Raw genomic sequence first — 231,856 nt, forward strand, 5'->3', positions numbered from 1 at the left:
ATTTATAAAATGATCGAAAAATAATTAAATATTTATGCCTGAACATCCACAAAATAAAATAAAAGGCACATTTTGGCCATGTTTTTTTCTTGGATAAATCAAAACAGGCGCAAGGTGTTAAGCGGGAATTTAAACCTTATCGCCATCTACGTAAGGGTTGATATTTCTAGCGACTCAATTTAAAATATTACCTGACGTAGAACATCGCCTTAAAAATAATATATAGTATATTTGCAGCACGTTCCAGAGCGGAATGTACTCTCAGTATCGCCCTGGTGTAAGATCACCATTCAGAATTGAAACATTGCTTGAAATGGCTTTGGCCGTGTTTGGTGACAAGATCTGAACAGTCAGGTACTTCCCTAACTTCCTCTTACATCTCTTTCTCCTTCCCACCGATCTCAAACAACTTGAGGTGACCTATCTATGGCAGAGGTGTTGGTTATTCAATGAACGGTTGCCAAACCAGCCTCCCAAATTAAACCTGCAAAATATTGTGTTTGATTTAGCGGGAAAGCACATCCAGATGCTGTGCGAGGAGAGGTTGTGACTTGAGACTGCAACTGTAGTTCAGAGGTGGGCAGACTTTCAAGTGACAAGAGATAAGTTGTCAAAGAAACAGGATAACAAATGTATCCGTGAAAATTCGCTTAGCGGTCATTGCACTGTATTTATTAACAGGAAAGCCTCAAATTAATTATTTTTATTGTGAAGAGCGTTTTTTAACTGGAAAAAAATATAATTGATTAATTTTGTACGAGACGAGCAGTAGTGTCTGCACAGATAAAAAACATAAACACAGAAACTCAGTAAACGCCAAAGATGTTTTTATCATCCAAAAGAGGTGCCTACGAAAAATTACAAACTCTGATCACCGGGATTCATGCAGACCAATTTTTAAAAATCTCAAACTTCTGACAGTGAAGGACATATATATAATGGAGTTATGCCTGTTAGTACCATCATCTCCAGAAAAGTTCCCACAAAACACGCTACAAGGTTCACAGAAAACTTATTAATCCCAAAAGCAAACAAAACTTTATTTCAAAAAGGACCACACTACATGGCCATTAAAGTATATAACAACCTTCCACGTAGCATCAAACAAATAACCGACATACTCAAATTTAAATCATCACTTAAAACATTTCTTTTAAACAAATGTCACTACAACTTAAATAAATACCTTACATAAATTAAATACCTCTGTTTTTATTTTTTATTTACATACATTTGTTAACATGTAATTGTTGGGTTATGTAATATAATGTGTATTTGTTGGGTTAGCTGGAAGAAATAGGATGTAATATATATACCCTTTGTACTCTGTGTTTTTGTGAAATAAATATTTTTTTGAATTTTGGTACTGTATTCGCGATAGGATATTGGCATAATTCTGGACACGTTGGTTACAAATTTTTTCACTAGACTAATTTGTTTTTGTCTAACATTAAGGAGAAAAAAACAATCTCTAAATATAAGTAACTATCCTGGGAAACTACATAGGAAGACAACACACGATTTTAATAAACATATAAATATCGTTTTCTGGTAAGACCTGGACTAGGTAAAAAATTCATGTAGATAATTTTTATTTATTTAATTAAGTATGTTTTTTATGCCAGTGAGCCAGTGAGACTATGGCGTCCCCTATTGGTGTATGTTGTGAAGCTGAAGGAGAGGAAAGAGGTGAGGGAGAGCAAGGTGGGGAAGTATCTGGATATTCAGATCTGGTCACAAAAAAACGCATTTCAAGCAACGTTTCTATTCTACACTATCTTTACTATATACCTACGACTATAACTAAAAACTGCGCGTCTGAAATGGCCGAAACTTTGGTGAGTAACTGTCAAAAGATGCACAACTACATTCACTAGCTTTTATTGACGAGTACCGCCATCTTTGCGTCGAGGTCGGAAACTTTTCAGACCACCCTCGTATTATTTTAAATGACTCAATGATACGTGCAACGATGAATGCGTTTTTGACCATCTGGCGTGCTTTGTCCGCCGGAGTGGGGGTATAGGGTGAGCATAGTAATAAGGTGACCGTACTTTTAATATAAATTAGGTGATTGTACTATAATATAAATAGGGTGATTGTACTTCATAACAAAAGCTTTAGTGTACTTTAAAATTGGCTGAAAATTAACTAGCTAAACCAAATATATGTATAAGAGTTTCAATGAATTGCCAACCAGTAAAATGAATAGAACTTAAAATACGAATGCAATAGAAATTATGTCACTGCGCAGTAGTTTTAGTTTTGGAAAAATCATAAAGTACAAATGTATAAATATATATATACATATCTTCAAAAATAACATATATTTTTAAGGGAACTTAAAAACTTATAGTATTAAAGAGAAATGTGTTATAAATAGGTAGAAATTGGTAAATAGAGAAGCTGGGCTTAAGGTGATGCACTACGTAGTAATGCAAAATATGTGTTTTTGGTTTGGAAATTTGGTCGCCTAGTAATGGTTCAGATGCTTTAAATAAATACCGCGAGTATAATAGGTACATCTTGGTTTTTGAAATAATCGAGTTTTTTTTTCATAATTCTTTCCATAAGCTCAGAAAAAAAAAATTATAAGGACTATGAAAACTGCTTTAATGTTCAAAACTTCTTATGGTTTTATTGTATAATGTGGAAAATTAAGTTATTTCTAATATGATCGGAAAACATTTAAATATTTATGCCTGAACATCCACAAAATAAAATAAAAGGCACTTTTTAGCAATGTTTTTTTCTTGCCTAAATCAAAACAGGTGCATGGTGTTAAGCGGTAATTTAAGCCTTATCGCCATCTACATAAGGAGTGTTATTGATGGCGGCTCGATTCAAAATATTACACGACGTAGTGCATCGCCTTAAGTAAAACTTATAGTGTTAAAGAAAAATATGTTATAAATCGGTAGAAATTGGGAAATTGAGAAATTGGGTTGAGGTAAAACTTATAGTGTTAAAGATATACATGTTATAAATCGGTAGAAATTGGGACATTGAGAAATTGGGTTGAGGTAAAACTTATAGTGTTAAAAATATATATGTTATAAATCGGTAGAAAATGGGAAATTGATAAAATGGGCTGAGGTAAAACTTATAGTGTTATAGATATATATGTTATAAATCGGTAGAAATTGGGAAATTGATAAAATGGGCTGAGGTAAAACTTATAGTGTTATAGATATATATGTTATAAATCGGTAGAAATTGGGAAATTGATAAAATGGGCTGAGGTAAAACTTATAGTGTTATAGATATATATGTTATAAATCGGTAGAAATTGGGAAATAGAGAAATTGGGCTGAGGTAAAACTTATAGTGTTAAAGATATATAGGTATGTTATAAATCGGTAGAAATCGGGAAATCGGTAGTAAAACGGCTTTAATTTTTTTTGTAACTGTTCAGATTTTTTTTTCTAGACGATGGATTATTAACTTACTGAGGTATGCGGCTAGAAACATCTGAGATTTTAGTAATAAGTTTATCAGAATTAACGGAGTTATATTTTAACGGAGTTATATTTTATTTATTTGCAAAAACAGTACAAAAACCAATACATTGCAAAAGCGGTAAACAAATTATTGAAGAAAATTTTATACATAAGTATACAGTTAAAACATAAGCAAAAGCGGTCAACAAAATATGGAAAAAAATTTATACATAAGTATACAGTTAAAACAAATACAATATTTCGCGCTTAAAGTCGTTGTAGGACATATGGAAAATATCCAAGTTAGCTGGAAGGGAGTTAATTAACCTAGTGAGTCTTCCCAGGGGCATCACCATTGGTAAGTTAGTTCTGGACCTGGGAAGAATTAAAAGCCTGTGTTGGCGGCCTCTCGTGAAATTATCCGGGACATAAAGTCCTATTTTTGACAGAATGTCTGGAATTGATACTAAACCATTCAGAAGCTTGTAAGCCATCATCAATAATGCGACGTCCCGTCTGGAACTAAGGCTGCAGATATTCAGCATTCCCGAGATAAATGCTGTTGGAAACAGCCATGGGTAAAAACCAAACTCTCTCATATAGAGGTATCGTAAAAATTTCTTTTGAATTTTCTCGACCATTAGTACATAGACAGTGTCCTCTGGCCCCCATACCTGAGATCCACTCTCGAGAATGCTACGCACTAAGCTAAAGTAAAGCAGCCTAATGACTGCAAGGTTTGTCAGTTCATTAATTATAATAAACCCCGCGAAAAGATCAATTTTCTAGCCTACTAGGGTAAATTCGACGTAGGCCGACACGCCGAGCCGCGCGTCGAAGATTCGCACTTTATTTTAGATTTTTTTCTAATCTACAGTGTACGTACATATAGCTATTAACTGACATAATATGGATAACCAGCATGTCCTGTAGCCAGCAGTAATTGTTGATTGAGGTACTAGTACATATTAAATCATTTGACGGGTTGGAAATAAACCGACATAGCTAAGTGGATACAGAGCACTTGACCGGACATCAGAAGGCACGGGTTCAATTCCCGTTGGAGGCATTTATTTTTTACTCGGGAGATATTTTCAATTTGTATTATTTAATCAATTTGACTAATTGTTGCTTATAATTATTTGTTACCCTTTATGCTATGCTTAAAACCTTGTCATTTAAACATTAGTTTATCATTTAAGGCGATGCACTACGTCGTGTAATATTTTAAATTGAGCCGCTATCAATAACAACCATTACGTAGATGGCGATAAGGTTTAAATTCCCGCTTAACACCATCCGCCTGTTTTGATTTATGCAAGAAAAAAACATGGCCAAAAAGTGCCCTTTATTTTATTTTGTGGATGTTCAGGCATAAATATTTAATTTTTTTTCGATCATTTTATAAATAACTTAATTTGCCACATTATACAATAAAATCATAACCGAAAATGGGTTCGTAAGTAGGAGATTTTGAACTTTAAAGCCGTTTTCATAGGCCTTTACATTATTTTTTTCTGGGCTTATAAAAATACTTATCTAAAAAAAAATTCTCGATTATTTCAAAGGCCAAGATGTATTCTTCTCGCGTTATTTAATTAAAGCATCTGAAACATTTCTAGGCGATCAAATTTTCAAACCAAAAACACATGATTTTGCATTACCACGTATTTCATCGCCTTAAAAATAATAAGTGTATATTCTTGGTATACCTTTTCTCTGGACTGACAGTCAGGTGTCATGACTAGCAGCCACGGAGCCATGAACTGCAGGATATAAGCTGACCTCTAGCGGTTATCAGAACAAGTGGAGGATGTTTCCTTTGACTAAACATGTTCATATTTCTTTCGATATTCTCACAAAACTTACTCTTTGACAAAATCATTGTTTTGGAAGGCACTGCTTCTCAAAGTTTAAAATATAAAAATTTTAATAACCATATCGGACGTCTAATAAACTAACAAAAAAATGTCCAAAGAAGCGAAGGTAGCAGTCCACAATGGAGTGCTGGTACCTACCCTGATTTATGGCAGTGACGCAAGGAACTGGCAGAGGGATGAAAGTAAACTGAAAAGTATAGAAATGAGATCCCTGAGGCGTATGTGTGGTAAAAACACTGGTCTGAGGCAGTCGACTCTTAGATCAGCAACATCATCAGCTGTAGGCAGACTGAAGGAACCTAAGCGCAAGCCAAATACTATATTTGGTGATCGCGTTTTCGGAGTATCTGGGCCGAAGGCTTGGAATAATCTTCCTCCGGAACTAAGATCCATAACAAGTCCAACAGAATTCAGGTCTAAACTAAAAACTTACCTTTTTAAGCTGTCATACCCTTAAATTAAATATACCATTCCTGAGAGAAAGTCCAATTTTCCAGTCATGTTCTAAATCCTTTATCTAAATTTCGCTAATAAACAATTACTACCTAATGTTAATTAAGTGTTAATCTCAAGTGTCCCACCAGGTAAGTATGGTATTGTATATTATCTCCATATATAGTTAGTAATAACATGATCATTGTAGAAAAGTATTACATTTTTGTACAGCGCCCTTGAGGTGATTTTGCACAAGAACGGAGCTATACAAATCATCCAAATATTATTATTATTATATGTATGAGAAATGTGGAGAAAAATTGCAAGGCTGGTGTAGTTTGTTTGGGTGGTACACGGAGAAAAATTAGTATTGCTAATTTATTAAGAATATCTTAAAATTATTGGTAGTCCGGTTAAAAAAAGGTTTGCAGATAAACTTTTATACATCCGAACACGTGTTCGTGCACCTGCTTTGATAATATATAATGACGGAAAGCGAAAATATTAGGATATATATATATGAACACGTGTTCCGGCAATTTTTTTATTTTATTATTCAGCCGAGTAACGGGGAAACTCGACCGATTAATTCGTCTAATTAACGCAATTCAGATACACACACACACCTATACATGTATACACACACACACACACCCTTGTTTGTCCAATCCCGATTTCGAGGACTTCAACTGGCTACCCGAATTCGAGGTCCTGTTATATTACATAAAGTAGACATGTATTCTACACTTATACGTATACTCAAGTCAATCGTGATCGTTGCTGTCTATTCGGTTTCATCATACACCCGGTAAGCACCTAGAAAACGGTCCTCAAAAAACCGGAATACACAGCCGGTAACTGAGGACTTCCCATATCCGAGGCCTGTCCACGTATTCAGGATTACACATACGTAAAATACACGGATCTCGGAAGGTCCTCGATTTAGTGGTCTATAGTTTTTGGAGGTCTTGGGTCCTCGAAATAGTGTGGAACGAATTTCTTACACGTATCTTGGAAGCGTCGCGGCTCGTCCTAACGTTCGCTCGTTCGGTGAACAGGCTACAAAAGTATACGCCTCATCGTATTGCTAAATATTTTATTTAAAATATAAATTTGCACAAAATTAAAAAAAAGGTTCAAAATAAAATTGAATTGCCTATCTAAATATATGAATTTGGTAAGAGATCATTACGGCTGACACCCGACAGGCAATGCACCCCTCCACCCGCGCGCCCGGTGGCGTATTTCCTTTTCCGTGTTCAATAGGAGGCAGTACTGCCTCGAAACCCGCACGGGTTTGTAACGCCATTCTCCTTCCAAACCCGTGTTCAATACGAGGCACGCGTCCTCCTACTGAATACGGGTTTGTAACGCCATTTCTTTTTCCAAATCCGTGTTCAATACGAGGCATGCGTTGTCCAATCGTTTATAATTACCATGCGCATTAATTGAGTACTACGGATCCATGTTTGTTTCGAGACATTTTTTGTATGTGTAAATTGTTATGTATTAAGGATGGGCAATAAAACGCATAATCTAGGAACCTTTTTTATTAGGTATTTATTAACGCCCTAGTGGGCTTTTGTAATTGTAAGAAAACAAGACAAATGAATGCAATAAATTTTGTGTAAATTATTAAAATATTAATACGATGATTTGATATATAATACTGCTGTTAGCCTGAAATATTCAAGCCCAGTGGCAAAGAATTACTAATATCTTAGAAAGGAATTCAAATGCTCAACATACAAAAATTCTCACCAAGTTTGGATGTGATTTGTCAAAGCTTAATTTGAGTATAGGTACTATCATTTATGCCGGCGTGGTCTAGTGGTATACGCTTTTGACTACAGATCCGAAGGTCGCGGGTTCGAACCCGGCGTGCGCAAATAAATTTTATTTGATTAATTTGTGTTATTTCACAATTAATTAATTTAAATAATATATAGTATATTTGCGGCACGTTCCAGAGTGGAAGATACTACCAGTATCGCCCTGGTGTAAGACCACCATTCAGAATTGAAACGTTGCTTGAAATGGCTTTAGCCGTGTTTGGTGACCAGATCTGAATAGCCAGGTACTTACCCACCTTCCTCTTCCCCATCTCCCTCCCCTCCCCAATACCCTCAGCCTCACAACATACTCCAATTGGGGATACCATAGTCTCACTGGCTCCAGACGGGAGCAGTTGGGACTCTTGTGCGGTATTACTATAAAAATAAAAAGATATAAATATACATATTGTGGAAAAAAAAAGCCGGCAAAGATCTCGAAAAATTAATGTACATTGACCTATATCGATCGCTCGCCGCAAAGAAAGGGTCTATCATGCGGCTACAGGAAGGATTCAATCAGGACGACCAGCCAAGTCTTAATTGATCAAGAGAAAACGTATTCACAAAATTGCATTAAATATTGATGATAATGAACCTCCTGCCAAAAAATATTGATTTAAAAAAAATATATTATTATGTTTTTATTTGTAGGTACCTAGTTATGTAGATTACCTCACATAACGTATACATCTTTGAATGTAGTTTTATTTCTATCCTTGGTTTTTAATAGGTACAACTCGTCATATATTTTTTTTTAATCTCTATTATAATGTTAGGTTAGGTTTCGACTACCATAATACGGGCGTGTGTCTAGTGTGGTAGTCGAAAAGCATGTAAAAACTGTACACATTAATATTTCATGAATAAAGAAAAAAAAAAAAAAAAAAAAAATGTCATATACCTGACGAGTGAATAAAATTATTATTTATTCTGTTTTATTGGTTTATAACGCAGAAATTGTGAGCACACACTTACTTTTTTATGTTATAATTTATTCAAAATTATGATTTTCCAAAATTATGATTTTTAATCCAAAATTATTATTACAACTGATAGCCTTGATTTAACAATACCTGATAAAACATTTCAAACAAATATAATTTTAAAGTTCATAATAATCTCAATACTCAATTATAAACATGCGAATGTATGAATAGATATACTTGATGTTAATAATTTTGATCTATTCTACTTAAAAACAAGTCACCTTTTTTACACATTTTTAATCTCATGTCTCATGTCTCTCAGAAATCGTTGTATCTCCCTTACTTTCATGGTTCATGGTTAGGATATGATCTTAACGGTGTTAAAAAGAGAAAAAATCACTCTTTATAAAAAAATCTAAAAATTTACCGCAAAATAATTAAGAAGTCCAACATAAACGAATCCTAAGTTTCCAAACGCTATTTGAAAAAATAATTATGTACTTTGAGCATTTTATATTGATTATTTTTTATATGGCACGACAAAAACTGAGATGACAATATCGTTTATAATACATTAGTATAATACACAAATAAATAAATAATATTAATTTAATACACAATATGAATGCGCTTTTTTTCATTATCAGTAATTTTAGTTACAAAAATCGTAAGATGAGTCATTTTTAAAACTTCCTTATGCTGGCATGCAAAATACTTATATTTTTAAAATTAAATATTTATTTTGAATTATAAAATTTGAAAGGACATTTCATAACCTTTCCAAAACGGTTATTAGTTTTCGGATATATTTAGAAATATTCTATTATTGGGATTTTATTACAAAACGGCAATATTTTAAACCTCTCACAAAATACTGTCGAGGCCCAAGGAATTACATAAAATGTTCTATATTATTATAACATTCTTTACCATATGAGTACTTTATATTTTTTCTTTTTTTATGTAACCCACATTAAATAATTGTATCCTGTATCTAAATACTAGATTTTCCATACATACATACTTTGTTTTATATTATGTCTTATATTAATCAATCAAAATAACAAAAGTACATAGTTCTTTTTTATTTTCTTTCAACATTATCTCAGTGTACTTCTAATAACAACTGTATCATTTCAGCGATAATATTTCTAAGTACTCACATTCTTATTTTGTCCTTAATACTTAAAATAATTTTTCCCTTCTGTGTACCACTGCATACTTATAATTAGGGTTGCCATCTCTAAAATTTGGCAACCAGGACAAGAGGCGTGAAAACCCCGGATTTTAGAGCCCATAACCCGGACATGTCAACAGGTTTTTTTAAACACAGTCAGTGTAATAAAAACAGTTTAAAATGTCATAAATCAACTTTTTATTTATTTTCAGACCTTAAAATTAAATTGTGTCATCTTTTATCATCATTTTAAATGTACCCAACAAAACAGAATCTTATTACAGTTTGTTACACATTGTTTTCATAATCAGTTAGAATTTTTTCATTCTTAGGCTAGCTTTAGACTTGTAAGCTTTTTCGTAAATTTACGACTTCTAGCCAATGGGCATATTGCATTTTGAAAATCCAATATGCCCATTGGCTAGAAGTCGTAAATTTACGAAAAAACTTACAAGTCTAAAGCTAGCCTTAAAATAAAACATAAATTATTAATATACTCTGTCATGAAAACTAAACCTTATTAAAGTATTAAACTTAACGAAATTCAATTAAATTTTTACAAAAATTTTAAAAATACTGGGACCATTTTAGTATTCAGTCTTACAATTTTTGAGGTAACTCTTTAAACTGAATAATAATTATTATCTTTAAATTTGTATCAGCAGCCATTTACACAACAAAATACCTCTTAATATAATATGAACTAAATTCAGTCTTCTTAAATCTTAAGCAACAAAACTGACAATTTTTTCAAGTTTAGACTTACTGGAATGTAAGTTACATTATTAATTTTTTAAAACATAAAATATCCACAGTCCGTGTGTGGCGGGCGGCCCAAGACTTTAAAATTTTAAACCCGGACTACAAATGAAACCCCGCCCGGACGCTCCCCGGACGCCTTCTAAACTAGGACAAATCCGGGGAAACCCGGACGGATGGCAACCCTACTTATAATACAATGTATCACATTAATGTTAAAGCCTATTATGGCGTTTATATTAATAAATAAATAGTTTCTTTTATTTATCATTTCAGGCTAAGAGCAGTATTATATATTGAATCATCGTATTGATATTTTACTGATTTGCACTAAATTTAATTATATCCATTTGTCTTGTTTTCTTATCTCGTATATCCTTTTTGAGGCTCTTGTGTCATGTATCCGAGTTTCATTGGGAGATTTTCTGTGTTTAAAATGATGTATAAGAATATTCTTGGCATATATTTGTTTTAAATCCTTATTATATTGGTTCAATAATTTTAATTATAAACGACTTTGCTGTCTTAATTTTTTTGTCAAACTACCTAAAAAACCATAATTATTTTTTTTAAGGATTTTGTATGTTTTATTTGATGATAATGTTACTCTGCGTTTGGTAATTTTTTCCGACTCTTCAAGATCCGCATTAATAAAACCCTTCCTACAGCTCCTCCTTAACCCGCTTGATAACATCACCCATCCAGGTGGCGATATTCTTCCCTTGTCCTTAATTCAGACAGAGGCGTTTTTGTGAGGTGTAGGTAATAGGGTCATAGAGCGGATTAACGAAGAATGGAGTGAAAGAAGAATATATGACGCGGATTAATCAAATACTTGATCTGGTGTCCTAATTTTTGTTGTTTGTTTTTGGGGTGTTATGCCGTGTTGCGCTAACTCCTTCTTTAGCCGACGTTTCGGACAGCGTTGCAGTGTCCATCATCAGGGCAGATCCGGTAGATCCGAAGATCTACCCACATCTTCGGATCTACCGGATCTGCCCTGATGATGGACACTGCAACGCTGTCCGAAACGTCGGCTAAAGAAGGAGTTAGCGCAACACGGCATAACACCCCAAAAACAAACAACAAAAATGCTTTTGGCCGTGAGAATCTAAAAACTTACCAGGTGTCCTAATTACTTATTAAATATTACAATACCGTACATCGAATTAAACAGTATTACAGAACATAGTTCACAATACGAACTAAACGCAATATTGAATTTTGTTTCAACAGTCAAAAACTGAATTCCTTGTCGGCACAATCTTAATAGTGCAATACTTATTATATACACATGCACGTAGGAATTTCGAACGACGGGTCCTCGGTTTAGGGCGTAGGTGATATTTCTTGACACTCGAGCTTGCAGCGCCTCCTGGTGTTCACATTCCGGCAATCGGCACCTTTTAACACGAAACCGAGGACTTTCAGAGAGTCCTCGGTTTAGGGTCTGTGTGTGATTTCCAGCATTAGCGGCGCCGCCCTGGTGGTCACACATCCGTACTAATGAAACACTAGCCAAATTAAACACGATATTTTTCGCCACGAAAATGAGGACTCTCTCCGATCGGCCCAAAATTTCGACAGTTGACCAATCAGAACGCATAGATTATAGGTACATATTCAGTTTTTCGCATTTTGAATCCGAGGACGTCCTCGGATTCGTGTGAGTCCTCGGATTCTGGGTCTAAAGGCCTGTGAAGGTCCTCGAATAAAGGTGCATACAAACTCACACACATATATATATATATACACACACACACACACACACACACATACACACACACACAAACACTCACCCTTGTTTGTCCAATCCCGATTTCGAGGACTTCAACTGGCTACCCGAATTCGAGGTCCTGTTATAGTATATAAAGTAGACATGTATTCTACACTTATTCGTATACTCAAGTTAATCGTGATCGTTGCTGTCTATTCGATTTCATCATACACCCGGTAAGCACCTAGAAAACGGACCTCAAAAAACCGGAATACACACCCGGTAACTGAGGACTTCCCATATCCGAGGCCTGTCCACGTATTCAGGATTACACATACGTAAAATACACGGATCTCGGAAGGTCCTCGATTTAGTGGTCTATAGTTTTTGGAGGTCTTGGGTCCTCGAAATAGTGTGGAACGAATTTCTTACATGTATCTTGGAAGCGTCGCGGCTCGTCCTAACGTTCGCTCGTTCGGTGAACAGGCAACAAAAGTATACGCCTCATCGTATTGCTAAATATTTTATTGAAAAGAGGTCGTCTGTGGGAATTTTAGAAAGAACCGTATACCTATTTGCTAAAAGAAATTCGCTTATGTTCTTGAGATCAGACACATCATTACGACAATTTGCTTTGGAATGTGGTGCTAAAGATCCCAAAGCTCTGACATCCACAAAATTACGGAAGCAAGTGGCAACTACATCTCAGCTATTGAACCTCAAAAATAACAAAATGGACCAACTGGCAACATACATGGGCCATGACATTCGGGTTCATAGAGAGTTTTACCGTCTTCCTGAAAGTACCATATAATTGAGCAAGGTGAGTAAACTCTTGCTGGCCATGGATGGCGGAAAGTTGGCCGAAAATAAAGGCAGAAATCTAGATACTATTGACCTTCAAGAAAAATCCGTGTCCGCGACAATATTACCGTCTTCGGTATCCATTCCTCCGATTCCTAATGGTACAAACGTGGAAAATGAAGATTGGGATTCAGATGACTACGGAGTAGGTACGGATGAGATTCCAACAATAAATGTACATGTCACAAGGAAAAAGAAAATAACAGCAAGGAAAATGTGGACTTCTGCTGAGAAAGATGCCGTATCAAGGCAAATGGCTGTCTTCTGGATAAGAAAAAAAGTTCCAAACAAAAAAGAGTGCGAAGAATGTTTGACCAATGAACCAGATTTAAGACAGAGAACATGGAAAAACATTAAATTTTATGTGCACAACATCATTCAAAAGAACGCCAAGAAATAAAATATAAAGAATCATGCCTGGAAGGAAAGAATTATAATTTTTTTAAATTTTTATTTTAACTTTATGAGTAAAACCTCAAATTGTAACATTTAATTAAATGAAGACAATGTAAGCGAAACTCAATCGAAAATCTGGAAACAGAAAAATCAGAAAAAGATATTGGCACCTCTAGGACTCGAGCCCAGGACAAACAACGACGAATTTGATATCAACACCTTGGCGCAGTGGTTAGCGCGTTCGCCCGGAAGAGCGAGAGGTCCTGGGTTCGAGTCCTAGAGGTGAGTTTCGCTTACATTGTCTTCATTTAATAAATTTTTTAATTTTTAATTTTTTTTTACTAGTGACTATTTAATTACAGGTTTGATGAGAATTACAAAATATGATAGTGTATATAAATATAAATGTTTCATCTGTTTGTTCTTAGTCCTCCTCACTAGTTGGTCCTGTGCTGAGGCGGACTGGTAGGTTTATGTTTTTAATACATTCTATTATATCTGTATTAATTTCTACTCATGTTTTGATTTTTTCCTTAAACTTATTTATCTTTTTCAAACTTGGATGAATGATGTTGTAGAGTTTGGTTGCCAGATATATGTGGTTTCTTTACCCAAAACTTGTCTTGAATTTTGGAACATCTCGTATATCGATATAGCCCAATTTCACTTCTCTCGAATATATCAAAAATATATGAAAAATTTGTAAAAAACAAATTTGGACATTCTTAGAAGAAAATAAAATAATTAATTATAACCAATTCGGATTAAAAAAAAATACAAGTACTCACGACGCAAAAATAACCGACTATTTATATACGGCCCTAGATTCCGATAAAAAATGTCTTGGCATATTTATAGACCTCAAAAAAGCTTTCGACAGCATATCACATAAAAATTAATAAGTAAATTAAAATCAGTAGGGATTAGTGGAAATGTCTTAGCATGGATAGCAAGTTATTTACATAAAAGACCTCAACAAGTAAAATTACTCAATCAAGTCAGCGATTCAAAATATAGCGACTTTTCAATACCCCAAGGCACGGTTTTGGGACCATTGTTATTTATTTTATATGTCAATGATATATTCAATATTTCCAAATATGGAGACATTGTCTCTTACGCTGACGATACAGTCCTACTACTAAAAGCAAACACCAAGAAGAATTAAATTAAATTAAATTTAATTTAATTAAATTTTATTTATTAATTTAATTAAATTAAATTAAATCAGAATTAAATAACATGGCAAATACAGATATCAATGAACTAAAATTATGGTTTGATGAAAACCTGTTGACTTTAAATTCTAAAAAAACTTATTATTTACCATTTTTCATTAAAAAACAAGAAACACCTAAAGAAATAAACATAATTATTCACTCTGTGAAAAATACAGAAAACCACAAATGCAATATGTTATGCACAAACATAGAAAGCAAGACCGATATTAAGTACCTAGGCATAACAATAGACCAGCGTTTAAAATGGTCCCCACATATAAATATTCTGAACAACAGAATAAGGAAACTAACATATATATTTAGATGTTTAAGAGATATTTTAAACGAAAAATTACTTAGAACCACATACTTTGCTTTCTGTCAATCAATTATACAATACGGCATTATAGGCTGGGGCGGTACATATAAAAATCAAACTCAAACAATTTACATATCACAAAAACTAATAATAAAAACCATATTAAAAAAACCCTATTCATATTCGTCCGAACTTTTATTCAAACAATTTAAGGTCAGAAAATTAAGTGCATTATACTTCTACCATGCAACATTACAAATTTATAAAAACTATATTCAAAATAAAATTGCACCCTTTAAAAATAACAGAAATCTTAGACAAACGTCAATACTTCATACTCCTAAATGTAAAAAAACAATAGGACAGTTCAACCATGAATATCTCCGAGTTAAATTTTTTAACTCATTACCAGAAAAAATGAGAAACATGAATGCAAATATAAACGAATTCAAAAGCCACCTTAAAAAGTATTCCGAACAGTTGAACTGAATCGTACCAAATATAAACCAATATAACAACACCCCCATACACACAAGCCCTGCTTATTTATGGGGGTACATCAAATACTAATATAATGTAATTAATAACTGTACTATATTGTGTAATTATATTATGTAATTGTTATATTATGTAATTCGTGTATCTTTTTTTACTAATAAAAAAAAATAAAAAAAAATTGAGGCTCTTGTGTCATGTATCCGAGTTTCATTGGGAGATTTTCTGTGTTTAAAATGATGTAAAAGAATATTCTTGGCATATATTTGTTTTAAATCATTTTTATATTGGTTCAATAATTTTAATTATAAACGACTTTGTTGTCTTAATTTTTTTGACAGACCACCTAAAAAACCATAAATTTTTTTTTAACGATTTTGTATGTTTTATTTGATGATAATGTTACTATGCGTTTGGTAATTTTTTCCGACTCTTCAAGATCCGCATTAATAAAACCCTTCCTACAGCTCCTCCTTAACCCGCTTGATAACATCACCCATCCAGGTGGCGATATTCTTCCCTTGTCCTTAATTCAGACAGAGGCGTTTTTGTGAGGTGTAGGTAATAGGGTCATAGAGCGGATTAACGAAGAATGGAGTGAAAGAAGAATATATGACGCGGATTAATCAAATACTTGATCAGGTGTCCTAATTACTTATTAAATATTACAATGCCGTACATCGAATTAAACAGTATTACAGAACATAGTTCACAATACGAACTAAACGCAATATTGAATTTTGTTTCAACAGTCAAAAACTGAATTCCTTGTCGGCACAATCTTAATAGTGCAATACTTATTATATACACTTGCACGTAGGAATTTCGAACGACGGGTCCTCGGTTTAGGGCGTAGGTGAGATTTCTTGACACTCGAGCTTGCAGCGCCTCCTGGTGTTCACATTCCGGCAATCGGCACCTTTTAACACGAAACCGAGGACTTTGAGAGAGTCCTCGGTTTAGGGTCAGTGTGTGATTTCCAGCATTAGCGGCGCCGCCCTGGTGGTCACACATCCGTACTAATGAAACACTAGCCAAATTAAACACAATATTTTTCGCCACGAAAATGAGGACTCTCTCCGATCGGCCCAAAATTTCGACAGTTGACCAATCAGAACGCATAGATTATAGGTACATATTCAGTTTTTCGCATTTTGAATCCGAGGACGTCCTCGGATTCGTGTGAGTCCTCGGATTCTGGGTCTAAAGGCCTGTGAAGGTCCTCGAATAAAGGTGCATACAAACTCACACATACATTACACACGTTACACACACACCTATAAACTACACAAGTCACCTGGTAATTAAGGAATAAACATACCACTTAGCAGACATTACAACTATACATAATGTTTTTTAAAGCGTAAAATAACAATAAAAACTGATAAACTGAATATATTACAATATTGCAGCATCTAATTCGACAATTTACCGAGCGCTTCATACTCTAAATAATATTTGTCTTAACTCTAACATAGACATTTTTTCGGATTCACTGCCCAAATTCAAACGTGGCATCATGTCAATAATTTAAATTATTCAATGCGCATACATTCAGACACACCCGTACATAAACACGCACACACATACACAAAAAATAACACGGATGTACACGGAGAAAACTGAATGATATAAAATAATAATATAAGACACATAGCAGTTTCATTGGTCCTCGTACATTTAACCTTCTACCACTACAAACTCAAATGATAAATAAAAAGATAAAATATATTAAAGAGGTAAAATTATGGCTGAATGAGGCAGATATTGAAACGCTTTTACTATAAATTTATTGATCCTTTCTATAACTCACTTGCTGAAACTTTATAAACTATTGTACATAATGTTTTCTCTTTACTTTTTATAATAACTATAAACAAAAAAAAAACTTTTTCTACTAATGTATATTATACTTTAGGTACTTGAAATATAGTAATCGTTTTATATTACCAACACTCAGGCAGTGTCTTAGTGGGTTTTCATTTCTTGTGTATACTATTTGGTATTATATATTGTGTTATTATATACTATCTATTAATATGTATAAAGAAATGAAAATAAATAAAGTTAAAAAAATACTGTTAATTTAATAAAAATCTGGTTAAATTACTGTTATACTGTTAAAAACGGGACTGCAGGCCGTTAACGAATGAATTGACAGAGTTCCCATCAAAGTATCAGTTAAAAGCGAATGAGAATGGCGGAAAACATCGATACAAATATTGTCCACACGAATACATTCCGGCATGATATTTATTAGGAACAGAAAACATGCGTGAACACTTGTTTCGATATATTCTGGATGAATAATATTTTATCAGGAAATTGGCATGCTATCACTTTTTTAACATAATCATTTTTCTTCCCACACGGTAACATGTATACAATCAGTCACCAAATATTTCATACAGACATGTGATTGGGGCCGATCGTTGTAATTTTCTAATATGTTTTAAAACTATTTATTTCATGGTTTTACTGACGACTGAACCTTCCTATCCAGGAACTGGAGTCGACTACTCTACCAAACGAGCCGAATCCGGATTGGGTAAGACCGATTTTATTGCGTATATTAAGTCCCGCATACCCAATTTCTATCAATTTAGAACAAGTTTCTTGTCAACTCTTTAAGTTTTTAAGTTCCGAAAAAAACTAAATGTTATTTTTGAAGATAATATCTATACATTTGTTTTGCCGAAAAGTTAATTATATGAAATTTCCTCGATAAAAAAAATCCCAAAGTAAGCTACAAAAATTATTAAAAACACGCTTTGATCTGTTATTTAATATGTTATAGATATGCAAAAATTCACAGTGTATCTTTAAATGCAACTAAAGCATTTGTAAAGAGATTTTTTCTCTATTTCAAACGAGTCGTGTTTTATTAAATATTTTCACCATTTTCGCTTAATTATTATCGTTTTTAATATTAGCGCGCTCCCTCTAACATTCGTATTTAAATACTCCTATCTCCCTTTCAACCCATCTTTTAACGCTTACTAAGGGGCCTTAACTGCTACATTTTCATCGGATTTCAGATAAATGCGTGTGCGTGCGTGTTTGTTTACACGATTGCCATTAAAAGTTGATAGTATGCATTGTTATTGACTAAAAGACTATTTGGCGTCTTTCAGCTTGATCGGAAAGTGGGTTAATTTCCAATTCCAAGATTTGCATTAATTCAAAAAAACAAAACTAAAACAGATGTATTTAAAAAAAATGAATGTCCTATCAGTGACTGAGTTCCCACCCAAGCGTCTTGGGTTAAATCTTCTGCTAGCTAAGTCCTCCATCATTGCACAAGCAACATTTTGACAAAGGACCGTGAGGAGTGAAGAAGCCTGGTTCATCAGAACTAATAAAGCGGGGGTCACGATCCCCAGCGAAGAGGCAACGACACAATAAGGAGATATTGTACTAAAATAATAATTGTAACATTTTGAGAATGTCTGTTCAAAGCTGAGTTGTTTGGCCCGCGGCCGGATGGCAGGCATCAAAGAATTTTCCATTTTTTCTCGCAGAATAAGCAAAAATATTTGCCAGATGGTTTGCTTGTCAATAACACTGGTCGAGAATTGAACTGCGAACATTTCCAACGACGAAAACGACTATGGACGACTTGTTACCTCTATTTTAGTTGTTTGTATTGTTTCGACAATAGTGTTGCTAAATATTTTGAAGGAGATAGCCCTTTAATTCTTAGGTTGTAAAAACTTTTTGACCAATGTTTAAAGGAGGGTTACACGCCTTTAAATTGGAGAAGGGCTGTGATCGTGCCGTTATACAAAGGTAAAGGGTCACGTATGAAATGTGGGAATCATAGAGCTGCCATTATCAGCCTGCTAAACTCAGTTGGCAAGCTGTATGGTAGAATTTTGATTGAAAGGGTAAGCAATGAAACAGAAGATAAAATGTGAAATGTGCGAGGTGCTTTTATGAGTGGAAGGGGCTGCATGGACCAGATCTTCGCATTGCGTATACTCACTGAGAAGTTTCTGGCAAATAAAGAGAAACTTTTCTGTGCCTTTGTAGATCTATCAGTATGGAGTGAATACGAATCTCACACAGGTAATTGCATGAGGGAAGCGTTGCATTTGTTACAGTGAACGGTAGTTTTACGGGAAGGTTCAATATCAAAAAGGTTTTAAACAAGTATGAATGAAATACATGAATTGTATGCAGGAATTGGGATTGAGCGCTAATTTGAGTAATCTGAAAGTATGTTGCCTGTTGTATGCTGATAATGCGGTGCTGATTGCTAACAGTATAGAACAAGGCTGCCCAACCCCAGGCCCGCGGGCCACAATGTGGCCCGCGAACGAATTATAAGTGGCCCGCGTGAACCAAACAAAAAACCCGCCAATCCGGCAATTTGAAAAAGTGTCGCGGGCCCGCGGTAAAACAAACAATGCAGCTTGCGCGCGGTCACCATTGTTGCCAACGAAGGCGATTTATCGCTATTTAGGCTACTCAGAACAAGAATCAGCGACGAAAAAATCTAACCTCTTGAACTTACTTTTTAAACAAAATACACCGGTTTTTGATATAATATTTACTGCGTCCGAAATGAATCTTGTAGCCACCCCCCTCCCCCCCCCCATGGAATTCGAAAAATTGCGGAATTTTTTCTCAGCGAAGTTCCGTAACAACCCCCCCCCCCCCATGGATTTCAAATATTTTGTGGGGAGCACTCATTTGAATTTTTTTTGTGGGTATTATGTTTTATAGAAATTCTCTAACAAACCCCCCCCCCCATGGAAATAGGAACCGACAGGTATTCAGTGGCCCGCCAGTGATTCAAAATCGTCAATTTGGCCCAACTGTTAAAAAGGTTGGGCAGCCTTGGTATAGAAGATCTACTATTACTATTACAACTATAAATATTTTTATAGATAGTAATATTATCTAGAGTATTTTTTTTTACATTACATTTCACACAAGATACCCTGAGGAAGATAATTTCCCTCAGGCCTTTGTCAACTCTGAAGATGCTATGTGGAGGGTCTTTTTATGAAAAGGAAGGAGTGAACCTGGGTTTTGAATAAACCCTGGTTCTTGGAGGGAGAAAACACAGAGGCCAAACAGAAAAAATGATATTGTGTACTAGTAATTGATATAGTGCTTCGTAAACACCTCACTAGTGCTGAGGGTTCAAGTGATTTAGATATAGTATTGTTGTAAAATGATTAGGTTTATCATTAACCACTAGAGCGATTATTTAATTGACATAATTCCTTAACATAGAAATATATTTGAAACTGCTTACTGCGATTTGAAACCAAGGAATCCAGCTAGATTTTACTGTTTTTCCCAGTTTATTACTTTCTATAAATTTAACAGATTATGTTTCGCTTAGCTGCATCGCTTAAAACTTACAAACTTGCCGTAATGTGCCAAAAATCGTTCGAGTGGTAAAAAAAGACTCGATAATACAGATAATAATATTATGTTTTTGTTTGATTTCGTTTTATTAAATTATGAACAAATTATGTACGAGTACCTTTTGTTTTTATCCAGGCCGAAACATTATATTTGAGTATATGGTTTTGTTTGGAAAGAACCCAAACAATGGAACTATATTCCAGAATGAAGCAAACAAGTTTAGTGCTTAAGACGAGACAATACCTCATCAAATCTCTGTAATAAAGTGGGAATCTTAACGACATAAGTGATGAAGTCGTGTAAAACAATATTCGGCGCGCGGTCCGGCGTAATGGAAGGGACCTACGGTCGATTTTTCCCTAGCAGGCATAGAAAATCCATCTTTACGTGGGGTGTTTTTTAATTATTTCTTATGAACATATTATAAGAACCTCGAATGTTTCTAGAGGGATCCCTTGAGAAGTTACTAATTCATCGTAAAAAAAATGAAATCTGGTACTTATTACTAATATTATACAGGGTTTTCCCATAAGAGGTGTTATTTTCAATAGCCCACTATTTCGGTATTTGTACTTTTGAAGCTGTCATTTTTTGACATTTGATAAGTAGAAACTACCCCATTGATAAAAATAGAACGATACACGCTTCAACAACGCATTGAAATTCACTTGCGTGAATCAAATGCAAATCATCTTGAGTGATGAGGCCCATTTCCACCTCGGTGGCTTCGTCAACAAGCAAAATTGTCGCATCTGGGGCTCGGAAAACCAAAGAGTTATTGTTGAAAAGCCTCTCTATCCTCAACGTGAGACTGTTTGGTGCGGTTAATGGTCCGGCGGAGCCATTGGACCTTACTTTTTCGAAAATGAGGCTGGAGCAACAGTTGCGGTGAATGGATTGCGCCATCGAGAGATGATTAATGATTTTGTATGGCGGGAATTAGATGGTATTAATTTGAACAACGTTTACTTTCAACAAGACGGCGCTACGTGCCACACAAGCAACGAAACCATTGATCTTTTACGATTGAATATCAAAATAACACCTCTTATTGGAAAGCCCTGTAGTTGAACAAAGTTTTATACAAATTATTTCAATGGTAAGGTCCTGTTTTTTATTAATCTTAAATATAAATTACTTACATCCGTAGGAATTACCCTAGACACATTTGAGATTTTAGTAATACGTTCATCAGAAATAATTATTATGTGAGCGTCGAGCAAACCCCCGTTATTAGAGTCTTATGTCGCCTTGATAAGTGCGATATCGTTTTAAATATTGTCAGATTGTTCTAACCAACGATCGTTTAAAAAACTCACATCGTATATCTGCATCCTTCAGGCTTTACGCGGTCACAGTTCTATTATCCTCGGTCAGCCCCGAGACATAATATTTTGTTATAAAAACAGTTCTCCATAATATTATAAAGAAAATTATTTGGGAACAAATTCGCCCCGGGCCACTAAATGTTTCATATCGAATTCTTTGTGGAAACCAATATATTATTGTCCCGATTTATTTAATATATTTTAAACATTAGAAAGTTTGTTAACCCCATTGTTGTCAGTTGACATAAGATCCTTCAACTCCTCGGCCCGAGGCAGGCCTGCGAAATTGATAATCTGCTCCAAAAGAAAGACATTTAAATTAACAGAAGAATAACATTTCAAGTAACTATAATACAAAGGCGTAAAATACATAGACAGATTCATATATAACACAGTCAACTTGCACATATCATACACACACTCACTTAAACACCATACTTAAACATAGGTACTCGTAAGAGTATTTATACAATTACATGCATATAATCAATGGATCCTTATTTATTTTGAAACAACATCAATATAGAAAATCTTGAACTCATAACATACTTAAACATACTCATAGGCGTAATTATACAATTACATGCATATAATCAATGGATACTTATGTATTTTTAAACAATATCAATATAGAAAAAACTTGAACTCACAACATACTTAAATATACTCATAGGCATATTTATAAAATTACATGCATATAATCAATGGATACTTATGTATTTTTAAACAATATCAATATAGAAAAACTTGAACTCACAACATACTTAAATATACTCATAGGCATATTTATACAATTACATGCGTATAATCAATGGATACTTATGTATTTTTAAACAATATAAATATAGAAAATCATGAACTCACGAAATAATTATAGGCGTATTTATAAAATTACATGCATATAATCAATGTATACTTATGCATTTTTAAACAATATCAATATAGACAATCTTGAACTCACAACATACTTAAACATACTCATAGGCGTATTTATACAATTACATGCATATAATCAATGTAAACTTATGCATTTTTAAACAATATCAATATAGAAAATCTTGATCTATTAATTAACCATTATTTAGCGTTTTTTATTTCAGTTGTGGAGGTTTATTCACTTTTTACTTCCATTGGCATCTTATTTAATGTAGGAGGTACAAGATAAGCGAATTTTCGTTGGCAGGCGTTGAATTAGCAGGCGGTTTGAATAATATGGACCTCGAAATTGATACTCGATAGCTAACGCCATATATGTGTAGCCTAATACACTAATATGGGTGTAAGCTACGCTAATATTAATAATATATTACAATGAGGAAAACTTAACCTCACTTCTATCGGTTTATCTCATCAGTGGAGATTGAAGGAGATAGGCAAGAAAAAGGTGGGGAAGTAGTTTAGGGTCACTAAACACGGCTAAAGCCATTTCAAGTGACACCAGGGCTACACCAGGGCGATACTGAGTATCTCTGGAAACTTTTCGGTTTCAATTTAGATTCAGACTTTTCGTTTAAAAGTCAAATAAATAGGACTGTAAGCACCGGTTTTTTTCACCTAAGGCAACTCAAGTCTGTCCGAAGAAACCTTCCTACAGAAGCAACAAAACTACTTATCAACTCCTACGTAGTCTCACGTCTTGATAACTGCAACGGCATTTATGCCAGCCTTCCAAAATATAAAATTGACAAGCTTCAATCAGTGTTTAATGCAGCAGCACGGCTCATAACCGGGGTTTCAAAATATTCGCACATTTCAGAACACCTTCGTAACCTTCACTGGCTCAAGTGCCCTGAAAGAATCCAGTACAAACTGTGCTGGATGGTGTTTAAATCCATCAATGAAATGGCCCCACCCTACATCTCTGAACTATGCTTCCCGGAAAACACTGGTCTGAGGCAGTCAACTCTTAGATCAGCAACATCGTTTAAAATCATCATTAAAAGACCCTCATTTAAAAGACCCTCCACATCCCCAAAGATGATAAAGGCCCTGAGGGAAATTATTTTCTTCAGGGCCTCCTGTGTGGAGTTATTATAAAAATAAAAATAAATCATTAGCTGTAGGCAGACTGATAGAACCTAAGCGCAAGCCAAATACTAAGTTTGGTGATCGCGCTTTCTGAGCATCTGGGCCGAAGGCTTGGAATAAACTCCCTCCGGAACTAAGATCCATAACAAGTCCAACAGAATTAAGGTCTAAACTAAAAACTTATTTTTTTAAGCTGTCATACCCTTAAATTAAATATACCAATCCTAAGAGAAAGTCCAGTTATATTCAATTTTTCAATTAAGTCCTAAATCCTGTATCTAAATTTCGCCAATAAACAATTAGATACTTAATGTTAATTTAGTGTTAATCTCAAGTGACCTACCAGGTAAGTATTGTACTGTATATTTTCTCCATAAATAGTTAAGTAATAATATAGATCACTGTAGAAATGTATTATAAGTTTGTACAGCGCCCTTGAGGTGATTTTGCACAAAAACGGCGCTATACAAGTCATCCAATTATTACTATTATTATTATTATTATAACTAACGTGCCGTCAATATATTGAACCCGTCACCTCTGATTTCAGAACCTGCTACAAAAAAAAAATGTTAGACTATTAATTTTTTGTCTAAGTTTCGTTTAATTTATTCGACTTCAATGGCACTGGTACGAAATGCTTTGAAATTTCAATCTTGTTTATCCCTTCGCGTTAATGAATAACCTCACTACCCCACCCACTCCCTATCACCTCCTCCACCCCCTTGTCACCACCTTAACCGCCCCCCCCCGCCAGGTCGCTGCGTACGCCCCTGCCCCCCCGATACAGGGGGGAGCGGTGTCGTATCAAACAGTTTTTGTTTCCCGCAACCTGTCCTTTGTGCGACTGACGTTTCCAGGCCAGTGGCGTGCGCGGATATTGACCGGGGGCAGCTCTTTAAAAACTTTGAATGTATTTTAATTTTTTTATGATTTTATGTGTATTTGATGAGGACGCTGTGGAGAGAAATGAGTTTTGATATATTTGTATATTTTATATATTTTCCTCTTATTTTGAACGTCAACTGTGCAAAAATTCATCAATTTTATCCAAAATCTATTTTAAGGTGTGGGAAAAGAAGGCGGTTTTTCGAAACCTCATAAACACTGTGACCTTCCTCTTGTTTCAAAGGTCAAGTGTGTAAATTTTCTTCAATATCGAAATAAAACTGTAGATTTGTTTAATATACAAACCCACGCGGGGACACTCTTCTTAATTATAATATACTAGCGCAAGGTTTTGACCGGCGAGTGTTTATAAATATACTTATTTTTTTGAACATCAGGTGTGCAAAATTTCATCAATCTCGGTATGAAACTGTTCAGATTTATCGGACAATTTTCTTTATTTCCTGACATTTAAAAAATATTTATTTATGTGTTTTCTGAAAAAATTGCAAATAACAAAAGCTAGTGGATCTATGACAAAGCTATTTAGTGAAATATTTTGTCTTTTATCCAATGACTTGGCTGTGGTGGCAAAATTGGATTAGGAAAATACGTCGTAATTTCTGAAAATACTATTTTTCACTGAAATATAAATGAAATTTATGAAACAAAAATCTGTTAACTTAATTATTATCGTTTTTTTTAATATAAGCGCGCTCCCTCTAACATTAGTATTTACGTATCTCCCTTTCAAACCATCCTTGCACGCTTACTACGGGGCCTTAGGGAACATACGGACGAGGGAATTAGCTGGTATTAGTTCTTGACTGTTCACTTGGTTTACCTCTCGTTTTAAACCCTTAACTTTTTGTCATGGGGCTTAAAATGCCATGGCACCCCCTAAAATTATTCGTATAGTTGTATTAATTTACCTACCGACATGTGTATCGTAATCACCTTGAGATATTTATATAATTAAATTCAAAGTCATAGAATCAAAATGATTAATCTTAAAAACTGTTCAATTTCTTCTCTTCAAATAAATTTTGTCATTTTGTTTTTTGCTCTTTTCTGTTAATAATCCTTAAATAATAATACACAACTCAGATCAATAATGAGTGTCACACAAAAACCTGTATAGAGGTACTGTTGAAACTTGGTCGAAGCTCTGAGGGAAGTGCCAACTATGTTAATTAAAGATTAACCCAATCTTTTTTTTTTCGACTTTATATCCGGGTTAAATCTTTCCCACAGGAAAAACTAAACCCTTCCACACACTTTTCCACAAAGTCAATCCCATCTATGCAAATGCATTATATAAGCATAATAAATACAAAACAATACAAGAACAACACGTCAACTCACCAGAGATCAAATGGAAAAATATTTAACCGACTCCAGATATTTTCATATCAAAGGGTTCGGCTCGGTAGAACTCCTAACTGGACCTATAAATCCTACTGATCCATCAATATAAATATTAAAAAAAAAATTCGTAACCCCACATGTAGTTAAAATGACTGATATTTGCATTTTTATACATAAATTCTTTGATAGATCTAATACGCCTAAATTTTATTGATACGATACATGAATATTATATTTATAAAAAGAAGAGAAAAGTCGATGTCTTGTAATGATGTCGAAAAAATATATTTTCGGGCGCTTACATTACTAACGCTGGCTAAACCTACGTAGATCGGATTTGTATATCTTAAAAAGGTCTACAGAAAAGCCCGCGGTGGTATTTCTATTTCTATTATAAAATACCTATTATTCTCCTGGGAATGGGAATTCTCAAATTTCGTGACGATCAATTAAAAGTGATTATTGACAATCGCATAAATGACGTTAATTAACATGATCGATTGACGGTAATTGATATTGATCGTATCCGGGCCGCTTTACGTATGTAGGGAATTATTATCAATCATCAGTGGGCAGGTACTGTTTTTAATCAAGAAATTAACTCTGTTTTTCTAACACGCATACCTCCCACTCTTTCACATCTGAAACAATACGAACACATTATCAGAGGGAGAGAGGGGGGCGTAGGGGGTTAGTCCTCCCACCTCCACCGCTGAACCCCCTACCCCCAAGTTCTCCGCTCCAACCAACCCGCAGGTAAACGTCAAAAACACTCTGATTGCTACTTCCCTCCCCCCCCCGCTCGGGAACGCCACTGCCTTTCGTCTTTCTGTGCGGCCGGACCGTTGGAGGGGGGAATCAGAGGGTAATTAGGGGGAGGAGAGGGGGTGCCAGCAACCCCCCTCGATCCTAGCCATCATTTCCTGATAATATCGGAATTATTAAAATTTGATGCTGTGGTCCGAGTAGATCCTTAAAAATCTATAATATTTATTAACAATAAATTATTTATGTTACTACAGCTTGTTACAATTGGTAGCTTCGATTCCATATATATCGGAGTTGTCAATGCAAAATAACTTTCTTTACACACCTAGGCTTTTTTTGAAAAATTAATATTATGAATTTTCTATTTTAATTGAGAGTTTAAAAAAAATAATTTAACAATAACTGTACATCCTCAGTATCACATCACCGATAAAACATACTAAGTTCTGTTGTGGGTCTGTGATTGATAGTATCTCTGATTCAATGGACTCGGATTTGTTTTGAATTGAAGTGTCAATTGTGTCAATAATTCAAACTTATATGTATTTCAAATATATTTTAATTTTGTATTAGAAATTTTGTATTTTTAATTTTGTATTTGAAATACATATTTTGTATGCATAGCACAAAGGGTAACAATTATTTTATATGCAATAATTATTAGCCTGAAACACTCATCCACAATGAAAAATCTCCTGATAAAAGATACATGACGCCAACGGGACGTGAACCCGTGTCCTTTCGATTTCCGGTCGACAGCTCATATCACTGAGCTATGGCGGCTTATCTCTTATCCGCGAAAAAAATCAATATATACTAGTGTTTCATTCAATAATTACTGCTTGTTACATTTTTTCACATCATATATCTTTATCAGGAGATTTTTTAATGTGGATGAGTGTTTCAGGCTAATAATTATTGCTTATAAAATAATTGTTACCCTTTGTGCTATGCATAAAAAATCTTGTCTTAAACATTAGTTTACCAAAAAAAATAATAATACATATTTTTTTTATAAATTTTTACAATTTTAGTGAATTTTCGTAATTGTATTAGGGTCTACGTTATTTACATTTTCAAGAATGCGTTATTTAGGTACTAATTAACCACGTAGATTTACTACCATAATATCCTGTGATTTATAGTGTAATTTCCGCATATAAATAATATACAAGGTTTCAGAAAACTCGAACTGGAACTCAAAAAACTATTTTTTTCGACATATCATCGTTTTTTAACAACCAAACGGTTCAAAAAAGCTTTCGCGTTTTCGTTTCGATTTATTTCAAAACACATTAAACAGTTGACATTAACCTCAGGCGATTGATTTTTTTTTTCAAAATTGACTAAAAAATTCAACTTTCGACTCGATTTACTCGAAATCGAAAGCTCACATGAAATAATCGATTCCAAAAGTAATGTAGACTAACCCGCTTGTACTACAAAGATAATGCTCTCGAAAATAATATTTTTTTCCAGTTCTGACAACACAGCTTAAAATGGTGGCAGCTCGTTTTTTTTTCTTTAATTTTTTATATTATTTACTAGCTCTACTCCGCCACAAAATGCTGTTGCTCAGTCTGTCTGTGCAGGTAGAGAAATAATAGCGGGTTTTACTTTTACCTCCAACAGATGGTGCTGTTTTTCAAAAAGAGCATGTTTTTACCTGTCACAGGTGACATCTATATAAAATAGGTATAAAAACACACGCGTATTCGAATGCAACGTTATGTCTAAATTTCAAAGCAACCGGTGAAGAACTTTTGGAGATTTAAGATTTTAAACAAACGACAATTTACAAGTTTATTTATGTGTATAGAATATAGATTTATTATTCGCGCATTGAAGATTTTTACGTGTATATATTATTATAGGTAAGTTGTTCAGGAGTACAATAATAAGTGTATAGTGCATTACATAGTAAACTGAGTATTAACCATATTATTAGGTATAATACAAGTTGTCATAGAGAGTTCTGTTGTACAAAGGAGTTCAATAATTGTATATTATAACAGAAGTACAAAATACGTACTTAGTAAGGAACTATGCCAGTAGTTACAGAGCAATGTATAGTAAATTTGTTAATACTTATAAAAATAAACATGAAGAATTCGTTGAAAGGCGTGTTCGTTTTTATTTGTTTTGGAATCTTTGTCATTTTTGGAAGGAGGAGGAAGAATGGAAAGTTTAGAAGTTTGGTTATCGTAGTGAAAATGTAATAAACAGATTTTTTTTAAATTTGTTTTTGGGGTGTTATGCCGTGTTGCGCTAACTCCTTCTTTAGCCAACGCTTCGGACAACGTTACAGTGTCCATCATCAGGGCAGATGTCAGATGCGCAACACGGCATAACACCCCAAAAACAAAGAACAAAAATAATTTTGGCCGTGAAAATCTTAAATCAAAGATATTATATAGATTATTTTTTCATATTAAAATTGTGGTTTAATGGTTACGATCGACGGCGACTAATTCGAAGATTGCGGGTTCAAAATTTTATTTTAATAATTAATAAATTTAAAATGATATGTTGTATATTCGCGGTATGTTCCAGATTGGTAGATACTTTCAGTATCGCCCTGGTAAGAGACCATGAATCTAAACGTTGCTTGAAAAGCAGTGTTTGGTGACCAGATCTGAATGGCCAGGTACTTCTCAAACTTTCCTCTTTTTCTCCCCATTATCTTCATCCTCACAACATACCGCAAACAGTTAAATTTAATATCCTACTATTTAATATTTGGCTAATTTATTTAGCGCCGTTTTTGTGAAAAATCACCTCGAGGGCGCTGATTTATATATAAATTAAAAGATGAAATGTTACCAGTTTATACGTTAAAAAGTGTTAGTACCTATTACTATTATTTAAAAAAAAAATATTTTATTATTTCTATTTTGAATATATTTTATTATTTTATTTTGAATATATTTTTTTATTTTGAATATATTTTATTATTTTATTTGAATATATTTTACTATTTTATTTGAATATATTTTATAGTTTTATTTTGGATATATTTTATTTTTAATATGTTCAATTTTGAATGTATTTTATTTTGAATATATTTTATAATTTTAATTTTTACTTAATATTCTATGTATTATATGAAATTGGAGGGTGTGCACCACCCTCCCCAAGATCTGGAAGAAAAAAGTTTAATAAAATAGTTCAATACATGTCTATCCTACGAGAAGCTGCAACGATTTTAGGCTTCCCAAGACAAATTTATAGAGAACACAAAAAAAAACTATTCGATGAACTCTCTTTAAATGTTGAGGAAGCTAAAAGTTTTGCAGTTTTTCATGGGTTGTGTCTCAATGTTATAGGTCCAAATTTTAATACTTAGAAAATATTATTATAGTAGTTTTAGAATATATGTACACTAAATGTAAAAATTTATCCAAAATAAATAATAAAAATTAATTATATTCTCACTGGCTCTAGACGGGGAAAGCGATGTGATTTGTGCGGAAAATATTTTTTCATAAATTTTTAAGTTTTTTCTACGCAGGTCATCGAATATTTCGCAAAGATCGAACGAAAAAAAAAGCAGGTAAATAAAGAACGGTAAGTTCGGAAAAAAAATTTTCTACACGCAATAAAAACAAAAGTTGGATTTCCTGTAACGGGCTGTCAGAAAAAACCGCCGATTTTCCCACGGGGGTATTACCAATTTTGAAATAATTTCTCTACCCTCGATCTCTCTCCCACCCCAATTACCCCCACCCATCCCCACCACCCACTCCCCCCCAAAGGGTAAACACACGGAGGCATTATACATCACGGGTTGCGCCAGGGCTGCTCAACTTTCATATTTATTTAATTTATTACTAGTTCTTTTTTTTCGAATTCAGATTTATTTCTTTAAACTGTTTTTTTTTCTGACGATCTCACTTACGTGAGAATAATCCAGTTATAAAAACTTATTTAAAACACAAATAGGTATATACATCTAAATAAAGATTAAAAAACAAAACAAATTTAAAGAAATACACAGTGAAAGTTACTCCCAGTATCGCCATGATGTAATCAAAATTGAAAGGTTGCTTTAAATGGTTTTAGCCATGTTTAGTGACTAGATCTGAATACTTCCCCATCGTCCTTTTCCCCGGGTCCTTCCTCTCGCCTCTACCATTAGCATCACAAAATGACACCATTGGGGATGACATAGTCTCACAGGCTCCAGAGCATTTAGAACTCTTGTTACAAGCTTATATGTTAAAAAGTATTCCTAGTATTTTATTTTGAATATATTTAGTTATTTTATTTTGAATATATTTAGTTATTTTATTTTGAATATATTATTTTATATTATTTTGAATATATTTTATTATTTGATTTTGAATATATTTTATTATTTTATTTTTAATATATTTTATTTTGAATATATTTTATTTTGAATATATTTAATAGGCTCCAGACAGTGGAGAGAATTTGAGAATGGTGTGTGGAGATGAGAGGGAGGAATGAACGTGGTTTTTGAAGAGACTTGTATGAGGGAGAGGCCAAATATAGCCAACCGATATTCTTTACGAAAGTACGTCAATAATATTTAATAATAACGGTAATGAATATACCGGCGTTTAGCACCCCCTCATCCATTTGCCAGCTTGCTTGACGTATCCACAAGCGGGCAGCCAGAGCGCCTCTCAGTCTACCCGCTTCAGTCCGTACCCACTACCCGTACCCGCCACCCGCTGTACACTAGCCGGGCTACGCGCTACAGCCCGGCTCACGGTACCCGCCACTCTGCCCGCAGTCTAGTGCCGCGCGTGCTCGTGGCAGTCGCTCATTTGCCCGCTGCTCTCGCTAGTCCGAAACTTATACGGACTGATTACTAACAAGAATTCGCGATCTACCTTTAATTTAGTATAAAAATCAGTTCAAATAATTAATAAACTTGTCAAATTACGCTGAACGCTTAATACTAAAAAAATAGCACTTGATTACGACAAGAAATAACTATTTATCTGATGGGAAATGGTGAAAGATGATTTAAAGTTCATTTTTTTCACAACCAAAGTTTAGGAAATACGCACAAATCAAAAATAACTCAAACTAACCACAAAAAAACATATTTTGTGTATTTGCTTAAACCTCCGACTTAAATAGTTGTCTTCATTATATATTTAAATTGAAATCAAGTGTTGTTTTTTTAAATAGAATTTGACAAGTTTACCAAAATACTTAGACATAGTTGATTTTTGGTTAAAAATAATGTTCTTTAACTTATTAAATCAGTGTTTTATTACTATCACCATATTTATTAAAGTTGCAGAATTGAATAGTAATTTAGAATCAGTGCTTTTAGAGATATGTTAATTAGAAGACATTGTTCATTTTTTTGTTTAAAGGAAGTTTGTGAACTTTAATACAATTAATAATAATGAATATAACTCGTAATTTATCCATCGATAAACGCGGCTAAATTAGTTTTATTTTTTAAATACATAATTTAGCGTTTTGAAACTGTTGATTTTAGTCATTATTAGAGTTAATTTTAAATTTCTATCAGTGAATAATTAATAAAATTTATCTAAATTTTTATAATCAAAATACATCGGTATATTTAATGTATAAATTTAGCTGCGTTGAATTGTGAATTTTTAGGTACACAGGTAAAACCATGCTTTAAAAAAAAAACAGCAATCTATACGTAAAAGCAACATGCTTTTTTGTTTTTCTATCTGCACAGACCGACTGATTGTTATACAGCAACGCGTGGCGGGATACAGCTAGTCTTTGAGTAAATTTATAGACCTTACAGGTTCAAACTGTTGATTTTTTTAAATTTAAAATGTTCAACGTAATTGCAAACAATTATTGTTATTAGTAACCTAACTGTGTAGCAGGTATTTGTAGCGCTTGGATATCTAAATAAATAATGACAATAAATAGTTATCTAATTATATATTCTGAATGTTTAAAAAAACCTCTCCCTTCATTCCCAAGTTTTTGACAGTAAGTTCTATTTTGTCATTTCTCGCAGTGAAGTGTTTTGTTCTGTTTTGAAGACGGAAGATTTTGGCGCCAACGGATTTATACTTTGCAGAAACTGGTGAGTTTTTTACGGTTGTAATAAAACAGTTGTGTGGACCTCGCATCTATTTTTCTCTTATTCAATTTAAATTAAAACTAAAATTTCTTCTGAAGTATTTATTAAGTAGGTACTTACTTAAATATCTAGGAACCCCACCATAATTTTTTTTTGAAAGTAAAATTTTTTAAATTTCAAATAACGAGTATTATAATAATATTATATTAGAATATTAAATAATATTAATATTTTACAATTTGTACAAAGAAATGTCACTATCTCAATGACAATCCTTTGGCCTCCTCTGCAAGACGGCATAATAACCCAAAAACTAATCACGATAAAATCTAAATACATTAAAAAAATCAAATTCGTTAACTACTCCTTTGCTTGAATCAGAAACAAACGTATTGAATAATATCCACGTTTTAATATCATAAGAAATATGTTTGATGCCAAATTGTATCAATTTGAGTGACTCAAACGCATTCACGAAGCAGGAGAAAAATTTACTAAAAATCTGTTAAAGTTATTGGTAATCATTGAATTGCAGGCCGTTTCCTGATAAACTTTTAGTAAATTCCTAACATATATGAACAAGTGCTCATGCACTTGCATTTGCCTGCCGTATTTTACTAAAAGTTTACTAGGAAACCTATCAATACATTCGTTAAGCGAATAATTTTAAAGTAGCAATATTCAATATTAGTAATTTTTCTCCGTGCTCGGTCAAAAATCTTTGTGAAATGGAATAATTGATTTTAATTACTCACAAATTCTACGGATAAATTACTAGTTTAAAATATGTATATTTTTTCACAGAGACTTTATAAGAAGAATATAATAAATGCGATGTGTAAGAGAGATGTAGAGTGGAATAAATAGGCTTGAACCAAAACACTCACTACACACAACATTCATTTTTAAGAAGGACATGCACAAAATAGAATTATATATTTTCAGACGTCGATATTTTCATTTGTCCTTGGTTCAGTTAACTAAATGCATATTGGAAAAAATTAAATCAAATTGTTAATTACGTACCCTCTTCACTGTGTGTAAGATATCTAAGATATCTCTGTTATTCTCTTTAAGGTGTGTAAGATATCTAAGATATCTCTGTTATTCTCATTAAGGTGTGTAAGATATCTAAGATATCTCTGTTATTCTCATTAAGGTGTGTAAGATATCTAAGATATCTCTGTTATTCTCATTAAGGTGTGTAAGATATCTAAGATATCTCAGTTATTATCATTAAGGTGTGTAAGATATCTAAGACATCTCAGTTATTCTCATTAAGGTGTGTAAGATATCTAATACATCTCAGTTATTCTCATTAAGGTGTGTAAGATATCTAAGATATCTCAGTTATTCTCATTAAGGTGTGTAAGATATCTAAGATATCTCAGTTATTCTCATTAAGGTGTGTAAGATATCTAAGATATCTGAGTTATTCTCATTAAGGTGTGTAAGATATCTGAGATTTTTTTTTTTAAGGAAAGAAAAACATTACCGGGATACGAATAACCTGACAATATTTTAAATCTCCTACTACCACCACAGTAAGCTAAAATGTTGCTTGTGTTGTGATGGAGGACTTGGCCAGCCGAGGAATTAAACACACTACACCTGGGTGGGACCCAAACGAAATGTCCACTCGGCCACCGACCGGTCTATTCGTTAACAACTCCTTTGAGGGAATCAGAATAATCAGATATCTCAGTTATTATCATTAAGGTGTGTAAGATATCTCAGTTATTATCATTAAAGTGTGTAAGATATCTCAGTTATTCTCATTATAGTGTTTTCATTAAGGTATGTAAGATATCTCAGTAAATCTCATTAGGGTGTGTAAGATATCTAAGATATCTCAGTAAATCTCATTAGGGTGTATAATATATCTAAGATATCTCAGTAAATCTCATTAGGGTGTGTAAGATATCTAAGATATCTCAGTTATTCTCATTAGGGTGTTTAAGATATCTAAGATATCCTAGATATTTTCTGTTTATTTTCTGTCTGTAAGATGAATTTTGTGTGGAAACTTCACCGGTTAATGCATAAAAATAACAAATATATTTAATTTATTCAATACATATTTTTATTTATTTTATAAAATACAGTATAATTATTTAAATTTACGTAGTAAGAACATATTTCAATAAAAATTAACATGTTTACCTTTACAAGAGTCTAAAACTCGATTATTGATATTGATATATTATATATATTATATACTCAATAGATATTGCCATGTAAAATGTAATTATTTTTATCAAATTGAAAAACTTTTTGTTTCTCCAATAAACTAAAATAAAAAACCAAATGGTATTAAGTCAGCGGCGATACGGTTTTCACTCAAATCTACATGTAAGAAATTTCTAGTGGATATTATCTATTCGGTGGGGAATCTAATGCAATATAATTACATAAAAAATATAGTATTTTTTAAATACTAATTAAAAATACGTCGGGAAATTTTGGTCTTTCAATGAAATTACGGCGTCTTTTCATATGAATGTAATGCAACACGTCGTGTAACATTTGGAATCGGGCCGCTAACAATAACACTCCTTATGTAGACGACGATAAGGTCTAAATTCGCGCTAATACAAGCCGCCCGCTTTGATTTACGCCAAAAAGTATTTTATTTTATTTTGAGAAGTCCGGGCACAAATATTTAAATATTTTACAAACCGTTTTTAAAGGTCTTAATTTTCCACATCATACAAAAAAAAACATAACCGAAATACGGTTCGTAAGTAGGAGATTTTGAACTTAAAAGCAGATCTTATAGGCCTGATCCTTTATTTTTTTCTGAGCTTATAAGAATACATATCAAATAAAAAAATCGCTTATTTCAAAGGCCAAGGTGTGTTCTATTGGCAGCATTTAATTAAAGTGTCTAAAATATGTCTAAGCTATTAAATTTTCAAGCCAAAATTTTATAACTACGTAGTGCGTCGCCTCAATATACATTATTATTTCAAGGATACGAAATATTGAGGAAATAATTCATAATAAATATTAGCTAGGTATGCCAGATGCCATATTACAAAATTAATCTTCGAAACGGGCGGCGTGGATTAGTCAATGTAGAAGACGTTTTTTCAAGATAAATGGATTTTTTATGGTAAAAATTTACGATCAGGATTTTTATTTTATTTATTATAATAATTGTAATTGATGAGTAGTGCGATAAGTTGCCGCGGCGGCCAGATGGCGCTGTCGGCGGTCACACATTATTCCCTCCACCTTCTCTTAGCCTATAGATGTACATCTATAGGAGTTTGTATTGTACGTACATTGTACCAGAGCACTCTTAGCTACTTACAGATTCAATGGGCAGGGTCTTGCAACCTAAAATTATTTATTTTTAAATACATCTATTTAATTTTAAAATAATGCAAATCTTGGAAGCGGAAATTAACCCACTTATCGACATCCGTTCGTGCTGAAACTCATCAAAAAGACTCACTGTCGATGACAATGCAGTGTGTCAACTTTTGGTGGCGATCGCATACACACGCATTTCTCTGAAATTGAATGTCATCACAGCAGTTAAAATCTATTTAAATAAAAATGTTATTGTTCGTTTGTCCAAATTCTTAATTCTCCGATAGTTCTTCACCCATTGCTTTGAAATTTTGACACAACGATGCATTTGAATACGCGTGTGTTTTTATATACCTATATCATATAAATATCACGCGCTAATGTTTCTCTATCTGCACACACAGAATGAGCCGTAACAATTAAATATCGGTTCTACCCGATCGGCATTTGGTGGGGTTGATAGCGCGGGAAGTATGTTACAAGCATGTTCTAGAGTGGAACATGCTCTCAGTATTTCCCTGGTGTAAGACCACCATTCAGAATTGAAACGATGCTTGAAATGGCTTTGGCCGTGTTTGGTGACCAGATCTGAATAGCCAGGTACATCCCCATCTTACTCTTTCCCATCTCATTCCCCTCCCCGCTACCTTCAGCCTCACAACATACCCCAACCGGGATGCCATAATCTCACTGGTTCTAGACGGTTGGGAGCAGTTGGGACTATTGTGTTTGTCAGCTAAAGCTTACAGTTTCCACCGCAAACAGCAGTGCCACGAATGTTTCTTTTTCGAATTTAATATTGTATTTTCGAATTATATATTGTATTCATATCGTTATCATCATTGGTCTGGCTATCAACAGCGCTACCGTGCTCGGAAAAACGGTATAAAATCATCGGTAGTTACGCCTATCGATTTGATATTGTAAAGTTATCCATTTCATTGTGTTAGACCCCTGAGTAGTATTTTGCTCGAAAATGGCGCATCTCTTATTTTTAAATTAACTTGTTTTGTGGCAACCCTGCTCTCGCGTGTGTGAGATATCAGTGTGGCAACATGTGCATCCCGCATGGTGTCTAGCAACACTGGCAACTCTAGCCGTGCTGGCAACACTGTGCACATATTAGACGTATAGAACAATAACGCTAGAGCTACGGGCAACAGCCGCTACGGGCTACGGCTGCTACGGGCTACAGGCTGGCACCGAACAAACAAACCGTCGAGAAGTGCGTCATGGGCGTGTCAGCGTGTCCGAACTAATTTAAAAAAATCCCTATTTATGCTGGGATGATGATGATTATTTTATTTCTATAATACAATTATTAATTTTCATTATACAAATTTCGATATCTTTCATACATTCGGTGCATTCTTCGCGTGCACCTTTTTTCGCTATATAAATTTAGCTATGTTCCGTAAATCACCCAATCTGGCGTTAAGATTTTAGTAAAAGAGAGAAGAAATTTTTTATTACGATATCGGAACACGTGTTCATAAAAATCATAATATTATCGCATTTCGTCGTTTTTTTTTCAATTTCCGATTTTATGTCCGGGTTAAATCTTCCCCATAGGAAAAACTAAACCCTTCCACACACTTTTCCACAAATGATCATCTAGTCAATCAACATTATGCAAGTGCATTATATAAGCAAAATAAATACAAAACAATACAAGAACAACACGTCAACTCAACAGAGATCAAATGGGAAAATAATTCACCGACTCCAGATATTTTCATATCACAGGGTTCGGCTCGGTAGAACTCCTAACAGGGCCTATAAATCCTACTTAACTGATCCCTCAGCATAAATGTTTAAAATAATCTTTCGTAATCCTACATGTATTCAAAATGACCGACTTTTGCATCTTTATATATAAATTTTTTGATAGATCTAATACGCCTAAATGTTGAATGAGAGAGCTAGGTATAATGCCAGTAGCCGAAATAACGAATGGTAATATTTTTAGAGTCTGAGAATGCCAAATTTTTTTTATCTCATTTCCTAAATCTCTGTATTTTCTTATTTTTTAATTTACAGATTTTTGAATTTTACAGAAATTTGGAATAGAATAAATAATAATAATACCATTTGTACTGAACGGGAGTCCGCACAAGACTGTAGATTTGGGCGCCGGTTCCAAACAGTGTCTTCAACCGATGAGAATGCTTCTTTACGGCCGATGATGATGATAGTGGTACAAATTTATGAACAATCTGCCTTCCGCACCCGGTGCTCGGTGAATGTTGGGCACTGGGTGTGCTGTCGTCTCTGCTCGCTTCTGGCGTTGGCGGTTTTCCTGAACAGGACCGGCTGGTCTTGAAGAGATAACACCAGAAGGTTTGGAACAGAAGACTAGGCGAGGTGAGGCAGTTGGTGAGCTCTCAGTCTATATTGTTTATATCTCTATTATGATTTGATTTATACCTTCAACCTCTCTCCATGGCTATAAATGTACTGTTTTGTAATTTTTTCGTTTTAGATAATCTTTGTTTTGTTTAATTTATTTAAATAACTTATTCCATATTATGCTCTAAGTAGAGGTAAAGTCACAAGGAGGAAATCCATAATTGGTTTTATTTTACTATATAATACTTATGTACAAACTGATTAAATGTAAATTGTCGATTTCCCGAAAATTAATAAATAAATAAATAATTAACTAGCAACTTTTAGTTCATTGCCCAGTTTATGTATTCTCTTCATATCTTAGTAATATATTTCATCTAGTATGCTTCGGGAGTATCATATCAGAGTATTTCATTGGCCTCTCTGGCGCCTATTTGTCGAAAGGTCTTATGTTAAATGTTGTCATCGGTTTTCTTTCATATCCTATCCAGCTTCAACGGCCTTTATGCTTGAGTGTTTTCGCTCCTAGACTACGAATCTGGAGATTGCGGCGAGCGCAAGTAAAATTTATTTGATTTGTGTTATTGCACAATTTATTCATTGAAAATGATATTTTTAGTATCGCACCAGAACAGAACTGAATAGTCTATTACTTCCCTTCATTCCTATCTCCTTGCCCTCTCCACCACTTTTAGCCTCAGAATTGGGATGCCATAGGCATCCTCACTGGCTCCAGATCATTTGGGAGCAGTTGGGTTCCTTTTGCATTAGATACTAACATACAAAAAAAACTTCTAGGAATTATTTATTCAGTGGATCTTACCTACCCGGCTTTGTTATTGATACGCCTCGTGAGATAGGGTACAACCGCTCGTAGGAATTTCCTACTTTGAATGATGATTTTGTTAAGTGGTATGCACATACTATCTATCGCTGTGGAAATTCAGTCATAATCATAACCATTTACATCCCAGGGTTGGATTTGACCTTCTCAACAAATGCTTTTCACTGACTGTAGTGCCCCACCATTAGCCTCCAGGGAGTCCTCGGTCCTTCCGGTCCCAGAAGGACGATTCCGGTTTTGTTACCTCATATAATGTAGCTTACGAAAAGATTTAATTCCGGAGTGCACTGATAAAAATCCCAACATCTAAGGAAGAGTTGTTTCGGAAAATTTGAACAATTCTTCAAATTTCAAATTTAATTTTCAAGTTCTGTGAAAGATTTTTTCCAGTTCTGTTATTTTTCAGTTCTGTCAAGCAACTTGCCTATAATGATACAATAACAGAACTTGAATAGGACTTTCCAGAACCCGAAAAAGAACATTGAAATTTGACGAAATGTTCAAATTCTGCGAAACAACCATCCCAAGAGATTGTTGAGATTATTTCAAAACACAAATTAACAACAAATAAATAGGTACTCCTTCAAACATCGCAAACTTATTTTGTGGCCCCATTTCAATTTAAAATAATCAACAATAATTTTAGAGGTATGTGTACCGTCGCCCCGTGAATCTTTCACCATTCACATTTCTACTCACCCCTCATACTTCTAAAGACGTTCCTCTCCCGCCTTTCCTTTAAAAAAACCCTCCATCAAAAGTATGGTTTGTCTCCAATAAATGATGCAGGCTTAAAGATACTAGTACTGTTTCCTTTAATCTTCCTTAAAACAAGTTGAGTTTTTAAACAATACAAGTGGTTGATTATTACTAAATACTCCTATCCTGTACTGTAAAGTCCCCACTGTATACTGAGTTATTCCCCAGAGAGTAGAGAATACTGTAGGTGGACAGGATATAGAATAGTACAGTACCTACACAGTGTGGTGATGACTTATTCCCGTCTGGTCGAGATGAGTCAGGTCAGCTGATCTCCGTGTGGCCGATGGACCAACTGCCTGATAGATGTGGAAAACACGTGTGTAAACAAACTTTTAACATTCGCAGCTAACCGCTACCATACGCTGTATTGAACTATATACATTCAACATTACGCAGTCTGCTCATTGCTGAGTTCTTATCAATGGAAAGTTAGTTAATCCTCATCATGCAGAAGTTTCCTATTTTTTTATGACTAAATACCCATCACGCCGTTAGGCGGAGAGTCAGGGTTAGGCAGAGAGGACGGACCGCCAAACAACCCGGTCTTGGCACACACTCGTAGCCTCATTCACATTCATACATCGTCTCATACATACTCTTCTGTTATTCCTATTGACATGATTCGTCTCAAGTATTTGGTTCACTTGATTGGCCACGACTTCTCCTGCCATTCATATTCGCGTCATATATTCTCGTTAAATTCCTTTCTTCGTTCGTTCGCTCTTCATGCTTAAACCATCTAAGCGTCCCTTTCTTAATATTACATCAGCCTTGCATTCTTTGCGTATCTCCACATTTCTCACACGATCATACATGGTTTTATCACCCATACGCCTCAGAGATCTGATTTCCCCAGCATTCAATTTACTTTTATCCTTAATCTGCCGGTTCCATGCCTCACTGCCATTCATCAGGGTAGGTACCAGCACTCCGTTGTGGACCACTAGCTACGCTTCTTTGGGCAATTTCTTCTTAGCGCCAACTGTGTTCAGTCCTCCATTAATGGAGTTACCTGCATTTACCCTTCTTTCAATATCTCTATCAGCCTTCCCATATCTCTAGAACATACTTCCTAAATACACAAACTCATCCACCTGCTCCAAGTATTCCTCATTCACAACTATATTGCACACTGTTTTCGTACACTCTCTTTCAAATTCCTTAAATGATGTGAAAACCCTATCCATTGGTTAGTTTAGAAGAACTAAACGCACAGACAGACAGACGGGGAAAGCTACTTTATTTTATAATATTAAGAGAAGATATTATTTTTAATACCTACAGGGTGGGGCAAAAATAATCACCTTATTGGAAAACGCTATAACTTTTGCAAATGGTGCCAAATGTCAGTTCGGTTTTGACATTTGCGAAGTAAACAAACGCAGAATACAAATCGACAAGACACGAATCGGTTTAGTCCGCAAGAACGCGAAATAACAAGCAGTACCAAAGTTTAAAATAAAAATAAAAAAAAATACAGCGAAATAACATCGGGTGATTACTTTTGCCCCACCCTGTATTTTTAATAAAGATTTGCTGAATGTTTGTGAAAAAATAATCCATTTATGTTGTGTAGATAGTGATATTATATATATATACTTGGCTTCCTTTGCAGAACTCTGATTTTTAAGTCCATAGATTGTATGAGAACCCTCTATATTTCATTAGTCAGAAGTCAAATGGAGTATAATTCACCTATTTGGTCCCCTTTATATAAAGTTCACTCCAATAATATAGAAAGAGTTCAGCACAAATTTCTTAAGTACGTAAATTTTAAGCTTGGAATTCCTATTGATTACATTAATTATGTCAGTTTGATGAATCAATTGCATCTAATAACACTGTCTGACAGGAGAATTATTTCAGACCTGGTTGTGTTACACAGAGTCATTAACAACTTAATTGATAGTCCTGCCATCCTTGCCACTATTAAACTATATGTGCCGACTAGGAATACAAGACAAAATATAACATTCTTCTGTAATACATACTCGACCAACTATCAGACACACTCACTGACCAATAGGATGCATGATCTGGGCAACAAGTATGTGGGTGCTATTGATTTATTTATTGACTCCATATATATAACCAAGCATAATCTACACCAACACTTTGTTGAATCCTACAAATTAGAGTAGCGTTGGTGAATTAGTTTTAATGATTTGTCTTATATGTAGGGTTGTTGTAATTTCTTTTTTACTTTATGTTACTCATACGTTTTACTAATATTTCTTCATATTTTTTAACATTTTCTCATTATACTTGTAATCACAATTTTACAAGTGTGTATTTTTTACCTTTTTTAAAATGGATTACATCTATTTACTGTCAATATCTCCTGTATAATACATATTCTCTTATTGTACTGCATCATGTATCACTTCTATGTAAAAGCCTTTTTAGGCGTATATATAAATAAATAAATAAATACCATTACAAAAAATTTCCGGGAAAGTTTTCAATAAATATTTTACAACCTACCGATATTCATTTTCGCGTCATGGCATCACTGGACATATATAAAACTGGCTCGGCTCCTCGGCTCGGCCGTGTGTGGTCACCTTATGGTTCGGGGCCAAATGACTGTCCCAGCCAAGCCATGTGTGTCCAGCTTAACGCTAGCCCGGATAGCCTTTACACTGACCCCACACAGGAGGCTCTAAGGAAAATAATCTTTGGAGATGCGGTGTGGAGGGTCTTTTTTAAGGATAGTAATTATAGGAAGATCTGGGAAGGTAATATTAAATACTATTAAAGATAAAATCACCCCCTTATTTAGTGTATTTATCCGGATATCATATCTGTTACCAAAATAAAATTAAAAAAGGTCCATGTTATAGCCTCGTACACTCACATTTAAACTACTTGAATGAAATCTGGGGAAATGCATGTGAAACATATATAAATGAACTACAGGTAACACAAAACAAAGTAATCAAAAAGCTATTTCATTTCAAATCTAGAACATCAACAAAAAGTTATACATGGAAACAAAACTATTAAAATTAAGAAAATTATATGAATATAATACATGTCTCCTTATTTACAAAATAAATAATAAATTCATACATACAAATACACAACTCATTAAAACGTCCCAAGTACACACACACTTAACACACATTTAAACACCATACATACTCATTATGGCAAGCAATCCATTGGTTACGAGGGGAGCAACATATTTAATTGCCTCCCAGACGAAATTAAAAATGAAAAAAGTTTACGTACATTTAAAAAAAATTGTTCAGTTTTATGCTCAATCAACAAAACAATGAAAGTGAATAATATCGTTGTGTAATATATTTATGTGTAATGTATTCGTTATTTCTAGTTAAATAAGTGAAAAATGTTATTTTATTTTATCTAGAATAAAAAAAAAATTAAAAAAATAGGTATGAGGTTTGGGTAGGAATTTAGAGATCACTGCGGCGCAAGGCGATGGGTCGAGAGAACAGTTGAAGAGGTCAAGGGGTCTCTCCAAAACTCTCCCGATCTGGCACACCACCTCACCCTATGAACCCGGGTAACCCTGCTTAATCACAGGACCTAGCGAACCACTTTAGGTGACCTATGACAGAAGTGTTGGTTATCCAATAAATGGTTCCCGGAGCGGCGGTACCCAAATGTATCCTGGGTGTGGTCGACAGGTTTATATCGCTCGATTACTAACAAATCTGTTGTCAGGTTGATTTATAGCACGAATCGAATACTGCGTATTTATTTAGGCACGTGGATAGCGGGTATCTTGTGATTTAAACATTACACGTGTTATTTGTTGAATTGTTGTCGATGTTTAGCTTCCGTCTTGCTAAAAGCGATATGTTTATTTATTATTCCGGAGGGTGGTCTGTATTATTGAATCTAAACATAGGAGTTGTAGAATAAATCGAATAAATCGACTGAAGAAAAACTTGCATGATCAAGAGAATTGATTATTCCGCATTCTGAATTTCTACTGCCTTTTTTTAATGAAAAACTATTTTTTATAAGATAGCACAAAGGATAACAAATTATTATAAGCACTAATTAGTCGCCTGAAATATTTGACAAATCAAAATATTTCACCAAAAAATGTAGATATAATATGTCTCGACGCCATCTAGTGGGAAAATTTAGCACTAACAAAGCCTTTCCTACAAGAATAAAGTTGATTGTTTATAGGTGAAAATTTTTTGGAGGATTGTGATAATCGCCAATTTAAATGGTTTGTTGGTTGAATGATTCTGTGGTTCTCCAATCCGCAGAATCCAAGGTGAAGTGATTACTCTCGGTGTGTAAAAATGAGAATTCTAATATTTTAAATTTAGTTTTATTTTTTTTATTTTTACAAAACTCACCTTACAATAATTTTATGAACAAAACTGATCGCGTACGTTAGAGGAGGTTTAGGTCTAAACCGGCGGCTAGACCACTGGAGAGGGAATGAAATATTTGCCGCGCGAAGTATCGCGCGCAGGTTTACAGTGATACCAGCCTCACATAAATGTGGGTAAAAGTAATGTTGTTATAATTTCGGGTGATGTAAACTCCCTATAATTTACCCTACAAAATATAAGAAGCAGTAATTTTTTATTGAAGTATAAGTACATATTGAATTATTTGGCGTGTTGGGAATAAGCCGACGTAGCTCAGTGGTCGAGATCACCTGGCCGGACATCAGAAGGTTCAATTCCCGTCAGCGGCATTTATTTTTACTCGGGAGATATTTACAATTTGTATGGATATTTCAGGCGACTAATTACTGCTTATAATAATTTTTATACACACTTAACTTGGAAACTTTTTTTAATGCTATTTAAGTAATGGCGTATGGCGATGGGAGAAATGAATTATCCCTCAACCTGTCTCTTCTAATCCGGCCCGCCACGCAGTTGGTGGACTGCCGCATCTTGTGAACCTTCCCCACTTGGGGTGACTTAAGGCAGAGATATTAGTTATCCAATGAACGTTTCCCGGGACGTCACTAGCTGTACCCACCTCCCAAAATGAAATTAGTTTGTATGCAAACTCTTAGGTACAGTTAGGTTAGAGATTGCAGTAACGCCGCGCCGCTGTCAGTCCCCGATATTGTTATTCTGTGAATTCATTTATCAAACCGCTGTTTTCTCTTGTGAAGCATTGCTTGAACAGGTGTACTCCTCCATAGTTCACAGCTGAGCGCACACAGCTGTGAGTTTTGGCTGAGTTATTAACCGACACGCTGCAAGGACGTTGAAAACAGGCTAAATTCCACATAACACATATCAGCAAACAGTGCAATATTTTTTTTAACATTCATTAAGGTTTTACGGAGAGTCAAGTGGCAAAGAAGACGGCAAAACAGGGGTCAAAATAAGGTTTTAGGTGACTGCACGGAGAAAAAATAATGATATTAAATTTGGATAATTTATAAAACTTCCTGATGTGTTGCTTAGATTATTTTCTATACTTTCTATACATCGAATATGCATGTTTTATATATGTAAACCTTTCTGAAGTTATTCCCTACATGATAGTCAAAACTATCAGAATATGCTGCGTAGTTTAGAAGAACTAAGCGAACAAACAGACAGGCGCGGATAGCTACTTCTCTAAATAGTATTAACCAATGTCACTATCCGCGTCTGTCTGTTTGTGGGCTTAGTTCTTTTAAACTATGCAACAGAGTTTGATAGCGTTTTCACTATCATTTAGAGAATTTCTTCCGGAAGGTTTACGTATATAATACATGGATATTATATTTATTGAAAGTAGAGATAAGTCGAGAAATACCGGGTACATGTCAGCTAGTTGTTTTATACCATTTAGAGATAACTTCAAATTATTCGTAAATCTTAACGAATAAATCGATAAGTTTCTTAATAAACTTTTAGTGAAATAAAAATAATAAAAATCTTAATATTTCTGCATGTTCCGATTTGTTAGGAATTTACTAAAAGTTTATCAGGAAATACAATACAATCCAATAATTACCGATAACTTTAAAAGATTTTTAATAAATTAGCAATACGCATTTTTCTCCGTGCCTCCGTATCGAAAACAGAACGTCCGATAGCGTTTTTATTATATATATATGACTAGAGTGAATAACAAAGCCTAGCACACCAGCGAATGCAAAACTGATAGAAGCTTTCGAAATGTAGTGCTGGAAAAGTATGTTCAGGAATATATTCATTCTTTAACAGCTAGACATCAAAATAGGCTAATCAACAGTCTGCCTAGAATGTATCCTAAGATAATTTGGACTGCTCTCCAAACTGAGGATTCCATCCTGGAAAAACTCATGATCACTGGCAAATAGAAGGTAAGAGATGCAGGGAAGGATCGAAGATGCCTTAGATCAAGTATCACAGACTACTGGAACATCTGTGTCCTTGGTTATCCATGCAGCGCAAGGCCGTAAGGAGTAGAGAAGCCTGTTCATCGGGGCCATGGGATGGGTCGATCCTCAGCACGGAAGCAATTACTCAAGAATGAGAAGGTTTTAGAGTTTATTTCCCAAAGAAACTTCTTTTGTATTCATAAAATTTCAACGTTCATTTTCAGGATCTGTGAAAATCCTATTCATGTTCTGTTATTATATCATTGTAAGCTAGTTGCTTGACAGAACTGAAATAATAACAGAACTTGAAAAAATCTCTCACAGAACTTGAAAATTGACTTTGAAAATTGAAGAATAGTTCAAATTCTCCGAAACAACTTGTTCTTGGAAATCCTTATTTGAGATTTTGTATATATTTTGAAGTATTCGTCCGTTGCTTCGGTTTCAATTTTCGCCAGTTTCAGCCATTCGTTCGGTTTCAGTCAAACACTATCCGAAACCTGCGTTCGTGATAATAATAATATTTTGCTAATTTATATAGCGCCGTTTTCGTGAAAAATCACCTCAAGGGCGCTGTACAAATATATTTCTTAAATAATTTATACAAGACTTAAAACAGGTGACTTCCATCTAAGACTTATATCTAATGACTTACGACTAAGGCCTATAACTACTGTCTTAATAACATATATATTTACATATGAAGAAACTTACAACTAACAATCTAATTTTACTAGCGCCAGAAGAAGAAGGAAGTTCTGGAGACAATATGTGTGTTTCTAGCACGGTAAAGGAAATACGTCGTCTATGGTCAGCTAGCGATATTTGCGAGCACGGTCAGAATATGATTCCTACAGTCGGTAGACAAAAGCCGTTGTTTTTAAACTGTCGATAAACACAACTTTCTGGATAATGTCGTTCGTTATGCAAAATAACTGGCTTATTAATGAATGGAGGTGAACTAACTAAGCTCTTAGAATTGAAAGAAATCTTATACAAGATCTATAGTCTTAATTAATTCATCTATGAAGCGATTAATTGATTCTGTTCCAGTCCGGAAAGAAAAAAGTTGTTAGTTATGAGTGTTATGACTAAAGACCTCATGAACTAAATGACTCTATTTTAGTATCTAAAGTGCATACGAACTGTCAATGTAAAATAAAGTTATTATTTCAATTTGACGTTGTCAATTTATTAGTATTTTAAACTTCTACGTATCCGTCTGACATTTTGGAAATTCTAACAATTCATAGAAAATACCCCCAGTGTTGCCAGTGTATGTCGATTTTATACTTTATTGCAATATCAATATCAGTCTGGCTATCAACAACGCGACCGTGCTCGGGAAATCGGTATAAAATCATCGCTTGTTACGCCTTTCGATCCTATATTGTAAAGTTATATTTTTTGTGCTTGACCCCATGTCTTTAAACTCCAGTGTTGTTAGAATTTCATCCAATTACCAGTGGACTATCTCTCGACGGGGAGAAGCGATTAGTAATAGATTTAAATTGGCGCCCTAACGTAATCATGTGTTGGGCTATTTCGGAACAGAAGAATATAAAACACTGGCCCACACGTTACACGGTGCACGGTACACAAGGCAGTATGGTGTGGACTAACGCTCGAAGAACCATAGAAGATCAGTTGTTTATAATAATTATAAAAAAAATGTTTTTGAAGGACCAAATTTAAAAAAAAGAACACGGATTTCCATAAGAAACATGGAATATAATTCTATAGGTAAGCATTCTAGGTAGTTTGAAAGGGAGATATGTAAATACGAATGTTAGAGAGAGCGCGCTGATATTAAAAAAACTATTATAATTAAGCGAAAATGGTGAAAATATTTAATAAATTACGACTTGTTTGTAGAAGAGCAAAAATCTCTCGACAAATGCTTTAGTTGCATTTAAAGATACACTATGAATTTTTTTATGCCTATAACATAGGTACTAAATAACAGAACAAAACGTGTTTTTATTAATTTTTGCAGCTTAGTTTGATATTTTTTTCTATAGAGTAAATTTCGTATAATTAACGTTTCAGCACTACAAATGTATAAATATTATCTGCGAAAATAACATATATTTTTTTGGAACTTAAAAACTTAAGTAGTTAACGAGAAACTTGTTAGTCGGTAGAAATTGGGCATGCTGTAGATGTAGATCCTGTGAGTACTTTTCGTTACCGAGTACAGTGAGTAAAGGTACAAAAAATACTTGTTAAAAATTCCGGTTACAAAATACTCACAAGCATTTTATACCTATTTGGGGACTGGGGACGGAGAGTAATAAATACTAAGTCCCAGCATAAAACACTTATGAGTATTTGGTAACTGGTATTTTCAACGGTTTTTTTTTTGTACCTGTACTCACTGTACCCAGATTTCTGTGATATTTACAAATACTTAGGAACCAGGTAGTTTGAGATTTGTCACAAGTACAAAGTACTGCATGAAAATACCCGGTACTTTTACTGGGTACAGTAAATACGCCTCTCCTATAGTATGCGGGGCTTAACTAATATTACTTACTTAGGAATTCACGTGCGACAAAGTTATCGATTATGCGACATTTTTTTTTTACAGTTGAAAGTTTCCCGATTGATGATTTATGTCAATTCTAAGTCCGTTTCGGTTTTCGAACAAATTGTGATCAGTAGAAAAAGGCAACTATCATTTGTTTTTTTTTGACATTTAAAAGGTCTCCGATTCTAGGTGTGTTTCAGCTTTCTGAGAAAATTGTCCTACATAAGTTGACAAGCTTAATGCCAAATCACTATTTCGATTAATCTTTATAACGAATTGGTGAACATAATGAATACCAAAAAATATGCTTTAGATAAATTGAAGGTTTTTCTATCGCTTCGCTTGAGTAGAATACAAATAAAAAAATAAATTACTAAATAAAAAAAATATAAATGTTAACTACAAAAAAAAAAATTTTTTCAATAGAAATGTATGAACGCGTAAAGGAAAAAAACTTTTAAAAATACAAATACATTATTATTGCTAAGATTATCTGTGACAGTTTCACTTGATTAACTTTTTTGCTTTCTTATAAAATTATTTAAAAAATAAATAAAAACCAGTTTTTTGCTTGAAATCGAACGTTTCTAGACCCCGTTTGTCAAGCGATTTTAATGCCTATTACCTACAATATAAGGTATACCAAGAATATACACATTTTTGGCTTCTTCTTCTGCTGATCATAATTTGTTCAAAATCAGAAACGGATTTAAAATCGACATAACGGTTACATTTAAAAAAAATGTAGTTAATTTGATAATTTCTCTGCATCCACTTATTACACAGTTGCATGATCCCAGTTTGGCCGCACATGTCGGGTGCTATTTTTGAATAGTAGCAGATGTGTCCGTACGGCGCGCGGCGATATGTTGTTAGTATATCCCAATCACCCACATGGCGCAAAAAAACACGCTATTGATATGGGATCGAGATCGCTGCCCGAAGGTTGTTTATCTCTGATATTTGGTTACAATTTACAATGCTGTGGATTGGACGTTTTTATAGATATAATCAAGTTTATAGTATCGCCCCGGTGGTGATTCAAAACAATAACAAATAAAAAATAAACAAAAAAACATTCCTAGTTACGAATCACCACCTGCACGAAGGTAAATAAGTATTGCTAATTTATTAAATATCTCTTGAATTTATTGGGAGTCCGCTTAAAAACGTGATTGCTGGCCGTGTCCTGATAAACTATTAATAAATTCCTTGGGGTGCGTATAAACAGGACAGAATGTCACGAAATTTTGTCCTATTTATACGCACCCCAAGGAATTTACAAATAGTTTATCAGGACACGGCCTGCATCTGGACACCTGTTCATGCACCTGCATTTGCCTTGATAATAGACAAGAAATGAATATTTAACACGCTTTGCGACATCGTGATTATACGTTCGTATTTTATCAAAAAATTACTAGAAAACCTATCAATTCATTCGTTAGGGGCCTGCAATCCCGGATTTTTAACCGGATTACCAATAATTTTAAGAGATTCTTAACAAATTAGTATTTTTTTCCGTGTGGCAACATTTGATATTTTCCTTAAATTTTATTTAAATTACTAGCGCAGATCCGTTAAAAATCACGGGATAGTCCGAATTCTCCACAAATCAGTTCCAATATTGAAAATGACAGTTAAAACAATTTTCTTTGTGCGGAGAAGAACGAGTGTTGCTAAATTATTAAGAATCACTTCAAATTATTGGTAATCTGGTTAAAAACTATATAGCAGGCCCTTAATGAATGAATTAACGGGTTTCCTGTTAAACTTACGTAAAATACGAATATTTTATCATGATGTCGGAACACGTGTCACAACACAAGTCCTGTTTTGACTCGACCACCTTGCACTTCATCTGTTTGTAAATTGTTTGTGTGTAGCGTGTCCGGTCATTTCTGTCAAGATGGTAGCCGTGTTTGATAGTACCTTTTTATCCCGCCAGAGTGTATGAGCATTATCAAATAGATTTAATCAACATTATTCTAAATCTTCTGTTTTTTTCCACTATAACAGAACTTCTAGTTAAACTGGAAAAATGCTGGTTTAATAATGGTGGATTTATCTAGCGGATGATAAAACTCGACGCCTGGGACCCCTCGACCAACTATCCAATACTCTCAATCAACTTATTCTGACTCTTGAAATGACCTGAATAATTAAGGCGAAGCTTAGTGCTAAATCACTATTTTGATTAATCTTTATAACGAATTGGTGAACATTACGAATACCAAAAAATATGCTTTAGATAAATTGAAGGTTTTCCTATCGCTTCGCTTGAGTAGAATACAAATAAAAAATAAATGACTCAATAAAAAATGTAAATATAAGCTACTAAAAAAAATATTATTTCAATAGAAATGTATGAACGCGTAAAGCAAAAAACTCTTAAAAAATACAGTATAATAGCTAAGATTATTTGTGACAGTTTCTCTTAACTAACTTTTTTGCTTTCTTATAAAATTACTTACAAAATAAATAAAAACCAGTTTTGTGCTTGATATCGAACGTTTCTAGACTCCGTTTATCAAGCGATTTTAATGCCTATTACCTACAATATAAGGCATACCAAGAATATACACATTTTTGGCTTGTAGCTCCCTCTTAAGTATTTGATTAATTTGATCGTGCAAGGTCAAGAAGGAACACATAGCACGTCTCTTAGGTTCCAGATAGGTCAAAGAAATTGATTTTATGTTTTACCTTTTACCTTAAGTAAGCTAAAATTTATCTTACTTTGGGCAAAAGGATACGCCCAGAAAACACGTGCATTAGAGATGGCAATCAACCCTCCTTTTGCAGAATCAAGAAAATTTATCAGGTAATTTTGGGATCCAGCTCGGAGGTGGCTTCCATATTCATTTTTGGGGTATAAATATTCCTTCCACTATGTATTGTTCCCTTTTCAAACCACAAATACCGCAGTCCGTGCAGTTGGGATTCCTGAAAAACGTCTTCCCGGAACAACCCCGGCTTCTTTCATCACTGAACATGAATGTATAAACGGCCGCCATTCCTTGCGCGAAAGGGTTCTTAATGTAGTTCTGTTCGAGAGGGTTAACTCCCTTTTCTGCCGCCGGAGGGCGCAGCTGTTCCGGATGGAATTAAATTCAAAAAGAATTCTAATAAGGAACCGGATACGGCGCACGTGCGTTCTATTTTTGAAATTGGACAGATGTGGCCGGTGACAGATCGGGAGCCGCCATTTGTGCCACACTCCCCTCCGCCATTATCGTCCTTGCCGCCATCTTTTTATTGCGATTTTTATTATTGTCTATGGCTAATATTATTTATTATATCTTTGGGGGAATTCCTCCAAGATTCTAATACAATAATTTTCAATTTGTCCGCGTAGGAATTTTCTTTAAAATAATTTTTATTTTTAATATCCGTAAATTACATATATTATTGATTCTCTTATCTTAACAAACGGATTGCAATCTTTACAGCACAGGCGTCAGGTGGGAATGCTGGCTTTTATCTACCGGTATTTCAAAGGAAGCTGCTCTGAGGACCTAGCGTCATTGATCCCTTCAGCACCCAACATGCACGTGCCCAACATTTGTATGCGGTTGAAATTTGTCACATGAACGGGTCGTTTCCACGACTTCTATTTTCAACATATCGGTTGTGGAACGAATAGCCGGCCTCTGTGTTTCATCCCTCCTTTTTTGAGTTATATTGGGTTCTTGGAGAGACCAATATTGTAGTTTCATCAAGAATCATGTTCACTCCTTCCTCTCCTCAAAAATACCATGCACACAGCATCCCCAAAGATAACATGGTCTCTGAGGGGAATTATAATGTAAAAAATGTATACATATCGGTTGCATTGTGCTAAGTATTACTTCTTCTTTCGTATGGTGGGGGGTCAGAGGGGGACATCTAGATCTGCGAGCCATTTTAGGGCCTCAGGCGTCGCCATGTGGACCTCATCAATCCCGCCGGGGAATGAATGGAGCGGGCATTCGTTGACCACATGTGCTAAGTATTACTGTATCTACATAATTGAAAAATATGTTAATTTATTTCATTTGTCTGTCTGTAAATTTGTTTGTACGTTCCGTTTTCGGTTCAAGATGGGGGCCGTTTTAATGATCCCTACTTGTATGAAGAAAGTTAGAAATAATAATTGTCATTGAGATTGTAAATCTTATAATTTAATTAGAAAGTGAAAATTTGGTTTGGAATTATTAAAAGGGAGAAAATTAGAAACATGCTTTTTTGGACTCGATGTTTACTGTTCAAAGAACTACTAGTTATCAATAATAATACTTGGATGATTTGCATAGCTCCGTTTTTGTAAAAATTCTTCTCAAGGGCGATGTTCAAATATCTCTAAATAGTATAAAATAAGTCTGTTTGTGCGCTTAGTTATTATAAACTCTTCAATGGATTTTGATAGGATTTTCACTATCATTTGGAGATTTTTTTCCGCTAGGTTTAGATATAAATGTACATAATACATTCATTTTATATTTATAGAAAGTAGAGTCGATTTTTATCAAAGAATTCAAAACCATTAAATTTTACTCCAAACCATTCCGGGTAAACGTCAACTAACTAAGTAACGAACCATCACGCCGTGTCGTAAGGGTAGGCAGAGAGGACGTACCGCCAAAAAAAAGGGTCAGACCACACACTTCTTGCCTCATTCACATTCATACATCGTCTCATACATACTCTTCTATTATTCTGACTCTTCACATGGCCCGACTCAAGTATCTGATTCACTTGGTCGTGCCAAGTCTTCATACAGCGTCCCCGACTTCTGCTACCATTCACATTTGCGTCATATATTCTCCTTTCTTCGCTCTTTCGTTCTACATGCCCAAATCATCTAAGCGTCCCTTTCTTGATCTTACTCATTACGCTTACATCAGCCTTGCACTCTTTGCGGATCTCCACATTTCTCACACGATCATAGATGGTTTTATCACGTATACGCCTCAGGGATCTCATTTCTACAGCATTCAGTCTACTTTAATCCTTTCTCTGCCAGTTCCATGCCTCATTTCCGTACATCAGGGTAGGTACCAGCACTCCATTGTGGACTGCTAGCTTCGCTTCTTTGGACAGTATTTTGTTAGCGCCAACTGCGTTCAGTCCTCCATTAATCTCTCTTTCAAACACCATTACCTACTTTAGACTTACTTAAATTTATCATTGACTCATTCTTCATGCATACTCCGTTCATCCTAGACACGAGAGACTGTAGATCATCCATACTATTAGCAATCAGTACCGCATCATCAGCATACAACAGGCAACATAATTTCAGATTACTCAAATTCGCGCCCAATCCCACCTCTTTTAATTCATTAATGGAGTTAACTGTTATAATATATTTCTACAATGCTCTATCTTATTACTAACTATAGAAAGGTAAATAAACGATTATCAACTTATGACTGATAGAATGCATCCACCGGATCGTCGATCACTATTACAAAACTACAGGGTTTTCCAATAAGAGGTGTTATTTTGAATAGCCCGCTATTTCGGTAGATGTTACTTTTGAAGCTGTCATTTTTTGACATTTGACAAATAGAAACTACGCCATTAATAAAAATGAAACGATACACGCTTCAACAACGCATTGAAATTATTAAAATTCACTTGACTGAATCAAATGCAAATCACCTTGAGTAATGAGGCCCATTTCCACCTCGGTGGCTTCGTCGACAAGCAAAATTGTCGCATCTGGGGCTCGGAAAACCCAAGAGTTATTGTTGAAAAGTCTCTATATAATCAACGTGTGACTATTTGGTGCGGTTTATTGTCCGGCGGATTCATTGGAGCTTACTTTTTCGAAAATGAGGCTGGAGCAACAGTTACGGTGAATGGATCGCTATCGAGAGATGATTAATGATTTTTTACGGCCGGAATTGGATGGTATTAATCGGAACAACGTTTATTTTCAACAAGACGGCGCTACGTGCTACACAAGCAACGAAACCGTTGATCTTTTACGATTGAATATCAAAATAACACCTCTTATTGGAAAATCCTGTATATGTACTGTACAATGCATTTGACCAATGAACGTATGGCTGCGTTAGAATGTACATACATTATTATTTATCTATATTTTGTACATGACTAACTTACCTGGGAGGTCACTTGAGATTAACACTTCTTACTATTTATTAGAAAAATTTACATACATAGATTTAAGCACATGTTATTAGGACTGTAACTCTTGGTATTTATTTTATTCATGTATATTTATGTTCCATAATGAGCGTGTTTAGGAAAATAAAAGTTAATTTTATGTTGGGCGGTAATACAGTACAAGGATATGATTAATTTATACATATCTCTAGTTAGAAGCATAATTGAATAAAACTCAGTAGTTTGGTCTCCCTCTTACAAAATTCACATTAATAACATTGAGCAAATACAAAAAAATTCTACGTTTTATAAATTTTAAATTAAATATCCCACTAGAAGACTTACAATATCATTTCTTATTAAATACTCTAAAAATACACACATTGGAAGACAGGCGTTAAATAAACGACTTAACTTTTTTATTCAAAATTCTAAACTCTAAATTCGACTGTTGCGAACTTCTGAAACTCATAAACTTACGAATACCTACAATAACAACACGACAAAATACACTATTCCACTGCAACACACATATAAGCGCAATTACATTGCGAACTCCCCAATACAACGGTTTCACACTGTGGGAAACCAGGTGACCGGATAAATCATCAAAATGATAATTCATCACATCTTTAAATAGTAATATAAAGTCATGGAAAGTGATGAAACAAAAACTTTATTAACTGGGTTAAGTAGGTTAGGTTAGGTTAGGTTAGGTTAGGTTAAAATAAATCATCATTTTTAATGACTTTATATCACCTTTTGAAGGTGTGTTGAGTTAGCATGGAACCGGGAAACCAATACTTAGGTGATGTCGATATATTTAATATTAACTTTGCGAATTTTGTGGATTACGTAAAAGACTTATTTCAACACTATTCCTAAATGGAAGTTATATTTTTGCACACCAGTCAAATCGCTGTATTTTATAATTTATGTTCTTGTTATTTTTAATTTTGTTTCTTGCAAATATTATTTTTTAATGTAATTTTATTTTTATTATTTCTTTCTTATGTTTCAAAACTGTCATTAAAATTGTACCACCTACGTTTAAAAGCCCTCTGGGCGTTAAATAAATAGATAAAATAAAATAATAAATTATCTGTACTTGGTTTGTTGGATTGTTACGATTAATTTAGTTATGTAGGTAAGTTAGTCTATAATCGTTATAATCTTTCCAATCACTATTTTAATTCGGTTGTCTATAGAGTTAACTATTACAGAAGGTTCTTGACGTTGACTAGTTCTTAGGTTGTATGATTGTTGTAACCTAACCTTGGACGCTGTCCAGAGGTAGAGATAAAGTCCAGATCTTTTCCAGTTAGGTACTGCGGAACAGGAACAAGGAACTGGCTTACCTCAACTTGTCGGTAGGTACCTGTCTCTACCGTGGTACAGTGTGGCCTACTTTAACAGACATTTTGGAATATTTTATTGTAGAATTCACCACGAATATTATCTTCGGTAATATTGTGATTTGAGGTTATAATAAGTACTTTGTGAAATAACACAAATTAATCATGCATCATATAGCGCACGTTGGGATTAAACCCGCAATCTCCAGCTTGATAGTTGAGAGCCTTACCCCTCGACCACGGAAGCCTTCGTAATGGTATAGCAAACTTTAGAGTACAAGATAGGAATGCTTTCCTTACTCTACCGGTATTACAATGGAAAATGCTCCGAGGAACTAGCGTCATTGATCCTTTCAGCACCGGTGCTTAGTCGGGAATCATTTGTACAAATTTTTTACAAGAGAATGGGTCGTTTTTACGACTCTTTCTTAAGTTCAACACCTCGGCATTGTAACGATTTCTGTATTTCTTCTGTTATTTATTTATTTATTGTATATATATAAATTACAAACAATACAAAACAAAATTAACCTTTGTCTGTCCAACTGGGAAGGATTCCCGTTTCAGGACAGCCAATTTGTGTATTTAGTACATAATATTCTTAAAATGGAATGGCGATGCTGTCAAAACAAATTTTGAGAACATTGTGGATTGCATTCGAAGTGACAGGATGGTTTCTTTATCCTTGAAAGAATCGCAAAGATGTAATTTATTACCAGGGTAAATTTGGATAACATTAGTAATTGCATTCAGAACAGATGAATGGTTTATTTCGGGACATCACAAGTCTGAGATTCTTTCCAGGGCATTTTGGAGAACATTTACAATTGTATAGTTAGAATTTCCACATTTATAAATCAGTATAAGATATATGAATCCCATAGTACTTTTTTTAGAATTTCTTAGGTGATAGAAATTACAAATTACTAGAGTTATTATTATTAATTATTACTACTTATACAACATGGATCTCTTCAAATCCCGTGTTAAAAAAGACCCTTTGACACAGCATCCCCAAAGATGATCTCAGAGCCTGCCGTGTGGAGATAAAAAATAAAAACTCAATAAGTTGTATTAAATATTTTGTTTAGAATATATTTGTTGGGACACCCTGTTGTTGGCGTTGTCAGTCGGTAAGTAATGCCGTGTTTACATGGGCCCGGACAGAAAGCAGGGGAGCTGTCAGATGAGAACGTGTATTTACAAACGCCGCCACTGCCATCTGCCGGACTTAATTAGAAGCGCGATAAGGTTTCGCAGACCCCGCAGGAATGCGCTGTGTAAACCGGGCTTTTTTTCTTCATTACTGGTACGCTTTTTATAGCGCTGTTTATTCTGTAATTATAACGCGATGTGTTCTGGTACGCATAAACGAATAAATAATTTAATGACGTTAACATAACTTACATCATATTATCAGATTTGTATGCGATATTATCGGATGAGGCAGTGCAAATGACTATATCCTAAAATCACTAATTAAAACCCAAAAAGAAATGAAAATTATCCTGAAAGTCCCTGTAAGTTGTAGCAAGTTGAAGAAATCTTCAGCAAACTTTACGTACTGTCAATTAAATAATACTCATTTTCATTCATAAATACAAAACACAAGAAATAACAACAAACACATATTTATATTAGAAGCACTAAATCTCAAGGTCAAAAACATAGCCAACAAGCAACTACGACATACAACATTTGTGCAAAAAGCTTCGTATACTATGGTAGTAACCTCTGCAATAAAATCCCACTCTCATTCAAAACTCACAGTGATATTATAACATTTAAATCTATCTTCTATATAAATAAAAATGTAAATGTTCGTTTGTTCAAAATCTAAAATCTCTGAAGTTCTTCACGTTGCATTCAAATACGCGTGTGTTTTTATATTATATAGATGTCACCCGTGACAGGTTAAAACATGTTTTTTTTAAAAAAAAACAGCGCTATCTATTGGGCGTAAAAGCAATAGCTCGCGCTATTATTTCTCTATCTGCACTGACTGAGCTACAGCAACGCGTTGCGGGGTACAGCTAGTATACCATAAAAAATCTGGATTCTTAATAAAGGGAGATCAAAAATAGAAAATATGCTGAAACTAATTACAGGCTGAAATCAAAACCACTCAACTGCAGTAAAAAACACCACGTGTAATTAATTACCTATTTCAGAAAAACAAAATCCTCAGCACGGGAGATCACCGTGAGGATATCATTAGCTCTCTATGTTACAAAAATGGAATATAATAAAACATTTATTATCATTACATACTCTCAGTATCGCCCTGGTAAAAGACCATCATTCGTAACAGAAACATTGCTTGAAAATGGCCAATAGCCGGGTACTTCCCAAACTTCCTTTCGCCTATCCTTGTCTCCCCAACTCCCTCTAGTCTCGCAACCTACCACCGTATGGGATGCCATAGTTCCACTGTCTCCAGATGGGTTCTCATTGCCTCGCAAAACCTGGTCCCCCATCAATAGGTTAAGGTGCTCCCATAGCCGCTGTGGCCACATGATGCACAGGTGGGGCCTTAAAGAGTCGGCGATGTGTGAATGTGGTGCGGTACAGACCACCGAACATGTGGTCGACGAATGCCCGCTACATTCATTCCCCGGCGGGATTGATGAGGTTCACATGGCGACCTAGATGTCCCCCTCTGACCCCCCCACCATACGAAAGAAGAAGAAGACTGTCTCCAGACTGTTAGGAATAGACTTTTGTGCGATATTCACATAAAAAATAAATTAATTAAAAATAGTTAAAAGATTATTTTTGAATTATTTTGAATAATTAAATAAAATACATAGGTAATACAGAAGTACAATTGGGTTGGTTTAGGTTATGTTTGGCCATGTTAGGTTGGTTTATAAAATAGATAAACATTACACAGGAAAGAAAAAAGAAAGAGATTTAAGAAAAAATGCAACCATTTCATCAGAATGAGCATACAAGAATCAACAATAATAATAAATATTTTTAAACTTCCTTTAATTTACAAATAAAGATAATGATATTTTTAACAGGGATCTCCCATGCTGAGGGTTTCATTCACACATATTAAAATTAAATTAAATGAATAATATTAATTTACTGAATTAATTATACATACAATATATGTTGTGCATTTTTAATATATTTATATAGTTATATTTACATAGTTATATTTACATAGTTATATTTACATAGTTATATTTACATAGTTATATTTATAGAGTTATATTTATAATATACAACACGTGAGTAAAAAATGACCTGTCCCATAATGCTTGAGCTCAGGAGTCTGGGATTATGGTGTCCGGATGGCAGAAGAGGCAGTGGGTGTTCCACCCTTTCTCCCACCTCCACCCCTAACCCCTGGTGCTATTACTCCCCTACACCCCCCTCAGAGCACCCCTCCCCGGAGCAGCTGTACGCAGTTTTGGAAAGTACAGCAGCTTTTCAATCATACCCTTCTTCAATGCGGATAGGAATTTAGATTTTGGAAATTGGGTTCTATTTTACTATTTTCTGTTTTGCAAATAGGATTTATTATGAAAGTATCTTACGTGTATCCGGCGTTCCTCGGCGTTATTAACGGTTTGGAGTAAAGTTTTGAGGCTGGGAATTCTAGTGTACCTGAAAACTGTAAATAATATTATTCTAAAGAATTTAAAAAGTTTAATTTTTATACGTTTTTGTTTCACTTGAGCGTGCCACAAACCTTCCTCAGGTGTGCCCAACTTCTACCATTAACTACTGTATTCCAGATTGTTATTAAAAAAAAAACTACATTATATCAACTTTAATTCGATTCCGTATCTAATTCCAGTTCAGAGATAATGGGTTAAGTCTTCCTCGGACGTCCCCGACTTGTTCCACCATTCAAACTAAAACACTCCTGAAACTAACAAGTACAAACTTTGAAATTATTAGCATAATCGGTCCAGTAGTTGTTGAGTCTATCGGGGACAACAAAGAAATATTTATTTAAATATATATGTATACTAGTTGACCCGGACAGTTGTTGTCCTGCCACAGAAAGCCTTCTATGTAGACCGCATTTTATATAGATCTAATTTTAAGTAGACCGCCTCTTGTCTGTTGTCGGATATTTTATGCATTTGACGTACATAGAATACATGCGCTAGGTCACATCCATTGTAGATATTGTTTTGACTTGTAATTTGATATCGATCATTTCAGCAGATTGTTATTATTGTTCAGTATTTAAAACTGCCTTACAAAGATATACACATCCCCACTATTTAAGGTTGCATTAGATTATGTAAGAAGAATAATAGAAAAAGTGTGTTATGCCACAGTAATAAAACACAATAGTAGAAGGCTGCCTCACTAGACGAACCTGTACTGGGCACATAAAAAGACAATAATAGAAGGCTGCCTCACTAGACGAACCTGTACTGGGGCACATAAAAAGACAATAATAGAAGGCTGCCTCACTAGACGAACCTGTACCGGGGCACATAAAAAGAAATATATTGCTTATTTATCTCCAAATCTTTATCTAATCTTTATTTAATAATTTGAAGATATTCAAATATCTTCAAATTATTCGTAATCCGGTTAAAAACAGGATTGCAGACCCTTAACGAATGAATTAATTAATCGGTTTCCTAAAAAACTTATATATTTTCGGAACTTTCCAGAATGAAAGATATTCTTTGTATCACCCTGATGAAAGACCACCACTCAGAATTGGAACATTACTTGAAATGGCTTTAGCTGTATTTGATGACCAGATCTGAATATCCAGGTATTTCCCCTTCTCACTACTTTTATCACTCAACATACCCAAGTGGGGATGCCATTGTCTCACTTGCTCCAGACGTTTGTGCGGTATTTACATAAAAAAAGGACAGACCCCCACAAAAGTCCACCTTGCAACATATTTCTCTATTTTCAAACTGAATATAAATCTAGCAACTTATTTTTCAACCCAATAATATCTTCAGTAATTCGGCACCAAAGCCTACCACTGCTAAGTGGTATTTTGCGGCAGGTGATATTTCAATTGGCACGCGAACGGGGTTCCCACAGGGCCCGCGTTGGGGCCCCCCGCTATCCCGTGGGCGGCCTCTTTGTACAGATTCGCTCTTAATGAAGATGGAACATCTATCTCACCCTTCACCACACCCTCTCCTATTCATTAGTCGTCGTGATGACTGGCCTCAGAGCGATGAATTAGGTTTTAATGTGCAAAATTAGTTAATAGTTCAAAAAGATCTCGGTAGCAAAGGCGTCGATAGGCCTTGTATTGTAAATTGGACAAATTAAACATAATCTTTTATTTTTTCAAGGCCAAACTAAAAATCCAATAAGAGAAGGCACCCGGAGAAGTAGAAAAATGCGTATTGGAGAGATGAATTGTTATTTGAAATTGTGTTGGTAAGTTTTTTGTTTAATTTGTTATAATTAGTATTTATTATAATTACTACGTGGGCGATGTTACTAACTGTGTCTGTCCCACTAGAAAATACTGTGTTGAGCTTTCAATAAGGAATTTTATTTTTTATTATATATTTAAAAATACAATTACAGAATAATGAAGCTTTGACTGTCCAACGGGAAAGGTTTCCCGTTTCAGGACAGTCAAATTGATAGGTTTAGTTCATATAAAGCTGGTAATTGTTTTTTTACACAAAATTGTAGAAATTGTTGCTTATTGTTTTATTTACATTGTATCTTTTTACGTTCGATTTTTTAACGTGACTGGGACAAGCCTGTGATGAGGTTAATAATTTTAAAAAATAATAAAAATAACACAAAGATTATATATTGAGAGAACAATATTGTTACCTACATGGTACCGTATGATAACTTTCATGTTTACAATATAAGAGAAAAGTTAGGAAGCATATTAATTTTTTCCCTGTTTCTATGATGCATATTTATTTATTTATTAACGGACATCGTCAAATTACAAAATAATAACACGAATTCAGTAAAATGAAAAATACAGGAGTAGACAAAGGTACATGAAAGCAAAGACATAAGGCAGAAATAATATAAGAAAATAAAGCGACAACTCGAATCATGTCAAGACTACGCCGTGGGTCAGGACCACAGGACACTTATAATATTCCGTCACTTGTTTAGCGACCAGCAAAAATCATTCAGACTTATCCCAAAAAAGTTAAGGTTTTGACTTGAGTTGACCAGTCTAGACATTCTGGACAATGGTGAATAATATCCATAATTTGTCGAATGATGGTTGAGGAAGAGCAGTTCATTATTTCTGAGTCTTTGCGAGGGGATATTGAAGAGAATGAGTTGCAGTAGAGTAGGTGAATCAATAATACCATTTATAATTTTGAAGAAGCAAATGAGGTTATTTCTTTCCCGACGAACTTAGGAAAGGAGAGAGGTTTAGAGTTAGTTCAATTTCATCATATGAGTATTTGCCTTTTTCTTATCCTAGCCTCCTAGCAATCCCTCTCAAGAACCCTCTCGATGTTGAACAGATTTAATGCGTTGAATGTGGACAGCATATAAATTATTATTTTAACTGATTTAAGATATAATTATTTTTTTAAATTATAAACTAATGTTTATAAGACAAGGTTTTTATGCATAGCACAAAACGTAACAATTTATTAGAAAAAAATATAAAAAGCAGTAATTGTCGATTGAAGTACTAGTACAGCGCCCTTGAGGTGATTTCTCACGAAAACGGCGCTATATAAATTAGCCAAATATTACATATTGAATTATTTGGCGGGTTGTGAATAAGCCGACGTAGCTCAGCGGTCCAGAGCACCTGACCAGACATCGGAAGGGTTCAATTACCGTCGGCGGCATTTATTTTTACTCTGGAGATATTTTCAATTTGTATGGATATTTCAGACAAGTAATTAATGCTTATAATGATTTACGACATGTTTATAGTAGACATTATTTGAGTTTGTGAAGTGTGATGGGAATTTTAGGTCAAGATGCCAAAAATATTAAACAATTACCAACACGAAAAAGTTTGAAAATTCTTTGATATTTCATCTGTTTTGACTAGTGAACGAAGATCTGGTGTCCAATTTGTATCAAGCGTAATTTGTGTTCTGTCTTATGTCCAGTGGAAGATCATTATTGAACTTTATTGCAAAGTATCTAAAATTTCTTTAACCAAATGTTGCTTTAGCGAAAGTGGTACGTAAGAGATTATTGACCTTGGATCTTGTATCGCAACCAGTTTGAACATTGTCAAATACAGTTCTGTGTTTGAAGAAGTATTCTAGTATGTTTTGTCGTAAAAAGTTGCCTAATATCAAAACACAGATTCTCCTAAAGATTTCGTTTGAACTGCCGATGATTTGAGGTAGATATAATATAATGAAGAGTACAATGAAGTAGGTATTTTCAATCAATCAATGTATAAGCAGGTGGCAAATGGGAGAGGAGATACAATAATAATTTCATCATAAAAATATTCACTCTGTCTCAGAATACTGCTTTGAAGTTTGATGAACCCACGATTAAATTATATAATTTATTTATTTGTAAGAAATAAACAGCTTATAGATATTACGGTGGTTTATTTTGAAATTAAATTGTATTCAATTAATTCCTAGAATACGGAGAAAATTACTGATATTGAATAATGCTAATTAATTTTAAAAAAGGATTGCAGGCCCTTAACGAATGAATTGATAGGTTTCCTAATAAACTTTTAGAAACATTCGAACTTATCATGTTGTTAAAACGAACTCTAAACAACCGTCTAAGCAATCGTTTAACGATTATATCTATAAGCAGAATTCTTGCCTGAACAGACTATGCAACAATTACAATAGCGTAATGACGGCCGGCATAGTCCAGTGGTAACGCATTGGACTGCCATTCCGAAGGTCGCGGGTTCGAACCCGGCGTGCGCAAATAAATTTTATTTGATTAATTTGTGTTATTTCACAATTAATTAATTAAAATAATATATAGTATATTTGCGGCACGTTCCAGAGTGGAAGATACTACCAGTATCGCCCTGGTGTAAGACCACCATTCAGAATTGAAACGTTGCTCCAAATGGCTTTAGCCGTGTTTAGTGACTAGATCTGAATAGCCAGGTACTTCCCCACCTTCCTCTTTCCCTTCCCCACTTACCTTCAGCCTCACAACATCCCCCAATTGGGGATGCCATAGTCTCACTGGCTCCAGACGGGAGCAGTTGGGACTCTTGTGAGGTATTAACTATAAAAAAAAAAAAAAAAAAAAGCGTATTATCCAAGGTGGATATTTTCAATTGCAAACTTACCAGATACAAGAAGTCCATAAAATAATATTTCTCTGATGTTTTGTGAATAATGTTATGTCTCTATTGTTTATATTTCTATTATGGTTTGATTTATATCTACAACCTCTGTCAATGGCTATAAATGTATTGATAAATATTTTGTTTTGTAATTTTTCGTTTTATATAATATTTTGTTTTGTACAAATTTTTGAATTCACATTCCTTTCTTACAAATTTAATTTAATTATTCCTTATTATGCTGTCTCAGTAGAGGTAAATTCACAAGGAGGAAATCCATAATTGGTTTTATTTTGGCTATATAATACTTATGTACAAACTGAAATAAATTAAAACTGTTGATTTCCTGATAATTAATAAATAAATAAAAAAGACGTGTAATATTTTCCTTATATTAAGGCACATGAACACGTGTTAATAATAATAATACTTGGATGACTTGTGTAGCGCCGTTTTTGCGCAAAAACACCTCAAGGGCGCTGTACAAACTTATAATACATTTCTACAGTGATCTATGTTATTACTTAACTATTTATGGAGAAAATATACAGTACAATACTTACCTGGTAGGTCACTTGAGATTAACACTTAATTAACATTATCTGATTGTTTATTGGCGAATTTTAGATACAGGATTTAGGACTTAATTGAAAAATTGAATATAACTGGACTTTCTCTTAGGATTGGTATATTTAATTTAAGGGTACGAGAGCTTAAAAAGGTAAGTTTTTAGTTTAGACCTGAATCCGATATGTTAACATTTTACTAAAAATTTATCAGGAAACGGCAGATTTAAAAAAAATTAACAATACGTACTCATTTTTTTCTGTGTTGCTATGATCTATCCCATGTTGTCATCGCCTCTAATATAAAACGAAAGCCAATATAGTAATATTATAACCTGTCTTCATCTGTGACGGTACCTACTTAGACCAGGCACAGGTGTTCCACTATACTTGTGCAGTGTAGCCTCCTCTACTATATAGCCCATATAGGATATCTACAGGGTGAAACAATTATAAAGAAACACATTTTTAAATACATATAAAATAAATATTGGAATTTCACTTTTGAATTAATGCAATCTTGGAAGCGGAAATTAACACACTTCCCGACATTCGATCGTCCTAAAACTCGGCAAATAAACTCGTTGTCAATGACAATGCATTCTATTAAATTTTGGTGGCATTCACGCTTATACACGCGGACGTATACGCATTTCTCTGAATTCGAACACATTACAGTTATATTAATATACGCAATGAATGCCGGTCTCATCCAATCTTATTGGTAGCAATCACGCATACACAAACAAATATATACGCATTTCTTTTACATTACAGCAGCTAATATACGAAATAAATGTTGGTCCTACCCGATCGGCTGGTAGAGTTGTCGACTACAGTTCCTGGGTAGGAAGGTTCAATCGTCGGTCAAACCATTTTTAAAATACATTAAAAAAGACGAACTATAGCAAAAAAGTATTATTATGATGGCTGGGAAATACCTAGTTATTCAAATCTAGTCAGCAAACACAGCTGAAGCAATATTAAGCGAGTTTATACAATATATATACTGATTTTATTACGTGAGTACTGCACCCAAACATCTGGAGCCAGTGAGACTATGGAACCCCCAATTGGGTTATGTTGTGAGACTGAAGATTTCGTAGAGGAGATGGAGATGGGGAAGAGGTAGGCAGTAAAGTACCTGGCTATTCAGATCTGACCTACAAACAGTGCTTAAGCCATTTCAAACAACCAACGTTTCAAATCTTAATTGTGGTCTTTTCACTAACATATGTAATTTTAAATGAATTCAAACTTATAGGTTCGGAGCTGGCAACACGGTATCGCATCTTCATAGATAAGCGCACACTTCACACATCTTTTGTATGAGGTTTTTATCCAGTTAAGAATTTTTCCTCATAAAACTTATTAATGTAATATAAAATCAGTCAAGTAAATACAACCATCAGATGGTAATAGTAATAAGGCCAAATGAGCCGCAGTACTAGTCAGCTAGAAACATGAAGGGTATTTTTATAAGCCCTAGCTAGTTAGAGGATTACGAAAGAATCCATAAAATCAAAAAAAAAAAAACTATTGCATTACACATTGATGATGGACTGCAATGCTGTCCAAAATGTCGTCTAAAGAAGGAGGCAGCGCAACGCAATAATACCCCAAAAACAAATCACTATAATACTTTTGGCCGTGAAAATTTTATATCATACCTAACTTAATACAAACTAATTCAATAAAATTAACTTAAGCACGCTGGGATTTTGCTGTTCATGAGCAGTTGTTCTGAGAAAAACTTTATCTGTAAATTATCTGTGAAGTATGGTAATAAGTAGAGTATTTCAGCGATAGATGGCGCTAGTCATAAAGCTTACTCCAGAGTCCGTCAGATGTCGCTAAAGTGTAACAGGTACTTGTGAGGTTATAGTGACAGGGAACAAGCTTCTCGAACCAGAGAATTACCAACCCTCAGGTGTAGCTAAATCCAGACCTATTTATTATAACGCAAATAAACGCATTTATAAGTAGAACATTTTACTTTTTAACTAAGAGTTCCCAACCCTTAAATCTCCAAAGTAAGACAGATATAACATTAACGGAATATATTAATTGGTGACATCAGTTTTTATTCCAATCGGAATACATCACACATTGATTTGTTTATCACACTTTTATTGGATCAGCCTGTATAGAGCACAGAACACAGGTTATCAGTAGGCAACACCACGTGGTGTAAGTCTGTATGAAAGTATACCGGTACGGTGAGTGTGTGCGTATGTGAGCGAGGGTGTATGTGTGTGACCATATGGTACACTTTGTGTTCACAGCTTGCTGGCATTAAAATATGCCAATAAGGGCAGCGGTTGTCAACCAGAAATCTACAAGAAAAATATTATGATTTTTTTAAAATTAACTACCCACAGGTGAGAAAAATAATTCCCTTCATGTCATATTTGGGGATGGTCTGTAGAGGGTCTTTTTAATGAAAGGTGAAAGAGAAAGACATCGGAAGAAAAAATGAATGAGTGCACGGATAAAAATGAGTATTGCTTATTCCGGTTAAAATGATTGCAATCCGGGATTGCAGGCCGTTTCCTAATAACCTTTTATTAAATTCATAATATATCGGAACACGTTTCCATGCACCTGCATTTTCCCTGATATTTGAATTTTTATGAACACGTGTTCCGATTGTGATAATATATTCGTTTTAACCGGACTACTAATAATTTCAAGAGATTCTTAATAAATTGAATTCTGTGGTGGGTAGAAATCAGGAGGTTAGTGTGTTCAAGGATGTATGAATCCATCCCTTCCACTGCGGTGCAAGGCGATGATTCGAGAGAGTCCGGCTGTAGAAATCAAAGGGTCTCCTCCAACCTGCCTCTCCCGATCAGACCCTCCACGCAGCTGGAGGGTAGACGCATCCGCCGCCAAGATCTGAACAAACCTCACCCCGTGGACCACTTGGGGTAACCACAGAGGTGTTAGTTATCCAGTGAGTGATTTCCGCGGCGCGGCGGCTCTACACATAAAATTTTGTATTCATTTCCACTATACTCAATTTCCAAAATGAAAAAAAAATACAGAACGTTTTGCCGCCTATTCACAGATATATTATTCCACTTCAATTCCATTACAACATGGCCATAGATATTGCAATCCCGAAGATACGCCTGTCTTTTCCAACCATGGATAAAACCCGCGCATAGATGCGGACTTGTGAACCGAATAGCACAACTAATCCAGGAGGGTAGTAAACGATTGGGAAAACGGGGCTTAGTGAAAAAAACCGGCCATAGATATTGCCATCCCAAAGATACACCTGTCTTTTCCCACCACGGATAAAACCCGGCCGTAGATGCACCGAATGTGAACCGAATAGCACAACCTACCCCGAGGGTAAAATATTGGGGAAGCGGGGATTAATAAATTCGAAGGTAGAGATGAAAGGGGAATGTTGCATTGTAATAATTTTTGTTGTCGTGGTTTTTTTTTTATTTTTAATATATGTTTGTATGGAATACTAAAATGTGTATCATTGAAAATGCAAAAATAATATTTAAGAGTGCAAAAATATTATTTCTGAGTATTTCTCGTCCAGAGAGGCCTCCGTGGTCGAGGGGTAAGGCTCTCAACTAGCAATCCGAAGGTCGCGGGTTCATATCCCGGCGTGCGCGAGTAAATTTTATTTGTTAATTCTTTGTTATTTCGTAATTTATTAATTTTAAAATATATTTATAGTATATCTGAGGCACGTTCCAGAGTGGAAGATACTCCCAGTATCGCTATGGTGTAAAACCACCATTCTAATTTGTAAATGGCTTTCGCTGTGTTTGGTGACCAGATCTGTAGCCAGATACTCCCCCACTGTCTTCTTCCCCATCTTCTTTCCGTCCCCAATACCTTAAGCCTTACAACATACCCCAATTGGGGATGCCATAGTCTCACTGGCTTCAGACAGTTGGGAGCAGTTGGGACTCTTGTGCGGTACTCTGTAATAAAATCTGTATGTATATTATATAACCTTGCTTGATATTGCTTCAGCTGTGTTTGGTGACTAGATCTGATGTTTGAATGCCTTCGGAAGGCGAAACAGCTGTCAAGCGTATAATAATAAATATTTGGCAGAACGTGTTTATAAATAAACTCTTTTTTTTAAATTGAATAATAATAATAATATTATTTAATACTAGAGCAGACCCGTGAAAAATCACGGGATATTATAATTATAGTATTTATTAAATATTTACGTCGGGATGCCTTTTGAAAACAAATATTTACAATTGTCTTTATAATATATATTTTTTTGATTTTTCTATTGAGAGAGACGTTAAAAAAATATATTTCGAACGAACACCGTAAGTAATCTTTGAAAATCACAAAATTTCTCAAAAATTAAACAAATGAAATGCACATTTCAAACGTACAATAATTATTATTTAATAAAAATAAAATAATTTTCTCATCATAGGTAAACCATATCGCTTTTCTTAGCAAATAATTACAATTTTAAAAATTTCACTTAAATTCAAAGCAAATTTGAGTTGATTAAACGTCATAAGTTTTAGGAACAGACAATCAAAATTAGTAGTTTATGTAAAATAACTTACGCACGTTAGTAGGTACTAATTGTGTAAAAGTCACGGAGAAAATTGAGTATTGCTAATTTATTAAGAATCTCTTCAAATTATTCGTAATCCGGCTAAAAAAGGGATTGCATACGGAGAAAATTTAATATATATACAATGCTGATTTATTAAAATTTGGTATTGCAAGCTGTTTCCTGATAAACTTTTAGTCAATTTCTTATAAATCGGAACACGATAGGAAACGGTCTGCAATCCCGTTTTTAACTGGATTACCAATAATTTTAAGAGATTTGTAATGCTCACTATTCTATTTTTATTTTTTTATGTTCAACCGCACAAGAGTCACCCCTAATTGGGGTATTTTGTGAGGATGGAGGTAGGAAGGAGGGGAAAGAAATGGGGAAGAGAAAGGTTGGGAAGTACCTGGCTATTCAGATCTGGTCACCAAACACGGCCAAAGCCATTTCAAGCAACGTATCAATTCTGAATGGTGGTCTTACACCAGGGTGATACTGAGAGTATCTTCCACTCTGGAACATGCCGCAAACATACTGCATATTATTTTAAAAGAGTAATTTGTGAAATAACACAAATTAATCAAACTAAATTTACTTGCGGACGCCGGGATTTCAACCCGCGACCTCCAATTATTAAATTTATGAAATTTTACTTCATGAATTCTTTTTCACTAAATTATTTTGTATATTACATTGCACTATATAATTCTATGTGCCGACTAGGAATAAAATATAACATTTTCTGCAATACATACACATCATATACACTCACTAACCAATAGGATGCATGATCTGGGCAACAAGTTTGGGGTACTATTGATATTATTATTTATTGACTCCATGGAACTAAGCGTAATCTATAACAGCACTTTGTTGAATCCTACAAATTAGTAATGTTGTTTTAGTGATTCGTCTTATATGTAGTATTGTTCTAGTTTCTATATTATTTTTGTCACTGATACATGTTTTACTAATATTGTTTTATATTCAGTTTATCAGTTTACTGTTATATCATGCTTTAATTTTTTGTTGTATAATTTTGATAGCTCACTAGATATATTCTGTTTTTAAAATCCATGTAAAACCCGGTTGGGCGTAAAACCAAAAACCAAACCAAATAAGATGTCATAAGAATAAATAAATAATAAATATATTTGAATTTGTTGCGTCCAGATAAGCTTCCAAGTTGGGGGAATTGCGTATAACTATCGACTAACAGATAGCAATACGGAAGTTAGGTAGAAATACAATATGGTATAGAAGGTAGAGGCAACGGCAGGTGTTCAGTGTACAGGTGAATTCTAACTCGACGGGTTACAAAAAACCACAGACAAAAAAGTCACACAGCTGATTGTCGGCAAGTACCACCAGTTGTTATAAGGTTATTGACTGAAAATAGAGAAGTCACGTTCTAAAAGGAAGCTACAAGCCAAAAATGTGTATATTCTTGGCATACCTTACATCGTAGGTAATAGGCATTAAAATCGCTTGACAAACGGAGTCTAGAAACGTTCGATTTCAAGCAAAAAACTGGTTTTTACTTATTTTGTAAATAATTTTATAAGAAAGCAAAAAAGTTAATCAAGTAAAACTGTCACAGATAATCTTAGCTATAAAACTGTATTTTTTAAAAGTTGTTTTCTTTATGCTTTCATACATTTTTATTGGAAAAATATTTTTTGTAGTAGTTTGCATTTATATTTTTTATTAAGTAATTTATATTTTTATTTGTATTCTACACAAGCGAAGCGATAGGAAAACTTTCAGTTTAACTAAAGCATATTTTTTGGTTTTCATAATGTACACCAATTCGTTATAAAGAATAATCAAAATAGTGATTTGGTATTAAGCTTCGCCTTAACTCAACTTTTCGTCAATCTGCAAATTTGTTTTAGTATACGTTCCGTTTCAAGATGGTGGCCGTCGATACTATATTTTTGTAATGCTAGAATTGACATGAGCTTGGATCCTTCCAGAAGCTTTTAAATCCGAACAATCAATATTTTAATAAATTTCTGCATATTTTGAAAGCCTGAAAAAATCAATTATTTTACCTTACTACCTTTTATTATTATCATCAAAGTTTTTTTTTGGTTTGACTGAGGATTGAAAGTTCCTCCCCGTGGGCTGGAGTTAACAACGCCTTAGCCAAATTCTAATTGTATGGTACCGACAATTTTGTATTTATTAAATATAATGTCATACAATGAGTGCATACAATTGATAGAATGTATTGACAACGACTCTATCTGCAGAGTTTCATCAAGATTCCACTATTTATTTATTCAGTCAAGAAAACCAAATCTTTAAATAGTATAAAACAAAGTCTCTGTGTGCGCTTAGTTCTTCTAAACTACGAAACGAATTTTGATATGGTTTTCACTATCATTTAGAAAATTTCTTCCGAAAGGTTTACATATATAAAACAAATATATTATACTTATAGAAAATAGAGAAAAGTCGATGTTTTATAATCAAGTCGTAAAAATATATTTTCGGGCACTACATTGTACCTTGGCTAAACCCCATGAGAAACGTTTACTACTAAACAATGTACTATTTAATTATATATCTTAAAACCCTATCAAAATCTGTTGCGTTATTTAGAAGAACTAAGCGCACAAACAGACAGACGCATAGCGATTTTATTTTAGTATAATAGAGAAGATAGAGATGCTGGCCTTACTATGTCAGTGTTGTCGCTAAGTATACTTCACTGATTAAAATAGTATAATCACTTTGTTTATTTAATATGCTTGCTGTAAAACAACTCGCAAATCAGCAGTTACAAAGGGTATCAACAACAATCGGTCGCCATCAGCAAACTGTCGTGCTCGATGGCACTGACTTGATCACGTGACACTTCAAAATCCATAGAACTAACAGCTTTATACTTTCATCGACCTTGTTAAGGGACCATGAAGCCATTTCCACGTACGGGCAAGCAGAGAGGATGAACCGCTCCATTCGCTCATTATATGTTGCCAGTGAGACAGTGAGCCTATGACATCCCCGGTTGGGGGATGTTGTGGCCCCAAAGGTGAGGAAGTAATTGACTATTCAGATCTTATCACGAAACACGGATAAAGCCATTTCAAGCAACGTTTCTATTTTGATTGGTGAAATAAAATTTACTTCCGCCGGGATTTGAACCCGCAATCTCCAGATTTGTAGCCAAGGATCGTAACCATTAGACTTGTATGTGCTAACACTGAACAGGAACAGCTGGCCTATAGCAAACATTAGTTCCTGTCCCTACCGACAGATGGCAGCAGGTGTCAGCGATTAGATAAATGTCACTTCCGCGTGTTTATTGTTGCCTGTAATTTTGCCGGTTGTGCGTTTGATAAGAGTTGATAGCTTAGTAAGCCAAACTACCTTTACTACCGGCGTTGCCCGAGAATTTGATTATTTTTAATTATTATTTTTTTGATAAATTAATGTTTTTAAGACAAGATTTTATTTATGCATAGCACAAAGGTGAAAAAAATGTAACAAGCAGTAATTGTTGAATGAAACACTAGCATATATTGAATAATTTCGCGGGTAAGAGATAAGCCTCCATAGCTCAGTGGTCAGAGCTTTCGACCGGAAATCGAATGGACACGGGTTCGAGTCCCGTTGGCGTCATGTATTTTTTATCAGGAGATTTTTTCAATGTGGATGAGTGTTTCAGGCGAACAATTATTGCTTATAAAAATAATTGATTATTTTTGTTTGCAAAACGAAGCGAAGTATAAACTCTATGATTTAGAAGGGATATCATGTTTTACTAGGTATTATAACTAGTATTGAAAATGGCGTTGTCGGTATCCGCTACGCGTATATAACTCGTGGTACATTCTACCAACCAAGATAACATCTAAATCATAAATCAAGAATTTCATGTACCCATAAGAGCTACTCGTCCTAAAACCCTGTTTAATTGTAACAATCCAAGACTGAATATTTAAAACACTCGCTTGTACCTATATTACATGAAATTAGTAATAGGTACTCAGATGTAGCGGATCTGTTTAACTGCACAGAAGCTAGGTACAAAAAGGCTTTAATATCATATATCTAAATCATGGCCAATAAAATGTAAGTCTACTCATACTTACGTAAAAAGTCAAATAAATATGTATATAAAATGAACTGCCTGGGGGAACTGAGGAAACTTGCATACATTTTAGCTTTTGTAATATATTATATCATGTATCTATACTATCATATACAGGGTTTCCAATAAGAGGTGTTATTTTGATATTCAATCGTAAAAGATCAATGGTTTCGTTGCTTGTGTGGCACGTAGCGCCGTCTTGTTGAAAATAAACGTTGTCCAGATCAATACCATCCAATTCCGGCCATAAAAAATCATTAATCATCTCTCGATAGCGCAATCCATTCACCGTAACTGTTGCTCCAGCCTCATTTTCAAAAAAGTAAGGTCCAATGACTCCGCCGGACCATAAACCGTAGCAAACAGTCACACGTTGAGGATAGAGAGGCTTTTTAACAATAACTCTTGGGTTCTCCGAGCCCCAGATGCGACAATTTTGCTTGTTGACGAAGCCACCGAGGTGGAAATGGGCCTCATCACTCAAGATGATTTGCATTTGATTCACTCAAGTAAATTTTAATAATTTCAATGCGTTGTTGAAGCATGTATTGTTCCATTTTTATTAATGGCGCAGTTTCTACTGGTCAAATGTCAAAAAATGACAGCTTCAAAAGTAACATCTACCGAAATAGCGGCCTATTCAAAATAACACCTCTTATTGGAAAACCCTGTATTTACGTCGGTATGCCTTTCGAAAACAAATATTTACAATTTTCTTTAAAATATATATTTTTTATCATGACGATTTACAAACACGTTAAAAAATATATATTTCGAACGAACACCGTTAGTAATCTTTAAAAATCATGAAATCTCTCAAAAAAAGAGTTTTATAACACCACAACCTTGTGGGTGTCTTACACGGTGTCTTTACTTATTTCATATGGGTCCCGATGTAGTTTCTATATGGGAATAGGTATGATAAAAACCATCTTGTAAAACGTCCATTTGACTCTATGCAGAAACGGGCGGTCATGTGAAATATTCCTCCATCTCAAGTCGAAACTTACCGTGAAATCACGACTTTAAATTAATCTTTACTACGAATAAGTTTACATTATGAGTACCAAAAAATATGCTATAGACAAATTGAAGCTATTCCTATCGTTTCGCTTGAGTAGAATTAAAATAAAATTGTTGATTACTTCATAAAAAATATAAGCGTAAACTACTAAAAGAAGTATATATTAGAAATGTGTGAAGTCATTTAAGAAACAACTTTAAAAACATATAGCGTTATGGCTAAGATTATCTGTGACAGTTACCCTTGTTTAACTCTTAACAAACTGAAGCAATCTTTAGAACTAACACGTAGAAAAATAAATACCTGTCTGGATTGCATTTAGTTCGGGTTGAATCTTGCGATCATACATAAAGATAGTTGCCAGTAAAAATGTGCGGTGAAAAAATGAAGACAATGTTGGTAGTTCTTATTCGAAGTATGATACAGTTAAAAGTGACCGAGGGGAATAGGGTCCCATTAGCGCAGTTGGTAGAGCATTGTCCCGGAAAGACAAGGGTCCTGGGTTCGAGTCCCAGATGTGACCGTTTCCTTTTCTGATTTTTCTGTTTCAGATTTTCGTTTAAAAATCACTAATATTGTCTTCAATATTTAAAATAAATACCGCTGATTTCTTAAAATCTTTTTTAAAACGTTATTGAATGCCATTTTCCAACAAAAATATCAGTAAATTAAGAATATACTGGAACACGTGTTCTTGGAGGTGCGCTTATCCTAATAAATATAAGGACGAAATGCGAAAATATTATCTTTTTTAACAACATGTGTTCCGACATCCTAATGACATATTCATATTTTTTTAGTAAACTTTTCAATTCATTCGTTAAAGGCCTGCAGTCCCGTTTATAACAGGAATACGAATAATTATAACAAATTTTCATTAAGTTAGCAATATTTTATATCCGTAAGTTTTCTCCATGCAAGCGTCAGGTGGGACGATTTGCTGGCCTCTGTGTTTCCTCCCTCTTATAACATCTTAATATAGTTAATGTAATTTTTTTAAAATTTGTATTGATAAATAATTAGTTGTAATTTTCTTCTCAATGATCGTTTGCACTCAGTAAGGTGTAGGTACAGGTATAAAAGATTATTCGATGCCTGTCCTTTTTATTTTCAATATTTTTGCAATCTATAATAAAATAAAAAAATAGAAAGGATTCACCCCATAAAGAGTCTGAGAAACCCCCACCCAAACCCCACCCCTCCCCTCTTCTCCCCACACCTAGTGTCACCGCAGAAAACAGATGTCGCTTTATACCTACAAAAATACAATATCTAATTCGAAAAAGAACCATTGGTGGCACTGCTGTTTGCGGTGGAAACTGTAAGCTCCAGCTGTCAAATAGACGGTCCGCAGACAAACGAGGCTTTTTGATTTTTTTATGTGAAACCGCGGAAGAGTCGCAACTGCTCCCAACCGTCTAGAGCAAGTGAGACTATGGCATCTCCAATTGGGGTAAGTTGTGAGTCTGAAGGCAGTGGAGATGGGAAGGAGATAATATATAAGTAGTAAAACCACTCTCTAAACACTAATGTGGACAAACTTTGAAATTTTTAGGGAAGTCGGATTAATGAATGCGTACAGGACATGAAAAACCTTCATTTAAAAAAAAAAAATAGGAACCTTAGCACTGGTTAACACCCAACGAGGCACACTTGATCAAACAGTATTTTACACTTACTTGACATCGTATATCGTCATCCATTAGAATTCTGCATGAAATTTAAGCAGAGAATAGGTAGAATTTTAGACCACGAAACATTATATGGTTAATTGGTTATCCCCTTTTGTCTTTGCTCTGTTCATTTATCTATCAATCAATCTATCTATCTATATTGTTACGCTATTGAATCCTGGCTCTGTCATTGGCTGGGAAGCAGAACAAAGCTAACACGACTAATGGCGTGACCAAAAATTCAAGTACAGGTTTGAATCCTGACTCTGTCATTGGCTGGGAAGCAGAACGAAACTATCATGACCAATGGCGCGACGAAACATATACAAATCTACATTTTGAAATTTGAAATTTAGAACACATGATCTTAATTAAAAACGGGAGAAATGTGACTGTTTATTTATTTATGTCTATTCTTGAATACACATTTAACAAATGATTACAGTGGCTCATATTGTAGTACAGAGAAAAAAGTACAGATAAAAGGTATAAAAAATAAAGAACATAGGTTGATATAGGTAAAACTGTTTGTGGGTGATATTGTATGTTAAGTGAACACCTCACTAGTAGAACCTGTGCTGAGGTGTTTACGTGTTTGTGTTTAAGTGTGACAGGTATTTATGTGTTGTAGTAGAAAGTTTTTTTTTTTTTTTCACTGACATATATTTTAAACATGAAAACACGCATTTATATGTGAGTGTATGTATTTTTGGATAATTCTTGAAAAACGTGTATAATTTTAATTTTACTTATAATATTTTGGTTATGTTTGGTTTGGAATTATAATCTTTTGAATAAAGTGAATATCTTGATTTTTTATCCAGGCTACAATATATTTTTTGAGAAAGTTTGTAGATGTATTTGTAGTCATTAATTGTTTCAAAGTAATGGGCATACTGTTGAAAAGTTTGGTTGCGTAGTATTGAAAGTGTCTTTGTCCGTGTGTGGTGTGTGTTATCGGAATGTTCAGTGTTTTATTTATTGATGACCTGGTTTTTATTATGGCTTTTGGTTGATTTGTAATATGAAGATTAAACTGTCCGCGTGAGATTTAAAAAAAACCACACACATCTCCTTTTCTCACCTCCTAAAACAGAATTTTGATATTTTTTGTACATTTGACGTCCATAATAAGAGGAAAATTACTGCCTATATCTGATTTCGAAAAATTCTGCGTAAAGCCTGAGAAACGTCGGGAACTTCAGCCATAATACAATTCTAAAATATGATATTATGATGATATTCGTATCGAGGCAATCCGTACCTTGTACCAATTCTCTTGTGGGAACCTTTCCCGTGCCAAACACCTGTACGGGGTACGGTTTACCAGGACCGCCATAGGGGTAGTTAAAACAAAATACCCAATAATACTAATAATATGTCTAACTACCGTAAAAATTTGGTAGTATTTACTTGTATCGGCTGGGAACTCTGGCCGCTAGAGGCGCTAGTGTAACATGGCAGAATCATGAATAAAATCTATTAAAATGTATGAAAATAAACCAAGCCTCACAACTGTACTGCTTGGAGGCGCTAATGTAGCATGATGTCGTCAGAATTTATGGGAGTATATCAGAATTTGGAGATATTACATTACTCTACAGCAGGGGTTCCCAACCCCGTGCCCGCGGCACCATGGCGCCAGCGGAACGATTCGCATGTGCCCGCCACTATTCGACAGTGAAATATTTTTTTCATAAACATTAATTAAAAATGTGAATTATTTTTATTTATTTGTTAGAGTTTTGATTTTTTGAGTGCCTAGGTTTATTAAATACGTTCGTATCTGACAGTACTTGTCGCAACCTGTCTAGCGGCGAGCCAGACTGCACTCTTCACGCTACCCTGGAACGGAGAGTTTTATTTGCACATCACTCCTTGTACACGCAGAAAACCCGAAGTGAACGAACGAACTGAGCCGATGAACGCCGAAGGCGCCAAAACACATGGCACATGACTCTGCCAGCTCTGTCTGTCAGTGAAAGCAATAAGCATGGCCCCGACAGTCAAACTGACAGTAGTCACGTGCTCGTACCGTCCCGATCGGTTCGGCAGCCATCGGCTCACTTTGGATTTTTGGCGTGTACAAGGAGTGATGTGCAAATAGCATTCCCCACCTGGAAACGCTTTGTTGTCATTTTGATTGCGATTGCTGCCTTGAGTTTGTCGATTAAAAATAGGTGGTGCCCGCCACCCTACCGATATTTTAGAATGTACTCTAGAGTACAAAAAGGTTGGGAACCCCGACAATAATTAAGTTCTCGCACTCCCAATTTTTACCAATTTGTAACAAGTTTCTCGTTAACTCTTTAAGTTTTTTAAATTCCAAAATAAAAAAAATGTTATTCTTAAAGATAATATCTATATATTTCATATGCCTAAACGTTAACTATACAAAAATCCCTCGATAAAAAAATCGCAAAGTAAGCTCCGAAAATGATTTAAAACACGTTTTGTTCCGTTATTTAATATAACATTGGCCTTGAAGATTTCAAAAGTCATTTTAGGCAAGAACTCTAAAATATCGGTTATTGTAACTGTTTCTTTTAGAGCTTTGTATATTTCATGTGTATTGGAATAGGATTACATCAATCTGTAATGCAGAAAAAAAATGTTATAGGCATGAAAAAAATCACAGTTTATCGTTAAATGCAACTAAAGCATTTGTCGAGAGATTTTTGCTCTATTTCAAAGGAGTCATGTTTTATTAAATATTTTAACAATTTTCTCCCTCTTACATTCGTATTTGCATATCTCCTTTTCAAACCATCTTTGAACGCTTACTACGGGGCCTTAAACAAGAATTATGAAATCATTTAATAAAAAACGACACTTTTAAAATAGAGCGAAAATCTCTTAACAGCTGCCAACGTAGAATTTAACGATATATTATGATTTTATCATACCTATAATATATTAACTAACAGAACAAAATGTGTTTTAATAATTCTTGGAGCATACTTGATTTATTTTTCTATCGAGTGTATTTAATTTAATTACCGTTTCGGCTCTACTAATCGGTATAGATACTATTTAAAAAAACTTCATACATTTTTTTGATAATTCAAAAACTTGTTCAAAAGAAATATATGGTATATTTATATAAATCGGTAGAAATTCGGAATGCTGTGGCTTATGCGGCCGTCCCTTGTTTAAGCCGCCCGTGTGCGTTATACACATCGCCCATAAGACTGCAGCTACCCTGCGGCTTATTCATGTTTATTCACTCGACTAGGAACGCTTTAGAATTGCCCTGTTTTTCATTTCAATTTCCCAAATTAAATGGTAAATGTTATTTAAGGTTGTTGGTATTTCAGATTTGAATGTGGTATTTTGTTTTATCGTCGGTGGTTTTTCTTGATAACACCAAACCATTTTTAATCCCTGAACTTTACACTGAAAAAAAAATGTTTAGAAGTGTGATCTTTTTTTTTTTTTTATGTGACACCTCACAAGAGTGTCCCTGCCTGTGCAGTGCACAGACAGGGGAACTATGTCACCACCCGGTTGGGCGGCGTTGTGAGGCGGAGTAAGGTAGGGGCTGTAGGAAGGGAAATACCTGTAGAACAGACACAGCATGCCTACATTGCGTCTATGCATCAGAGAAGGCAATCGGTCTGTTAACAACGGATTGTCAATCAGACGGATCGCTCTCCTTTGCACAGACTCAAGCAGGTTTATCAAGTATTTTGGGGCACCAGCCCAAAGGTGGCTCCCAAATTCAATAGTTGGGTGGACTTGAGACTTGTACAGGGTCAGCAGCTGGTCACTGTTGAAGAATCTCCTAGCCCTGTACAAGACGCCCAACTTTTTGGAAGCCTGATTTACTCGGGCTTCTATGGATCCCCGATACTCGAGCTGGTCTGATATAGTAACTCCAAGCATTTCAATGGAGTCTTTATTGGGGAGAGTGCTCCCATCAAATTGCACCAGACAGTCATTGATCTCCCTCTTTGCCGAAATCAGACACGCTTGGGTTTTTGAGACGTTGAAACTGACCAAGTTGGCCTTACCCCAGGCACGAACCATCTCTAGGTGGTGGTCAATTTTTCGCTTCAAAACTTCCCGAGCTGTTCGGACATCATAGGTGGAAGGGGGCCTGTCAAAAAGATAACCCTCGTGAACGGTGCTGTCATCAGCGTAGCAGTGAATTGGTGCACATTCAACGAGATCGTTGATGTGCAATAAAAACAGCGTCGGAGACAGCACAGATCCTTGTGGCACCCCGCATTGATTTGGTGCGGTGAGGAAGAAGAGCCGTCAACCACGGTTTGAATTGTTCTTCCCCTCAGAAAGTCCGCAATCCAACTATGCAGGGTTGGGTGGATCCCATACGATGGTAATTTCCCAATAAGCGCCCGGTGCCAGACTCTGTCAAAGGCTTTGGAGATATCCAACCCAACGGTTTGGGTTTCACCAAAACGTTCCATGTACCGCCCCCAAATATGCGTTACATATCGGAGTAGATCGCCACACGATCGGTTTCGACGAAATCCATATTGCCGATCGCTTAGGATATTGTTATTCTCGAGATATGTGAGCAATTTGTTGTTAACCACCCTTTCTAATACCTTCGAGAGTATGGAAGTGATGGCTATGGGGCGGTAGTTAGAAGGGTCGGAACGGTCCCCCTTTTTTGGGATTGGGTGGACGATTGCCTTTTTCCAAAGATCTGGCACCTTTCCACCTTTGAGAGAGAGCCTAAATAATTTCGCGAGCACTGGAGTCATTTCTGCAGAACATCTCTTGAGGACCAAGGCAGGTATTCCGTCCGGCCCACTGGCTTTGTCGACTTTCAGCTCGTTCAAGACTCGGAGAACCTCTCTGTTCCGGATCTTCGGTTCCTCCATTTGAAAACCGCAGTGCGGAATGGAAGGGGGAGTCTCTCCGTTATCTTGAAGAGTTGAGTTTTCCGCAAAAATTTTGCCTAATAATTCAGCTTTCTCGCGGGCCGAGTTAGCCAGCCGACCATCAGGCTTGGTCAGAGGTGGGAAAGTGGTTCTGCAGAAATTTCTTCCGATCGAGCTAGCGAGTGACCAGAAAGCACGGCTACCAGTGGGGCAGTCAGCCAGCTTTTTCGCAATTCTCTGGTCGTGATCGCTCTTAGCTCTATTTAGAACTCTCTTACAATCCCTTGCCCGTTTTCGGTATTCCGAAAGGTTATTCATGGAGCTAATCTTCCGGAGTGCATTAAAAGCCGTATTTTTGAATCTGACAGCTTCAACACAGCGATGGTCAAACCACGGTTTTGTGCCCGCTCCAGAGGATTTGACGGAGAAGGGAATGTAGCAATCCATTGCTGATGTGATTACTTCTTCTACCTCGCGTGCACAAATTGATGGGTCCTCGGAGCTAAAGCATACAGTACTCCAAGGAAAGGCGCCGAAGAAAGACCGCATGCCGTCCCATTTTGCTGCCCTGTAGTGCCATACCTTCCTCTTCACATGTTTGTCGGGTTGACGGTTCATGGAGGATGGGACAGAGGTGGTAATCAGGCAGTGGTCAGAGGATCCTAAGGGCGCTGTCACCTCCACTCTGTACCCGAGTGGCTCACTAGTGAGAAACAAATCGAGAAGGTTGGCTCGATGTGATGGGATGTCTGGTATTCTGGTCGGAGATTCTACGAGTTGGCTTAGTCCATGGATAAGGGCAAAGGATTCCGCAGATCTACCGGCAGAGTTTGTTGGGCCCGAGAACTTCAGCCATTGTTCATTATGAACATTGAAGTCCCCCAGGATTACAAACTCGGCCGATGGGTAACGGGGCAAGAGAATATCTACAGTGTCACTCAAGTATTTAAAAAACTCAACAGTGTCTGATTCGGCAAGGTTTGGTGAGCGATATAGGCACGCATAAATTCTCATCATACCGGTGAGATCCACACGTACCCATAACACTTCGTGTTTTGCGCTCTCGATATTTGCGAGACGAGCGCAGCTGATGTCAGCACGGCTGTAAAGGCAGACACCTCCTTTGGGCCTGAAAAGGCTTTCCAGATGATATCCTGGGCAGTTCAGATAGGAGGTATCTGGGGGCTCGGCAATCTGTGTTTCCGTAAGGAAGAGGAGATGAGGATTTTGTGAGAGAAGGTGGTGGTGGATGGGAGTTAGGTTGGTGTGCAGACCGCGAATGTTAGCGAAATTCACCTTCATCCTCGGTCCACACTGAGGACTCCTACTGTTCGCTGTCGCTGAGTTTATATTAATTTGTTGTGAGTTCATAGTTTTTAAGTTTGTTTTATTTGTTTGTGGGATTTAGGATGGGTTGGGAAGGATTAGGTTAAAAAGGTTTGGGTGGGGAGTTGGAGAGTGGAGCAACTGGATACACCAAATGTAAGGTATGTTCTTCTGACTGCGGTTCTAGGCAATGGGCAGGAGAGTCCGGCTGTGGAGGTCGCCCAGTGCGTCCCAAACGCTAGATGCTGGGTCCTCACCGATCACGAACCGGCAAAACATCAGCGGCAGGGTTTTTTCGCTGGCTGATGGGGCAGCCCACCCTTGGTCGTGAGCCCAAGGGTCGGGCCCCTGTACTATCCAGCGGCCCGGACAGCGATAACCGGTTTACTGGATCTCCCTCAACCGGCCTCTCCCAGCCCGGCCCGCCCCGCAGTGAGTAGGCCGACCCATTCATCAGTGTGATCCAGAACGCACAACCCTCCATGAGCCCGGGCACCCCTGCTAAGTCACCAAACGTAGCGAACCACTTCAGGTGACCTGTGGCAGAGGTGTTGGTAACCCAGAGTATGGTTCCCGGGGCGGCGGTACCCATTGACCACCTCCCAAATTAAAAAATATATATATATCTATACAGGTTTACACGTTTTAAATAAAACTCTCTAATAATTTCCGTCAATAATGTCGTACGTTATGCAAAATGACTTGTTTATTAATGAACGGAGGCAGACTAACGAAGCTTGTAGAAACGAAAGTCGTCGCATCAGTTGAATTCGTTCAAGCATTGAGAATCGTTATTTTTTTTTTTTTTTTTTTATAAATTTAATTTAGATTAAATTTGATAATATTATTATTAAGTTCTGCAAGTGTTTTAGTTTTTTATTATTGTGACAGCTGTTTCGGCTTACAAGGCCATTTTCAAACTGTGGTTAGTCCACATTGAGACGACGTTTTTATACTATTTCAAATGTAAATTTTGAAGGTGCATACATTGATTTATTACTGGTTAAACCGATGACATGATCTATTGTTGGTTAAACCAATCTATGTTTTCCCCTCAGTAAATGGTAATGAGTTCTTAATTATTTACTAATGACTTTATTGCTATGAATTATTTGGGTGCATTATACTGCTTGGGTTTTGTGAAAATACTGATAAGTGGTGAGTAAATTATTTTCCGTACTTTATTAATTAGTGTTAAATTTGGGTCATTCGTTCGTTTATTGATTTCTAATTGTTCAAGTAAATTTAATCTAATGCCCTTTTTTTCTATATGCAATGGTTTAGGACCCTTGTTTTTAAGTGGGGTATGATTATTCACCAAGAGATGTTCTGCGAATTTTGAGGATGTGTTTTTATTATTATAACATCGTATATGTTTTTTGAATCTAGTTGAGAATGCCCTCCCCGTTTGTCCGATGTAAATGGCGTTACAATCGGCGTGGTCACATTTTAATTCATATATGCCATTTAATTCATATAATTCATATATTTCGCTTGTTTCAATCTAAATTAAATTTATTAAAAAAAATTAAATGGAGTTCTACGAATTAAACACAAAAACAATAAATAGAGAATCGTTATGTCTAAATACCTCTGTTTCGTCACGCCGTTGGTCACTGGTCGGTTCGTTCTGCTCCCGCCAATTATAGAGCTAGGACTCACACCTTTAACTTGAGTCTGCACATTATTACCTGCGGCAATCAATCAGCAAAAGGCTTCAGCTTTCAGCAACTGATATTAATCCACCATAAGCGCTATGGAAAACCTTATCGTTGCAAGTGATGATCGCCGTGCTAGTGCAGTGATTAGTGTTTTCACGTAACTGCTATGAGTGACTTATGATCCACTTATCTAACATTATCGAAGTGCGGACCCCAATTACATATATACATGAAGACAATCAAACCTTCTGACGAGTTCTTGTGTGTTATTGCCATCGTAGGGTGATTTCTTGTGCATTTCGTTGCCAATATCGCCGTGGCTATCACAAGCCTAACCTATGCAACGGAGTTAGAAAATCGATATAAAATCGTCGTCAGTTAAGCCTAGCGATCCGATATTGTTAAGTATTGAACAAATAAACAAATTTCCAAGCCCGAAGCAATGACATCGATGTTCAACTGCATTAGAAGATCAAAACTAGATTAAGTTTCTTTTGTTTGGGCCCCATAACAGCAAAAATACATTGAATTATTAGAACAAATTCAAAAAAGTTTCAAGTTCCGCCATTCACGCGCTACGAAAGTCTTCAATCTAAGAAGAATGGTGCCCTTACAGTAATAAAATTAAAAATAATAAAACTATTTTATTGACAGCCCATACCTCTTGGAATGCTATAAATTGTTGACAGCTAACAACTACTACCATCACGCCTTAGGGCCTGTTCCCACTTCCGTTTTAAAAACGGAGGCGGGTCTCGTTTTAAAAACGGATGCCCTTGTGGCTGTAGTGGATGTATGGAGCTGTTCACACTTGTCGTCTAGTCGTTCCGGCAGAGTCCCCGCCACACCCCGACCCCTCCCCGCCCGCTCCCTGTCGCAAGGAAGCAAGCACGCTGCGTGCTTGTATTTGGTTATTTTGTTAAGTAAATAAATCAAAACTACAATAATGGATAAGGAAATAAATTCCGAAAATTTAATACCACTTGTCGAAGAAAGAGTATAGTAATATTTTATTTTTAACTGAATAAAAACAAAACACTTGGTGTACACAACTTTAGTTTATCAAAATTTACATTTTAATTTTTTTTTTAAATTTTAAGCTTTAATGAGATGCACGATGCTCGGAAAAGCGTATTAGTTTAATAAATACATAATAAAAAATATTTGAGTTGTTATTGTTTTCTTACTTTGAAATATCGATAGCCTTTCTTCAGGACAAATGCACACTCTCAATTTTGTATTTTGATATGTTAAGCTCTCTGAAACTCATTCCAGTAGATGGTAGTGATAGTCATTCTCTTAAGCCATTAAGCGCCCTTGAGGTGATTTTCTCACGGTGAAAATGGCGCTATATAAATAATCCAATCATTATTATTCCAAAATAATTAAATAACTTTAGTTCATCACTTCTCAACTCACCAATTAACACATGGAAAATTCCTACAGAAAATCTTTCAGCTATGATTGGGTGCACCCAAAATTTTCTTTTCCCTTTTTTTTCTTCTTTTTAATAAGTACCACATGACAACAAGAGCTTCATCGTCGTCCATTGCGCACCAATACTGAAGAATGAGCAAATAAAATGTTTTGGTTGAATCGACAATTATTTGTTTTCGTAGAGTATGATCCGGTTTTAAAACGGATCCGTTTTTAAAACGGAAGTGTGAACAGGGCCGTAAAGCATCCGTTTTTAAAACGGGACCCGCCTCCGGTTTGAAAACGAAAGTGGGAACGGGCTCTTAGAGCGGGCGGGGAGGGGTCGGGGTGTTGCGGGGACTCTGCCGGAACGACTGGACGACAAGTGTGAACAGCTCCATACAACACTATGAGCGAGCGTGTTCCGACACGATTTGAAAACGGACGCGCTGCGCTGGCGATCCATCCGACAAAAAATGTCGAATCCGTTTTCAAATCGTGTCGGACAAGTGTGAACAGCTCCATACATCCACTACAGCCACTAGGGCATCCATTTTTAAAACGGGACCCGCCTCCGATTTGAAAACGGAAGTGGGAACGGGCCCTAAACTCTATGTTTTGATAGCTCTTGGAATATACCGGATATATTTCCGGCCGCGAGTTTCTTTATAAAATATAGAATATCGAAAGGGGGACGCAATGGAATTATGAGAGGATGCCGCCAGAATAATGAAAGACTTACCTTGAGACCTGGTGTCCTTAATGTTCCCTCTTTCTTCGCAACTAATTACAACCTAGCAACCTGTCATCAGTGGCGCTGCAGAAGTGATACTGGTCCCGTCTCCTGGTGACAAGATTACAGGACGGGAAGATAGAGAATAAATTATTGGAAATAACAATTGGTTATACGCCTGAACACTCTATATTTCACATTGCAGAACGAACGTTCTGGCCTAGCATAGCATGACAAGAGGTATGGTGCTGCTAAAGTCTATCTCTAAGTTTCTTGACATTTTCAATATTGGCCTCGAATGTTTCAAGAATCATTTTAGGCAAGGACTCAGAAGAATATATTATTGTTAAATGTGGATGATTAAAATTGTATTACCGTGCATGCAGCATTAAATATACATGCATCAGTTGCTTTTTCATTGATATAATATTTTATTTTGAGTCTATTCGTGGTCGGCCATGTGAGATGATGATCTACAAGGACCTTCTGATCGCAACGGTATCATCTAAAGATTTCTTCTCGGATCCAAACGCCATCTGGCAGAATTCCCAGGGACTAATTCTCCTGCCTCACGACACCGGTATACGTATAGATTTTGAACGTTTTATACTTCGCATTCACAAAATTGTACGATATTATTAGATATTTTCATAAAGCAGAAGGGATGTAAGCAACTAACCAAATACATAACCTACCATCGCACAGTTTCAAAGTAGGAGTAGGCAGATAAAATAGGCCGCCACACAATAAACAATTATCTTAAGGCGATGCACTACGTCGTGTAATATTTTAAATTGAGCCGCTATCAATAAAAACCCTTACGTAGATGGCGATAAGGTTTCAATTCCCGCTTAACACCATCCGCTTGTTTTGATTTATGCAAGAAAAAACATGGCCAAAAAGTGCCTTTTATTTTATTTTGTGGATGTTCAGGCATAAATATTTAATTTTTTCCGATCATTTTATAAATAACTTAATTTTCCACATTATACAGTAAAATCACAACCGAAAATGGGTTCGTAAGTAGGAGATTTTGAACTTTAAAGCAGTTTTCATAGGCCTTATACATTATTTTTTTCTGGGCTTATAAAAAGACTTATCTAAAAAATACTCGATTATTTCAAAGGCCAAGATGTACTCTAATCGCAGTATTTAATTAAAGCATCTGAAACATTTCTAGGTGACCAGATTTTCAAACCAAAAACACATGATTTTGCATTACTACGTATGGCATCGCCTTAAAAAAACAATATATATATATATATATATATATATACCTACAACCTACATAGTGCACGTATACACAGTTTTTATAACTGCCTTAATAATGTTATTTTAAAAATTTTCTTTTTTCTATTTCTTAATATTTCATTTAAATTCGTTTAATTTAACATAATTTCAATACATTTCATTACATCCACAATTAGTCACATTAAATTGTAAAAAGGGGGCATCAGCACAGGCTCACATTACCAAATAATCTCTGAATAGTATAAAATAAAATCGCTATCCGCGTCCGTCTGTTTGTGCGCTTAGTTCTTCTAAACTACGCAACGGAGTTTGATAGAATTTTCACTATCATTTATAAAATTTCTTCCGGAAGGTTTACATATATAATACATGCATATTATATGTATAAAAAGTAGAGAAAAGTCGATGTTTTATAATCAAGTCGTAAAAATATATTTTCGGACACTTACACTTACACTTATCTACACTTACACTTACTTACACTATCTTTATTAGCAATCTAACGCTGGCTAAACCTTATGAGATACTTATTTATTTATTTATTGTTTTGGTGTTTAATTCGTAGAACTCAATTTAATTTTTTTGAATAAATTTAAAAAAATCAAATTTAATAATTTTATAATAATTATTAAGTTCTGCAAGTATTTCTGTTATTTTTACAGTTTTTTTAATGTTACAGCTGTTTCGGCTTTTGAGGAATTTGTTTTATTTATTTATTTTTAAATTTATTAAAAAAAAATATTTAAAAAAAATAAAAATTAAATAAAAAATTAAAAAAATAAAAAAACTTATTAGATACATCAAAATAATGAACTACGGAATTATATATCTTAAGTAGGCCTATGTAAAGTTTATGTTTATCTCCTAAGGATAAACCCCAGCAAATCCGGCTACACGTCAGCTATTACTTTATAAAAAAACGTATAATGTATCAATAAATAAACCCTCTTTTGATCTTACAATAAAGAAGAACACTATAAATGACTTCCATATTTGTAGATTTTAATTGAAACCAATGTCATCACTCACTTGATGCCTTTTGGCTCTAGCCCAATAGGCACGCGCTCTGTCTCTCTTATTTATTTATTAATTTTCGGGAAATCGTCAGTTTACATTTAATCAGTTTGTACATAAGTATTATATAGTAAAATAAAACCAATTATGGGTTTCCTCCTTGTGACTTTAACTGAGACAGCATAATATGGAATAAGTTATTTAAATTTGTGAGAAAGGAATATGAATTAAAAAATTTATACAAAACAAAATATTATATAAAAGAAAAATTTACAAAATTTACATTTATAGCCATGGAGAGAGGTTGTAGGTATAAATCAAATTATAATAGAGATATAAACAATAGAGACATAAACATTATTCACAAACCATCAGAGAAATATTCTTTTATGGACCTCTTGTATTTGGTAAGTTCGCAACTGAAAATATCAACCTTGGATAAATACGCTATTGTAATTATTGCAGGCTGTTCAGGCAATAATTACAATAATTATGCCCATAAGAGAGGCAGAGGCTTTAGAACTTTACACGGTGTAGTTTCTATCATGATCCAAGTGATCCTTGGAAAAAGTATCGGGTCCCACACACAAAAAAAAATTACTTTACTCGGTCATTATTTTCAAGTCATTTCATTTCACTTTCATAATGATATTATCACTGGGATCTCCCGTACCGAGGATTTCATTTCTATATATTAAAATTTAATAGTATGGATAACATGAAGTAATTTTAAATATAATTATTTTTTAGCGATTTTTCTGAAATAATTATAAATATAATTTTTTTTTTTAATAACTTTGCGAGAATAACCTCAAATTGTAATATTTAATTATTGAAGACGATATTAGCGATTATTAAACGAAAATCTGAAACGGAAAAATGAGAAAAAGATAGTACTGGAACCCAGAACCCTTGCCTTGCCGGGGCACCGCTCTTCCATCTCGGTTTTTTTTTATATACCTATATTATATAGACGTAAAAGCGACACGCGCTATTGTTTCTCTATCTGCTCTGAAAGCCTACGCCATAGCAACGCGTGGCGGGGTACAGCTAGAAAATACACAAATTCTAACCATCACCTGTGGTAGGTAAAAACAAACTTTTTTGAAAAGTCTGTTGGACGTAAAAGCAACACGCGCTATTTTTTCTCTAACTGCACAGAGAGACTGAGCTACAGCAACGCGTGGCGGGGTATAGCAATTATATTATTATAATTAATGTTTTCTTAGATTTCCTTTTTGGTAACAAATAGGTACCATGATTTCCTCACTGGGATCACCCGTGCTGAGGATTTAATTTACATGTTTTGTACCCAGCTTCTTTATATGAGTTTTAAATGTTACTATATTGTTGTTTTATTTAAATGAGAGTGGGATTTTGTTGTAGAGTTTAGTACCATAGTATAGGAAGCTTTTTTACCCAAGTGTTGTATTTGTAGTTGCTTTTTTGATAGATGGATTTTGACTCTGAAATCTAGTTTTTCTATTATACGTGTTAGTTGTTATTCCTTCTGTTTTATATTTATGAATATAAAGGTTAATCTTTTCACAAGCATAGATAATACGGAAGCGTCTTTTTTTTCTTTTCAACTCTCGTTAATAACTGTAAAAATCATTCATCTTTCAAGAACATATACCGCCGTCTTATTAAAATCACACACCAGTCCCCCCTTAACATTTCATACCTTTTATCTCTTAACAATTCTCGTGTTCATACAGCTTTATGTAAGTTTATTAACCTGAATGAATTCAACATTTAATTTGTTTTAGCGATCTAAATGATTCCAATGATTAAATTGTTATTTTTAACTGTTACCGGCACAAAGCACTCTTTTCAGGGTGAAATGCCTAAAACCAAAAAAAAAAACTCTCGTTAATAAATCATCAAAAATGCGTTCGAAATTCACAACACCTAACAGTAATACACCTTCAACGTTCACAATCTATCTAACTTCTTTACAAATAAAAGATAACTGTCGTTTTTCTTTACCACTGCCGTCAATAAATCATCAAAAATGCGTGCGAAATTCACAACACCTAACAGTAATACACCTTCAACGTTCACAATCTATCTAACTTCTATACAAATAAATGATAACTGTCGTTTGTCTTTACCACTGCCGTCAATAAATCATCAAAAATGCGTGCGAAATTTACAACACCTAACAGTAATACACCTTCAACGTTCACAATCTATCTAACTTCTATACACATTAAAGATAACTGTCGTTTGTCTTTACCACTGCCGTCAATAAATCATCAAAATGCGTGCGAAATTCACAACACCTAACAATAATACACCTTCAACGTTCACAATCTATCTAACTTCCATACACATAAAATATAAGTGTCCCGGTGTGGGTTTTTGTGTTTGTTTTTTAAACAAATCTACAATTTTATTCCAAAATTGATGATATAGATATTGTTTTTGTATATAATTAACGTTTGTCTACTACGTCAAACATGTTGAAAATTTGGTCTGTGTCAGTCATTCTATGTTTATAACGTACCTTTTAGATGATAATAAACACATGTTATATTCTTTGTATCAATATTTTAAATATAACATTTAACAGAAAAATTTCCACATAGTAAATAACGTAAAACTATGACAAATAATGTCCACCATTTTAATCTGTACGAAAATCGGTATCAAAATAGAACACCTCTTGTTTTCGACGACCCATACGGAAAAAAAACATCGTGTAAAACACCCATTAATTTTATCAACCTGTGATGCTATTATTGGGAAATCTTTTTAAAACATTACACTAAGCACGCCTGTCTTCTGGAAAACTTTAAGCTGGAACCTGTAAGCTATTAGCTGTAATTGTAGCTGGAAGATGTTCCCGGCTGGTGGGTGCTTATTATCTGGTGTCTGGTTCGGTGTCTGGTCAGTGTAATCCGCTATCAGAAATGTGTTAGCCAAATTATCAAAAAAATATTACTTAACTTAATTAAGTGAGAGGAATGTTCATTGCAAGACGTCTTGAAATTCCGTTGAATGAAAGAGAAACTAATATTTTTTTACTCGAGATAATTAATTTGTTAAATTTGAAATGTGTTGATCAAATGCATTGTACATATAGTTTGGTATTAGTGATCGACTAACTGGTGGATGCAATCTTTTAGTCATAAGTTTGTCTTGTCTATAGTTAGTAATATGATAGACCATTGTATAAATATATTATACAAGTTAACTCCATTAATGGAGGACTGAACGCAGTTGGCGCTAACAAAAAATGTCCAAAGTTGCGAAGGTAGCAGTCCATAATGGAGTGCTGGTACCTAACCTGATGTATAGAAGTGAGGCATGGAACTGGCAGAGAAAGGACGAAAGTAGACTGAATGCTATATAAATTAGATCCCTGAGGCGTATATGTGATAAAACCATGTATGATCGTGAGAAATGTGGAGATCCGCAAAGAGTGCAAGACTGATATAAGCGTAATGAATAAGATCAAGAAAGGGACGCTTGGTAATAAAATAGATCATTGTAGAAAAATTGTATTTTGTCCATAGTTATTAGGCTCAAATTTTAAAAATGAGTTTCTTATTTTGTACTGTTAATTGATTTTTAATAATAATTGGGAAGTATGTTTACTTCTATGGTCTCGTGTCTAGGATGAACGAAGTATGTATGAAGAATGATTTAATAATTAATGTAAGAAAGTCTAAAGTAATGGTTTTTGAGAGAGAGAGAGAGTACGAAAACAGTGTGCAATATAGTTGTTGCTGAGGAATACTTGGAGCAGGTGGATGAGTTTGTGTATTTGGGAAGTATGTTCTAGAGAGCTGGGAAGGCTGACAGAGATATTGAAAAATGCATTAAATCCATTGATGGAGTATCAAACGCGGTTGGCGCTAACAAAACAGTGTGGAAAGAAGCAAAGATAGCAGTCCACAATGGAGTGCTGGTACCTACCCTGGTGTATGGCAGTGAGACGTAGAACTAGCAGAAGAAGGACTAAAGCAGATTGGATGATGTAGAAATGAGATCTCTGAGGCGTATGTTTGATAAAACCATGTAGGATCGTGTTAGAAATGTGGAGATTCTCAAAAAATGCAAGGCTGATGTAAGCGTAAAGAGAAAGATTAAGAAAGGGAAGCTTAAATGGTTTGGTCAAGTGGGGGGAGGTTGAGGAAGACAGTGTCTTCCTCAACCGAGATAAAAGAGTGATAAGTCGAGATCTTGAGTCGAGATAAAAAAAAACCCTTAAAGTCAATAAAATCAATTTATTAAATAAACAATTAGATTTAACAAATAGCCCCATTTTCAATATATTTCCATTCACTGCACCTATGTTTACCCCCTCTCTCTTTCCTAAGTCTTCCACCCACACCAAAGTCGATGTTCTCTCTCCCTCTTCCAGCTTAACTTTAAGTACCCATACACCTCTGTCATTAATTTAATCTGTTTTTTACTAACCCTGATGAAGGTTCGGGTTGAACTGAAACCGGTTGGTTATAAATATATACAATAAAGTGGTATTCAAACGAAGTTATTTTATTTCAATTATTATAATTATGTATACCCACAAGGTGTTTGCTACAAGTGAAAAATTAATTAATTCATTTAAGAAGCGATTAATTGATTCCGTTCCAGCTTGGATAAACAAAAGTTCTTAGTTATGACTAAATACCTCATTAACTAATTAAGTTTATTTCGTGTAACGATTTTATATTACATTTCGTATCAATATCGGTGTGGGTATCGACGGCGCAACCGTGCTCGGGAAATTGATATAAAATTTTCGGAAGTTAAATTTATCGATCCGATATTGTTAAGCCATCAATTTGATCAGGCTACGCATGACCAAGTCATCTCAATTGAGATTTTTCTATATAGAGTTGCAGGGATCGGTTTGAGTCATATCGGTTCGTCGAGGTCTTCAATATGAACATCAATAACAAACGATTACATCACCAATAAGTATCTCCCTCCCTGTTATCATGGTCTCTATTATTGGTATAAATATTAAATGAAACACAACGAACCGCCCCCGTAACAAGCAAAAAGGCTAATAACAATAATTAGTGTTGCCGCACATGTCAATCCTTCACCTACCTCCTCTCCCCGTCCTCTGTGTCAATAGGGGTTGGACTTTCGGGCAGGGGTGGACTGTCGGGGGGTACTCTTGCATTGTCCGGAAACACTTTGTAACCAAAGTTAATCTAACCTCACCTAACCTATCGATTTATTTTACAGATCGACATTTTCTTATTATTTTTCGCAATAGTTCCAACGTCACGGACTATAGTATCCGTAATAAACCGCTTGCATCACATTTAAAAAATAGATTTCGGCCATTATTCTAAGGCAGTCTAAAAAGAAAATTTTAATCTTGTTTTAGAAACCATGGCAAAATTTTAAAAAATTTAAATTCACGAAATCGCACCATTTTTTTTATAAACCGGAAACTCTATAAGATATTATTGATTTTTTTGTGAAAAAATACTTCTGCTATAAAAAGATTTTTCGTTGTACCGAAAAATGAAGTCGTTAGAAATACGAAACGTGAAAGTTAACTGATCTTTCGGAAAAATTATTTAATAAAATCTTGTTTTCTATTTTTTTTAAACGTTTTCGTAATCGTAGTAGAGAGATCAATCCACACGATTTTCAAGGCATTAGCTACGAGGAGTAGGGAGGTGAAGGAGATGGGAAAAGGAAGGTTGGGAAGTGCACGGTATTATATCAGCGCAAATGGAAAAATATATGATAGTTTTTCCAAATCATTTTTACTTGTAGTTACTATTACAAAGCCGTTTTCTGTCGAAGTTCGACACTCTTTTATTGGTATTTACTCATTTACTAGTAAAAGTTTGACACACTTTTATTGGTATTTACTACTAAAATTTCGACACTCTTTTTTCGGTATTTACTAGTAAAAGTTCGACACTCTTTATTGGGATTTACTCATTTACCAGTAAAAGTTTGACACTCTTTATTGGTATTTGCTCATTTACTAGTAAAAGTTCGACACTCTTTTATTAGTATTTACTCATTAACTAGTAAATGTTCTACACTATTTTATTAGTATTTACTCATTTACTAATAAAACTTCGACACTTTTTATTGATATTTACTCATTTACTAGTAACAGTTCGACACTTTTTATTGGTATTTACTCATTTACTACTAAAACTTCGACACTTTTTATTGGTTTTTACTCATTAACTAGTAAAAGTTCGATACGCTTTTATTAATATTTACTTATTTACCAGTAAATGTCCGACGACTTTTATTAGTATTTACTCATTTACTAGTAAATGTCCGACACTCTTTTATTGGAATTTACTCATTTACTTGAAAACGCTTAATGAGCATAAATAAATAAAAAAAATAATAAATCTTTAATTAATTAACTAAATATTTCAATTACGTTAAAACAATGGTATAAATTATATATATATATTTAATTTGAATTATGTATTATAATTATTTGAAAAGGCCTGTCCCGTAAATCTAAGGATTTATGGCTATAAAAATAGATGGTCGTACTACAGCCCTGCCCACAACAATAACAGGGCTGGCTCCACCTCCCGACAACAGTAACACGTGTTTGCGTGTACTTCCTGGTACTACTCCTCTGTGTACAGCACTAGTAGGTACCGGGTGCTTGTACCACCCCTACCGCGCGGTGATTTTTACTGCAGGGCTGCGCTGATTTTTACATTCTCATACATGAGGGATAACAACTGTGTTATTATTTTTTGAGTAATTTAATTTTATTATTATACTATTAAGAAAGACAAATTTTTAGATTAATGTATTATTTAAGACTCAAAACTAACTAACTAACCATCACGCTGTTTAGTAGGCAGAGAGGACGGACCGCCAAACGATTCTGTCTTGTCTCATTAACATTCATACATCGTCTCATATATACTCTTCTATTATTCTGACTCTTGACATTGCCGAGTATCTGATTCACTTGATCGTGCCATGTCTTCATTGATGATGATTTAAATATTGTATTATTTTGTATTTTAGTGTCTTTATACCTAATTTTCAGTATTTTAGACTAGACAAGTAGTCCGTAGAAGTAGACTGGCCGACAAAGGTGCCGACTGGTGTCGAAGATTTGGACCAATCAGCCACAAACAAGTAATGTGAAAAATATAATTTTATAAAATTTAAAAAAAATGCCACGGCCGAGAATCGAATCACAATCGATCGCTGTAAGGCAACAATGCTATCCATCACACCATCAAATATCGTAAGAACGACGGAATTAATTGATTGTATTTGCTGAAAATATTAAAATGTATGTTTTTAATTTTTATTATGTATTGTAGAATTAAGTGCACATTTCAGAATGTTACGTATGTACAACCCTGTTTATATGGTAGCCGTGTTTGTTAGTACCTTTTTGTTCCGCCGGAGAGCATGAATCAAGTCGGAATAATCAAAATTTCTCGAAGTATACTGTTCGCATAACTTCTAGCATTTTTGTTGTAGTTAAGTCATGTATTATGGTTTGAAATTTTGATCTTTTAGAGACGCTAAAAATGGTTTAATTAAATACAGAGATTAGAACACATCTTGACCTTTATCGCTATCTATATAAAAATGATTATTGTTAGTGGTTGGTGATGATCTGGATTGTAAGCCACACAGACCATCAGGGAATAATTAATTCCCTATGAAAAAATGGGTTGATTTCTTTCAATAAAAATTCACTCTGCAGGCAGCGTAACAAATTATCATCCAGCCACCAAATACATAAAACCGAAAACTCACCGAATATATCACTCGCATAGAGATTGGCAGCAATTCCTTATCCTCAAGGTTAATCTCCGAATTCGGCAGCGGACCATAAAACTTGCATTCGCACCATGAAATAATGATCTGTCAAGCTCTCAAGAGAGTAGAATTTACATTATAGTTTAGAATTTAGTCACTTTCTTGTGACAAAAATATTTAAATCTTTTAGTCGTAAATTGACCAAACAGGAATAGTGGTGCCCTGTTTTGTCAAACAATATAATTCAAATAAATCCAGCTGCTTAATGCACAGGCAACTGAATTTAATTGTCACCCACCTGCAGAGCTAAATCTATACAATAACTGACCAGAGATGTCTATCCTGTCCACTATTTTTAATTTTAAGTTAACTAATTTTAAGTCTACTGCTTCTCCAGTGGCCCTATTCCAAATGTTACAAGACGTGGTATATCGCACTTTTTTATTAAAATTATATGTCATCTTGGGGATGCTGTGCGGACGGTATTTTAAGAAAAAGAAAGGCGAGGTAGTTCTGAGAAAGAAAAAGTGGGTGGGTAGGCATCTGGGGGTCAAATGTGTCGACGAGTGACGTACGTATGAATACATCCCTCCCACTGCGGTGCTAGGCGAGGTGTCGAGAGAGAGTCTGGCTGGGGAGGTCAAAGGGTTTCTGCAAACCGCACTACATGAATCCTATCACCCTTGCTAATTCACCAAATGTAATAAACCACTCGAGGTGACCTACGTAATTATCCAATAAATGGTTACAAGCGCGGCGGTATCCATATCCGTCTCAAAATGTGGTTAGTTAGAGCAGTCCCTTATAACAGAATATACTTGGTACAGATTCTAGCCGTGGGCAAAACATGTTTCTAATGCATATTACATTTGATGATTATAAAATTATAAAATTTTTCAAAATATTTGCAAGAAAGCCACGTTTGGTGACCACAATATTTTTCCAATTTACACTCACGTGCACTTCCAACTCCCTACTTCAATACCGTTATAAGCTGTACCGTATTCCCAGTCGGGCCGTGCAGAGTGCTTGTAGCAGATATTAAAATCATATTTGGTCCCTCCAGCCTAAAAAATAATTTTTCATTTGACGAGTACTACTTTTATTGATATGTCGCCAATATACATAAAACTTTTCAACTCCTAGGCCCCAGACAGGTTAATGAATTTGATTATCTGGTCAAGAAAGAATTTCGATATTTCAAAATGTTTTTATCAATTTTATTAAAGAAAAATTGAGTGTTTTCAGGACTTCAGAAACACACACAATTTTTAAATCTCTTTGTTATTTGAAACTTCAAATATAAACGGGTTTTTTTTTTAAAGGTGACTTATTAACCTCAAAATAATATTATATCATCAAATATTGCCGCTTGACATTCAATTTTGAATAGATTCGATTTAAGCTTTAAGCTTAAAAAGATGCTTTGAAATGGAGATATTTAAATAAGAATGTTAGAAAATGGTGAAAATATTTAATAAAACACGAATCTTTTGAAATATGTAAAAATACGAAAATGTATGTCTCTTTGTGCGCTTATTTCTTCTAAACTACGCAACGGATTTTGATAAGTTTTTCACTATCACTTAGAGACTTGATCCCAGAAGGTTTAAATATATAAAACATGCATATTACATTCATAGAAAGTCGAGAAAAGACGATGTTTTGTAATCAAGTTGCTTACATTGCTAACGCTGGCTAAACCTTATGAGATACATCAAAATAATGTACTACAGAATTGTATATCTTGAAAAGGCCAACAGAAAAGTTGAATATGGTATATGTCTATCTCTCAAGGATAAACCCCAGCATCCCTAGATACATGTCAGCTAGTTTAGTGATAATTTGAATATTCCTTATAAAAGGTGACAATGTAGAAAACATTTTTGTCGTGATGTTAGTATATGAGAAAAATGCGAGTGGGTATAAAACTAGAAACTTCTCAAAAACTACATTTTCAATCAGTATAAATAACATTCATTGCAAACCCATAAAGGTTGGTAACTCTGCAGTAACAAGACTCGATCTGGAATAACCGGTTTATTGTTGTGCTTTTTGGCATACTTTGCATTGCGACGACGCTGTACAAATCACTGAGTAGATAAATATTAATCAAATCAATACAAAATATCTAAACCCTTAATTGCACAGACTTTCAATCAACACATAAAAACATAAGACTTTTTTGATATGTTGGTTCAGATTTTTATTTTAAAACATCTCATCTAGCGTACGTAGATGACTGGAAAATAACGACGTTTACAAGCAAGGGTAGGCAAACATAGTTATTTTATGTACTTCTTAAACGATTAACTAAAACTCGTTTCAAGTAGACACTAACTAACTGTGATGTTTGGTAATAAATTGGGTTTTCAAGCGATAGATGGCACCAGTCATAAACCTTACTCCAGAGTCCGATAGATGTCGCTAGAGTGTAGCAATTACCTGTGGGATATTATTGTCAGACAACAAGCTTCTAGAAACAGAGAATTACCAACCCTCAGGTAATGAACAGTGTAGCTAAATCCAGACCTATTTATTGTAACGCAAATAAACGCAATTATAGAAAAGAACCTTTTACTTAAAGAGTTCCCAACACAGAAATCTGCAAGTAAGCAGAGATATAACACTAACTAGCTAACCATCACGCCGTTTCCTCGCAGGGGTAGGCAGAGAGGACGGACCATTGAACAACTCGGTCTTGGCACACACTTCTTGCCTCATTCACATTCATACATCGTCTCATACATACTTTTCTATTATTCTGACTCTTGACATGGTCCAACGCGAGTATCTGATTCACTTGATCGTGCCATGTCTTCCCCGAGGCATCCCCGACTTCTGCTACCATTGGCATTTGCATCACATATCCTCCTTACACTCCTCTCTTCGCTCATTCGCTCTACATGCCCAAACCATCTAAGCGTCCCTTTCTTAATCTTACTCACTACGCTTACATCAGCCTTGCACTATTTGGGGATCTCCACATTTCTCACACGATCATACATGGTTTTACCACACATACGCTTCATACTTTCATCCTTTCTCTGCCAGTTCCACGCCTCACTTCCATGCATCAGGGTAGGTACCAGCACTCCATTGTGGACTGCTAATTTCGCTTCTTTGGACAATTTTTTGTTAGCGCCAACTGCGTTCAGTCCTCCATTAATGGAGTTACCTGCATTTACCCTTCTTTCAATATCTCTGTTAGCCTTCCCATCTCTCTAGAACATACTTCCTGGGTAATTATTGTTTAAAATAATGTCATTAATTATGTGTTCATAGATGGGGTTAAATAATTTATTTTATTAAAATACGCTTTTTGTAAGGTATCTCTTTACAATATTAAGACAAATTATTTGTTTGCGCCGGTACATACGCAATATGAATGTGAATAAATAGTTTGGTTCGTTTTAAAACTCAATTCTTTCGAGAAAGACATAAAAATACTATATTGTGTTGATTATTCGATCCAATGTTGCATTTGTATGCCTTTCTTGAAAGAATTGTGTTTTTTTACTGACAAAACTATTTATTCATACTAACGTGGTGAATGTATGGGCGCAAACAAAAAAATTACTTGATATTGTACCTTGCAAAAAGCTTGTTTTAGTAAAATAAATTCATTAGCGCCATCTCTGAACTAAATATCCTTAAACGATGTTATTACTTGTAAACGAGGAAGCGAACGGACTCGATAAACTAACAATATTTATGTCAATGTCAACTGTCAAATATCATGAGCGATTTGCCGTTCTGACAAGTGTCGACTAATTGCCGATTTTGTTGTTAAAAACATCTAACGTATCAATATTGATAATTTTTTGGCGTTCGTGCTAGTTTAATTAACCAATTAAATAAAATTAATTAATAATTAAATTATTAATTAATTAACCCAGACTTGTCAGTGGTTGAGCTGCCATCGCCCCTTTCCCACCCAGGCGTCGTGAGATCAATTCCTCGATTTGCTAAGTCCCCCATCACGACACAAGCAAAATTTTCCGCTTACTGTAATAGCAGTAGATTTTCACATATTTTCAGGTTATTCGTAACCCGGGAATGTTTGTCACCCTTTAAAAAATGTTTTTTTCTGCTCTAAGGCAGTTAAATTTTGTTAATAATTAAATGCATTAAAGGTAAATGTTCACTGCACCGGTTTTCTTAACACACTGGTCAAGTATAAATAAATTGTTGCATTGTCACTGAATGTAGGTACTCCATACTATTAAACAGGTACAGGTAATTAAGTAAGAGGTAATTGGGTGGAAGAATGCAGGAATATATGTTAAAGGGAGATAAATGTAGTTGCGTACAAAATATGAATACATCAGGACTAAAGAAATCTATGTAAAAAGGTTAGATTTTGGCTGTTACCAACTTTGCTTAGCGTCTAATCTAGCAGCTTGCGTCTGAAATCCGTCCTTGCGAAAGGGAGTAGACGCCAGTATAGGACAAGGGACTAATCGCGATGCAATTAGTGAGGAAAAACGCCCGCAGATGTCGCCCTCGGCGGCTAATCCCCCTTTGATGGTTCGCGTCCCGGCTATAAATCCGCAAGCCGATTGGCCGAATTATAAACCGTTTTGAATTTGAGAAATTTGCCGAAATTAGCCGAGGTACGAGCCGAATGTAAATTGGTTCCCTTTGGAATACATTACGCTAGATGAGAATCTGTTAATGTGGACGAAGAATTCTCACTATACAGAACAAGTAAAATAGTACCAAAATGCACAAAATTAAACTATAAATTACATCCAATCGATGAAAGATTTAAAATGACTAAAACTCTCTGGTAGAAGAATCGTTTCCGACTTGATTTTTATTTTTAAAATTGTTGATTGAATTATAGACAGCCCTGATTTATTGAGCCTAATCACCTTCAAATTCCAACTAGAACTACTCAATCGAAAGTTATTTTTTAATTACAACAACAATATCAGGACGAGTCATTTAGATATTCACTTTTGCATGCAGTTGATGTATTCAAATGCATGGAATATAGTTTAAAAAAGGCTATAATAACATACCTCAATAATATTAATGACTAAGCTAAGCAACAGTGTATTATTCTGCATTGAATTTCTATACAACTAATAGCAATTTTTTTTTTCTAAACTAGCTGACGTTGCTAGTCTTTTCTCTACTTTCTATAAATATAATATCCATGTTTTATACATATAAACCTTCCGGAAGAAACTCTCTAAATGATAGTAAAAACTATATCAAACTCCGTTGCATAGTTTAGAAGAATTCAGCGCACAAACAGACAGACGCGTCTAGTGTCTTTGTTTCATACTGTTTAGATATACCATTGTATTTTCATAATTTCGAATTTAATAAAATTTTATCAGGAAACGGCCTGTGATCCCTTTTTTTAGTTCCCGAACGATCCAGACTATTTCCGAACATTCCACAACCTTCCAGAATGTTCCGGGATGTTCTCGAATACTCTCAAATGTTCTGGACTGTTCTATAAATTTCTAGAGGGCGAAACTTCCAGTCCTTATCTCTTCAATAGCACGCTCTTCAGGTTAAAACGGGAACCTTCTTCATAGATGGAGCACATAACATCCTTAATCGTACAGGGACTCGTTTCTGAGTTTTAGCGGCACCGTACATTGTACACTTAGTTTTATAATATATATTGATGACTGTATGGTTTATTATTTATATCAGTATATCCTTTATTGATTATTTACCATGTAAATAATATTTACAGTGGCCTATTTCGAGGCACTGATAATGTGAGTGACCATGAAATAACCGTAGACAATAAACTTTGGGTCGATATATTCGCACAAGAGATTGGGAGAAAGTTAACCACGCGACTGATCGCGTCAACAACTGGATATATTTTACCGTTTATCGTATATTTTTAAGATTTATAAATAAAATTGTTCAAAAATCATAAATGCGTGAATTCTCCGAGGCAAAAATGGCATATTATGGCGTGCGATCACTCAAGACGTTTTGCAAGCTCGGCGTAATATGCCGAAAATCTATCGAGTGGTTAAGTTAGTTCTTTGGAAAGGAATATGGAAAGTTTCTGGGTTTCTTAGTAGAAGGCGTGTACTCCAAAAAATAGAGGTTGGATTATATTGTTTCAATTGACCCCAATTCGTCGTAAAAGATCAATGGTATCGTTGCTTGTGTGGCATGTAGCGCCGTCTCGTTGAAAGTAAACATTGTCCAGATCAATACCATACAATTTCGTCCATAAAAAATCATTAATCATCTCTCGATAGCGCAATCCATTCACCGTAACTGTTGCTCCAGCCTCATTTTCGAAAAAGTAAGGTCCAATGACTCCGCCGGACCATAAACTGCACCAAACAGTCACACGTTGAGGATAGAGAGGCTTTTCAACAATAACTCTTGGGTTTTCCGAGCTCCAGATGCGACAATTTTGCTTGTTGACGAAGCCAGCGAGGTGGAAATGGGCCTCATCACTCAAGATGATTTGCATTTGATTCACTCAAGTGAATTTTAATAATTTCAATGCGTTGTTGAAGCGTGTATCGTATTTTCTACTTGTCAAATGTCAAAAAATGACAAATTCAAAAGTTACATCTACCGAAATAGCGGGCTATTCAAAATAACACCTCTTATTGGAAAACCATGTATTATAGTAAAAAAAAATATTATTTAAGGTTTGATTTTTTCTGTTATTTATGGTGTGTATGGACCTATCTTTTCATTTTCGTCCAATGGTTAAAATATTTCCAAGTATATATGACCCGATGGATGAACGAAAATTACTTTTTTCTTTCGGATTAAAAAGAAATTAACATTCAATCCTAATTAGCACTTTGATCAAACAACGTCAAACGTCAAAAATCGGAATAAAATTCCATATTTAGTAACTGAAGCGAAACGATAGAAAAAGCGTAAGGCCCCGTAGTAAGCGTTCAAAGATGGTTTGAAAGAGAGCTATGTAAATACGAATGTTAGAGGGAGCGCGCTAATATAAAAAAAAAATATGGTTCCATGATAACTCAACACAGTGACAATTCAACACACTTTTAAAAAGTGATATAAAGTAATTAGAAATGATGAAAAATATTTTTTTTAACCTAACCTTCATAACCCAGTTAATAAAGTTTTTGTTTCATCACTTTCCATGACTTTATATAACTTTTTAAAGATGTGATGAATTATCATTGTGATGATTTATCCTGTTACCAAAAATATATGTCGGGCGTTTTACTAACGCTGGCTAAACCTTATGAGATTCATCAAGATATTATACTACGGAATTTGTATATCTTACAGTGTTACAGTACTTACTTATCTCGAAAGAATTAAGTCTTTAAACGAACAAAACTATTAATTCATATTCATATTGCGTATATGAGGGCGCAAACAAATGATTTGTCTTAATACTGTAAAGCAATACCTTGCAAAAGCGTATTTAAACAAAATTAATTAATTAACGCCATCTGTGAACACGTAGAATACAACGAGCGTTGCGTTTAACCTTAAAGAATATTTTTTGGTATTTAATGTAAGCCAATTCGTAATTTGTGATTTTACTGATTTCGCTGTTATAATTAATCTATTTTGTTTGTTCCAGAATAAAATGGAAGGGAAGACGATAAAGGAAGAGCAGCCAGACAAGGACAGCATCAGCAGCTCTGCCCCATACCCAGGAGATGGATCCAGGCGAGGAAAAGGTAATAAGATTTATTTTGTCATGTTATCCATAAAACGCACCAATATATCACGGAAAAGCTCTCAAAATTTGAGATAAATATCAGTATAAAAAGGTCATATTACAATTTGAGGTTTCGATAAAGTTATTCCAAAAATAAAATAAATAAATAAGCCCTGAATTTTGCCCTTAAGGCGAAGCCATACGTAGTAATGCAAAATCATGTGTTTTTGGTTTGAAAATTTGGTCGCCTAGAAATCTTTCAGATGCTTTAATTAAATACTGCGAGTAGAATACATATTGGCCTTTAAAATAATCGACTATTTTTTAGAGTCTTTTTATAAGCCCAGGAAAAAGTAATGTATAAGGCCTATGAAAACTGCTTTAAAGTTCAAAATCTCAAACTTACGAACCCATTTTCGGTTATGATTTTATTGTATTTATAATGTGGCAAATTAAGGTATTTATAAAGTGATCGAAAAAAATTAAATAATTATGCCCGAACATCCACAAAATAAAATAAAAGGCCCTTTTTGGCCATGTTTTTTTCTTGCATAAATCAAAACAGGCGGATGGTGTTAAGCGGGAATTTAAACCTTATCGCCATCTACGTAAGGGTTGTTATTGATAGCAGCTCAATTTAAAATATTACACGACGTAGTGCATCGCCTTAAAACGGATGGTTGATCATTCGTTATTCCAGGGCTCCAGTCCAGGGGTGGCTTGTAATTCAACATTGGAATGTAGTTGAGATTTAAGCAGGGTCAGCATCTGTGTTATTATTACGTGATAAGTAGGAAAGGTGCGTCATTAATTTTTTAATGTAATTCTCGAAGGATTTAATTTAAGATTTAGCAAACAAATGGTTCGCCATTTGGATGTAAGCGGCCATTAATAAAATGCAGGTGTAGCAACTTTAAATTGAGAAATTTTACAACCGGCAAATGCCATAGACTATTATTTGGTTTTTCGTTGGCTCCCAAACATTGGGGCGATCTTTAATTTATCTTAAACCAGCTGACGTGTACCCGACGTAGCTCGGAGTCTTGGGGTAAAGTTTTGAAGTTGTGCGGCCTTTTAAAGATATACAATGCCATAGTTCATTGAGGTAGTATAAGAATCGGTAACAAACTTTAAGGCGATGCACTACGTCGTGTAATATTTTAAATTGAGCCGCTATCAATAACAACCCTTAACACTATCCGCCTGTTTTGATTTATGCAAGAAAAAAACATGGCCAAAAAGTGCCTTTTATTTTATTTTGTGGATGTTCAGGCTAAAATATTTTTTTTTTTTCGATCATTTTATAAATAACTTAATTTGCCACATTATACAATAAAATCATAACCGAAAATGGGTTTGTAAGTAGGAGATTTTGAACTTTAAAGCAGTTTTCATAAGCCTTACATCAATTTTTTCTGGGCTTATAAAAAGACTTATCTAAAAAATACTCGATTATTTCAAAGGCCAAGTTGTATTCTACTCGCAGTATTTAGTTGAAGCATCTGAAACATTTCTAGTAGACCAAATTTTCAAACCAAAACATATGATGTTGCATTACTACGTATGGCATCGCCTTAAGGGCCTAAATTAATGTTAAAAAAAAAGTTACTATGGCAAGCTTAATATTTCTAGTTTCTTATCGACTTTTCTAATCTCTAAATAGTATTAAACAAAGTCGCTATCCGCGTGTGCCTGTTTGTGCTCTTAGTTCTTCTAAACTACGCTCACGGATTTCGGAGGATATTTCACTATCATTTAGAGAATTTCTTCCGGAAGGTCTAAATATATAATACATGCATATTATATTTCTAGAAAGTTGAGAAAATTCGACGTTTTGTAATCGCTTACATTGCTAACGCTGGCTATACCTTATGAGATACATCAAAAAATGTACTAAGGAATTGTATGTTTTAAAACGCTTACAGAAAAGTCACCCATGGTAGAGGTCTTTATCTTACGGCTAACGGGTATACGTTGCTAGTTTAAAAGTCGAAGCGTAGACGCGGAGCCAAAACTTTTTGAACCCTATAAATTCCGAAAAACAGAAAAAAAAACTAAAAGCTTAAATCGTAAAAAAAAGTTTTTTTAGTTCTCCATATGCTGTACAATGAAAATTCACAGTTTCCCGCTTGTGCCACTAATTTCTCGTTACCGTTGGGTATTTTGGACAGTTTTCGATTAATTTAAATAAAAAAATATCGGCAAAATTTGAATATGTAACTTAACTTCTTATTATTCTTGCAGTTATTATTTATTTATTAACGCCCCTTTTCGGGGCTTTTACATGTGAATATTAAGAAATATTCATTATTTATTGTACATAACTGAATTGCTTCATTAACAATATTTTATATTTGCTTAAAGATAAATTGAAGATGTCCACTGACTTGGTATAATTGTTTCTCTCCATTAGTATTCTGGGCAAACAGGAATACATATGGTAGTTAGTCCCAGAATTTCTGCACTGTATTACGTTGTGGAATCCGAAAGCTTATCAATTCTAGCAATACCGGACTATCAACTAAATCATTTAGAATTTTATATAGAAATACCAAGTCAGTGAAGATTCTTCTGTCTGACAATTTGAGCATATTCATATAATTTAACAGAGTGTTGTAGTTCAACATAATTGCTGGAATACCCATTTTAAAATTTATAAAACGTAAGAATTTGGTTTGTATTCTTTCAACAGCTTGTACGTGTATATTTGTGCAATTGAGGATATTTTGTATCACTTTAGTTTTAGCAAGGTCTTGACTTGACTTGACACTTCTATTTCATTTCGATTTTCTTATGTTTTCCCTGTTTGTCTCTGCTTTTATATACCATCCTTTACTCTTGCATTGTACCTTGTCCCATATCCCGTGTCGCTTTGTAATATATTGGACGTAAGTCCGTTAATTAATTAATAAATAAATAATGTGGGTTCCAGACAGGAGAATTGTACTCAAGTTGACTTCTTATATAGGTAAAATATAACAATTTAATACCCTTTATATTGTTAAAATTTCTGGTTGGCCTACTTATAAATCCTAACATTTTCAAGCCCTTATTAGAGATTTTATTTGTTTTATTTCTAGATTGATGAAAATGGGCACACTTGAGCATCAAAACAGGAATAAATTCTCGATATTCCTAAATCCCCTTTTTTCTACCCCTTAAAGTCAAATTTTGTTAATTCTTGATGAAATTTTGCACACTGGACCGCCAAAAGGAATATTACGGTCTACATTTGATTACCAAATGCCCACGTAACCTTGAGAATCAACTAGTACTATATAAATTGTTTTTCAAATAAAATAAAATAAAAATATAAATACAACAAAATAACTTTCGAGACATACAAACATAGAATATAGGAACACAAAAAAATGCCTTGTGAACGTGTTACATGATCCAAATTGACCAATCGGACTTTAAATTTAAACTTTGTTTCACTATAATTACAAAATTATGGTGTGTAAAAGCCCATTAGGGCGTGTAATAATAATAAATAAATAATTTTAATGCTTTCAAAAAAAAAAAAAAAAAAAAACTAAAAAGGGCTTGGGATCTACGATGTCACGCGAGTGTAATTGAGTCAGAACGCTTGCTTAAGAGGAAACTACAAGCCAAAAATGTGTATACTTTTGGTATGCCTTATATCGTCACCAATATAGGAAAGAGGCATTAAAATCGCTTGACAAAAGGAGTCTAGAAACGCTCGATTTGAAGCACTAAAGTGTTTTTTTTTTAAATTTTATTTTGTACACAATTTTATAAGAAACTAAAAAAAGTTAATCAAGGGAAACTGTCACAGATAATCTTAGCTATAATATTATATTATTTGAAATTGTTTCTTTCATGCGTTCATACATTTTTATTGAAAATATTTTTTTTAGTATTGTACATTTATATTTTTTATTGAGTAATTTAAATTTTTATTTGTATTCTACTCGAGGAAAACGACAGGAAAACCTTCAATTTATCTAAAGCATATTTTCTGGTATTCATAATGTAAACCAATTCGTTATAAAGATTAATCGAAAATGGTGATTTAGCATTTAACTTCGCCTTAATGGTCTAGTCTCTAGACCTAAAAGTACTGAGTCAGTCGCCACATTTATTTCCATTCAAATTTGTATGGAAGACATTTCTAATTTTCTTCTTTATTCTGTATACACACATAAACAGTTTGAGGGCCAGTGCTGACGTGTGATAATATTTCATCGCATTACGAATTAAGCACGCATTAATATGATGAGTGTTTAACCTCCCCCGGGCGCTTGCCCATCGTTCGGGCCCCGGGGCCCAGTGGCGTAGCTCCCCGACTGAGCCGGGCCAGTGGGCCGAGGGGGGCACTTATTTTATTTTTACGACCCCTAAAGCCTAATAATGTAATAATTGAATTGTGTCAGCTGTTTTGATTTAAGTACACGCCTTGCATTTTATTTTCTAAGCCGTGGATTAAAAAAGGTTGCCAAATCTGTTCCATATTTAGAAGCAAAAAGTTTTAGGTTCATTTTTAGTTGTTTTCAAACAGATATACAGAAAGTAATTTGAAAAAAAACATTCATTTTGGTACATTTTCCATAAAAACTAATGGGCGCTATAACACGGTGCTTTTTTCGTCCACTTTCCATATGGGTGGTCTTTTCATACGAATTAGGGATGAAAATGAGACGTTTTCCATTTTGGTACCTTTTCTCGTACAGTTTATTTAAGATGGCGGACATTATTTGACTGTCATTGTTTTATGCAACTATATTATGTGGAAATGTTACAAATTTATTTTTTAATTAGTTTCACATTTAAAATAAATATTATATTCGGGGTTTTATTTAATTAAAGTTTTTCTTTTATTACTTTTCCGATTTTATGTCCGGGTTAAATCTTCCCCATAGGAAAAACTAAACCCTTCTACACACAATTTTTCACAAATGATCATCTAGTCAATCAACATTATGCAAGTGCATTATATAAGCAAAATAAATACAAAACAATACAAGAACAACACGTCAACTCACCAGAGATCAAATGGGAAAATAATTCACCGACTCCAGATATTTTCATATCAGAGGGTTCGGCTCGGTAGAACTTCTAACAGGGCCTATAAATCCTACTGATCCCTCAACATAAATATTTAAAAAATCTTTCGTAATATTTATAATTTAATAATATTATTATTTGATTTACAGATTGATAATGCCTTCAGAAGGCCAACATCTAAACAACTGTCGCGCGCAATAATTATAATAATTGCACAGCAGAACTTGATTATAAATAAACGTTTTTTTTTAACTAAACAATAATATTATTGACATGGAATTCTACAAATTAAACTTCTTAACTATAAATAATATGAATTTATTAGTGATTGTTAACGTGTGATACCTACCTACTGTTCAGTATTGTGAATTTCCCATATATTCTTGATGATTTGTTGATAACTACGGCAAAGGCAAATTACAGATGCTTTAATGTGATCTATGGTTATGTTCAATGGGGTTTTTTTTTACGAATTAGTACCGTCCCAAAATATTATTATTTCTGTAACGCAAACTATCTGTATGCAAATAATGATCGTGCAAAGCAAAGATTTTTCATATGGGTCCCGATATAGTTTCCATATGGAGATCGGTGTGAAAATAATCATCGTGTAAAACACCCATTAGTTATTACTTGATTTCGCACTTCTTTTTTCCTTATAGCATTATGAAAAAATCAATTATGGCGTCAAGTTAAATGAACATTGCAAAGTACAAAACTCACGACAGTATGAGTAATGACAATCAAAGCTAATTATAGTCGCATGTAAATACACACAATTTTCCGTCCAATTTTCATAATGCCAGAACTCAAAATTTCATACACTCATATTTTTCTTTATATTTAGAAATGAAATCAGTGCTTGAATACATCACGTTTAAGGCGATGCAATACGTAGTAATGCAAAATCATATGTTTTTGATTTGAAAATTTGGTCGCCTAGAAATGTTTCAGATGCTTTAATTAAATACTGCGAGTAAAATACATTCTGGCCTTTGAAATAATCGAGTATTTTTTAGATAAGTCTTTTTATAAGCTCACAAAAAAATAATGTATAAGGCCTATGAAAACTGCTTTAAAGTTCAAAATCTCCTAGTTTCCAACCCATTTTCGGTTATGGTTTTATTGTATAATGTGGCGAATTGAGTTATTTATAAAATGATCGAAAAACATTTAAATATTTGTGCCTTAACATCCACAAAATAAAATAAAGACACTTTTTGGCCATGTTTTTTTCTTGCATAAATCAAAACAGACGGATGGTGTTAAGCGGGAATTTAAGCCTTATCGCCATCTGCCTAAGGGGTGTTATTGATAGCGGCTCGATTCAAAATATTACACGACGTAGTGCATCGCCTTAAAACTTGTTATTCGAGTTAAAATTTAGGTGAAATTAAAAAAAAATCTTTGTGAGATCATATTTCACATTTTTTATTGTCCCTCTCTAAACAAATATCCTCTCTTCTAACAAAGCCTTATCTAAAGTTTCCTCCCCTCCATTCAACATCTCATCTCTTCCAAGTCTGAACTCGACTCCAATCTTACATACAAGTTTTAAAATGCCCATTTAAACAAAATTAATGTTTAAATTCACCTCCCTTCTCTCCATAATTTGATATAATGGCTTAGAACACCCTTGAAGGGAAAGCCAGACACATTTGAAAAAAAAAACATACCGTAAATTTTTTCGAATACCTAACCTTAAAACGTTATGAATCTCAAATTCGTTGATCGTTCCCTTTCATGCTTATAACATGCAGGCGTAAACAGGACAAAATTCAATACGCACCAATACAGTTAATAGATAAGTTTGTACGGAGGCATCATAAGGATGCACTATTCCTGTATAAAGTAGTTAACAATAATATTCAATGCCCAGAGTTGCTAAACAAGATTCCATTCAATGTGCCTGCACGTTCAACACGCTTTTGTGTCCTGTTCAGGGTTGATCAAAGCAAAACGACATAATTACAATAGCATAAAACAAATGCAATAATTACAATAGCGTATTATCCAAGGTTGATATTTTCAGTTTCGAACTTACCAAATACAAGAGGTCCATAAAAGAATATTTTTCCAATGGTTTGTGAATAATTTTTTCGTCTCTATTGTTTATATCTCTATTATGATTTGATTTCTACAACCTCTCTCCATTGCCATAAATGTATTGTTTTGTAAATTTTTCGTTTATTTGTTTTGTATAATTTATTTAAATAACTTATTCCATATTGTGCTGTCTCAGTTAAAGTCACAAGTAGGAAATCCATAATTGGTTTTATTTTACTATATAATACTTATGCACAAACTGATTAAATGTAAACTGTCGATTTCCCGAAAATGAATAAATAAATAAATAAGTACTCTAATTGCGCGACCTATTTGGAAATAATACATAAAATCTATTAACATTTGTCAAAACTGGTTGAATAATGACGGTAGCAGTTTTTTGTTTGTATTCTTATAATTCGAAAGGAACTAAAGAAAAATATCTCCCCAATATGGCGTCGAGTCGCCCGCGCGGACGGCGGGTGTCACATCTGCTGCGAACATTTCGCCAAGCAACGGCGACCGGGCGGAACAAAACGACAAAAAATAATACTGGAAAAATGGCGGCCCGGCCGTCATCCGTCTTGCAAGTTTCGCCCAATTAGCGGACGGCATAAAGATCCAGAGAACTAACGACGCTTGCGAACTGCGAACTCAGATTAAAACTACTGAGGGAAATCCAATATGGCGGACGGTGAACAGTTGATTCACTTATTAGGACGTCAAACTTCTGTTGTTTTTTTTTGTTTAATTACTTTGCAAATTGTGATGAAAATGCAAGATTTTCACAATAAATCATGGGCTTTACATACTAGCGATCACGATCAATATCAATCGTGAAAATCTACGTCGATATACGTCATTGAAGTAATTGAAGCGATTGATAATTATTGATACATAACATTGGCAGGGGGAACGATATGTACTTTTATTGAGCGCGTAGACGCTATATACAAACGCCATTGACGCAGCGGAATGCTAGTTTCACTGTGCGATTGACAATAATTCTTTCAATTGCTCTATCATCGCGGAACGAGATTTTGTTTTACTTATACTAAGGTCGTCTCCTTATCTCCTGTCTCCATCATTAGAGTATGATTATGACAGGAATTTCACATTTATGGAAAATACCGAACATATATATCCGTACCTAGGATCACCTAATTGTTGATTTTTGCCACCGGCCGAAAAGTTTGTGACGTTACGGGAAATGTGCGACAGTACTGCAGCACTGACATTCAAATTATAAATTATTGTAGGTAGGCACTGCGTGTGACTTCACGGGACACCATAGCATAATTTTTTTAAAACTCATAACTTCGTCATTTTTTGAGATATCGAAAAACTAATTTTACTGTCACTAATAACTATTTAAATAAAATTTTATTTTCATGCTGACGGGTAATTTTTCTAATATGTGTTATTTTCGATTTGCCGCCAAGACGACACGTACGTTTTTTTTCGTGAATTCAGCGGCGTTGACGTGACGGTCGTCTTACTGGACATTAGACACCAGTCGTCGTAATGACGTTGTTGCCAATTAGAACCGTTTCGAATGTGTATTTATAGTTTGTAAAAATACCACATTGTTTTGACACAAGTTCTTGGGGAGTATACGTATACATAGCGATCCATTATTTTTCAAAGTGTATTTTCCTTCCGATAGCGTGAAGATTTTTCCGCCACTGTTACCATTATATTTTTCCAGTAATTATTCAGGATGTTTGTTGGTTGTTGGGAATTGGTAATATAATAAATATATTTTTAACAAAACAGTGGCCATTGTTGTTCCGATAAATTCGGGAATTTTCAACAGCCCGTTCAGCTCTAATCGTGAGTAATGAAACAAATATGGCGGCGCAGCAGTTCAAATTTGGAATGGAACACCTTTTTGTGAATGGGGGAGAGAACGTGGTACAGGGCCGGATTACGTTGAAAAGGGTTTAGAAATATCTATAAAGGGATATATCTCTGCCTGCTTTGTATATGAAAGTTCACCCGCTGAACAATCGGGTTGCTGTCGATTCTTGGTTCATTTCAACTTTTGAACAATAATTTGTGTCAATACGATAATAGATAAATAAATTATGCTTAACAGCTGACTACGATTTGATCAAAATCTTAAACGTAAGTTTTTGTTGGGTTAGGTTAGGTTAAGAATATGCATGTCGATATAGCCATGCAAAAATTTCCCGGTTTTGCCCGAGCTTTTCAGAAATCAGATCTTCCTCTTTTTTGAATATCAAGTGTGAAAAAAATTACCAAGAATTAACAAAAATCTGCAGTAGATTTTCTGAAATAGAAATCTCATATATACAGTGACCTTTTCCTGTTTAGAAGGCCAAGTGCGCAAAATTCCATCATTCTCGGAATGAAACTGTACACATTTGTTTGTTCTTCTGGGGTGATCTCTCTAGTCCATTTTGACCCAAACGCGATGCCAACTCAGCCACTGGCCGGTCATAATCATTGGTTTTACTTGCGTAGCCGTTATCGGTTTGTAGCCGAGTTGACAAATGCTATTTATATATAGTTCCCACTGACGTGTCGAGATGTAAGTCCCCATTTATAATTGCGAACAGAATATTTTAAATAATAATAATATTTTAATGGTTTGTATAGCGCCGTTTTAATATTAATAACATTCGTTGTTGTATTTTCTTCCTTTTTGTTATAAATAGAGATCCCGTGTTGAGCATTTCATTTTCATAATACACTGAGAAAACGTTCTAAATTCATTGAAAATCTCTTCAAATTATTCGCATTCCTGTTAAAAAAGGGACTGAAAGCCTTTAACGAATGAATTGACAAATTTCCTGATAAAATATTAATAAAACACGAATGTATTTTGGCGACATCGGAACATGTGTTCATAAAAATACAAGCTATATTTTCAAATTTTGTCCTTTAACAAGATTAGCGTAGCTGTGGGAACACGTGTTCCGATATATTATGAAAGTACTGATAGATATCCAGTTATTTGTTTGAGTTTTGAATGTTATAGTGTTATTGTGATTTTTGAAAGAGAGTGGGATTTTTTTGCAGAGTTTAGTACCATAGTAAAGGTTTTTTGTAAAAATGTTGTATTCGTAGATGCTTGTTAGATAGAATGATAATAATGATGGTAAGTGCACAAGGAAAGCTTACTGATATAAAATATTGCTAATTTATTGAGAATCTCGTTAAATTATTCGTAATCTTGTTAAAAACGGGACTGCAGGCCCTTAAAGAATGAATTGATAAATTTAATGTAAACTAATAGTAAAAAAGGATTGCATTATCGCGACGTCGGAAGACGTGTTCATAAAAATCATTATATTTTCGCATATTCACAGTGTAAATGCAGGTGTATGAACACTTCTTCCGATATATTAGACAAGATCTAACATTTCATTAGGAAACGGCCTGCTATCCCGTTTTTAACCTATTTTAATAAATCGGCAATACTCATTTTTCTCCGCGTGATTGAAGGATTTCTAAATATTGTACAAGAATGTCTGAAATTTCTTTTTAAAAGTTTTTTTTTAATTTTTTTTTTTTTGTCTTAACCTATTCCGGCCCTGTATAAATGGGTGTCAGACGTAATCTGCATTAGTGAAATCTATGTGCCGGGCCCTGCTGTTCAAATTGAAAATATATCCTTAAGCAAAGTTCCAGCGCGCGCCGCCAGGGCGCTGCTGACAGCCCTGACTTACGGCGCCACCTGACACCTGCTGCCACCTAGCGGCCGGCGCAAGCTCTGATACAACTACCACTGTTTGAAATGAGAACGCTTTTATGCGTCACATTTCTAATTTGGAGTTGAGATTATTTGAAAATAGTTTTCAAGAAAAATGCGCTCCAGACAGGAAGACCCAACGAAAATAATTTCCCTTAGGGCTTATGTCATATTTGGGGATGCTGTGTAGAGGGTCTTTTTGAAAAGGAAGAAAGAAAGAATTAGTTTTGCTAATTTATTAATAATCATACATTCAATAAATAAATAAATTCTCTTCTAATTATTGGTAATCCGGTTAAAATATGCAGGCCGTTTTCTGATAAACTGTTAGTAAATTCGTAATACATTGGAACACGTGTTCATGATCTGCATTTGCCTTGAAAATATATAATCACAAAATGTGATATGTTCGACATCGTGACAATGGTGACCGGATAAATCATCAAAATGATAATTCATCACATCTTTAAAAAGTTATATAAAGTCATGGAAAGTGATGAAACAAAAACTTTATTAACTGGGTTAAGTAGGTTAGGTTAGGTTAGGTTAGGTAAAAAGTTATATAAAGTCATGGAAAGTGATGAAACAAAAACTTTATTAACTGGGTTAAGTAGGTTAGGTGAGGTTAGGTTAAATTAGGTTAGGTAAAAAGTCATGGAAAGTGATTAAACAAAATTTTATTAACTGGGTTAAGTAGGTTAGGTTAGGCTTAAATTTTTTGTTCATCGTTTTTAATGACTTTATATCACTTTTTAAAGGTGTTTTGAATAGTCACTGTGTTGAGTTATCATGGAACCCGTGACAATATATTCGTATTTTACTAAAAGTTATCAAGGAGCCTATTAATTCATCGTAAAGGGCCTGCAATCCCATTTTTAACCAGATTATGCATAATTTGAAGAAATTCTTAATAAATTAGCAATTTTTTTTTATTATTTATTAATTTTACAAAAATTTGCGACCCCCTGATTTACAATATCTGCTTCGGTGTATATCGCGGTATTTGAATATACTGACATATCTTTTCGTCCATAGTTTCTCCAACCCGCATATTTAAATACAATAATATTTGATAATGGGCTACTCACACGAGTACAAGAGGCCCCCCGGCCCGTGTCGGTGTTTGTGAGCCAGCCAGGAGTATGCCGGTAGGTACTAGGTACGGGCTCACAGCCCACATGCATTAATTTGTTAGTAGGATAGGCAATCCTTGCAGAAATAGCGTTGGCTGCGGGTTAAATTCCAAGGTGTCAGAAGTTGACAAATGGTGGTTTATGTGCCAAATTATTTGAAGATAAAAAAAAAATTAGAAATCAATCAATCTGTTTTGTGACGGGGGTAAGCTTAAGAGGAAGCTACAAGCCAAAAATGTGTATATTCTTAGTATACCTTATATCGTAGGTAATAGGCATTAAAATCGCTTGACAAACGGAGTCTAGAAACGTTTGATTTCAAGCAAAAAACAGGTTTTTAATTATTTTGTAAATAATTTTATAAGAAAGCAAAAAAGTTAATCAAATGAAACTTTCACAGACAATCTTAGCTTTAATACTGTATTTTTTTAAAGTTATTTCCTTTATGCGTTCATAAATTTCTACTGAAAATATATATTTTTTTAGTAGTTTACATTTATATTTTTTATTGAGTAATCTATTTTTTTATTTGTATTCTACTCAAGCGAAGCGATCGGAAAACTTTCAATTTATCTAAAGCAATTTTCGTTGCAAAGATTAATCAAAATAGTCATTTGGCATTAAGCTTCGCTTTAATAGTTAGTTGTATTCAATACTTGACGGCTACACCAAAACAAAACCACGAAAACTACTTTAGTTTAAGACGCTACACGGCTCTAATAATAATGCTAGATGCTCAGAGTATAATGAATTCGGACTAATTCCTTTTTTTAGTGTTTCTTTATTCATAAAATGTGTAGTGATTTTTTTGGGTTCTTAACAACCACCGTACTGGGCTCTGTACGATGGTAGTCATAATGCCTTGAATTACAATATTATGTACAGAAATAGCAAGGAATTAAATAAATACAAAATAAAATATAAAAAACTACTTACAATATTAATATGTAGAAAAATAGCATGTTGTGAAACAAAATATAATAGGTGTAATGAAACATAAGAAATAAGAAAGAGAAAAAAAGAGATGAAAAAAAGAAAACATATTTAAGGAAAAATATGTCTGGATACATATTTAAATATATATAATACATAATTGAATATAAACTATGCTGATATTATTTTTTTTCTGTCTCCCTCTGCTTTCCTATAAATATTCATGACGTCTGTCTTAGTTTTTAAGTTATATTTCACATCCTGATGAAGCTCGACTGTAGCGGAACTGGTAGATGTAATAATAAAAAAGTCGTGGTTAATAAACAAAGTGTTTTATTTGATTTAATATCAAATAAATTTATTTGTACCAGGGTCTCACTATCAAGGAAGTAGCCATAACCTCCTGTAGAGCAAGCCGCACCAATTTGTTCACGAACTCACTCGTGGAAGGAGCCATGAACTTCTTGTAGGTGTAGTTGATCAAAAGATCGACATGTCTTTCATGTCCTACAACGCACATACAAAGTTTTTGTTACTGCAAATACATTTTTATTTTTTAATGATAAACTAATGTTTATAAGACAAGGTTTTTAAGCATAGCACAAATCATAAAAAAATATTATAAGCATTAATTACTCGCCTGAAATTATGTACTAATTCCCGTCGGCAGCATTTATTTTTAGTTGGGAGATATTTTCAATTTGTACAAATATTTCAGGCGAGTAATTAGCAAATTTATTGCATAAACGGTACAAGTACAGGGTTTTCCAATAGGAGGCGTTATTTTGATATTCAATCGTAAAAGATCAATGGTTTCGTCGCTTGTGTGGCACGTTGTGCCGTCTTGTTGAAAGTAAACATTGTCTAGATCAAAACCATCCAATTCCGGCCATAAAATATCATTAATCATCTCTCGATAGCGCAATCCATTCACCGTAACTGTTGCTCCAGCCTCATTTTGAAAAAATTAAGGTTCAATGACTCCGCCGGAACATAAACTGCACCAAAAAGTCAAACGTTGAGGATAGAGAGGCTTTTCAACATTAACTCTTGGGTTTTCCGAGCCCCGGATGCGACAATTTGCTGGTTGACGAAGCCACCAAGGTGGAAATGGGCCTCATCACTCAAGATGATTTGCATTTGATTCACTCAAGTGAATTTTAATAATGTCAATGCGTTATTGAAGCGTGTATCGTTCCATTTTTATTAGTGGCGTGGTTTCTACCGAAATAGCGGGCTATTCAAAATGACATCTCTTATTGGAAAACCCTGTATAATGACCTTAGACTATAATCTGTAATGTTATAAAGAAATTGTACAAATTGAATTGAATAAATAAATACATTTGTCAGAAAATAGCTGCCTAAAACGACTTGACTACCTTTCGTATGCCATTCCCAAGACTTGATATTTTTTATTACTTAATAATAATGGCTTATTGTTTTTCACTCTCCTTTTTTCGTAATTAATTTAGGCACTCGACCATAATAAACACATCATAGATTGGCAACAAAACCCACATTTACAACATCAATCTATAGTTGATCACATTAATATTGATATTAGAAAATATTTATCATTTTTAACTAACGTAAACAACACCCACATTCATGGAATTTCAACCTCTTTTAATCGTTATGATATCTGTTGATACAACAGTTAAATAAATACTTTCATAGGCACCAAATTTCAACACATTTCACGGCTATATGTTATTCCGAGAGAGGTGCCTTCGGCGTTGGGAGCGACCGTATATGCTCCTTGTTTGATCACCGATATCTTTGAAAAATACGAACAACATATTTTAGAGATGTGTAAAAAATAAACATTCCTTTCACCAACGCATTACAATAATCTAATACAACTAAAAATGCATTCAGTTTTACAAAATATCTGAAAATACGTAAACAATGCCAGGTTAATGTACTTATTTAGCTAATGTTTATTTTTCACGTATTAAACGGCGGTATACAAAATATCCTATATTATATTATTTTATTTTATTTATAAATGTTCTCAAATAATTGGTTGGAGATCCCTGACCTAATTGAGAACTCGATGCGGGATGCGGGCTGATCCGATATAAAGAGTAATGTGTCAAGCCAGGCGGCCAGGGGCGCTCAAAACTCAATGCCGCTCGGCTCCGCTGTGATTTTTGCACGTTTTCTTATCTTTATGTCGCTCTTTGTCGAGATCTCTACTAACATCATTCTACAGAGACACGTCCGATGTACCACTGAAGAAATGTGATCTACAGTCTCTCGTTTCTAGTAATGAATGAGTTAAAGATGAATGTAAGTGAGTCTAAAGTAATGGTGTTTGAAAGAGAGAGTACGAAATCATTGTGCAATATAGTTATGAATGAGGAATACTTGGAGCAAGTGGATGAGCTTGTGTATTTAGGAAGTTTGTTTAGAAGGGATGGGAAGGCTGATAGAGATATTGAATGAAGGGTAAATGTAGGAAACTTAAATCAATGGGGTTGGGGCTAACAAAAAAATGTCCAATGAAGCGAACCTAGCAGTCACCGATGGAGTATTGGAACTTACCCTGATGTAACTGGCAGAGGAGGAATGAAATTAGACTGAATGCTGTATAAAGTAGACTGAATGCTGTAGAAAGTAGACTGGATGCTGTAGAAAGTAGACTGGATGCTGAAGAAAGGAGACTGAATTCTGTAGATAGTAGACTGAATGCTGTAGAAAGTAGACGGAATGCTGTAGAAAGTAGACTGAATGCTGTAGAAAGTAGACTGAATTCTGTAGAAATTAGTATTTGTAGTGAAACCATGTGTGATCTTGTGAGATATTGTGGAGATCCGCAAGTAATGCGAAACTGCTGTAAGCGTAATTAGTAAGATTAAGAAAGGGATGCTCAGATGGTTTAAATATGTAGAGCTAATGAACGAAGAAATGAGCGTAATGAGAATATATATGACGCGATGTGAATTGTAGAAGATCAAGTGAACCAGGTACTTGCGTCGGGCCACGTCATAGCACGTAATAATAGAAGAGTATGTATGAGACGATGTATGAATGTGAATGAAGCAAGGAGTGTTTACCAAAACCGAGTTGTTTGGCGGTCCTTCCTCTCTGCCTACCCCTGTGGAAAACGGTGGGATGATTAATTAGATAAGATTAGTTAAGGGGTGGGAAAAGAGAATTGGGGAGGTTTTTCGAAATACTGTTTTACTAAAAATTTAGAGAACGGGTCGTTTCCACGACCCCACGTGTTATTGGTGCAATCAAAAACAATAACAAGAATGTATTGAATTTCACAACTACAGGGTTTTCCAATAAGAGTTGTTATTTTGATATTCAATCGTAAAAGATCAATGGTTTTGTTGCTTGTCTGGCACGTAGCGCCGTTTTGTTGAAAGTAAACGTTGTCCAAATCAATACCATCCAACTCCGGCCATAAAAAATCATTAATCATCTCTCGATAGCGCAATCCATTCACCATAACTGTTGCTCCAGCCTCATTTTCGAAAAAGTAAGGTCCAATGTCTACGCCGGACCATAAACCGCACCAAACAGTCACAAGTTGAAGATAGAGAGGCTTTTCAACAATAATTCTTGGGTTTTCCGAGCCCCAGATGCCACAATTTTGCTTGTTGACGAAGCCACCGAGGTGGAAATGGGCCTCATCACTCAAGATGATTTGCATTTGATTCACTCAAGTGAATTTTAATAATTTCAATGCGTTGTTGAAGCGTGTATCGTTCCATTTTTATTAAAAACGTAGTTTCTACTTGTCAAATGTCAAAAAATGACAGCTTCAAAAGTAACATCTACCGAAATAGCGGGCTATTCAAAATAACACCTCTTATTGGAAAACCCTGTAGTTTAAAATTGAGTTAGGTGTGATGTTTCAAAATTAAAAAACTAATTAAAAAACAATTTTCTACAATACATCTATTTTTATTATTAGATGTATTTGTAATGTTATATTTCGCATTAGTCAGAAGTACACTGGAATATGCATCGCCTATTTGGAATCCGCAATATAAACTTTACATAGATAGTATAGAACGAATCTATAAAATATTAGATAAAATATTATAAGAAATTTATAAAATTCACAATAATACAGATTCAACAATAATTTTGAGTGTACATTTGAAACTTTGCAGCGAAGACGAGCAGTAGCTGACTCAATATTTATACACAGAATTTTAAACAATGACATTGACTGTACCGAACTTCTGTCCTTTATTAACTTTAACATACCTTTGAGACGTACACGATATACGGTGCTATTCCACACGCTTAATTATAAAACAAATGCAGCATCTAATTCAACAATTAACCGAGCTATCCATACTCTAAATAATATTTGTATTAACTCTAACATTGACATTTTTTCGGATTCACTGCCCAAATTCAAACGTGGCATCATGTCAATAATTTAAATAATTCAATGCGCATACATACAGACACACACAAACACTCACACACACATTACATACGTCACACACACACCTATAAACTACACAAGTCACCTGGTAATTAAGGAATAAACATACCACTTAGCAGACATTACAAGGAAACATATCATAGGTACACAACATGAAGTATCTTATTCCTGTATATTGTTTCATCTCTCTAAATTATGTACTGTTTGTTTCAATAATATAAAAAAAAAAAATAAAAAAAAAAAATTAAAATATTTTTTTGGTTGGACTAAGGATTGAATTCTCCTCAGGGACTGGCTCTTACAAAGATATTAGAAGTCTAATATCTTTGGGTTCTTAACTGTGGTGAACTTTTAAAACTTTATAAAAATTGGTCTAAATCATGATTGAACTTTTCTTCTCAGGGAACAACTACGTGAAATCCCGATTGGGTAGGACAGACATTTATTTCATATATTAACTGCTGTAATGTCATCCAATTTCAGTGAAATGCGTATATTTCCGCGTGTGTGTGCACGATAGCCACCAAAAGTTAATAGAATGCTTTGTCATCGACAACGAGTCTTTCTGCCGAGTTTCAGCTCAATCTGACGTCGGAAAGTGGATTAATTTCCACTTCCAAGATTTGCATTAATTCTTTTCCGAAAACAAAAGTGAAATATTAAAAGATTTTTTATTTCTCAAAATCAGTACCTATATTATTTAAATTTTCGTGTGAAATGACAACGTAATTGAAATGTTTGCATATCAATAAGGCCGCTAATGGAAAATGCTTCATCACAAGTACTATGTTTGCAACAGTGGGAGGGGGGGTACTTATTGCGATCGTGCCGTTTTCAAATCCTTCGCTGTCCGCCCGCGGCACGTAACGCCCCCCCACATATCGCCCCCCGCCCTTCCCTCGCCGCCCCCGCCCTGGCTAACTGCGACCCCCCCCCGCCCACGGCTAAACACATATTATCACTTAGTGCAGGGGAAACGTCCCACAGAATAAAACAACGAATTATAACTGAACGCTTTTGATGGGCATAGCATCTCATACATAATTGAATGAAATATTTATTTTATTTATTTATTAAACAATTTGTATAGCGCCGCTTTTGTGAGATATCACCTCAGGGGCGCTTTACAGTTAATGCAGGCATTACAAAAATAAGTTAAATTAAGTTGAATAAAATGAAGCAGCACCGCTGTGATTTTCGGCGAAGATAGAGGATGGAGACTCTGCAGCAAGAATCCTAGGTGGTGAAGAAACTGGACGAGCTGCTGCAGCGAGAGAGTCCACTAACAATGCCAGCACGAGGTTCGTCATCCATCCAGGTATGTGTCTGCTGCTAATAAAGCGCTGACACAATATCCTCACTTAGATACCAGACCTTGGCAGCACCGCTGTGATTTTCGGCGAAGATAGAGGATGGAGACTCTGCAGCAAGAATCCTAGGTGGTGAAGAAACTGGACGAGCTGCTGCAGCGAGAGAGTCCACTAACAATGCCAGCACGAGGTTCGTCATCCATCCAGGTATGTGTCTGCTGCTAATAAAGCGCTGACACAGTATCCTCACATAGATACCAGACCTTGGCAGCACTGCTGTGATTTTCGACGAAGATAGAGGATGGAGACTCTGCAGCAAGAATCCTAGGTGGTGAAGAAACTAGTAGGAAACTAGTAGAAACTGGTAGTGGTGAAGAAATAGTGATATACCACTCGAGCGATTTTTGGCAAATTATGCCAAGTTTGCAAAAGCGTATGAGCTATCATTTGCAATAATGTACCAAATTTAAAGAACCTAAGTAAATGTGATAAACGGTGAAATTTAGGTGGATTGATTGATTATGCAGTAAACAGTTTCAAAAGTTCCCATATTAATATTTTGAAGAATTTTGTATTAATTAAATAATATGGTAAATGTATGTACATGACACCAATCGCTTGAGTTCGCAATGCTTAATGTGAAATCACTATTTTAGTCTAATCTTTTACATCCAATCAGTCTAAATTATGAATACCAAAAAATATGCAAAATATAATATTGGATTGAATTTGTATGCCTTTCTCGAAAGAATTGAGTTTTCAAACGAACAAAACTATTTATTCATATTCATATTGCGTATGTACGGGCGCAAACAAATATTTTGTCTTAATATTGTAAAGCAAATAAAATTATGAACACGTATATTATAACATACGACGCATTAAACCTCAAGTACCGACTGTCATTGAGCTACAGACTATTAAAGTGGCTATGCAATGAAAATCTTGCGTAGATAAAAACAAAGGCGGGGAACAGCTGTACGACAATGCGGGCAGCAGTAGTATTAGTGAACGTTGTTGGCGGTTGTACGCAAGCACTTTTGATATGCCTACGATTAATTTAATTTAAGTTTAAATAAATTATTATACGACAGATTTATTTACAAAAAAACATTGCTTATTCTAAAATTTTAAAATTTGTGACGACAGGTATACAAAAACATAAGGATGTATTATTCCTGTATAAAGTAGTTAACAATAATATTCAATGCCCAGAGTTGCTAAACAAGATTCCATTCAATGTACCTGCGCGTTCAACACGCTCTTGTGTCCTGTTCAGGGTTGATCAAAGCAAAACGAACTCTAAGCAGAATTCTTGCCTGAACAGAATATGTAATAATTACAATAGCGTATTATCTAAGGTTGATATTTTCAGTTGCGAACTTACCAAATACAAGAGGTTCATAAAAGAATATTTCTCTGATGGTTTGTGAATATTGTTTATATCTCTATTGTTTATATCTCTATTATGATTTGATTTATATCTACAACCTCTCTCCATGGCTATAAATGTATTGTTTTGTAAATTTGTATTTTTATATAATCTTTGTTTTGTATAATTTATTTAAATAACTTATTCCACATTATGCTGTCTCAGTTAAAGTCACAAGAAGGAACTCCATAATTGGTTTTATTTTACTATATAATACTTATGTACAAACTGATTAAATGTAAACAGTCGAGTTCCCGAAAATAAATTTAAAAAAAAATAAAACTGTATCTTGACGAAACCGAACAGTGAACCGGTCGAAGGCTCGTGACTTGATCCTGGTAGCGTGTGTCGTCCTTTCCAGCGAGGTTCTAGAGAGATACTAGGCTGAAACCTGACCCTGATAGCGAGATGTATTGCCCCTTTCAGTTAGGTTGAAGCGTGCCTAGAGAAAGTCTTTAACAAGGTTAGAAAGTCATAACAAGGTTAGTGATCAATCGAACCTTATTGTTGCACAAAATACTACCGTCGCCAAACTGTCGGCGAAGATAGTTGCACTGGAAGCCGCCAGCACCTACGGCACGAGGGAGCACGCAACCAGTGGGCCGTCTACCTCGGGTAATTCTACGGAAGGATCAATCCCGATCAAGTCTTCATCTAGCGGGCTATCGGCCTTGGACGAATCGGCAGAAGGTACAAACTCATCAGCATCTCCGACAAATGAGGAATATCTCGGGAAATCTAACCCGGACGAAAAAATAAAGAAAAGGAAACCAAGAAAAAATAAAGCTAAGCCACTGAATGAACCAATCAATTCTAAACACGTTGATGATCAGAGTGAGTGGCAGGTGCAAGCACGAAAGCCGCGACATCGTACATCCCTCATAATAACGGGCACTAAAAAAGAAACGGCGTTGCGAGCAATAGAGCGAAAGCATTATATCCACGCTTGGCGCTTTAGCCTAGATACCGATAGCACACACGTGCACGCATTTCTCAAAACCATTGAACCGGACTCCGAATTTGATATTGTCTCATTGAAGGCAAAAGGGAACTACACCTCCTTCAAAATAGGTGTCCCGGAAGAAAAGAAAGATACATTCCTAGATGCCGCCAACTGGCCGGCAGGTATCGCTGTGTCTAAATTTAAATTCTTATCACCATCAAATAAAGAAGGTGGCACACAATCAGGTAAATCTTTACCTACCTAAAAATGGCAAAACTAGCGTTGAAATACCAAAATGTGCGTGGTCTAAATACGAAAATAGGTGAATTTTCGAACAACGTTATTTCACAAAATTCTGAAGTTATTGCTCTAACTGAAACATGGTTGCAAACCTCTGTATTCGACGCAGAACTGTTGTCCACCAGCCAGTACACAGTACATCGCCGTGACCGAGAGGGGCAACGAGGGGGAGGGGTACTGCTCGCAGTACGTAAACCGTTAAATTCAATAAGAGTAAGGGAGCTAGAAACAGATGGCGAACACCTCTGGGTAAAAGTGTGTAAAGATAACTTTACTGTGTTTATATGTGTAGTGTACTTCTACTGCACAGATGACAGCGAAAATAGACGTATTTTCTATGAACATTTAGACAATAAAGCCAATATATTATTAAATAAGAACATAATAATTTTGGGTGATTTTAACTTAAATAATAAACCCGAAGACGTCTTAACTGATTTTTCGTATTTCACAAACTCGAATGGACTGACGCAGTACAATAAAGTGAAGAACAGTAGCGATAACATTCTCGATCTTATCCTTAGCAATATAAATGTGTGTGACGTGATGAGAAGCGAGGAACCACTGGTGAATGAAGACCAGCATCACCCGACGCTGGACATTTCCGCGCGCCTATCAAGAGCGGTTCGGTGCAGACGAAGACCCCGCCAAAACGATCGCCGCGCCCCCCGCGGGCCCCCGCCTTCGCTCCACAATCACAATTATAATTTCCACCAATTTAATTATAAGCGAGCAAACATAGAACTGTGCAATAATATTCTTTCGCATTTTGATTGGACATTTTTGTACACCATAAAATCTGTAGACGAAGCAGTGAAATATTTAAACAATGTACTGTTTAGTATTTTTGAATTATGTATACCAAATAACAAACCCAACATCACAAACGATGTATATCCGATATGGTTCAATAAGAGCATTATAGATAAACTGAAAAGAAAGGAATCGCTCAGAAAAAGATATCTATTGCACAAAAAGCAATCCGATTATCTGATATTTTCAGCGAGTAGATCCGAGCTAAAATCTGAAATAAAATTTGCTAAAAAACAATACATGGAAAATGTTCAGAATGGGATCAAAGACGACATAAAGTTTTTCTGGAACTATATTAGGTCACAAAAAGTTAACCCAACCTCACCAACATGCTTGATTGAGGAAGGCGTAACTTTTACTAACCCTAACACAATTGTAAATAAGTTTGCTGACTATTTTCATTCCGTCTATAGTCAAGTAACCCCTAAACTTGAAACCAATTTCCCAACAGCATCACCCTGGAACGTTGGAGATATCTCACTCGAATTGACCAACATCCAGGAAATAGAAACTTGTATCCGAAATCTCCGACCTGATAAGGCTACTGGTCCGGACGGTATTCCTCCTTCAATAATTATAAAAATCTCTCCAAATATCTGTGTTCCCCTTGCGTACATATTTAATCTCTGCATCATGTCTTCCACATTTCCACAGTGTTGGAAACTAACGAGGGTCAGCCCCATTCACAAAGCTGATGAAAAGACTGACGTCAGAAATTATAGACCAGTTGCAGTACTGTCAACAATTCCAAAAATTTTTGAAATGATTATCTGTGATAAAATCAGTCCACAAATCACGCCTTTCTTAAGAGGTAATCAACATGGCTTCTTACCGAAGAAATCAACGGTAACCACTTACTCTCTTTCTCTCGACGGGTAGCACAAGGCCTAGACTGTAGGCATCAGACGGACGCAATTTACACGGACTTCGCAAAGGCATTTGACCGAGTAGATCACGATATTCTAATAAAAAAGATGCATAAAATAGGTTTTAATCAACCCTTACTGACATTTTTTGCGTCATATTTAAAAGATAGAAGTCAGTATGTAAATATAAATGGATACGACTCCCATAAGTTCGCAGCTCTGTCAGGAATTCCTCAAGGATCGAATCTCGGTCCCATGTTATTCCTCATTCTGATTGATGACATTCAGGATTGCATACATCACAGCTCATGTCTACTATTCGCAGATGACATGAAACTGATGAAGGAAATCGAATCAGATTATGATTATTCGAAACTGCAGGCCGACCTCGATTCAATCATGATATGGTCGGTAGAAAATAAACTTAACTTCAATATTAAAAAATGCGTTGTTATGACTTATAGTCGTTCACAAAATCCGGTATTCTGCCAGTATAGAATGAATGGTGAAGTACTTACACGCGTAAACATCATCAAGGACCTTGGGGTGATCTTTGATCCCAAGCTGACATTTTCAAACCACATAGTCCAGCTTACCTCGGCTTGCTCCAAAACTCTTGGTTTTGTAATTAGAACTTGCAAACAATTCAATAACAAAGAAGCAATGACCTCCATGTTCAACGGAGTGGTCAGAAGCAAGCTGGAGTACGCCAGTACTGTCTGGATACCTTATCAACTTAAATACATAAATATGATTGATCAAATTCAAAAAAAATTCCTAAGGTATGTTTACATGCGATCGTACGGAATATATCCGAAATTCATGCATCACGTGGAACTGCTAAAGGAGACAAATTACCAAAGCCTGGAGACTAGGCGTAATGCCGGACTCATGGTATTTGAATTAAAGTTACTAAAAAACCTTATCGATTGCCCATATCTCCTGTCATGCTGTGGATTATTCGTTCCTGATAAATACTGTCGAAATCGTAGCCACGACCTATTCTGTATACCGCAGGGTCGGACAGATGTCATTGCCCGACATAGCATGACAAGAGGTATGACCTTACTAAATGCCCTACCAGCGGATCTAGATGTGTTTAATATCACTATACCATGTTTTAAAAAATATATGTACATGTATTGTTAGTTTTAATAAAATTGTACCATAATTGGACTTACCTGTCTGTCGTACAATAATAAAAAAAAAAAAAAAAAAAAAAAAAAAAAAAAGTCTTTATCGTTCGTGTCTAGTCCGAATAAGTGTGTTGTTTTTTTTTTACTGTTACATAAAAGCCCAAACGTTGGACTTTGATAAAAATAATGATATTTTAAGAGTAATTAAAAATCAGTTTATTTATTCGTTTAATTATTGAAAACCTTTATTGCGGATTTTACATAGGAATACATAATACGTGATTGCCACCAAAATTTCTTGCATTCTCAGAAAAATGTCTGTAGGCGCATGTGTGTATGCATGAGTGCCACCAATGAGTTGTACGACAAACATTTATTTCGTACATTAACTGCTGTAACGTCACTGAATTTTAGATAAATGCGTGTATAATCCGCGTGTGTCTATGTGATTGCCACCAAAAGTTGATATGATGAATTTTCATCAACAACGAGTCTATCTGTCGATTTTCAGCTTAATGGGATGTCTGAAAGTGGGTTAGTATCATCTTCCAAGGTACGCGAAAACAAAAGTTAATTTCAAATAGATGTTCAGGAATATCTTTTTCTTCAACTTTTGTGATGTATGGTAGTAAGTTGGGTATTCAAGCGATAGATGACACTAGTCATAAAGCTTACTCTAGAGTCCGACAGATGTCGCTAGAGTGTAGCAATTGCCTGTGGGATATTATTGACAGACAACAAGCTTCTAGAAACAGAGAATTACCAACCCTCAGGTAATTAACAGTATAGCTAAATCCAGACTTATTTATGTTACGTAAATAAACACAATTATAGTAAAAGAACCTTTTACTTTATCAAAGAGTTCCCAACACAGAAATCTGCAAGTAAAACAGAGACATAACAGTTATACTCATCAATGTATAAATCTAAATGAAACATGAAACAGAACAAGACACAGAAAATAAAAAAGATAATGATCACAACTCGGAATTTAATGGTCGAGTGGTTAAGAAGCTATCCCGGTAAGACAAGAGATCCTGGATTCGATCGCTAGTTGTGACCGTTATCTTTTACTTTCTTCTTTAGGGTCTTGTTCTGTTTCATGTTTCGTTTAGACTTTTTAGTATTGTCTTCTTCTTCAATCAAATATGTACATATTTTTAAAAAAACATTATTTTTATTGTTTTCAGTTCAAAATCAGGATCGGAATCTGATCCAAAAAAAATCCTTTCGGGATTTACCCAATAATTTAAAACTTTTTTCACTATCCGCTTTTTCATAAAGGCGTTTTTACGGCTCTGCGTAACAAATGTAGTTCTCCTCCCACCTCCCACCGTGTTGCGCCTTCTGGCCTGTAGGTACCACCACGTGCCATACGGCCGGTGCCATATTGGCGGAGGTTCGTTCGGTTTTCAAATTTAATTTCCCGCCGCAATAAGGTGCCACGGCCCTGGCGACAGACGGCGGGACTAACGACTAACGACTACCAACTATTTTACGGCGACGGCGAATCAAATAATATATTATTTCATTTTGGAATGAAAACATATGTTTTTTTTAATAAAACTCGTTTGAAATAGAGCAAAAATCTCTCGACAAATGCATTAGTTGCATTGTGATTCTTGTCAAGCCTTTAACAAATTAAATAAGAGAATTTTTATAGTGATTTGTTTTTGGGGTATTATGCCGTGTGCACTACCTCCTTCTTTAGCCAACGTTTCGGATGGCATTGCATTATGATGGACACTGCAATGGGCAGATGTGTAATTACACATCACAGAATTACACATCTGCCCTGATGATGGACACTGCAATGGGCAGATATGTAATTACACATCACAGAATTACACATCTGCCCTGATGATGGACACTGCAATGGGCAGATGTGTAATTACACATCACAGAATTACACATCTGCCCTGATGATGGACACTGCAATGGGCAGATGTGTAATTACACATCACAGAATTACACATCTGCCCTGATGATGGACACTGCAATGGGCAGATGTGTAATTACACATCACAGAATTACACATCTGCCCTGATGATGGACACTGCAATGGGCAGATATGTAATTACACATCACAGAATTACACATCTGCCCTGATGATGGACACTGCAATGGGCAGATGTGTAATTACACATCACAGAATTACACATCTGCCCTGATGATGGACACTGCAATGGGCAGATGTGTAATTACACATCACAGAATTACACATCTGCCCTGATGATGGACACTGCAATGGGCAGATATGTAATTACACATCACAGAATTACACATCTGCCCTGATGATGGACACTGCAATGGGAAGATGTGTAATTACACATCACAGAATTACACATCTGCCCTGATGATGGACACTGCAATGGGCAGATGTGTAATTACACATCACAGAATTACACATCTGCCCTGATGATGGATACTGCAATGGGCAGATGTGTAATTACACATCACAGAATTACACATCTGCCCTGATGATGGACACTGCAATGGGCAGATGTGTAATTACACATCACAGAATTACACATCTGCCCTGATGATGAACACTGCAATTGGCAGGTGTGTAATTATACATCACAGAATTACACATCTGCCCTGATGATGGACACTGCAATGGGCAGATGTGTAATTACACATCACAGAATTACACATCTGCCCTGATGATGGACACTGCATTGGGCAGATGTGTAATTACACATCACAGAATTACACATCTGCCCTGATGATGGACACTGCAATGGGCAGATGTGTAATTACACATCACAGAATTACACATCTGCCGTGATGATGGACACTGCAATGGGCAGATGTGTAATTACACATCACAGAATTACACATCTGTCCTGATGATGGACACTGCAATGGGCAGATGTGTAATTACACATCACAGAATTACAAATCTGCCCTGATGATGGACACTGCAATGGGCAGATGTGTAATTACACATCACAGAATTACAAATCTACCCTGATGATGGACACTGCAATGGGCAGATGTGTAATTACACATCACAGAATTACAAATCTGCCCTGATGATGGACACTGCAATGGGCAGATGTGTAATTACACATCACAGAATTACACATCTGTCCTGATTATGGACAGTGCAATTCCGTCCAAAACGTTGTCTAAAGAAGGGTGGTAGGGTAGCGCAACACGGCATAATACCCCAAAAACAAATCACTATAATACTTTTTGGACGTGAAAATCTCAAATCATACCTAGGTAAAAATAATCCAAATAAAATTGTTGTTACTTTGAATTCTGGATTTGTAGCCAAGGATCGACGGAGGCCTTCAAATGTGTATGCTGTATATAGATAGGAGAAAAAACGCGCGAGTCGAGCCACTAATTACGAGAAAGGAAAGTAGCAAGCGCGTCTCGCGTCATTTGCGGTTGCTTCGTTCATTTCCTATAAGTCCTGGTTCAGCTCAGCAGTTCGGCTCGTGTATTTATACGCACCCTAACGCGCCGATCGCACTAGTTTTTCGTGCCGACTCAGTCGCTAGTGGATAGGTATGCTATTGACTTGCCTACCAATGGATAATGGACAATATCAGCGGGAACATCGTCAATCAGTTTAATTGTTGGCAGATGAATCATATAAATGCATTAAAGATAGAAGATTAATTTAATTCATTCATTTAAGATATTGTATTATTTCTGGATCAATTAGACACCATTAGATTGAAGTGATTTTGCACAAAAACGGCGCTATACAAGTCATCCAATTATTATTATTTTTATTATTAGTGTGCCACCTGTGAAAGTTAGGTTAAAGTATTTATGAAAGGTTCTCGCCTCTGCTATTTGTTTGTATTTAAATCGCGTCGGCAAGGACAATTCCTGTATTGCTGACTTTTGATTTTGAAGTTTGTCAACTGTCTTTGTCATATAAAAGGTTAGGTTTCATTAAAAACGCTCTCTTGCTCAAAAACAACCAAAGGTTTCACCTTTCCTAAAGAATCACAGGAACAGGCCTGTATCTAGAGTATTTTACTGTAAAAAATGCCTAGTCATATCATGTGAAAGTGTATTATCATAGTGATTAAAATACTTCAGTTTGCTCTTAATAAAAAAGGAGTTTAATTTAAAAGGACCCTAATTTATAACAGATATATATATCCAGTTAACCCATTGGGTGCATTTTTCACCCGTGTTTTAAAATCAATTATAAAAACACCCTAATATAATAGAACTTCCTTCTTCTTTTGGCGCTAGTAAAATTAGATTGTTAATGTTAGTTGTAAGTTTCTACATATGTAAATATATATGTCATTAAGATATAAGTTATAGGCCTTAGTCGTAAGTCACTAGATATAAGTCTTAGATGCAAATCACTAGTTTTAAGTCAGTACTTCTAGTATTAATTATTTAAGGAATATATTTGTACAGCGCCCTTGAGGTGATTTTGCACAAAAACGGCGCTATACAAATCATCCAAATATTATTATTATTATTATTACTAAGTACCATACTATCCACGTTCCTAAACACCATATCCTTTTTAGTTCAGTCTTCGTAGACTTAAACCAAGGAACATAAATGTGTCAATTATACCAAAGATTAATTCACAAAATACCAAGAACATCACTTTAAAGCATTCATTTAACTCGACCTTTTGGAATTTCATCTGTCTGTAAATTTGTTACGTTCCGGTTCCGGTTCAAGTTTGTTCGATATTATCTATTTATCCCGCCAGAGTTCGCATGGTTCCTACTACGAACTGACAAATCGTAATTTACAAAATTATGGTACCTACCGACCTGAAAAAATATTGAAAAAGAATTGTCATTGAGATAGTGATATTTCTTTTGACGTAATCAACTAACCATCACGCCGTTTCCCCGCAGGCAGGCAGGGGGTAGGCAGAGAAGACGGACCGCACAAACAACTCGGTCTTGGCACACACTTCTTACCTCATTCACATTCATACATCGTCTCATACATACTCTTCTATTATTCTGACTCTTGACATGGCCCGACTCAAGTATCTGATTCACTTGGTCGTGTCATGTCTTCCTAGAGCGTCCCCGACTTCTGCTACCATTCACATTTCCGTCACATATTCTCCTTACACTCCTTCCTCCCTACAAGCCCAAACCATCTAAGCGTCCCTTTCTTAATCTTACTCATTACGCTTACATCAGCCTTGCACTCTTTGCGAATCTCAACAATTCTTAAAGAAAGCATTCTACCGTTTATAATTCAATTAAACAACTATATTCTAAAACTATACTCATTTACATTCATAAGTACAAAACCCAAGAAATAACAACAAACACGTACAATAGAAACACTAGATTTCATGGTCAAAAACTTATCCAACAAATAACTACTAATACAACTTTTGGGCAAAAAAGTTTCTTATATATCATAGTATTAAACTCTACAATAAAATACCACTCTCACTCAAAAACCTCAACATTATAACATTTATATCTCAAATAAAAAAACTGGATACTTAATATAGGGAGATCTGAAATAGAAAATATACTGATATCAAACAGACTAAAACTGAACTATTCAAAAAAACACTATCTTACGTATTTTAAAATTATTTAAAAATACATTATATACGTTTACAATTTAATTCATATGTTACTTTGTTGTAGTATTAATTTCTTATAATTAAATTATAATACGTAAATGAAATCCTCATCACGGGAGATCCCAGTGAGGATATCATTATCTCTATATGGTACTAAGAAAAGAAGACAATAAATCATTATTATTATTAATTAAGTATCTACTTAAAAATATTATGATTGCAGAGGAACTTTTGATTTACTATATAAGAGATTTTGAGAAAGACAGATTGGTGGTTTGTATTTTCAGTGATTGATACCGAAGTACTCGTACCAGTTGATCGTCGGAAGTTGGTCAATGAATTACAACAAGTCCACGATAGTTGGGTGGTGATGGGTGGTATAAGGGGGTGAAGTGTCTACCACCCGCAGTGGAATTAACGAATGTAAATGGTCGGGTTGCCGGTGTGGGTGGGTGTAGCAATGTGTTATTAATAGAAGAAGGAAATGTAGGAAGATTGAAATTGAAAATGAATCGAGCAAACCCGTCGCAGATGCTGCGAGAACTGCCTGCCACAAGGCGCTGGCACAATAGTACTCTGCCAGACACAGGGACGGACCGTAATACTTTATTTATATACAGCCTTACTTAAAAAATGGAGTTTGTGTGCCCTTTGGGGGCTTGTCAAACAAAAAGCTATCATGAACTGTACTGTCATCCGCGTAACAATGAATCGGTGCACATGTCAAAAGGTCATTGATGTGCAACAAAAACAAAGTCGGAGACAGATCGGATCCCTGTGGGACGCCAGCATTTATACAGTGCGAGGAAGAGGTGAAACCGTCAGCAACCGCCTGAATCGACCTATCCCTTAAAAAGTCAGCAATCCACGTACACAGGGATGCGGGAAGTCCGTAAGAAGGCAATTTGTTGACAAGTCCTCGGTGCCAGACCCGGCAAAGGCCTTGGATATGTCTAGTGCGACCGTTTGGGTCAAACCGTGACGTTCCAGGCACCGCCCCCAGCCTTACTTAAAAAATGTGTACTTACTGAAATATAGAAATTGACATTTAGAAGGCCCCGTAGTAAGCGTTCAAAGACGGTTAAAAAGGGAGATCTAAATACGAATGTTAGAGGGAGCGCGCTAATATTTAAAAAAACAATAATAATTAAGCGAAAATTGTGAAAATATTTAATAAAACACGACTCGTTTAAAATAGAGCAAAAATCTCTCGTCAAATGCTTTAGTTGCATTTAAATAAACACTGTGAATTTTTTCATGCTTATAACATATTAAATAACGGAACAAAACGTGATTTTAATAATTTTCGTATCATATTATGCGATTTTTTTTCTATCGAGGGAATTTCATATAATTAACGTTTCGGCATAACAAATGTATAGATATTATCTTCAAAATGAAACATATAATTTTTTTTGTCCAATTATATCCAATTTTCAAATTATGTCCTAAATCCTGTATCTAAATTTCGCTAATAAACAATTAGTTAATGTTAATTGAGTGTTAATCTCAAGTGACTTACCAGGTAATTATTGTACTTTATATTATTTCTATATAGTTAGTAATAACATAGATCATTGTAGAAATGTATTATATATTTGTACAGCGCCCTTGAGGTGATTTTGCACAAAAACGGCGCTATACAAGTCATCCAATTATTATTATTACTGACGAAACCGAGCAGAGAACACGAACCGGTCGAAGGCTTCTGACCTGATCCTGGTAAAGAGATGTGTCGTCAATTATCATTTTGATGGATAAAACATCATAATGATAATTCATCACATTTTTAAAAAGTTATATGGAAAAGTTATATGTTATTTCTCATGGAAAGTGATGAAACAAAAAAATTATTATCTGGGTTAAGTAGGTTAGGTTAGGTTAGAAGTATTTTTTTATTTTTTTCATCGTTTCTAAAGACTTTGTATCAATTTTTAAAGGTGTGTTGAATTGTCACTGTGTCGAGTTATCATGGAACCATCATCCAAATATCACTATTGTTATTATTGCTCACGCAACACGTCGGTTGTATAGTATCCAAAGATATTAGAAGAACGAGATGTGCTATGAGCAGTTCATACTGTGCGGAATTGTTTTGCCCAGTGTCGCCGGTTTTGTTCACCAATACTACTGCACACCTTCGCTTACGCTAAGGCATCCACACTAATACATAGAACAGATTTCTGTGCGTACCCGTCCCGATAGTATTCAAAGTACCCTAATTAGGTAGTACTCCGCCTACGGTCCGGCGGACAACATAGCATATCTCGTTCTTCTAATATCTTTGGTTGTATCTAAAGAATAAAAGTGGTTAAATAAATGATTCTTATTTTTAATTAAAAAATAAAGCGTAGGTACAATACAATCCGGTCCTTCAACTCGAACCTACAAAGATGGTCTTCTCCCCAAAACTCCCCTTTTGCCGCCTCCAATAATGGACACAGGTGTGCTGGCGCGCAGGCTGTCCATACACGCCGAGGGATATACTGCCAACGGTTCCCGGCGAGGGGGGCGGTGGGAGTGTATCGGGCTGGGCGCCCCCATACCACACCGCCCCCGTAATCAATGCTGAAAAGTGTGACGGCGAAAGGGTTAGATTTATTAGGTTTTACGGATTGCGGGAAAGCGTCTCTCGTGGTTTTGCTAAATTCAAAATAATACATATGTACCAGCTAACTAAGGTAACCGCCATGCGGGTTTTCCGCAGGGTTCATGACAGCGTCCTTGGTTAAATGATTAAGATCTTTGGCTACGAATCCGCAGGTCGCGGATTCAAATCACGGGGTGCGCAAGTCAAATTTTATTGTTTGATATTTGTTTTTATTATTTTTTATTAATACATGATTTGGAGAGTACATGTGGTTTTTGTGATATTTCACCCTCCATGCTAGGGATGTCCCTGTGTTATGGCGGATGAATTTTACAGTTTGCGGACATAGAATGTATACATTACTATAATATGAAGAGAATGGAGAAGTTAGAGAATTATAAGAAGAAGAAAAATTGAGAAATTATTAGTAAATAGATCACACTTATTAATTGTGTACATACTATACCGCTAAGTTAGGGAATAAGGATATATTATGTTTTGTCTGAAAGGTGATTAAATTGATAGAGTGTAGAATAAATAGGTATTGTAGTTGTAATGTATTCCGTGTGTAAGGATCCATTTCGTAATTTGTTTTTTTAGAGGGATGGGGTTGACTCAAGGTTTTTAGGTTTTCAGGGATAATGTTAAAGATTTTAGGAGTTAGCAAGAAAAATTGTCTTTGAGCTGACGTGGTATGTAGTGAAGGTACTTTGTAGTGACCGTTGGTTATTGTTCTGGTGGTGTAGTTGTGTTGTAAGAGAGTTTTGTTTTTATATTTGAACAGGAAATGTATTAGCGAATATTTTAGGTGGACTTGTCGTATGTTTAAGACCTTATACTCTATGAGGAGTCGAGTGGAAGGATATCTTGTCGGTTTATCTATCATTTTGAACATCAAGCATACTAAATTTGTCAAAATTCTTCTTTAGGATGTGCGAAAAGATGAACAGATGCAGTGATCTCACGTAAAAGGTGATCTTCCTCTTGTATTGAAGGTGGAGTGTGCAAAATTTCATCAATCTTGGAATAAAATGTATAATACGCTTATGACACACATTCAAATTTAGGTAAATTATATATTTTAAAGTTATTCTAAAGCAAAATACATTAAGGTTTTTTTTCGAAATTTCATGTATAGAGTGACCTTCCTCTTGTTTAGAAGATAGTCGAGTGTTACAAATTTCATTAATATCGGAATAAAACTGTAGATTTGTATAGCAAAACAAATCCACGACGTCAGCCCGGATTCCTCCACAGACACTCTTATATTTTTTTTATTTATATGTAAATTATAAACAATACAAAACAAAATGAACCTTTGTCTGTCCAACTGGGAAGGATTCCCGTTTCAGGACAGCCAAATTGTGTATTTAGTACATAATATTCTTACAATGGAATGGCGATGCTGTCAAAACAAATTATGAGAACATTGTTGATTGCGTTCGAAGCGGCAGGATGGTTTCTTTATCCTTGAAAGAATCGCAAAGATGTAATTTATTACCAGGGTCAATTTGGATAACATTAGTAATTGCATTTAGAACAGATGAATGGTTTCTTTCGGGACATCACAAGTCTGAGATTCTTTCCAGGGCATTTTGGAGAACATTTACAATTGTATAAATTGACTCATTATTAAAAATATTGTTCTTAATTTAAACTGTAAAAATGTATTAATAAACGAAAATCAAAATAAACAATAGACCTCGAACATTCCATCACGCCAAACACAAATATTTTTAATTTTCTCAGTTTGCACAAGTCCCGCCCACGGAACAGATGGGCGCCTTCCAGCCGCACTCCACCGCCCCCTCCCGCCCCCCGATCACCGCCCTCCGCTAATACCGCCCACCCCCCCTGCCCAAAGGCAAGACGCAGGTGTTCCGAAGTACAGGAACAGCTTTGGACTGAATTTCAAAGCCTGAGGATTCGTGCTGATAAATTTGGATTTTTCAGACAGGCAAACATTCCCACATTACGAATCATCATCAATTCATTACTTTGTACATATCAGGGTGGGATTTGGTCTTCTCCACAAATGCTCCAAGCAGTTCTTAGTCCTTTCCGTCCTGTTCCAATCCTCTTCCACACAATCTATCCATCATTTCCTTAGTCCATCTCTGGGCACTTCCACTTCCACTAAGACACCCACACACTCCTGGTGTTTGGTCATCTAGCATTATTTCAACATGTGCAGCCCATCGCAGAAGTATTTAGGACGTATACGATCCCAGCTTACCAATAACCTGACACAATTTGAATTCCTCCTACAAACTATCATCATTATATTATAAAGCTTGGGTGTACAATGCTGAAGGACTTGGCTAGCAGCCTAATTGAATCCATGAAGCCGCAGCGGGAATCCTACGTATTTGTCAACTCGTAATAAAGGTTTGCTAAATATAGAGTTTTCCAATAAGAGGTGTTATTTTGAATATTAATTAATGAATTAATGATTTTTTTATGGCCGGAATTGGATGGTATTGATTTGGACAACGTTTACTTTCAACATGGTGGCACCACGTGCCACACAAGCAACGAAACCATTGATCTTTTACGGGAAAACTTTCCGGACCGTGTTATCTCTCGAAGAGGTGATCACAATTGGCCACCGAGATCTTCTGATTTAACACCTTGCGACTTCTTCCTTTGGGGCCACGTGAAAGAGAAGGTCTACGCCAACAGCCCAGCGTCGATTTAAAACCTCGAAGATGAAATTCGTGAGGTTATCGAGGACATAAGGCAGCCACTTTACGATTTGGTTATGGAAAATTTCATGAAAAGGATATGGTCCTATAGGCGTGGTCGTGGTGGTCATTTGACTGATGTTATTTTTCACTATTAACGGCATACTTTTTTCTTTATAATTAAATAAACATTCGATCATTTATATTAAAAAATGGCATTTTTCTTTGAATATCAAAATAACACCTCTTGCTTCACAATAAACTGTTTATGTTTATTTTTTTATAAATATCCTCAAAGTTACTAAACATTTCTCTGTAACTACTTTTATAGTACCTTAAATACTTACTCTTGTTATTATACACAACTAGCTGACATGTACCCAGCGTTGTTCGACTTTTATCTACTTGCAATACATCTAATATCCATGTATTATATATATAAACCTTCCGGAAGAAATTTTCTAATTGATAATAAAAACTCTATCAATCTCCGTTGCATAGTTTAGAAGAAATAAGCGCACAAACAGACATATGCGGATAGTGACTTTGTTTTATACCTTTTAGAGATACCAATGTATTGTCACGATTACGAATTTACAAAAAGTTTATCCGGAAACGGCCTGTAATCCCGTTTTTAGTTCATTTTGATCTCGAATGTTCCCGAACGTTCCAGACTATTTCCGAACATTTCGGAATGTTCCGGGATGTGCTGAAATGTTGTGGAATGCTCCAGAATGTTCTGGACTATTCTAGAAATTTTTAGAGGGCGAAACTTCCAGCCCTCATATCTTCAAAATCACGCCCTTCAGGTAAAAACGGGAACCTTCTTCATGGATGGGGGATAGAGGGCTACCACACCATATAACTTCCATGATCGTACCTGGACTCGTTTCTGAGTTTTAGCGGCAAGCACGTTTTACATTTACTCTTATAATATATTGTTATGTCACTGCTTTACTTGCAGATTTCTGTATTGGGAACTCTTTGATAAAGTAAAAGGTTCTTTTACTATAATCGTGTTTATTTACGTAACAATTAATAAGTCTGGATTTAGCTACACTGTTCATTACCCGAGGGTTGGTAATTCTCTGTTTCTAGAAGCTTTAAGTCTGACAAGGATACCCCTCAGGCAATTGCTACACTCTAGCGACATCTGCCGGACTCTGGAGTAAGCTTTCTGACTAGTGACATCTATCGCTTGAATACCCAACTTTTTACCACACATCACATATATATATATATATATATATATTGATTCTTGAACTCATTTTTACAACAGAACTCTCTATGACAACTTCTATTGTACCTGATAATATGTTTTACACTCAGTTTATTATGTAATTTAATTTACACTTATTATTAACAACTTACCTATAATAATATATATAAAAAAGCTTCTAAGGCTTGAATAAATAAATAAATAAATAAGCTCTGCTACCAACCGCCTTAAAGATTTGGACTTAAAGCTGCAAAACATAGGCCTCTTCCCATCCGAAACCTAGATTTTTCTACAAATCGTCAGCCCATACCATCTGTGGACGACCTCTACTTCCCTTCCCCAAATTAAAACGATGCTGTGATTAAAAATGTCATCTGTAAGCTTAGATGAATTATGTCAACGCTTTACATTTATACGATGCGAAATATCCGATACCCGATGATTCAAGAATCTCGGCGACTACGAAGTTCGAACAAAGACACACTGCCGATGTTTTGTAAACTCGTCAATAAATATGGCGTTGTAATGTAATGCATTGTAATTAATTTGACTCAGTTATAAATCAATGTAATTAATTAAATCCAGTTGTAAAACACGGTAATTAATGTAGGAAATTATTGTTTTGCAACCATTGTTTATAACCCTTATGTAAAAAATTGTAAACAATTCAATGTTTCCAATTTAAAAGCCCTGTCCTTGATTTCAACAGCTCGGCTGTTGAACAATTTGCGGACCGCAACTGCTTCAACTCTCCTACAACATGGGTCTCTTCAAAAACTCCTTGCTCTCCGCAAAAATACCCTCCACACCGTTTCCCCAAAGATGACATAGGGCCTGACTGAAATTATTTTCCTCCGGGCCTCCTGTGTGAAGTTAATGTAAAAAAAAACTCAATTTTCATTACTTTTGAATTTAATTATAATTATATTTAAAACCGGATTTTCCTGTGTAGCAGATAACCAATTTCGTTGTCCTGTCTAGGGCCTAGGAGTCGAAATGTCTTTTATAAATTGGCGATATTAATTTTCTCTTTCAAATCTGATTAAAGAACAATAATCTGTTATGTTGTCGAAATCGTGTTTTAAAAAATGCAAACTTTTATATTTTTGACTTCAGCCCTGCTTCCCTCAGCCAGTAGGCTTTGTAACATCTACCCCTGACACTGAATAAAGTGGAAACGGCTGCCCTTGTTCATGGGGGGGGGGTGAAGCGGGGGCTGCCACTTATTGGGGAGGGGGAGGAGATGGGGGGGGTGGCGGCAGTAGGCAAATATGTACCAATAAAACTGGGGACTTCTTTCAGTACGCAGTAAATTAGGGAATTAGGAATTTATGCATATCGTGGCTAGTTATTAGCGTCTATAACAATAGTTATTTAAGTATTGTGCTACAGAACAATATGTAATTCTTTATTTCTAAAGTATAATCTATTTTATTCTAAGCTTAGCAATCAACACTTATAATATAAAATATATCATCGACATTTCCAAAGTTTCGTCATAAATTTTAGTATTTTTCCCAATGTGACCTGTCAATAACAACCCACTAGTTTTTTGCCAGTTGCAGGCAACTATTTGCTAAAGAAACAAGGATATGTGCCTACTTTGAGGTGATTAAATTAAGTTTTTTTCCAAATTTGAACTTTTTAGACGGTCCCGAAGAACAACGTCGCATCTGCAGATGTGTAGTTTTACAGTGGAGATGTTTAAAGTTTCGTTTCTGCATTTTTACTGTTTTTGAGTTGGAGAAGCAGTCGATTTAAAATTTAAAATTTAATTCAAAATTGTTGTAAATTAATTTTTAAAATACATAAATGAATTAATTAATTTTTAATATATATAATGGACAAAAGAGACATCTTTGGTCATTTTTGGATGGATTTTGCTCTGCAGGTGAATAGTAACGGATTACCGACACCTTTTGCATTGATCAAATGGATTCATCCAGTTTGTATCATTTGTCAAAAGATGTCTATTGAAGACTAAAATGTTTGAAATATTTTTTGACAATAAATGTCACAAATCACGGCTGTGCGTATTATTACAATGTGCTGATTCATCATTAATAATTCTACTCTCCTGAGAGCTGGTGACACATTATAATCTCCTAGTGCGAACTCAAATATATTTTGTGCTGATTGAAGATCAAGGAGCAAAACTCAATTGCGAGTGCTATTTTCTGGTGAGTCTTTCTGTTCATATGTATTTTGGTGGCTGGTTTAAGTTGTCTTCTCCTGCAGAGTGAATTCATTGATCAATCCATTTTTTTCATAGGGATTTAAAATATTCCCTGATGGTCTGTGCTATTTACACGCCAGAATATCACGATGAGTTGAAGAAATATATTGTTAATTGATATTTTGCATTAACCTCTATTTATTTAATTGGAGAAAAATATTATTGTTGGGAAGTAAGAGCTTCATAGATGCACGCACAGATGGCAGTGCATAGAGCTTGCGTGGAAGTCCGCAAGATGGATCCAGTGGCCAGTAGTCGCCAGGGCCAGTGGGAAGGCTCCCAGAGAAACTTACTGTTTCAGATTCCAATTAGCCAGCTACTAGTTAGGTCGACTATCGAGTCACCATTGTAATACGCGGAGTAATAATAAATCCCTGATTAATCTAAAAGAACCAATTATTTATAAACTTCTTCCAAGACGAGTTGGAGGCCTGTTTGTACGAACACAACAATTATCAAAAAGAAAAAAATGCAGAAACGAATCATTAAACTGCTCTACTGCAAAATTACGAATTTGCACTTCAACATTTTTTTCTATAATTTAAATCAACATTTTAAAACTCCGTAGCTCATGATTATAGTGATTTTTAAGTTGCATTTAATTACTTCGTTCGTTCTTAATCTTTTGTAGACAGTGATCTTCCTAGTGTTTTGATGGTCAAGTGTACAAAATTCCATCAATCTCGGAATAAAACTGTAGATAGGTATATATTATATAACTTTTAATTACTAGTTTTCCTTGAACCTATCTGACATTATATCGTTAGATCAATTCACCCCACTCTACTGTACAAACAAAGTAACCAACGAATTCGTGACAGCAACACATCTTACCAAGGAATGCCATAAAAAAATACAATTCATTTCGAGGTGTACTCAAATAAACCGATAAAAGTGACTAGGTACTAAGCGGGAGGGGTGGGTTGCCCCACGCGGCAGTAGGTACCTACCCGGAGATATATTATTATTATAAGAAGTGTCATTACACGATAGCAGCTGCCACCTAGCGGCTCGTGAGCGAAGCTGCCGCTAATGGCAAACCACGATTTGACGAATGCACCAAATTAATATTTTTATTTTTACACTTTGAAGAATTGAAACTTTTGTTTTGAGCTTTTTTAACTTTCAGCAGAGTTTAATCCCTAATTTAATGACATGTTACATAAATTTAACGGTTCTCAAACGACTTTTCAAGTGAAGGAAAGATTATTTAGAAATTGAATTGTCTTTGGTTCAATTTTTGGATGGGACCCAATGTTCTTCTGATTTTTCTGTTTCTTCAATGTTCTTCATTAGTACTTGAGAGTTGTTAATATTGACTTCAATGATTAAATGTAATAATTTGTGGTTTTACTCATTAGTTATTTAAAAAAAAAAACTTAATTTTTTTTTTAATATCATAGAATCTCTAAATACAGGGTTTTCCAATAAGAGGTGTTATTTTGATATTCAATCGTAAAAGATCAATGGTTTCGTTGCTTGTGTGGCACGTAGCGCCGTCTTGTTGAAAGTAAACGTTGTCTAGATCAATACCATCCAATTCCAGCTATAAAAAATCATTAAGCATCTCTCGATAGCGATCCCTTCACCGTAACTGTTGCTCCAGCCTCATTTTCGAAAAAGTAAGGTCCAATGACTCCGCCGCACCATAAACTGCACCGAACAGTCACACGTTGAGGATAGAGAGGCTTTTCAACAAAAAATCTTGGGTTTTTCGAGCCCCAGATGCGACAATTTTGCTTGTTGACGAAGCCACCGAGGTGGAAATGGGCCTCATCACTCAAGATGATTTGCATTTGATTCACTCAAGTGAATTTTAATAATTTCAATGCGTTGTTGAAGCGCGTATTGTTCCATTTTTATTAATGGCGTAGTTTCTACTTGTTAATTGTCAAAAAATGACAGCTTCAAAAGTAACATCTACCGAAATAGCGGGCTATTCAAAATAACACCTCTTATTGGAAAACCCTGTAGTATAAAATAAATTCGCTATCCGCATCCGTCTGTTTGTGCGTTTAGTTCTTTTAAACTACGCTACGGATTTTGACAGACTTTTTACTATCATTTAGAGATTTTCTTCCGGAATGTTTATATATATAATAAATGTATATTTTATTTATAGAAAGTAGAGAAAAGTCGATGTTTTATAATTAAGTCGTAAAAAAATATTTTGCGGCGCTTACATCGGTAACGCTGGCTAAACCTTATGAGATACATCAAAATGAAGTAGGTATTACGGAATGGCATATCTCAAAACTTTACACCAAACCATTTATGTAATTCCCCGAACAACGATGGGTACACGTCAGCAAGTAAAATAATAAGAACAAGAAATGCTATGTGGTCGTGTTTCGTAATTTCAAAAATCATTGACTAACTTCGTGGTCGAGGGGTAAAGCTCTCGACTGCGAATTCGGGAGTCGCAGATTCAGATTCAGAGTTAATTTGTGTTGTTTCGCAATATGTTATAGTATATTTGCGGCGTGTTTCAGAGTGGAAGATACAGAAGACATATACACGGAGATCACGTACTGATATTAAATACTGTTAATTTATTAAAAATCTGATAAAATTATTTTCGGTTTCCTGTTAAAAATGGGACTGCAGGCATATTACGAATGAATTGAAAGAGTTCCTAACAAAGCATCACTCAAAAGCGAATGTTTTATTGATATTTACATACTGATATTGTCCCATTCCGTCATGATATCTATTAGGAAACTAACACGTGTTCTCGATGGTTCCATGATAACTCAACACAGTGACAATTCAACACACCTTTAGAAACGATGAAAAAAAAAATTAAACCTAACCTAACCTACTTAACCCAGTTAATAAAGTTTTTGCTTCATCACTTTCCATGACTTTATATAACTTTTTAAAGATGATTTATCCGGTCACCGTTCTCGAAATATAATAAATGTTAAATATTTTATCAAGAAGTTGGCATGCTGTCACTTTTTTAACAAGATTATTTTTTTCCGTGTAAACAGGGTGTATCGGCACTAACCCGACAAACTTTAACTAGCTATTCCTTAGCACATTTGGAGTAAAATAATGTTATGGGCACTTTGCTATCCGGTAGCATTTTTTTTTCAATTAAAAACAAAAAAATTTAAAATTTCCACACTACATCACTGTCATTGGTACTTATTGCTTTTCGGGTTCAACAGCTGTTATAAGCAAGTATGTCTAAAAGCGTCTTCGCTCTTTCGCACACTCTAAATAATAATAGTTAATAATGAGACGAATGGTGCCGTGACATTTCGTTGTGATTGTAAAAGTGCGCCAATATAGGTACACACGTGCATTATTCAACGGAATTCGAATAAAATATTGCCAGATGGGTTTTCAAACTTTGAAAAAGTATAAAACAGTGGTGACATGTGGTGAAAATATGAATAAAAAAGTGGGTGTGTCAAGCCTACGCAAGACAGAAGTGAAACTTCTAGTATTCCTCTCTCTCTATTTTCATTTCATCATCTCTATTTTCTCTCTTAGGTTAGTTTGAAAATTAGAGGTTAAATAATTCAACGACGAAGCATGGATTTGCTTTTTCTAATATTTTCTTATAGATGAATGACGTTCGATTAATGTATAGTTCCAAAAATTTTCAATTTATTCACAAGTATACAATATTACATAAATAACAATATTACAATTAAAAATTACAAAGAAATTACAATGACAATGATGTGTTCATCACCTCTATCTCGTCACTACTCATTTTTAACACTGAAATTCTGTACCAAACCGTATGAACCACAATCAATTACGTATTTCACTCGTATTACACTCACGACGCAGTATACTAACCAAGCAGCTGATGCTTGGCGTGGCGCAGTTCGCTGGTGTCTGAGAGAGAGGAAAGAAGAGAAGAGAGAGAACGTTCGTGAGCGGCTCCCCCACCTCAACAAGCGCATATGGTGAGAGAGGGACAGTGAACGGTGAGCGGTGGTGGGGGTACCCGCATTTTCGTGTCGATCCTGACTCGGTTTTACTCCGTCCCCGAATTACGCGCCTAAAGAAGTTTCACTTCAATAAATTTTTGTTAAAAAAACGTTACCGGACAGCAAAGTGCACATAAGACTTTTTACTCCAAATATGCTAAGGAATAGCTGGTTAAAGTTTGTCGGGTACGTGCCGATACACCCTGTATACATGGTAAAAAGTCACTCACCATTCAGAATTGATACGTTACTTGATATTGTCTTAGTCAGGTACTTCCCCACCTTCCTCTCCCCCATCTCTTTCCTCTCCCAACTACATTCAGCTTTACAACATACGCCAATTTGTAAACAACAACAAAATGTAATAGTCAAAAATTGTAATTTTAGAAAGAATATAAATGAGACATAAAAGCATAATTATAATTTAAATGAAAATCATGTTCTAGTTAACGAAATATATTTTTATAATTTAAATTTTGAAGTTATAAACAACGACTCTATAATTATTTAATTAAAATATCAAGAGTGGTCAGAAACTCGAAGTAAATTTCTGAGAATTGATTTACAAAATGTCACCACAATAATATATATATATATATATAAAAATTTAGTCGAATAAATAAGGAATTTATAGGGCGCCACTTTGTTTAAATATAACAAATAAGTAATTATTTATATATGCTACATGATAAACCAAAAATTATAAGAAAGAAAATTAAATAATATTGTTGTGGAGGGAATCCAGGCACTGTCACACAGCGGATAAAAAAGGATTGGAATTTCGGAATGCCGATTTACCGGTTTTGTTCTTCTTCCGTTTTTCTCAATTGCGCTGGTTCAAATACAAATCACTTTTTTTACAACCACTAACTCACGAGCTCATGGTGGCTTTACAGTTTCGACACGTTCGAACAAAGGGGGCTCCGGAATCAGACACAGTTTAGGTGTTGTGATTTTCAACTGAACCTGCCCGCACGTTGTAATCGGCATAGGAAAGTTAAGAATCGGGTAGGTGGACAACAATAATATTCATCAACAAAAGGCATAATGATGCTAAGTACCAGCAAATATGATTATTCCTTTACGAGTCGAAATACGTTACGTCGCACAGTGGGCTGAAAATCGCCTTTCATAGACATAGAGACTTGAATTTTCAAGGGTATTTTTTTTGGCTAGAAACGGATTCTGCTGATTCAGCCCACTGTGCGCCGCACAGTGGGCTGAAAATCGGCTTTCATAGACATAGAGACTTGAATTTTTAAGGGTATTTTTTTTTGCTAGAAATGGATTCTGCTGATCATTACTATGCTATAAAATGTCGTACGAAGAAATTGCGTGTACAAATGAAGGAGTTATAATTTTTTTAAGAAAAAATTGTATGGCGCTGACATTAAAAATGAGGCTTTCTCTGGAATCATAAGGTTGGCCGTTCTATCTTTACACACAGATAATACTACTATTTATTTGTATTTTTTTTACATACTTCATATTGTGGCGCAAGGTGCGATTATTTTTTTAAAAATCCTCAAAGTTGAAAAAAACCCTTTTTATTGTTGATGATTCATTTTAATGTTTAAATGCTTTTAGGCTTGCAGTGTAAATAAAATATTGTAAACTAGACAAAGCATACTCATATGTAAAGCATTTAAGCATTAAAATGAATCTTCAACATAAAAAAGTTTTTTTTTCAACTTTGAGGGTTTTTAAAAAAAAAATCACAAGTTTCGCCACAATACAAAGTATGTCAAAAAAATACAAATAAATAGTAGTATATTTGTGTGTAAGGATATAATGGTCAACCTTATGATTCCAGAGATAGCCTCATTTTTAATGTCAGCTCCATACAAATTTTTCTTAAAAAAATGATGACTCCTTCATTTGTACACACAATTCCTTCATACAAAATTTTATAGCATATTAATGATCAGCAGAATCCATTTCTAGCCAAAAAAAATACCCTTGAAAATACAAGTCTCTATGTCTATGAAAGGCGATTTTCAGCCCACTGTGCGACGCCATGATTCGTCCTGGTCGCTTCGTGTCCGTAACGTGCTCCCTGCCGCTCTTCTGGATCTGAATTGATCATCGAGTAGCGAAACAAACGTAGCTGTCATCCTAGTTGTGTTGGTACGCATCGATACAATTGCCTAGATCTTCGAATCGATATTAGTAACTGAAGTTGGGGCTTCTTGTTTTAAAACCGTTAAAAACTTATCATTGATGTCATCCACGCATCGTCTATGAGCATCACACATTCATCCCCCAATTCTTGCAGCATCCATTTTCTGATTTGGTCTCAGCCGCATTGTTGTTTATCGAACCCGTTCTTTGTGGAACAATCTGCGGAACTTAATCTCAAGTTCCAGTTGTTGTGGAACTATTCACACCAAACTCGAGACTGGAGATTGTGGAAAAGTTCTTGACTTCAAATTTACTGGTTTCGTTTAGCTCCGCCAATGCAGAAGTATTCAGTATTTATTGTTTTGAACGGAAGTGTAAAAGGGGAAATTGTAAATTATGTTTTCAATCAGTTGGAATTTAATGTTTTCGAGTTTCATTTATTTATTTATTTAGAATTAACGAAGAAAGAAAAGCAAATTGAAAAATTATAATTTTATATTAGGTAACAAAACAAAATAAAATACATTAGTACAAAGTTAGTGAAAGAAAAGAAGAACAAAAAAAAACAAAAATCAAAACAAACCTATCATGGTTATTTAGTACCTACAGTTTTATACTTCAAAAGTCATATTAAAAACATCAGCTAACATAGCATAAGAGTTCACAATGGTGTGTAATCTATTTATAACAGAATTGTAGCGTGAATCCGTGGAATAATTTTCACAATAATACATACTAAGGGAACCTTGATCTAATGGTAGGACAATAATGAATCAATGACAAGGACAACAAATCAACATTAATATATTTAATTGTTTTTTTTATTCAAATGAAATAATGCACTAATTCTTAGAACAATGAATGAAGCAAGGCGTGTGTGCTAAGGAAAATGGCGTGATAGCTAGTTTTTTCAGCGCCCTTGAGGTGATTTTTCACAAAAACGGCGCTATAAAAGTTATCTGATTTTTTTTTTTTTTAATAATTTTTCCGACTTCATGTCCGGGTTAAATCTTCCCCATAGGTTAACTAAAACTAAAGCAAAACTAAACCCTTCCACACACTTTTCCACAAATGATCATCTAGTCCAAGGCTGCCCAACCCCAGGCCCGCTGGCCACAATGTGGCCCGCGAACGAATTATAAGTGGCCCGCGTGAAACATTTTCAAAAAACCCGCCAATCCGCCAATTTGATAAAGTGTCGCGGGTCCGCGGTAAAACAAACAATGCAGCTTGCGCGCGGTCACCAGTGTTGCCAACGACGGCGATTTATCGCTATTTAGGCTACTCAGAACGAGAATCAGCGACGTAAAAATCTAAATTGCGTCGAAATGGAATCCTGTAGCCACCCCCCCCCCCCCCCATGGAATTCGAAAAATTGCTGTGGGGTATCACATATGATGTTCGGGTGTGCGGAATTTTTTCTCAGCGAAGTTCCGTAACTTCGTGGGGAATTATGTTTTATAGAAATTCTCTAACAACCCCCCCCCCCCATGGAAATAGGAACCGTCAGGTATTCAGTGGCCCGCCAGTGATTCAAAATCGTCAATTTCGCCCAACTGCTAAAAAGGATGGGCAGCCTTGATCTAGTCAATCCAAATTATGCAAGTGCATTATATAAGCAAAATAAATACAAAACAATACAAGAACAACACGTCAACTCACCAGAGATCAAATGGGAAAATAATTCACCGACTCCAGATATTTTCATATCAAAGGGTTCGGCTCGGTTGAACTCCTAACAGGGCCTATAAATCCTACTGATCCCTCATAAATATTTTATAAATCTTTCGTAATCCTCCATGTATTTAAAATTACTGATTTTTGCATTTTTAAATATACATTTTTTGATAGATCTAATACGCCTAAATTTTGAATGAGAGAGCTAGTTATAATGCTAGTAGCCGAAATAACAAATGATAATATTTTTATAGTCTGAGAATGCCAAATTATTTTAGTCTCATTTCCTAAATCTGTGTATTTTCTCATTTTTTTAGAAACAGATTTTTGAATATTACAGGAATTTGGAATAGCAACAATATTATTATTATTACTTAGTTTTCTTCGTTGACTCCTTGCTTGATTCCCCTCGGGACCTATGTCATTTTTGGGGAGGCTGTGTGGAGGAATGAGTGAATCTCGAAGAAGACCCCTTCTCGCGTGACAAACGTCAACCGTCCACGAACACTAATAATGCCTGAATTGGTCACTGCACCAAGTTGCACCAAGCCTATCAAAGTAGAGTAAAAATGTTGCTTATGCAATACAAATAGACCTATCTAGCAGGAAATTGAATGCGCTATGCCTGGGTGTGAACCCGACGCATTCATTCACTCAGCCACTAACCGGCCAGCCGGAATTTTTGACGATTTGAATCAATTTAGCAGGTGAATGGTTTTCGTTGATTTTGAAATATAATTTAGGTGGACGATTTGGACCCGTGCCCGACCAGCCCACGTGATGGGCCCGCTAATTATTGCGCGGCGCCCTAATGGTCAAACCGCTAATTACGCCACTGGAATGGCACCATTCAAACTACGTGACCAGATATTACTTTTTATTATTTTTTATAGCCATTTTTGACTAATTGTTAGTAGCCTAAATTTTAAATGTGCGTTTTTTTTAAAACCTGCATCTTGATTTTAGGATTTTTATTAGAAATTAAAAAAATAACCTATTAGAAATATGGAGGCAATTTCTCAGTGACGTTTCGCAAGGACATCAGCAATGTATGCATGTACAATTGCACCAATGCACGCAATCAGAATAGGTAGGCAGAGAGGATTGAGAGCCACACATTCATCATGCGCCATCGGCATAAACTACTTGCTTCATCCACATTCATACATACACTTCTGTTATTGTGAATCTTGACATGTCCCGGCTCTAGTACATATATCGATCCCTTGATCGTGCCATGTCTTCCTTCTTCAACTATTCATTTTACATTTTATCACACTTACGCCTCAGGGATCTCATTTATATATTCTTACTTCCTCTAATAGTTCAATGCCTTACGTTTGTGTTATTTGGGCGATTATTTGTAATTGGGAAACCTGTACAACTGTATATATATATATATATTTTAAACCTACAGTGGCGATTCTGACTTACCCCAGGCCAATTCGATCGATATTATGGCCTTGAATGACACTGATGGTTATCAATGCACAAGCTTCTGTAATAGATTCCAATTAAACTCACCGAGGGAATACTTAACAAGGGCACTGCACAGGTTTTCTTAACAGACTAGTCATTTATTTTAAATTGTTGCAATGTCACCCATGTAGCTACACTGCACTTTCAGACAGGGACAGGTAACTGGGAAACAGATAATGGTGTGGAAGAATGCAGGAACATATGTTACTGGGAGATGCATGTACAGGGTTTTCCAATAAGAGGTGTTATTTTAAATAGCCCTTTATTTCGGTAGATGTTACTTTTAAAGCTGTCATTTTTTGACATTTGACAAGTAGAAACTACGCCATTAATAAAAATGGAACGATACACGCTTCAACAACGCATTGAAATTATTAAAATTCACTTGAGTGAATCAAATGCAAATTATCTTGAGTGATGAGGCCCATTTCCACCTCGGTGGCTTCGTCAAAAAGCAAAATTGTCGCATCTGGGGCTCGGAAAACCCAAGAGTTATTGTTGAAAAGCCTCTCTATCCTCAACGTGTTACTGTTTGATGCGGTTTTTGGTCCGGCGTAGTCATTGGACCTTACTTTTTTGAAAATGAGGCTGGAGCAACAGTTACGGTGAATGGATTGGGCTATGGAGAGATGATTAATGATTTTTTATGGCCGGAATTGGATGGTATTGATCTGGACAACGTTTACTTTCAACAAGACGTTTGTGAAATAAAATTAATTAAATAATTAAAAACAAAGTGTGAAATAACACAAATTAATCAAATCAAATTTATTTGCGCACGCCGGGAGTTGAACCCGCGACTTCCCGCTTGCCAGTCGAGAACCTTACCACTCAACCACGAAGCCCGTCCATTTTACCCATGTAATCAAGTATAAATATTATAGACAAACATTAAAAAAATAACAACGAAAGAATCAATTATCACTGCATTTTAAAAAAAAAGACGATAAAAATTCTTTCATAATGGACGGACACCTCTGTCCTTCAGTGGCCATTAATGGAATATGATGTTGTGGCTAGTAACGTCCTTCCCAGCCTGGAAGGATTAAACACAAAGTACAATCAAAGTGAAGCAGTCACCGTTGGGGTTTAAGCTGCATATGATTACAAAGTGGTACAGTGTTCAAAGAGAACGGACGAAGGAACTGCCCGCGGCAGGATTGACTGAAACGAGGGGTATTATCTGCCATACAACCTACTCACCCCTCCCCACACCTAACCCATAACTTGAATTAAATACCATATCATCAGAAGAATGGCGTAGTTATACAGAAAGCGTCCGAACCACGATTTGCCAATATCGAATTTTACATGTTTTCCGTAGAAATTAAATGTAATGAAATATAATAAAATATGATGTAAATAATATTACACATCTGCCCTGATAATGGACACTGCAATGCTGTTCGAAACGTTAGCTAAAGAATGAGATAGCGCAACACGGCATAATACCTCAAAAACAAATCACTATAATACTTTTGCATGTGAAAATCTCAAATCATACCTAAATGTTTATCCAGCTCCAAATGCAATAGATTTTTGGAAATTTAATTTTATACCAACCACATTTCAGCTATCGGACCTACCTTACCTCTTCTTTGCCGGAGAAGTTCTTTGACCACTGAGCTAATTCGACCATATCAACTTACGTCGTTTTTAACCTATCATACTTCGACCGAGAATCACCAACATTATCTTCATTTTCATAACGCATATTTTTTGGCTGCCCTCTTCAAACCTGCTACCAAGTATGATATAGTTAAATATATGTACTCGTCTCAAAACAGAAAAAGAATAGAAACGCCCGCAAAAAAAACATGACTTAGGCATCACTTTTCAATCAAATCTTTAATTTGTTAACCACATAACAGAAATCTCTAATAAGGGTTTAAAAATTTTGGGATTTATAACTAGACTAACCAGAAATTTTAACAATATAAAGTGTATTAAATTGTTATATTTTGCCCATTTAAAAAGTCAACTTGAGTACAATTCTCCTGTCTGAAACATTGTAATATACATGTTTAAGCTTTTGAAAGAATGCAAAATAAATTCTTATGTTTTATAAATTTTAAAATGGGTATTCCTACAATTAGGTTGAACTATAACAAACTCTGTTAAATTATATGAATAGTCAGACAGAAGAATTTTCACTGACTTGGTATTTCTATATAAAATTCTAAATGATTTAGTTGATAGTCCGGTATTGCTAGAATTGAAAAGCTTCCGAATTCCACAACGTAATACTAAAAGTCAGGATTTATTGCAGTGCAGAAATTCTGAGACTACCTACCATATGTATTCCTCTTTGCCCAGAATACTAATGGAGGGAAACAATTATACCAAGTCAGTGGACATCTTCAACATATCTTTAAACAAATATAAATTGTTTTTAATGAAGCAATTCATAACTGAACAATAAATAATGTATATTTCTTAATATTCATATGTAAAAGCCCCGAAAAGGGGGCTTAATTAATAAATAGATAAATAAAAATGATGATAATCGAATTAATTATATATTTTTGGCGCAAAACAAAACCATTAAAACCACCAAAACCATTGAATTAACCATTCGACAAAATGACGAGTAGTCAGTAGGTATGTATCTCAAAAACAAAATAATTTACCGACTAAACACGGCCGCCTGGCGCATTAGTTTAGCGAAGAAGCATTAAAAAACTACTGGTAGATTTGTATTTTTTTTATGTACGTCATTTCGACGAACGTTAGCTATGCAAGGTTAAATTAAACAGTTGAAGGAATTATGGGAGGGGGGTTATTAGGCTGGAAGAATTTAGGGAAGGGTATTAGAATGAGGAATTGGATCGTTGGAGTGCATATAGATGTTCAGATCTGGTCGCAAGTTGGTTAAAACGTTTCAACCAGCACTTTATTAGAAAATCAATTCCGAAAATTGTCATTGTGTCTGAAATTAAATAGTTAACTTATTTCTCATCGTTTTCTTTTATAAATATGTGCAGACTAGCTGACGTTTACCCGGCGTTACTGGGGGTTATCCTTAGGAGATAGACATATACCACCATAGACTATTCTGTAGGCCTTTTTAAGATATACAATTCCGTAGTACATTATTTTGATGTATATCATAAGGTTTAGCCAGCGATCGCAAATGTAAGCGCCCAAAAAAATTTTGTCTACTTGATTACAAAAAAAAAAAAAATGATGGTACAGAGCAGGAACCCCTCACACAGAAGAAGAAGTAGTGCACTATTTAAAGACAACTACTCATACGAAGTGGTCGATCAATTCACCTACCTGGGCTCCAGCCTGACAGAGAACAATGAGGATCCAGCAGAAATCAGAAGGAGAATCACAGCAGCCAACAAAACATACTTCTCTTTGCTGCCAGTGTTTAAGTCACGTAGTGTCCACAGAAAAACCAAAATAACCATATATAAGACCATTGTAAGAACTGTATTGGCATATGGATGTGAGGCGCTGACACTGACGGTAAAGATGGCTGAAATGCTGGATACTTTTGAAAGAAAGGTGCTGAGAAGAATATGTGGACCCGTGAAAGAGGGCGAACAGTGGCGTATCCGGCACAATATAGAATTGTACGAAATATATAAGGCCCCTAGCATCTCTGCACACATGAGACTCCTCAGGCTGAGATGGGCTGGGCATGTACAGAGAATGCCGGATACACGCGTCCCAAAAAGAATTCTGACTGGTCACCCAAGTGGAAAGAGAAAAGTGGGAAGACCCAGACTGAGGTGGGAAGATGAGGTAAGAGGGGATGCAGCACAGCTTCTCCAGGTGACAAACTGGAAGTCAGCCGCTGAGGACAGGAGGAGTTGGAGGCGACTGTTGCAGGAGGCCAAAGCTCGATATGGGCTGTAGCGCCATCGAAGAAGAAGAAGAAGATTACAAAACAACGACTTTTCTCTACTTTCTATAAATGTAATTTGCATAAATTGTGTATACATAAACCTTCCGAAAGAAATTCTCTAAAGGATAGTGAAAACCCTATCAAAATCCATTGGTTTAGAGTGCACAAACAGACAGAACTTTGTTTTATACTATTTAGAAATACATACAGAAAACTACCCTTTAAACGTTATCAATTATCACATAGCTGTCGTGTCACGCAAATGACTGCAGACCGCACTAGCGCCATCTGTTACGAACTCTCCAGATTACCTGCCATAATCAACCGAATTTATCTGATTTCCCGAGCACAGTCGTGCAATTGATACCCAGACCGACATTGATAATACAAATCGACATACGCTGGCAACACTGTATATGCTTTGATATTCAAAAACGTTCGATTTCAAGCACAAAACTATATTTTATTTTTTTTGTAAATAATTTTATAAGAAAGCAAAAAAGTTAATCAAGTAAAACTGTCACAGATAATCTTAGCTATAATACTGTATTTTTTAAGTTGCTTCCTTTACGCGTTCATACATTTCTATTAAAAAAAATAATTTAGTAGTTAGTTAGTTAGTTAGTAGTTAGCGAAACGATAGGAAAACCTTCAATTTATCTAAAGCATATATTTTGACAATCATAATGTACACCAATTCGTTATAAAGATTAATCAAAATAGTGATTTAGCATTAAGCTTCGCCTTAAACATACATTGGCAATCCGCGTGAACTTTTTGACATTAAAAAGGGAATTAATTAGTTCATCAGGTCTTTATTCATAACTACCAACTTTTCTTTCTTTCCTCAAAATTGGAACGGAATCAATTGATCGCTGAATGAATTTTTTAAGTCTATTTATCGGTTATACGATTTCTTTCAATTCTAAGAGCTTAGTTAGTTTTCCAAAAAGTTATGCATATTGACAGCTTATCCGACGCCTTGGAAGCAGCGCTAAAGCAGCGGATTTTGTCTACCGACTATCGGAGTCGTATTCTGACTGTGCTCGCAAATATCGCTAACTGACCATAGAAGACGGATTTCATCAATATCAAGACGTGTGTAAAGTTAGTATACCCAGGCGTGCCTAAAATTTTAATTGTAAAAACATTTTAACAAACTCTCCGTTCCAACAAGCAACAGAGCGGCTTATCAAAAATATTCTCATTTCTCGGTCCTAAAATATATAATAAAATCCCCTCTCAGCTGAAACTGTGTGAATTGTCATCCTTCGGTCCAAGAGTGACAAAATGGTTGTTGGATCTAGGCAGGACTGATTCCGAAATGATACTAAAAAATGTAATTTGAAATCACGAACGCCTCTATGTATCTTTTTTATGTATCTTTTTATGTATCTTCGTTTTAACATAGTACTTATTTTAGCTAGTTTTAAATCCTGTATTCGTCTAGGATAACTTGAAACTTGTAAATTTGACTGTCCTGAAACGGGAATCCTTCCTAGTTGGACAGTCAAAATCATAAAATGTAATCAATATTATATTATAAAAAAATAAATAAATAAAATATGAATTCTTCTAAAGTTTTTATAAAATAATTCTTTTGCATAACCTCAAACTGTGCTTGCTTATCTGTGTTTGCAATTTCCTTTGAACCAATCATACAGAAATATCTATAAACGTTATACAATAACTACAACTGCCCCAAACGTTACGCCCATGCCTCGCAGCACTACATTTCAAATACCACCTCTACGTCTTTCCCTGCTTTTGAACCACGAGCTACAAAGGCCGTCAGTGCTCTTTAATTCTAGTGACACCCAAATGCCAGTGGCGTGTCGCTTCGAGGGTCAGTTCCAAGGCACACCGACGTATTTGTAAGCGTTTGATGTTTAAACACTAAAATTACGATTTATTAATTATCTTACAATATTTGAAGTTTACCGTCATCAAAATTAAATTCTCTTTCTGTATCTTTGAAGGAGAAAGACAAGAATTGTTTTATGATACTCAGAAACTATCAAAGATTAGGTACAGGTATTGAAAATTTGATAAAAGGGTTCCTGGGCTCCCTGATAACAAACAATAACAACACTACAGAGGAGATCCAGACGCGCATCGTGAATGCAAACCGCTGCTATTTCCGCCTACAAAAACAAATAAAATCCAGACTGCTTTCCAGAACCACCAAGGTACAGACTGTGTACAAAACACTAATTAGACCAGTGCTTACGTACGCAGCCGAGACGTGGGTTCTAACTAAGAAGAATGAGCGAGCACTGGACGTTTTTGAAAGGAAAATTTTGAGGCGCATCTTCGGATCGGTTCTAGAAAATGAATTTTGGCGCAGACGTTATAACAATGAGCTCTATAAAACGTCACAAAGTTCATAAAACTGAGAAGACTTCGGTGGCTAGGTCATGTGGAGTGAATGACCGAGCATCAAGAACCAAAGTCCCTGCTCAGCTCAAGACCGATAGGGAGAAGGAACCTGGGAAGGCCAAGGTTAAGATGGAGCGACAATGTCCTCAAAGATTTGTCTGCCTTGGAGCTTCGAAACTGGAGAGAGTTGGCGCGGGACCGAGATGAGTGGAGGAAGACTCTTGAGGAGGCCAAGACCCACCAGGGGTTGTAGAGCCAAAAGTGATGATGATTGAAAATTTGATATTTATTATAACTAAAGAAGTTACCGATAGTTTCGTGTGCTAGATTATATTTAAACTTTCACTCGCTTCTGGGGCCTAACATGATCAAATCGATAACTTTGCAATTTCAGATTGATAGGCTTAACTAACGACGATTTTATATCGATTTCCCGAACACTGTTGCGCTCGTTAGGCGTGTTGATAGCTGTTGCGTGGTGAATCGATTGGTACTCCACGAATGGACTTTATATTTTAACAGGAAAATAAGAATGAACAATTGTGTATTTCACAAGGAAAATAGGAGTGGGAAAGGAGGTCTTTACCTTGTGAAAGTTTTGGCTTCAATTGGACGTTCTGATGTTGGTCTTGATCTGTGCACTATAGTCTATAGATGTACATCTAGTATGGTTCACAAAACGAACGGTTTTTGTGTCAAAAATATTTATTGTTTCACAACATGAATTGGCTTTTCGATTACTTTTCCTTCGGACCGTTTTCGAAGCTAAGACCTTAACCATTTCAGCCCCAGTGTTAATTCAAATTAACATGAATTTTCTGAATTTTTTACCGTAACGGTAGAGATTTAGAAAAGCCATGTTTTTGTTTTCTTATAGCTTGTAATCTTTTCTGTGGCGTCTATTTTTTCCACTCTGTTGAAATCGTTATTCCCGCCACAACAACGATAAATATTTTGACATCTGCTGATTGTGAGTTTCATAGAATTTCTGCCGTCATTGATTACTTCATTTATGGTGAGATATCAATATTGTCTACTCGAATTACAAATATTTTAACGCATTAAGATGTGTTCTATAATAATAACATCAGTTCAATTCACTGTTCACAGTCACTTGCCAGAATATTGTAAATCAATTTTAATATTCATTCAAATTAACACCGGTAGTGACGGACATGTTTTCGACTAGTATGGCGATTTTTTAAAGATTTATTATCCTAGATTATTTCTTTATTTCTGAATGAATTTTAGTAAAAAAAAATATTTGTTTGTACCTTAGAGATTATCACTACATTGTAAATGTGCATTTTTTACATAAAACAGTTATTGGTATTACTTTTGTGATATGTTTATTTTACCCTTTTTACCCTCTAACGTCCAATGTTAATCCAAATAAACATAGAATAATTTCTAAAAATTAAAAACCGAAAATTTTCAAATAATTTTTTCTGGTATTATCAAGCATTACATATTTTATATACGTGGAAACAATAATGTGGGTGTGAAAGGGTTAAGGAAATTGGAATAAAAAAGAAAGAGGACAATTTAGGTAGGAACCGGATTGGAATAGCCAATTAATACCAAACAATAACCAAGTCATTATTGACAATGAAATAAATGAGTAATCTCTCTACGATAGCAACACTGGCCGTTATTGTCTATACGTCAAACGCGATCATTTTAAAGATCGACTTTCGTCGATTTACAAAGTTTTTTTTACTATTGAGAAATCATAGTAATATTAAATACCTTCACTTTAATATACATCGAATTTCCAGGTGTACTTTTAACACTAACAATGGAGTTAATTTTTCAATGACGTCCTTAGCCGTAACTTGTGATGTTCTGAACAACTGTCTGAATTCCGTTTTTCCTTCCTCAAACCAGAATAGATTCAATTGATCGCATAAGTATGCGACGTCTTTCAGTTCTACGAGCTTCTTTAGTCTACCTCCGTTAATTAATAAGCCAGTGATTTTGAATAACGAACGACAGTATTCAAAAGTTGTGTATATTGACGGCTAAACGAGCTTATTCTCAACAATTGTCTAAATTCCGTTTTTCCTAGCTCAAACCAGAATAGATTCAATTGATCACGTAGGTATACAACTTCTTTCAGTTCTACGAGCTTCATTAGTCTACCTCCGTTAATTAATAAGTCAGTGATTTTGAATAACGAACGACACTATTCAAAAAGTTGTGTACTCGTATATTGACAGTTAAACCGAGCTTATCCGACACCCGAGAGGTTACGCTAAATTAAGCGGCTTTTTTCAACCGGCTATAACCTAATTACGTATTTAGTCAATATCGTATTGATATAGAGTTTCATCGTTAGACCTTGCTCGGGTTCCTGGTGTGTGCACGTTCTCTTGAGCTTTTAGACCATTGACAAAAGAACGAAGAAAGCAATTCATCTTACTTGTGATTGTGTCGACTTTTCTCTGTTTGTGGCTTTTGTTTAATGCGGATCGCGTTCACAATAAATTATTCTGCGCCTGTTTTGTCTATGGTCCGAATGGCGCGAAAAGCCTTTTGTCTATGTTTCTTTTTGACAACAGCTGTCAAAATAAGATAAGGTTTTTTTTTACACAACCGGGTCAGGATTAACGATTGTATTTTAAGTGAAGTGAATAAACTGTCTTCTTAAATCTTAATTAATCGGAATTTTTACAAACTTATCAGGAATCTCATTTTATCTAGTCATTGTCAGGGGGTATAACTCAGATCGAAAATTGGAACCGAAATATTGTGACGTGATATATTGCCTAACTATATCAACCAATGAAAAACTCTGAAAGTCTATGGAATAAACTTTCAGAGTTTTTCATTGGTGTATAGTGTAATAAGTAGGCTCCAAATGAGAATTTTACTGTCTAAATATTGGCATATCTATGGTTTTTTAGGAGCGATTTGTTTCAAACAAAAAGCCCGAAGATATCGATCTAGTAAGTGGTTTATTTATGGTCATTGTCAGGAAATCTCTAAGGCTTAACGTTTAAAACCATAGAATAAAGGTGTTATTCTTTATTTCATGTTGAGAACGGAGAATCTTAAGAGAAACTGCTGCGCTGCCTTTTTCATACTAAACCTTAATTTAGATTTGAGACCAAAATATCCAACCAAACTGAATAATTATTTTATCAATCGAAAGGTTTCACAAATATCTATTATGAATATGTGCTACTTTATTTATTTGTCTATCAAATTTTAAAATAAAGACCATTAAATAGATCGACTTAATGATAATTATTTTATATTATTTTTATTTCTTGCTAGAGCAATCCCGATAAGTTACAAAACTCACTGTAGGACGAGAAGAACTTGCAATACGTACATAGATGGGAGTTAATAGGTACAATTTTACATTTGTATTTCGATATAAAAATTATAAGTTTCACATACGAAACTGTACAAAAATAGAAAACTAATCAATAGTATAAGTTTTATTTACAAAACAGTAGAAAAATTGAAAAAGGGAGGTTAAGTAGAACAAACAAGAGACACAAAAAAGAAACATACAGGGATGTATATACACATAAGCAAAAAAAAAAACAAGTTAAAAATGTACAAAAGGGTAATAGTAATTTACCCAATAATACGTTGGTAAAAAAATTATTAATAAAATTATAATAAATAGATAATATTAAGAAATCTGTTAATGAAAAAATAAAAAAATACACAGATTTAGGAAATGAGATAAAAAGAATTTGGCATTCTCAGACTATAAAAATATTTCCATTCGTTATTTCGGCTACTGGCATTATACCTAGCTCTCTAATTAAAAATTTAGGCGTATTAGATCTATCGAAAAATTTATATATAAAGATGCAAAAGTCGGTCATTTTGAATACATGTAGGATAACGAAAGATTTTTTAAATATTTATGTTGAGGGATCAGTAGGATTTATAGGCACTGTTAGAAGTTCTACCGAGCCGAACCCTCTGATATGAAAATATCTGGAGACGGTGAATTTTTTTTTCCCATTTGATATCTGGTGATTTGACGTGTTGTTGTTCTTGTATTGTTTTGTATTTATTTTACTTATATAATGCACTTACATAGTGTTGATTGACTAGCTGATCATTTGTGGAAAAGTGAGTGGAAGGGTTAAGTTTTTCCTTTGGGGAAGACTTAACCCGGACAACTAAATCGGAAGTTTATATATATTATGCTCGATTACAAATTATAAACTGTAAAATTTAAAAAAATATTAATGAATAAAAAGAGGGTTTTGATGGGCTTAAATTTAAACATTTTAGTGCCATAAATATTTTGTCAAAATATGCTGAAAATGCCAGTATAAAAGTGAGTTCTTATAGATAATTTATATAAAAAAGAAAAACACTTTCCATTTCTGTTACAAAACACTAATTTTCATAATTTTTTCATCATTCTCCTCAGAATATTTCAAACTATGATAATAAAAGCACAGAAATTGAATAACACATATTTATTGACAAGAAAATTACAGAAAATATATTGAAAATGTACAAGTGTGTTTTCCTACACAAACACCGTGCAGTCATTTTGTACACAGTGAGCAAATAAGGTTAGATCTTTCCACTGAGCTACTGTCCTTATATCATCAAAATGACAATTCAACACTCCTCCAAAAATAGATATAAAGTCATGAAAAGTGATGAAACAAAAACTAGGTTAAATAGGTTACATAGGTAACTATTAAACCTAGTTTTTGTTTAATCACATTTTACACTCTATATCACTTTTTAAAGGTGTGTTGAATTTTAATTTTGATGAAATATGATGGAACTGTTTGTAATTTTAATTACGAACGACTGATTTACGCTTGAACACAAATTTTTCGAATATAAATTTTAAAATTTCGACAAAAAAATGCGTTTTTTACATGCCGCGCTTCCGTTACTTTTAACTGTCTTGTACTCGAAACACAGAATGATGCAATCGGATCAATATTTCTTTACTTCTAGTGAATATGATCAAATATTTCATGTCACGAGTCACGAGTCACGTGTCATTGAGTCACGTGGGGTAACCGTGCGCAATTTTTACATTGGGATTTTTGTATTAAAAAGCTTTAGGTATTTTACTCAATTTTTTTGTTTATTAATATGATTGATTATTAGGGCATCTCAAACAACCATAAAAACCTCATATGGTTTATAAATCAAACAGTTATATAAAAAAGTTTACATGCATGTCGATTGCGTATACTTACCCCGTGTGCGGGGTAAGTATACGCATACCGTAGGGTAAGTGTTCGCACCGCAAAGAGTTACCCCCCATTGCAATTATCACACTTAAATTGCCCCTTATCGTAGTCTGTGCAGTTCTCATGCCACCATGCTTTACACACAATACATTCTATCCAATCTTCTGTTGGTGGATCTCGATATTTCTCCTTGCATTGTGGGCAAAAATAGTCCTTAGAAGCCTGTTTTTGTGCTCTCTTTAAACAGTTATGCACGCTGGAATCTCCCGCCTTACGCTTTGTGGTGATTCTTTGTGGTGTGACTTTCTTGAAAAGAGGTGGTCGTCCGATTTCCATGGTTTTAACTATTGGTTTTCGGACAATTTTTGCGTCTGCATCTCTCTGCTTCTGCTGAAGTTTCTTTTTATAAGGACTTGATTTTTCAGTTTGCGTAAAACCGCCGAACTTGAACAACGTTAAACCCAATAGCTCTCGCAATACTTGTGGGAGTAGTCTGTCTTAAATCTAAGACAGGGTTACGTTTTAGAAATCCATACACCCAATCCATGCCAGCCGTTTTTGTAATGTTGTCAAATCTGTTCTCGATCTTGTTGATTTCAGCATACTCGTAAACAATTTTTCTCATTGTCTGCATAGTCAGGCCGTAGAACATTTCGTCAGTTTTTTTACAATGATCAACGATTTCGGCCTGAAAATAAATGAATAATTATCAGATCGTCATTTCACAAAAAAATGACATCTGCACGATAAATTAAGTACCTATTTATCTAAAAATCTACCTCTTTATCTGGTGTAAAAGTCGGACGATATCTCTCCATTGAAGTTGCTATTAATTTTAGTTTTAGGCGTTTACGCAGAGTGGCTTCACTGATCCCAACAATATCTGCAGCAGCCCGCTGACTCTTCCCCTCTTTCACAAGCCTTGTTGCAGTTTCAATCTGCTCTTGAGTGCAAACTGACCTCTCTGGATGCTTTCTCACGTACACACGCGGCATATTTCACTGTAAAAATATAACGAGAGTTGAAATATTATGCTATAAAATCAATTTTATCTATCGGGGTAAGTGTTCGCACTCATCCAACTGCGAACGCTTACCCCAGCACACTTACCCCATCACACCAAAATTCAATAAACTTTAAAAATCAGATTTGTGGTTATCTTTATTAGAATTATCACTTTGCACCCATCTAACTAACAATATTTCACTAAAAAATATCATAGACCACGTCGCTCTGACACAGCTGGTTACACAATAGCACACATTGGTAACGGAGATGAAAAATTTAAGAAAAGCACGAAAAAAAGTAAATGACCTACCAGTTTTTATTGACAAATCAGCATCCACTGTACACATTTCCCTCTTCGGCGCGATCCAGAACGCTACTGAATTAAGGAACGCGCGGGCGCTTAACAGGCACAATCTTGTCGGAAACATCACTGCGAACACTTACACTCCGCGTACGGTTACCCCACGTGACTCTATCGAAATTTCATTGAGGTGTCTGTTACCTTGGAGTCGAAAAGACTTACGTAAATTCAGTTTTCTTCGTACATTTTTTTTTTTTTTTTATATTAACTCCACACAGGAGGCCCTGAAGAAAATAATTTCCCTCAGGGCCTATGTCATATTTGGGGATGCTGTGTGGAGGGTCTTTTTGTGGAGAGGAAGGAGTGAACATGGGTCTTGAAGAGTCCCATGTTGTAGGAGGGAGGAAACACAGAGGCCGGCAGTTCGTTTCACAGCCGAGCTGTTGAACTTAAGAACGAATCGTAGAAGCGACCCGTTCTCATGTGACAAATGTCAACCGTGTACAAATGTTGGGCGCGCGTATTCCGACTACGCACCGGTGCCGAAGGGATCAATGACGCTAGTTCCTCAGATCATCTTCCATTGTAATACCGATAGAACAAGGACAGCATACCTACCTGACGCCTGTGCTCTAAAGATTGCAGTCCGTTTGTTAAGATTGGGGAATCTATCAAACGGACCGCCCGTTTTTGCACAGAGTCAAGGGTTTTTTTCAGGTATTTAGGGGCTCCGGACCAGAGATGGCTGCCAAATTCGACAGTAGGGCGCACTTGCGATTTGTACAGGGTCAGCAGTTGTGTACTATTAAAGTATCTGCGGGCCCTGTACAGTACGCCCAGCTTCTGAGAGGCCAACTTTACTCTGGCTTCGATGGAGCCCCCGTACCTGTGCTGGTCACTTATAGTTATACCAAGCATATCAATGGAAGGCCTGTTCGGAAGATTGCTTCCGTTGAAGGAGACTAGATTATCATTAGGATCCCTTTTAGACGTAATATATTAATAATTAATAATAATACATATTATAATTGTTCCAAAATCGTCACAACACCGTGCGATCACATAAATTACATATTTTCAGTTCACTTCTTTATTAATTTGCCAAATTGTAGGTACATAATGCTTTATATTAATCCCCCTTTCAGCCCATGGTTAATTCAAATTACCACGAAATTTGTGATTTTTTTTTACCGTAACGGTAGCAATTTACAAAAGCCATGTTTTTGTTTTCTTATAGCTTGTAGTCTTTTGTATGGCGTCTATTTTTTCCGCTCGGTGGAAATCCTTATTCCCGCCACAAAAACGATAAATATTTTGTCATCTGCTGATTGTGAGTTTCATCGAATTTCTGCCATCATGGATTACTTAATTTAAGGTGAGATATCAATATTTTCTAGTCGAATTATAAATATTTGAACGCAAAAAGACGTGTTCTATAGTAATAACATCACTTTAATTCACTGTTCACAGTCATTTGCCAGAATATCGTAAATGAAGTTAAATGTTCATTTATACATCATACAACAATACCTATAATCGAGTGACAGCTGTGTTTTGATCTGCTCCCGGAATAAATAGTTAACAATCTGGTACAGCGAGTAAATTTCCCCGTGGATGTGTCAAATCCGATGAGAATTGTTAGTTTTACTAAGTCAGTGTTTGATTTGTCAGTGATGGACCAGTGAATAAATAATTATCAATAGTTTAAAATCGAAAAATTATCAGTACATCGCAAATCAACCAAAAGGGTAATAGAGGCAGTGTTTGACCCACAGAGTCAACCAAAATGGCAAATTCAGAAAAAAATCTGAGAAGCAAAGGACAATCGACAGCTGCTAACCTTTCATCTGAGCCCTACGTTTTAAACTTCGATAATCTCCTGGAGAAAATGGAGATGAAAATGGAAAAAAAATTGGAAGTATTTAAACAAGCAATAATAAAGAAAATAGATGACGAAAATCAAGAAACCAGAAACACAAGGGACTTCATCAGCCGTCAGTACGATGACATTCATCTTAAGATGGAGACCATTATCAAACTGGTTTCGGAAGTTGAATTAATGAGAAAGGAGCTAACGGAAAAAGACAGAATAATAAAGAGCCTGGAAGTCAGACTGGCAGTAGTGGAGCAAGTAACTCATGAAGACACCCTTGAATTTACTGGGATCGAAGTAAAAGAGGGTGAGCAGCCTGCAGAAATTATTAAACGGGTGGCCGCAGTCTCAGGAATCGAATTAAAAAGCGATGACATCCTCGACATCAAGAAAATTCCGGACCGACGACCTGGAGTCCCCCCAAAACTCCACGTCAGATTTACTAACCCCCAAAAAAGACGACAAATTCTACTGAACAAAAGGCAACTTAATACAATTACAACACAAGGAAACGGATTCCAGAAGATTTTTGTTTGGTGAAATCCTTGGTCCCTATTTCAAAGATCTTCTGTGGAGGTCTAAAACAAAGGCAAAAGAAATGGGCTTCAAATATGTCTGGTACAAAGACTGTAAAATAATGATTAGGAAAAATGACGGCGACAGGCAAATACACTACATCAAACATTCGGATGATCTTAAAAAAATTGATTAATTTCTTTGATTGAGAGTTCAACTTTTACCGGTCATTCACTGGGTCGTTTCCCCCAATATTGGTGAGTCATATCTTTTATGCTTATTTTCGCACTGTAACAATAATGAACTCCTGCACTAGCAATAAAAGGTTGAAACCCCCAGTGATGGCCAGGGATTAGTGGAGCTCTCATTCAAGGGAACTAAACAATTCTTTTTTTTGTTTATTATAAATTTTATAATGGCTATTAACTTTAATCGCGTACATGCAGAACATGGTGTTCAAATCAACCCTTTTACTACTTCAGATGCCAAAATTTGCAAATACCTTATAGCAGAGGTAAAAAACACTACAATTATGCACCAAAATATTAGGTCAATTAATAAAAACTTTAATGAACTCCAGATACAGCTTAACCACCTTAATATAGACTTCGATATAATTATTCTCACGGAATGTTGGTTGTCAAACATTTATACTCCAAAATTAATAAATCACTACTCTTCCTTCAATTCGACAAAACATGATAGCCAGAACGATGGAGTCGTCGTATACACAAAAAATGATCTTAACCCCATTGTAACGGAAATAGACATTACTGGCGCGAACTGTTTGCAAATAAAATACAATAATGACACTTGCATTCTAGCAATTTACCGCTCTCCTTCGAATCGTAATATCACACCATTTCTAAACAGTCTTAATAGCATATTATCCAATCTTTCCCATACTAAAAATTTGATAATTATGGGAGATTTAAATATCAACATACTCCCAAATAATCCACATCACCAATGTCACGACTACCTGAACATGTTAGAATTCCATGGATTAATTAGTACCATCAATACACCAACAAGAATAGTCAATGAATCAAGTTCATGTATTGATCACATAATGGTCAAAACTAATAAACAAAACAAAAGCATCGTTTACAAATCAACAATTACAGATCATTACACAACAATCTTCACTTTGCAATCCGACACCACACAAAATAGACGAGATCAGTCTCTTATATACAATAATATTAACTTTGAAAATTTAAAAACCTCAATTAAAAATAAATCTTGGCAAGAGCTTTTCCAAATAAAAAACTCAGATGATGCATGGAGATATTTTGTTGACTTTTTGAAAAATGAATTAAGTAATAATACCACAACTTTGTCAAAAAAAATTCCAAACAAAATTAAACCCTTGAAATCATGGATAAGTCATTCAATCATCAACTGCATTCGCAGAAGAAATGCACTTCACAAAAAAGTGAAAGACAATCCTTACGACGTAATCTCATTAAACATCTATAAAAGATACAGAAATACGTGCGGGGAAGTCATTAGAAAGGCAAAAGAAATCTACTATGGAGACAAAATCAAAGGAAGCAATAACGATCCCAAAAAAATATGGCAAATTCTAAGAGAAGCCACAAATACTCAAAATGCCAAAGACAAACAGGACATACAAAAACTCTCCATTGATGGAAAAATTATTGACACATCAAAAAATCCTAAGGTCGTTGCGGATTACATCAATAATTTCTTTATTAATATTGGTTCAAATCTTGCTTCTCGTCTACCAAATTATGGGAATGTTCAACCTACTGAAACAGGACTTCAATACTCCAACAGAAGACTCAATTTCCAAACGGTGTCAGAAGAAGAGATTCTAAAAATTATCAATTCCCTAAAAATCACTTCTTCAGCCGGGGTTGATGGCATAACAACCAAGATCTTGAAAACGCTGTCTACGGAAATTGCATTGCCCCTAGAACATTTAATAAACCTTAGTATCACTCAGGGCCACTTCCCCTCAAATCTTAAACAAGGTATCGTTATTCCTATACTTAAAACAGGAAACAAGACTGATATAAATAATTACCGACCAATAACCCTACTAACAAGCCTATCAAAAGTATTTGAAAAAGTCATCAACTCACAGCTGGTAAGATTCCTCGTGAGCCATAAACTGATCTCAGAAAATCAATACGGGTTTCAAGAAAACAAGAGCACCTCGGACGCTATTGCCGCTGTCACAGATTTCATTGTAAAACACCTTGATAAAAGGAAAAAATGTATTTCAATCTTCTTAGATCTTTCCAAAGCCTTTGATACAATATCACACAATAAATTAATAAACAAACTTGAACAAATCGGTATTACGGGAAACGAACTTAACTTTTTTAAAAGTTACCTTAATGAGCGCAAGCAACAAGTTAAAATAAATAACATACTTAGCAACACTTGTTCATCTAACTACGGTATACCACAAGGTAGTATATTAGGTCCGTCTTTGTTCTTGTTGTATATTAACGACTTATGCAACATTAATATTCAGGGGAAAATCGTTAGTTTTGCCGATGACACCGTCTTACTGTTTGAAGCTGACACTTGGCTAGCTGTCTACAAAAAAGCTGAAACGGACATAAGCATGGTAAAAAAATGGTTGGATATAAACACGCTCACACTGAACACAGAGAAAACTAAATATGTCACACCTAGTATTAATATTACTGGTCAACCTCCTGATGATGCCTACATCAGATTACACTCGTGTTTGAATTCCGATGAATGCTGTCAGTGCCCCTGCATTGAGCGCTCTACTCAGATGAAGTACCTCGGCCTCACCATTGATCCATATCTCAAATGGAACCTTCATACCCAAATAATTGCAAACAAAATTAGAAAAACCATGCACTTTTTTAGAATCATACGAAACTTTCTCGGCTTTCAAGACCTGAAAATGATTTATTTTGCAGTCTGCCAATCTATTATTGAGTATGGTATCATAGCATGGGGAGGCGGCACTTCATCTGCACTAGACCCAATCATAAAGGCTCAGAAAACAATTTTAAAAATAATTCTAAGGCTACCTATAATTACAGACTCGAATCTAATTTTTAATATTATGAATGTATTCGATGTTCGGCAGCTATATGCAAAAACCATTCTTACTCATCTATACTCAAATATAAATAATTACTACATAAAAAGTTCAAATATACGATGTACTCGAAGCAATAACAAAATCTTATTACAAATTCCGAAAACACATACTACGTTTGGTCAACGAAATTTTAAATACTTTGCGACAAGACTCTACAACATTCTTCCAGACAGCATAAAACAATGTGATTCACAAAAAAATTTCAAAGATAATGTAAAAATTTGGATTAAAAATAAGAATAGGGCCTTTACCGGTGCATTCACCCAAATTTGCAGTTATTGAAGTCACCACATTACCACCACATTATTGAGCGAATACTTCTTAATACAAGTATAGGTATGTTCAATGGTATTAGGAACTAACACAAATAATTCTGCCTCAACACAGGCTAGCCTAGTGAGGCGGTATTTGAGAAACCACAACTGTGCTTTTATTTTCTATTTACCTTCAAAATATTATGTTTGTATTAATAGTTCTTCATTTTGTTTAAATTTATAACCTTAAATATAAAAGTTACAAATTAATGTACACCATAATATGTATATATAGTTGTAATGTGTAAACTTTCTTAAATAAAGATATTATTATTATTATTATTATTATTATAATTAACGCTGATAGGGAACCACATATTTTCGACTAGTATGGCGAATTTGTAAAGATTATTATCCTAGATTATTTCTTCATTTCTTAATGCATTTTAGTTAAAATGTTATTTGTTTCAAACCTTAGAGATTATCACTAAATTGTAAATGTGCATTTTTGACATGAAACAATTTTTTTTTTTTTTTAATTTATTTAGAAAAAAGTAAATATTCACAAGAGATAAAAATATATTACATTTCATATCAGACATCACTTTTTTTTGTTTACCCAATTTGTAGAGAAATATTCTCGGTTCAAACTGGGGAGCTACAAAATGTATAGTTACAAAAATGGAAAACGAATATATTCAAAAATACTGTAAAATACTATGAAATATTATACAATAAGAAAATAACATATAGATTAAATTAATAATAATAGAAATAATTATTAATTATAGAAACAGAATATCAACAAAAATCAACGAAAAATCTACAAAAATATTAGCAACAATATAAGCAACAGAAATAAGCAACAGAATAAGCAATTATTTGTATTGCTTTTGTGTAATGTTTATTTTACCTTGCTTTTTAAAAAATACTCTCTGATGTCCAATGTTAAGCCAAATTAAATGAATAATTCAAGCATTACCTATTTTATATATCTGGATATAATAATGTGTGTGTGAAAGAGTTATCAGTACGATTATCAATAGTTAAGTCAATGTACGTAATGTTTGACGCGTTTGACAATAATTTCTGATGGATCGTTTACTGAGACAATTGAAGCAATTGACAATAATTGAGTAGGTATTGTCACTGATGGGAGAAATGATGTGTATTTTGATCAAGACACATTAACACAGACAAGCACCAATGATGAAGCGGAATGATTGTTTCGCTGTTTTCTATCTGAAGCCCCTTGGAATTCAGTTTCATAAAACAAGATTTGTTTTACGTATAATTGCATTACATCACGATTATCCAGAGTTATGGAAAGTATTATCCAAAGGCAATCAATGTATTAGCACAATTTAGGTTAAGTTACCGAAGAGGTTCACAAAGCGACTGGGGATGAAGCGTTAACGGGTCATTCGAAGTTTATGCCTAACTGAACTTTTAAGGCGATGCCATACGTAGTCGCAAAAATTTGGTCGCTTAAAAATATTTCAGATGCTTTAATTATATACTGCGAGTAGAATACATCTTGGCCTTTGAAATAATCGAGTATTTTTAGATAAGTCTTTTTATAAGCCCAGAAAAAATAATGTATAAGGCCTATGAAAACTGCTTTAAAGTTCAAAATCTCCTACTTACAAACCAATTTTCGGTTATAATTTTATTGTATAATGTGGCAAATTAAGTTATTTATATAAATAAATATTTATGCCTGAACATCCACAAAATAAAATAAAAGGCACTTTTTGGCCATGCTTTTTTCTTGCATAAACAGGCACAAAAACAGGCGGATGGTGTTAAGCGGGAATTTAAACCTTATCGCCATCTACGTAAGGGTTGTTATTGATAGCGGCTCAATTTAAAATATTATACGACGTAGTGCATCGCCTTAAATGGATTATAAGAACACAATATACCTAGAGAGCTATAGAAAATAATACACAAAGTTTTTAAAGCATGAAGCGGCGGTAAACTGAATATGAAAAAAATATTATTAAAACATGTAACAACAGTAATACAGAATAATACAGAAACTAGAACAATACAAGATAAATCACTAAAACTATATTACCAACGCTACTATAATTTGTAGGATTCAACAAAGTGCTCGTATGGATTACGCTTAATTCTATAAATGGTGTCATTAAATATATTAATAATACCCCCAAACTTGTTGCCCAGATCATGCATCCTATTGGTTAGTGAGTGTGTCTGATGTGTACGTATTGCATAAGAATTTTAGATTTTGTCTTTTGTTCTTGTGGCACTTCAATGGACATTGTCATTGACTTAAGCAAATTGACAATTGACATTGATCGTCTACGGACTCCATTACAGAAAGACTACCACTTTAGTTGATCGAACATTTTTTTCCGCTGAGGATAAAATTTATAGTGTGATTTAAATCGATTTGAAAGAAAACGGTCTCTTCAAGAATTATATTCTATTTTTATAAATATTTGATAAATTTAAGTAAGGAAAAATTATTTTATCAAGACATATGGACACGCCCATTTAATTTTATATATTCAGTTTGTACGATCAAGTTCTACCCTTCATAGTTTCTGCGGCTGTCTTTACAAATTAAAAGACAATAATGCCTTGTTATTTATGAGGGCCTTTTCCCCGAGAACTGGCCGTTTTTACCCCTTTGTTCAGCGCTACCCCCCTCCCCCCCTCCCGTACCCAAAGAGTGAGGATGGGTTGCTACCCTCAGCTGATAATGGAGTTGGAGGGTGAAGTTTGTTTTCAATCAGAAAAAATAATATTTGCAAATTCGTTGAGGAGTTTACAGCGAGACTGCGTTATTCAACAAGTTAATTAGCCATATGGGAAAGATAGGTAATGCCTTTCCGCTTTTAAGGACTTTGAATAAGTGTAGGTCTTGGTCCTACCCGCCATATTACAAAGCAATAAATAGTTGTATATATTTAATGACTTACACAAAATGGACCCAGTTTATCGTGTTTGCCCACTTTAGTGAGTCAAAATCCTGAGTAGTACAACATGAAGATGGAACACACTTATTTATTTTTTAAATTAAACAATAACTTTGTAAACATCACTTATAGGTAAATACTTAATGCCGACCGGGTTTCGCTACAACCGTAGCTTTATCAGGGCTGTATAATACTAAACATCTAAAAATTAAATTAACATGTGTTGATATCACGGTAGGTGGACAGTCTGAGCTACAGAGGAAGAGGTAGGGATAGGTGGGAGATTGAGAGGCGAGTGCTCTTTGTCAATAGGGAACAATCTGAGTATAGGACTTTTATTTAGGTTTATTTAGTTGTTGATGACTTTGCTATTGACGTTTTTGGCTTTCCTTAACTCTAGCGCTTCTAAGTTATCCAACCTAAGACCTATTCCGTTTTTATGTAATAGACTGACGCCAGTATTTTTGTCGAACGTATGGTTGGTTTCTATGAGATGATTTGCAAATTCGGAGAACCCATTACTGTTTAAGCATCTTAGGCGTTCTTTGAATAATACGTAAAACTTTAAGATAACATAAGAAGTATTATAAAAACTTCGACGTACTCTACAATCTCTCAATCTACTTTTCAATAACGTGGCTGCGTCTGCCGATATGAAAGTTTGTTGATTTACATTGAACCAATAGTCATCTGTCAACCCCTCAGTACTTTTATCACTTTTGTACAGTTTGCAATGATTTATGCGTATTTCAAATGCGCTATATACAATATACATCTCATTTTTTAATATTCCCTAAAAACAAATACTGTTTCAGAAACAAGATAAAATTATCTTTGAATGTATTTAAAGTATATATTTATATTTTTAAATAATAAAATATTAGTATCAAAAATACTGACAACATTTTAACATAAATTTTTCTTAAACTTTAATGAGAGAGTCACCCACTAGCGAACATCTTTTACACTTTCATTTAAAAAATTCAAACTTCGGTCTCGATTTTCTCAAAAACGAAAACTCAAATCAAAATCGGCTCTAAATTTCATGTAGATTCACCAGTTTCCCGATTGTACTACGAGTTTGTGCGAAGCCACGCTAAGTTTTAAATAACAACCAAGTATATCAACTGCTGTACCAGGCCTAGCACTATTCGCATTTCAATGATTTTGGTATATTTATAATACGCATCTATGTATTCCCTATTGCTTAGTAATATATTATTTAAATTCAAAAACTCCGCAAACAATCAGATTTTGAAAATTTTAATTCGAATTTCAAGTTGTGATGACAGCGAACCACCCTCCATTATCATCTTGAAATAACTTCGCATTCAAATATAAAGGAAAAGGGGTCCGTTGTTTTAAAGGAGGCATGTTATTTTTCCAGGGGGCCAACAACAACGGAACCCCTTTTCTGGGTCTGGGCTGAAGAAGACATTTTTGATAAATTTATCACGAGTTGAAACACCCCCAAAATCCTTTATTATAATTAATTCATGAGACGATTTGATAATTAGGGTGGAGTTTGATGTGATCATTATTGGGCGTTGTTAGCTCGCTGGGATTTTAAGTATTTTTAAAGGGATTTTAATTTAAAAAAAAAAACATCAAAAAAGATCAACATTAAAACTAATGGCATTATAGTGAGACTCTGTGATATCCTTTGAGGTAAGAAGAAGGATAGGAGATGAGCTAATACATGGGCTTTTATACTTCTATAATATATGACGAAGTCAAACACCGGACTTTATTGTCCCACACTAAGGAATTACCTGACTATCATTATCAGTATCAGTAGGAAAAAAAACAGCGAACTAATTCACATAAAAAACTTACTTGATTTCGTTACTAAATTAATAGAGGTACCAACAGATGGCATTGATTGCTACTGTTGTGATTTTTACCAAAGGCGCGGCCTTTTTCAACACTAACACAAACAAAACTTCCCTTGAATGAGCATCACACATACATGTATATTTTTGTGTAGAATTAAGATATACAAAATAATAGACTTACCCTAATATGAAATCTGGGTGTCATTTTGACGAGTTGGAGGCAAACCACGTGACCATATTTTTGGCACCAAGACCATAATTTACTTATTTTTTAAAGTGAGTACCGCACAACAGTCCCAACTACTCCTAATCATCTGAAGCCAGTGAGACTATGGCATCCCCAATTGGGCTATGTTTTATAAAAACCGAATTTTTGAATTCGGTTTTTCGTAACCGAATCGTTTTCGGCGACATCAGCAATAATGCCATTATTAAATGTTAGCACTCTAGTACACACAAAAGTCACGCGGCGCCACTGGTGGGGAGGCTGATGGTGGTGGGGGGGAGGATGTGGGGCAGAGGAAGGAGTGACTATTCCGATCTGGTCACTAAAGCCATTTCGAGCAACGTTTTGATTCAGCTCTTTCACTAGAGCGATACTGAAAGTAGCTAGTTATTTCGGTAGTGTACAAACCTTAGTTTCTGATAATGGAGCAGCCTTCATGTCAGCAGGCTTTAAACCAGAGGTTCTCAAACTTTTTTTGCCCCGTAGACCACTTGCCAAATTTTTTTTTTCGTAGATCCCCTGCCTGCCGAATGTTGAATTTTCCTAAAACTAATAACGTCCCATGTGATAATCAATAATTTTTTAGTAAAAAAACTGCCTTTTCTTGCCTGTCCAACAACCGGGTGGCGGTATAGTTGCTCTGTCTTTACATTGTGCAAACAGGGGAACCTTTGTGAGGTATTACACCAAATGAAAATGAAGCAGGATAAGCAACGGGAATTTCTTTCTACAGAACTGCCCCTTAAGTTCCTTGTCAGTGCTTATTCCGGTCAGTTCTTCTTGTAACACGATATACGATTCTTCAACGTTCCATTTTCATAGTCAAAATGTCCTCAAACTTAGTTTTGAAGTCTATGTGAAGTGCATTTAAATGTTGAACGTCATTATCACCCTTGACGTTTTTCAAAAACAAGTCGGGGAACTAGGAAAACTCGCGGCTTCCAATGTACATTGTTTTGCTTGAATATATTAATTCTGACGAGAAAAGGAACGTAGACTCTATTTATATACCTCAATTAACAACTTTAAGAAATATAAAAATACAAATATCAAATAAGTAATTTCTCAGTCTATTATATTTGTGTTAGGTCTATTGTATCATTTCCATTTCATTTCAACTCCTAAATGTTGACTTGAGGTAAATGGGGGTCCGCTCGTATGTACCCCCATTTGAATCTCGTGGACCCCCAATTTTTTTTTCTCGCTGACATAGACCCCCAGCATGCCGATACCGACCCCTGGGGAACCTCGGCTTTAAACAGTTGAAATGCAAATATTGTGATTTAAATAATCACGATTCCAGCAATTGTAGATCAAAAAACGTGAAGTGTTTTAATTGCAAAAATAAGGGACATTTTAGTAAAAATTGTCTTGGAAAAATGGAGGAACTCTCGTCTCTGTTTGTTAATTCAAGTGAATTAAATTCAAGGTGAGCAAAGAATACCGATCCCATTGATTTGTCGTTAAAAGTTAATAACGGTATTATCACAAAAGGACTATTTGACGCTGGTGCAGGAATATCGATCCTATCGGATAAAGATTATTGGGACCACTTTAAAGATGTACAATTAACCCTAGATAACTAATCGCTCGTCGAGGCGACGACGCGCTACTCGGCGAAATTCGAAATCACCTACTTCTCCCCGCTCTCCGACCTTGACTCTTTCATTACCTTCCTAATTTGAGTAAACAGTGCAGCACGTGACGCGATTGCGGCCACACGCATACTAGGACGTGCCCTATGACCATCTCGTCGTCCGCTGGACGAAACTTTAGTTATAACAACAATTTTTATTTTTAAGGTGCGTACATTCATATATTCTTATATTTATTGTTAATGTTGGCGAATCTTCTACAATAAAAGCTCCGGTTCCATCTACGTTAAACGTGCTTAAAATTTGCTACCTGTGCCCATCCAAGGCCCGGAGGGTGACCAAACACCGTTGCACCAGATTTAGAAAGGCTATTTGTGGTCCGCATAATGTTGACATGTGTGGTCACTGTGTAGACTGATATTTTGATATTAATTTGTTAATTATAAACCTTAATTTTGTGCCATATAACAAGTTCCTATCTTAATTAAATATTTTTGATTTATTTATATGAAGGGTTACAATAATTGTAAGTTACTGTTACTTGGATGTTTATTTTTGTCAATTAATTTCAATGGTATCTATAATTAAAGTAATTTAAATTTTGTGTTGTAAAGGATGGTTCAATCACTGTGCTGGGTAGAGACTTCGTAAAAGAATTTGACATTGGTTTTAATTAACACAAGAACGAAAAATCAAAATAATTGAAAAAAAAATAACTTAATTTTTTTGAATTTCATTTATATAAATCACTTTATATTATCATTTTTAATATTTTTTTTTGTAATTTTTGGTCTATTCCATATTTCCCCTCAGACACGTGATGAGTACGCAATCACACATCCTGTGTACACATATTCCATGGGCGCAACGTAACGGTAATGTCTGTTTAGGGCCAGATGAAGGGCTAGGGCTAGGGAGAGTGTTCGGCCCGACCGCGATAAGGCACGCGACACTGCCCCCGCCCTGAGTCTACATATTACGGCCATATTGCCCATACTGTCATGGGCTGCGTTATGGGACACGCCACTGGTGCCAATCCGATAAAAAAATATGATAGTTTAAGGCCCCGTAGTAAGCATTCAAAGATGGTTTGAAAGAGAGATATGTAAATACGAATGTTAGAGGGAGAGGGCTAATATTAAAAAACGATAATAATTAAGCGAAAATTGTGAAAATATTTAATAAAACACGACTAGTTTGAAATTGAGTAAAAATCTCTGGACCAATGCTTTAGTTGCATTTAAAGATACACTGTGATTTTTTTCATGCCTATAAAATATTAAATAACAGGAGAAAACGTGATTTTTAATTATTTTCGAAGCTTACTTTGAGATTTTTTTCTATCGAGGGAATTTCATAAAGTTAAAATTTCTGCATAACAAATGTATAGATATTATCTTCATAAATAACATATTTATTTTTTTGGAACTTAAAAACTTAAAGAGTTACCGAGAAACTTGTTATAAATCTGTAGAAATCGGGTATGCGGGGACTTAATAATGTGATCAAATTATTAAGATCGTTCAAGAAAGGGACGCTTAAAGGGTTGGCATTTCAGTAATTCCTGAGTCACGAGTTAAGACGCACACAGTTTCGTCGCGCGTATTTTGTTAACGAATAATAATAATAAATATGTCTAATAAGCAAAGCATCGCAGTACTGGATGATTGCTACACGCAACTATCGTCAATGAAAACTAAAAATCTCGAACAGGAGCGAATAATTCGGCAATTATCGAATGAAATAATCACTCAAAATAATATCATTTCGCGGCTCGTTACGAGTATTGAAGTCTTTCGGAGTACCTACAGTGCGAATGACAAGGTGATTACAACGCGATCGAAAACAAAAATCAACCAAAATTCAAACTCAGGCGAGAATATTGATACCATCTCTCTCACACCTGCAGTCAGCCAGCCTCGTTTGGCAAACAGCAGTGAACCAGTTACCGTTTCCCCTGCGCCCGCCCCCGCCTCCGAGTCGGTTACACCGGCTGAGAGCAGCGGCGTTAACGTCAAGCAAACCCCCCGCACCGAGCCGCCCTCCTGCCCATTGTTATCATACAGTGCCGCCTTACGCAATAAAAACAAAATTTTAGTCGTAGGAACCAATGACTCGAGTAAGATTAAAGTAATACCCAAACAAAAATTTATTATCGTTTCACGCTTAGATCCCGACACGACGACGGAGGAAGTCATTTCCCATGTCAAAACGAATACAGCTCTCAGCTGTAATGCTGAAAAGTTTATGGCGTTTTCTAAAGAATACTCATCCTTTAAAATAGGAGTCGACGAGCAGAACATAGATTTACTACTAAAAGAAGAACTATGGCCCCGAGGAGTGGTTGTCCGTCATTTTAGATATTATAATAAACGCATTTCAGGTCAAGAAAACGCGAAAAAGCCGACCGAATCAAAATGACTGCTACTATACCAGAACGTGCGAGGACTTAGGTCTAAGATGAATCAATTTCTAGAAAATGTTCTTAACCAAGAACATAAATTCATCGTGATTACGGAGTCTTGGCTAAACGATTCGATATTTAACGCGCAAATTTTCGACAGCAGATACACAGTTTTCCGAAAAGACAGAAGCACTCAACAAACACGAGGTGGTGGACTACTGCTCGCTTTACTAAACGAAGAAAACATGCGAGCCGAACGACTTTCCCATCTGGAAACGGGAGACGAAAATTTATGGGTCAAAGTCACAATTCAAGGCTTATGTTTATTTATTTGTTCTGTTTATATCCCACCCAGTTCAAAAACGCATATTTACACGACTTTTTTCGAAACTTTAATTAGTAACTTAACTTACCTTGTTGATAAAAAAATCTTAGTGATTGGTGATTTTAACATTAATTCTTCACAAAATCCACGTGCAGTGAACACTGAGCTTTTATATGTTATGGAACTTTTTCAATTGAAGCAGTTTAATACAGTACTTAACTCATGTAATCGTACTTTGGATCTAGTATTAAGTAACTTTAGTATGTTTACAAAAAAATCCGATTTCTGTCTTGTTCAAGAAGATAATTATCACCCGACACTTGTGTCAGAAATTAGTCTTGATCATGACAGACCGTTGAAAAGTCGTTGTTTACATTCAGAAAATAACTTTCGTGGTTGGAATTTCCGCAAAGGAGACTTTGAGAAGCTGTACAGCCAATTGCGTGACCACAATTGGCTGGCTATCTTGGAGATCTCCGATGTTGACGAAGCAGTTAAGTACTTCTACGATACCCTATACGCGTATTTTGACAAATGTTTTCTAAGAAAAAAAGCGCCGCGAAATGAAAACTATCCTAGATGGTTTTCGCGTGAGATTATCGGGGACATAAAGACGAAGCTTGTATACCATCGACGGTGGAAACGATCAGGTTTGGATAGTGAACACGAGTTATTCAAATCCTATCGTACAAAAATTAAACATAGCATTTCAATAGCACACAAAAAATATATTGTGGAGGTAGAGAATAATGTTAAACACGATCCAAAGTCGTTTTGGAAATATGTTTCTGACAAAAAAAATGACAGAGGCCTCTTAAATCATATTATTCTGAATGATTGTACTTACAAAGGAACTGACGTACCGGAAGCTTTCGCAAAATATTTCCAATCTGTCTATAATCCAGAAAAAGCTGATTTTGATTCTTACGTACCAGGACAGATTGGATTGACAAAAGCTCAAAACATATCTATAGAAAACGTTAATAACATGGATTTCAGTTTAGCAATAAGAAAATTGAAACCAAAAACATCATTTGGCCCTGATTTCATTCCACCCTTCGTCATTAAGGGTTGTTCTGAACCACTGTCTAATCCACTTCTACATATATTTAATCTTACGATTAAAAACGGAATTTTTCCTAAACTGTGGAAGCTGTCAAAAGTTACCCCTCTACATAAAGATGGTGACAAGTGTCAGGCAACCAATTACCGTCCTATAGCAATTCTTTCCGCACCTGCCAAGTTATTCGAAATAATTATTCATAAATATGTATATGCCAAGGTTGAACCATTCTTGATCGAACAACAACACGGATTTCGACGTGGCCGATCAACCACTACAAACTTGATGGCATATACTGATTACGTGGCGAGAGCGCTCGATAATAATGAGCAAGTTGACACGTCATACCATGACTTTGCGAAAGCTTTCGATAAGGTTGATCACTTAGTGCTCTTAAGTAGGCTTGAAGAAATTGGTTTTTCCGAAAACTTAATTAAACTCTTTGCTAACTATTTAAAAGAAAGGGAACAATTCGTTTCCTATGGTGGTTTTAACTCTAACGCGTATCCTACAAACTCTGGTGTGCCGCAGGGTTCCAATTTAGGACCCTTATTGTTTCTAATTTTTATAAATAATATTCGGGGAAAAATCAAATTCGTCCGTTTTTTACTTTTTGCAGATGATATTAAACTGTTCTTAAGAATAAGATCATTAGAAGACTGTAAAAAGCTCCAGGAAGATATAAATGCAATTATTGACTGGAGTATTGACAGCAAACTCGGTTTCAACTTCCAAAAATGCTCAGTTATGTGTTTTACGAGGTCACAAAAGATCGTATATTTTAATTACAAAATGAAAGATACATCACTAAAGCATACGGTGACTTATAAGGACTTAGGAATTGTGTATGACGCTCGCTTAACATTTCACGCTCACATTGAAAAGATCTGTAAATCAGCTACAAGAATGTTAGGTTTTGTCATACACAATTCAAAGGAACTGACAAACCTTGCAGTCATTAGGCTGCTTTACTTTAGCTTAGTGCGTAGCATTCTCGAGAGTGGATCTCAGGTATGGGGGCCAGAGGACACTGTCTATGTACTAATGGTCGAGAAAATTCAAAAGAAATTTTTACGATACCTCTATATGAGAGAGTTTGGTTTTTACCCATGGCTGTTTCCAACAGCATTTATCTCGGGAATGCTGAATATCTGCAGCCTTAGTTCCAGACGGGACGTCGCACTATTGATGATGGCTTACAAGCTTCTGAATGGTTTAGTATCAATTCCAGACATTCTGTCAAAAATAGGACTTTATGTCCCGGATAATTTCACGAGAGGCCTTTAATTCTTCCCAGGTCCAGAACTAACTTACCAATGGTGATGCCCCTGGGAAGACTCACTAGGTTAATTAACTCCCTTCCAGCTAACTTGGATATTTTCCATATGTCCTACAACGACTTTAAGCGCGAAATATTGTATTTGTTTTAACTGTATACTTATGTATAATTTTTTTTCCATATTTTGTTTACCGCTTTTGCATATGTTTTAACTGTATACTTATGTATAAAATTTTCTTCAATAATTTGTTTACCGCTTTTGCAATGTATTGGTTTTTGTACTGTTTTTGCAAATAAATAAAAAAAAAAAATAAATAAAAAAAATAAAAAAAAAAAATGTAGAGCGAATGAGCGAAGAAATGAGTGTAAGGAGGATATACGATGCAAATGTGAATGGTAGAAGAAGTCGGGGACACCCGAGGAAGACATGGCACGACTAAGTGAATCAGATACCATGTCGAGAGTCAGAATAATAGAAAAGTATGTATGAGACGATGTATGAATGTGAATGAGGCAAGGAGTGTGTGTCAAGACCGAGTTATTTGGCGGTCCGTCCTCTCTGCCTACCTCTGCGGGGAAACGGCGTGTTGGTTAGTTAGTTACTATAGGAAGCTTTTTTTCCCAAATGTTGTATTTGCAGTTGCTTGTTGGATATGTTTTTGACCTTGAGATCTAGTGTTTCTAATATTTGTGGTAGTTGTTATTTATTGTGTGTTGTATGTTGTTTGGCGGTTTCTCTGCCTTCCCGTTCCGGGAAACAACGTTATGTTTTATTTGTAAAGTTAGACTAATCGATGTAATGCACTCTAAACCTTAATCCAACGATTTTCAACCCTCCCCTTCTCAATCAGACAAGTGCGAATTTCACCACACAGTTCCTGTGCGGGTGTGATAAGCCTCACCTCCCCCTGGTTTGGGGGTGGGTCAACATGGAGAAGGGGGTATCCCCAAGTTGGGGTAGTAATATAAGGGTGTCATCTGCCCCTAGCCGCCACCTGTGCCAGGAGATTTAGCTTGAATGATCGGCGCTCTAGGAAGGTTTGTGTTTTCAAAATAATTGATAGAACCAACTAACTAACTAAACCACATTTGTTCAACGACGATAACTCCAGTTCATTGCTTCTATAGTATACAAAGCATTGAACATCGATTTACAGTAAAGGTTCCATGATATTTCATCAAAACAAAAATTCAACACACCTTCAAAAAGTTATATACGAGTCATTAAAAGTAATGAAACATAAACTAGGTTTGATAGTTACCTATGTAATCTAATTAATTTATTATAAAATAAAACACAAACACTTTGTATTTAACCACGAATTTATTATTTCATATATCGACCGGTTTCACTTCGACCAAGCTTCTTCAGGATATAATAATAATAAGTTATTATTATATCCTGAAGAAGCTTGGTCGAAGTGAAACCGGTCGATATATGAAATAATAAATTCGTGGTTAAATACAAAGTGTTTGTGTTTTATTTTATAATATAATGTCTAACCACAAAGTAATTGCTTCCTATGAAAAAAAAAAAAAAAAAAAAAAAAAACTAATTAATTTAGCTTTTGTTTCATCACTTTTTATGACTTTATACCACTTTTTGTAGGTGTGTTGAATTGTCATTTTGATGAGATACCCGGTCACCTTCATTTTTTTTACTATTTTTTTTTATTTTTTATTAAAAGATTATACATTATTTAAGAAATGTTTTGACTGCCCAACTAGAAGGATTCCCGCTTAAGGAAAGTAAAATTAGGATGAGTATTAACATTTTGATAAGTATAGTATTAAAATAATAATGAAATAATAGGTATATGTACTTTTAACTGGTGCCTAAGCCTACTAACATATTTTGTATAAATATGAATAACAAAGAGAAGAAATAGAATAAAATAAAATATCCAATTAAACATAAGATTAACTGCTGCTTGGGTAGCATTCTAATTTAAAAGTACTAGGTAGGTATATATACACACATAATGATAAAGATTAGAACATAAAGGTATCTTTTACATGGTTTATTTTTTGTTGGAGTATTTGTTGTTGTTTTTGGTTTGTGTTTGATTTCATTTTTTGTGTAGTAAAAGTTCACTCTCCTTTCTACCTAATTGATGAAACCAATTATTTATATCTATATATATAGTTCTAACAAATGTAAGCTGTTAAAAATGTATGAACCATTAGCAAAGTTCACCACCAGTTACTTTACAGGCTCCTGCCTAGCACCTAGCGGTCAGAGGTAAAACTAGGGCTAACAGATAAAACAGATGTTTTGCTTATCAATTGGCTTTCTTTGACAGTGTTTGTTTACAATTAGCTTGTCAATGTATGTTTCTTGTTTAGATTATAAAAAGCCTCGACGACTGTATTCCTCACTTCTTCTCTCCTATAAAATAGTAACAAGCAGTCATTATGGTCGTCAGACCATTAGTAAAAGTGTTTTGTCTGGGTCGGGAATAATTTAACTCTTTTTAACTTTAAACAAAGTGAAATGCAGTTTTGTGCAATAAAAAACAAAAAAAAACATGCGTCTGTTATTGAAGACTTCATCAAGCCCAAACAAATCTTAACATAAGCAAAACGTGAAAAAGAAAAAGTTACATAAAATAAAAAGATTACGGTCACAACTAGGAAACGAACCCATGATCTCCTGTGTTACTAGAAGAGCGTCTTAATCATTCGACCATTGGGATCTGGGTATTTAAAGTAATATTTTTCGAACTCGTATTTCAAATTCAGAATTAACAATATTATCTTGCAAGTAATTTTTTCCATATTTTTGGCAGCTACTTTTTTGATGATCACAACGTTCTAATAAATTGGTTTATAACCTAAATAGTGTGTAGATGAATGGTCAAATCGTTAAGACGCTGTCCCGGTATGACAATCCAGGGTTCGATTCCTAGTTGTATTTGTTCTGTTTTCACATTTCACTTAGATTTGCTACTATATCTTCTTCTTCAATGATATATTACATTAATGAGTATAACCATTTACTATCTTTGGTGTATTATGCCATGGTACATTCACATATATCCTATCTCTGCTGTATCTGTGGCTTTGCCTCAAAGAAACTGATAGCTGATCTGCAGGTGGTCCAAAACCGAGCTCTCAGAAATTTTCTTGGTCTTCCATGGGACACACACGTCAACGACAAATATTCAATTTCTGATATCCTTCCAATCACAGCCCTTCCCAAACATGAAATCATGACCACCATCTTACAAATTACCCAACAATCAACCCACACTAACATCAAGCTACTTTACAATCAAGACATCCACAACCATAATACTCGGAATAGCAATAAAATCAGCATTCCTCTAACACACACTACAAAATATGGAATGAAATATGTATATCTATATTGCCTACACACTCTATAACTCTCTTCCATATATGTATAAAAACAGCCAGCATAAAAATGCAAAGTTATCCTTGAAAAGAATATTTTTTTAAACATATGAAAAAAATACGTAATTTTTGCCGTGTTGTATTTTGTATTGTTTCTTTCTCTCTCTTTTCCAATCCCCTCTATTTTTAATCGAGCATAATCTATTTTTAACAATGTATTAGTGGGTAAGTACCTTTTTGTAAATTCCTCCCTTGGCTTTGTGCTTATGTGTATATTCCTGTCTGTTTCTTTTTTTGTTTTTTCTTGTTTGTTCTACTTAACCTCTTTTTTTTCTATTTTTGTACTGTTTTGTAAGTAAAACTTTTAATTTTTATATCAAAATACCAATGTAAAATTATACCTACTAACTCCCACCATTGTAAGTTCCTTCCGTCCTACAATCAGTTTTGTAACTCAACGGGATTGCTCTAGCAAGAAATAAAAATAAAATAAATTGAAATAGTTTTAACTTTTTTTTAAAAGTCAATAGGTATCCCATATAAATAAAAATCCGACATTTTTATCTGAGACACTATGTAGGTTACAAACCAATTCATTAGAACATTGATCATTTAAAAAAGTACCTGCCAAAAATATGGGAAAATTAGTTGCAAGATGACATTGTTAATTCTGAATTTGAAATATGATATTGACAAATATGACGCTTAATAAATAGGTCCTAATAAAGTAAAAATTAACCCACTTCCCGACATCTGATCTGAACTGAAACTCTGCAGATATACTCGTTTAACGATGACATTGATTTAATAATTTAATCACTGATTGAAAAATCATTACCAATAGTTTTTTTTGTTTGTTTTAAATTTCTAATCAATTTTTAAGAGGAAGCTACAAGCCAAAAATGTGAATATTCTTGTTATAATTTATATCGTAAGTAATTAAAATCAAATTAAAAAAAAATAATAAGGCATTAAAATCGCTTGACAAACGGAGTCTAGAAACGTTCGATTTCAAGCAAAAAACTGGTTTTTACTTAATTTGTAAATAATTTTATAAGAAAGCAAAAAAGTTAATCAAGTGAAACTGTCACAGATAATCTTAGCTATAAAACTGTATTTTTTAAAAGTTGTTTCCCTTACGCGTTCATACATTTCAATTGAAAAAATATTTTTTGTAGTATTTTGCATTTGTATTTTTTATTGAGTATTTTATTTATTTATTTGTATTCTACTCAAGCGAAACGATAGGAAAACCTTCAATTTATCTAAAGCATATTTTTTGGTTTTCATAATGTACACCAATTCGTTATAAAGATTAATCAAAACAGTGATTTGGCAATAAGCTTCGCCTTAAAAGCGATTAAACTAGATTATAATTACAAGTACGCCATTTTCAGATTGCCAGCCAATCGGGTAGGTCCGCCATTGTGGCTCAGACAAAAACCGCCAATAGGAGTGCGGTGGTCTCTGAAATACGGTCCGCATAAAGGTGGACAGGGCCCGGTGCCCCGTCGCCCTCGCTGTTCGGTTTGTGGCCCGGCCCCAAAGCGGACCGCAGCCCGCAGATTGGCGCACATGGATATCGGATAAGCACGTTGCTCGATACTGCATGTAGACTATTTATTATTATATGTGGCTGGATAGGTACCAACTTCCATTTTAGATAGTTACCGCAAAATATAGGACCGTACATTATTGAACGCACGTTTACAGGGCGACGGTTACTTGATGCCAAATATGCAGGACTTTAAAACAGAAATCATTTTAGATTTCAAAATGTATTTATATATTTTTATTTCATTAGAATTAACGGCACAAGCGCCATTTACATAAATGATGGTTACTTGTTATAGCTAACTAACTACACACAACATTAATTTTTCAGAAGGAAATGCACAAAATACAATATTATATTAAAACACAAATAACTTTGTTTACATCACTTTAATGTATATACAGGGTGTATCGGCACTAACCCGACAAACTTTAACCACTATTCCTTAGCACATTTCGAGTAGAAAATGTTATGGGCACTTTGCTGTCCGGTAGCATTTTTTTTTTCAATTAAAAACAAAAAAAATTAAAATTTCCACACTCCATCACTGTCATTGGCATTGCTTTTCGTGTTCAACAGCTGTTATAAGCAAGTATGTCGAAAAGCGTCTTCGCTCTTTCGCACACACTAAATAATAATAGTTAAAAATGAGACGAATGGTGCCGTGCCATTTCGTTGTGATTGTAAAAGTGCGCCAATATAGGTACACACGTGCATTATTCAACGGAATTTGAATAAAATATTGCCTGATGGGTTTTCAAAATTTGACAAAGGATAAAACAGTGGTGACATGTGGTGAAAATATGAATAATAATTTTTTTATTAAAAAAAACGTTACCGGACAGCAAAGTGCATATAAGATTTTTTACTCCAAATATGCTAAGGAATAGCTGGTTAAAGTTTGTCGGGTACGTGCCGATACACCCTGTATAACCTCTACATGTTTCATGAACAAAGTTCACCTCATCAGGAATAAGTATATACTAAAGTCAAAAATTAAATATAGATTAAAATTGAACAGTTGAAGAAGTGGGGAGGGGTAAGAGTGGGCGGAGTTTTTCAGAATTGGGAATTACAATATTGTTAGTCGAGAAAGACCAGTTTAGTGGAAAAATATTTAAAAGTGGGTTTATACCATTTTTTTGCTTATTAATTAAGTCTGCTTTTTTATTTACACGTTTTCTAATTTCTAAATTATTTATTAGCTTTATATCCTGTGTGAAGTATTTTAAGACCCGAGTTTTTATCAAATGTGTGATCGTTATTTAAAAGATGATCTGCAAACTCAGATTCACAATTTCCGTTTAGAGCTCTGAGATGTTCTTTAGTTCTAACTTCAATGTTTCTATTGGTCCTACCTATGTAAAAGAAATTGCAATCATTGCAATTGAGTTTATAAACTCCTGATTTTTTAGTAAGATTATCGCTATCTTTATTATTAAGAATATATTTCTTCATTTTGTTATTAGTGTAAAATGCCGGTTGAATAGTACAACGAATGTTTTTACTTATAATTTTGGAAATGAACTGAAAATGTTCTTAAATTTCTTAAATAAATTACATAAAAATATTCAGCCGATATTTTCCATTTGTCTTTAGTTCAGTTTACTAAATGCATATTGAAGAGAATTAAATCAAATATTTAATTCCGTACCCTCCCCCCTTGTTGTGTGTAAGATATATAAGATATCTCAGTTATTTTCGTTAAGGTGTGTAAGAAATATAAGATATCTTAGTTATATTCATTAATGTGTTTAGATTAAGGTGTATTTTCTTATAAAAGAAGAATGTCTGTATGAATGAATGTGGTCGGATTGTTTGGAATGATTTTTATACAAATCCACAGTTTTATTGCACACTTGACCTTCAAAACAAGAAGAAATTTTCTGTCTGTATGAAATTTCTGGTTCCATGATAACTCAACACAGTGAAAATTCAACACACTTTTAAAAAGAACTTATAATACATAGGTGGGAGTACATAATAGAATAGGTACATTTTTACAATGATATTTTGATATCAAATTTAAAAGTTTCACATACAAAACAGTACAAAAATAGAAAAGCGGATGTTAAGAAGAACAATCAAGAAGAAACAAAGGAAACAGGAGTGAAATAACCAAGACAAAGTACAACACGACTAGAATTAAGTATTTTAATTTTTATATGATTTTTAAAAATAATATTTTAAATCCTTAATTTAAATTTTTTTATATGCTAGCTGTTTTTATCTGGATGAGAGTTATAGAGTGTGTAGGCAATATAGTTAAGAGATTTTATTCCAAATTTCAAAAAATTAGAGTGTTTACCAGATTTAGAAAAACTGCCTAAAACCCGGGCAACGCCGGGGACTTCAGTAAGTTAGCTTATAAAAATGGTATATCAAAGGTGTGGGGTGACTCCCTCACTCCTTTCCTCCCACTCCCCAAGCAAATTTACTATTATTATAATAAACATATCTTTCAATAGATTAAATTCTACGACGTTAAATTTTCCGACTAAAATGATTTTTTATAAAACAAGTTTTTTAATTTAAAAGTTGAAAATTGACCAAAATCACCCCATTTCACGTTACCTACAATACTTACACCAAATAACAAAGACTTTAATCATTATTCTCCAAACAAATCTTCAGGAAATATTCAAGCACAACCCATAGTGCCTACTTCTAGGTTATAGGTAGCACCTACAGCCTATTCTGGAGGTACAATCAAAACAGGAGGTTCACCTATACCATGCCACCATAAGGCGGTATTCCAGAAACTGTCAATTGCACGCGCCACGCACACGCACACAAACAATAATAGAGTACCACCACTGCCAAGCCCAGAGGCCTTGGATGTCTGAACCTTTTTGGTATGTACAGTGGATGGCTAAATTATAATTTACACTAGAATTTTTCTAATTATTTATATTTTCAACTTTTTATACATGTTTATGATGTATAGTCAATAATATTCTGTAAGGCGATGCCATACGTATTGATGCAAAATCACGCGTTTTTGTTTGAAAATTTGGTCGCCTAGAAATGTTTCAGAAGCTTTAAATAAATACCGCGAATATAATACATCTTGGCCTTTGAAATAATCGAGTATTTTTTACATTAGAGTACTTTTTATAAGCCCAGAAAAAAATAATTTATAAGGCCTATAAAAACTGCTTTATTGTTAAAAATTTCCTACTTACGAACCCATTTTCGGTTATGATTTTATTGTATAATGTGGCAAATTAAGTTATTTATAAAATGATCGGAAAACATTTAAATATTTATGCCTGAACATCCACAAAATAAAATAAAAGGCACTTTTTGCCCATGTTTTTTTCTTGCATAAATCAAAACAGGTGGAAGGTGTTAAGCGGGAATTTAAGCCTCAAAATATTACATGACGTATGGCATCGCCTTAATAAGAAAAATGTTAATTGTGTATGGCCGAGGGTGAAATGGGTGGGCCGCAAATGGATAAACAATTAAAAATTTCTCATTCCTCTAGTTTCACTTGAAAATCTCACAAATTATCCTAATATACTCTATTTATCCTCCATAATATATATTTTTTCTTCCTTCCAAATACAATAATTTGTATGGATTTTATTTTTTTAGTTTGTAACCTAGTTATATTATTTTTTCGCAAATGTACACTCCTCTTCCATCCACAAGCAAATGCTTCTAATAGAAGTGTACTATAATTTAAAACAGTATGATTTGTAAACATTGTATATTTATTGTAAAAAACACAAATAATTAATAAATTTTAAAAAAATTCTGATGCGGGTATGGGTGTCGCCGCTCCGGGAACCATTTATTGGATAACCAACACTCTGCCATTGGTCACCCCAAGTAGTTCGCTACGTTTTGTGACTTAGCAGGGGTGCCTGGGTTGCGTATTTTTCTTTTCCGTGTTCAATAACAGCAGGCTTAGTGAGGTTGATTTTTATGAGAAAAAACGTGATTTATCTATAATGAGACGCAATAAATAAATAAGAGGCAGTACGGCAGTACTGCGTTGAAACTAGAACTTTCTTTGACAGGAAACAGTAACAAATGTGCGAATGGATTACGAAGAAATTTTTCTATTGTGCTTTTTGGTTTTACGCCCAGCCGGGCTTTTACATGGATTTTAAGAACAGAAGTTAATAAGTGATAAACGGAATATAAAACAATATTAGTAAAACATTTAACAGTAACATAAAATATTATATAAACTAGAACAATACTACATATAAGACAAATCACTAAAACTACATTACCAACGATACTCTAATTTGTAAGATACAACAAAGTGCTCGTATAGATTACGCTTAATTCTATAAATGGAGTCAATCGATGATAATGTAAGTTTTCCATGTGTAACTTATAATTTGGTCACCCACTGTAAGTTTGTTCATATCTGTATTTATTTATTATTATTATAATACTATCACAGACCCATGAAAAATCACGGGATAATGTAATATTGTACGATTTGCTGAAAATATTTATAAAATATTACCCTCCGTTTTATAACAGAAATTTACTTTTCGATTGAACACCGTTGGTGAACGTAAAAAATCATTAATTATTCAGATTTAGATCTGTCAAATTTTTAAACAAAAGAAATACACATTTCAAATGTGGATGGTAGAAGAAGTAGGAGACGATCGAGGAAGACATGGCACGATCAAGTTGAGTCGGGTCAAGGGTCAGAATAACAGAAGAGCATATACGAGGCGATGTATAAATGTGAATGAGGCAAGGTGTGTCTGCCAAGACTGAATTGTTTGGCTGTCCATCCTCTCTGCCTACCCCTTCAGTAGAACGGCGTGATGTTTGGTTAGTTAATAATATTTCACATCTCGCACAGTATCACAGACATTATTATAGTGGATAAGTGTAGTTTAATTTTTTAGAAATTACTGTTTTAGGAATACGTTTTTGTCAAATGTGCTGAGTCAACAGCAGCCGCCTGGTTGCCGCCTCAGCAGGAGTACGAAATGATAACACGTCTGTTTGGCAAAGAAGTTTGATAAGCGTTATGGGGTTAGTGGTTAGTGTGTTTTTATTTGGAGTGGTCAAGGGAAGGGGACGGCGAGAGAACGTTGGGAAGAATCTAGTTAGTCAGACCTGGTCACCGAACACGGGCAATGCCATTTTAAGAAAATTTTCGGTCTAATAGGAAATCATTGCGATTCTAAGAGTATTAAAAAATACACCTCACATAAAATGACAACACATCTGTTTGGCGAAGAATTTGTTTAGTAAGGGTTATTGTGGTTAGAATTTCAATAAATGTGACGATATTGAATAGTGGTCTTTAGCAAGGCGATACTGAGAGTATGCTACCTTTTTAGTAGTCGGAAAAGTTAATAGTACTAGGAAAAATCAACTTGAAAACCAAAACACAAAAAGTGGACATTTTTTCTACCGCGCGTAACATTCCACGCTTCAAAAAATAATATAGGCCACTCGACCAGCGAACTATAGGCAGGGGCAACCAACCACCCTCCGTGGTCCGGGGCTTGGAGCATCGTGGAGATCGCAAGCAGTTACAGGTTTCTTCAGGAATCTTGAGGTTTTACACCAGTGAAAATCGAAGACTTTACAATATCGGATCGATAGGCGAAACCTCCGATGATTTTCTGCCAAACTTCCAAGCACGGTCGTGCTGTTGTTAGCCAGCCCAATATTCATATTATAAATCTATGTACGCTGGCAACACTGGCGCATGTGTAATGTAAATTAATATTGCTAAAAGTCAAACGGCTTCATAAAAGAAAGTAGAAAGTTTTTGTTCATAAAAAAAGAATTACACACACATTGCTAAGTAAATAAATAGAGACATTTTTTTAAAGTAAAACACTGAAAGTTTCATCGAAAAATATCAAATAGATCATAATATATGAATATTTTGCGGAAAGTCTAATTTGGCGCTAAAATTTAAAAAAACACCCGCGCTTGGAAACCTTGATCTTCGGGACTATCATCGCCATATTAGTAAAGAGGAGAAAGCCGTAGAAATTCCACAGATCTACCATTCTTGCAAAAAATAGCTACCTCTACATTTACTTAAACAAATTCAATTAAGAGTGCCCATCAGATAAACCAGACAAAACCAGTCATTAAATATTCCTCATGCAACACTAATTCAAAACAAAACACATTCATTCACCACACCACACAATTTCAAACATATAATTACTCATTAAGATTCACGCAATAAGGCTTAATGGTTCGTTAGTTAATCAACTTTGGTGTCTACTTTATCGCTTGGTTACCACATAAATTCAAATATTGAAAATTAAAAGATCATTTAACGTGAATTATTTTACGCATTTTACTACGCAGAAATATTTAACGTAACGCACAGTATTACAGACATTATTATTTCGGATAGGTGTAGTTTAATTTTGTAGAAATAACGGTTTTAGGAATACATTTATGTCAAATGTCCTAAGTCAACGGCAGCCGCCTGGTTGCCACCTCAGCAGGAGTACGAAATGATGACACGTCTGTTTGGCGAAGAAGTTTAATAACCGTTATGTGGTTAGTGGTTAGTGTGTTTTTATTTGGAGTTTTCTCTAACCCTCCTTGTGCCACAAATATGGTGATTGAAATATGGTACGTGATTTTCCTCCAAGTCTTGGAAATGATACCCAATTTATCAATTTGAACGTCCATGGTACAAACCTGTTCTTGGTAAAATTGTTATACATATTATACTCGTACCATACCTTATAAAAGAAAATAAAAAAGAGAGATTGCGCGGTCCGCGCGCGCCTAAGTCCGCAGCAAGCACTGTACCACATCTGCGCAGGACGTCCACTTCACATCTCGTCTGCAGGAAATGGAGTGCCTCTCCCTTCCTAGGACCCTGCCGGGGGCGGGGGCGTAAGGGGGTCCTTGGATCCTTGGTCCTTTTATATTGTAGGTTTAAATGAAATGCGTTGGGATTCAAAACTTATAAATAGGAACTATGAGAAAATAACCTATTTTATTCATAATGTTTTTTAGCTTTTAAAACCTTAGAACATTAATAATTGCTCCATCTCTTGGGCCCGCTAATAACCAATTTCAAAGAATAAGAAATGTTTGTCGGTTTTACTAAGGATCGAACGTTCTTCCCCAGTTTTACCGCAGGGGACGGAAATTCTTCTTTATATTCACGTATTTATTAATTTTCGGGAAATTGATAGTTTACATTTATTTCAGTTTGTACATAAGTATTATATAGCCAAAATAAAACCAATTATGGATTTCCTCCTTGTGACTTTACCTCTACTGAGACAGCATAATAAGGAATAAGTAAATTAAATTTGTAAGAAAGGAATATGAAAACAAAAATTTATACAAAACAAAAGATTATATAAAACGAAAAATTACAAAACAAAACATTTATAAATACATAGACCGGTCATAGTGTGTTCAATTCCTCGGCTGGCTAAGTCCTCCATCACAACACAAGCAACATTTTCCGCTTACTTTGGTGGTAGTAGGAGATTTTCAAATATTGTCAGGTTACTCGTAACCCGGGAATGTTTGTCTTTCTTTTTAAAATTAAAAAAAAAACATTTATAGCCATGGAGAGAAGTTGTAGGTATTCATAAATCAAATGATAATAGAAATATAAACAATAGAGACATAGCATTATTCACAAACCATCAGAGAAATATTATTTTATGGACCTCTTGTATTTGGTAAGTTCGCAACTGAAAATATCCACCTTGGATAATACGCTTGTATCTTCCAGAATGCGACTATTACATATTGCTCAGTAAAATTTAACCTTCAAGCCAGTTCCCACAGTTCGTATTTTCAAGTTTAGTGTAGTTTCCCACATTTGCAGATTCGACCCTACAATAAAACAATTCATTGGCCTGGTATTTTTATAAAGATATTGTCTTGTTTGTGTATCATTTATGATTTAAGAATTAGTGACATTTTACTCCAAGCGGCGGCAGCTTTCAAATAGAGCTGTTCGCTCTCTATTTTATGATGACCCTAGTTAAACCATTATGCCTAAAAATATTTTCCAATACCTTTCCCACCCCTGTCCCATAGTAATAAAAGCCCCAAATAAAGTTTCATCTCCCTTAAAATAATTCCTTTAAAATATTTGTATTGTTTAAGTCACGTTTGTATCATTAAGAATAGTTAAGTGCATTTTATTTTATGTTAAGAATGTTGTTTGCCAACGAGCGGGTGGAACATCTTTATTTTGGTAAAATATCCTTCAAAATTTAGTTTAAATACAGATACCTCCTAGAAAAAGGACAGTATTGCAGTGTTGCTATAACGGGTAGGTACAGACGTACCTACGCAGGAGCGAGTGTTGAAATAACTGGTAGGTACATGCGTACCTAGGCAGTCAGTCGTGAGATAATTACTAGGTTTATGTAAACCTAGGGAAAACTGAAGAATAAAGGAAACTAGACCTTTATTTCTTTCAGTTTAAGTTTTAGCAGAGGAAAATAAGATCCTCTGCAATTATATTGTGAATTAATAAATTTATATGTCAAGAAGAAGAAGTGTTTTCCTGCATTCCATCTGACGGCGTGTTCTCGTACCACTATAGCAGAAACAACGCTATTGTAAATATTTTATGTTATATTATATTATATTATAAATACAGATTTTAAATCTTAATTATTCCCTGTTATCACGAAGTTAATTCTGTTTCTTCGCACGCAGGACCGTATTTCGATGACCTAGGACCCGGTGAAGTGGGGTGGGGTGGGGGGGGAGGTATGGTAGTGACGCGTCGCTATTAATTTTTGCGCCGACAATGGAGCGACTGGTCGTGGCGGGAAGTCAAATTCGCCAACGTTTCGAGCGTTCTCGAAGGGCGGGTTCAAAGGGGTGGCGTAAGTAGTGAGCGGGGTGGAGAGGCAGGAAAACTGCTCCTGTTGAAAACTTTCCGCATTTTCTTGTACCTTACTTGTAAATCGTATTTCTTTATATATTTTTGAAGTTAATATCGAGTAAGTAAGTTACAACTGTCATGAGTCAGTATGCCAATGGCATACTAAATTAATTTCTTTTTATGTTGATGAATTGAGGCTGAATATAAATGTGTAGGGAAACAGTTGAGGTAAAATAAAGGTTGGGAAGTTTCTGACTCTCAGATCTGACCACTAAATGTGGCCCTCTTCACCGTGTAGCTATACCAACGCAGCAACAACCCGAAGCCATCGCTTATTTGTTCAAATAACCCATAGCCCTTCTGGGCGGAAGGAGAGAGGCTCCTCCGATTGCCTCTCACCCCAGAAGATAGGTAGAAACTTGAGTGGCAAACGGCCAACTTGGGAAATGCCCATCTCATACAGGACCCCACCGAGAGACAGCCCGGGTTCTCATTGCCTCGCCAAACCTATACGCCATCAATAGGTTAAGGTGCTTCCATAGCCGCTGTGCCCACGTGATGCACAGATGGGGCCTGAAAGAGTCGGCGATGTGTGAATGTGGTGCGGTGCAGACCACCGAACATGTGGTCAACGAAAGCCCGCTCCATTCATTCCCCGGCGGGATTGATGAGGTTCACATGGCGACGCCTGAGGCCCTAGAATGGCTCGCAGACCTAGATGTCCCCCTCTGACCCCCCCACCACACGAAAGAAGAATTTATTCAAATGCATAATTAGATCCTATAGTATATGTGTGGAGATTCGCAAAGAATTCAAGGCTGTTTAGCCTGATGAGTAAGATCAAGGATGGGTTGTTTTATTGAATTTATATCAATAAATAAATATCGATCTGTCTTGTATTGAAAATGTAAAAAAGCAGTAATACCCATTTGCAGCACTATCGTAGGTATATTTTAAATCAAAATATCGTTTTACAATAGTAAATATCGGAAACATAATAAAACTGGCCTGATTTCGATGTAAATAAAAACAGACTGTTTCAATGACTTTACAAATGTCATCTGAAGAAACAAGAAAGTTAGCAACAAAATGCAAAAAAGCGAAAATGACCGCGTTTTTAAGATTCAGCTATGTATAAGAAAATAAAAAGTTTATTGGTAATGCAATTTAAGGATTTCTTCATTTCTAAGGACGGTGTGTTTCGAAGAATTTTAGGGTTCTGTGAAAGTGCTATTCAAGCTAGTTGCTTGACAGAATTGAAATAATAATATAAATTGAAAAAATCTTTCACAGAACTTGAAAATTAACTTTTAAATTTGAAGAATTGTTCAAATTCTCTGAAACAACCCATCCTACGAAAGGAACGCTTAGATGGTTCGGGTGTGTGGAACGAATGCACAAGGTCAAGTCAAGTAGAAGGTCAAGTAAACAAGATTTCAAAAGTCAGAATGACAGAAGTTTATGTATTAGACGATGTATGAATGTGAATGAGGCAGAGAGTGTGTACCAACACCGAGTTGTTTGGCGTTTATTATACTTTTACGACATGATATTATTTTTTTGATTTATTATTACTTGAATTTGAACAATTCATCAAATTTCAAAGTTATAGTTTAAGTTCTGTTAAAGCGAAGCTTAATGTCAAATCACTATTTTGATTAATCTTTATAACGAATTGGTGTACATTATGAATACCAAAACATATGCTTTAGATAAATTGAAGGTTTTCCTATCGTTTCGCTTGAGTAGAATACAAATAAAAAATAAATTTCAATCAAAAATATGAATGTAAGCCACTAAAAAAAATATTTACAAGAATTCTGCGACCAACCTGAAGTTTAACGGAGAATTAGTTAAGACCCTGCAATCCGAATTATTACCGAAGTATAACGTACGTCCCTTGAACACTAAAACTTATTATTATTATGTTATTAAAAAAAAACTCTCTCTTCGGATGCAGAGTTGAAAAGTAAGTATTTTAAATTTCCTTGTCTGCTCCTAATGTATGAATGCGTAAAGGAAACAACTTTTAAAAAATACAGTATTATAGCTAAGATTATCTGTGACAGTTTCACTCGATTAACTTTTTTGCTTTCCTATATTTATTTTTTTACAAAATATAAAAACCAGTTTTGTGCTTGAAATCAAACGTTTCTAGACTCCGTTTGTCAAGCGATTTTAATGCCTATTACCTACAATACAAGGTATACCAAGAATATACACATTTTTAGCTTGTAGCTTCCACTTAAATCTCTTTTCAAGACGGTGAAAATGTGACGAACTTTTGAAATATCGCAATTTCAGTCTTCCATTAAGAGCAATGTATATTTATAAAATTAAAATTGTCAAATTCGCACGTTAATCAATCCGATACAAAATCAATAACCGCCGAGCGATCATTTAAAAAATCAATTTGGCAAATCTGACAGCCAAGACCACTTTCATTTTCCAAGTCTCGTTCGGAAATTGAAAGTTTGAAATTAGAATAATATTCGGCCCGGCCGGTGTGTGCGTTACCAACCTGGTGCCTTTTTCAAATGGAATAAAGAAGAACACAAGAAATGCGATATGGGCGTGTTTCGCGATACAAAAGTCTGACTATTTTTTGCTTAGATTTCAAATACAGAAATTCGTTGTAAAATTTTTATTTCGGTCCAATGTAATATATATTTTTAAATACAATTATTTGATTATAAAAGAAAGAAAGACAAACATTCCCGGGTTACGAATAAACTGACAATATTTGAAATCCTACTACCATAACAGTAAGCGGAAAATGTTTCTTGTGTTGCGATGAAGAGGAATTGAACACACTTTGCCTGGGTGAGACCCAAACGCAATTTCAACTCAGCCACCAATCGGTCTAACCTATCTAAAAATTAACCCACTTTCCAACATCCGATCGAGCCGAAACTCAGTTCTCGCTGACAATGCATTCTATTAAATTTGGTGTCAATCACGTATTATTTTTTTGTTAGTTTCCTGAGAAGGAAGGCTCAATTCTTCAACCAAACCAGTTTTAAAACACATTTTAAAATAGATGTATTACAAATATTATTAGAAACACTGTTTTTAACTGGTTGATTATGTATTTAAATATACAGATTAATAATCTATTTACAGTGCAAGATTTATAATTTTAACATTCTTAATATTTGGAAAGATAGATAAACAAAAAGTATATTTAAAAAGTAATTACATACCTACTGTTTTAGAAATTTAATTCCTCTGTGATATAACATCTGTGCTGCCGTGTGACAGCTCAAACAAGTCGTGGTGTCTACTATGCCTAAAGTTTTCAGGCACGTAATACGATTTCAGGCACTGTAAAAGAGGCGGAGCGCGTGCTAAATGGGACATAATCGAAATATACTAAGTTAATACATTTCATACAACAGCACAATTCATCTTGCGATGCTATGATGTGTAAGAACGACTGTGCTGCCGTGTAGTATCTTGAACAAGTCGTGCTTTTGACAATGCTTGAAGTTTTCAGGCACGTAATACGATTTCAGGCATTGTAAAAGAGGCGGAGCGCGGGCTAAATGGGATAGAATCAAAATGTACTAAATCAATACATTTCATACAACAGCACAATTCCTCTTGCGATGCTATGGTGTGTAAGAACAACTGTGCTGCCGTGTGGCATCTTGAACAAGTTGTGGTATCGACTACGCCTGAAGTTATGTAATACGATATCAGGCATTATAAAAGAGGCGGAGCGCCTGGTAAATGGGATAGAATCAAAATGTACTAAGTCAATACATTTCACACAACAGCACAATTCCTCTTACGATGCTATGCTGTGTTAGAACGACTGTGCTGCCGTGTGGCATCTTGAACAAGTCGTGGGGACGACTATGGCTGAAGTTTGGCAGTTTATGTGAGCGGAAAATGTAGCTTGTGCTATGAAGGACTTAGCTAGCAGTGGTAGCAAAAGGTTCCGCTTTAAACAAGAAAAACTAAAGAATTCAATAGAAAACAAAAGCATTTATCGATCTGCTCTTTGACCTATAACATTTTTCGTACTAGAATCAAATTGTACAAAATCAGTGGTGACATCAGTTTCCATTCAAATGTACGTTAAAGGCATTTCTAGTGTGTTTTGTTTATACAGTGTTTGTGCCCCAAACTTCGATACTTTCCGATATCGGTCATTAGAGCGGCGCCAGTGCCAGACTGTCACCGACAACTCTTCTGCTAACCGGGTAGGTACTACTCGCTACTCCGGTAGGTACTTTCTCACAGGGACGGATTGGGACAACTGAAATCAAGGTCTTTCATACTAACTGAAGACTAAACTCGATTACTGTAATTAAATCTGAAAAGATAAACTATTAATATTTCAATAATTTAGGAACATTTATTATGTTATATAAAACCCTTGTCAGATGCTAACTTGAGTATAACTCTACGTTATGGTCTCCATTTTTCAATATTCATTCAGATAACATTGAAAATATTCAACGGAAGTTTCTAAGGTTTATAAATTATAAATTGCATATTCCTATACAAAACATAAATTACAATTACCTCTTGAATAATATGTCTCTATTGAAACTTTCAGAAAGAAGAATAAGCACAGACTTAATACTGTTACAAAGAATACTACATTTTAAAATTGACTGTCCCGAATTACTTCAATGTATCAATATCCATGTTCCCAAAAAATCATGCCGACATTTCTTACCTTTTTACTTCAATAACACCAGGACACTAGCTTACCAAAATTCTCCGATTCCGAGACTTCACAATCTCGGAAACAAATTTTCTGATCTGGGAGATATATTTCATTTGAAAACTAATCAGTATAAATGTTGTATATTCTATCACTTTTATTCTTCTAGACACAAATAGACCTATGTACCCATATAACTTCTCCGCTTCTACTATTTTGTTTTGTTGTATCTTTTAAATTCAATTATATGCGTGAGGATTCATTTTTGCCATTATGTTTACATTCTTCTTTATTGTATTAATTTTTAAGTGTTTACTCTGATACAAAATGCTTGTATTTTTTTTAAGAAAAGCCCACTAGGGCGTGTAATAAATAAATAAATAATGTGGGATGTGTATATTTCTTTCCTAATTATAGCTGAAATTGATCTGACATTTTACCGGAATTACACATGTACGAAATTACACGTGGAGAGAATTTCACTAACTAACTAACTAACTAACCATCAGGCCGTTTCATTGATTCAGCACATTTGACAGACCATTGACAATACATAAATGTATTCCTAAAACTCTTATTTCTTAAATTAAACCACAATTATCCAAAATGATAATGTCTGTGATGATGTGCGTGATGTGAAATATTTCTGCGTAGTATAATGCGTAAAATTATTCACGTTAAATGAACTTTTAATTTTCAAAACTTGAATTGATTGTGGAAACCAAGCGATAAAGTAGACACCAAGATTAATTAAGTAACGAACCATCACGCCTTTCTATTGCAGGGGTAGGCAGAGAGGACGGACCGCCAAACAATTCAGTCTTGGCACATACTTCTTGCCTCATTAACATTCATATATCGTCTCATTCATACTCTTATATTATTCTGACTCTTTACATGGCTCGACACAAGTATTTTATTCACTTGATCATGACATGTCTTCCTAGGACGTCTTCAACTTATTCTACCATTCACATTTGTGTCATATATTCTCCTTACTCTCCTTTCTTCGTTCATTCGCTCTACATGCCCAAACCATCTAAACGTCCTTTTCTTAATCTTACTCATTACGCTTACATCAGTAAAAATTACGCCCACTGGAATTAAAAAAACCAAACCAAGTTTTTTCAGTAGTTATGTAATTTATTTCTTCTTCTTTATGTGCCGGATCAGATCTCCCCGACGTTGGCGATCACTCTAGAAAATGTCTCTTTGTCTTGCGCTGCCCGGAATAGCTCCTTTACACTTCTAATGCTGGTCCGCTCTCGTATATTTCGCAGCCAAGACATTTGTCTCCTACCAGGCCCTCTGCGACCCTATATCTTGCCTTTCAATATTAACAGGAGCAAGTGATACTTCTCCCCTCGAAGTACATGACCCAGATATGAAATTTTCCTGATTTTTATTAATCTAAGCAGTTCTCTCTCTGCTCTAGCCCGCCTGAGAATTTCTGTGTTGGTGATCATGTCGGTCCATGGGACTTTGAGTATTCTCCGGTGAAGCCACATTTCAAAAGCCTCTAACCTGTTCATGGTATTTACTTTCAAGGTCCATGTTTCACATCCATACAACAAGACCGACCACACATAACATTTTAGCATTCTCTGCCTTAGTTTTAAGCTGATATTATCATTGCAGAAGAGGGATTTCATTTTAATGAACGCAGTTCTTGCTGCTTCAATTCTGCACCTAACCTCTACATCTGGGTCAAGAGTTTCCGTGAGAATACTGCCGAGGTATCTAAATCTTTCGACCTTTTCGACATTGCAACCATTTAATCTCGATAATGGTAATAAGTGTATCGGAATATTTTTAGATCTATGTAAAGCTTTCGATACAATTGATCATACATATCTTCTAGAAAAACTCAAAAAGATTGGAATCGTAGGTCGTGAACTGAATCTCATTCAAAGCTATATGTCAGAAAGGTCACAACTAGTCAGGATTAAAAATGAATCAAGTCAACCAATACCAATTCAATACGGAGTTCCACAAGGCAGTGTCTTAGGGCCGATTTTATTCCTGATATATATAAATGATCTATGTAATCTAAACTGTCACGGCTCAGTAATTAGTTTCGCAGACGACACAGTTCTTCTCTTCCATGGAAAGTCGTGGGAGACAGTATTCGTAAAAGCTGAAGAAGGGATGAATCAGGTAAAACAATGGCTTGATACAAATTCACTTACATTAAATGATACAAAAACTAAATATATAAAATTCAAAATTTACAACAAACAGACAGATAAAGTCAATTCAAATCTAAACATAAAAATTCATAAAAACTGTTTAACCGCGAACCATGGAATTCCTTGCAACTGCCCAAAATTGATTGAAATTCAAACAATAAAATACCTTGGGATAATTATTGATCAAAACTTAAATTGGAACTCCCAAATAGAAAATGTGAGCAACAAATTAAAAAAACTAACCTATTTCTTCAAAACAATAAGAAACATTTTAGATAAAGAACAATTAATTCAAATCTACTACGCATTAGCCCAATCTCAACTACAATATGGTCTTATCGGATGGGGAAGCTCATGCGATTCCACTATAAAACCAGTCCTCATAACACAAAAGGCAATTCTCAAAATTATACTTAGGATCCCCATCAGAACTCCTACCGACTATGTTTTTAAAACCCTGAATGTAATGACACCAAAACAATTATACGCAAAAGATATACTAATTTACGCATTCAAAAACCAGGACAACTTTACACAGACAAACTCAGACAGACTCACAAGATCCACATTACAACACATGTTACACCAACCTACAACTAAAACAACGTTTGGACAAAGAAATATGCAGTATTATTCTATAAAATTATTTAATGTCCTCCCTTTTGAAATAAAAAACATTAAAAAAATAACTGACTTCAAAAGAAACATTAAGAAATGGATTATGGATAAGGGAAGGAAGAATATAGATATAATTTTGCAACCCAACAAGGACTAAAGCTCGTATTATGTTTTATTTTTTCTCTAAATATTGTTTTTTAATTTTCTATGTAGTATTTTAACATATGTACTTATACTATTTCAAACATATAACCATGTACAATGTGACCTTAGAACGGGGTACCCCAGTAAGGACACATTATCTTATATAAAAAATTGTTAAATAAAAAAAAAAATAAAAAAAAAAAATAAAAATAAATCAGATCTAGCCGTCTAAATGTCATCCATTTCGTTTTATTGACGTTGATTGTTAGGCCCAGTTGCTCACCAGCATTATTAACAAGATTTAATAGGTCTTGGAGGTCATCGATACAGTCAGCTAGTAATTTTGTTAGTTTATTTAGAATACATTAACTAAAATTAAAACTGTCAAAAAATAGATTTTTTGCTAGAGAAAGTCGAATTGTCTTTATAATATATTTATAAAAGAGAGTGTCCCGGAAAAGTTCGTCGGGATATTTAAACAAATCTTCAGCTTTTTCCCGAGATCGATAGAATTTTGTTCACTTGAACTTCAAAAAATGAGAAAGGTCACTGTCATATTTATATTTCTAAAAACCACCCCACCCCATTTTACCACCCCTTAAAGCTGAATTATGACGTTCAATAAGAGGAAAATTATTGTCTACATCTGATTTAGAAAAACTCTGCGTAAATCACGGGCAACGCCGGGAATTCTGCGAGTCGAGGATAGTGTTGATAAAAAACCGTAATCGTCAATATTATTTACTTATTTATTTATTATTATCTCTTGTACATAACTGAATTGCTGCATTAACAATAAGTTAGTTTAATATTTGTTTAAAGATAAAGGTATAATTATTTCCCTCCTTTAGTATTCTGGGCAAAGAGGAATACATATAATAAGTTAGTCCCTGAATTTCAAATTGAATTTTTATTGACAAAAATTTTAAAGTGATCATGCCTGGTACCCCAGAAATAAAAGATACACTAAAAATGAAGAGAAAATTGTATATTTTTGCCAACCCTGTATTTACTAAGAGAAAGTGAAAGGGATGGATTTAGACTTTACTCCTGGATACATTGACCACCAGATCCCAACCTTTACTTTGTGTAGAAACGGATGAACCGTTTGTTAAATTCCCCTGTCTTAACAAACCGATTGCAACCGTTAAATAACAGGCGGGATACCGGGCTTTGCTCTACCGGTATTTTAATTGAAGATACTCAAAGGAACTAGTCAGGAAACAAGATTTATTTGTACGCGATTGACATTTATCAAGTGAAAACGGCTCGTTTTAACAACTCGATCTTCAGTTCGGTTTGTCCTTCCTACATCATGTCCAGTTCTTCATTCCCAAAAAAGAGCCACCACACAGCATCCTCATAAATGACTTGCACTGAGCGAAATTATTTTCCTCGTGGAATTAATTAAAAACAAAACATTTTTCCTTCCCAGAACTTCCACCAGTTCCTTTATTTAGAAAGACCCACCATACAGCAGAGAGAAATTATTTTCGTAATGGCCTCCCGTGTGAGTTAATGTAAATAAAATATTAAATTACTTTATGCTAATTGAGGCTGGATTTTCAAGGTCTTATTATTTAGTCTTGGTTCCCAGTTCGTCTCTGGATATTTCGATACTCGGTAGTGGTAGGTAGGTACTGTTCGTGGCGGCCATTAGTGCGAAGTTTGGAAAACTGCCGCCGCCGCAGATGGCGTCTCGTTAGTGAAGACATCACTCAACATCTAAATGTCCTACGAGATGGGAGATCTACAGGGTGCTTCTTACTTATTCTATTCTTTAAACGCGAAATCTTTCCATATTTTATAATATATCGAGATAGTACCTACTTCTAGCAACCTAACCTAACCGAACCTTTTCTTTCTTATCTTTTTAACCACTGCAGCGTTTGAGGGTTATATGACCTGGCGTCCATATTTCATAAAAGTTTTTTATTTTCTATCATGCGGAAATACATAAATTTTTTGACCTTAAAAAAAGAAATAATATTTCTTTTCAGTGTATTTATTTTTTATTATATGAACGGGATAAAAATGAATGTACAGTTTTCTTAAAAAATCCCAAACAATACGAACGTGCTTTTGAAATATCGAGTTCTTTCAATTTTTCTAAGACATGATTAAAAGATTAAGTAAAAATGTGGTTAGCGTTTTTGACAAAATGTTTCACGTTTATTATTAAAATTTTATTATTTAGAAATAATAATGTTTTTTTTCACTGACTTTTCTGAAGGTCCTTTTAAGATATTCTGTAAGGGTTTGCCAATAAGATGTGTTATTTTGAATAGCCCGTTATTTCGGTAGATGTTACTTTTGAAGATGTCATTTTTTGACATTTGACAAGTAAAAACTACGTCGTTAATAAAAATGGAACGATACACGCTTCAACAACGCATTTAAATTATTAAAATTCACTTAAGTGAATCAAATGCAAATCATCTTGAGTTTTGAGGCCCATTTCCACCTCGGTGGCTTCGTCAACAAGCAAAATTATCGCATCTGGGGCTCGGAAAACCCAAGAGTTATTGTTGAAAAGCCTCTCTATCCTCAACGTGTTACTGTTTGGTGCGGTTTATGGTCCGGCGGAGTCATTGAAGCTTACTTTTTTTTAAATGAGGCTAGAGCAACAGTTACGGTGAATGGACTGCGCTATCGAGAGATTTTTAATGATTTTTTATGGCCGGAATCGGATGGTATTGATCTGGATAACGTTTAATTTTAACAAAACGGCGCTACGTGCCACACAAGCAACGAAACTATTGATTATTTACGATTGAATATCAAAATAACACCTCTTATTGGAAAACCCTGCAGTACATTATTTTGATGTATCGTTAGCAATGTAGTGCCCGAAAATATATTTTTACGATTTGATTATAAAACATCGACTTTTCTCTACTTTTCATAAATATAATATGCATGTATCTTATATGTAAACCTTCCGGAAGAAATTTTCTAAATGATATTGAAAACCCTATCAAAATCCGTTGCGTAGTTTAGAAGAACTAAGCACATAAACAGACAGACGCGGATAGCAACTTTATTTTATACTATTTAAAGATTTAGCCAAGTGGGCCGCAGGAAAATCATTGCTCATCACTATTAGACAAATAATAGCACATTCTGATAAGATTGTGTATTCATTGCTTCTCTTATAAGAAAAGAGAAGAGATATGAATGTGATTGATGCAAAGTATGTGTGCCGAGATAGTCCTGTTTGGCTATGCATCATCTCTCCTACCCCTGCCGAAGGACGAGTACAGTTTCAAGCCTTTAATTTTTTGACAGAATTCGAGCGATTCATTAAATTTCAAACATAAGGCGAAGCTTAATGCTAAATCACTATTTTGATTAATCTTTATAACGAATTGGTGTACATTATGAATACCAAAAATATTCTTTAGATAAATTGAAGGTTTTCTATCGTTTCGCTTGAGTGTAATACAAATAAAAAAATAAATTACTCATATAAATGTAAACTACTAAAAGAAATATTTTTTCAATGGAAATGTATGAACGCTTAAAGGAAACAACTTTAAAAAAATAAAGTATTTCAGCTAAGATTATCTGTAACAGTTTCACTTGATTAACTTTTTTATAAAATTATTTAGAAAATAAATAAAAACCAGTTTGTCCGTTTGTCAAGAGATTTTAATGCCTATTACCTACAATATAAGGTATACCAAGAATATACACATTTTTGCTTTGTAGCTTCCTCTTAATATTATTCAAGTTCTGTTAAATTCCTTTTCAAGTTCTATTGCAATCCACGTGTCGTGAAACATGTTTCTTTGTCGAAATTAGTACTAAGATCCACTGATTTTCTGTACTTTACAGTATTCTGTGTCATTATTGTCGCAACACCCTGTACAACATCAACAGATTGAGATTCGAATTTGGAAGGAATTCGATATTCAAATGTTGACATTCTGTCAGATGACAGTTTCGCTGTGAGCGCGGAGTATGACGCGTGTGTTTATGAAAGGACCAAAATGATTGATCAAATAATATCCAATAAGTTACTCTAATGGAGTTTCTCTTCACCGTTAACCGTACCTAAACTGGACGACTTTTTACTTGCTTTTTACCGTGTTTGAGTAACCTGTATTTTCTTAAGGTTAAACGCAACGCTTGTTATATTCTACGTGTTCATAGATGGCGTTAATTAAATAATTTTATTAAAATACGCTTTTGCAAAGTATTTCTTTACAATATTAAGAAAAATCATTTGTTTGCGCCCGTATATACGCAATATGAATATGAATCAATAGTTTTGTTCATTTAAAAACTCAATTATTTCGAGAAAGGCATACAAATACAATATTGTACCGATTATTCAATCCAATAAAGTATTTGCATGCCTTTCTCGATAGAATTGAGTTTTTATATAGACAAAACTATTTATTCATATTCATATTGCGTATATGCGGGCGCAAACATATAATTTGTCTTAATACTGTAAAGCAATACCTTGCAAAAAGCGAATTTTGATCCAATTAATTAATTACGCCATCTATGAACATGTAGAATATAACTAGCGTCGCGTTTAACCTTAAGGTTAAACTTAACGTACGTTATATAATCTACGCATTCATAGATGGCATTAATTTAATTATTTTATGAAATTGCACTGTCTGTAAGTTTTGCTTTAAAATATTAAGACGAGACAATACCTTAAAATATAGCCAGAATCTTAACGACCTAAGTAAATCAGCCGTGCAAAAAAATATGATACGCGCGGCCTTAATTTGTCGAATTTTCCCTATCAAACGACTTAAGTGATGAAGTCGTGTACAGACAAAGTCAGCGCGCGGTCTGGAGTAATGGACGTACCTAAGGTCGACTTTGCCCTAGCAAGTCTAGAAAATCGATATTTTCGTGGGATTTATTTTAATTATTTTTGATTGATTGAAGTATTACTAAAATCTCAAATGTTTCTAGAGGGAAGAGGAATTAAACTCACTAAGCCTAGGAGAGAACCCGTCGCATTACTCTAACACCACAACGCACACACAGCTTGGGAGTGAGAACTCAATTTAGGAGGCGGGTATGGGTACCGCCGCCCCAAGTGGTTTGCAACGTTTGATGACTTAGCAGTGGTGTCCGGGTTCATTGAGTGAGTTTGTCTAAGTTACACCTACTGTGTGACGGGCCTAATCTGGAGAGACTGGTTGAGAGAGATCTTTTTACCTCTTCACCAGGACTCTCTCGACCCATCGCCTTGCACCTCAGTGGAAGGGATGGATTCAAACGTCCGTCACTCCTGGATACACACACCGCCAGATTTATACCCCCCTCTCATAACTTTTTTTTTACACAGAATCCCCAATGATGACAGAGGCCCTGGGAGAAATTATTTTCCTCGGCGCCTTCTGTGTGGAATTAATGTTAAAAAAAAAACATTTTAAAATACTGAATTTATTTAATGGTCGTCGAAATGTATTTTCAATTGGTGTCATCAGTTTTCTATCACATCGGCTTATATCATACTTGTGGGGATTATCTGTGCGGTCGGTGATACGATATGATGTCTACTTCGTTGCAACGAACAGCCCCTCCTGAAACATTAGCCGTAAGCCTGGCATTATAGGCTGTGTGTGTAGGTACTGTAAGGTGGGTTGGGTTGTGGGTGGCCAATGGCCATGCGGTTAGTTGTGCTCTGGGCCGATAGCGGCGCTGTCAGCGCTTTGTTATGACAGCTGAAAAGGCGGGAAAACGCCATTACAAAGGAAAATACAAGAATTCTGCGACCAACGTGAAGTTTAACGGAGAATTAGTTAAGACCCTGCAATCCGAATTACTACCGAAGTATAACATACGTCCCTTGAACACTAAAACTTATTATTATTATGTTATTTAAAAAAAAATCTCTCTTCGGATGCCGAGTTGAAAAGTAATAATATGAAATTCCCTTGTGTGCTCCTAAAATTATTAAAATAACACTTCTGGTTCTGTTATTATATTGTTACAAGTATGATAAAATTCGCAGTGTTTCTTTGGATGCTACTAAATTGAAGAAAAATTGAATAAAAATTGAAGGTTTTCTATCGTTTTGATTGAGTAGAATACAAATAAACAAAAAAATACTCAGTAAAAAATATAAAATAAAAAGTACTAAATTTTTTTTTCAATAGAAATGTATGAACGCGTAAAGGAAACACCTTTTAAAAAATACAGTATTATAGCTAAGATTATCTGTGACAGTTTTACTTGATTAACTTTTTTACTTTCTTATAAAATTATTTACAAAATAAATAAAAACCAGTTTTGTGCTTGAAATCGAACGTTTCTAGACTCTTTTTGTCAAGCGATTTTAATGCCTGTTAGAATATAAACAATTTTGGCTTGTAGCTTTCCTTAAGTCTATGCATCACGTCGTGTACAATTTGCAATCAGACCACTTACCATAATACTCCTTGCCTTGGCTAATAGGTTTAAATTCCCGCTTTTTAATTGACTAGCCGCCGGTTTCAATGTATGCAACAAAAAAACATCTCCAAAAAGTGTGTTTTCTTCGATTTTTGCGAAGTTAAGGCACAAATATGTAAATGTTTTAAAAGTTTCTTCTAAAGAACTTAATTTGCCACATCATACAATAAAATATTCTCCGAAAATAGATTCGTAAGTAGGAAATTTTCAACTTTAAAGCAGTTTTCATAGGCCTGAAACTTAACATTTTTCTGGGCTTAAAAAAGGCTTCTAAAAAAATGCTCGATTATTTCAAAGGCCAAGATGTGTTCTACTCGCAATATTTAATCAAAACGTCTAAAATATTTCTAAGCAATCAAATTACTAAACCAAAAACACATATTTTTTTATTACTTCGTAGTGCATCGCCTTTAAACATTTGTCGAGCGATTATTACACTATTTTAAATCATTTTATTAGTTTTATTAAATACTAGCTGACATGTACCCGGCATTTCTGGGGGTTATCCTTAAGAGATAGACATATACCACCGTAGGTTTTTCTGTAGACCTTTTTAAGATATACAATTCCGTAGTACATTATTTTGTTGTATCTCATAAGGTTTAGCCAGCGTTAACGATGTAAGCGATCGAAAATATTTTTTTATGACTTGATTACAAAACATCGACTTTTCTCTACTTTCAATAAATATAATATGCAAGAATTAAATATATAAACCTTTCGGAAGAAATTCTCTAAATGATAATTAAAACCATATCAAAATCCGTTGCGTAGTTTAGGAGAACTAAGCGCACAAACAGACAGACGCTGATTTGACCTGATGACCGCGACATTATTTTATACCACTTAGAGATTTTCACAGCAGTCGTCTGCGCATTAATTATCATCTTTTTTTTAATTCGCATTTATATATCTCACTTTCGAAAGCGTTCAAAAAGAAGAAGAATAATTCAGTAATCTTCTTCTTTCTTTTTTTTAACGCTACGGATCCTTAAGACCCCGCATATCCAATTTTACCGAAGTTTCTCCTTAACTCTTTAAGTTTTTAAGTTCCAAAAATAAATTTGGAACATTATAATTTCTTATCTCTTATCTTTGACCGACTATGGAACCCCTGTGCGTAGCTATTGCAGCTATTGGCGGTGGGCGTGTACAAAATTATAAATCCGTTTGGGTGTGCAGAGTCTTAAGAAAGATTTGGAGTTATGGGGGACATATCACGTATGTTAACTTTGATCCCCTGTGCACTGGTGCATGTACGTGTCTCGCAAATATCGCTAACTGACCATAGATTTTTGTTATATTAGAATTTTGCCAATAACGTAGAATAAAAAATAAATAGAATATAAAATCATAAATTCAATAATTGACAGCCCTGAACTATTATACTTGATTTCTTTACGTATACCTCGCAAACCAACATCGAGGCATTATCTACCGTTCTATTGTGATAACTCCAACACAGAATCTCAATTCTACAGGGTTTTCCAATAAGAGGTGTTATTTTGAGTAGCCCGCTATTTCGGTAGATGTTACTTTTGAAGATGTCATTTTTTAACATTTGACAAGTAGAAACTACCTACTGGAGAGAGATGATTAATGATTTTTTATGGCCGGAATTGGATGGTATTGATCTGGACAACGTTTACTTTCAACAAGACGGCGCTACGTGCCACACAAGCAACGAAACCATTGATCTTTTACGATTGAATATCAAAATAAGACTTCTTATTGGAAAACCCTGTATATCCCCGTTCGCCGTATACTAAATATGAGTAATGACTATAAATTTTAATTACAAAATGAAAGATACATCTCTGAAGCATACGGTGACTTATAAGGACTTAGGAATTGTGTATGACGCTCGCTTAACATTTCACGCTCACATTGAAAAGATCTGTAAATCAGCTACAAGAATGTTAGGTTTTGTCATATACAATTCAAAGGAACTGACGAACCTTGCAGTCATTAGGCTGCTTTACTTTAGCTTAGTGCGTAGCATTCTCGAGAGTGGATCTCAGGTATGGGGGCCAGAGAATACTATCTACGTACTAATGGTCGAGAAAATACAAAAAAAAAATTTACGATACCTCTATATGAGAGAGTTTGGTTTTTACCCATGGCTGTTTCCAACAGCATTTATCTCGGAAATGCTGAATATCTGCAGCCTTAGTTCCAGACGGGACGTCGCATTATTGTTGATGGCTTACAAGCTTCTGAATGGTTTACTATCAATTCCAGACATTCTGTCAAAAATAGGACTTTATGTCCCGGATAATTTCACGAGAGGCCGCCAACACAGGCTTTCAATTCTTCCCAGGTCCAGAACTAACTTACCAATGGTGATGCCCCTGGGAAGACTCACTAGGTTAATTAACTCCCTTCCAGCTAACTTGGATATTTTCCATATGTCCTACAACGACTTTAAGCGCGAATTATTGTATTTGTTTTAACTGTATACTTATGTATAATTTTTTCCATATTTTGTTTACCGCTTTTGCATATGTTTTAACTGTTTACTTATGTATAAAATTTTCTTCCATAATTTGTTTACCGCTTTTGCAATGTATTGGTTTTTGTACTGTTTTTGCAAATAAATAAATAAATAAAATAAATAAATAAAGATGTTGTTGATATATTCAACACATCATTCACCAAATATAAACAAGTCATTACCCAATTTATTTCAGAAAGAATAATATGAAATATAGACCTACGGTTGGCAATACATTCTTCCATTTTCTTTATACGGTACAAACAGAGGTGTACCTCTTTTGAGGTTTAAATAAATGTAATTTAAATCAATTTTATAAAATCCTCCCATAAATATATGTATAATTGAAGTATCGTCATTATGGGCATACACAATATATAGCTCAGAGGACCTGTAAAGCTAGGCTAGTAGGTTATATTGGATTGAGGCTTGTTGTGTCGGTACAGATAACACAAGGCTAATACATTCGGTGACGTGCGGCGGATCAAACAGATAGCATTTTTACAGGGGCAGCCCACAATCCCTATTTTCTACTGCCCGCACGTAATTAAAAATACTGCTAATTTATTAAGAATCTCTTTAAATTATTCGTAATCCGGTAAAAACGGAATTGCACTCCATTAACTAATCAATTTGATAGGAATCATCATAAACTTTGAGTAAAATAACGAATTTAATCGTTAATTCAAAACAAGAGTCATAAAAATCGTTTTATCTCCCTTACTGTCATGGTGAGAAATATGATCTAAACGGTGTTAGAAAGAGAAAACACAACGCTTTATATTCAAATCTAGAAGTTAACCACAGAATAATTAAAATTTGCACAGTTATGAAAACAAAGATTCCCACCCAAATTTGAAAACCAAAAGGCATGGTGAAAGTAACGTTTGTAATACATTTGTCAAATATAATTTCCTTATCATTAATTTTTATTACAAAAAGAGTAAGGTGATATTTTTTTATGTTCGCATTTAAAACTTAGTTATCGATATTTACATTTTTATTTACTATAATTAAACTTGAAAGCGTATTTTATCCCTTTTCAGAAGCAGTTCTTAGTTTTCGGATACGTTCAGAAGTATTCCATTTATTTGAATTTTATTACAAAGCGGAAATACTCCAATATTATGTCAAAATATTACAGTCAAATCTTTCACACATTCTTAAGGTGAAACTTGATGCTAAATCACTATTTTGATTAATCTCTATAACGAACTGGTGTACATTATGAATACTAAAAAATATGCTTTAGATAAATTGAAAGTTTTCCTATCGTTTTGCTTGAGTAAAATACAAATAAACAAAATAATTTACTCAATAAAAAATATAAATGTAAACTACTAAAAAAAATATTTTTTCAGTAGACATTTATGAACGCGTAAAGGAAAAAACTTTAAAAAAAACACAGTATTATAGCTAAAATTATCTGTGACAGTTTCACTTGATTAACTTTTTTGCTTTCTTATAAAATTATTTAGAAAATAAATAAAAACTAGTTTTGTGCTTGAAATCGAACGTTTCTATACTCCGTTTGTCAAGCGATTTTAATAACTATTATCTACAATATAAGATATACCAAGAATATACACATTTCTGGCTTGTAGCTTCCTCTTAACGGTGCCCATATTTTGTGAAAATATCTCATTCCCGATGGGTATTTAATGTATTTTAGACAAATTAATTCCCACTATTTACAAATGAAACCACTCCAAAATATACATCTATTTGACACTATAATGTTATTCTGCATCAAAGTGGTATCAAATCGTCTTATCTGACCCCGCACAGCTTGAGGGGGAGCTGCGGGCTGGCGGTTACATCTGGCCCCGACACGAGGTGGCGCAACCTGCCCCGGTCCACTTCGCCCTCTCCTCCCTGCTGGTCGAACTCCCCCCGCGCCACCCTACTCCACCATGGTCTAACCCGTCCCGCGCACCCCTACTTCCCCTGGACTAACCAAAACCACCTCAACCAAGGACGGGACACTAACTCAAGTTGGCCTGCTATTTAAAATATAAGATCTTCATCACTATTTAAATTGTTTCTAGTACCAAATGTCAGTGACATATTTAAGCAAGCTTCTATTGTAAAAGTGTGCAAAGAAAAAATAACAAAGAATACCAAGAATTTTACAAACTAATGAGAATTGGAAATCAATTTATTACATCAAATATTAAAATAACACAAATGCAAAACCATTATTTTTACCAAACCATAAAAAACTACAATAATCTCTCTTCTGAACTGCGCTGTATTATCAACCAATCAGAACAAATAAATGAAAATAAAAAACTTTAATTAAACATAACATTGAAAAATCTATATTCTATACAAAAATATTATTACAACATACAAACTATGTAAGAATCGTGGCTCCCATATCAGACATAGAACTCCTCTTTTCTGGTATATATCTATAACCAATGATGATCTAAAATGTAATATTTTTTTATTTTTCGGAATAACTTTATTGAGTAAAACCTCAAATTGTAATATTTAAATATTGAAGGCAATATTAATGATTTCTAAACGAAAATCTGAAACAGAAAAATCAGAAAAGGAAACGGTCACATCTGGGACACGAACCCAGGACCCTTGTCTTTCCGGGACAGTGCTCTACCGACTGGTTCACAAGATGTGACCGTTTCCTTTTCTGATTTTTCTGTTTCAGATTTTCGTTTAGAAATCATTAATATTGCCTTCAATATTTTAATATTTTTTTTATTGAATTTGTTATTTGTTTATTTTCATTGAAACACAAACAGAGCATTCATGTAATGTTACAATTCTAGTCATCTAATTACAATTACACATGGACTTATGTATTTAAAGCATGCGTATTAATCACACGGTTATAAAGTTTTTGAGATTATTCAACACACCTAATATTTGAAAAATTTGAAGTATTAAAATTTAATGATCTTGTCCGAAAAAACATAGTAATTCAAATAATAAAAGTAAAAAAATCACAGCTCTTTAACTGAAAGTCGCACCCTTCAAAAATATATATTTCCAACACAAAAATATAACACCACTTGTGCTCAACATCATTACATATATCTAGAGAAAAAAATACTTCAACAGCCTACCCCAAAATATCACAACAATAGAAAACGATAAACACCTACTAAAAGCAATTAAAGAGAAGTTCAATCTAAAAATACCAAAATGATGAAACTATCTTTGTAATTACTAATTAACTATAAATTTGAAAAAAAAAATCATTTAAATATATTTTTTTATACTCAGATATCCATCATAATTACAAACACTAAATATTCTTCATCTTGATGCTCACCACTCTTCTAAACAAAACCGCCAAATTCTATAGAACAGAAATATTTTAAAAAAAATTAAACAGTTACATACGTAACCTATGAATTAATCACACATGTAATAACGTCACAATTTTCAGTGAAGCAGTCAAAAGATGTCAAATATAAAGGGTGTTAAGATACGTACTTGATTTACTTGTAGCCAGTGATTTCTGACATTTGAAGTGTGTAAATGAAATTTTGATCTCCGTGACTTTTTTTTTATTTTTACTCCAAATAACATTACAAGTAAGTTAGGTACGTCTATTAACATCCTATATACGCACAACACATTGCATCTTTATCAGCTGTGTTTCAGACAAATCACCGAAGTTAATCACCGTTGGTGGTTGTTCCAACGCCATCTATAGCATGATGACAAGGTTGACAAGGTTGATAAAGCATCTCATAAAAACCAGCTGACGTAAACCCGGCGTTGCTCGGGGACTTTTGAAAATGGTTTGGGGTAAAATTTTGAGGTTATGATGCCGTTTTAAGATATATAATTCCGTAGTATATATTTTTTATATATCGCATAAGTATTAGCCAGCGGTAGCAATGTAAGCGTCCGAAAATATTTTTAAGACTTGATTACAAATCGTTCGACTTTTATCTACTTATATATATATATATATAAACCTTACGGAAAAAAATTCAAAATCCGTAGTTTAGAAGAACTAAGCGCACAAACAGACCGACTCGGATAACGACTTTATTTTATAATATTTAGGGATACCTATCGCATTTCTTTTATAAATAAACCGTAGACATATTGTTGACGCAACTATTAATCTTCCTTTAAAATTGTCCTTGCATTATTGCCATCCTATTTTTACCTACAAGTACCTATTATTATCTGACTATACCAACGTCTGTGTGACATTTTACAACAATAAAAGTGACTATCAAACCGGCAGTTTTATTGATGGAGCCTGTTTGATGAACATCTATTGTTATCAGTGCTGTTATTAATATGGACTCAGGGTAGAAAGCCTGTGCAGTGAACATATTCGGTTCCCTCAGTGTGTTTAGTATCCAACCTGGATGTTATGGAAGCTTGTGCGTGAAATCATATCTCCTGTGAGTGAAACCAACCATCATCATCTTTGAAGAACATCAAAGGGGCAAGTCAGATTCCTTCCTTACTCCATGTTCACCATCTCCAACCATAGTTGTGTCAACTTCCAAGTTCACAATTATTTTTTACAGTTCACTCTTAATTCGCCTATTGCGATCACACATATAAGTTATAAGTCATTCAAGGTTATAAAATAAAACAATTTATAAGCCAACTTGATAGTGTTCTGGCCTGGGTTGAGGTGGTTTTGGTCTAACCCGCCCCTGGTTACCCATTCTCCGATACAAGCCCGTTAACCCCCTCAATGGCACAGGTGCACTTATAAATTTATAGATTTCCCTCAGGTGTTGAGTGTGAAAGAGTTGGAACAATGTTAGGACGCGAAGGGGTTGGACGTTATTGAAATATAAATCTGTGCATGGAAATGCCTGACTCAGAGCGGGCATTTGACAAAACGGAAAATTTTCCGAAATAATTAAATGTTAATTAAATAAAATAAATAACTTTGTAAGCACCATTATTTAATCATAAATGATTGATAGGTTTCAAAACTGATCTCCGAGAGTTCTTCAAATACGCGTGTGTTTTTATGTACCTATATTATATAGAAGTCACATGCGACAGGTAAAAACATGCTTTTTTTCAAAAAACTACGCCATCTATTGGACGTAAAACAACACGCACTATTATTTCTCTATCTGCACAGACTGACTGAGCCACAGCAACGCGTGGCGGGGTACAGTTAGAGTATAATATACGTACGAAGAATCCATTGGTTTTGAAACATGTCGATCCTTTGTGATTTAATAGTGGTTTTTACGAAATTAAAATATTGAAATTAAAATTATGTGTACAATAAAAGTATTTGTAGTATTATGGATAAATCATTGATTTTGATTAAATAATAATGATTATTATATTAAAATGACGTCACAAAGTGTAGGTAGCAGGGGGTAGGGGTATGATTCTGGACCCCATACTTGGGCTAGCAAATTTATTTATCTATGTATCTATCCCTGAACTATCGACTGCTCTAATTGAGCTAGCAATTGTATTTATCTATGTATCAATGCCTGCACTATCGACAGCACTACTTGAGCTAGCAGTCGATAGTGCAGGGATTGATACATAGTGCAGGGATTGTATTTTACTATATATCAACTGCTAGCTCAAGTAGTGCTGTTGATAGTGCAGGGATTGATACATAGTGCAGCGATTGTATTTTACTATGTATCAATCACTGCACTATCGACAGCTCTACTTGATCTAGCAATTGTATTTATCTATGTATCAATGCCTGCACTATCGACAGCACTACTTGAGCTAGCAGTCGATAGTGCAGGGATTGATACATAGTGCAGGGATTGTATTTTACTATATATCAACTGCTAGCTCAAGTAGTGCTGTTGATAGTGCAGGGATTGATAGATAGTGCAGCGATTGTATTTTACTTTGTATCAATCACTGCACTATCGACAGCTCTACTTGATCTAGCAATTGTATTTATCTATGTATCAATGCCTGCACTATCGACAGCACTACTTGAGCTAGCAGTCGATAGTGCAGGGATTGATACATAGTGCAGGTATTGTATTTTACTATGTATCAACTGCTAGCTCAAGTAGTGCTGTTGATAGTGCAGGGATTGATACATAGTGCAGCTATTGTATTTTACTATGTATAAATCACTGCACTATCGACAGCTCTACTTGATCTAGCAATTGTATTTATCTATGTATCAATGCCTGCACTATCGACAGCACTACTTGAGCTAGCAGTCGATAGTGCAGGGATTGATACATAGTGCAGGGATTGTATTTTACTATATATCAACTGCTAGCTCAAGTAGTGCTGTTGATAGTGCAGGGATTGATACATAGTGCAGGGATTGTATTTTACTATGTATCAACTGCTAGCTCAAGTAGTGCTGTTGATAGTGCAGGGATTGATACATAGTGCAGCGATTGTATTTTTCTATGTATCAATCACTGCACTATCGACAGCTCTACTTGATCTAGCAATTGTATTTATCTTTGTATCAATCCCTGCATTATCGACAGCTCTACTGTTACCATTGCCATCTGTAAAAAACATTTGAAACTAATATCTAGGATACCACAATAAATTTTGCCTTTAAACACTTGAAACTATAAATTAATCTATCACATCCCTGTCAAAAGACGCAAATGACTGCCAACCACACTAGAGTCACCTGTTTCAAGCTTACCAGATTACCTGACATTCAATCGGAACTCCGAGCCAGACGAGAAATTATAAGATGCTCATTATAAGTTACTTGAGTTTTCGAAATCAGATGTAGACAGTAATTTTCATCTTATTTTGTAAGTGTGCAAAATTTCATCACGAAATATCAAAAATTCTTAGAGGTGTGGGAAAAAAGAAGGGAAGTGGTTTTTTAAATCTCATATATTCGGTGACCTTCCTCTCGTTTCGAAGATCAAGTGAGCTAAATTTCATAAACCTGAGAATAAAACTGTAGATTTTTATAAAAATTGAATCCTCGCTTCCCACCACTGAAACTCAATAATAATAGGATTAGAATATATTTGTAGAGTGAATAAATTATTATATAAAATCAATTAAAACTGAAGATTGATCGGCGGGTTCTGATAGAACTTAGGCCACTCCCTCACGGGTCGATCGGCCCGCGATGTCGCGTACAAAATATTTAAAAAGTAAATTTGATGTTTTTTTTTATTCTTGCTAAATATTCATTTTATAAATTAAATAATTTGTTGGTATAATACCGAACCGTTTGGAAATGGCCTATAAATGACCGACAAAACCAAGGTACGAATGACGTCACGCGTACCTCGCCAGATTGCGATCGTTTTGGCAGGCTTTAAAAAATTCAAACTCTTCTACATATATTATCTTATATACAATCTCTCGCATCGAAATGAAGAGGAAAAAATTCGGCTAAATTATGAATATCTTGATAGGTAAATATAAGATTTAATTCTCTATTGAAATCATTTGTGGAGCGCGCTTGCTTTTTACCGAGTCAACATGCAATTCTGTTACCATTACCGCGATTATTCGACATATTCTTGTCTGCGATAACAATGCTATGTCCACCGAAGCAATAAACTCACAGAAGTGTTTTGTGGGTGTGTCTGTGTACCTAAATATATACCATAAATACTACACCTATACCTTGAACAACTTTGTGTTTGTGCGAGGTTCTATAAATATAGCACACTAGCTGACGTGTACCTGGAGTTGCTGAGGGTTATCTTTATGAGATAGACATATACCATTGTGGACTTTTCTGTAGGCCTTTTTAAAATGTAAAATTCCGAAGTAGATTATTTTGATATCTCATAAGGTTTAGCCAGCGCTAGAAACGTAGTGACTTGATCATAAAACATTGATTTTTCTCTACTTTCTATAAATATAATATGTATTTATTATATATGTTAACCTTCTGGAAGAAATTCTCTAAATGATAGTGAAAACCATATCGAAATCTGTAGACCTACAGAAAAGTCAGCGAGTCTAAGGATAACTCCCAGCAAACGCCGGGTACACGACAGACAATACTAAAATAAAGTCTCTGTCCGCTGTTTGTGCGCTTAGTTAGCTCAAGAATGAGAATGTCGACCAATGTATGTACTTTCGACGGTGATTGCGAGCGGCCTGGATTTGAGAATCGATACCCGGGTGTGATTCCTTGTAATTAATGTATTTATTTGTAAGAAACAAACAGCTTTTACATAATACAATGATAGATATAAATATACAAGTCAAGCCACAGAAGTTTCTTATGCTAATAAACTTCATTGGAAATGAAGTTTTAATATCTTAAAATTAATTTTGTGTTAAAGGAAGGGGAGAGGAAGAGGAAAATAGGAAGAGGATAGGAGATGCTCCCGATACATTCCATATTCTCATATTAATAATCGATCGTACGCATTACTTCATATCGATATTTCTTTAGGTTATTACCAAAAATATCAATGATGTAAAATTTTGTATTATATTGTGCACATATACTAGGAATTGGGGAGTTTTTTCGAATATTTGCTCTACACGAGGGTAAATAAAATAAATCAGATTGTCGGGTTGATCTAGACGGAATATGAAGATTTATTAAATTGGTGAGTTCTGGTGAGTCCAGATCATTATTTAGGATTTTAAACAATAATATTTGATCAAAAATATATTTATGATCATTTTTTTAAAGATTATCTAGATTTTCGTACGTGGATGATACTTTTTGGATGTAGTTTTGACGAAGCTTAATCGGTTTAGATAATATATCACACTTCTGGGGATTATTCCTTCAGTGGGTATTGTGACTCCAGTGGGACTACGACTAGTCTAGTTACACCCATTATCCGATTGTGAATTTATTGTGACGTGATGGAATAATTCCGTAGCATTATCCTGTCGCATGTCATTGTTGGCTTTTGTCACATTATTTATTAACCGATTCCTGATTCAATTCAACTGACAAAACTGAATATTAATGATTTGTTTACAGAAATGCTGAAGGGTTTTAAAAAAATTATTTGACTCCAAACATGCAGCCCTAATTTACTTCATGTTATCTTTGAAGATGCTGTGTGGAGGCATAAAAGCTTATACCGTCTTACTTATAATCGCTGTATAAATATTATACTGGCGTATAAGATCTGGATAGTGGAAAACGTTACTCATAATCGCTGCGGATGTGTATACCGGCCGTATTAGTAGCTGTCAGATTTATATTGGCTGGCCCCTCAGTATAGCATCAGGATAGCGCCGGCAACATGAAGAATGCACGAATCAATAAATAAATATCGGTCTGACGTTTAATGAAAATGTAAAAAAGCAGTAATACCCATTTGCAGCACTATCGGAGTATAGTATTACAAAAGTAAATACCAGTCACATAATTAAATTGGCCGGATTTCGATGCAAATAAAAATTTTGTCAATGACTTTACAAATGTCATCGTGAAGAATCGTGAAGTTGGCAACAAAACGCGAAAAGCGAAAATGACCGCATTTTTGAGATTCAGATATGTCTAAGAAAGAAAAAAAATTATTGATTGTTAAAACATACAATGTAATACATTATTTTCTATAATAATAATGTTAGTTTAAAAGTTTGCAACATGTTGTGTGTGGCAACCCATTTGTTTTTTTTTTTGTTTTTTCTCTATGCTCTGTACACTGCTGTCATCTTTCATGTAATACGTACATCGTCAATAAAACCAGTTATTAAAAGTGTTATATTTTAATTTAATAAACACAGAAGATTACAACATTGATAATGCAGTCATTATTATTTAAGGATTTCTTCATTTCTAAAGACTGGTTGTTTTGGAGAATTTGAACAATTCATCAAATTTCAACGTTCATTTTCGGGTTCTGTGAAAGTCCTATTCAAGTTCTGTTATTATATCATTCTTCAGGCTAGTTGTTAGACAGAACTGAAATAATAACAGAACTTGAAAATATCTTTCACAGAACTTGAAAATTAACTTTGAAATTCGAAGAATTGTTCAAATTCTCCCTAACAACACGCCCTAAGGCTTCGAAGTTATCTAATCGTTTCCCTGGTGGTTAGCGAAATCTGAAAAAATGAAACTCACCTTACTAATAAGAAGAAACTTTGAAATTTTCAACGGTATCGGCTGACTACTTTTCAAGCTTTGCGAGCGCAAACATACGCAGTATGAATTTTTATAAATAAAGATGGGAAATCACAAAGTTTAAACGACATTCAAAAGTATATTATATATTGTCTAGACCCTAGAGGTTAAATGATATATTCAACAGAAACACATTTGAGAAAGAAGCATTATTGACGAGGTTAATTCCTAATTATACTAAAATTGATTTCATTAATTCTTGTAAACAAATTGTAATTAGATGTCACATGCACGGTGAATCATGCAACGTTATTTTACAATATTTATCGTAAATCTGGTTTAATTTATTTTGGAAACCACAAAAGAGATTTTGTTACCAAATTACTTTGTCGTTTGAGTTGATGCAATTGAAAACAATAAACAGTACATCATCAATTTTAATGAAATTTTGTCGTACACATTTACAAACTTATCTGAGCAGGCGGCTAAAAGAGGAACAAACCAAATGCTATTTAGCTCCCAAATCTCCCGAATGAATACTAACTATAGCATCTGCGATTGGGGTATAGTTTGATGCTGAACGGAGTGAGAGGGGAATCATATAAGGAAAGGAAAGTTTGGGAAGCAACTGGCTGTTTGGATCTGGTCACCAACATTTCGATTCTTTGGTCTCCCACCATCTTTAAGGCGATGCCATACGTCATGTAATATTTTAAATCGAGCCGCTATCAATAACAGCCATTACGTAGATGGCGATAAGGTTTAAATTCCCGCTTAACACCATCCGCCTGTTTTGATTTATGCAAGAAAAAAACATGGCCAAAAAGTGCATTTTATTTTATTTTATGGATGTTCAGGGATAAATATTTTATTTTTTCCCGATCATTTTATAAATAACTTAATTTTCCACATTATACAATAAAATCATACCCGAAAATGGGTTTGTAAGTAGGAGATTTTGAACTTTAAAGCAGTTTTCATAGGCCGTATACATTATTTTTTTCTGTGCTTATAAAAAGACTTATCTTAAAAACACTCGATTATTTTAAAGGCCAAGATATATTCTACTCGCAGGATTTCATTAAAGCATCTGAAACATTTCCAGGCGACCAAATTTTCAAACTAAAAACACATGATTTTGCATTACTACGTAGTGCATCGCCTTAACTAAACGTTCATATTGTAATGACTTTAGCTGTGTATAAACTAGATCTAAACAACTCGGTGCGTTCCGAAATCAGTTTCAGATAATATCTTCCATCTGAAAGTTTTAATTATTTTAATTCTTTCTTCAACTGGTTGTAATTTATAGTTTCTATGTGTTATCATGTTAATATTTTATTATGTTGATACAATTTTATTATGTAATTATTTTAATATGTCATCATGTTTTTTTATTATATTATAATGTTATTTTGTCTTTGTGTTATAATTTTATTATGTTATAATGATATTATTGTATTATTTATTTATTTCAATATGTCATCATATTATTATTTTATTATGTTATTATTTTTTTTTCCGACTTCATGTCCGGGTTAAATCTTCCCCACGGGAAAAACTAAACCCTTCCACACACTTTTCCACAAATGATCATCTAGTCAATCAACATTATGCAAGTGCATTATATAAGCAAAATAAATACAAAACAATACAAGAACAACAACACGTCAACTCACCAGAGATCAAATGGGAAAATAATTCACCGACTCCAGATATTTTCATATCAGAGGGTTCGGCTCGGTAGAACTCCTAACAGGGCCTATAAATCCTACTGATCCCTCAACATAAATATTTAAAAAATCTTTCGTTTTCCTACATGTACTTAAAATGACTGATTTTTGCATTTTTATATATAATTTTTTTGATAAATCTAATACGCCTAAATTTTGAATGAGAGAGCTAGGTATAATGCCAGTAGCCGAAATAACAAATGGTAATATTTTTATAGTCTGAGAATGCCAAATTCTTTTTATCTCATTTAATTTTATTATATTATTATTCTAATATGTTATTATTTTAATGTTATTGTGTCATTTTCTTATAATTTTATTTTGTAATTATTTTATTATGTTATTATTTTAATATTTTATAGTGTTATAATGAAATAATTTAATTATTTTAATGTCATTTGTTTTTTTATTATGTTATTATTTTTATTATTTTATTATGTTTTTATATACCTGATTGATTTGATTTACCACAAATTTATATGAATAAATCTTTCTTTGAAACCATTCTCTTGATTTCATACGAAATTAATTTCCGTATAAAGATTGCTGCGAATGAACACGTGATGTAACCATAAAGCATTTTGTTGTTTCAGGTGGCCAGGGCCAGATGAAGGACAGGTGCCGTAGTGCGACCCCCCCGGTTGGGGGGGAGGGCCGGTCCCCCGCGGGAGGAGAAGGGGGTTCGCCTTCCAGCAACTGCGCCCCCCGGGTCAGCCCGCACCACAACGGGAGCGCAGGTGAGAGCACAGAGGATACAACCTAACCTAACGTAGCATAATCTAACCTAACACGGCATAACCTAACTTAACCTTACCTGACACTACCGACCCGATCTAACCTTACCATATTAAAAATCAAGTCTCCGGCGTTGCTCGGGTTATACCCAAAGTTTTTTTCAAACTCTTTGTAATGCCCGGGCAAAGCCGGGGACTTCAGCCAGTAATAACATATTACAAACGTGTGTTTGAAGCCCAATTTGAAAAAAAACTGTTTTTGCCATTTTCAATTTAGTCTCCCGCTGCACTGGGATTTTAAGTAGCTCATCGTGCATTAATAAAATTATCGTTATCTTATGAATCAATTGTTGTTCTCCTCCAGGGTCTGGTTCGCCAGGTGCCTGCGGCTCCAGCACGGGTGGTGGCGGTCAGGGGGCGGAGGGCCGCCCTCCTCCCGCCCGTCTGAAGCGTTTCCTCTCCACCCTCGTGCAGTTTGCAGCGGACCAAGGAACGGACCCTGCGGAACGCGTCAGATCGCTGATCCACAATCTTGTGGTGAGCGTATATTACATTATAAGTTGTTTCAATAATAGATTGAAAAATAATTATTCATAAGTAAGCAAAAGAGTCTTCATACGCCATGAAAAACACTGGGAGTACCACAAGGATCTGTTTTGGGTTCGATGATGTTTTCTTCTTAATGTAAATAACATGGTTAACAAAATTCTAACATCTAATTGTGGAGTTTGTAAATTGTAAAGGATAAAAGGTAGACTTCAGATAACAATCCACGTCACAAAAGCTTTGATGATACCATTTCACACCCAATTGAAAATATATTTGGAGCACCTCAAGGATCCGTTTAGGGTCTGTTATTATTCATGCTAAATATCAATAATACGAAAACATACTAACTATACGTTACATAAAATTATAGAATCAAAAGGTTGAAAAATAGAAACCGTAATTGAGTACCTGGATGCAAAAACGACCTCATTGCAAAAATCGTGTTTTTAGATATTCGCGTTTAAACATTTTCAACTAATATAATTCATCAACTGTAGTACTTTTGTTCAGCAGTATTTTATCTTATAATGAACACATTTTTCTTCTGTGATATTTTTAATGATTTGGACAAAAAATATAAACTTTTTGTTTTTTTAATTAAAAAGTATGTATGATATAGAGGTAGTTCTTGCATAAAATAACTAGAACTTCATTGTTTTTCTTATTTTAAGTGATTAAATTATAAGAAAATTGTTGTTTTTATAATATTTTATTTATTATAAAGTATCTAAAACAATAAAACATGAGTTTTCAAAACCAAAATAAAATTATTCAAGAGATGTATTTTTTTAAATTTGTTTTTATAATATTAATCATCGGTGTCTGAAGACTCGTCTTCTACAACTTCTGGATTATTAGTAATATTGATAAAAGATAAAATATTCTGAAGCCAATTTGCATTTTGCGGCTTCATGAACTTCAAATGACTCAATAAGTCATTTTTTTAGTAGATATGATTGTTCACGACATTTTATATTCTTTTAGATGTTTCTCTTCCACTTATCTTCATTTCTAGGCTTCTTTAAACCTATTTTTTCGGGAGAAGAATCAGAGCTGTCAGATGCAGTGGACGCCATTTTGTATTTGGTATAGTAGTAAGTTAATCTAGGATTTCAACCCACTTGACGTTTTATATGCAAAAACGACTCTCCAAGTAGGACAAAACAAATGCTTATAGCACAATCTGTAGACAACAGACCGAACTGATTTTAATACAGTAGGTAAAGAAGGAATCGATCGTTCAAATAAAACGTTTTACCTAAAAACGACCTCCGGTCCCTGAGGTCGTTTATGCATCCAGGTACTCAATTAATAAAGTACGTATATGTGTAAAAGGGAAAGGGAAAGGTTATAAATTATATAATTTCATACCCAATTGAAAGTATGTTGAGAGTACCACAAGGATCCATTTAGCGCCCTGTATTATTTTCTACTGTTAGAATACAAAAATGCCAACCTCGTTATAAATACTACGACAGAAACGATAAGTTTGAAAATTTTTAAGCCATATAATAATATAACGATGGGATAAGGGGGAAATCTTCATAACAAAATATCAAACTCAATTGAAAATACACTAGGAGTAACGCAGTAATCTGTTTTTGGTAAAATATTATTTATACGCAATATAACTGACACAGTAAAGGTAGAAAACAAATCAAATTGCCACTACTTAGAGTCCACGCACTTATATACTATGGTAAAAATTGAACACGATAAAGCGCGTATTATAATAAATAATATTTTGTAGTTTTCGTATTTAAAATTAAAGAACGGTTTACTTATACAAATAAACACATTAGAAGAAGAACAGTGGGTGAAATTAAATCATGCAGCCCATCGAGATGTTGACAATTACCTTTTATTCCAGAGCTCCACAATCAGCGTGGAAGAATTCCAGCAAGCCCTGCAAGAGGCCACCAACTTCCCGCTCAGACCCTTCGTCCTGCCCTTCCTGAGGGCCGCCCTACCCCCGCTGCAGAGGGAGGTGCAAGCCTTGGCGAGGGTCGCTAAGCAGGTGAGAATACCGTACCATTACTTTTCATGATCTGCTGTGTTAGAACATCTGTTCTTGAACAAGTCATGGCGATGACTACAGCTGAAGTTTGATGTATAGAGAGGAATGGTCTATAACAAGGCTGCCCAACCCCAGGCCCGCGGGCCACATTGTGGCCCGTGAACGAATTATAAGTGGCCCGCGTGAACCATTTTCAAAATACCCTCCGATTTGAAAATTACTAGGATTGAAAAATATTTTCGTATCATTGCATCATCCACCAGGAGGCGTTGTGTGCAAAGGACATAAATTTGAATGATATAATGGAGCCGGTAGTACGCTGCATAAATTATATACGTTCAAAAACTCTTCACAAACCTCAATTCAGAGTTTTATTTGAAGAAGAAATCAGCGAATTTGGAGAGTCACAACTGTATTGCGCTGTGCGATGGCTTTCAAGGGGCAACATGTTAAAACATTTCTTCATCTTGAGAGAGCAGGTGTTGTAATTTTTAGAAGAAAAAGGGGCGTTACCTTTGGAAAACGATTTTCTCAAGAATAAGTACTGGTTGAGTGATCTTGCATTTCTTGTTGACATCACCAATTATCTCAATATTTTAAATCTCAAATTACAAGGCAAAGATTGTTCACTTCCGACTATGTTTAGCCAACGAAAATATTGACCCTTTTCCCAAACTCAAAGATTTGAAAGAGAAGCTCAATATTGCCACCATAAACTGTACTAAGTACGAAGCTAAAATTAGATGCTTATTACAGTCGTTTGAAAGCAGATTCCAGGATTTTGAAAGTACAAAACAAAATTTACATTTTTTATTAATCCTTTCACAAACAGTTTGACTGAAATAATTAGTTATCCTGCCAATATCCAGTTGGAACTCACTGAACTGTAAAATCATTCTGCACTGAAAATCCTTTTCGCAGGAAAAATATTTTCAAAGTTACAAACTTCTTCAGAAGAATTTGGAGATTTCTGGAAATTGGTGCCAAAAGAAGACTGTCGTTTCAATTTTTAAGTAATTTTGGATAACGTATTTTTGTGAAAAGTTTTTTTCTAATCGTAATTTTGTACAAAATAAATACCGCACATCTCTAACTGAGCAACATATGTCTGATTTGTTGCTACTGTCAACATCTGAACTGACTCCTAACATAGGAGAATTATTAAAACAAAAACTATGTCAAAAATCATATTGATTGTGCAAATTACTTGGATTTAGATTTTTGTTACATAAAATATTGTTTCGTTATTTGGCAGTAGATGCTATTTATTTTATTATTTCAATAAACGACAATAAAATTTCAATATGTTTATTTGTTTGTTGCATAAAACAAGACATTAAAAAGCTTAGGTAACAAAAATAGGAACCGTCAGTAGTCGCAGTGGCCCGCCAGTGACTTTTAAATCGTCAATTTTGTCCAACTGTTAAAAAGGTTGGGCAGCCTTGGTCTATAACATAGTTATGTACTATTTTAAAACAATTTGCAAGATTTACAGAAAGTCTGGTGTCAATGGTTAATCTATTAATTGCCTCAAGTAAGCTCATATTTAAATGAACCTCGGATAAGTTCCATGCTTCCGCATATATTTATTTATTGTTTAGGAACATTGACAGACTATTAAACATAGAAAAAAAATCATTAGATAAGCGCTGCAAAAACGTAAATGTCAACAGTCCACTTAAAAATTTCCCATCGTGCACATTTTACACTATGTATTTACAAAAAATATAAACAGCAAAAGTGAGCAAAGGCAAAAAAAAGAGATATCAAAAACAAACATACAGATCAATATATGATCCAAAAAACAAAAGCAACAGAAAAAAACAGAAAACAAATAGAATAAAACAAACAAACATTCACAATCTATTTATTTTAATTTGCTTTTTTAAAAAAAGGGAGACTAGTAACTATAAATATCTATATAGTTACACTCAATAGAATTGTATAGACGACACATTCGAGACAATGGATTGAAGTATGCAATATTGTTCTTAAATAATTCTAGATATATATTCTAGAATACGTAAGTAATTTGTTCTGGATTTTTTCCAGCATATTTATATATTTAGTTTGCTGCGCATTATATACACCCCAAACAAACTTCAGCTTACTTTTTGTAACCCTTCAAGTTTTAAAATAATTTTACCAACAAGTCCCAATAACATGGTGAAATTTAACGGAATTTCGGAATGCTCCCGAAATATCTAAAATGTGTTATATTTTGCTTATTTTTATAGTTGTCGTAAAAAAAATACCATTTTAGAAACTGGATAAAATTACCTTTTCAATTTTTGTATTTAAAATACACATTGATAGTTATAAAAAATATTTTTTCAATATCAAACATAAAAAACCTTACCGAGACATTTTGACTCGAAACGTCCATAATTTTGTAAGAATTCCATATTTTTAGAACACATTCCTTTTGTGTGGGTAATTAGTAAGAAAACTGCCACTTCATTTTTTATGCCGTTCATACAGTAAAAAATAATATTTTAATTTTCAACTGTCAATGAAATGTATTTTATCTATGTGATTCGGTATACATATTTGATACAAACTGAAAAGAATAATAATTTTAGAATGATGAAGAAATCACCAATCTACGCTTTATATAAAAAAGATAAAAATATTTTTATAATGTATGGATGACCCGGTCAGATCTGTCCTTCAGAGCCTCTAATGGAATATGATGTTTATGGCTAGAAATGTCCTTCCGAGGCCTGAAGTGTTTTTCCTTATTGCTATTTCCCTCGAAAACCAACATCAAGGCATTATCTACCGTTCTATTGTGATAACTCCAACACAGAATCTCAATTCTATACCCCCCTTCGCCGTATACAAAATTTGGGTAATGACTATAAAGATGTTGTTGATATATTCAACACATCATTCACCATATATAAACAAGTCATTACCCAATTTATTTCAGAAAGAAGAATATCAAATATATTATAATTTAACTATAGAAACTAAGTAGCTCTGTTTATCTTACCAAAGTTTTGTAATTTTCCGAGTATTATATTTTTCACTTTATTTCGTTTTGACATTGGTTTTGTTTAAGAGGTTGTGTTTTATTATGTCTTCTATTTTCTTTTTTGATTTTGTTTTCTTTTTGATTTTGTAACATTTTTGAAAATGTAAAAGCCCAGCCGGGCGTGAATTTATAAATAAATAAATTTCATTGATCATAGCTATCATTGCATCTGATCATTAAACTGTTCAGATGTTTTGATGATAAACGCCAGGAGTTTGTAGCAAGCTGACGTTAGCCGTGATATGTGATCCAAGAACCTAAGTCATGGATTTGAAACATCGAAAATCTTTCTCAGATTTATTAATTTCATTACCCTCTCTATGGTCTAGGAGTCAAATGGTTCTGTATAAATTATTGGCTTCATAAACTCTCTTCTAAGTCGTTAAAAATCACAATTCTGGAGATTATGATAATCTGTTCTGTGAAGGCTGCGCAGTCGTTTTTATAAAAATACTTAAATTTGGATATTAGGCCAAAATACATAACGGAACTGAATAATTTATTTTTTAATAAATAAATTTTAAAGCAATCTTCTAACACGGATGCGGGTAGTTTTATTTTTTTGTGTTTTAATTATTAAATTTATGCCGTACTACTTATAAAAATCTTATTTTCTTTTCACAGCTAGATTCAGTCCATTTTATCAAAATCATTTTTTCTTAAAATAACAGGGTCTTGCAATTTGGGGGGCCGGCCCTCCTTTAGCTGCAACCTGTCACCCGCATTACGGAATTACAGGATTTTATTATTTGAACAGCCGCAACAGCCGGCGCGTGTGGTTCCCACCCCATTCACCCCCGGGAGTTCAAATCGTCCGTGAAAAGGGGCGCTAAGATACGTATGGGAACAGGTTGGGTGTTAAGTATTTACTAGGGACCATTAGAGACACTTTATACTATCTTATGATGGGAAATTACCGTAATGCAAAATCAAATGTTTTATATTTTTAAATTACATCACTTAGTAATGTTTTAGATACTTGAATTAATTACTGCGAGTAAAACAAATCTTAACCTTTAAAATTTTAAAGTTTTTTTATA

At 34.8% G+C, this 231,856-nt stretch overlaps 1 protein-coding gene across 1 annotated transcript; it reads left to right on the plus strand.

Annotated features, from left to right (window-relative positions):
* The first annotated feature begins 31,993 nt into the window (after positions 1–31,993).
* LOC149410109 (uncharacterized) lies at positions 31,994–228,669 on the plus strand. The gene is made up of 7 exons (XM_089648945.1): positions 31,994–32,094; positions 33,078–33,283; positions 104,610–104,709; positions 225,073–225,216; positions 225,578–225,750; positions 227,633–227,779; positions 228,649–228,669. The coding sequence occupies exons 3-7, from the start codon at positions 104,616–104,618 to the stop codon at positions 228,667–228,669; spliced, it is 579 nt and encodes a 192-aa protein (XP_089505071.1). The 5' UTR covers positions 31,994–32,094; positions 33,078–33,283; positions 104,610–104,615.
* Positions 228,670–231,856: the final 3,187 nt, after the last annotated feature.

This window comes from Hesperophylax consimilis, chromosome 28 (assembly GCF_061612785.1).
Source record: "Hesperophylax consimilis isolate HC1 chromosome 28, BYU_Hcon_1.0, whole genome shotgun sequence".
Classification (NCBI taxonomy): domain Eukaryota; kingdom Metazoa; phylum Arthropoda; class Insecta; order Trichoptera; family Limnephilidae; genus Hesperophylax; species Hesperophylax consimilis.

What these genes read in the sequence shown, in the direction of transcription:
- LOC149410109 (XM_089648945.1), top strand. Translation starts at nt 104,616, where the DNA reads ATGGAAGGGAAGACGATAAAGGAAGAGCAGCCAGACAAGGACAGCATC. An exon ending in CGCTGATCCACAATCTTGTG is followed by an intron (nt 225,751 to 227,632) that starts GTGAGCGTATAT and finishes CTTTTATTCCAG; the next exon opens with AGCTCCACAATCAGCGTGGA. An exon ending in TGGCGAGGGTCGCTAAGCAG is followed by an intron (nt 227,780 to 228,648) that starts GTGAGAATACCG and finishes GCCAATATCCAG; the next exon opens with TTGGAACTCACTGAACTGTA.